The sequence below is a fragment of the Lemur catta genome, chromosome 9 (assembly GCF_020740605.2).
Source record: "Lemur catta isolate mLemCat1 chromosome 9, mLemCat1.pri, whole genome shotgun sequence".
NCBI classification, from domain to species: domain Eukaryota; kingdom Metazoa; phylum Chordata; class Mammalia; order Primates; family Lemuridae; genus Lemur; species Lemur catta.
This window is the reverse complement of record NC_059136.1, coordinates 52,577,208-52,865,565: the sequence shown is the minus strand read 5'-3', so window position 1 is coordinate 52,865,565 and position 288,358 is coordinate 52,577,208. Positions and strand designations below refer to the sequence as shown.

The window sequence follows — 288,358 nt, the reverse complement described above, 5'->3', positions numbered from 1 at the left end:
AAGGCAGTCCTTCCTGTGGTGTCTGTGTGTTTCGGATTATTCAGTTTATCTTTAGGTGAAGTCAAGCCTTTAGTGGTGGTCACTATGTGCCTGACAGGATACAGGGCACTGGATGTTCAAATATGGATAAGACAATCCCTGACCTCAAGTAGCTTATAGTGTATGAATTCAAGACAACGATTTGTCATTTACTTAACCTGTAGTATGAGCTTAAGAATATCAGTTCCCTTATGGTCACTATAATATTAACAGTTGAACAAGGGTTCCCTATTTATTTAAAAGTCCTCCCATCTGCAGTTAAATATAGATTGTACATTTCACCACCATTAGATTTTATTTCTTATTCTTTAATGATGATTGACTCATTACACTGTTTTAAATAAAGAATTATATAGGAATTTCTGTCAGTCTTTCATGCAATTAGAAATTAATATATATATGGATATAAATATTTTTTTCCACTACCCTTTTATCCCCGTGGCTTTGTTAATATGTAATAAATTGCTTCTCTGCATTCACTCTCCACTTGATTTTTCTCCTAATGTAATTTACCACTTTATAGCCTGGAAAATGCAGGCATGAAATCCTCATTAGCACAATGCCCATAAATCAACACATGTTTAAAAGGTTCGTCTATCCCAAACCTATTTCTTAGATCATGTATTCAACCATGATTTTAAAATTTCAAAATTGGTCCACATCATAGATCAGGAGATAGCTCTATTTTTACATAGCTGTTATGAATATTATGGTTTTCTAACCAAAGAGATATGATAGTAATTTCTTGAGAAAGATTTAGAACACTGTGACCGAGCCAAACTAAGAATGAAAGATGGAGACAGTAACCATGACCACATGCCCTGTAAGCCTACTGCATGAAGTCAGATGTGGGGATGATGGGGAGGGGTAATTGATTCAGTGATTGATTCATTCATGTACATATTTTTGGCATACACATAATGTGCAAGACACTGGGTTAGATGCATAAAAGAAGTGTGCTTCCAGCCCCATCAGAGAGTATAGTTAAATGAGAGAGACAGAACAAAGTGAACTTGAACAAATCCATCATTAGACTTTATGATAAATACGGTGAGAAGCACATGAGGAGAGTGCAGAGCTAAAGAATAACATGGGGTGGAGTGGGGATAGGGCAGGGAGATGAGAGATATAACCTGCTTAGAATTGCAGGGGTTCATCTCTCTGAGGAGACTTAACAATAAATGAGAAGCAACCAGCCACTCAAAGTGCACTCCCAGCAGAGGGAATAACATGTGCAAAGGTCCTCAGGAGAGAAAGAGCTTGACATGTTTGGGAACTTTGAAGAATGTTAAGGTGATGAGGATGTGGGCAAGAGGAAAGCCCAAGACAGAGACATCAGGGCCAAATGGATCATTGAAAGAAGTTTAGAAATTCATCAGACCACAGTGGAAAGCCATTTAGTTATTTGAAGTTGGAGAACCTCTTCTTTGCTCTAAGCTTAAAAATGCTTGTTATGGCTGCTGTAAGAAGAGTAGGTAGCAGGAGACAAAAGTCTAACTGGGGAGACCAATACGGATATAGAAGAGTTCCAGTGGAGAGTGTTACAAAGGAAGGGATCAGATATAACTTCCAGGTTTCCTTCTTGAGCAACTGTGTGGGTGGTGGTGCCATTTACAGAGACAGGGAAGACAGGAAAGAAAGTTAGGGCTGAGTTTAGGAATGAAAAATTTGTTTAGGGACATGTTAAGTTTAAGATGTGCCGCATGAAATGGATAATGCCAAGTAGTTACTTGGATATTTAAGTTTGAAGTTCTGGGGAAAATTGGGGCTGGAGGAATAAATGAGGGAGTTTTCAGCATATAAATATTTAATTCCAAGGGAATAGATTAGAATACTAGGGAGATAGTGAAAATAGAGCAGAGGGAGGCCCAGCTGGATTAGGGATATTCCAAAATACTTAGAGATTGAATAGAAATTCAAAATATTTAGGAGTCAAATAAGAAAAAGAGGACCCTTCAAGGAATATTAAAAAATGGAATACTAGAAGAATGTGTGTCAAGGAATCTAAAAAAGTAGCATGTTTCAGGATAAAGGAGGTGATAAAAAAAAAAAATGTTACGTACTTATACGTACCACCTTGTCTGGGTGACCTTATATCATCTGTTTCATAGGCTATTGAGTGAATGCTATTATTAGATCCATTTTACAAATGAGGAAACTGTAGAGAGATTAAGTAATTTGCCCAAGATCCCATAATAAAGAGCCAAGTGTCAGACCCAGGAATTCTAACTCCAGAGTCCATAGTCTTAAGCTCTGTGCTGTTCTCCTTCACAAATACACCCTGCAATTAAAAGGTTGAGAAAAATGAAACCCCAAAAAGTACCTTTTGAAATTGACCACATGAAGTTATTGAAAACTTATTCATAAAAAAGCAAGTTGCTTTATGGAAGTGGTGAGATGAAGCTGTGAGCTGTGAAGGAAGGAAGAAATTACAGAACGAGGTGGTAGCCTTAGAGGAAAACAGACTGGAAGGGAGGGCAGATGTTAAATGCTTGGTTCACTGCTGGTGGGAACAGGGTCAGCAGGGAGGAAGAGAAGAGCAACCCAGATGGGAGCAGATAACCTAGGAGTAAAGTCTTGAGAAGGGGGTGTAGAAGTAACCTTTTTTCCCTTTCCTGAATTCCTCCTCTTGTGCATAAAATAGAAATGTCCTTCCTTTCTGGAGGATTTTGAAGAAAGCTTTGGCTTTTCTTTCATCCTCCTGCACCCATGCCTAAAAGGAAAAAGAGTGACTTCTCAGACTGTGAAGACTGCAGATATATGGCCCAGCCTCCTCTGGCTTCTCTCTGTGGGACCAGACTGCCCACAGTAAGTCCATCTCTACTCCTGCTGCCCTTGGGGCAGTCTCACCAGGACGTTGCTTCTCCAAATTCCAGCTTGTCATAGGGTCCTTGCTCCTGTGTCTGTTTCTCATTTGGTTCAGGACTTAGAGAGGGAACAGGGTGGTTAATACATTAAAGCCCCAAGTATAGAGAGAAGATGCAATTGGGTTCAGAGCATGTGGAGAGATTGGCTTTAACAAGAGGAACCACGTTCTCTTCTGTAATAGGAAAATGTTTTTAGTAATGGGAAAAGATAAATGTAGGTTTGTAGAGTTGCTGTTGGGGAGAAGACAGAGTAATTTATTTAATGTAATTTTAAAGATTATATGTTATGTTTATCTGAAGAAAGCCTAAAATCCAACTTTGTTGTACTGAGAACACTACCTAGCCTTCATGTGTTAAACCACTATCCTCAAAAAAGAAGAAAACTATAACAGATACAGTTAGTAATTCTCAAATTGGAGGAGAGGACATGGTGTGCCCTATCTAGGGTAACTAATCAGAATTTAAATAGGGCAGTTTTCAAAAATATCTTTTTCAATCAATAATGTAATCAATAATGCAATCTTACATTAAAAAAACACAAAATATCATTTTCATTTTAAAACGTTTAGGATAACTTAAGGATGTTTTATATTCATCAGTAAAATGATTTAGTTTAAAGAGGTCAAGAAAAAAATGGATTAACTAGAGTGATGTTTTCTATCCAATTTCTAAATTAATATGTAACTAAAAAACATATATTTTCTATCTCTTCTTTTCCTGTTTCTAATGTCTTCATTTGGGGAAATTAAGATGGGAGATTGTTGTACTACCTTGTCATTTTAACTATAAACCATTGGGCTTTGGCCCAGATATTTATTACATGAAGAAGCTGTCTTGATTAAGTTTGGAGTTGCCTTATGTTTGACATAAGAAAAACTACATTTTAATCAGCTAGTCCATATGCTTTATACAGATAGTTTGTAACAGGTCTTGTTAAAAATAGGTTCCTTTAATCATCAAGTTTGGATGGAAGCCTAAAATCCTGAAATAGTCTTATTTATTCTGATTCCTCCTTCTTAAATTAATAAACAGAATGCGACTGACGTGGCAATAGCATGTTACAAATAATTTCATCAAAGGTAATGAAATTAAATTTCAGCTCTGAGTTATTGCAAAAGACTGTTTAACATTTACAAGAATTTGACTTCCAAATCTTTCAAGCCCTAATCTTTGGATTTACATAATGCATTTCCACTTTCAGGCTTTTCCAGTTGAAAGGCTTTGAAGTTCCAAGGCAAAAACTGAAATAAATTGGAAATTTGTGTAATTTCAAAAGTGAATACTTGCAATATAGTGGCATAATTGGGAAGTACAGGGAGGGGAAAATTCCTAAAAATTTTACTACCATTAACTTAGTGTTTTGAAACTTTACAGTCGAAAGAGGATATGCAAAATTCTTAATGATTGCTCCAAGAACATGTAGTACATATTTCTCATCAGTAAAATTATTAATAAAATGTCTCACCATTAGGTTGTTGAAAACAGTAGATCCTGGACTTGAACCCAAGATCTTTGATTTGAGAGTCCTTGCTCTTTCTGCTCCACTATAGCACCACTGAAAATTTTTGCAAAACGATATCAATTTATCAAAGCTGCAGAATGTTTATATAGAAATTACAAAACTAGACTTAGTGATTAAAGAAGTGAGATATTGTTCAGACTTATCATAGTGTTAATGAGACCATTTCCTTTTTCTATCCAGGCTCTAATACACATTCCCATAATGGGATGGGGAGGAGGCTATATTACGTGGGTGCATTAACTTAGTCTTTATATCTGCTATTAATACCAAACTATCAAAAGTCTTACTCTTTTAGTTTATTTTCATGGGTTTCTATATGTAGACTTGCCAACATTTTAGCATTTCTTGTGTTATTGTTATTTACCCATGATGAAACATTCATTCATTCAACAATTTGTTTACTAAGTGCATACTATATCCCAAGCACTATGCTAACTAAGTCCTAGAAATAAAATGGAGAACAGAATAGAGTTTCCATGAATGGAGTAATTGAGTTGATCTGGTGGTGAGCACTTCTAATAGGAAATGACTCTTTCATATAGCTCTTTTCTCTGAGATGACACAAGAATTGGAATATAGATAAACCAACTAGCAAACTTGGAGGACTCAGATGTCCTTTTCATGAAAGGTCAGTAAGAAATGCTAACCTTTTATGTCAGCATTTATTAAACACTGGAGAGGCAGAATTGGTTTAGAATTTAATTTCTAGTATTTATAGCATAAAATTAGGTATAATAGCAATGAATTCAGGTATGCTTCTGTATGAATCTTACTATTTATACTAGTCTTACTCTTCACAGAGCTGAATTCAATTGCATTTAACAATAGAATCTCTTGTTTTTGCCAGGATTTCTAGTAAACTATTCCCACATATCATTGCACTTGTGGCTTAATTCTTAACTTTATGTTCTCTGAATTTCCAAGATAGGAAGGCATAAATTTCTTGGAATGATGTCTTGTCTCATTTTGGTGTGGATACTTCTGTTGAAGCATTTTGCTTTGGTTTAGAATTCTAAAAGGAAATTGTGTAATTACTGATTCCATGTCAGACGTTCTGTCTTAATCCTCCTGTTTGGGGGCAAAAAAGGATAGTATGGCCACCGCAATTATAGCGTAAGCTGGAATTGGCATATTCTACACCCCAAGGGATTGTTTTCTTGTTTGAAAGCATAAGTTCCAATCTGTCATTTCTTCTGTGGTTGGACTTCCGCATATGCTTGGTTTTTGCTGATTTTATGGTTTGTTTTTAGCTGCTGATTTTTAGTCAGACTGTATAGAAGGGGTAACAAAAACCCTTAATTTTGCAATGTGAAAATTTTTTAGGCATTTGCTCCCAAAAGCTCTTTTTGAGTGACTTGAGACTTTTGCAGCAGCCACAGGATCCAACTTGGAAAACCTGCATCCTCAGCAGCTTTACTACTTTAAATAATACCCTTGCATTAGCTCTTTTAGGAAGCAAGGAGACAACTTCTCTAGCAGTAATGAGATGTGCAAACCACAGATGGTCTTCTTGCTGGAAATTACTGGAAAGGACTACAAGTGTCGGGCCTTGGGGGCACAGCCCTTTATATGCACTTAGACACACAGAGAGACACACATTTGTGTAATTATGCAACAAATGAATGGGGCAAGGTGTGAACTGTATACCTACTACTAGGACTATGGATTTCTGTGGAATTTTACAAAGTGCTTTCCCAGAAATTAACATATTTTATGTTCACAATAGCTTCCTTAGAGCAGGCAGATGGCATGAATACTATTGTTAGGTAAGAAGACCTACACAGTCTGGGTCCTGGCCCAAAGTTCCATGGCTGGTAAGTGTAAGAGCTGAAGTTTGTTTCCATCTCGTAATTCCAAAGTGTGGCCTTTCGTTCAAAAGGCACTGGTTGGATTCCAGCTTCCCTAATTTCTAGCTCCTTTACTTTCTCTAAACCTCCATTGACCCCTCTTCAAATAGGAAATATGACACCTACATCATAGGCTTGTTGTAATCAATAAATCAATTATGTATAGCGTATGGCCTTGTACCTGACACAGTATAAATACTCAATGACTCTTTGTGTTTGCTTATTTTTATATACAGCAAAAATTTATATAAAATTTATTATGTGCCAAATCTAAGTGCTTTTTCAAATATTAATTTAATCCTCATGACAATTTTATGACAGATATTATTAATATGTCCATTTTACAGATGAGAAAACTGAGGGAAGGAGAGGTTAAGAAAGTTGTCCAAAGTTACACAGCTAGTAAAAGCCATATTATTATGGATTCAATTCCAGATAATCCAGCCCCCATGTCCATAGTCTTAGCTACTATTCTACTATTTTCAAGGTACACAGTTCAATACATGGAAACGTAGCTTTTACATATTAATTTTATAGCACCAAAATTTCCTCAGGCCTAGGGAATATTTCCCTTATACTATAGTAGATTTTCTCAACTGTTGCTACTATTGCCACTGATATCCCAGGACTATAGTAAGTGGACAGTGGAAGATTTTTGTTTCTAGATAGCTACAGAACTCAGGAACAAATCAAATTAGTTACAATGCAGGCACCATTTGAATTCCACTTAATGGGAGAGGTAATTTCAGTTAAGAACTCAATTAAATGATAACAGTTTTTTCTTATGCATTCAAGTCATATATGGATATAGCTTTGGCTTAAGGCAGAGTTGTATCATACAGTATTTAGACAAGATTATGAAACTACCAAAAGATGCAGAGCACGATAGAAAAGGAAACATGGAAAGCATTGCTTGGCTATGACGTGAAGGGGTGAGGATAGAAAGGTAGAGAGAGTTGGAAGATAAAAACCCCACAATGTGAGAGAAAATGAGAAGACAAGACAAAAACAGTAAGTGATAAATAATAGTTTAAAAGGGTTAAATGTGAAGATTAGAGAAAAATTCTCCATGGTGAGTGCTATTGAAACAGAGAATTGACCCAGATCTTTGGGAGAGGCTCTCTTTGGTTGGCAACGTAAAGCCACATTCAGTCACTATTGGTCTAAGCCCTGGGCTTTGGGATGTGCATTCATTCATTTAAGTCCAAAGATTCATTTATTCTACTCAAAAAGTGATTCAGAAAATGAGTGTGAGATATTTTATGCTTCTAGTAAAGTAGAATCTATGCAGTGGTAAACTTTAGCTAATTACTATGAGAGTCATTCTGTTTAAATTGGTTGGTATTGGATGTTTTCTAGCAATTCTTTTTTTTTTTTCCTCCAGTTCCTGTGACTTCAGATTTTACCATCAACTTACAGGGCTTCTCCTACTCCTTGGAGAACTGGTTGAAATGGGCTTTAACCCTGCTCTTACAGAGTAGAAAAGTCCAAAGCCCTCCTCATATTTCCTTGCCAATTCTTGTCCTTACTTCTTCATGGTTCTCTGGTCTCTACCTCTGCTTCTGAGTTTGTTGTCTAAGGTCAACCCTATATAGATTAAAAAATATGTATATATGTACTCAAATAACCTATGTGATGGGTTTAGTTATTTTCTGAAAGACTTGGGGACTGTCTCAAAAGAAATACCACATCGCATACCACACAAGGGATTTTCATCCGGCTTGTTCTCTTGTTATCCTCTACTCCTTCCTTAAAACCCACACTTGAGATGAGTGTAGCCTCCTACAAAATGTAGTGCCGTCCCTGCAGGCTCGTTGTTTATCTAAAGTGGTGCAGCAGCAATGGAGTCTGAGAAGCTGATACCATTTTTTCATCATCACTGGGAATTCCAAAGAAAAAATTCTATCATCCCGTTACATACTCTCATAAAAAGGATGGAACTTGCATGTATCAAGAGCTTCCTGGGTAGGCACTATGCTAGGCACTTTCACATAGCATTTTTATTTGATTCTCAGAACTTTCTGTGTATATTTTACCCCTGTTTTATAGATGAGGAAACTGAGTCACAGAAAAGTGTTCAACGTCATTATCATGCTGAAAGAAGGTATTGGAATACATGTGGAGAGGAGTAGGGTAGATCCTTTCTTCTCGAAAGCAGAGGAACAAGAGAAAGCAAGGATTATGAAACACCAGAGAGTCGCTGATAGGAGCCATGCCCAGAGAGATGGTTTCTTTTACTCAGTTCCTATTCTCCATCCAAGATTTCAGGGCTCGTTTTCCTTTGGAAATGCAAAGCACATTGAACAAAGATCCTTTCAGTGCCTATTAAGAGATTATTTTTGTCTCTATTTGTAGTTTCATTTATTATCAAAGGGTATTTTATCTCATGCACACCTACATATTCCATTATGCTGTATTTATATTTGGTTAACACATTTAATTAAGCACATTGTTAAAAATTTAGAAAGATTTCCCCTTTCATGAAATTTGGAAATGGAAGGTAGCATTTAGCAGGTTTCCCTGTCAACCACAATAGTCATTTTTAGAATTGTTAGGGAGTAATTCAATTACCCACACAGTTCTGCTTTCTAAGAACGTGCAAATGGTGCTATTGGAAGTCTTGTATTAAACAAGCCGGAAAACCCACTGGCAGTGTTCTAGACTTCAGCAACAACAATAAAAACATGATACCCTTCAAGTCTTGGTCTAAGGAAGAGTGTTTGGTGAGGAAGGGGAGAAAGGAGAAGGAAAATACCAAAGTGTCCTTTTCTGCTTGCCTTTGGCCTTTGGAGCCCAGCTGTGTCCTTTGCTCGCCAAGGAGGCTGTAAAAAGGGCTTGGGACACTTACACATTTGGAAGTGGTAGTAGAATTCCATCAGTTATAGTATCCAGCACTTTATTAAATATAAGCCATCCTATAAACCAATGTGATACTTTAATCGATGACTCTGATCAATTCTAAAACAGGCCAATATAAAATATAAATAGTTTCTGGTGATAAAATAATCTGCTATGGGAACTTAAGTTAAACTTGTCACATTCACAAAATGTAAATCACTATTCATAATAATAATGATCGTTGCCGAGAACTACAGAGCAGTGACTTTCTCTAAAATTCAACACCTTTCCTCTAAATCCTCACTCCCCTGACCCTTAACCCCCAAAACTTGCTTTATATTGAAATTCAAATTTAATTTTGTAATAAATTTTATAGGATGAACTATAGAAAATTGACATTTTTATCAAAAATGGTTGAATATTGTGATTTCATAGAGTTAAACATGATACTTTTAGTGCAGGTTAATTCTTTGTATATAAGCAGAAGCCATGTTCAGACAAATAAATTTGTTGCTCTGTGACTTGCAACTTATTTTCTTTTTTTAATTTGACAAATACAAATTATATATATTTATCATGTACAACATGATGTTTTGAAATATGTATACACCGTGGAATGGCTTAATCAAGCTAATTAACATGTGCATTATCTCATTATTTTTTGCAGTATGAACACTTAAAATCTCTCAGTAATTTTCAAAACACAATACATTGTCATTTACTATAGTTGCCATGCTATAGAATAAACTTATTCCTCCTAACTAATATTTTATATCCTTTGGCCAACATCTCCCCAATATTGTATCCCCCTAAACTCCTGGTAACCACCATTCTATGCTCTACTTCTGAGGTCAACATTTTTTAAACTCCACATATAAGTCAGAGCATGTGGTATTTGTCTTTCTCTAGCTTATTTCACTGAACATAAGGTCCTTCAGGTTCATTCATGTTGTCATAAATGACAGGATTTCCTTTGTCATTAAAGGCTGAATAGTATTTCATTATATATATATGCAACTTATTTCTTAGCCTGTTCTTATCAATTTTAATGCCTTCTTTAGTTGCATATAGTACTCCTGTAATTTCTAGCTCCAGTCCACAAACACCTAAGATAAGACTGGTGCTATGGGAAGGCCAAGGCATTAAGAAAAAGTAGATAACCATGTACAAAGGAAATCCATGTTTCCTCAAGTACGTGGTGCCCTAGGTGATTTTTTGGTGGCTGCTTCTTCAGGGACAGACAGTACATGCAGCTTGCTTAACTTTGAGGTACAGCCTTCAACCTAATTTCCACAAAGCAGCGTCCAGTGATTCTTTTATCACGTGATGACACCTTTGTTCAAACCTTCTCTTGGCCTCATTCTTTAATGACCTTGAAGCTCCATATGATCTAGCCTTATTCCCCTGCCCTCATCTTGTGGACTTTGTCTCCAGTTCTTGCCCTTTCCTTTTCTCAGCTCCACCCACACTGGCCTCCCTGTTCCTCTTACACAACACAGCTTTTGAAATGCCACTCTGTCGGTTAGACGCACGCACGGCCCCTTCCTTCTCAAAAGTCTGATGGTCCAAGAGCCCTGCTTGGCTCTCCCATATATAATAGTACACATGCACATCTCCATTCCCTACCCCTTTTACTCTGTTTGATTTTAATCCACAGCACGCTTTGCCTCCTGATTTGTTAGATATTGATTTACTTACCTATTACCTGTCTCCTTCCATAAGAGTGAATGCTCCATGACAGCTGGTGTTTTGCCTGTTTCGGTCACTGTGTATCCCTGGTGCCAGACAGTATGCAGTGGAGACTGGCCATTTGCAGAATGAATGAACAGTCCATTTCAGCTCATGAAAAACAGGTCACTGGGTATGGAGAACAGTCATTGCCAGCGGGGAAAGGATCCTTCATTAGATTTCACTCTACTCTGCCAGTGTTTGGGAGTCTGGAAGGCCAAGAGTTTCATTCCATTTTTACTTTTATTTTCACCTTTTTGTGGCAAGTAGCCATCCAGTAACTACGTAATCTTCATTATAAACGAATCCTGTAGTTCCCCCCTTATCCATGGTTTTGCTTTCTGTGGTTTCAGTTATCCACAGTATAATACAATAAGATATTTGGAGAAAGAGAAAGAGCAAAAGAGACTACATTCATGTAACTTTTATTACAGTATAATAGTTCTATTTTATTATCACTGTTAATCTCTTACTGTGCCTAATTTATGAATGAAACTTTACCATAGTCATGTGTGTATATGAAAAAACATAGTATATATTATATAGGATCTGGTACTATTCAAGGTTTCAGGCACCCATTGGGAGTCTTGGAACATGATCCCTGCAGATAAGGAGGGACTACTGTAAGTTTAAAAGTCAGTCAATTTCTTATGGAAATGTTTTATTGACATATAACATATATTCAGAAAAATGCAAAAATCATAGGTGGTTAAATGTTCACAAAGTAAATACATCATGATACCCAGTACCCAAGAAACAAAATAATACCAGAATCCCAGAAACGCCTTCATGTTGCTGTCAATGTAATAAATGCCCAACAGTTAGCCTACCATATTAATATCATAGATAGTATTGCTTGTATTTGGCCTTAATATACATAGAATCATATAGCATATAGTCTTTTATGTCTGGCTTCTTTGCTCAAAATTGTTTTTATGAAAGCCATCCATCCATGTTGTTGCAGGTAGTTGTAATTCATTTATTTTTGTTGCTGCATAAAATTCCATTCTACTGTTGATAGATATTTGAGTTGTTTTCAATTTTTGTGTATTACAAATAGCTGCTATGAACATTGTTGAATGTGCGTTTTGGTGAACATATTAAAATACAAGCCATCAGCTTTGGTAGGTGTTGCCAGACATTTTTCCAGGGTGGTCTTACCAGTGCAGTCTTACTCAGGACTTACCAGGGTGGTCTTACTCTCCCACCAGCAGGAGAATCCCAGTTGTTCCTCATCACCACAGTAGCATGATGTCACGGGGGTGTGTTCTGAGTGGGCTGTGGTTTTCATTTGCATTTCTCATAACTAATGCTGTTGAGCACTTTCTAATATATTTGTTGCCAATTTGGATAAAGCCAGTCTATTTTCATGAATATTAAGTAGATAATAGGGGTGGTATGTGGATAAGGTAGAAATCATATAGGTGATAAATAAGTGACTAAAATTTAGCAAACATTGCTTTCTTTCTTGACATTTCCTAATTGATAGATTTTAATTCTCTTACAAAGCTTTTGCTCTGGAACACTCAGTTCAATGGAAGCTTATTTGTGGATTAATTGTGAATAACCCTGTCTGCTGAATGGTGTGAGGCCACCAAGGTCCACGTCACAGGAAGATTCCCAGAGGTCACATTTAAGCTGTGTCTAGAAGCATGAACAGGGTCTGACAGTGAGGCAGAAAGTGGAAGCCAAGGTACTAGAAAAGCCTGACTAAAGTGTGAAGGTATGAAGATGTACGAAACTTTTGGGAAATTGCAAGTGTTCCGGTGTGGCTATCATAAATAATAAAGAGAATTGCCACTTTGTTTTCCATAGGCAATTAAGACTTGAAAAATGACACTGAACCTTAGCCTCCAGAAGTGGGCTTAGGGTTTCATTACATTAATTGTGTAGCTTGAAATGTTTGAATTTAACTCATACTGTTTACCCATGATTTTTACACCAAAGGAAACATTCCTGAGCTGGGAAAATATTTCATGGCTGGCTTCTTGCTTTCCATGTTAGGCCTTATGTCAGCTCTCTAAAATGTAGACGTGAGCGATACATTTATTGTCATGGAGAATGTGTGGAGAAATAATGTGAACTCTATAATTTTTACAGCTAAGATGCTGTTATGGATTAAGCAGAAAAGCACTGGCAGCCTCTAGTTAAAAAATCATTTCATTATCCCTTTTGGAGTTACAACTGTTTATTTTTAACTAGTGTTTTACTATAGTATTAAAAATATTCCTTTCAGAACTAAATGCAGTCGCCAAACGCATTATGTTTGTCTGGCACCACATTTTAGGTTGCTATTAGAAAAATAAAAGTCCTTCATCACCTCACATTTTAATATATTTTAAGAAACACTTCAAAATAATTAGACAGAAGATTTTTTTTTTCAACTGGTTTCAAAAATATTTGTAGAATTTATCATAAAATACTGTAGGGAAGGTAATAATTTCTGAATAGACCTGGTTCTATTTCAAGGCTAACTATAACTCAGGTGTTTAAAAAAAATTATGATGGAGACAAACACGGAAACAGACGTGTCCCTTGAGTCAGTATTGACAGCGTGTGTTATTCTTTACCTGTAGGTTGAAGAAAAAGTCCCAGTCAGTGGATATTACTGCTCCAGGGTTCAACCCTTTGGCTGGTGCAGGAAAGCAAACGCCACAAGCCAGTAAGCCCCCTGCTCCCAAGACACCCATCATTGAAGAAGAGCAGAACAACGCAGCCAACACCCAGAAGCATCCTTCCCGAAGGAGCGAACTGAAGAGGTTCTACACCATTGGTGAGCACCAGGTGTTTTATGCACATGAATAGATGAAGTCTACCTGAAGGGGGCACTGTGAATTTGTGGATCTGCTTAGTTAACTGGCTCCTTGTTATATAACATGTACATCTTCCTGACAGTTTATTTGTACATTTTCTCATATGGTCTGAACTTAAAGAAGGAAAAATATGGAAAACCTTCAGCAAAGTTAAATAAGAGAGCAGGCTTAAGGACCTTCTATAACTTAACCTAAGGGGATATATATATATATATATCTTATATATATCTTATATATATATATATCTTATATATCTTATATACAAGATATCTTATATATCTTATATATATATATAAGATATATATATATATATATATATATATATATATATGAGAGAGAGAGAGACAGACAGACAGACAGAAAGAGAGAGTTAGTTAGATTTTTCAATTTTTAAGCTATGTGCTACTTTTTTTCATTTTAGCCATTCTTCAGCCATTGCCGTTTTGGGTTTTTGGTTTTGTACTTTTTGTTTTCCCTTCAGGCTCCCAAGTGTCTGACCCTGTTCTGTCAGGTTGTTAAGGCAGTGGTTGATGTCAGCCTGTAACTAACAAAGCCACTAAGAAAGTAATGTTATTACATTCTGAGAGGACAAATTACATTGTGGACCTGTTTTGGCCTTGCACATTGCTTCACTTTGGAAAGATTGAATCACATCCAGACCCTTCCCATGAGAGACTAGTAGGCTATGACTAGGGTTTTGCAGGCACTAGGATTTTTTTCCCCCAGATAGAATAATATCCTATCCTAAAGTAATTTTGAACTTTAACATTTAAGTGAAGAGTCGTAGGTAATCAATCTAAACAAGTTGAATTACCAACTTTTGTGTACCAGTATTTGCCCAGCTTGTTTTTGGCCTTGCTTTTTAATGAACAATAACAACTTTTAGTGTCTTAGGTTTATTTGAGACAAAAGTTCCTAAATATAGCACATATGGGAGGGAATGATGAGTTGAGGAGATAAATCTACCCAGGAAGAGGATGGCTGCTTTGGCCTTGCCTGTTACTTGAGTTTGGAGAGATTTGGTCACATCCAAAAGCCTTAGTAGTAGAGACTGTGGCTTCATGGGTTAACCAAAGATACGTCAAAGGGAACTTGTTTTCTTAGGCATTCACCACCCCCACCACTCCAAGATGGGACATTCATTTTGAGATAATTGAAATCTTTTTCTTAGATATTTTATTGTTCATGGCTAGAAATGATAATCAAAGAGGCCAGATTTCTAGTTCTGATTCCCACACCAATTTTCTGGGTAACTTTGTCAAGTCATATTCCAATGTCTTTGGGTTAAATAGCTTCCTTCAAGCTTGAAGAGATGCTGCCATGAAGGTCTAGCCTTATTTCATAGTTTGGCTGCGAAAAACATGCTGCCTCTTTCTACCATCTTATGTCCTCTTCCTGTAGCCCCTCTCATGCTTCCTCTTTCTGGATTAAGATATTCAAGTCTACTTTTTCAGCAGGCAACAAACATGATGCCCCTGAGGATGTCCACAGTCAGATAATGAGAATTGATATAAGACAGTGTAGACAGGTGCGTATTTCCATTTTTTAAACTTATGATAGCACAGTTCTTAAAATCAATCAACTAGAAAAGCTCGTAAAGTCCACACAACTGCCTCTTTGTTTATCATGTCTTCTCCTCCTCCCGTGCAACTTCTCTGACACCTCCAATTGCTTTCCTGATTTATTAACTGACTAAGAAGACATAGCATTTTGCCTTCAGAAAATAAGGTTTATCCTACAAACTCAATATTCCTTAAAAATAAGAAAATGAGGGAGAGACACTGAGCAGCTTGGCCACAGTAAATGAAGAGCTAAGCCTAGAAAAGTCTAAAGGGTGAGTTTGGATCACAAAAAGATGAACTATGGTTATTTTAAGTAGTGCCGCCACTAGAGAATTTTTAATTATTGAATTTATAACAATTTCATTCATAATCAATATCCATTGTGTTAAAAGAGACGTCTAAACTGTCAAATTTACTATATCTATGTAACCTTTCTACTTATTTGGACCTGGAAACATCATTTTCAAGGCTGAAATATCAGTAACTATGCAATCATCTATATAGAAAGTTAATTTCACAGAACAAATCTACTTCAGTATCCCTGAGTAAAAGTACTGATAATAAACAACAACAATAATTTTTTTTATTTATTGGTAATTTCATGTACCAGGGACATATTGAGCTCCTATGTTCTATCTCAATTCATCTTCACAACAGCTTTTGACAAATAGGTGTCATACTGCATTTTTGTAGATGAGGAATAGAGCCATAGAGAATGTAAGAAGGGGCCATGAGCTATAGATAGAAGAGTCAGCAAATGAAATTCACCTTTTGTTTTGACCCATCACAATTAGTCTTCCCTGTCACTCAAAGGATACCATCCTCCTCTGCAGTGGTGAGCCTGAGGAGTTTCTATAGATAATACAGTGGAGTAACATTTTTACCACAATTCCCAGAGAATCTCACTGAGGAAACTATGCCAACTAATCCATCCACCAGCCAATATGCCCTTTCATTGAAAGATATCTTTCAATATCTCAATTTAGGGTTCATACTACTGGAAAAGCCTGGGAGCCCTCTTGTGGCCAAGCCAAGTATAGCATTTAAATTTATCAATGAAGTTCAGTATTATATTTACTATATTTAAATGCAAGCAATGATTCTAGAACTTAAAGAATTTTCAGATAAAGAAATAAAGAACTAGACAATTTTTGACAGTCATTGAAATGTCTCTTAGTGGCTTCAGTAGCTTTTCTAGAATTTTTTTTCCTTAGAAGTACAGCCATCCCTCAGTATTCATGGGGTGAGGGTGGGGGGCCCATGGGTGGGGGATTGGTTCCAGGATCCCCACGGATATCTGCTCACCTATTTGCAATGCCCAATTCCCTAACATAAAATGGCCTAGTATTGGAATATAACCTACGCGCATCCTCCTGTATACTTTAAATCATCTCTGGATTACTTATAGTATCTAATATAATGTAAAGGATATATCAATAGTTGTTATACTGTATTTTTTAGTTGGTATTATGTTTTAGTGTTTTTTTGTTTGTTTGTTTTTATTCTGGAATATTTTTGATCTGTGTTGGCTGGGTCTTCAGTTGTGGAACCAAGGATATGGAGGGCTGACTGCATAATAAAATCTAATTGGTTGGGAATAAGTAGGGGGAAAGCTAATCAGTGTAGATGTGAAATATATGAATTTTCAGATAAATTAAAAGGAAAGTAATAACCAAATCAGGACTGTGGCTCAGAAAAGAGTTTTTTCTGCCCTGCTTCTGTCACTAATTGTGTAATCTTGCACAAATTTTTTACCATCACTTGACCTTAATTTTCTTGTACATACAGTGAAAGACTTACACCAAATCAGTGTCTTTCTGAGATTTTTTTCCTTCTTACTCTCTTTTTATTATCACAACTGACTGTATAAAGTACTGTATAAGCTTTCTATTGCTATGGAAAAAAAATCGCCACAAACTCAGCAGTTTAAAATAACACCCATTTATTAGCTCAGTTCTGTAGGTCAGAAGTCGGCACAGCGTGGCTGGGTTCCAAGGCTAAAATCAAAGTGCTAGCTGGGCTGAATTCTCATCTGGAGTTTTGACCAGGGGAAGATATGTTTCCAAGCTTATTCTTGTTGTTGGCAGAATTCAGTTCTTGCAGTTATAGGCCTGAGCTAGCCGTTTCCTTGCTGGCTGCCAGGCTCAGCTCCTACAGGCTGCCTGTTTTCCTCACCACGTGGCACCCTCCATCTTCAAGCCAGGAAGTTCACCTCAAAGCTTTCTCATTTGGATCTCAGACTTCCTCTCTGGCAGCCAACCAAGAGCATTCTCTACTGTTAAAGAACTCCTGTAATTGAGTCAGGCCCACCTAGATAATTTTCCTGTCTTAAGGTCCACACAGCCTAATCACAGGAATAAAGACTCTCATATTCCCAGTCCCTGGAATTATGCAGGTGTGTACACCAGAGAGGGTTGGGGCATCGTGGGGACCATCTCAAAATTCTGCCTAACACATTTGACACCACCACCTGGTATGTACAAACTCACACACCAACCTAGCTCAGGCAAAATTCCCTGTAAATATTGCCCTTACAATCTATTCTGATCATTTATATTGTTTCATTTTTTAAATGCAATCATCTCAACTCACCAAATTGATTTCATAGTCCATTAATGAGTTGTGAGCAGCAGTTTGAAATTTCAATAAACTTAATATTTGAAGTCTTTCACATACTTAAAATTCTATTATTCTTTTAAAAAATAGAATTGGTAATTAGAACTAGAATAGTAAAACATTAACTTAGTGGACTCGCACTAATGGGTAAATAGGCAAAATGGAACAGAATTTTTCACTACTCCAATTTTTGTTTGTATTAGATAAAACTACCTGAGTTTGACAGTGTTTGTGAGGAACATATATCCTTTAAAATTCCAGCCCCTACATAAAGATAGAAGATGAAACCAAATAGTATGCTCATAATACTCAGTTTAATTCACTATCCTTAATTCAAAGAACTACATATAAGGACTTCTGAAAAATATTTAAATTAGGCATGGAGGTAGTGAAGAGAACTGTGTACACAGGATCCAAAAATGTGCAATCACTGCCTACGGGGGACCTGTCCATATTTGTACCTCACTTCAGGGATCTAGAGCTAGAGTTTATACACCTCTATCCAGCCTCTGTGACTATTAGTAAAAGGTGGTTTTGTCTTTCCATACTGAGGATTTTTGCTTGACAGTTAGGATACAGGACAAGTCTTGAATGAATGTCCCTACAATCAGTCATTTAGTGAAACCCCAGACACATGAAGATGCTCAGAATGGAAAGACAAGGGAAACGAAGAGCCTTGCTTTCAAGGCCATGGCCGTATAGGTTGGTGAAGGGAGTGCCTGGTTAAAATGAGCACACAGGTAGGTGAAATACAAGACAGAGTGCCCTAAATGCCATGGGGGGATCGGGTGGGCGTGAAGAAGGTGGTGGCAAAGGGCGGGGAAGACTCACTTGCAGTGCTGTGGAGTCCAAAAGGTGGAGAAATCACGTCAGATTGTAAAGACACTGAGGGCTTCTTACTGGCTCATAGAGCAAGTCACCCTCGCCACTCTCCTCCCTTTTTGCTTAAGAGCACCCTTGGATCTGCACATACTGCTACCTCTTATCTTCTTCTGCTGGCATGTCTGTCTCCATGCTGAGTCTCACTTCCTATGAGGAGAGAATGATGTCTTCAATGTCATTAATCCCAGCATTTAGTACAGTGTGAGGCACACTGTTATGGGCTAAATAAATGTCAGGGGATGGGAGGGTAGTTAAAAAGGGTTAGGAATCTTGCCTTTCTCAGTGGAAGAGGAGAGGAGGAATCTACTAAGAATTCAGTTTAAGGAAGAACTTTTGAGGCTTCTGGGCTTTAGAGGAGGATTGGAATACCTGGTGTGGACAACGATGAGTAACATAACACAGCTTTACTTCTATAAAAAAAAGCTTAGAGTTATCAAAGCCCTCTTTTATTATGTATGTTATGTAAACGCTGTCCACAATTCATGGAGAAGCCAGAAAAGCCTTCAACTTAGCCTTCTCAGGTTCCTCTCTCAGCAGGGCCTCTGAACAGGTCCAATAAGGGGGGTAACAAGGGTTTGAATAATGCCTCTGGAACTTTCCTTCAGTTGAAATCTCTCCCTGTCAGCTTCTCACCTTGTCATGGGAACCGACAGTCTGCTTATCCCTTTTTTTTTTTTATTTCAGCATATTAGGGGGGTACAAAGTTTTAGGTTATGTATACTGCCTTTGCCCCACCCGACTCAGAGCTTCAAGCATGTTCATCCCCCAGACAGTGCACACCGCACCCATTAGGTGTGAATATACCCATCCCCTCCTCCCCGCTCCAGCTGCCTGACACCCGATGAATGTTACTACTATATGTGCACATAAGTGTTGATCAGTTAATACCAATTTGATGGAGAGTACATGTGGTGCTTGTTTTTCCATTCTTGGGATACTTCACTTAGCAGAATGGGCTCCAGCTCTATCCAGGATAATACAGGAGGTGCTAGATCACCATTGTTTTTTTGTGGCTGAGTAGAACTTCATGGTATACATATACCATATTTTATTAATCCACTCATGTATTGATGGGCACTTGGGTTGTTTCCACATCTTTGTGATTGTGAATTGTGCTGCTGTAAACATTCGGGTGCAGATGTCTTTTTTATAGAATGCCTTTTGTTCTTTTGGGTAGATACCCAGTAATAGGATTACTGGATCAAATGGTGGTTCTACTTGTAGCTCTTTGAGGTATCTCTTTATTACTTTCCACAGAGATTGCACTAGTTTGCAGTCCCACCAGCAGGGTATGAGTGTTCCTATCTCTCCGCATCCACCCCAACATTTGTTGTTTTGGGACTTTTTGATAAAGGCCATTCTCACTGGAGTTAAGTGATATCTCATTGTAGTTTTGATTTGCATTTCCCTGATGATTAGCGATGTTGAGCATTTTTTCATATGTTTGTTGGCCATTTGTCTATCTTCTTTTGAAAAGTTTCTGTTCATGTCCTTTGCCCACTTTTTGATAGGGTTGTTTGATTTTCTTCTTGCTCATTTTCCTGAGTTCTATATAGATTCTAGTTATCAGCCCTTTATCAGATGTGTAACATGCGAATATTTTCTCCCATTCTGTCCGTTGTGTGTTTGCTCTTGTAGTAGTTTCCTTGGCTGTGCAGAAGCTTTTTAATTTAATCAGGTCCCATTTATTTATTTTTATTGTTGCTGTGATTGCCTAAGAATTCTAGAAGAAAATATTGGAAAAACTCTCACAGACATTGGCCTAGGCAAAGAATTTATGCTTATCCCTTTTCACCTTCTGTTTGCTCTCATGGATCAGTTTGTATGGTGTACCCTACCTAAATTAATCACACTGCAACACCTTCTTCCTTGTAAGACACCATCTATGACTAATCATTCCATGTTCTTTACACAGCCATTTCCAGTCATTTATATTCAGATGAATGAATTCAATAAATTTTTATTGAATACCTACTATGTGGCAGGCCATGGTGTTCAAAGTACTGCAAATATAAACGTAAATGAGACCAAGCCTGGCCCTCAGGGGCTTATATTCTAATAGGGAAGACAGGCAATAAATATAAAATCAGATATTTAACATATAGTCAAGGAATGATAAGTTTTTTAAAAAAATTAAGCAAGTTAAGTTAGGGAGGTGATAGGTTATTCATGTAAAATGTGTTTAAATCTTATACAATTTTTATAAACATTCTAGCTGATGCATTATCTCAGTTCTACCTGAGAAATCAATTTGCTGGTTTCAATTACAGGACATTAGATTCATTAATAATAGAATTTTCAATGAGTTGTTTTTCGCCTTCCTTGCAGTAGGATTAGCTTATGAGAAGACTAATGGAAGAGATATTTGCAGCATGAAGAAGAAAATGTTTGAGGGGAAATTTAATGACCCTCAGGCTTTCCCACATTGTTTTCAAGAGGAGTATCCAGATGTTCTTCATTTCTACCAAGAAAGGATAGGGCATGTGGATTAAGCTGCAATACTGAATACTGAAATTAAATATCAGGGAGAATTTTACAAATTTTAGTATATGTTACAGGGAAGTTTATTTTTTAAAAGTATAGTTGTTGTCTCTTTAAAGTGGTCTAGGTGTCAACTTGCCTCGAGGAAAAGATAGTAAGATCAGCTCTCAAAGATCCTACATAATTTTGATCAAGGCCGTGAAAGCTGGCATGTAGTCATTCAGTGGGTGTCTATAGAGCTCCTTCTTTTGCTCATGGAGCAGAGTGAATCAGTGGTGAGGAACTTGCCCTTGAGAGTTTGAGATCCAAGTTGGACGTCCTCATTCCCCTTGCTAGTAATATGACCACAAACAAGGTCATTACAATCTCAAATCTCAGTGTCTTCACTTATAAAAGGAAATAAAATGGGTGCTTACTGGAAAGGCTGTTGTGAGGTATAAGTGAGGTCATCTCTGTAAAGTGCTTATGATAGAATGTAGAACGTGGAAGTTCTCAGTAACTAATAGTGAGCTTGTTGTAGATATGTATTAAGGAAGCAGCATGAATGAGGCACCATGGTACCTGCCCTCATGTAGCTTATGTGAAGCAAGCCTCCTGTCTTGATCCTTGTGGATCTTATCAACTTATCCCGTTTAAACCCCTGCAGTGTCCCCTGAGTCCCCACAAAATCAGGTTGTTATTATCTTTACTCTATAGACCTTTCATACCCTGGCCTACCTATTCACCTGCTTTATCATAGACCCCAGCCCTGCACTCCAGCCAGACTCCCTGTGATTTCCCAAAGGTGCCATTCTGCATGATACATCACGGATGTTTCCTTCTGCCTGGAGTGGTGTTACCCCCACCTCTTTTAAGCTTCTGAACAACTACCTGTTTGTCAGGATCCAACCCAAACTTCCCTTATACCTGGCCACAACTTCTCCAGATCTGATCACTGTGAATAGATTTCAAAGCATTTTAATATACAGATTGTCAGTCCTTTAGGTGCCTAACAAATACTCTTTGAATGCAATACATGCTTATAACATTCCTATAGGGAAAATAAGACATATATTATGGCCGCCATATAGCATTCTATGGAATTAAGTCTCTGAGAGTTGAATGACTTATTCATCATGATCGTACTGCAAATAGGGCAAAGCAAGAGAAGAATCTAGGTAGACTGACCCATGGTAAAGAACTTATCTACATATGTTTTCAGGTCAAGTTATCTTCTCAAAAACAAAAATGAAATTAGGTCATTGACAGAGATCTCACTCAGAGGTCCCCCAAGGGCTAGTCTCTACCACTGATGGTCAAACAGATCCATTAAAAAAGCAATGCTAGTTTTTCTTTTTCTTTTTTGTTTATTCAGGATATTATGGGGGTACAAACATTTTGGTTACATGTAATGCTGTTTGCCCCGCTCAAGCCAGGGCTAGAAGCATGTCCCTCCCCCATGCAGTGCATTCTGCTTCCGTTAGTTGTGAGTTTACCCCACCCCCACCCCCAATTGGCACCCAGTGAGTATTACTACCATGTGAGCACCTTAGTGTTGGTCAGTTAATACCAAATTGATGGTGAGTACATGTGGTGCTTGTTTTTCCATCCTTGCGATACTTCACTTAGCAGAATGGGCTCCAGCTCTATCCAGGATAATACAAGAGGTGCTAGATCACCATTGTTTTTTGTGGCTGAGCAGAACTCCATGGTATACATATACCACATTTTATTAATCCACTCACATATTGATGGGCACTTGGGTTGTTTCCACATTTTTGCAATTGTGAATTGTGCTGCTATAAACATTTGAGTGCAGATGTCTTTATTATAGAATGTCTTTTGTTCATTTGGGTAGATGCCTAGTAGTGGGATTGCTGGATCAAATGGTATTTCTATGTTTAGCTCTTTGAGGTATCTCAAAATTACTTTCCACAGGGGTTAAGGAACACTAGTTTTTCTTGAAACTACACTTACTCAGTTAAAGTGACTATCCCTTCCTTTTCTTCTTTTTCCTTCCTTACGCCCCTCCTTCCTTTCTCCCTTTTTTTCCTTTTTTCTTGTTCCCTCCTTCCTCCTTTTATGCCCTCTTTTCTCTCATCTTTCCTTCCCTCCTCCCTTGTGTTAAAATGAATGGTCTTTTTTGAAATGAGGGCTTAGTATATGATGTTGGTTTGGGATTTTATTTTCTTTTCTTTTATTTTATTTTATTTTCTTTTATTTTCTTTGGTTTGGGACTGTTCTTTTTAAATTCTTTGACTTGTCAAAATATTAAGTTGGGAAATGGCCCCAAAAATATTCTTTTGGAACTTTACTGGTCTGTGAAATTGTAAAATCTAAAATCCAATGTTCCTGCCTTCGGGATAGAATAGCTTCAACATTCCAAACTTAATGAAGCACAGTTAAATACAAATTTGTGTCTTACTAACCCAAGGCTGCTTATATATTGAAAAGAGAGCCTACAGAATTAGGGGTTCCCTGGGAGTTCTTCTCAGTAGTTGGCAAAATTAAAACAGTAATAACTAGTTTGGAAACTCTAAAAAAAGAGAAAAGTGAGACACATATTTAACTGCTTTTTAATTGCAGTACCCCAGACACTTTAAAATATCATCACATAACTTGAATGCCTTTTATTTTGAAGCTAGACTTCTAAATTATAAGAATAAAAAATATCAACTCTAAAGTGAAAATACTGTAACAGGAGGTTAAAAAATAAAAGGAAAAAAAATCTTGCTAGAGGTGACACATTCTGCAGCATAAAACTAGGTCACCACTGAACTGGAACCTTCTCTCCAAGCTAGAAGATTCTTCATGCAGAAGCAGGAAGTCTCTGTGATTTAATCAGAAGAACCATCTTGGCATACAGGTCACTGTCTATAAGCACCGGGAACTAAAATGGATAACTGTTCTGAGAGCTCTAATTAAATTACATTCTTGAGAAAAATGACTTTGTTTTGAACTGAAATTTGTTCTGACAGTTTGATGACTTTTTATATTTTCTGGGTCACAAGAATGTTTTGGGAAAATTATTTTATTGCTGAGGTTCCTTGTTATACATGGAAGCTAAGATTCCCTAAATACACCGAGGCATTTCACAAATTGTGAAGAGTAGTACATATATATAAGTGCCCAATGTGCAATTTTTATTAAGACAGTGGAATTTGAAGATATCAAGAATCCAGGATCAATTTTTTGTTCATTTTTGGTATCATCAGTTCTTGAAATTCAATGTATGTTTATGAGAGTTTATGAAAGTCTACATCTCTGTGTGTATATGTGTTGAGCGGGTATTTGATTGGGTTTCTATATTATAACATTTCTTATTTATTCCATTTAAAATCCACTTTAAAGCATGAGATCAGGAAAAACCCACAGGCAGAAACTCCTTTTTAACTCTAGAGTAAATACGAAAGCTTTATTTCTTTCAAAGGAAATTAGACTTAAAAAAAAACTAATCATTTATATAATTTTAACTGAAGTTTATTAAACAGCAGGGGGTATACTTAGAAGAAGGAAAAATATGTTGGCCTGATATCCCTATAGATTGGTAGTGCCTATAATTTTTTAGGTAAGCTTGCCAACTTTAATTTTATAGAGTTAGCACCAGATTTGCTTTATTCTTTTTTGCCCTAATTCTGTGATTGTTCTCTGTCAGAAGTAATCAATTCAGGATCAAGAAACACAGCTTATTCGTGGCCGTGATAAATGGATTAAGAAATGTCAATAACCCTGAGGTTTCCCTGAGCAAATTGTGTTGGTATTGTGTTTAAGTTGCAGCATAATAGTCTAATAACTTATTAAAGACAAATTATACCGGTCAATTTATTTAATTATTTCTAAACTCCCCAATTAAACCTGTACTGGTTTAAATTGTAGAGTAATTAAAATAGACATTGTTCATGGTTGAGAAATAATCATGAACCTGTTTGAAATTTACTAAATCCCTGTTAAAATAAGTCCTTCAGCACTGTCAGTGAACAAAACTTGCCCTTTTCACCTACCAGCACCTGTAGGAACATTCCGTTTCACTGAACCATGCCTAGGGGAAGAAAACAAAAGGTTGTTAAGAAAGACCTACTTTATTTTAAACATTTAAAGACAGAATTAAAGGTACTTTGAGCAGTGAAATAATATGTCCAAATTTCTTCAATATTTCCATTTGTTTAAGAGTATGAATTTAAAGAACTTCTAGAATCTTCCACACATTCAGAAATAAAACTATTGGTATATCCTAATTTTTTAAAATAATATATATATTTTATTTTAGTTTTTTTTTTAAGAGATGGGGTCTTGCTATGTTGCCCAGGCTGGTCTCAAACTCCTGGGCTTGCCCTCTTGCCTCAACCTCCCAAGTAGCTGGGATTACAAGAATGTGCCACTGGACCCCAGTCAAGATATTTTTTTACATGTAAAAATATTGCAGGATTTATGCTCCTCAATGAAATATTGACCATGTTACCATTATGACCAAAAGCATATTACTTACAAGAATGGAAAAATAGTTAAAAGCCAGACAGTTGTGGGGAAACCTTCTATTGCTATTTCTACCAAGATTTTGAAACTACTTTTACTGCAGTTGAAACTTTGGATAATTCAAGTAAAGATTATAAATGTTGTAATGACCATTTGTAATAAATTCACTATATGAGTGTGTACGTCTACATAAAAGCAAACTATTAATTAGAAAGCAATTTTAAAACTCACTAATTCAAATTTTGTGATCATAAGGACAAACCGTGAGATAAAAAGCCTTTGTGTTAGTACAATATGAAAAAAAGTCGATGTGGATTTATAATGGACACAGAATATAGTAGGTCCAACAAATTAGCTTAGCACACAGCTTTTTATTAATAGTGGGGAAAAATACCCACCAAAAGAAATTAATGTGCCAGTTTTAAAGTAATGTTATTTATTAGCTAACTAATGTTATGATATATTTTTGAAAATAAGTGAAATTTCTTCAAAATAGTATAAAAACAAGTCTTTAGTTATTCAGATTGATGTTTCTTATAGGAGAAAGCCCAAAATCTCTTTGTAATTATGGCCAAAAAATCTTAACATTTCGTTTCCCCCATTCTGTTTGGTCATTCATTTGGAAAGCCTCTTTCAAAGATTTGAATCCTCAATCTTCCAATACATTCTATCTTACGAAAAGAACTACTATGCATTGGATTTAAAAGAGCCCTTTTTATTAATATGATATAATCTCTTTTTATAAATATAGTATTATGTTTATAATATAAACCCTCTTGATATGAAAAACATCATGCTTATACATTAAGTGTATGGAGGACAGCCCATCAACATAGAATTCAGTAAAACTGTTATTAATAACAGTATTTGCCTGCCTGCTGCATTTAAATATTTTCTATTTGCTAGGATTTGTACTCAAAGATCCTTGAAGGTTATTTTCTTGCTTAACTTTTAATATGTATTGATAGAAAGAGTACTGATATCCTCTCATAGTTTCCTGAGCTATAACAGGTAAAAATTATCCTTCATAATATATTGTAGGTAAAATACCATAGGGGCCCACACAGAGTTGAACTTTGTGACTCTGATTTATTGAGTGTGTTACAGACCAATTCGATAGACTTTCCTTTGCGATTAGGTAGTTTCGGTTTTGAGGTCTTTTTGCGTACTATTTACGTTTAGTCAAGATATGGCAAAAGCGACACAATAATATTTACTCTAAGTAAATAAACGGGGTATCTGGTATGATATTTGGGGCTCAAGTTACAGCTCTTTTGTGATATGAGAAAACTCTTGTAAATAAACATAGGGTCAGTGGGTTGGGGTGGGAACAGCCAAAAGATACACTTAAATATGCAAAAGAAGAATGTAAGTAACGATTCCCTCTCTCCAGGCTCTCATATTTATTGTTCACCCCCACTCCTGAAAGGCCTATCTAAACCTCAATTCAGTGGATAATTTTAAGAATATTTATTCATCTAAAAAATGTTTAAATGTCTATCATTATTAATTACCAATAGTTAGAAATGAGGCTTGAGAGAGAGGAGAGGGGGACCTTGTGTGCTATACTGTGAAATTTGGGCTTAATCTTTGCACCTTGGGAACTTTTGAAGGGTTTTGCCTAAGAGAGTGTCTTGATAAGACTGCTTTATAGAGAGATGTTTCTAGAATAATATGGAGAATGGTTGGGGATATATGTGCCTACAGACAGAGGAATCTTTTAGTCATATAATGTAAGGGCCAAAAGTATGTTGTGTCGTTTAAGAGCTTTGGCTCTGGAATTACATAGAACTGGGTTTGGATCCCCGTCAGCCATTCTGGGTAGCTCTGGGACCTTGGACAAGTCACCTCTTTGGACTTCTGATTGTTATTAGAAAAGTGAGGCAATTACCCTGTATCACTCAGGTTTGTATGAGATAAGGTGTACAAATTGCTTAAAAGATCCTGGCACACAGTAAGCATGTAGTAAATGTTAATTAAAAAGCAAATTATCAACATATTATTAAGGAAGAGTGACAAAAGCCTAAGCTAAGACAGAGGCAACCTGACAAGAAAATGTTTCCAAAGAGATGAAGGACATAAATCTAGAAGAATTATTGACCACCTGGAAATGAAGAGGAAGATTTTCCAATCAGTGTTGTGATTTCAGGCTTTAAATACTTGAAACAATGACAGCTAATATTTTTCAATTAAAAAGATATATCTTCTTTCATAAACAAAATGAATATTTCTGCGGGCCAGAAACAGGATAAAAATGCATAACAATGAATAAGTATTGAAGCCTGGGGCCTTTTGAACTAATATCCATTGAATTTAAACAAACCCTCTTACAAATATTAAAAACACTGCACATTAAGCATCTGGAGGACAGCCCATTAAGCACAATGTTGATGCATTTCTCTTTGCTAAAGTCCATCCTTCCTTCATATTTCCTTATGTTTTACCCAGTGTCCTTTTTCTGTTCCAGGATCCTATCCAGGACACCACGTTATGTTTAGTTGTCATGTCTTGGATTCTTCTTGGCTATGACAGTTTGTGGTGTCCCTTTAATCCTAGTTACCCTGCTAGAGTTGAACTCTTGGCTGCCCCCGACTATTTCTGGACCAGGGTTCTAAAGGGGTAGGACAAGACCAACAGGAAAGGATGAGCAAGGATGACTGGAGACACAGGTGGCAATCTTTGTTGTGTCCTCCAGCTCTGTCATCCCATACATCTGTCCATTCTTAGCCTCTACTAGTTATTTCAAGAAAAAACATGAAACTGTGTCATTCATATGACCAACAGTACAAAAGAAGATTATAAGGATGGGGCCTTGACATTTTAGAATTAGAGAAGAAAGGTGGTTATGAAAGCTATGCTGGGGGGTGGCGATTCTTCATCAAGAGAGGGAGCAGCACTTTGGTTCAGTGTGCTGCGTTAGTTTGTGCTCTTAGTGTAAATCACGCTTATGATTCATTCTGTTTAAACACCTCTTGCAGAGTCATACCACATCACACGTGAGACCTTTCTCCTGCGTTATTTTCAGACTACAGAAAACTTAAAGCTGGGCAGCAGACACCAAATGGCTCGGAGTCTGAAGGCATTTCCACAATACACTACATGAACAGGGCACAGGCTTGGCTTTACCTCTTATCAGCAGGACTCAGAAAGGAAGCTTTAAAGCCTTAAATATATTCCAAAGAATTGCTTCTAAAATTTTGATGTGCACTGGGGATCTTTATAAATATGCAGATGCTTACTCAGTAGATTGGGGTAGGGCCCAGAATTTTGCATTTGCAACAAGATTCCAGATGATGCTGATGCTGCTTGTCCTGAGAAGGCAGACTAATTTGAAGGGCCTGGGAAGGTTTCTTCATTTGGCAATGCCTATAAAATCCTTTCCCCCAGGTTATCATCCTGAATCAAGAACTTATCATTATCACACGTGTTCCTTTCTCAAAACAAACTACCCAACTTCCAGCTCTTAATACCTATAAGAAACTTTAAGAAAAAGTGTGTGGTGCCAGGTGCCGTGGTTCATGCCTGTAATCCCAGCACTTTGGGAGGCTCAGGCAGGAGGATCGTTTGAGGCCAGGCCTTTGAGACCAGCCCGGGTAACACAGTGAGACAGTCTCTACAGATAAATAAATTAGTTGGGTGTGGTGACATGCGCCGGTAGTCCCAGGTATTCCAGAGGCTGAAGCAAGAGGATCACGTAAGCCCAGAAGTTAAGGTTGTAGTGAGCTGTGATCACAGCACCATACTCCCTCCTGGGCGACAGCTAGACTCTGTCTCTTGGGGGAAAAAAAGTATGAATATTATCACACAGACATACAGAGATACACATAGTTTAAATACTATAAAGGACACAAATTATTATAAAGTAGTGATAGATAAAATTCTTTTGTTAAGATTGGAGCATTTGAAACATATTAATACCTTCAAGCTGTGACAGAATAGTATACTTCAGCACAGAGCAGTAGAAATAAGATAGGTTCTGGCACAAAAGAAACGTTAGAATTTAGCAACTCACTGGCTATTTTAGTTCTGTTAGTCACTGGTTGTGTTGGTCAAGTTTGTTGGTCAGTTTCTTCAACTTTTAAATGGGAATAAAAATAGTTTCTTCATAGTATTTCTGTGAGCCCTAAAGGTAATGCACGTAAATCTCTCAGTACTGAATCGGACTAGTAGGAACTCAACAAATAGTCACAATTTCATTAAAGAAGAAGAAAGAAAATGGAGAGGGGTCAATGTGGGAAGTAATAGCTAATCAATAATAAGTAGTCTTAACTTACATGACTGATAAGTTTTTCGTATCTATATTTATTTATTTTGTCCTGAAAGCAAACATGAGGTTTTTGGATCAGGTTTATTACCTCCAGCAATGAAGCTCACCGGCTGCCCCTTCCCTAGTCCTTGGCTGTACCTACATGGATTTATACTGCAGGAACTCTGAAATTATGATTCTGGACATGTATTTCGGAGCTGGACAGCTGCCCTGCTCCTTATGGAAAGAGGGAGAGAAACCTTTGTCAATAATGTAAATGAACCTTCTCTGGGCAAGGTCCCTAAGGTTTTACAACCCTTTGGAATTTAAACAAAATAGCTCAGGGGTTTTGCCTCCTTTGGAATGGAAACACATAGCTCCAGGGAGATAGATCTCTGTATCTCTCCTGAGTTCTCTGTTTTCTCGCCCTTTAACCCAGGTGCCAATTTTCTTTGCTCAGAAAGTCCGACCATGTAGCAACATGAAACTTATTCACATTGCTCCCTGACAATTATGACCCTTATTATAAAATTACATTGATGGAGAAAAACAAAATTATTAATTACCTCTTATAATATAAAAGAGCAAAAACATCCCTGGCAAATCCTCCACTACCCAATCTTTATTTCTTATTACAATAATAAGAGAAACACAGGCTTCCGACAAGTTTCCTTGAAATGTTTCATTATTAATATGTGTCATTCACTCCATACATCCTAAATAATTCCCGATGTATGAACTGTTTTCCTTGTCATTGTGTAATTATAAAAATGGAAAACAAATTTACAAAAATGTATGAGGCTATTCTCGAGTCTGCCCACAAGGCAAATAACACCTGACCAAATGATGTGGATCTGTCCAGTGTAGTTCCCATCAATGTACAAACCAGACTGACTTTTAGTAGCAAAGCTATGAATCTGCAGCCTCCCTGATATCAGCATCAATAACAACACATGGTCATTGCCAAATGCAGACTGAAGACTAATACCTAAGCAATTGCTAAAGGACTGTGGAAACATAGAGGGAAAGGTTTCCACAGGTCCTCATGGGCATGGCCAGAGACTATATTAATACTAAGCTAGGGGCTATTAGGAAATATTTACAGAGCAATCTGGCCAGCCATTTTTTTTTTTAAAAAGTGGTGTTGGGTCACTCAAAGCAAATAATTTGAAAATGTGAAAGGAAAAGAAGCTGAACTGCAGAAACAAAAGCCTAATAATGCTTACAAGTTCTGAGAATGCCTCTGTTGCTCAGACTCACGGGCCAGTCTTTTTTTTTTTTTTTTTTTTAACCAAGCTCACAAAGAACCCTGACACCAGTGGAAATTTTCAGTCCTCAGGAGAATTCAAACCAATAAAATATATTTTATCTGAAAAGCAATTGTCTCAGTCAGTTTGGGCTGCTATGACAAACTACCATAGACTGGGTGTTTTAAACAGTGAATATTTATTTTTCATAGTTCTGGAGACTGGGAAGTCCAAGAACAAGATACCTGCAGACCCGGTATCTGGTGAGGGCCCACGTTTGCAGATGGACATCTTCTCCTTGTATCCTTACATGGTGGAAGAGTAGAGAGAGAGAGAAAGCAAATTCTCCTGTGCTTTTTTATAAAGAGCATTAATCCCCATTCATAAGGGCTCCACCCTCATAACCTAATTACCTCCCAAAGGCTTTATTTCTAAATATCATTACATTGGGAATTAAGCTTCAACAAATGAACTTGAGGGGGACACAAATATTCAGTCCATAGCAGCAACATACTGGGTACTATAGAAGCCACTAAGATGGGGCCCCTTATTGTTAGGAGCTGACAGCCAGACAGCTGAGCAAAGACGGTGAGGGTGCAGTGATTCTAATGCAAGACAGGATGTGAGTGTCCCAAGGCAGGTGCAAAGTGCCATGGGCATTTAAAAGAGGAGGAGAAAACATTTAATTTAGGAAGAATAAAGGATGGCTTCAGAACATGGAGAAATTTGAGGTGAGCCTTCAAGTATAGGAAGGATTTCAATGATTACACATCTTAGTGGCCATTATTGAAAGCCAGGCACAGATTTCCATAGTGAAGATAAAGGAGGAATTCCAAATGGCAGCTCAAATTATATGCAGGGTTCAGAGAAAGGGAAATATACTCTGAATCCAAAAGGAGAGTGGAGCTTGGAGGAACTCTGATGGAAGAGAGGAAGGAGAGAGAGAGGAAATGAAATAGACAGGGGGATGCTGGGCCTTATGATATCTCCTCTGTCTGGGACCCCTCAATTTCCAGCAAAGTTTATACAAATCATACAGTTCTGGCTATGATTGGATTTCCTGTGGAAAGTGATAAAAAAGCTAAATTCTTTGCCCTGGTTGAATTGGGCAGAGGAAATAAACAGAAGATACACAGACACATAGGATAGAAAGAGAAAGGCTCCTAGCTGACATCACAGTCACAACACATAATTGTTAATAGTGGAAGCAGAGGATCCTAAAATCAGATGACTTTGACACTATTCCCGCATTTACTCTTAACCAAATGTGGGGTACTGGACCTGGGTCACAAATGTTCAGTCCATAGCAGCAATGTACTTATCCTCCTGGGATCCTAACTCCCACATCTGGTACATTCAATGATTTAATATCCTTGTGATCACAAGGGCTCCTTTGAGCCTCAAATTCTTGGATTTTGACATTTTTAAATGAGACACATTTTATTAGCATTGTATTCAAATGAAATTATTTTGAACATTGATTTTTAGCACCACTCCTCTCTAAATAAATCTCAGAATAACTTCTGTTTCCAAAAAAAAAACATGTTCAATTCCTTGTGCCATTTCCTTTCTGCCATTTTTGGTATTCTCTCATTAAAATGTGTTGTTATGAAACAAGGCTCTTTTTCCAAAATGTACAAGTTTCAGGTTGGACCTGTTTATTTCCTGTTCATAATTCCAACCATTCATCGTGATTTGTCATTTTGCAGTCTCTTAAACTTCTTTATTTAGCACAATTGTATTGCTGCATTAAAATGAACCACCTTTGTGATAATTAAATCTCTTTATAGAAAGGAATCTTTTCTCGGTGGCTAAGCTCTTTGTTTTGGTTTCATGACTCCAGGTAATTCTGACAAACTCAATTACCATGCATTGCATAAAAAGAGGCATTCGGCATGCAGTAAAGCAAAATTTAAGGTTGAGCAAAAATGCATGCAGAGTGCAGTTCTTCCAAGTGGGGAAGAGGAAGGAGGATCTGCATATGCTGGGCACTGTGCATTATCATCTCATTTAATCATCATAAAACTCTTGTGGTAGTAGGTTTTTTTAATCCTTATTTTACACACGAGTTTCAGTGATATTCTATGGCTTTCCCAAGATCAACCAACTTGTAAAGGGTAGAGAGGATTTAAATCCACATTTGACTTCGAAGCCTATCTTCTTTACATTAAATTTCACTTTCTCCGTGGTGTATCTTCCATCCTGTGGCAACTTAGCTATTTATATGATAAAATAACGGCTGTATCAGCTCTGTATAAACTGTAAAGTGCTATACAACTGCTACTTATTGTTGCTGGAGTTGACAAAAGTGGGTAAGTCATTTGAAGTTCTGAGGGAACACAAATAAATGAATGATAAGCACAATTATGCCCTTAGTCTTGCTTCTGTCATTTTAGTTCTCATGTGTATATTTGAAGTAGCATTTTATAATCAATGCATTGCTCCCACTGAGGCACTAAATATGCCCTTTCCATATTGTCAATGTTTGAAAATTCATTGTATGATTTGGTTTGGCTTGGAATTTTGTGTATGTGTGTTTGTATGTCTGTTAGTAAAAACTAAATGGGACTTCTATACTTGTATGTTATATGTGCTAGTAAATCACAAACTGATAGAATCAATAGTTTTTTGATAGAAATCAAAATTATTCTCACTAAACATTGCTAAAGAAATGGTAAATTAATAAAAAATATCATGCAGTGGGACCACTCTTTAAGAATGAGTCATATCAAACACCTTTTCTTTTTAAGAAGACTTAAGGATTAGGAAAATATCTTAAAGAAATATCTTGATTTTAGCAGAACCCTTTGACAAATTTATGGCTGTCAGTTAAAAAGGGGGAAATACATGTGAGACAATACTCCTAGTTTCGAGGGTGACTAAGAATGAGGGGGGAGATTGGAGAGCGGTTCCTGATGCTGAACCACAAGGCCTGAGTTTATTACTGCGGCTCATCCAAATGTCATTCATGTCTTTGACCCAGACAGAAAAGATGTAAATTGACACAATGCTGAGTGAGATCAAAATATGATAAGTTCACCTTTAATGATAGATTCAAATTTAAAAAAATAGTATTTATGTAAGTGATTTAAACTTTATAAAATTGACCCAAACTTAAAAGTTAACATTTAATAAACTTAAATGTTAATTTCTTCTCTTTGTTTGGAAAGTCAACTATACATATACAGATTTCAGAAAACCTGCTTTAACAGCAATTTGGATTAAAAAAAAATCCATTGATTTTAGTGGGAATCTTGTTCATGGGAGGGGAACTGTCAATAAAATGGCATAGTGAGCCAAAAAGGGAATAAAATCTTAAAGGATCAGGATCACAGAGACACATTTTAGCTGTGGTCCACCCTGCGAGGTACAGTCAACCATTATTTGCATGACTCCCAAGGGTAAATCTACAACTGATGGGTAAAATATCCAGGAAGATTACTTGTTAGCTTACTATAAAGAAGGAATATATGAAAATAATAAATATAAAAATGAGGGATTCTAGACAACCCTGTCCTACAGCTTATCTATTTTCCTCTCATAAAGTAATGCATTTTTTATTTTTGTATAAAACCGCGGTAATGTCTATACCATTCCATGTTTTTTAGAATATACAATGCCATAATCAAATTCTGTTTGCATTTTTGTAGACTTCTGAAATGATTTCCTTTTCCTTCTAGTACTTCTGCATTGCTACTCTCAGTTAGAAGGGTCTCTTAGTAAGAGGCAATGTAGAAGAGGTTCAAAGCTTTGGCTGCAGAGCCTGATTTAAATCCAGGCTCTACCAGTTCCTGTGTGATGTTGGATAACTTCTCTGAACCTCAGTTTCTACATCAGTAAAAGATACTGTCTACATCACTATGCTGTTCCAATAATTGAATGTGGCCTACATACTTTTAAAATTAGGAGATCCCTTAAAATATGTTAAATAGTTAACAAATAATACCCCTTGCTAACAGTTTACAAAAGCATGATAATTCATGTTTTTAAAACATTTAAAAGTGTGTCAGACACATAGTAATGGTAAATAAATAAAAGTGAATGATAATTATGTTAATGTGAAACATATTGACAGAATGGTACTCCTGGGTCAGTGTTTCAAATGTGTAAGGACCTGGCACAAATCATTTATTCCCAATCCTTGTGCCACTACCAACAAGCATAAACTCATGCTATATGCTTTCCTTAGCTTTCCCAAAGAAAAACTAATTTATTTCACTATTATTCTTTATATTAGTCCCTACCAAGAGAAATACATGGTGAAGAAATGAAGCAAACACGATGCATTGAAAACATTGGTGCCAGCACACACTGCGTGATTCAAGAGATATCGTAAACCCATATCTACCCCCAAATATCTCCTCTTTTTGTTTGATCCCAGACCAAACTTTTGTTCTTGCTCACTATTAATAGTACCTGGAGAAAACTGGGTTTAGCAAATTGATAGTTGATACCTTAGAAGCACGGAAGCAGTTCCCTGAGGTGTGATAAACTATGGAAACAGCTGATTTCAGTGAGGGTGAGAGAAGCAGGAAGAGGATTAACACTGAGTTTAAAAATAGTTCCGAAGGGGAACCTAGGGAGGAGGCAGCGATCTCAAAAGAAACACATAATATGAAGTGGGGCTGAGATACCAACATTTTATCTAGACCCAGTGTTTATTGCTTGTATTTGCTTTTGGCTACATGTATCATTCTGTTTAATCTGGAGTATGTAAATTCTGTGTGTTTTTAGTCTTCACGTAGCAAATGAACAATATTAAGGCTCAGGCAGGTTAACTAGCTTGCCTGAGGTCCTTGTAGAGTAAGGACTTGAGCCTAGTTTCCATACAAAAGCTCTACTCTGTGTCCCTGCCTTCAATGTTCAAAATGATCATTTCTTTTACAAATAGAGTGCAATTATTTCATGATTTTAATAGATAGGCAGATGATTTTCCCAAGCCCTTTAGAGATGATTTTTTAGATGTAGGCTGACTGTTTAGCAGCTAAGTTATACATGGAGATTACTATGAATATCAAAATCCTAAAATCACACAATTTCACAAGAAAACAAAATAGGCTACTTATTTATTAGTACGCTAAAACTAGTGTTTATTAAACTAATGATGCACCTGATTGGGGAAAACATCCCCCACCCAATGGATTTTTATTCATCTTAACAAAAAAAAAAACTCTAGGAAATTTTAAAGGCAGAGCTTACTAAACATGAAATTCTTACGAAAAACTTAAAAAGCTCCTAAGAAAAGACTTATGTTTTTCTTCCCAATCTATATTTCTGCCAAAGTTTGTTGAGAAAATTATTCATGTGCATATATTCACATATATAAAATCATAAAACTTTTTTGTCTTAGTAAATTTCAAGTGTGGGTTAGGCTTTTTTTTTTTCTTTTATAATTTCCGTTCCCTTCAATAAAACCGTGGTAGCATTACTGCGTATAAATAGATTCTGTTTAAATGTTTCAAATATATCATGCTGTTAGCAATAACCAAAAAGTAACATCACTGCAAGGAACTAAATTTCTCATTATTTGGTTTGAGGCCTAGCATCATAAGAAAAAAAAGAAATAATGGAATTATGTGTAACTTAGTTCTGGTATCTCAGCAGATTCTTACTTTTATTTATATTTTTTAGCAAACTTTCACCATTCTCTAGTTTGCCCTCCTTTTCATAAATGGATAATTTGTATTGACGATCCCCTCAAGAGGATTGAGAGTATGGTCAATTCTTTTTTTGCCTGCAGCTGATTTCAGATGTGGGTGGTAAGTCCCTTAGCTTTTGACTTGAGACTCTCAAGTCTGAGCTCCTATTTCTCTGACTTTTTTATGAAATTTGCAATTTTCTGCACCAGAAGCCCAAAGAAGAGGCCTCCTACATGTCAGTGCTTCTCAGAGACATCTTCTGTGGCTGGCTCTGAATTTGGAAATTGGAGGATTTTACAGAGCAGAAGTGAAAAAAAGGAGAAAGAGGCTACCTAATGAGCATCCCACTCGCGTCATTCACAGAATTTCATAAAAATTCTATTGATCAAGTACCCGCTTTAGAATTAATTCAACTTAACTATTTTAATTTATGTGTGGTCATTTCATTGTTTTTACACCCATTTTTTTTAACATTCCCTACCTGAGATGAAGTCATTTTATCTCTGTTTTTCTTCCGTATTTTATGTTAATGGATTATTTCATTTCTGTGAGGGTAAGAGGTTAAGTTTTCTTTTTTTTCTTTTCTTTTTTCTTTCTCTTTTTTTTTTTTTTTTTTTTTTTTTTTTGAGATGTGCTGTGGCGTCAGCCTAGCTCACAGCAACCTCAAACTCCTGGGCTGTAGAGATCCTTTGCCTCACCCTCCCAAATAGCTGGGACTATAGGTGCATGCCATGACACCCAGCTAATTTTTCTATTTTTAGTAGAAACGGGGGTCTCACTCTTGCTCAGGCTTGTCTTGAACTCCGGAGCTCAAGTCAGCCTCCCAGAGTGCTAGGATTACAAGTGTGACCCACCGTGCCTGGCTAATTATTCTGAATACTATATCCACATCAAACAAAAGAGAAGGCAAAAAAAAAAAAAAAAAGACCTGTAGAAATTGTGTAATTCTTAACCACAATTGATATCTTTAAAAGCTACTACCTTCTTTAGAGAGGTGAGTTAATTTCTTCAGATATAACTAAGGTGAATTTCTTCCGACAAGTACTCATTGACGAGCTGATACCAGATATCAGCTAAGATTTGCTTAGGAAAACAAAAACTACTATAGATAGTTGAGCAAGAAAGAACTTAATATGGGAAATTATATGCCTACAAATCTATGGAAAAGGCTGGGAGAGAAGGTCAGAAAAACCTACTGCTGGTTTTGAACAAACCTTGAAGTGCCAACATGGGAGGAAGCTGTGGCCAACACTTTTAGTGGCCTGAAGTAGATAACTTGCAGATTTACCAAGAAGCCTCTGAAAACTTCCCATTGCCCTCCTCCCATAAGCCTACCTATGCCAGAAATGGAGGAAAGTAATGGCTTCTCTGTATTGGCTCCTTTCCAAATCTTTTATGAGTACCTCTCTTTGATGGAATTTATATGGAACACTTACTACCAGGATAATCTAGGAAAATATGATTTTCAGGCTTCCAACCCATTGGGTTATTGCTCAGGGATGGAACTGCATTGATATCCATATAATAAAGAGCACACTGGTCAACTTGTATAAGTCTTATGTAGAATTGTATATTTTCCCCAAAGCACTAGCTTGAGTAATGTTGAATGAATTAACACTCTGAATGTGTACATGTCCATTCTTACTCTGCCTCTTAATTTTAAAAAGGACCAGCTTTTTTTTTGTATTTACAAGATGGTGTTCTTGTCAAAGCATATATCCAAAAGGATACAGATATTTGCAACACACAGGTTATAAGGGAGTTCCGTAGCAGCCAACATGATGTGAAACTTTCAGCTTTTCTTTGCCTTTATGAGAATTTTCATTAGCAAATCTAATCATATTAAAATGTGAAGCAGAGGCTATTTTAATATTTTCAGTTTATCTTGTTTTAGAGGCAACAGTTTAACCCCATCATGGAAATACTCTTTAAGGCAGTGGTCCCCAACATTTTTGGCACCAGGGACCAGTTTCATGAAAGACAATTTTTCCATGGACCGGGCGTGGGGGGATGGTTTGGGGATGATTCAAGCACATCACGTTTATTACATTTGCAGCCGCTCCCCAGCACTAGCATCACTGCCTCAGCTCCACCTCAGATCATCAGGCATTAGAGTCTCATAAGAAACACTCAACCTAGATCCTCACATGTGCAGTTTACAGTAGGGTTTGCACTCCTTTGAGAATCTAATGCCACTGCTGTCTGACAGGAGGCAGAGCTCAGGTGGTGATGCAAACGATGGGGAGCTGCTGTAAATACAGATGAAGCTTCATTTGTTCATCTGCTGCTCACCTCCAGCTGTGTGGCCCAGTTCCTAACAGGCCACAGACCAGTATTGGTCCACGGCCCCTGGGTTGGGGACCACAGCTTTAAGGTATATCTGATTTGTTTTCTCTTGGAAAGCAATTAAACATATAACATATTACTAGTGAAAGGAGCTGTGGAGAAAAGAGCACTGCTATTCTTGGGATGTCAAATTCTTTTTGACTGTCATAGAACTATGTAAAAGTATTCCATTTTCCCTTTGCAAATAAAAATAATGAGAAAAATGATACTGTTGAATCTCATCATCACAGGAAATAGATTCTCTCTGAAAGTTTTATGTGAAAAATTATATAGTTGTGTTGGAACAATTTGTAAAGTTTGAAACAATGTTGTTCTAAATTGGCTCCAAAGTATCTCCTATTATTTACTTATTTTTTGTTACTGTCCTATTATAAGGACCTTCACAATGGCCAGCACATTTAAATAGACTGTGCAATTTCACCATCTAGATTTAGATTAGCTTATTAGAGTTCATCACTGCAAAAGAGATTAGAAACACATTAATATTGTCCATCTTTTACCACTGTTATTTAATATTTTCTGGAAGTCTAAGATTAGACTTTTTCAAACTTGGCACTAATATCATTTTGGGCTAAATAATTCTCTATTGTGGAAGCTGCCCTGTACATTGTAGGATGTTTAACAGCATCTGTAGCCTATACTCACTGGATGCCAATGGCACCACCCCCAGTTGTGACAACCAAAAATGTCCCCAGAAATTCCCACATGCTTCTAGGAGCAAAGTCACCCCTGGTTGAGAACTACTCCTCTAGACAATGCACTGTAATACAAAATAGAAATTAGAAGCAAAGCTAATGAAAGGAAGGCAAAATTATCACTTTAGATAATGTGATTTTTGCTTGGTAAAACCAAGACATTCAGTTTGAAAAGTTATTTGAACTAAAGACTTCAGTAAAATAGCCAAAATAACATAAATATACAAAAATCAATAACCATCAATAACAAGTTAGAAAGATAATCTAGAAGTCCCTTATATAACAGGCAGCAAAAACAAAACAAAACAAAACTAGAAATAACACAATAATAAATGTGTAGACATTATAAAAAGAAAAGAATGAACATCATTTTGCTCTTCCAGATATTAAAGCATGCGTAAACCTATAATAATTAAAACATTGGTACACCGAGAAGTAACTAACCAATAGACCAGTAGAACAGAACATGCAGTTTCAAAACTGATTTTAATTTACATAAAAGTTAATTTCGAAAGTTAACATCACAAATCAGAAGGTAAATGCAGGAAAGTTTATTTAATGATGCTGGTACAATTGGTTAACCATTTAGAAGAAAAATGTTAAACATGTCACACTTTATATTTCAACAAAATATTAATAGATGTTGACTCTCATGTGTCTTTTCTTTTCACTGAGCTGCTTGACACTCACCCCCGGGCTTACCTCAGTCATCTCCTTCCCTAATCACTGCAGTTTCTGTTAGATACCTCTCATATATAATTCCATACCAGGATATGCTTAGCTTTTATCATGAATGTTCCTGAGCTCTCCTCTCTGCTAAATTGTGCTCATTTTGAGGGACTTGTATCACTGCATTCCCAGGATCTAGCATAGTAGATCTGATACTTGTAAAAAACACTTATAAATGAATTATTCATTTTTGAAATTGTGTTAAGTATATATAACATGAAATTTACCACTTTAACCATTTAAATGGACAGTTCATTGGCATTAAGTACACTTAAATTGTGCAGACGTCACCACCAACCATCTTAAGAACTTTTCATCTTGCAAAACCGAAATTTTATAGCCATTAAACTTCCCATTTCCCCTTCCCCAGACCCTGGCAACCACCATTCTATTTTCTGTCTCTGAATTTGACTACTCTAAGTACCTCGGATAAGTGGAATCATGCAGTATTTGTCCTTTTGTGACTGGCTTATTTCACTTAGTATAAAGTCTTCAAGGTTCATCCATGTTGTAGCATGTGTCAGAATTTCTTTCCTTTTTAAGACTGAATAATATTTCATTGAATGCCACATTTTACTTATTTATTCATTCATTGGTGGACACATGGATTGCTTTCACCTTTTGGCTATTGTGAATAATGCTGCTATGAACATGGGTATACAAATATCTGTTTGTATCCCCACTTTCAATTCATTTGGGTATATACCCAGAAGTGAAATTGCTGGATCTTGTGCTAATTCTGTTTTTAACTTTTGGGGGAGCTGACATTTTGCTTTTCATAATGGCTGTACCATTTTACATTCCTACCAGCAATGCACAAGAATCCAATTTTCCACATCCTTACCAACACATATTATTTTCTGTTTTTTACTGAGTAATAGCCATCCTAATGGGTATGAAGTGGTATGAATCATTCATTTTTATATTTAGGAGGTATCTTAGCAGTTATCTAATTTGACTCACTCATTATGCCTTAAGAAAACTCAGACTCAGTGACTCATGGAATTTATTCTAGACTAAATGGCTACTTACCACCTTTCCTGACTCCTGGTTCAGTGCTTCTCCCACCAAACCAGAATGTCCCTCTGGTCATCTAAGTAAACACAAAGAGGGACAGCCAGAAACTTTCCATTTTAACTTCACCCTTGCCTCTCTCTTCCTTCATAGCTAAACATTTTCTAATATCTCACTATAAAAAACAGACATAGGAAAATATGAGGTTGCAGAGGAAACAACTATAAAAATGTTATAATATATGAAAAGCTCAATAAGAAACATGAACAAATATTATTTTCTCCACAAACCAATAAAAAAGGGTGAATTAAAAAGTAGTTTATACTCTCTTGTTCAACAGTAAATTAATAAGCACCTAAAGTAGTTTTAATTTATCAGTATACTGTATGTCTGGGGCCTCAGTGAAGCAGTTTGGAGAAAATTGCTTTGTGTAAAAGAGTGCTAAATATCTTATTGGGATGTGTATTGACTATTGTTTTGTCATTTTCTATTAATATGAAGAGATTTGGGCTTGATTTTTAGAGTTCTCAAAATATTTGGGGATTCAGAGGTAAATGTAGTCTATGAATATTATAAAATGTGCAATTTTCTGGCAGCCCGAAACCAGCTGCAGAAAAAGAATTGCTTGTCTAAACATCCAATCACAGAATCCTTCCCCCTCACTCAATTGGATCACAACATAAAAATAACCCCCACACATTCATGAATATATTAAAGCAGCATAAAGCAGCAATTCCATTGCCTGTGAAGATTACACCTGCCTCAAAGTCAAAATCGCTGGAAAAAAACAACAGCAGTGATCTAAATCTAAGCTATGGGCTGCCATTTCCTCCAGAGAATTGAAACAGCCTAAATAGAAACAATGTTCCTTGAAGCAATGGAAATTCTGATGTCACAAATCTGACTGCAAAATCCCAGAGCCCCTTTTATTTTCCCATCATAGAACATATCAAACATTTTTGGAGTTAATTTCCTCCTTATCTAGACCGTAAGCTCCAGCAAGACAGGAATCATGGTTGCTTGGTGCATCACTGTCACCTTAGCACTTTACCGGAGGCTGGACACTTAGTAAACACTCAGTCAACAGCTGTTGAATTTATGAACAAACATTGAATAGTAGCAAATATATATGAGCACAATTGGGGAAGTTCTAATTGTTAAAAACTCTGGAGTTTAATTTCTGCACATGACACTAAGAGTTCTTTCTTACTGATGTCCTATCATATCTGTTTTTAAAGTGATACGATCACTATCTTGGTCTGTTCTGATTGCTCTAACAGAGTAATATAGCTTGGATGGCTTATAAACAGCAGAAATTTATTTTTCACAGTTCTAGAGGCTGGTGAGTCCAGGATTAGGGCTTCAGCAGATTTGATGTCTGGTGAGAGCCACCTCCTGGTTGGTAGACAACTATCTTCTCACAGTGTGCTCACATTCAGAAGGGACAAGGGAGCTTTCTGGGGTTCCTTTGATCAGGGCACTAATTCCACTCATGAAGGCTATGCCCTTAGGACCTATCACCTCCAAATGCCATCACTTTGGGGATTAGATGTCAACATATGATTTTGACTGCAGTATCTTTTGCTTTGGGGAAGAACTTCGTTAAGCAGAGGTCATCTTGAATAAAAATGACTGTAATTTCTGGAGTCTTATATTTGCTTGACATTGTACTAATGAGCTTTTCCTGGATATCTGCTATAACCCTTATAGCAATGCTATAAGGTAGATATTTTTATCATTCCTATATTGCATATGAGAAAACTGGCTTCAAGAGCTTAAATATCTACCCAAAGTCACAATCCTACTAAGAAGTAGAACTCAGTAATCTGTGATGTTGACCTTGGGTCCTACTGGTAAAGTGGTCACCAAGCGTTCACCAGCAGACAATCCCAAACTGCTCCCTCTCCAAGCAGAAGATTCCAGTCAAGAAAATGCTATAGTAACAGCTCTCAAAACACCCAGTGTACACTAGACACAGAAGAGCAAGGGCCAAAATCACAGTATGTTCAAATAACAGCATTCCATCCAATTCATTAGTGAGACCTCCAGAAGCCTTGCTCATGTGATTTCACTCATGGTACAAACAAATCCCCCATCTAGAACACTTGACAGTCCAAACTGAGTGATGACCAGGCAGTGCAGAAAGCAACTGTTGGGACATTGAAGCACTCAATTGTTTCTTTATCCCAGAATTATCCTCCTCTTTTTTAACCCTCAGCTGGTTAATAACCTATTAAAGTTCTAAATCGTAATTCAAATGGTGCGTCTCCTCTGAAACCTTCTCCCAGCCCCAAAATGAATCTTTCCTTCCTCGATGCTTCCATTCTGTTATACCTTTGCTTACTTGGGCATTTAATTGTAGTAGTATAATTCAAATAGTTTACCATTAAGAGCAGTAACATTTTAAAATAAGTATGTAAATTATCCAAAAAATTCACTCATTCCAGGGCACTGTGTTTATTTTAGGAAATAGTCTATTAGACATAGTATTCAACTAGCAACCAGCTATATAGGGCTCAATAATTGCTGTGATTAGGGAATATTTCTTGTTGAAATGAGCAAAATTTAGTTGAAACATAATGATTAACAAAAGAAATGAGCCACAGAAAAACTACTCAAAAGTTCTATTTGCTTGGGGTGTAAATACAAAAATATACAAACTTTTAAATAGCTATTTGCTTTAGCATTTGGTTCACTTTTTTGCTTGTATAGCTAAAACGAAGTAGCCCATCAGCTACTTGAATTCTGGCTTTTGTTTGTGGTAATAGCTTAGTTTGGAATGCTGAGGCCAAGTATAAGTTCAGTATCTTAGAGAGAGAGGAGAGAGAGTGAGAGGGACTTTGTGGGGATATTCCATTGTTTTTATGCTAGCTAAATTTTTAAAGTAGATTTGATTTAAAAGGGGGGGAGGTTGAACAAGTATTCACTTGTACTAGGGCAACTAAGGGAATCACTCATACTAGGGAATGCTTGTATGAGGAGAACAGGGAGGATTTATCTATCTGTCACCCTTTGTGCTGGCCTGTAGATCAAGTGCACGGCAGAAATCCATGTTGTTGGGAGACTTGCAGCTGAGAGGAGAAACTGGTTGGTTCTTTCTTCTACAAGTTTATTTTAAATAGTCCCATTTCTATGTATCAAGCAAATAAATTGTGTCCATGTGCTTTAACCTCTGTATGAGTATTCTGTGTGGGCAGCTAGCTATGTTTTCTATTCTTAGGAAGAAATATACAAATCTCAAGCCTAAACTATTGTAACATTTAAAAATCAAAGTTGAATTCAGTATATTCAAGCCTTCTAATCCATAGGGACTTCAGCGACATTAAATATTAAGGCCTCCTGATAGATGGCATTTTGTAAATTTAGCTGTTAATTGGCCAACTATATTGATGAAAAACCACAAAGCTGAAGTGTATTGTGATTCCATTTATTCTCTTTGTCTTCCTGAGAGAAGATTCAGTGACTCTTGCATTTGCAAAATATAAAATAGGTAGCTTTTCTGATGGATGGAGATAGCTAAAGACTATATTTATCGTTAGATTTTCAGATATGAAATTCACTTGAAATACAGTTAAGTTCATTAGTGTGAATATTTTATTTCTCTTAACAGTAGTGACGTTGGTGGGTTCTCAGTTTACTTACATCCACATGGTTTCTATCAGACTGAGTGTGGTTATGCTGATGGATCATTTCAACTCATCTCTCCAAATAAATAATAGCATTCTGACTATGAAAGACTATGTTTTATTCTCCTTCTCTTTTATTACTCTCAACACTGCTCAGTGTTAGGCATGCCATTAGTGTTTTGTAAGTGTTTGCTGATGTCTTAGGAAAGAAAATTTTTCTAAACTAAAGGGAGAAAAAAATGTGTAAGGCATAATTGGAAATATATTCTAATTGTAGAGGAAAATAAACCTAAAGTCTTGCACATTAAAAATTCAAACCCAAACTGAGCCTTTGATGCGCTTTTATTCTTATATAATTTATATTCCAGTATTATATTAAAAAAACACAAAAACATTATATAATACTAAGAGCAAAATTTGTATTATCTATACATCCTCCTCCCTACTCCCCCCATAAACTTCACTCCTTGCCTGCAGTTCTTTACTCTTGAAGTTCCTCTTTTGCTCCAGGGCCTTGCTCACCCTTCATCAATTAACTTTTACTTTTCCTTTAAGATTCAGCTCAAGTAGCAGTACTTACAGGAAGCCTTCATAGTACCTCTGTATTGGCACTTGATATTTTATGCTAAAAATACTCTCTTCCGCATTACCTTAAGCTCCCCAAGGGCCCAGTTGATATTCTGTTTATCTTTGTTTCTGAGAACCTAGCACAATTCCTGTCATATAATGAACACTCAAGAAAATTTATTAAGCCTAAATGCCAGTTATTTATATCTGTATCATTAGTTTTCATTATGACAGAATGTTTTTTCTCTTATTATCTTCTCTATAACATCTAAATCGCAGGATCTATTAAGTTACCATAGGTTGCTGGAAGCAGTCACCATAATATCTTCTATGCCAATGGTTCTCTAACCTGGCTGCATCTTGGAATCATCTAGAGACCTTGAAAACAGACTGATGCTTATAATCATACATATCAACATCCTTTGCCCCTAATATAAAGTATGGAGGGGGCCACAACATCATCTCTGTAGTATTCTCAAAAGTGCATAACCCAGTCTAATCATGAGAAAACAGGCAGATCTAATTGAAGGACATTCTACCAAATGACTGCCCAGCACTCTTCAAAATGGTTAATTATAAGTTACATGAATTTCACCTTCATTTTTATAATCTAATTCAGGATCCTGGATTGGATCCTGAACCAGAAAATAAACATTAGTAGGAAAACTAGAGATAGTCTAATAAAATTTATAGATTAGTTAAAATATTCCATCACATTTAGTAATTTTGACAATTGCACTATGGGTAGGTAAGACCTTAATATTAGAGGAAGTTGTGTGGAGGATACATGGTGACTCTAAGTACCATTACTGAAGCTTTACTGTAATCTATAGTTATTTTAAAACGAACAGTTAAAAAACACTTTTGAAAAGTAACTTATGACATTCCTAGATGTTCTAACTCCTCTAGGTTGACACCTGAGCACTAGGACAAGTGATTTGATTCTAGAGGATGGACAACTTGAGAACCAATACTTTAAGCCAATAGTAGTTGACCTTGGCTATCCATTAGAATCACTTGGAAGATTTTTTAAAATCCTACTACTCATTCTTTACTCCAAATTAAAGCAGAATATTCAGGGGTTGGGCCAAGGTATTGATATTTTTATTTTTTAATTTTTAAATAATTTTTTTGTATACTTAAGGTATACAACATATTATGAGATACATATATGTATTAAAATGGTTATTACAGTGAAACAAATTGACATAATCGTCAGCTCACACAATTATCAGTTTCCCCTCCCATGGCAATAGCAGCCATAATCTACTTGTTTAGTGAGAATCCTAAATACAATACACTATTATTAACTATAGTCCTCATGTTGTACATTAGATCTTTAGACTTGTTCATTCTATATGTCTGTTATTTTATATCATTTGATCTTTATCTCCCCATTTCTCACTCCTCACCCTCACCCTTGGGAACCACTGTTTTATATTTTTTTAAAAGCTCTTCAGGTAATTCCATGCATGTCATGGTTGAGAACTGTTGTTCTAAGCTAAGGTTCCCAAATGTGCATGATAATAAGTATATCCTGGAATCTTCCATGATCATGAGTATTTTAATGTAGAAGTTACCTCTAAAAACCTACTGAATCAATATTCAGGAAGGGTAGTATGTTAACATTCACTCATGATGAATTTTATGATCAGAAAGGTTTGGGAAGCATTACAAGTTACCTAAAGATTCTAGATTTGGTCCAAGCTCTGATAGTGAAGGCTGAGGCCCTACTAAGAGACCTTTCCTTGAGGTGGTAGTAGCAGGAAAAGGAAGGGTTGAAACATGAACTTCAGAGAAGTCTGTGGATGAGAAAGCCCCCACTTCAATGGAATGTAAGTAGCATGGCCATTATTTATTCAATAGAGATCTACTGAGCACCTTCTGTGCTCATCACTGAAGACAGAGTAGTAGACAATTGAGTCCTTGACCCACAGAACTCACATTCCAGTGGTAGAGGGACGTAATGATAAACAATTCAATTTGCAAATGGATATGATAATTTCAGATAAATTATTCTTAAAAAATAATGTTTAAACAGTCAAAATGTACATCAACAGATGAATAGATAAACCATTTGTGATATACATACACAATGGAATATTGTTAAACTATAAAAAGAAATGCAGTTCTGATATCTGCCACAATGGTGATAAACCTTGAAAACCTTAAGTGAAATAACCCAGACACAAAAGGTCACCTATTGTACGAATTTATTAATATGAAATATCCAGAAAATGTAAATCCAGAGAGACAGAATGCAGAGTGATGGTTGCCAGGGACTGGGGTGGTCAAAATGAGGAGAAACTGTGGTGTTTCCTTTCGGTGATGAAAATGTTTTGGAGCTAGAGAGGGGTGGTGGTTGCACAACATTGCAAATGCACTAAATGCCACTCAAGTGTTCACTTTAAAATGGTTAATTGTGTGTTATGTACATTTCACCTTAATAAAAATGATAATTTTTAAAAGTTCACTATGATGACCTCATAGATAGGTGTAGATGATAGGTGAGGACTTCAACTGAACCCTCCCCAAGGATATTACTTTTAATTTAAGACCTAAATGATAGTAAGGAGCCAATCATTTAAACATCAAGAGGTAGAGAGTCCCAAATGCAGTGAGAGCACGTGCAAAGGCCCTAAAAGTGGAAATAATCTAGACATATTGTAAAGAAGAAGTAAGGCCAGGGTACTGAGGGAGAGGATGGCAGAAAATGTAGTTAGAGAGGAAGATTGGGGAGAATCACACGAGAGCTTATGGACCAGAGTATGGAGCTTTAAACAGAGCCATCACCTGAACCTAATTTTATATATATGGAGTGTATGTATGTGTGTATATATATCTATGCATCTTAAATTAGTGTTTGTGAGGAATGGATTGTTGGAGACAAGGTGATTGGAAGCAGAAAGACCAGGTAAGATGGTATTTCATTGTGGCAAGAAAGATAGTAGCTTGGGTTAGAGAGAGAGTCACAGCAAGAGAGAGTCATAGCAAGAGATAGAAGTGAATGGATTCAGCATCTCTTTGAAGGGCTTGTTGGTAGAGTAGATAGAGAAATATGTGGCAGGAAAGAGGAATAGAAATGGAGCGTATCTGAGCCCAAGTTTCCCCAGTTCAAACAGGGCTTGGGGAGGGGGATTTTGAGAGAAAATGTTTGTGTTTAGCATCTCTCAAGCTCTCAGGAGTCTTGGTGGCTCTAGAGAATTCTTTATTTTATCTTGATGATCAATGTCAAGGGTGTCTTAGGAGCTCCCTTTTTAAATGCTGACAATAAGGACCTTTTCAATTATCAGTCTTGACTGCTTTATGCCAAGGGGGTGAAATAGATGTTTCCTTGATTGCCACATTTGTGGCAAAAATTTTTCTATTTGGCCTACCTGTGTACCTGGATCCATGTGGGAATTAGTAACCAAGGTAAATGTTTAACACAAAGATTCTTTATGTGCTTTGAATTTTCATGCACAAACACATGGAGTTAGAGTAGAAATAAATAACTGAACCAAACATCCCTGCCTTCCTGTAGACGTTACTCAGACCAAGTCTTTGGGGGGCTGTCTCCTTGCCTCATGCAGATCCTGAGAGCATCTGGGAGTCTTCATTAAGGATTCATTAGAAGACACCACTGCAGAGGTAGCACTGACCCTTTCCTTGAACTACAACCCTCCACTCTCGCTCCCATCTCTGATCTTTAATGATTGATGGTCTGCCAATCTTTGGGAAGGTAGAGCCTCGCAATTCCACCTTTGGTCTGCACTGGACAGGTGGGAAGGCCATGTGGTCGTCCCTTGTTTTTCTCAACAGCAATATTTTCATTAAGGAAATGGTGTCATATAGTTTCCCTTCTAGAGATGTCTCTTACAAGTTAACCTTATTATTAAAAATGGTTAGTAAGAAGCACAGTTTTAGCTGCACTTCCCTAAAATGTCATTTTTTAGCAAGTGCAAATCTGAGAAAGGGTCTTTACAAAGGATGAGCTTGGCTCCTCCATCCTTGCTAACATATGTTTGTCCATGCCATTGATGTTTAAGATTTTAAAAATGTGAAAATAAATTTGCCTCTTTGCCTTTTCCATATCCAGTAGAAATAATTTTCCAATCTTTTTTCTTTGAACAATAACTAGCACCATGCTGATAAATGTGGAATAATAAGTATCATTGTCAGAAAGCAGTCTACACTAATACTTTTCCACCCCTTGTGTGGAAATAATGAATTCTGCTTATACCAGTTATGTATATTGGACTAATAAATATCTATATTCATTCTTATATCTATGTTAAATGAAACAATTTGCTAATATGTATTGTTTAACATCTTTATGAGTTGAGAACATAATTAATATATGTATATTTAATTATATACTCATCCTTGGCCTATGTAATTATGATACGATGTGAGTTAAATGAACTATGAGGAAATTCCTTTTTCAGAACAGTGGCTTATCATATAATGCTCTATAACTAGAATTTTGCCACAGGGTAGCTGATGCCCTGAAAAAAAAATTTTAATTTCTCTCACAAAAATAAGTATTTTACTTAAGCAGCTTTTTTTTTATGAGACCAAATCTAATATGAGTACACTTATTCACACTGTGCGTAAAATGAATATGCTGGCTATAATGAATGAGTCATAGGCTCAGTTTTCTCAAATGATAGTAAGGAGGCTGTTTTCCAAGGTTTTAGTTAAGCATGAACTAAAGACTGTGTAGCCTTTGCTTATAATTAGCTTGATAAAATACCTTAGTACAATTTCTACCCTTAACTACATACTCATGTTTCCAGATAAGGCTTCAACACAGAGTATGAATTGACTATGCAAATATTGATAAGGTTTGGGATCAGTGGCACAGATGGTATGCCACAGACTAATGATTTATTTAAATGTTATATTTGCTCACCTAAAAAGATACTTCAGGATACTGACATAGTATACTTTTTTCCCCACTTTAGGCAGTTCTAAATTATTTATTTTGTCCTAAGTTTTACAAGTTCCTCAGTCTATTGGAATGTTTTATTTATTGGTAAATCTTTCCCTTTGGATATTTATATACAAGGTATAAATCAATGTCCCATTCCCAAAACTAGATTATTACTCCATTGAGTGGAAAACATTATTTTTCTTTGATGTCGGGACTCCCTCAAACCAGGGTTCAGGAAAAGTAGAAGGGCAGAGTGTTCTAGGGAGAAGATGAAATTGGGTGTAGTACAGAGTCATCCACATGTCTGTTATAAGCCAACACGTCGCCTCTGAGGAAAATTTGCAATGTCCATTTGGGAACAAAGCTCTATTTTGCTGTAGTGTAATAAAGATCCAAACAGCAGTGGAAGTTCTCTCAATTTAGCTGGATATTGCAAGGAGAAACATTATTTGGGGAAATGTTAAGAGATAGAGCAGTGGCAGATACTAATGTTCTAAGCCTTGCAGCAAAATGGATGTCCTTGTTTTCTCTGATAATTCTGTTGTCACCCCAGCCTTCAGCACCAGCAGTGTCTGAGAACTCAGCAAAACAAAGCATTAAGCATGACCCCTGCATAAGACCTGCCAGAGCTCTCTTGAAAGTAGATACCGTAAAGCAGAGAAAAGCCTAAAAGGAGACTGAGGAAGCCCAAAGAAACAGATTGAACACCCACTATTCCAGGCCCTGTTACTTGACTGTGGACGCAATCTAGAAGGCTACTGAGTAATGAGAAGGCATCACAAACTTGTTTGGCATTGTGCTTTCATTGAAGACTCTGGATTTAGGCAATTTCAGGAAGAAAGACAAACTAAGGCCTTGCAGTGCTAAAGAATACAAACCCCTTATGTTTAAGACCCAGTTATGTTACTGTCTGAACACTGGAAACCACAGCGCCCAGTGATGACCATGTGTGTTGGCATCATTTGACAGAAATGTGTTCAAATCCCACCTCTGCCTTTATTCGCTGTGTGAGCTGGTTGGAATTCTTAATATCTTTTGGTCTCATTTGCTTCCTCTATAAAACACAATAATGGATGGACCTAACTCATAAATTGTTAAAATTAAATGAGATCCATGCATGGAAAGCTGAGCATAGTAGGAAGTCAAATGTCTTTAAAAAATAAAAGGCACAAAAAAAGAAAATGAAAACTCACTTCAGCAAAAGCTGACCGGAAGCCCCCTGTTAAGCAAGCCAACCGACTAATGCCAAGTCTGTGTTTTACATAATCTTTCCTCACTGATTATGTAATATCTCTCCTGGTGTGGCTTCACAGTCATTTCTCTGTGCCTATTCTTTACTGCTAAACGTTCTTCCTAACTCACTGTGCTTCCCCACAGCTAGTCTGAGCTGTCTTTCGTAGCTTCAGGCCAAGGCTTCTTGTTCTAATCATCTGAGAATGAGCAATTCCCTTCCCTCATTAATTGTGTAAGCTTGAAGGTATTTCAGCAGTCTGAACAGATACCTGCAGTTTTATTTTTTTCCTAAACTCTTATACAAACCTAATTCTTTCCTTTTCTTCTCATACATAACGTACAAACAGAAATTCCTTTTTCTATCTTAGTGTTTGCTCTAATTCTAGTTAATAAAACATTTTCTATTAATATATTGAGCTTTTCCAATTAATTAAGATTCTTTTTCTTTTTCTTACAAGAATATGTGACCCATTACCTGAAAAACTGATCAGCAGATTTTAAAGAAATCTTTCTTCTGTATTGGTACTTAAACCCATTTTAATTTCTTTCTATTTTTAAGAAGGTAGCAGAAGCATGGGAAATAATTCCATGCATAGCTGTAAGTTAGCGCACAGTTAACAATGAAATTTTAATTATCTAAACCATATAGTCTGGGCGGGATTATGTTATTTATAGAGTTGTAGCCTAGGTTTCTCCAAATGACGACAGTGATTGGCAGCCAACTCAGGTGAATAGCATTTTCTGGGCATGTATAACTGAGCCATGGAATTCTATACCCACAAATTAGCAGAAAGCATAGTAAAACTACTGTTTTGTGAAATTCTACTTTTTTATGAGAACAATCTTATTGCAAGGTAGCTCCCAGAGGAGAAAGAAGCAAGTATTTCTCTAGATTCCACCTGTTGAATTCATCACATAGGATCATTTGGAACCAAAATGGAATATTGGGATTTGGCATTTATTCTCTATCCCTGCAGGCAACTAAGGATGAGCTTAGCTAAAATGCAAGAACAAGCCATTACAGTCATAAATAAGAGCTGCTGTCCTATGCAGTGATCAAATGCCACTCACATTGGTGATAGAACCTTTCTCTCTAAAGTGGGATCTTTGTTGGGGCTTGTTTTGTTCCTGTTTTTCAGAGAAGATTTCCATCTTAATAAAGCAGGAAAATCAATAAGGAATAATTTAAACATAACTCAGAAACTGAATTGAATATATATCAGCAAACTGTATTACATTACTATAGTTGTTAACCTCAATGATTTGAAGTCAGATGTAACTGGCTTTGAATTCCAGCTTTAGTGTTGATTGGATTTTTTTTAACTGTGAAGAAGTCATTTTGCTTCTCTAAACTTCCATTTCCCCATGTGTGGAGTGGGAATAATAATCATGGCTTCATAGAGTTATTGTGAGAATTATGTGAGGGATGAGCTCCTAATTCTAGGACACGTGCTTGGGAAAAGCTTCCCTCTTGAAGAGACTACTCCAGGATGTACAAGCACATTTTGTATCAGTTGCCTATTGCTATGTACCAATCCAGCCTAAAATCCAGCAACAACGATTGAAACAACAATCATTTATCAAGCTCAAAATTCTTTGAGCTAGCAATTTAGGTTTAGCTTAGCCAGGTGATTCTTCAGGTCTCATTTGGGTTCCCTCATGTGGTTGGCTCAATCAAAATAATAAGTTTTTATGAATATTTATATATTTTACCCCTATTCAAGGGTAATATTCAAAATATTTAGCAACCAGTTTGGCAGAGGCCTGACCCAATCAAGTGCAGTCTGCCTGCAGTATGGAATTACCAGCCTGCATGCCCCCAGCCAGGTGACTGTCAGACCTTTAGTTTCTACATCATCAGGTGGTCTGAGGGGCCAAATGGAGGAGCCTAGACAGCAAGGAAGAGGGCCATCTGGGGGACTGAGGAAGCAGCTATATATTAGCCAGTACAAAAGTATTTCTCGTACACACTGGTTGACTGTTAGCCCTGTCCCATTCATATTACTTTATAACTATCATTGTGTCCAGGTTGCCCCAAGTCTCTTGGTATCTTATTATCAATATTCTTCACTCTTCAGTTAGCACTTGTGTTCTCTACATCTTCACACCAGGGGCACTGCTTACATCCGTGTGTCTCTCCATCCCACCTGCCCCAAATTCCAATAAACTCACATCAAGAACAAACACAAGTTATAGAAATATTTCTTAGGAATAGGGCAACAATTCTTAATTGGAGAAAAGGTGGAAGTGATGGTATTTCAGCCTAAGAATTTTCAAAATCTATAAATATGCTTCCCTTCAATTACAAATTCTATTACTATCTTTAATTCATTTTTCTTTTCTTGCATTTTACTATAAGCAGTCAGGAGAAGTCATGCTGCATCTTCAACACTTTGCTTAAATATTTCTTCTTCCAGGTGTCCTGTTTAATCACTCAGAAGTTCTACCTGCCGTGAAACACTAGAACAAAAACACAATTCAGCCAAGTTGTTTTTCACTTTGAAACAAGGATGGCCTTTCCTCCAGTTTCCAGTAACATGTTCCTCGGTTCCATCTAATAACTCATCAGAATGGCACTTACTGTCCATGTTTCTTACAACATTCTGATAACGACCACTTCGGTAATCTGTTGGAAGATTGAGGCTTTCTCTACAGCTCTCCTCTTCTCCTGAGCCTCACTGGAGTCATCCTTAAGACTTCTTTCATGGCAATGTACCTAAAAACTCTTCCAGCCTCTATCCATTACCCAGTTCCAAAGCCGGTTCCACAGTTTTAGGTATTTGTTATAGCATCACCCCACTTCTTTGGTACAAATTTCTGTCTTAGTCCATAATACCATAGTCTGGGTAATTTATAAATAACAAAAATGTATTTCTCATAGTTCTGGAGACTGGGAAGTCCAAGATCAAGGCACTAGCAGATTCATTGTCTGTTGAGGGGTCTGACTGCTTCATAGATGGTGTCTTCTTGCTGTGTCCTCGCATGGTGGGAGGGCTAGCTGGTGCCCTTGGGCCTCTTTTATAAGGGCCCTAATCCCATTCATGAGTTCAGAACCTCATGACCTAGTCAACTTCCAAAGGTCCCTCCTGTTGATACCAACATATTGAAGATTAGATTTCTACATATGAATTTTGTCAAAATTTAGCAAAATTTTGTTGTGAAAGAGACACAAACATAGTTTGAAAAAACATATTCAGTATTTCAATATTATAACAGTCAGATTTGTAGTGGAACCAGGGAAAAAAATCTTTTTTATAACAGAAAATAAAAGTTAGCAGAGATTTGCCCAAACACACAGTTCTTAAAGTGGGAAGAGAGACACACCCCATTTCAAAAAGCATCAAGGGTTAACAACATTGAGAAACATGAAACTAGAGGTAATATGGAGAAAGCCAGAATCTCTGGGGTGGAGACCAGGAGTCTGTATTTTAAACAAATGATTCTTACTAGTACTAAATTGGGAAAACCATTGGCTACAAACTATTCACTGTATTGAAGAAATGCAATTGTAAAAGGGCACTAACCACTTCAGCTTGCTAAGGCAAGTTTGAGATTTCCACTGGTTACACAGATTTCTGCCCCATAAACTGGTTAGGGCTTTTCCTGTGTACTTTTTTTTTTTTTTTTTTTGCATAACCCCACCCTTAAGTGTGTCTTGACAGCTCTGAAATTCCCAACTTACTCATTTTACTTCTCTGGGAGTTGTATAAAGCTGTCCAGGATTGATCAAAGCAAGCCTCCAGAGGTAGTTCCTAGTTCCTGTACTGAACCTTGACAGATAACCTGTAGACACTTTCCTGAAGCATCTGCATGTCCTGGAAGTCCCATTTGCTGAGCAGGGGTGTTTGCCTGACAGACTTGGGCTCCAGATTGCTTTGAAGTCAGAGGATACTCTCTAGGTGCCATGACAAGTAGGGGACAAGAGGAGCCATGACCCTCTGATCAAACCACTCTACATCTCATTTTTATTTCATATGCTACAACAGACTTAAGGACTTATTTGTTTTACCTCTCATGAAATTATTTTGTTTTCACACTTTCTGCATCTCTTTGGGTGCAGAGAGAAGAGGCAAGAAAAGAACTTTGTTTTTTATAAATGTTTGCTATGTATATAGAGGTTTCTGGGATGTTGAATTTATTTAGATTCAAGATAGGTGGACCAAACACTTCAGGTAGGTTCCCAGGTTTTAAAAAGATTACTCATTACTTCACCAGATGGTCTGCAATTTTATCGGTATGGTATGCTTTGTACAGATGCTGCCTGAAAAAGGAGAGATACTTAGTTTAATGCCATGGCTTTTGTTTTGTGGTTACCTCATCAAGGAATGAGTTCAAATCCATTTTTTAGCCTCATCTGTTTACATTGTTTTCTATGAGCAGATGGCCAGATATTTACTCAAATAAGGAGTTACTTCTCTGGAGTTGGCTTGCCAAAATTTATTATAATACCAAATAAAAATGCTATTAAAATGGCAAACATTTGGAAGCTCACATTGGTGTGTCAAAATAGTAAATATATTGCATAATTTGAAAGCTGTGTCTTTTATGCTTCCTCTCAGGACACAAAGTATACAGGAAGAGTTGATAAGGGTAATGAAAACTAGATAATTTTTACAAATAATTTTCTGTAGCTCTCTATTCTAGTTTGTTAATAAATTCAGAATATCTTAAAATAACATATAAATGGAATTCAGTGCATGAAGCTATCTGGATGATATTTCATCATTGAATATTTTACCAACAGAACAATTTACCTACTAAACAATGGCCTATAAAAGTAGAATTATAACTTCATGATTCAAATTATGACATGTTACGATCATTCCTCTCCGGTACGGGGGGAATGTGACCCTGGAAAAGTTTCTTGGCCTCCCAGAGTCTGTGTGTTCCCATCTATAATATGAGGAAATTGAAACACATAATATACAAGATCCTTTCCTGATCTAAAATTCTATGACTTTTTAAGGTCATTGACTTTGTTAGATATTGTTTTCTTCTGACCTGCCAACCAAGTATTGAAAGGAGGACTGATTTTGGTCCCAGATATGAATTCAAATCTCGTTTCCTCACTGCTTTGCTGTGTGAATATGAACAAGATACCTTTTTCTAGGCTTCTTGATGTGTAAAAAATGGAGAACACCTACCTCATGGGATTATGATAAATAAATAAGGAAGTATTTAAAGCTCCAAGTACAGAATCCTTCATTTATCAGGTCCTTAATAAATTACATTCCTTTTCTTATCTTGCATCATTTTAGAAATCTCAAATCTGCTTTTCTATGAAATCTTCTGGCCTCTTAGTCCGTTCAGAAAAGATTACAATTCTGGAGAATGTACTAGAAGGATAATAAAATATAGATGAGAACCGCATCAGATAAAGCCTACAATTTTTCCTCCTGAGTTGTCTTAGTAAAAAGAATGATGGCATCTATTGAAAACAGTTGTCCTCTCTGAGGTTTCTTTTTCTTTTTGTCATTGAGGTCTAGCACTGGCCTTACTTTTATAAATTACATATATCTGAATCATGAGAAAGTGGCATGCTTTCTGGATGATAGAAAACTTTTTCTCATTGCTCCTTTTTAACAATTTTTCATTATTTTTTGCTATTTCATATCCCAGTTTTTTAATTAAAAATGACATGATTCTTTGTTCATTATACAAAATACCAGAAAATATAAGCAAATATAAGAAATTATACATAAACACACCCTCTCAAGAGGGCTACTTTATATAACTTGCCACATATTCTAACTACATGTAAACACTATGCAACACATTTACAAAACCAATTAATACTGTTTAGTTCTAATGTAAGCATCAGAATATGTGCTTTGCAAAGGTTTGGGGGTGCTTTGTTTTGTTCACTGCTGTTGCTCCAGCAACTAGGACATGCTGGTCACAGAGTACCTACTTAATATTAATACTCTTTTTAACCTAGTATATCCTATATATGTTTTGTTTCAATAATGCAGTTCTACTACATCATTTTCAATGACTATACACTATTCTACAGCGTAGATATAATCACACTTTAATTGTTCCTCTGTTATTGAATTTGTCAGGTTTTCTGTTTGTTCATTTTCCTGTTACAGTGTTTTAATCAACACCCCTGAAAATAAATCTATGCCCTTCTTCCTTTTTTCTTCTCAATGACTTTGTTAGGATAAATTATTAAAAGTGGAATTCAAATAATTTACTCACAATTTAGGCAATTATTACATATCGTCAAATTGCTCTTCAAAAAAGTATGTAAATTTATAATCCAGTCAATGGAGATTGACCATTACCCTGCACTCACACAGATATGGGTATTATGTTGAAAAAATAATAAAAACTAGTTCATAGAGCAATTCATTGCATACTAAGTATTGAGTGGCAAGAATATCCATTTTGCATGCTACATTACCAGCCCAGGATATCTTTCCAATCTCTTTTTTTAGATACAAATCCTAAAACCCAGCAAGGATGCAGTCTTGCTAAAACAGTGTAAAGAAAATTCTGTTTTGTTTGTTTCACTAAGTTCGTTAATTTAGGAGAAATGACAGGAAATTTCCTATAAATTTTCCATTGACATTCACATTAATACTCTCACTTTGACATCCTACCATTCTATATCAAAATCATTTTCAGTAAATAATATTTCTTATTTGGGTAGTTTGACAGTGCCCACTTAAATGAACCCTAAATTGCTGTGAAATCCAGAAACACCATAAAGCCTTGTGAAATATTTGTAGCCTGTGTAATATTCTCTGATTATGGAATCAAATGTGAAATGTCTGTGTGGGAGCTGTTTTTCTAAGGTGAATAGATTATTATTTATATCTCTAGGTGCAAATGCTTTGAAAGAACCAGAACTCATTGCAACTGAATGTGTCCTTATGTAATTTTCACAGCTACTACGTTCTTGTCAGCGCATTGTCATGGCGCGGCTTTGATGGTTTGATCTGAGTTTGACCTCTGGCAGTGATTCTTGCTCACATTTTTATCATCCACTCTTGTGTGAACAATAAATCTGATAATATCCAGTAGTGCTTCCTTGCAGTCTCTGACTTTGACATTCAGGAAAATCATTAATGCTGCTTCCACTGTGTCTGCATCTCCAAACTTAAGACTTTTCTCTCTTGAAGATATTCTGGAATACGTAGTCCTGGAAGTCCAGAGCCCATTGCTTTGTGCTTTCTGTATTGCACAGAGCTCAATTTGATATGGTCAGTTAATGATTACCGAGAGCTTTAGACATGATTTTGCTATTTACAAAGTAGCCAACATGAGCAGTTAGGAAGAAGGCTGAGTGAGTGTGGAGGTTGAGAGGGGAGGGAATTGAGAATTTTAAAAAGAAAGATAAGCAGGCTGTTGAGAGAAAAAAAGACGGGAAACTTGAACTTTGATGCATACTGGAGAGAGATGATATAAAAGTAAGCAAAGAGGCTAACCTCCACATGTAGGGGAAGAAGATTATTATGGAAAAGAAAGCTGCCAAAAAAATCAAAGTAGAAGTTACAGCAGGAAAGCAGAAGAACGGCCAAGAATCATGCTTTAACAATAGAAATACATCAGGCAGAGGTGGGAACCTGTGGCCTTCTAGGTCCTTAAGTGCAGCCTTTTGACTGCATCCAAATTTGACAGAACAAATCCTAGATTTGTTTTAAAAATAAAATAAAAATATAAAAGATGAACAAAAATATATTAATAAAAATAAAAAGATTTTATTAAAATAGAAGGCCCGGCTTCCCCACCTCTGGAAGAAACCTGAAAATAGGTCTTTGATAAAGGATCATTTGGGGCACCTATTGAAGACAAAGACTAAGAGAGCATGGTTACTACTTGTCAAACTGTTCAAATTAGCATAGTCCTGTTTTTTTGCTTTTTAAGAGTCACTGATATCTGCCTTATTTTGGAGACATTGAAGTTATCTCAAAATGGTCTGGGAAATTCTCAATTTTTCCAAACCATAATTTTCATTCTTAAAATGTTTTACAATTTTAGCAAAGCAGGGTATGGCCAAAGTTTCAAAAACTCACATATTAAGTATCTCCATGGACTTGTTTTTATTTGTTTGAAATTTGTTAGTCGTCTAAAGTAGTCTGATAAAATAGAAGAAGCTTGAGCTTTATAAATTCAAGTCCCAGCAGCTGGATTAACTGCTGTGTACCTTTGGGTGCCATCTTTCCTGAGTCTCATTCTTCATATCTATTCATGGAAACCCTACCTTCTCAAAGTAGGCAGAGAATAACATGGGTTGCTTTTTCATCACATTCCCATGTAATACAAGGAAATTCTGTAGAGGTTTATGAAATTAACTGTAAAATTGTGTGATTAAATTTTAAAAAACCAAGGACCACCTTTAAGAAAGGGGATTGGTGTTACCAGAAATGTGAGATGAAATCAGTGTTGGGTTTAAGCCCTGCATGTGTCTCAGTTTCTTGCTGGCTCTATCAGGATGATTTTGGTTACAAATAATAGAAAAATTCTGTCTGAAATTGATTTAAATGATAAAAGGGATTCACAAATACATGTGACTGAAATACAGAGGAAGCTGACTTGAGGTGAGAATTGTTCTATCTACTGAAATGATGTGAGAAGGACTCTTTTTCACGCTGTCTTCCTTTCTTTTTTTTTTTTTTAATTCAGGATATGATGAGGGTACAACCATTTTGGTTACATGGAATGCATTTGCCTCACTCAAGCCAGGGCTACAAGCATGTCCTTCCCCCATACAGTGTGCCCCATTTCCATTAGCTGTGGGTTTACACCCCACACACCCACCTGACCGGCACCCAGTGAGTATTACTACTATGTGAGCACCTTCGTGGTGATTAATTAGTACCAGTTTGATGGCGAGTACATGTGGCGCATGTTTTTCCATTCTTGTGATACCTCCCTTTGAAGGACGGGCTCAATCTATCCTTTCTTGACTCTGCTTCTTTTGTGCTGACCCCATACTATGTGGGCTTCCTACCTATGGTCCCACGATGGTTATCTTGTTCACATTCAGGTTCCTTCAAGATTAAGATGTCCAATTTAAAGTAGCTAACATGCTATTGTGAATGGTTGAGAACTTGAATCTCATACATGCTACTTCATTCACATTCAGCAAGGAAGAGCACAGGTTTTTTACTCTCAGACAAAAATCCTGAATTCTGGCCTAAATGAATCACCTCAGAGTACTTGCCCATCCTGTCCCAATAAGGCAGCTGGGGTATGGGGTGATGCCAACTAGCTTAGGCTTGATTCATAGGTTCTACTTTTAATTTGGAGGTCAAGCCAGCCACCCATGAAGCACATGGGATGCATTAGAGAGGGTGAAACCAGTAAAAGCATGGGAGTGCTATGACTAAGGGTAGGAGGAATATATGCTATGTGGCCAAAAGGCAGATATCCACCAGAGGAGGTACAACTAAATGGGTTTTGTATTCATCAGTTCCGGCAGCTGTAACAAACATTACATTTTGTGTTAGTCATTTCAGGCTGCTGTAACAAAATACTACACAGACTGATGGATTAAACAAGAGAAATTTATTTTCTCACATTGTAAAGTCTGAGAGGCAGAGGTCAGGAGGCAGTCATGGTCAGGTTCTGGTGAAAGCTCTTCTTCTGGCTTGTAGACAGCTGTTTCTCACTGTGTTCTCACATGACAGAGGAAGAGACAGAGAGCAAGTTCTCTGGTATCTCTCTGGTGCCCATAATGAGGGCTTGACCCTCATGACCTCATCTCAACCTAATTGTCTCCCAGAGCCTCCTTTTCTAAATATCACCATGTTGAGATTTAGGGCTTCAACATATGGACTGGAGGTAGGGGAAAACACAATTCACTCCACAGCATTCTGCCCCTTTCCCGTCAAAATCCATGTCCTTCTTGTATGCAAAATTACATTTATCCCATCCCTATAGCTCCAGAAGTATTAACTCATTCCAACATAAACTCTATAGTCAAAAGTCTCATCTAGACATCATGTAAATCTATGGTCCCAAACCCCCGGGCCACAGCCCAGTACCAGTCCATGGCCTGTTAGGAAACAGGCTGCATATCAGCACCTGAGCTCTGTACCACTTCCCCCCAACCCACGATACTCCACCTTTCCCCCTTGGTCTGTGGAAAAATTGTCTTCCATGAAACCAGTCACTGGTGCCTGATCTAAATCATATGGGTGACATATGGGCGAGGCTCAAAGTAGAATTCATCCTGAGGCAAAACTGCTCTCCATCTGTGAACCTGTGAAACCAGACAAAGTATGTGCTCCCAAAATACAATGGTGGACAGGCACAGGATGGACATTCCCATTACAAAAGGGAAAAATAGGAAAGAAGGAAGGGGTGATGAGTCCCAACAAGTCCAAAACTTAGCAAGGCAAATACCATTAGATCTTAAGGCTCTAGAATAATCTTTGGTTTGATGCTGTGCCCTCCAGGACCACTGGGATGGCAGTGTTACCCCCGTGGCTTGGAGGAGTGGCCCTGCCCATTTGGCCTGAGATGGCTGCCCCTGTGGCTCTCTGCAGTGGCCCCTTCCTCTGAAACTGAGGAGGAAACAGCCCTTTCCCCTGGGCCCGTGGTGGGAGTGGCAGCCCTGATAAACTCTGAATCACCCTCCGTGTCATCCTTCTCTTTTCTTAAAGAATAGTGCATGATCACAGCCAAATAGCTCTATGTTTCTGTCCTGTAGATTCCAAGAAGTCTGACAGCCCTCCTTTATTTCACCTAACCCCCATCCCTTGAGTTCAAACTGGCAGTGTCTCTGCTGGTATAATCCCATTTCTATTCTTGGCTTCCACTGGGATGGCTGATTAAATCCTAGTTCACACTCGTGATCTCTTTATCAAGTGGTTGTTAGGCCACATCTTTACTGTTCTCTTCAGACCAAGCTGTCTCATTTTTTGCAATATGAATAGCCTTAGAACTTCCCAGATCTCCCAAGTTCTTGTTCCTTTCTTGCTTAACAATTTCTTCTTCCATTCGTCTGTCTCCTCACATTTTGCTATAAAGCAGTAAGGAGGACTCAAGCCACATCTTCAGTAATTTGCTTGGAAATCTCCTCTGCTAAATATGCAGTTTCTTCCCATGCAAGTTCTACATTTCACAAAACACTAGGACACAACTCATCCATGTTCTGTGCCTCTGCATAACAAGGACTTCCTTTCCTCTGATTTCTAATAACATTTTCTTCATTTCTGTCTGAGACATTACCAGAATTACCCTTAACATCTGTATTTCTGCTTTGCATCTCAAAATTCTTTCAGCCTCTGCCCATTACTCAGTTCCAAAACCACTTCCGCATGTGCAGGTATCTGTTACAGCAGCCCCCCTAATTACCAAAATCTGTGTTAGTCATGGTGCTCCAGAGAAACAGAACCAATGGGACATAGTGTGTGTGTGTGTGTGTGTGTGTGTGTGTGTGTGTGTGTGTGTGTGTGTGTGTGTGAGAGAGAGAGAGAGAGAGAGAGAGAGAGAGAGAGAGAACAGATTTATTATAAGGAATTGGCTAACACAGTTGTGGAGGCTGAGGACTCCAGGATCTGCAGTCAGCAAGCTGGAGGCCTGGGAGCACCAATGTGCAGTTCTATTCCAAGTCCAAAGGTGTGGGATGGTGTGAGTTCTAGTCCAAAGTCATTAGTCTGCAGACCCAAGAAAAGTGGATGTTTCAGTCTGAATCTGAAAGCCAGAAAAGATTATTGTCCCAGCTCAAGCAGACAGGCAAGGGGCCTCTTATTCAGCATTTTTGTTCTATTCAGGTCTTCAATTGATAGGATGAGGTCCATCCACATTAGGAAAGGCAATCTGCTTTACTCAGTCTATGGATTCAAATGTTAATCTCATCAAGAACCCTGGCCACCCCCCCCCACACACACACAGAAGGCACACACAGAATAATGTTTGCTCAAATGTCTGGGCACCTCCTGGCTCAGTTGAGTTGACCCATACAATTAACCATCACAACTTTTTTTATGTATGTATATTGTATGACATATCTCATATATAAAAAGAAAGCTTGAGTTTTATCTTATATTTTCAGAAATTAAATTCAAGAAAGAGTTTATTGAATGGAATATCAAGAAAACAGAGACTATATTTAGTAATGATTCTGCTAAATAATTTCAGAAACACTGCTCAAATACTAACTTTTTAATGCATATTTTGTTTTCTGATGATATAATTTAATGAGAGACATGATTTGGAAAATCTAGAATAGATGACTAATATATCTATTAGTCCTGAAAATGGCTCAAGCCATTTTAAATGCTTGAGCAGTATGCTATTTCTATTACTTCATGGTTTAGTTTTCTAAGAAGGGATTATAGTACAGCATTTTAAGTTATTAAATAAAGCAAGTCAATTTGAAGTGCCCAAGTTTGTATTGTGCATGGTTGAGAACCAAATTCTTATTCAAGCACTTGTGTAGGAAGTCATGTGACCTGAAAGTACTTTCAAAATTCTCCCAATAAATAATCTTTTTGACTCTTCTCCATCAATTGAGTCTGAGCCATATGGCATCTAATGAGTGATTTTTAATTTGGAAAAAAAAAAAGAAGGCATTCACTGTTAGAAGAACCTTAGATGGCTTCTGGGACATCTGGTTTCAAGTAGCATGGCACTCTGCACTCTCAAATAGCGATATTAATTGGCCTATAGAATGGGTTATTTAAGATTAGCTATTTAAATGTTGAGGAATGGCTACTAAATATAGTGATTTTAGTTTTGGGGTAATTAATGGTGAACTAATCTTCTAAGAGTAATCAACTCAATCCAGCTGCTTCTGCCAGATAGAAGCAGTAATAGGATACTAATTTGGCTGTTATAATAAAGGTCAAAAGGGTTTATTTTTGTCCTACACAACAGCCTGAGGATAAGTAACCTCCTGGGCAGGTTTTTTTGTGTCAAGAGTAAAGAAAGACTCCTTGTACTTTCTCTGGCATCCTTAGTATTCAGCTCCCATCTCTTGGTCTGAAAAGCTTTCTTTCGTACCCATTCCAACTTCTGCATTTCAGCCAGTGAAGAAAGCGGGAAAAGGAAAGATGAGCACAGAAGTTTCCCTGTAGGAACATGATCCCAACATTGCCACATCACTTCTGTTCATTTCTCATTGGCCAGGAACTAATCACATGGCCACACCTAGAACCAAGAAAGTCTGGGATGTAAGATCTCTTACTGGACAGCCATGGGCCCAGTTAAGCCTGTATCTCTAGAGAAGATGAGTGTAGATATTAGGGAAAAAACTGGCAGACTCTGGCACAGAGCCTCTGAAGAAAGAAGCCTACTTAACTCCCTATCCCTAAAGCTAAGGGGCATCTGTCCAGTTCTCCCAGTAAGTGTACTAAGTTGTCCAAATATAAACTATCATGGACAGAATATAAGATTACTGTATATAAAAATAATGTTTCTACTGCAGTTTACCATGGGTTCTAGATTATAGCATTTAAAAAATTTATAACATGCACTCTTCTGATTTTTTTGAACACATGTTTTTTAAAGTTTGGGCAATACTGAAAAATATAAAGAAGATAACAATCAGCCATGATTCCATTACCCAGAGATAACCATTGAGAGTTTGGTGTGTTTCTTTAATGGCTTTTCTCCATGTGACTTTTCTTTTTATTTACATAATGGGATTTAACCTGATAATATATATTTTTCTCACATAATTAAAGTGTGATTCTAAATATTAACTTTTATGTTGGTATTAATTTAACCTGTAGAAGTTCCAGAATTTTTCAACGTGTTACTGATTAGATGCTTAGAGTGTCCAGTCTTTGTTAGTATTAATGCTACCATCCACATCTTTGTGCATAAATTTTTATCTGCATTTTGAATGGTTACAGTAGAGTCTTAAAAGTGAAATTGAGTCAAAGGGTAGGTAAATTTTAAAGGTTCTTGGTCTATGTTGCTAAATCACTTTCTACAAAGAGTTGTGAAAATTTCTCCTACTAGTTCTACTAGTCTCTTTCACATCCCCCTAACTGGCATTATAATAATTAAATAAGTTTGGCTCAGTTGATTATGGGAAAAAGGACATTGACAGACCCTGGATGACTGCTGAGCCTGAGTATGGTTTCACATGTACCAAAGTTTTCATATCTACATTAAATTATGATATTTTGATCATTTACTCATTCCTTGTTTTAATGCAAATATAAACACTTGTGCTTGACTCTATTAGGCACTAAAGCAGGTACGAAGTGAAAGTAGATATCTCATTTAATGACAACTACATTTAAGGACATATTATTTTTAATTTATTAATAATAATACCAACCAACTTGATTCAGCCAAAAATCTGAAAGAATATATTTTAAAAAGAATAAAGAGTGGGCATTGAATTACTAAAATAAATGACACTCCACTCATTTATGTGCCAAAGCTCATGTAGTTTTCTCTGAGGAAAGACTTCAAATTCTCATTTCAAAGCACATTAACCCTGAATTTAGATAAAACACATCTGATTATATGATTTCAAGTACATGGTAGATTAAAAACAGCAAATAGAAAAGAGTACCAGACACATTAAAAACAAATAATGGTAGCTGAGAGATTGACAAAGAGGAGATGGAAATGTTTATAATACACACACATATAAAACCCAAAATTATATTTTTTAATAGTGATTTTTTATAATAATAGTGTTTAAATTGTGGCTCATCTGTTCAAAGAGTATTAAGAAGTCCTTATACAATATTTTTACAAGGAGTTTTAATATCACAGAAAAATACCCTTTGCTGTAACGGGGAAAAGTGGATATAACTTTGCAGATAGAATTTGATCACAAATTTCACATAATTTTAAAAATTGAAAAGAGTCATCCTGGAGTAAATGCACTGAAATATTAACTATAATTTTCTTAGGGATAGTATGATTCTTTTTCTTCTTCTGTTTTTTTCTGTGTCTTCTAAACTTTCTAAAATGTATATGTATTACTTTAATAAAAAGAATTAAATTTGTTATTTTTTTTGTAATATTCTGGAAATTTTAAGAATAGAAATCATTCTTGTGCATATTATTAACATATAGAATTATATAATAATTTGTGCTTATAATTATAAGCACAGTTAATCAAGAAAAAAATCAAATTTGGATCTATAGGCTTTATTGCAGAAGACCTGGGAAAGTTATAATCAATCTGTTTTTGAGATTTTTATCCAGGGTACAAATAAATATGCAGTATATGTAACATATAAAATGGAAATTATCAGAGATACAAAACATAAAATTAAGGGTGATTTTAAAAATCATTATTTAGGCAGTAGTCTATTGAGGATATATTGGATGCTATTTAAATTATTTGTTCTATAAAGTAATGACCATAGTGTCATCCATGATGACATTAGGAAGAAAATTATTAAATTCAGTAAGTCTAACATCATTGTATATTTAGAAAGATAAACAATGAATAATCATTTCATATAAGCACGTTCCCAATATTGCATCTTTAACTGTGTGTTCTATATTTTATCTGCAGCCCTATACAGGGTCCCTTCTCTAAGCTTCTGTGTTTTAATAATTTCAACCACTTCCATTTGTTCTCCAGCCCTTGAGTTAGTACCTACTTCCTGCAACTGCTACCTTTGTGACAACTCAGTGCTATCAACTGTATACCTAACTATTCTTTATATTCTGTTTTGTCTCCTGACTACATTGATTGATACAGCATAATTTCCTAAAGCAGAATATTTGGATAGATAAGATAGTTTTCTTACCAGTTAACATTTCCGTATATAAGTTAATGTGGATACATATATGGCAACTCTGATAGAAGCTATCTGAACTTTGGTTACCTTGCAAAGAAATGCGTTCATATCTAGAATATTTGTAGTTCCATATGGTTCAAGGATACGCATCATGGTAAATTCTTGTGCACAGCATATCTTCTTTATCAATATTTTAAGGCATTAAGAATTTACTATGTAGTTTGTGTGTGCAATTGTAAAAATGTGACATGAAGATGAAGAAAATATGGATTTAATGTGGTTGTAAAATAGATCAATTTTTAATTTGTAAAATGGATTAATTTCATTGTCCCACTTGCATCTGAGTTCTAGACTCTAAGTACTAAATTCATTAGCTAGCAAAATACTTGCCATAGCTGGTTACATATTTGTCAGCTCAGTTGTTTTTACATGGTGTTTGCATTGCTCTTATCAACAAGGTAGTCCAGTCTTCTAATTTACTCTCTACCCTGTTCCTGCCATCATTGGAATTCAATCACTACTATAATGGCACCTTTAACCTTAGTTACCACCCAGATAATTATCACATTTGGTTTTTTTTTGTTTGTTTGTTTGTTTTTTGCCTAGGATGAAGATTTATCAAACCCTCCTGAAATAAATGCCACCTTTCTTATTGATGACTTGAACTGACCTCTCATAGCTCCCTCCTTCTTGGCCTGTCTCTAGCCATGACTACTTTGATTCTAGAATTTTTGAACTGACTCTGGTTTTCTGGCTTGCCTCGGGCCACATGTCTGGCTTACTCCTTGTTTTCTGTTGTAATTCTGTATTTATAGCTGTGGTTGCTTATACAGTGACCACTTGAAACCCATCCCTTCCTGCTTGAAATCATGTACTTGCTGTTCTTTGACACTTGAAACTCATTTTTGATTTGCCTCGAATTTCTGGTTCTTCTATGTGTTCTTTCGTCTTACCTGAGGTTAGCTCTGACTTTCTGTTTCACAAGTCTGCCTCAATATATGAGCTAGCTATTTGTAGCTAAATAAAATGAGTGGGAAAGAATAGGACAAAGTGGGAGAATTGGGTGGCTATTTCGGCATGTCTGATTATCTATGAGTATTCAGGGAAGGATGTTGTAAAGCCTCATGGCTGGGCTTGCTAGCTCTGGACTCAAATCTTGGTTCAACCATTTACTAGTTGTATGACCTTAGGCAAGTTTCTTTACCTCTCTCTGTCTGTTTTCTTAACTATAATGTAAATAGAATGTACTACCTCAAGATGATTGTAAATATCAAGTTAAATAATCTATGTAAATTTCCTAGAGGTGTCCAGCACATAAGAAATACTCAGATGTTAGCCGTTGTTTCTATTGTCTCTCAATCATGGTGTTTGATAACTTTGTTAATATCTAAAATTGAATGTCATGTCTAAATGACTATTTTCCTGACTTATGGATCATTATAGGAGGGTTGTTGAGTAGGCCTAACTTCTCTTTCACAAATATTGTTGCTCCATTTTATGTTGCATCTATTTTCATAAATGAAAAAGGGAGAAAAATCACTATTAATAAAATAGTTTGGAATCTTTTTTCAGTCTCTATTTGAAAGGTTAAAAGACTGAATGAACCTCGAAGAAACAGTGACAGTACAGAGATCTTAGAACAGCCTGTTCCAAAGCTAAGTTGCTAGATTAGGCAATTAAGAGTCTAGATGAGTTGGCACTTTGGATCCATGCATGAGTCCCACATGCATAGATCCCCCCAAAATGAGACATTTGCACCCATGGTGGCAAATCTGCATATAATTGGCTTTCACTTTTTGCCCTTATACAATGACTCTACAATGAAAAGTTGCTAATACTGTGTGTGTGTATGTTTAATTTTAATCTAATTATACATTTTAATTATCAAATAACTCTAAAGAACTTATTATTTACATTAGTATAGCGTTAAGGTTGACAGAGTTTTTTCCTAAATAGCATTACAATTGATGACATTGAACTTTCTTTCAAGGTTATAATAGAGAATTAATTTTATGCATGGGGAGATTGACCCACACCTGTAAACTTTACACGTGTATCCACATAACATAGCGAGTGGTCAGCAGCATATCTACTCCTTCATACCATTACTCAATATTTAGTATTTTTTTCAGTGTGATGTCACAACTTTCTTGCCACTTCATAGGATGTCACAGAATTTGAGGAGAACAATGGTAAAAATGAAATATTTGAAAGAAACAAGTAGTCTACAAAAGCAAAAGACTTATAAAATCTGATTTCAGAAACTCACTAATGCAATTCTTGTTTTCCCACCCAGAACATTGAAAAGAAAATCTCTAATTTCATATATCCCCACCCCCAAAAATTATGATAATGATAGCCAAGATTAATTGTTTATTTCGTGCCAAGCAGAGCATAAGCATTTACATGCTTCATCTGATGCTAATGGGAACTCCACGGGGTCATTATTACTCTTTCATTGTACATATATTAATATAAAGGAAAGGAAGCTTAAAGCTTAGAGAGGTTAAATAACTTGTGGAAAGTCACACAGCTAAGCAGGGGAGCAAGGTTTAAACTCAGGTTGAGTTCTGGTCCCATATTTTTATCACTATGCTGTATCTATTTGATTTTATATAATTGAGTCTGCACAATCTGTTCAGTTCTTCAATTCAGCGAAGTTTGGGGTAGTAATGATTGGTTGAAACTCCAAAAAGTTTCACTGGTCTCATGGCAGCAGCCCAAAGACTGCTGTCATCCCAGCTCTCAGCAGAAGCATATGCATTCTGATTGACCACACACTTCCAGCCAGCTGCATAAAATCATGACTCATGATTGTAGATTGGAAAACAGACTGATGGCCAGCATCATCTTCCTGTGTATGATAGACTGGCAGCTGTGACTCTAAATGCACAGAACTCTAGGCAGAGAATGAATAAGTATCTTTTAAAGCATTATATCTTTTTTTTAACCATCTTAACCATATTTAAGTGTACAGTTCAGCAGTGTGAAGTATATTCACATCACTGTAAAAGATATCTCCAGAGCTTTTTCATTTTGCAAATCTGAAACTCTGTACCCATTAAATCACAACTCTTTTTCCCCTCCCCCCAACCCTTGGTAGCCACCAGACTACATTTTGTTTCTATGAATTTGACTACTTAAGATACCCCATAGAAGTGGAATCATACAGTATCTATCTTTTTGTGACTGGCTTATTTCACTTAGCATAATGTTCTCAAGGTCCATCCATGTGGTAGCATGTCACAGGATCTCATTCCTTTTTTAAGGCTGAATAATATTCCATTGTACATAGGAGGGCTGTCCACAAAGTATCCAGCTGTTGTTAACATAACGAGAACAGTTACATGGCTGGATACTTTCTGGACAGCCCTAAGTACCACATTTTGTGTTATCTATTCATCCATTGGCGGACATTGAAGTCCATTCTACCCGAATCAACTTGAATAGTGAATAGTGCTGCTATGAACATAGGTATGCAATGTCTTCTAGAGACTCTGCTTTCAATTCTTTTGAAAATATAACCAGAAGTGGGATTGCTGGATCCTATGTCATTTCTATTTTAATTTTCTGAGGAACCTCCATACTCTTTTCCATAGTGGTTGCATCACTTTACATCCCACCAACCGTGCATGACAGTTCCAATTTCTCCACATTCTCACCAGCACTTGTTATTGCCTGTAAAACATTCTTTTTTCCATTTCTTTTTTATGAAGCAATATATTTTCTATTTCAGAAAATATGACATGATTTAAGCTAATATTTTGTGAGGAACAATACAAGACCAACATATTTAAATATTCTCCAGTCCTCTAAATGTGTTTAACTTCAGAAGCTAAATATTTTCCTGAACATTCCTTGAGTAAATGAATAACTTACTCTTTTGAACCCAAAACACATATTTGTTTCTTCATTCTTTTGGCTACCACTGTCTTACCTAGCACTAAAAACTTCTTAAAATTAGTCAGAGGGAGACAAGTGGGTAGGTGTAGACTTCTCACTTCAACAGTCTGCTAAAGATGGAGAAAAATGGTGCTATTCAAAGACAGTCTGTACTTAGAGATTGAGAACTTGGGAAGGAAATAAACCCAGTGAAATAGCAAGAATGTTTGAAAGAGAACTTGACAACCCACTGCTGCAGAAAGCTGAATCCCAAGGAAATATGCCCAATATTCAAGAACCTGAGAAGTAAGTTTCTGAAATCATGCTTTTCTACTTTTTTATTTCTCATTTGCTTGAAATGCCATTCATTTGTTGAGGAAAGCAGAATCCTCCTGCTAAAACCTAGAAATTAACCAAATAGTAGAATATTATGCAAATAACAGTAGATTTGGATATTTGTGGCCCTTCTATGGAGTATCAGAAATTGCCGAAACTTGGCTTTAAGAAAAACAATATTAGTATGCATGTTGTCTGTAATATTTTGATTCTGCTGTAAGTTTTAAAAATATTTATCTTATTTCTATTATTTGATTTTTTTGCTTTCCATTTCCCATTTCATTAGTAGAAACTTTTTTTTTTTTTTTTTTTTTTTGAGACAGAGTCTCACTTTGTTGCCCGGGCTAGAGTGAGTGCCGTGGCATCAGCCTAGCTCACAGCAACCTCAGACTCCTGGGCTCAAGCGATCCTACTGCCTCAGCCTCCCGAGTAGCTGGGACTACAGGCATGCGCCACCATGCCCGGCTAATTTTTTGCTATATATATTTTTAGTTGGCCAGATAATTTCTTCCTATTTTTAGTAGAGACGGGGTCTCACTCAGGCTGGTCTCGAACTCCTGACCTCAAGCGATCCACCCGCCTCAGCCTCCCAGAGGGCTAGGATTACAGGCGTGAGCCACCGCGCCCGGCCCATTAGTAGAAACTTATAGAAGAAAATATCTTTTTATTATAAACATGAAAACAGATGAATAAAATGATATTATAATACATTTAATGTAATGTCACATTTATTTAGTATGAGACAGCAGTATTGAAATTCTCAAAAGAATTGATAGTAAGGAAAAAAAATCAGTAGATTATCATTTTCTAGCCAGTGACTGGTAAATTTTCTAAAGCTATTAGAAAATTTATGACAATGGATAAAAAAAAGACAGCAAGACTGATAGATTTTTTTTAATTGTCATGTGTGTATAGAAAGACAAACATTGGTCAAAACCCAGGGTAATTTGCTTGAAGAGAAATAAAAATAGCACAAATCTATTAGGTAAAACAAGATTATGTAGAAGTATAGGAGTAAGAGTTAACAATAAAGTAGGAACAAGCTCTTGTTCTGTATGGCAGCTAAAAATAGCAAAACTAAGAACAACAAGGTTTTTCTTTCCATATTTATGCTATGTTCTGGTTAGCTAGCATGATGAATAAAGCAATAATAAGTCTGTCATTGTAGAGTTTATAATTATTTCTTCTTAGTGGTAGGATTCCACAATGGAGAGCATTAAATACAAACAGATAGTCTTCTAAAATATTTAAACTTAGCCTTTTCTAATGTTAAAGAGGCAAATCCCTTATTGAATTTATGAGTGAAGCTTAACAATAATGAAGTTAGAGGGAAAACACATTTTATAAAGAAGCAAAAAAAAAGTATGAAGCAACAGAGTGTTGTATTTGCTGTTGTCTTGTTGTAGTTATTTTCTAAAACTACTTATCACTTGACTATTAGGCTTATTTTATGAAAAAATTACTATATATAACATAATCAGACTTTGGAGAAGCATCTTCCTTACCAATTGTTATATACCTTGTAGTGATATGATAGACCAAACCAAAGTTACAATCTCTTAGCATCACTTTTAGGATATGGATATATTTGGCACCCACTCCACAGTTTTCAGCCTTGGGGACCTCAGCCAAAACTGAAACAAAATTCCATTTCCTCCATAGTTTCTCCATTTCTGTGACATAATATAGTTACATTATATCTAATTTATTTCCAACTATTAGTTTTTTTACTTGGTAGGAGAGGTTTGTCTTCTGTGAAAAAGACTAAAGTTATTTGTATTTAAATATATAATTTTTATAAACTGGATATTAATTAGAAAGTGCAGCTTTTCCTTAAGCTTTAGGCACAATTTATAAGTCTAGGTATTTTTGTGTGAAAATATAGTCACTTGATTCCATTAACTCATAAATTTAACAGATTAAATTCCCCCGAAATTTACTCCCATTTCCAAACCTAATTAAACTCCTTTAAACACTTCAAACTATATTTACAAATGGACACAATTTTTAACAAACACTTTAAATGCCTTGTGAGGCAAACTTAAAATGAAATAAGCCAATCCCCGCTAAACACTTAAACAACTCCTGTAAACTAATAAATCAAACCTGTAAATGTAGTAAATTAGTTTCTCCTAAGCATTTCAAACATGCTAAAATCAGGACTGGAAGCAAGATTTCCAGTAAAAGACGGCAGATTAAATGCAGCCATTAAGATCTGTTCCTTTTCCATCCTCAGCTGAAATGACAGCAAAGGGATTTTCTTGAGGAGATATAGGCCAAAAAGACCAAAAAGAGAAGAAGAGATAACAGCAATAAAATTTTGGAAATTGAAAAAAATAGTTTAGCAGACCCGAGAAAGTTAAGGCTAGCAATGGGTGATGATGAGTATTTCAGAAAATAGGAATAAAGGTGGGACTGAAATACCTTTTTTAAAAGTAGATTGACCCAGGAGAAAAGACCTAAAGTTACTAGCTGTTAGGAACCAGCTCAACCTGAACATCTTACAGTAAAAACTGCAGTCAACAAGCCTCACTTCCAATCTGCTTTTTTAGTGCCTCACTCTTAAACAGGAAAGCTACCGAGGGAAATTTCTAATGTGAAAATATCAACCAAACCAAGGTCACAGAAAAAGAAAATTAGGAGACACAGAAAAAATTTGGGAAGAGAGAAACCTTCTGAAAACATTCTTAGTAATCTCAAAAAGATAAAATATATTGTATCCATAAAACCAAAATAAGTTGATACAAAAAGGGATGTTCAGAAAAGAAACAAGATATAATTGCATAAATTATGTAGATATTATTGCATAAATAATATCTTTACTTACTGTGAAAAACACAGTAAAAGCTTTGAGGGAAATCTTCCTGAAGTTAGGAAATTAGGATAAAGGGATGAAAATAAGATGGAAAAAATAGGGCAATTAGAGAACCAATCACAGTACTCCATCATCCAAACAGGAGTTCCAGAAAGAGGTAGCAGAGAAAAAAGAGAAGAGAAAGGAAATATTATAGTGAAATATTATCAATATCAAAGAAATAATGTAAGAGAATTTCCCAGAACTGAAGGACATCAGTTTCCAAATTGAAAAAGCCCAGAAGAACATCAGTTTCCAAATTGAAAAAGCCCAGTACCAAGAACAATGAATAAAAAAAGACTCACATGTAGGCATGCTGTCATGAAACTTTGGAAAACTGGTGACAAAAAAAAAGATGCTTAAATCTTCAAGAGGACATATTCATTCAATGGATCAAGAATCAGAACAACATAGGACTTCTGTACAGCAACCCTAGAAACTAGAAGATAATGGAGTATTACTTCAAAATTCTAATGGCAAATTAAGAGTTTTACTAAAATTATAAATCAAATTGGAGAGTAGAATAAAACCATTTTCATATATGCACATTTTAAAAATTTCCCTCCCACGTATGGCACTCCACAAATATAGGAAAATAAAACAAGACAAGCAAAAAATATGGAATCCAAGAAACATGAGATATCTGTAAGGAAGGAGTGAAGGGACTTCTTGGAGGGCTGTTCTGATAAGACAGCTGTCCCAGATAAGAACATTTCAGGCTGGAGCAGGTCAGAAGAAAAGAGTTCAAAGTGGTTCTGAGGAGAGGGGAAAAGGAAGGGGGTAGAGAATGGTTTTAGTGTATAAGTCCTGGAGAAATAGCCATTTGCTTCTTTAGTTCATGTGAAACTTTGATAAAAATTAAAACTAAACCTATAAAGGGACAAAACAATTAAATTATCATGTTGACTAGGAAATCGAATATGCCTCTATAAATCTAACTAGATCATCTCCAGTCTACTGCAGCAATTGTGACCATAGTTTTAGGCTGTGGGTGGTAATTCTAGAATAAGGCCTCTCAGTGCTACTTCTAGGAAAATTATATTCAATGACAAGTTAGCCAGCCAGGTCCCTTCTTTTAATAGGACTTGATAAGCCTACTCCTTTTCTTACATCCTTGTCATACATCTCATGTTCCGTTACTCATTCATTTTCCCCATCATCTCAGGCAACTTTTGTTCACACTGATTTACTAGGTTATATATCCATTACCCAGATTGAATTTTATCTTTTCTGTCTGATTGAATTCAGTACTCTTTTTTTTTTTTTTAACTTTACATCATTTTATTATTCGCCATTCTACAAGCTATAGTCATTCAGTTCAATTCCTTATGGAGCTAACATATCAGCAGAGGCAGGCAGAAAAAGTGAAAATAAACATGAACATAGTAAATAAGTAAATTGTATAGTAACTTAGTTAATAGGTGCTGTGGAGTAAAGACAATGTCAAGCCAGGAAAAAAGAAATCAGCAGTGCCAGACAGGGGGTGTGCCACGATTTTCCTCATTGGGAAGATGGCAAAGATGAGCAAAGACCTAAGGAAGGGAGGGAGTTAGCAATGCAGGTCCCTGGGGAAACAGAATCCCAAGAAGGAAAGTGAGGCTTTGAGGCAAGAGCTTGCTTTACATATTTCAGAAACGTCCAGGTAAGAGTGGCTAGAATGAAGTAAACAAGGGGAGGATAAACGGGAAATGAGTGTGGAGAGATAATGGGTGCCAGATCAGAGGATATCTTAAAAGATTTTACTCTGAATTACAGGGCTATAGCTCTTACTCAGAGTGAAAAGAGAAGTAGTTAGTGATTTTGAGCAAAGAATTGACAAGATCTGACTTATATTTTTGAAAGACTCATTCTAGCTAGAGTGTAGAAGGTAGACTGTTGGAACAGGAAGAGAGGAAGCAAAGAGACCAGTTAGGAAGTTATAGCCATGATTCAGGTGAGAAATTATGGTGATTCAGACCAAGATGGCAGTGATGGAAGTAGTGAGAAGTGGTCACGATCTGTATATGTTAATATTTTAGAGGTAGAGCTGATAGATTTTCCTGATAAATATGATATGGGGTGTAAAGAGTAGAAAGAAATTAAACACAAACCAAAAAAGGACTCAAGTATCCCTCCAAAGCTTTTGGCCTGGGAAAATGATGGGCTTGCCCTCAAATAAAGTGGGAACAATGAGGATGGAGCAAGTTTGTAGAGAATTTAGGAGTTTATTTCTGGACATCTTAAGTTTCAGATGTCAGCTAGGTCTCCAAATAGAGATGTAGAATAAGCTGGTATGCTTTACAAATCTGGAATTTGGGAGAAAATCTGTGTTAGAAATATTAATTTAGGAGTCTTCAATTTATAGATGATAACAAAAACCATGGATAAGCTCACAAAGGGAGGAAGCATAGATGGATGACCAAGCATTGAGGCCTCAGGTATCCAGTGCTGATGGGGAAGAAGTGGACCTGGAAAAGAGGCTGAGGAGGAGCAGACAGTGGAGGAGGAAGCCAGGAGACTGTGATGTCCTGGGAGCCAGTGAGAAAAGCATGTGCAGAAGGAGGTAGAGATCAATGTATTGAGTGAGAACTGAGCTGATTATTGGTTTTACCAAGGAGGAGGTCATTGGTGACTTTAACAAAAGTACTTAAGTTCAGTGGTGGGTCTTCAGGCCCAACTGGAGTGGATTTAGGACAGAACATGGGAAAGAAGGACTTAGAAATGGTAAATATAGAGAATTTCCAGGAGATTTTCTGTAAAGAGAAGCAGTAGAAAGGAGTGTTTATCCATGGAGTAAATTGGGTCAAGAGAGGGCTTAATTAAGATGGGAAAAATAACAGCATATTTTTATGTGGATGAGAGCAATCCAGTAGAGAAGGGGAAATTTGGCAATGTGTAGAAGAGAGCAGAGAGTTTCAGAAGGGTTGTTTTTGAATAGGTGAGAGAGGATGGGGATAAATTAGCTTAAAATAGGAGCACATGAGAAGGGTGAGTCAGTGGGCGCAGATGCTGGTAGGTGGGTGGATGAGGTACTGGGAGTCTGTAGACACTTTTTTCAGTAAATTGAGAACCAAGATCATCAATGGAGAATAAGAATGAAGGAAGAGCTGTGGGGGGTTTTAGGAAAGAAGAAATGGTATGAAATTGTCTTCTAGGAGAGTGGCAGAGTGAATGAGCTAGGAAAATACAGTGCAAATGGCAGGCAGCGTTAAAGGCCCACTGGAAGTTCACACTCACAAATATCTCCCACAAGCTTGCTTATCATGACAATAGAGTTATATTTGAAAATACAAAGGAACCTTAATTATGGTTGCTCTTTAAGATGGAATTTAAATACAGAATGTTCTCAAATGATAGGCTACATTTCTCAGAGCAGTCCAAATAGACGGATTCATAATTGTCAGCTGGGTTCTGGTTGATGTGTACGCACACATGTGGCCACTGATGGGACTGGATAAACTACACAACCTGGCTTTTCTCCCCTCCTCTTCTAGAAACCTCTCCGTATCCCTTTCCTGAATGTTTTCCCTTTCTTGTTGGTATCTAGATGGGAACATTAATATTTTCACTGTTAAGTATACCTATTATTTTTGAGCTGGGGTAAGGAAAAAAAATGGTACCACAATGCCTACGAACAAAAAGATAAGAGTTAGATAAGGAATTACTCAGAATGATAGGCCCACAAATGTAAGGCCAGCTGAATCCTATTCTAAATATAAACAGAATGAAACAAAAAGAAAGCAGGATGATGGTGTGGAAATTCAGTCTATTTCAAAGGAATCCCCAAACTATCTTGCGTTATCTTTAATGGGACCTCTAGATATTGGGTTCACTGAACACTGACCCTCTTATTTAATGATCAGATCTTTCAAGCAAGAGGGAAAATGTTCCTTGGTCCTTAGTTTTCATTTATTTGCAAGAAATACATATAATTGCTCATCTACTCTTAAACCAAGCAATGTCTTATAATATGGCATAATAGTTATAAACTTCCTATCAGGGCTTGTATATTTCAGCTGCATGATCTTAGGCAGATTACTTAATCTCCCTCTGTTTGTTGTTTTAATATCTAACTCACAGGATTGGTCTGAGAATTAAATGTATAATTACAGATAAGTTACCTTTTTCAACTTAGTCCCAACATTCCCAAGGTCACACAACTAGTAAACAGATACAGCTGGGAATGAGAAATACTGCAGCCACTACTGCAGTCCACCCAGTTCTTGGGGGTCCTATGACGGCTTCCTAATTGGATAAAATCAGAAGCCCAGAATGAGTTTTCATTGAGCTTTGAATTGAAAACTCCATTTTTACAGAAAGAAAAGGAAGTTTACACTTTAACTTCTCTGAAGACATCAGTTCTTTCTTTATCTCACAAGATGTAATGGCTTAAAGAGAAATTTAAGCACAAGGTAGTTCATACAATGGGAAATGAGGACACCTGGTGTTCGAGCTGCAGATGCATTTTCGACACACTGCTGCCCCCTGCTGCCTGATACATCATTTTTCTTCTTCACGAGTACCTTTATAAAATTAACTCAGGTCTGTAACCCAGATATAGAATTATACTGAGAAGGAAACTGAGGCCCTGAAAGTGACCACGGTGACATGGATGGTGGAAGATTCAGAATTGGCCTACTGAAAAGTTACTTCTTCCTGCTTTACCGTATAGCCTCTTCCCTATTAAATGAAAAGGCAACAAATTTTTATTTATTGTGTTCCTACTTAGACTCACTGAAGATGGGGAAGTGAAAATCAAGATCTCTACACTGATAGAACTCATTATTGCGTGAGTAAATGGGCAATAAATTAAAAATATCAATAAATAATTTAAGAGGATGATAGATACATTAAATAGTAGTAATGATAAATATCTCTGGAGCACTATGAGAACATAAAATTAAAGGCATGGTCCAAAGTGATTTCCATGATTTGTTTCATTTGATCCTTACAGCAACTTCCAAGTCTATTTCTCCCAAGTCTATTTCACTTTACAGACACTGAGGCAAGGCCAGAATGCTCCTAAGTGGTGGAACCAACATTTGAAACAAAACCACTTCCAACTCCAGAAGTTTTTAGGGCAGGCTCCCATGAAATGATAAGCCAAGCTTTTAAAGATCCAGGGCAAGAGCAAGCACAGAGGCCCAAAAGTGGAAGTGAGTTTGGAATGTCAAAGTACAGGAAAAAAAGACAAAAATACGTGATTGTATTAAAGGAGCATGCAGGAAGACTAACTAACAGTGAGTGGGTCTCACTCTGAATGTTGAAAGGAAAACAGGTTTCAGGACAAGATTTGGTAACTTATGTCCCAGCTGGGCTTTCTCTTTGGGAACCCTAACATTCCTAGTTCTCTAGCTCTTCTCACCAGAGCCTGCAGCCTGGTGATGTTATGATGTCCTCTGGTTTTTCAATGTTCCTTTTCCAGGGTGGCTCCCGGCGCTGGACACACCACTCTAAAACTCATCTGACAAAGGGATAAAACCTCCCTTAATCACATGTCATGCCATCAAAGGTAATCTGAGGTTTCCTCTGCTTTTCTTCCTGATGTGACCCATCAGAGGCGAGGTTTAATCTGCAGCCGACTAAGTTACTGTCTTTAGCTTGATCCTTGCAAAGCCTAGAATCTCACATCATGTGGGTAGCAATAGATTTCTTTTGATACCTCTTTTTAGAAAATGTGAAGACCAACTCTCATCTTTCTCAGTGTAAAGCCCTGCTTTGTTCCTCAGCTTTCTTCCCTGCAATAAGGGTGCTTTGGGTTTTAATCTTTCTGATTTCCCTTTTTTTAGTTGAAAATATCCTCCTTGCCCAAACTTTGAGTAAATTGATCTAAAACCTCTTACTTACTTTATATCAACTTTATCTGGACTAGCATTTTATGAGAGAACAAAACCTCTTTGTTCCATTAATGCTGTAGCAGAACTATGGTGGAATGGTGAGAATCCTTAACCTTGTTTGTATAAATTGTGGATATCGATGAAAACAGGGTAATCAGAACCACATTTTCCATTACTGAAGTGAAAATGTATATAATGTCTGCATCAAAAAAGAAGTATGTTTAGCTGGTGGTAACAGAAACCCAATTACACTATTGAGACAAATTAAGCCTTTATACTCATGTGAAATGGCCAGAGGGAGGCAGCTTGGGTTCCACAGTCATCTTTGCTCTGTCTTTTTGTTCTGCCATCCTTAGTGCATAGCTCCTATCTTTCACATGGCTGCTAGCACTCCAGCCATTATGCCTCTGGGATATCTCCACCTGAACACCCCTCCAGCCCATCGAGCTCAGCTGTTCCTGGAAACCCACCCCTGATCATCTTTAGCACTGCCTGTCTGCTGAGCACCCCACTTTAAACCTTTTTATCAACACTTCCCTCTCCTGAACAGCCAGTTACTAAGTCTGTAACTTTCTTCCTCTGCAATGCCAGTCAAATGAACTCACTCCCCTCCATCTCCACGGCCACTCCCAGTCCTCATTGCCTCTCACCAGAACATTGCAATAATCGTTGCAATAATCTTTCCACCCTTGTTTCCCCATTTCCATTTGTTTTACCCAATATTGCCAAAGCATAGCTTTGACTCACGGAATGAGAAGAACACTTATGTTTAAGGCCTTCTGAATTGTAAAGGGACTTGACTCTTGCTCTCCCACTTACTAGCCTGCACAGTCATGGGAGCACTAACCTGTCTAAGTGTGGTTTTCTAGTTTGTAAAATGGAGATAATAACAGTACATATTTCATAAAGACTGTCATGAGAGGTAAATTAGATAATGCATGGCAAGGGCTTAGCAAACAGCTTAGCACACAATATTTCATAATTGTTAGCTCTTACCTAACACTATCATCAGCTCCTGTGAAAGAACACATGAGACCCTGACTACTGATTTAAAAGCAGAATCCTCAGCTTGGCCCCCAGGGCCTTCTGCATCACGGATCCAATCTACCTCTTTCCATCATTTACGCAAACATTGCAAAGACCCTAGCAATACTGAACCCATGGAATTTCCTATATGTGCTGCTACATTCCCCTGCCCTGTTCTTTTTTTAGGTATTTTCCTCTGTTTAGAGTCCCTTCCTTGAATGCTCTCCTCATTTCTATTGTAGCCTACCTTTTAAGATTTCTTTTGTGAAGTTTTTTCTGGATTCCTAGATTATATAAAAATTTCATCTTTTGAACTCTGTAGCATTTCAAGTGTAGCTTTCCTGTGTTACCCTCTGTCCTAGGATATTCATTACTTGACTACCTGCCTCCTTGACTGTTAGACCCCAATCCTGAGATCAAGGACTAGGACTTGCAGAGCCACCATGTGTGAGTGTGCATGTTGACTCCTTCACAAGGTTACCCAACCAAAGCAAGGATTTGTGACTGAAATCCAGCCTGAACTCTGCTCAAAAACCTGAGCATCCTGCATCCACTAAGAGGAGTGTCTCTTTTTTGCTAATTTGCATAAAGGTGTCACATGGAGTAGTGGGTCCAGAATTGATTTCACTCATCTTTGCATACCAAATAGCACCTAGCACCTAGCAATAGGAGCATATGCATAGTATTAAACAGGTGCTTGACCAACCTGATTTGATTGATTCTCATTTAACTAAGTACAGTTGCAGCAAGCAAGACCACAAACTCAAGGTTTATGGTATGCTTTGATTATTTACCAAGGCTGTATGAAGACAGGAATGGGGTTGCGCATCCTACGAAGCCCCACTGCACAGGCCCTTATGTCAACTGCTTGGTAGGCTGTGGTTTGTGTAAGCAAGGAAACAAAAGTATAGAGGGTGGATTTGTTTTAAGGTACCTCAAGCTGGAGCAGGCGATCATGTTGGAATGCTACAGCACTGCAGTGCACCATATCTGTGATATCATAGGTTAAAACTTTGAGGACTTTGTTAAGATTGCTAATGACATATTTTCAGAAAGGGTCATAAAATGTTCAGGGGAAGTAAAATATAAGTATCTATTAAAGTGTTGAGGCTTTAATTTTTTTTCTCTAACTGGCAGTTTAAAGGACATGTGACTTTATTTTGAGGGCTCATTTCTTCTTTGTCCCTGATAGAGTAAATCTCTAAGAGGGGTATATCAGCATCAATGTTTCTGTGTTAGAGAACTTACTTGTCATTTCTTAAGTTAATTCAAAATTAAATTAATTAATAATCTACTTCAGCTGGCAGTTTGTAGACGTGGTTCTGAAACCAGCAAAGCTGGAGAGAGTCCTCTTTGTTACCCATAAGACTGGTGGAATGACATCAAGGCCCCAGAGAGGCCTTGAAAACCTCTTCCACACCCCCACCCTTAAGTACTGCTTAGGGTCTGCTATTTTATTTTAAGAACATTATTATTTATTTGAGAGTTGTAGCTCCTGTTTGGAGACCTCTTGGTATTCTCATCTGTCTTTCTGCCTTCAGTGAGAATCACTTCAAAATATCTTTTAAGAGCAAGTTTAGTTGAAAATAAAAATTGTTGGCACCTAAAAAATAAGAGGATGACAGTCAAGAGGGGTATGAAGTATGGAATTTGGAGCCTAAGGGTATTGGTAAAAATGGGCTGATTCGTATTGCAGCTAAGTGTCAGAACTGACCTATGGAACTCTAACAGCAGAGTTGGCACAAAGGAACCAGAGCTGGGCTCTCCTCCTATGAAAGGTGCTTTGTCTTTGCACAACTGCCCGGTGCCTGCAAGGGTGGGTACTACACGGGAGGGAAAGTAGCCGGGGGAGATACTGGAACTGGCAAGCACCTGCCTGGTCAGACAGACAGCTCTTGTTTAGCTCCACTAAGCTGTTGCCCTGCAGAAATGCTTGCTCATTGCTGCCAGGTTTTTCAGTGGAAATTGGCATTTTGTATTTTTATGAAACACCTTCTCTTCCTTAAATGTTGGCAATTAATCCAAAAAAGTTTTTTGAAACTAACAGACAAAACCGCACTGTTCTTTGTGTGGGCCAGCTGTGGCCTGTGGACCACCAGTCTGCAACCCTCGCTTTAAAATACCATAACTGACTCCTGGTCCCTGGACTCTGAGAAAGGAACATGCACAGAACTAGCTTTTTGCTTTATTAGCAGTCACATCATTACCCTCTCTGTTCAAATAAAAACATCATTTCTCCTTAAGACAGCCAGAACTATACTTCATGGGGAAAAAAAATAGTAAGAAAGGCAGCATTTGTCTTGTTTTTATGATCACTTTTGCCAGTATGCAGTAATAGTAGAAATAGCCTTTTCCTCCTTGTTTGTAAACAAGCCCACAGGCATAATAGGGATTCAGTGTATTCAATAAATACTGGTGGCAAATAAAACTCCTAGACCAGTGTTCAAATTCTCAATAACTTGCTAAAATTAGAATTCAGTACACACTTGAATATTTCTGGAAATGGGATCTGTGGCATGTCTATATATAAGCTGTTGGAAACCCAGGTCAGAGGGGACTAGTTAATAAGAACTCTTATAAAAGAAAGTGCTGAATAAGACTTCAGATTGTTGAAAAATGAATTCTAAATGTTTCTTTTTCCTAATTGTGCAATTTCATCTTACCATATATTATTTTAAAAATATTTAATATAAACTTACTGAAACTTTCTCTTTTTTTAAACTTTCTACTGACCTTCCCTTTCTTCAATTTGTTCAATTTATTCAATAAATATTTGTTGAGTACCTACTAGTACCACGCATCAGTCTAGGCACATGAGATAAATCTGTTAGCACAATAGATGAAGATATTTGCCCTCAAGGAGCTTACATTCCGGAACCAATAAATAATAATTTTGCTGGTATGTTACAAGAAAATAAGTGCCATGGGAAAGGCAAAAGCGGAGCAGGTTGAGAGGGATTGGGATAGGGTTGTGCACAGTGTATTTTTAAGTAGGGAAAGGTCAGGGTGGGGCCTCAGGTGACTTTTGAGCAATGACTTGCAGAGGGAACGTTGGTGTTTTTTATGAATTTTCCATTCTTAAGTGGTTCTTTCTTTCTCAAAGCAGCGTAAGTTCGCCGATGGAGAACTAGTATATGGTATGGATACTAACAGAATACATATCTTTAAAGCAAAGAGGGCAAGGGCTCTGGTCTGAATATTTGCACACCCCCAAAATTCATATGTTGAAATCCTAACCCCCAAGGCAATGGTATTTAATGGAGGGAACTTTGAGAGGTGATTAGGTCGTGGGGGCACAGTTCTCACACGAATGAGATGCATGTCCTTATAAAAGAGGCTCCAGAAAGACACTTTTGCCCCTTTGGCTACATGAGGCTAGAGCGAGGAGATGACTGCCAATGAAGATGCAGGCCATTAGCAGACCCCAAGTCTGACGGCACCTTGATTTTGGAATCCCCAACCTTCAGAACTGTGAGAAATAGATTTCTGTTCCTTATAAGCCACCCAGTTTATGGTATTTTGTTATAGCAGCCCAAGTGGACTAAGACAGGAAGACAAATTTAACACAAACAATTCTACAAAATAAACCTCTTAAACAATATCAGTTTTTGGTACTTTGTCCAGTGAGGGAAAGGAATATTACAGTATTTTTCTTTCTATCTTTCTTTCTTTTTCTTTTTCTTTTTTTTTTTGAGACAGAGTCTTGCTCTGTCACCCCAGGTAGAGTGCAGGAGTGTCGTCATCATAACTTACAGCAACCTCAAACTCCTGGGCTCAAGCATTCCTCCTGCCTCAGCCTCCCTAGTAGCTGGGACTGCAGGCATGCATCACCATGCCTGGCTAATTTTTCTATTTTTAGTAGAGATGGGGTCACACTATTGTTCAAGCTGGTCTCAAAGTCCTGACCTGAAGCAATCCTCCAGTGTTGGCCTCCCAGAGTGCTAGGATTACAGGCATGAGCCACTGCGCTCAGCCTGCAGTATTTTTCTATAAAGCTTTATTCTTCTCATACATTTGTATTTGATGTTCATTATAACGCATTGAGGCAGGTGGAATTATTTACATATTCTAGGTGAAAAAATGAAGTTTACAGGTTTGCTTAACTTACTCACCCCTTAGTGATCCCCCATTTGCCCCCTCAGATTTCCCCTTCCCCAGATCTCTGATCATGATTCAAAAGGCTCTTCATGATCTGGTTTCTGCTTACCTTTCCGTGTCATCTCTTGCCAATTTCCCCTCCACTGTCCACACTCCAGACGTACCAAGCTACTTCCTTTCTCCATTTGTTAAGCTCTCTCTTTCTTGCCTTTGGACCTTTGCACATACTGTTTTCTCTGTCACCTCCTCTGGCCACCCTCTAAGGATTCTCTCAGTATCCACTTGGGTGGGTATCACTTCCTCTGGTGAGCCTTCCCTGATTGCACCAAAGGTGAAATCAGTGATCCCACCCCTGACTCCCCGTTTCCTCAGCACCCTGTGCCAGTCCCTATCAGAGCAGTAACTCCTCCTTCTGTACTCACTTGTTTCCTTGTCTGTGAGTTGAAAGCAGAGGCTATATCTTGTCTATCTCCAGCTTTTAGCATGGTTTATGGCCCATATAGGACTTTCTTCTGGTGAATAAGTAGTGTGATTAATCGATTGTTCAGACTACATAGGAAGTTGCAGTGCTAGAACCTCCCATGCAATATCATCAAAGTTCAGGGCCTTCCCCCTATTTCATAGGTGCCTCCTGGTCATTATATTTAATAGTTTATCTCAACACTTCCCCTTTAGAGTCCTACATGATGGTATCCACCTCTCATCCAAACATTTTAAACGTGTTCTGGAGGAGTCTTGCAGCTTGGATGTGGTCCATAAGATGACTAGGTCAGACTTTTCCCACCTCTTTTTCAATTTTTTCTTGACCTTTTAAGATGACGGCTTAATGGCTTCATACATGCCTCTTCTGCAAGCTTCATGCCCTGTAAGGTATTTCCTTCAGGCTCACTACTTCTGCTAACTTTATTTTTTTCCTGCCAGGAGCTTTCTATCCTTATCACAGCTCTATCACTATAGAAGAAAAGGAATTCTTTCCTCTCTTTCTCTTGGCTTCTCTGGAACTTCTCCAGTTTTGATAATTACTTACCAATGTCTGGCAATTTCCCAATCCTAATGTGACTGTCATTTCTTTGCTCCATGGAAGCAAACCCATTGTGCTCAGTGGAGTTTGATTCTTGCCTTCAGAATTGCCTACTTCTTCATCTTCCTTTTGATAAGCAAAGATCTTGTACATAGGTGGAAAATATCCATAGCTGTTTTTTTTGTTTGTTTGTTTGTTTTTGAGACAGAGTGTCACTTTGTTGCCCTGGCTAGAATGAGTGCCATGGCGTCAGCCTAGCTCACAGCAACCTCAAACTCTTGGGCTTAAGCAATCCTACTGCCTCAGCCTCCCGAATAGCTGGGACTACAGGCATGCGCCACCATGCCCGGCTAATTTTTTCTATATATATTTTAGTTGGCCAGATAATTTCTTTCTATTTTTAGTAGAGACGGGGTCTCACTCTTGCTCAGGCTGGTCTCGAACTCCTGACCTCGAGCGATCCACCTGCCTCGGCCTCCCAGAGTGCTAGGATTACAGGCGTGAGCCACCGCGCCCGGCCCATAGCTGTTTTATTTATCTGGATGGCTGACACTTTCTTGATCAGAGCAATTAGGAGTGAACATCACTAGCTCAAAAGGAGATGTTAAACATCATTGGCACCATGGTCCAGTTCACCTTCCATATGTGTTTGGTTCAGGATGGACCGACATTGCTTGGTTATTTTCATTTTTCACTCAATGCAGAAGTAGAACTTTGGGAACTCCTTATCCTTGATCACCTCTTCCAGGTATAATAGTGGCAGATTGGTGGTTTCAGTGGGGATAAAATTATGCTAGAGTATTTTGATTTGAAGATTTGACTGTTGATACATAAGATTCTCTTAGGGCCCTGAGGTGGACAAAGCCCTCCGGCCCACATCGTCTCATGGTTCTCATAACCCCATGAGGCCTATTTTACAGATGAGGAATCAGAGGCTTCGAAAAGTCAAGTGATCTTTCCAGCCCAGGATCACACAGAAGTAGCAGAAGAACTAGGACATCAACCCAGGTGCTTCTTCCACAGAGTGGTAGCACCTCTCAGCAGCTCTTATTTGTGTAAAACTGTGCTTTTATGTAGCTAGACCTCTGTTGAATGCCAGGACTTTTCAAGAGACCAGAGCCTATCCAGTAGAGAGTTCCTTCATCCATTACTCTTGCTTAGACTTTTGTTTCATTATGAGTACTTAAAGAGTAATAAGCATTCCTATTTTGGTGCAAATTACTTAAATCCTCATATATACGCTTGGAAAAACCCTCAGTTAACCAGAATGTTACGCAGATCATTTTGCTTAACTAAATTTTTATATCGACAAATGCAATTCAGAGAAATACAATGGGAAGGGACAATTTCAATTACTTCCGTGTGCCTCAGTATTCTTACGTGGAATTTTAACTACTTGGAATATAGTGAAGAAAAGAACTAAAAGCAAATTTTTTTATATTTCAGCATATTATGGGGGTACAAAAGTTTAGGTTACATATATTGCCCTTGCCGCCCCTCCCCACCCCTGAATCAGAGCTTCAAGCATATCCATCGCCTAGACGGTGCACATCGCACTCATTATGTGTGTATACGCCCATCCCCTCCCCCACCCTCATCTGCCCGACACCCGATTAATGTTATTCCTATATGTGCTCTTAGGTGATGATCAGTGAAACCAATCTGATGGTGAGTACGTGTGGTGTAAAAGCAAAATTTTTTAAACAAAAGAACAAGTGCCAACAATATGTAAATATTCAGTATAATTGTAAATGAAATTTGGACTAAAAGAAAAGGTTACCATAAATGGTGGTGTTAATGATTCACAGATGTATACACTGTATACCCTTACTATTTGTGCTTTTTCTAATTTTAGAGTACTTCCTAAAAATAATCAGATATCTAGGCAGGTCTGCATTTTGCAACATCATGATATTAAGAGTTCACAAAGTGATTATTACTAATGTGTGAAATTATATCCCTGGCAATTCAAATGTATCCTATAAAACAAAAAAATTATTCATGAATATCTGGGGTTGTATTTTGATTTTGACTTGTGTTTAATATTTTATGTTAAGTGAACCAAAAGTTTATAAAATCCAAGAGACAGATGTTTTTAAAACCTATTATATAATATGTATAATATAGAATATATCATAAAATAATATTATATATAAAAACACTACATAAGATGTATAGTAATTCTAAGTGCTGCCTTTTAATATTTTTAGAAACCACAAAACTATCTATAAAAACAACACTCATGAGAACTATTGCTAATTTTGAAGTGCTTAATATTCATATTTACATAGTCCAGATGGAATACATTCAGAATGAAGTTTTAGTATAAATTTCGCCCTTGAACACAATCTTTAGAAACTTAATCTCACAACTGAGGGATGTCCTGCCCTCAGAAAAAATAAAATAAAGTAAATTAATGAGAGGTGCCTGATATTTTAAGCAAATAAACTGCCTTAAATTGAGACTAACTTTGTATATAATTTTTTTTCTCATGCCCTCAATTTTATTAATATTTCAGAATATTACAGGGGTACATTTTGATTACATGATTTGCTTTTGTGCAGTTTGAGTCAAAGTTATAAGTGTGCCCATCACCAAGGTAGTGTGCATTGCACCCATTAAGTGTAAATTTACCTGTCCCTTCCTCCCACCTACTTGGTTTCCCTTGAGTTTTATTACCATATGTACACATGGGTGTTGATTGATTAGTTCCAATTTAATAGTGAGCATGTGTGGTGTTTGTTTCTCCATTCTTGCAATACTTTGCTTAGAAGAATGGTCTCTAGTTCTGGTACCTCATGGCCTCAGTTTTAAAAAGTATTCTTTCATGGATTTCATTTGATAAAATGGGAAGTTACTACAAAAATTACTCTTGTTTTGGAGAAGTATAAACAAATGAGAAAGAGGGGACTTTTTAGAAAAGTTCAATGGCTTTACTTGGTAGGCCTCATTTCAGTTAAGGAGGCAAGCTGAAAGGCATATTAGGGAATAGTGTTACCTCCTTTTCATGCACACTGAATAGTTTTCTTTCTTCCCACTTGCCGTTTATTACTGAAAAGAGAAAATGTCAGCATCCCATTTAGCAGAAACTAATTCAGCATCTCAAATGGTGAAAATTGGTGGTAGGACACAGTCACTCAATCATAGTGGTTTAAAACTGTACATTGACAAAATCAAATATAATTGTAACTCAATGGTCTGAAATACAAAAGAACACTGAGCCTAAATTCAGTATTTACATTATTAGATGGATTTCTTACTTTTTATATCTTCTTTCTAATGTCTGAAATGGGTCATATTTTTTCTTCAACCCTAGGAACAAGAAGAGATTCTTTAATTTTCTTTTGGTTCACAGACGTATTGAATTGTTATCAAGTTTCTTACTGGGAAAGGTTAAGTCAATATTTTGACAACAGATAAAATCTTCAAAGTGAATCACAAGCTTAAGTAATGAGAGTTAGACTTCATGGGCTAGAATGTCAAGGATAAAGTGTAGAGAAAGGATTTGCAAGTCATAAAGTAAGGATTATTCTTAGTGTAAAGTTTACATCCCTCTGTGCCAACAACTCTTTTAATATATTACCTTGTCCTTTGCAATGTCAGATTTCAGAATACACCTGAGGGAGTCTAAGAGTAGCAAATCCATATGCTTGTTCAGGGCCAAGCAGCTACTATAAATAAGTGTATACATCATTTGCAAATAATAGAAGTGATAGAAACCATGGGAATTTGAGAGCATATTCCCCATCCAAAGATATTCAAATCAATTTAAAAATAGTGTGCCTTCCATACAAAACTCATCCACAAACCAAATGTGCCTATGGCTTCCTGGTTTGCTACCCTTAGAGTTTAGCCCAGCTTAGACTATAGTTTCTTCTAGCCTCTCATCTAAAGCTCAGATCCTTTCTTGAACATTCCTGCCAGCGGTCTGCAACTTCTGTTTGAACAATTCCAGTGACAGGAACTCATGAACTTCTGGAGCTGCTGAGTCCTTTGTCAATCATATTAGTGGTAGTAGTGATGGTAGTCTCTTTTGTGCTTTAGGATAAAAATAACAATGGATTAGTGAACTTTAACAGTAGATGGCTCTGACCAGCAGGGGCCAATAGTCCTCTTTTTGTTTTGTGACTGTTACTTGAGACTGTCACTGTTGAGGATTGTAATTACATTTCATGGATAATACAGTCAGTTTCTGAACTGCAAAATGGGTCTTCACATTTCATTGTATTATTCCAAGTTTACTTATATGGCTATGTCATGTAGCCTGACTCCAGAAAGGTCTATTTTCCATTTAGCATTTGTTCACCCATCATATATTTACTGAGCAATTTTTTCATGCTAGGCACTGTGTAGGTACTGGGATACAGTGGAGAAAAGACATGAAGGGCTTTGTTTTCCTTGGGCTTACATGCTAGTCATGGAAATTAACATAAGAAAACAAAAGCAGGATAATTTAAAGTGCTGATAAGTTCTCTGAAAGAAACGGAGGCTGGAGAGGCAGACAGGAGGGAGCCAGATGATGCAGAGACTTCCAGGCTACTATTGGACTTTTCTAAGAGCAGAATGAGAAGCCACTGAAGGATTTTAAGCAGAAGAATGACATGATCTTAGAAAACTGTTTACAAAGTGAGAATGCTAACATATATTCAGTATATAAAATTGAGAAAATACAAAAAGTATTAAAAAGAAAATACATTATGCAAGATAGCATCACCCAGAGACAACTATGGTATAGGATGGGAGGTGTGGTAGACAGAATTATAAAATGACTCCTATCTTCTTCTGGTCAGGCTGCTATAACAGAATACCAGACTGAGTGGCTTAAACAACAAACATTTGTTTCATACAGTTTGGAAGCTGGGAAGTCCAAGATCAAGGTGCAAGCCGATCTGGTGTCTGGTGAGGGCACTTTTTCTGGTTTGCAGAAGCCTTCTCTTCCTTGTGTCCTCACATAGCGAGAACTCTGGCCTCTTCATCTAATATAACATAAGGGCACTAATCCCAGCATAGGTTCCTCATTACCTATTATAACCCTAATTTTACCTCCCAAAACCCCACCTCCTAATACTATCCCATTGGGTTAGAGTAAGAATTTCAATTTTTGCACTTTGAGGAGACACAAACATACAATGCATTAACAGCCCCCAGGAGTCCCCTCCCTCTGGTCTATATTTTCTGTATAATCTCTTCCTCTTGAGCATGGGAGGGAATGTGAACATGAATGTTAGGACATATCACTCTCGTGATTAGGTCATATTATGTGGCAAAGGTGAAGGGATTTTGGAAATGTAATTTAGGTTCTTAATCAGTTGATTTTAAGTTATTCAAGAGGGAGATTATCCTGAGTGGATAATCAGCCGAGCCCTTTAAACGAGGGTCTAGAGGTCAGAGGCAGAAGTAGTCAGAGAGGTTCAGAGCAGCAGATACACTTTCCTGTTGGCTGGAGGAAACAAACTGCCATGTGGAGAAGCTTGAGTGGCAAGGAACAGTGGGTGCCCTTTAGCCGCTGAAGGCCTCAGTGCTACAGCCAAAAGGAAATAAATTATGACAACCAGCAATCTTGGAAGAGGCTCAGATGAGATTGCAGCCTGGTTAGACCCTGAAGAGGGAATTTAGCGAAGCTGTGCCTGGACTTCTGACCCACAAAAGCTGTGAGTAGCAAATTGTAAGAAAACAAATATTTTTTGCTATTAAGTCATTAAATGTATGGTAGTTTGTTACACAGCAATAGCAAACCCCTACGAAGGAAATGACATGATCTTCTCTAACCAAACTGTCTGAAGAGGGACAAAAGTGGGGGCCATTTGGAAAGTCACTATCAAGGCCCAAGCAAAAGATAGTGGTAGCTTGGAGTAGGACTTTGGCAGAAGAGGTGGAAAGACATAGACAGAATTTAAATACTTGGAAGTGAAACAGAGTCAGATGATAAATTGAATTTGGAGAGTTAAAGAAAGGAAATAATCAAGAATGATTCTTATAGTTTTGGCATGAGCAAATGAGGGGTGGTGGTACTGTTTAGTAAATACTGAAAAAATATGAGAGGGATGTTTTGGCCTGTGGGGTAGGTGGCAGAAGATGGTGTTCAGTTCCAAAAATTTTATGTTTCATCAAGTTAACAGTTAGATATACTTTATATACTTGTGTCTGTGTATATATATGTATACATATGCATGTATACATACACATGTGTATGTGTGTATATATATGTACACATACACAAGATGACTGTATTTACTTGTCTTATAAAAATTAGGATGATTGTACAGTTCTTTATTTTACTTTTTTCTCCAGTTAACAGTAAAAATGTGACTATAAATGATAGCAAAAATTCTACTCTGATATTCTTACTTATTTAACCATTTCCTTATTCCCCTATTGTTAGACAGTTAAACTGTTTTTATTGTTTTGTTTGTTTTTATGAATCATGTCCTAGTGAATATTCTTATTATTTAGAGTTTTTATAAATTCAAATATATTATATTACCCTTTAGAAAGATGATTTACATTTACATTCCCTGCAACGGTATATAAGAAAGCTAGTTCACCTCATTTTCACCACTGGATATTATTGTTTTAAAAGCATCTTTGCAATTTTAAAGGAAAAAAAACAATCTCACTTCCCTATTAAGTTATCACAGCCTATATATCTTGAAGGTATGCTTTTTTTTTTTCTATCCTGGTCTGAGTTCTCTTACTGTATTCAAAGTGCATATCAACAGAGTCAGGTCCTGCTGTTAGTAAGAATGATACCATTAAATCAAGCATCCTCTGTGATAACGTGGGCATTTTCCCTGACATTTCCTGAGATTATATCTAGAATCAGAAAGCCTTGATGCTGTCCTCATCTACAAGTTAGCTTTCCTCCAAAAACATAGAGTGTAAAATACTTTTCATGTAGCTTGCCTATATAAAAGAAAAACAAAAAAAAGTCTTTAACATTTTCATCCCACTTTTCTATGTTTTTAAAATGGTATAATACTACCGTCCTTCTGAAATAAAACTATCAGGTAAAATCGCGACAATATATCTGGCAAATCAGTAATGAGAAGCATATTCAGTGTAGGAAGGTGTGTGTTATTTACTGATGGTTCCCTCTGGGCGATAGGCATATGGTGGGTGGTTGTTATTTTACTTTTATTACTTTTCTGTATTTCCCAAACATTTAATATCGAATATGTAATTCTCCCTAAAAAGAAAGATTTGAATAGAGCTTTAGATTTTAATAAAGAGCACTTTCACATGTCTCAGAAAGTAATTATTTGAAATTGCTTTAAAAATCAAGAACAAACAGAAGCAACCTAAACACTTGCAGAAATTAAATGGAAAGTTTTGAAAAAGCAGATGTATGTGCTGTATTACTTGTATGCCATAACACTTGGCTTCAAACCAATGATACTTTTGTAAAAACCCAAACTACCCTTTAAATATATTTTCAAGCATATTTTTAAAATGTATCAGGGGAAATAAGGTCAGAAGGACTATGATTCCTATGGGTCAGCGGATGAGCCATGATGCCATGAAGGTGGGAAGCTTGGCTTTCAGAGGCAAATATGTGCTTTCCTGTTGGCTTTAAGAAGCTCAGCATCAAGCACATGTGCCCATTATAAAGTGGCATTTGCAAACCACATCAAAAGACACACAGGCTTCTCTTTATTAATGATAATAATATCTATTATTTGAGATTTTTCTATGTGCTGGGTAGTCTGCTACATTCTTTACATGCACTCTCTTTTTTAAAGACTTAAAGAGCTTTTTTTTTTTACATTACCCAATTTTACAAATAGAGTACTCAGAGAGGTAGCTGGCTCAAGATCACCCCTTGGTAAATAATGAGGATAGGATTTGACCCCAGGATTGTCTAATTCCTAGTCATTGTTCTCAGCTACTACTCATAATTGCTATCTTTCTAAACTGGTTTTCCCCCCAGGAGAGGCAAATTTAAATTTGACCACTTTTCAGAGTATGCTGTCACCGATGGCTGCAAACTGTTCTCTGTCGTTATCATCATTCATCATTGTTCATTAAAGTTCCCAGTGGGTGCAGAACCTCTCATTGGCCAACTTTTCTTCCAACTAGAAACCCCACTTTCTTCCTTGGGACTCTCAAAGCACAACTAAAACAATGTTATGGGTGTGACACACTTAATTGGAGGTCAGAGGGTGCTAAGAGGGGGTGAAGGTAATTATCCCAAAGAGCAGGACACAATTTAAAGTCAGTATCAAACACCACTGTTCCTAGGAATTTATTGATAACTTCCCACCACGGGGGATTTCTTTCTCAGACTCAGGCCTCTTGGCATGTTGCTGGACCTTCTGCCTTTCTTTTGTAAACTGTTTTTCTAACTGCCATCTAGCTTCTGACTCTCCAAAACTCTCCCAAACTGGGAAGGTTGCACGGCTGTTAAGCTCTCCATCCCCCTCCTCAGTCCAGCCTCTGATTTTCCATTTGTATTGCAATAATTCATTAAGACATTCTGATATGTAAAATGCCATCTAGTCAGGATCTCTACCCTCACCTTTACAAAGGACTGACTAGTGATTTGAAATTACAATGGATTTTTTTAGCATTACCTAAATTAAATTATCTCACCCCTAACAACCTCAACAAACCTTATATTAATATATTAGAGTTCTCCAGAGAGACAGAACCCATAGGATGGATCTTAGCTGGATGGATAGATGGGTAGATAGACAGCTTTATTTTAAGGTATTGGCTGTTGCAATTTTGGGAGCTGGCAAGTCCTTAATTGTAGGGAAAGCCGCTGTAAATTCAGGTAGGAGTTAATGTTGCAGTCTTAAGCTAAAATCCCACACAGGAGGCAAGGCAGGCTGAAAACTCATGCAGGGTTTCTATGTTGCAGTCTTGAGGTCAAATTTCTTCTTCAGCAAACCTGTCTTTTCTCTGAAGTCCTTCAGTTGATTGGATAAAGTCCATCCACATTATGGAGAGTAATCAGCTTTACTTAAAGTCCACTGATTTAAATGTTAATTACATCTGACAAATGCTTTATAACATCTAGACAGGTGTTTGACTAAACAACTGGACATCATAGCTTACCCAAGTTGACACATAAGATAGACTGTGACAACCAAGATATTTGAGTTTTCATTATGGAATAGGCACAGCCATGGTCCTACTCTCAGAGTGCTTAGCGATTAGTTGAGAAGCACATGTTTCTTTAAAATAGTCTACATTCTCAGAAAGATCTACTTACTCGTTGTATCCCTCAAACAGTGTATGCATTATGATCAGATTTATAGATCTGGTGTGGGAGCTAAGACTTCCAAGGGCAGCTTTGGCATCGTTGTGTCAGGGGTTAGAAAGCCCCACCATCCTAGATATCATTTTGGACATGGTATTAGGAAATAATATTAGTTATTAGGAAAGCAAGAAGCATTTATTTTGTGGAGGCAGCTTGTCAGCTGCTAAGAAGAAGCTGTCTCTGGACATAATGGTGGTGGTTGCACAGGAAAATGGAGTAGGACAGTGTTAAGCTGACAATCCTAGTTCTGCCAGCTTTCGATAAAACTATACAGCATTGGACAAAATCTTCTTATTACCTTTTCCTATTGCCTTTTTTTTACAAAATAGGAGTAACATTTTTTCAGAGCTTTAATAAAGGTTAAATGAAAAAAAAAGTAAATTTTCTAGCAAGTTATTTGGTACTCATTAAATGGTAGCATTATTTATAGTCAAGACTAGAAATTAAAACTGATCCAACCAAACTCAACAAAGATGGAGATGACAATGGGCAAGCAGCTGCATGGACATCCACAGGCCAGGCTTCGTGGTACAATACTCAGTCCTAGGAAGTCAGGAGCCAAGCCTGGCTCTCTCTCCCTGCTTTCCCAAGGCCTTTGATTTCCACTTTCCTCTGCAAGTCTTTTCTGTTCCATTGGTAAACTAGTTTCTCTCCTTGTCCATTAGTTTGCACATTGCTTTTCTTGTTAGGACTCCCATTAGGCTCTGATGCTATATGGTCTTTGAGCTCCAGAATCCATCTTTACTTTCAACTTGAGAGAGTGTCTGATTGGTCCAGACCATCTGTCCATGAAAGAGCAGCCCTTGGGGCAAGTGTCAGGTGCATACTCATCATCCAATCAGCTCTAAGGAAAGGGTCATGGAGAACCAACATGGGCCCACCACTTCAACAAGGGTAGCTTTGTAGGCTTGGATAATATTCCTAGATATATCTACTATCTGTAGCTTCAGTGGAATTACACTCCTTTGAACTTTTCCAGGGACTTTAGAATCTAACCCCATATAAAGTATAAAGTGTGCTTTCACTATTGTCATCTCAGCCTCAAAATAAGTAAATCTATTAAAATTATAGAGCTGTATATGAAACACAGAACCAAAAAGCTGAGTATACCTACAAGCAAGCAGAAACACCTTAGAATCTCTATTCATACCTCATTCGACACCAGGGTTTCCTAGTTATCTTAAAGGCAATATGGTTTGAGTGTCCAAACATCTACATATAGACTTTCCTTTCATTCTTCCTTAAAACATAATTTAATGTGCTTAAGAGTTTTCTACCTGTGGTATATACACAAAACCATGCATATGGTGTGTATGGATGATTTGGTGACCTTTTTCAATCATAAATTTGACAATATAGGTTTCTCAGCTCTTCCATGTTGATTTTAGAAATCACCCCCACATAAGCTGACACTCCATGTGATGGCATTATCATTGATCATTCAAATGGAAGATGACTATTCTGAGTTTGTAGGTGGTACTTATTAATTAGCATTTGATCTCATTAGTTTGGTTAATTATAAAAGTTTGCTAAAATAAATGTTATCACAGGAAGTGATCTTACTAAGGTTAATTTAAAATTCTCATCTAAAGTTTATGCAGCTCATTAGTTTTACAGCCAATGTATTTGGACTTCTGTGCTATTTCCCTCCTAAGTTTATCATCTACATGTAAGATTTGCTGCGTTGCATGACCATGGACTGCTGTGTTATTTGAAAAATATAGGCTGTTCATAGCTAAGAGATACAGAACAGAAAAATATAGCTATACCAGGGCCACTGCTATTAATGGAAAGACAGTACAAACCTTGTTTCCTATGTTTGTGACTTAGTACTGTAGGGAACACAATGTGTGTAATTTGCTGAAAAAAATCTATAATTTATATAAATTTTACAAACACTTATATGTCACCATCTTTTCTCTTTATGTCATATATGGTGCTATTGATACCCTCCAAATTAGATAGGATATTTAGCTTTTTGCAAAATTCTATGGTTATTCCTATAGACTTCATTCCTATGAAGACTTGCACTATTAAAAATCACTTTTTTTGAGCTCTTTGTTTTCTGTGGACAGATGCAGACAATTTATGCAGTAACAAAATTCAGTTGCTTTACTAAGGTGTTAGATTGCATGATTTTAAACTTGGGACAAAAATAAGAGAGGAAGAGTTTTATTGAATACGACTTTTAGGTAAACAGCTGCTTAACAAATGGTTGTACAGCTATTTGCGATAACAGAAGACATGCCTACCTTTTGATAATTGTTACATAAGCTTTTCTTATTTGTTCTCATAGAGTTGTTTGCAAAAAATTATGTAATATGCCTGAAGGTTATCCCAAGAACGAAGTATTTCAGGAATGATTTAAGCTGGCTATCTGTGTGCGAAAGCATGTGAGTGTGTTTGTTTGGGCCTGTGCACATGTGTATGCGTGTGACTCACACTTCTCTTTTCACAAAGGATTTGAGGTAGCACAGGATGTCATTCATCCTGAGTAGAAAGCCACATCAGATTACAATCAGTTAATAGGTCAGACACTACATAATGCCCTCTTCAACTTAGATTTCTTGAAATCTTACAAGTTAAAGAGGGTGAGATGCTGGGACTTTTAATTTGCACTGGGGCAAATTGTTCCATTGTGTGGAAGAGATGTGGGGAAAAGATTCCACTGGGAAAAACAAGCTTTTAGAAGAGTTTGCTGTATAATTTATAAAGATAAATCTTCTGTAATATCTTATACTTGAAAACTAAAATGTTTTAAAAAGGAATTACCAAAATTAAAACTGTAGGAATTAAAGCACGTGGGTAACATATGGTTGGCTCTCTGCACTGCTGATTTGGTTTCTGTCTGAGATCTATTTGTACAGATCAGATATTCTTCTTTCTTCTCCAACAAGGCTCAGCCTGAACTTGCCTAATGGCCTGCTTTAATTGAGCCAACCACATTCTGTAGGGGAGGAACCAGGACAGAAATAGCTGGATTTAATGTTGAGAACAAAGACATTGCTAAAAACCTCAAATCAGGTATCTCCTACTTCTTACTTAGGTAGAAACAACACAGATAGCTTCAAGGAATGGCAATTAGTTATCTGTAACAAGATTCTTTTCATATTCCCCTGATGAGAGCAGCTGATACAAAGTAACTAGTCATCCTAACAAGAATACAACCATACTGTTTTTATTAGCTGTGATTATAATCCATTCTTATCCCATTATACCATGACATCAGTATTTTTAGATGCAAACTATATTGAGGAATTTTAAAAGAAAGATGATGTCTTAAGACTCCTCTCTAGACATTTTAGAAGAATTTGGAGGGGGAGAAAATAGTGGTTTAAAAGCATGAGCTTTGCTGTCAGACCAGGATATGACTTCTCTAAGCCTCCATTTTTATTTTCAATAAAATGGGGATAATAATAGGTCCTGCCTCAGATATGGCAAGTAACGTGTTTACTAGATGTATTAGTTTCCTATTGCAGTTGTAACAAATTACCAAAAAGTTAGTGGTTTAAAACACAGATATATTATCTTAAAGTTCCAACTGTCTGAAGTCCAAAATGCATCCCACTAGTCTTAAGTCAAGGTGTCAATAGGGCTGTGTTCCTCTCTGGAGGCGCTGGGGATAATCCATTTCCTTGCCTTTTTTGGCTTCTAGAGGCCGCCTGCGGTCCTTGGCTCGTGGCCACCCACCAGCTTCAAACCCAGCATTTATGGTCGAGTCTTTCTTACATTGTATCACTATGATACTGACTCACTTGCCTCCTTCTTCCATTAAGAGGGGCCCTTGTGATTATATTGGGCCCCCAAGACAATACAGGATTATTTCCCATCTAAAAGTCAGCCGCAACCTTAATTCCATCTGCAACCTAATTTCCCTTTGCCAAGTAAGGCACATTCACAGACTCCAGGGATTAAGGCAAGGGTACTTTTAGGAGTCATTATTCTGCCTACTACGTCAGAGAGCCTACCACTAAGTACAAACACAAGGAGTGACAGTTTTTGCTGTTCTTAACCCGAAGGAAGAAAGAGCCCTTCTCTGAATGGTTTCTTGTTTAGGTAAGAAGATGCCAAATGACCAATGTCCCAGAAACCAGACGGGCACAGAGCCCTAGCACACCACATGTCAACACCTTTTACAAACAGTAGTTTTGGCACTTTGCCTATAAAGCTGAAAAATAAAGAGCAGGATTTTCATGTTCTGACCTAGATACACGTGTTCAGTGACTTTCCTGTTGTTTTCTCTCTATGTACCTCTTCCTTTCTGGAGGATATTTTAGTGCTATGGCATTAATTTACTTATGTGTAGCTGACTCACCAAGAGTAGAACTTGAATGCTAACCTTTCTGTCAAGCTTAAAGCACCGCAAGTCCAGCTGTGAGCTAGGCAACCTCTCCTTAATATCCTGAGTGTCTCTGAAAACATCTGTAGAATTCAAATGACCATTTATGACTCAAGATATTCTTCCTCCCTCCTAGTTGCAAGGGCAGCACCACTCTTTCTGCCACATCTACGTGAACATGTGGAGTCGCCTGTCCCCTGGTACTCCCTAACATTGTCCCTTTGCATGCACTAGTCTGGACTACAGGCCTAGCCTCCCAACTGTCTCCTGCTGTCCTTCCTTAATTGATTTGGGCCAGCAGCCTCTGGAGGTCTCGGGTCTCTCCTTCCCATCTCTTCTGTCTTAAATCAGTCCTTCTGCCTTATATTAAATAAGTCCCTGTCAGCATGCTTAAGGGTGCAGGGAACTTACCTGTAAGCACTCACCACATGCTAGACATTGTGCTAGATATTTTGCGTGCATCATCTCATTGAACACATTGAGACACACAAAAACAGAAACTTTTCCTTGGGGCCACAGTGTTTCATTACAAAAATAGAATAAAAACTTTGAGTGTAATTTAAAGGTAAACATAAATAGAAAAATGAAATTTATTGACTTCTATTCATTTAATCCATGCTTTTAGAATTAAATTATTAATACTAATTGTAACAACAGGAACATTAACAATATTTTATATATGCTTCGTGTGGCCCCGGGGTCAAAACTAGAATGAGTTAAATACAACTCTCATGGAAGTTAATGTGTTAATCCTAACTTAATGCCCTGGCAGGTAGATGTTATTTTTCCTTTTTTTTACTAGCAAGGTAACTGGGGCATAGAGAGCTTTATATAATTCAGCCAAAGCCACATGGTAAGTAGCAAAGAGAGAATTCAAACTCAAATAGGTCTGATTTCAAAGCCCCTAGTTTTACCACTATTTTAGAGCCTTCTCGTTTGACTTTGTTTTTAAGGAATCCTTTTTACCAATGCTTACTTGGGTTCATGTACTTTAGGGGCAAATCTTCCAGTGGCCTAATGTCATGGTTTGGTCATCGTATTGGTGGTTTCTGTGGGCGGCTAAAGACTGCTTTGTGTGCTCTTTTTTTTTTTTTTTTTATCAAAGATACAGTACTTGCCAAACATCTCACTTTGACATGGCTTGCAGATTAATCCAGGTATATTTCTCATATTAAAAACAAATAAAAAAGGGTGGGTAGTGAGGGTAGGAAATAATTTTTCCTTGTGTGAATGTCTTTGAACCACAGTGAGTTAGGGCTCTTGTGGAGGTAAATGATCCTGAAAAATCTGTTCTTTTTCCATTAGAGATCAACTCTCAGAACTCAGTGACAGGTCAAAACATGCTTTTATTCTTTGACCAAAACACCCACAGAGGAAACAGAAACCAGTTTAGCAACTTCGCAAGTGGGTGCAGAAGGATTCCTATAAATAAAGCTTCCCATTGTGCCTCTCTGGTCATGTTAGGTTTGGAATGCTGATCATCCTACTCTCAACTCTTACTGACAGCATGGTGAATTTAGTTCTAGCTGATGCTTGATGCATTGCGTTTTTTTGTATTCTAATTGTGATACACCTTAAAGGAGACCAAAATCATGAAGTTCATCTTATAGAATGGACTTTATTCCCCCACGACCACTCCACCTTATCCTTTTCTGATTGGTTCTGTCTTTAATTTCTTGAAGAGAGAGCAACATAACTTAACTCAAATCAGGTGATCTTAATAACAGGAAGAACACTTTCTAGGCCTTCAGTTTTCTTGCTCATAAAGAAGCATCAAAGCAAAAGCTATATACAAGGGAGGTCGGTTTGTGCAACTCTTTTTTGCTCACAAGATAGCTTTGCCCTCTTGGATTCTAGGTAGATTATAGAGAAGTTGCAAGAAATGGCCTTCAGTATACAAGGAAATATCATTTCAAACCTTATTATTTCTTTTATGGGGAAGGAAAATGCAAACAAAATCAGCTATTAAATGTGGTTCTTAGATTTTTGTGTAATTGTGAAAGCTGAACATAGCAGAAGAAATAAATCTTAACCTGAGAATTAAAAATGCTATCTGGAGTCATTATGGGGTGAATAGTCAAAATTGGAATGCAGATGATAGATTACATAAAAGTATTATATCAATGTGAAATTTATTAAAGTTGAAAACTACAGTGTGGTTATATAAAAGAATATCTGTATTCATAGGAAATATACATTTAAGTATTTAGGGGTAAATGACAAATATATATATATTTATATGAGAGAAAAAGAAGGAGAATGCAAATATAAAGGAAATGGGATAAAATATTAACCATAGTTGAGTCTAGGTAAAGAGTATGAGAGACTACATTTTTCCTAAGCAATGTCAGTTCACATCTATAGGCAGATGATGCTCAAATCTAAATTTCCAGCCCAGAATCTTATCATAAATTCGAGGCTCATAAATCCAACTGTTTACTAGACATATCCACTAGGATGTTCCATAGGTATTCCAAAATCAACCTTACCAAAATTGGTTTTATAATTTTTCCCCCTTTAAACCTGAGTTTTCTTCAGTGTTCTCTGGCACAAGACTAGATTCTTTCTTCTCCTTCCCAAGCCCCCTCCAACACTGATACAATCAGTCAAGAAATCCTATCTATTCTACCCTATAAAATCTCTTCAACTGATCCACCTCTTTCAATCCCTACTGCCATTTCAGCTTCATATATCACATGGCCTGTCATCATTACCTCCTAAACAGTCTCCTGCATTCAGGATGTGTCCCCCTCCCATCCATCTCCTGAATTGTCGCTAATTTCTAAAGTTAAAATCTGATCTTGTTAATGTTCTGCTTAAAAGCCTAAGTGTCTCCGTATTGCCTTCAGATTAAAATCCAAATCCTCAATATAATTTACAAGACACGTGAAGGCACTAGTTCCTGCTTATTTTTCTAATCTCATCTCTCTCCTCTCCCCCTACCCTAATCTATATTATCCTTTTTCACACCATACTGCGATCACACTGGACTTCTTTCAGCCGAAGTTTCACTGGCTGCCGGGCCTTTGCCCATGCTAGTCTCTGCCATGAGCACTTTCCTTTCCCCCTGCTCCCAACTACTTTTCAGTACATAATCCTATTTGCCTGACATATCCTTCCTTTAAATTCTAATGTAGATGGCATTACTCTAAGAAATACTCGTGATACCTCAAGTCTGATCAAACTAATAGTTGAAAGCAAATTTAAAATAAAATAATAGGTTTATTATAAATATAATTTTAAGCTTGCATAAAGTATGTACGCATTCATCCAGTCCATAAGGTTTTCCATACGTATTTATTAAACACCTGTTAGATGCCCAGCAACTTCTAGTTGGGTCATTGAACAGATATTATTGATTTACAATGTTCCAGACGCTGTTTTGGATGCAGTGACTATAGGGATGAACAGTTTTAGAGCCTACATTCTAGTAGGGGTGACTAATCATAAATGTATAAATAAATAATATCAGTTAGTGACAAGTGGCATGAAGAAAAAAACACGTAAGGGGGTGCTGCCTTAGATAAAATAGTCAGAGAAGACCTCTCCAAAGTGGAGGTATACAAGTAGGGGCCTAAATAGAATGACAGAGCAAGGTCAGGCCAATGTCTGGGAAAGAGCATTCTAAGAAAAGGGGAACTCCAAGTGCAAAGGCTTTAGGACAGGAGCATGCTTGGTGCATTCAAAGAAAGCAAAGAAGCCTTCATGTGCGGCATTCAGTGAGCAAGATGGAAAGGAGTTCTGAGGGCCAGAACTTGTAGTGTTCAGCAGCAGGGGGATCAGGGTCCAGTGAAAACTGTTTCATGCAAGCTAAAGTTACAGAAATTTTGTAATATATTTATTTTCCGCAAAGCCTAACACACTTGATGTGTCCTATAAATATCAGCCAACCATAATACTACCATAAGCAGTTCAAAATTTCTTTTAAGAATCACTCTTCAACACCTGCTCTCTTCCCTCACTCCCCGAAAATGAGTTAAATACTTGATAAGTAAACTTTTTCTCACAGAAAAGCCAGATGTTTTCTCTGGACTAGGCAAGATTACCTTTCCCTCGCCTCCATCCCCTGGAGAGCCCTGTTTCAGAACTGACACTATTTATATGGTTCAGCTCAGTTTTGAAACAGGGCTCGCCTCACTTCAACTGAGAGGGAAAGTATTCTTTTTGGTCTTCTGCAGGGTGCAGTTGATGAGTGTACACTACAAGTGGAATTCACATCTCAGGCAGGTTAAGGCTATAACCTTAGCATTGTAATGTGATATTGCAAAAGTACTTTTATAATCCTACCTGCCAACAATTAATATCTATAATTAGGAAGATTGCATGATTCCAAAATTACCCAAGTCTTGGAAAGACTTTGTTTTTACCATAAATCTTCCTTTTGCAAAAGGTCTATTATCATCTTTAAAAAGTCCACTTTTCACAAGTTCTGATTATGTAATCAAGCAGATTTGTCAATTTCCTAAAAAATAAATCAATAAACCTGGACATTTAAAGTTACATTGTCATAAACTGGTCAATCTACATGGTGATAACACATATAATGTAAGGAGAATAAATAAAGAAAGAAGTCAACTATGAAAATAAATATGTAAACCAGAAAAAGAATCTAGAATAAAAACCGGAGGAGATGTAAAAGCAGCTGCATCCCTGATCATGGTAAATCAGAGCTTTTTAGCAGGCCACATCCCCAAAGTAACAGACAGCCAATATTTAGCCAATGTTCATCAGAAACTATGTTAATTAGGTACCTAGTGGACATCTCTAAACATGGTTAAAAGACTGATTTGGTCTTAGAAAACCCTGAAAGAACTAAACTTGGCTGAAAATGACTCAAGTCTAGTTCCTATCAGATTCCTAATGAGAGCAAATAATAAAGAACAAATGACAAAATATTGGGAAATATGTACCTCATGTAGATATGACACATATATATAAATATAGATATTTACTTAGATAAATACCTGTCATGTGACCAATTCACCAGGTGTTTCATATGGGGGGGTGTGAGCATGCACGTGCCTTTATAGCTCTCTTATTCCTATTCAAACACAAGGCAAATGCAGATAGTATTACTGTACCATCTATGTGAGATGTAAATATATAAAAGTCCCCCTTTGCATATTCTGCAGATGTTGAAAATCATGTGTTTTGTTTGGGGTGCTGTTTTTGTGTGTGTGAGTTTTATCGTAGCATGAAGTCTTGCTTTAAAGAAGAGCCAATTCATTCCTGCTTTCTACCTGATGCTGTTGTTTCCCAGGAGTGTGCAGCTATGCTCAATTATTTGAAGATGAATGTTAAGGCCTCTGCAAAGCACTTTTGCCTTCTTCTTTTGCTCATCATATAAAGCTGCAAAGAAACATTTTGTCATTAATTTTCTATACATAGCTAACTCAGCAAAACTTTGAGAATAAGCAGCATCTCCCAGAGTGATTATGTACATAACATGAGAATATTAGTTGAAGCACTTTGTAAATGATAAGTCATTATACATATGTAAGGCACTGTTACCATCAGCATTACTTTAATGTAGCACAATGGAATCTAGGACTGGAATAGTCAGTCATGTTACTATTGGAAGGAAATGGAAATTAGTATCCATTAAACACCTACTTATTGCAGAGTGCCACAAACTTAACTGGAAGTTTTACATAGGTTATCTTATTTATTTAATATAATAGCATTGATAGGGAATACTGATGGAACTCTTAAAGGCCAAATATAATTTTTAGTGGATACAAACATAGCTCCATAGAGAATATTAGACATCACACATTTTCATCTGAGAATGAATCATATTGCCAATTTATACCATTTTTCTCTAAAAACTTGCTGGCTTGGCCACATACTTTACTTGTCAATGAATAGTTTAGTATGGAGCTGTGAGAATTTGGCAAACACAATACCCTCTGCATTGCCTACAAAATCTTGGCATTAATATTATTTCTATTATATAGAGCTGTGAGTCCCAACTCCCCGGCCACAGAGCTCGGCTGCCCTCCCACTCCACCCCACCTCCGTAGAAAAATTGTCTTCCATGAAACTTAGGAAAGGGGAGAGGGGCTCACAGCAGGAGGTGAGCAACAGGCAATCAGTGAAGCTTCATCTTTATTTACACTGCTCCCCATCGCTCTCATCATTGCTTGAACTCTGCCTCCCCACCTCCCCCACTTCTGTGGAAAAATTGTCTTCCATGAAACCTGTCCCTGGTGCCAAAAAAGTTAGGGACAGCTTATAGAGCATCAGTCTTGTGAACTGATGGTAATGTGAACTCCATTTTCTTTATGATCGTTGTCATTTTATTGCAATGTAGTAACTCTATACAGTATTCCATGAGTTACATATCTTTTTAAATTACCTCTGAAGCCCACCTGCTCTGGCATCCAGTAGTTCTCAAACTTACAAGGATCTTTACCTACTAAGTTGACATTTTCTATTCCCAGTGATTGTGATCCCTGCCTTTGAATAAAATGCAGTATTACAATATATGTATATGTCAGTGAGTTGCTGTTGCAGGGTCTCATAGCAATGTGATAACTGGAGAATAAAAGGGAAACATCCACCAGAATCTTCTACAGGACTCCAAAGTTTAAGGACATGAGCAGGGAGTCAGAAAGGGCCAACCTCTAGATGCTGCCCCTTTGCTTCTACAAACCTGACAGGGAATGTGGATTAAGAAGCGGCCAAGTAAGAAGTTATTATTACTCCTACCCATTCATTCAGTTACTAATGTTTAGCAGTATGGTAGGTATGTGGACTTTCTCCTTGCTATAATAGGGAAAAAACAAAGACAGAAAGAAATAACTATAATGCAAAGCAGTGTGAACTATATCATGATAATGCAACTGTAAGTTCTGGGGGGAAATCAAACTTATATTCTGACAATGGCTAGCAGTATTTAAATATCTATACAGGTAAAAAACATCAGCCTGGTTATTACCCAGCTTATCAAATCTACTATCTGTCGGTATTATTAGGACTATGTAATAGAGATTTGTTAAAGGTGGCCATGTCATTCATTTGTTTTATGATAAGACCATACAGAAGTTAGGTATTGAGTTCTGTTATCTCACTCCATGATAGATGTTACAGGGTCAACGTAGTAACAAATCACATAGAGTACGCTGGCACTCTTCCCAAAATGTTCATGAGCCAAGAGCAAGTCCACAGTACAGGGCAGGTGCAGTGGCTTTTCTGTGTACAGAAACAGAAACCTCTGAATCTTGCACACTGCCACCAGGGGTCAGGGACTGGGCAGGAGGAGAGGGCACTCTGGCAGAAAGGAAGTGTTGTATTACCCGGGGAAGAACAGGAACCAAAATTCCCGTCTCCTTCTTGAAAGCAGCATATTGCTGGCTGAGCAGGGTCTGAAGGGAGGACCTCAGAAATGTTCTGTCCACGTAAAGGTATGTGTAAGTGCTAAGTGGCTTTAAATAAGTTATTTCGGAAAGTCAAATAAGGCAGATTTTAAAGGGCTTGGTTTGTGTTATATTTTCAGAATCCAGATGAGCTATATGGATCTCTGATGATGCAGTTGGAGGTTTTATGGCTACTGCCTCCAAAAAGGGAATATTTGGTGGGGAAGGTCAAGAGGGAGGTAAACTCTGTCAAAATACTAAATCTAAATAGAATATATATTTTAAAAACACTTCACGTTTGTATGCATTATTTGTCCGTGATTTGCTTTAGGTGCTGCTGCTAATTATGATTCTATAAGGAGATAATTCCAGAAATAGATTTAGACATAGTGATTTCGAGTCTGTTTCATGTCCTATGACCATCTCTAACAAGCTATTAGTGACTTTTTTTTCATTCATTCACAGAAAAACATTTGTCAGTAAGATTTTCATATTGCCTTACCTTACCCTTAACTGAAAAAATGGTGCCTAACTTGTGACATGACAGTGATCAAGTCACATGCTCTCACTTTTATCACCACTGTATTCTGGGTTTCAAAGCCTGGTAATATATTTCATTAAGACTCTCCTAACCATCCTCTTAAAAACTGGCTTATATATCTTTGGTTTTTGTTAGCATTTTATTACTTTAAGTTCTCTGGGCTCCAGAGAAATGAGGACAGAAATAGGCAGGTTTTTTTCTTTCCTTTTCCTCTTTTTTTTTTTTTCTTAAGTTTTGGTCAAACAAGCCAAAATAACATTATCATTGATGGATCGACCTGTACTTTTAAATGGAAGGAATAAAGATATAAAAAGAACTGAGGCATGTAAGTAACCTCTTTGATTTTTAATGGTATGCAGCAGATGGAATTCATTATTGACTTTTAAAAATGAAATTGCTCTGCGTTATTATTTATTTATACTTTTGCCTTTCAAAAGAAGTAATTACCATTACTAGGCTAGTTTTTCCTCAATCCCAAGCAACTATGTGACAACAACAGAATTATAATATTCTTTACCATTTACTTAGTCATGAAGCTTAATGATGTTGCAGGATTTCATCCCTTTTAAATTAGTAATAAATTTATGAGGATAATGCACAGCTAAGAGGTTGAGTATCTTTGCTTTTATTTGGGCAATTTCAAAAGCAATTATTTCACATCATAGGACAATTTATTTATGAAATTCTCATTGCAGAAACAGAAACATTTTTAATTGGAAATACACAATCTAATTTCATTTTTTCCAGTTCAGCACACAGATACTATGATGATAATCATAGTATATACAAAATTCCCAAGTAAAATATTTAGGTGACTTGTTTCAGCCCAAACAACTTTTTAATTTTAATCACAAAATCTAAAACTTTTAAGTCATTGGGGAGGTTGATAACCAGTCACGACAAAATTTAAGTTTTAAGCAATGCCAAATATTTGATCCATTATACTTCAAATTTTAAAGGTATTAAAATTATCTTCATAATCTAAAAAATAATCAAAAATGGAAAAATCTTTATTATTGGACATCGAGCTATAGATGTTACAAAAATATATGAAGCCCTTTTTCAAAGCTGATGTTTTAAAGTATCATTTCATATACAGGGCAGCATTTATGTCTTATAAGATGAGGAGATTTGATGTGGACAGGATTCATACCACTTTTGAATTTCAGTGAAGCTCCTGCTTCAGTTAGATCCCTCTTTCCTTTCTCCTTATATCTCCTGCGCCCATCCTCCCTCTTCCCAGCTGCTTTCTCCTCTTTCCCACCTCTCTCCTCCTCCCTCCTCTACCTCATATCCTCCTGGCATTTGCACACTCAGACATCCTTTTGCACAAATGGATCTGTTTTCTTCAACAGTGGTCATCACTGTGAAACTGACGGATCGCAATGAATATTTCATATGTAGCACTGAAGCCTCTTCATCTAGAGTATACATTTTGCTTCGTTGTACCCGTCCATAGGCACTTAATAAATGCTTATTGATTGTAAAGTAAGATTGTATTATGACTGATTTTGAGAATTTTCATACCTTCTGCAGTTACTGGTACTATATTTCCTTGATTCTAAGATGTACCTTCTTTCACATTTCAACTTTTTGAAACCTAAAGGCATTTTATGATCAATGGTATATTGTGATTTAATTGGCAGGGTTTTTTTTTTTAATCTTTCTTTCTTGGCATGCATCTCACAATCAATGGTATATTATATTTGATGAAATATAGGAGTAAAAATATAGATAAATTTATTACTTGCATAATGTGCTAAAGGCCATGCATTTCACAGTCAAACCTTGAAAGAGTACATTTTTTTTTCATACGTGGTTTATCTGTGGCCAATTTTGTTTGCTTCTCACTAGTTTTCTCTATCCTGTCTTCCTTGCACTGTGGCTCTACTTATTCTTAGGCTGCTGTCTTGACTGAATAGCCTGGAAAATACTCCCAGAATTTTATTAGTAATTTAATTACCAACATTCAACTGTAAAGTTTTTCAACCTAAAGACCCAGGCTCAAGTTATGATTCTGCTCCTTCAAATTATGTATATTTAGCAATCCAATGATTATTCTCAGAGCTTCAAATTATATATCTAAAGAAGAGAAATAATATGAATAATTTCTTCATCACAGGATTGTTAACAATTTGTAAAAAAAAAAAAATTGTACCAGTAAAATTATTGAAAATGAAATGTATATGAGAGCACTTTTTAAACCATGAAGTACTGTTAAATTATAAATTTTAAGGATCAGCATTAAACAAAACATTATTAGGCTTGTGTATGAGTAGCAAGTTAGAAAGAGGAAAAATTAGAAATTATATAATCCATTCCAAACTAAAGAGAGTAAATTTTACATTTTTAATTATCATTAGAAATGATGATATGACCCATTAACTGTCTGAATTAAAAGGAGAACCATGAAATCTGTCTTCAGAGAACTTCCTACATATCAGAGTCTTATCTATTCTAAATCTCAGCATTGAGAATGCATTTCAATCTCTGAGAGTTTATGCCGTTTATTGAATTAGCAAGCCACAGCCCACAGCACCTCCATGGCATTAAAAATAAAAGAGGTTAGATTCCTCAATTCCTTTTCTGTCATTGTTCTTTCCATTTAAGAGACAACATGAGCACATTTCACAGTGGATTTTGTATCACTTAAACATCTCAGAATAAGATGTATACTTATGGGTTAGTATATTAAAATAGACTTTATCCCAGTCACTTTGACTCTTGGAATCCTTATATGACAAAGAGTTTTGTCTAACAAGTCTCACTTCAAGAGGGTAGGGTGAGAGGGTGGGGTGAGAAGGTATGCCAGCAATTAATGTTCTTCATGTGTTTTTTTTAGTTGCTTGGTCGAAGCAACCAAACCTTACCTTATTGTTTATTTGCTGGATTCCTTGTTATATATAAAGACTTAAAATAGAATTTGCACACAAATAAATGCACATTTTAATGGAGCCTTCGTTCCCACAGAAAAAAGAGTTATAGATATAAGCTAATGCCCACTGGGGGAAAAAATACCACAAGCCATTGTAGTAATTGTGAGAGGGCCCTACTCCCTGGTTCTAGATATTCATGAAGGGGAAATGATACAAAATGAATTGAACCAAATGGAATCAGTCACATAGCTATTTTCATAGGCAGAACCTTTTTGCTGCCATAAGGAAGACTTCAAATATTTTGAGGTTTAAATTTCATCTTACCACTCTTCAATGAGAAAAAATTTCATAGAATATAGGTACTACTGCATAGAAACCAAAATCCTCAAAGTCCTTTTTATTAAAAAAAACTGGTTAGGACATTCGTATATGTTGAGCTTTCTTTAATACTTTTCTTTTGTTGTGTTGGTTTTCACAATTTCAAAAACATACATAAAACATATATTCTCATTATTGTGTCTTTAAAACATAGGGCACCTCCATGGTACTTAAAATAGTACCGTTGAATATAAATTTCATTGCTATAGTGACTACAAAACACAAGATTATTTTTTAAAAGGTAATACGTTTAGTACGTGTGTTGTTTTTGAGCATAGGAATTTCAAGTGGCAGGAATAAAGAGGAAGTGTTGTTTTAGAGGCATGTGCAGGTGAAAAGGGGAATTAAAGGAAAGGGAATTCTTAGTCATTACTTGAAAATCCTGTTTTTCTATGCTGTATCTGCCAGTGGAAACTCTTTCAATATCTCATTTAAGTCACTTTATTTCCAAAGACTAAAAGTCATGACTCTAACATGAACATTTTCACATTTAATAATATACTGGGGTTCAAAATTGTTTCCCATCTCAATCTATTATTAACAGCAGCAAGCACATTGGGCTTTCTTGATAATAAGTACTATACTAAGTGCTTTACATGTACTAACCATTTACATGTTAACACATTTTAGCATAATAATATATTATTCATACATTAAACTGTATTAACATTTCTGTTAATGGAAGCATCTTTTTCCTGCTTGTTCAGGCCCAGAAACATTGGTTTAATTTTGAACTCTTCTTTTTCTCTTCACCCTGTATCTAATCAGCTCAGAGATCCTGTGGACTTTATTCTTAGAATAAATCCAGAATCTGCCCAGCTCTTAACACTGTCTCTGCTTCCTCCTTTGCCCAGAAACCACCGTCTTTCCACTGCATTCTGGTGACAGCCTCCTGACTGCTTGCCCTGCCTCTGCCTTTGCTCCCCGCACAGGTCAGTTTTCAGTAAGGCAGCTGAAGGAACATGGGTAAAACATGAATCTCATTGTGCCACTCTTGTGTCCAAACCCACTCCAGGGTTCTCTGTGTCTCTGAAAATAAAAGCCAAGCCAAAGTCCTAATCGGGGCCCATGGGGCCCTAGCTGTTCACCGCCCCCACCCACCCACACACACATACACCTTATTTCCTATAATTTCTCCCTCATTATTCCACTCCAACATCACTGGCTTTTTTGCTGCTCCTTGGACTCACCAGGCATGCTTCTTTCTCAAGGCCTTTGCAATTACTGTCCCCTCGACCCGGAAGGCTCTCCCCCTTCAGACTGACAGAGCCAACTCCCTCACTTTCTTCAGGTTCTTAGGAAATCGCCTTTTCAGTGAGACCTTCCCTGACTACCCTGTCTAAAATTTCAAATCCCCTACCCATATACACAGTTCAAATACACTCTTCTCTGCTTTTTTTTTTTCATCCTTAGCACTTACCACTAACACATATATGTGTGTATATATTTATCTTGCTTACTGGAACACGAACATTATGAAGAAGGAATTTTTGTCTTTTTGTTTTTCATATTCTATCTCTTGTACCAAGAGCAGGGTCTGGTACATAGTACATCCTCAATAAATATTTGTTGAATATATCCTCAGATGAATGCTATCGTTAGGTACAATTATTACCCCCATTTTACAGATGAAAAAGTTAAGGAATAGAAAGATTAAGAAATTTAATCAAGGTCAAATAAGTTGAGCAAGTGTCAGAGCCAGAATTCAAACCCAAGACCCTGGCTCCAGAGTTTATGCTCAAATCACTTTTACAACATGTCTTAACTATTTAAGTGATAGTAAATTAATTAGAAGAAGAGAGCTATGCACAGATTCATGCATTCTCTGGGATTTTCTTCAACAGGCTTTCTTTCTAGGTAAATGGAAAATTTGAGTGCTGTCTGGCTTTGCAGCATAGTCAGATATAGCAAAGCTCCTTTCCCTCATCATTTTTTAATTTTTTTCCCAAAAAGAAAGTATGATATTTTTTATGTAGCAAAATATATATACATATAAAAAACAAATGACCCAAATCCCATACATGTGGACATTCAAATGGTAATTATGAATTAACATATGTGTAATGGTAAAAAAAGATAACACTGAGGAAAAACATAGAATGAAAACATTTAGTCAATGCCTGCTATGTTCTATAATAGCCAGTCACTGCGAGGGCATTTTTGATATTACAAGTGGAGTCTAATGAGAGACAGATGCATATTCAGACAATTAAAATCATGCATTTCTTTAAGTGTCAAAATAGGGTTATGTACAATTCTAAATTGGAATTTAGAAGGAAAAACACTCAGTAGAGATCTGCTGACAGCTGAAAGCAGGGCTTTGGAGAGTGGGTTGCGAGGCCAGTAACAGTGGTGGGAAGGGACCAAAGGGCTCAAGAGCGAAGAGAGAGTTTCTGAAAGAGGAGGTGGGAGAATGCTCAAGTTAAATGTGACTTACCTTACAATTTTGCCTTAGAGGATGGAACTCCCTGTGGGAGATGTTTTTCAAATAATATTTTATATTCTATAAAATAGAAATTACAGGCAAATCTGTTATCAGAAGGATGTGTTGAATTTAACTTATAAAAGGATATCATTACATATCCAAATGCATCACATAGAAAATTGTCAAGTTCATTTTTCCCAGACTACCTCAATCTTTCTTTCACAGGATTCAGGTTGCATGGCACTGTCAAACCAGAACAAGACATTCTATTTTCTGAATTGTTATTCTTGCTAACATATTAAGCCAATTCCAGGTTCCTACACTTAACAGCCCACCAAAAAATACCATCTATCCTGAATGTGTTTAATGTGTTTTTCATCCTCAAGGGTGCTTTCTTACCACTTCTCATTCCTCTGGAAAGTCAGGTTTTTTCCAGCTGATTATTTCCCTGATTTGACAAGGTCACTCTGAACTTCCGGACTGTCATCCTAACCATCTGCAGTGTGATCTAGCTTAGTGACAGACAGCGGGGTCACTCAGGTCCTTCAATAACAGGGCGTAGTGCCCTTATATGGTGGTCATTCCATCAGTAAGCAAGTAAAGAAAGAAGTAAGATATGCAGATAATAAATGCCAAGAAGAAAATAATAGGATAATGCAATCATCTGAGACTGGAGTAGGGTAGTGATGCAATTAGCTTGGATAATCATGGGCATCTCTGAGAAGTATCATTAGAATTGAAACCCCAGTGACGAGAGGAAGGCAGCTATGCAAGGATCCCGGATAATAGCTAACCAAGTAGAGAGACCTGGAAGTGGAAATGAATTTGGTTTGTCAAGAAAAAGAAAGGATACTAGTATGTCTGGACAGAGTGGTAGGAGTATAGAATGAGGTCTCAGACTTAGCTGAGGGCTGGGTGTATGCTCAGAACTGACCTTTGTTTATGCCTACGAGTGCTGGAATTGTTGTGCTATAGGAGCGCCCCATTTGTAAATCTTGCTTATTTTTATGAAAGAAAATAACTTGAATTTGCTGGGTACTGCATAATTTATTTAAAAAGCCTTTAATGTACATTCTCATTTTCTTAACATTTTGTAACATCCTGTGAAGTATACAGTATTAACATTATTCCCATTTTACATACAGGGAAACTGTGGTACATAAATGTTACATGACTTGCTTTAAAAGGCCTTAGAAAGGCCTACAGTCCCACTTACCTCACCCACCACCAACACACACACACACACACACACACACACACACACACACACACACGTACATTCTGACTCCTCATGCTTAATCAAAATTGTTAAAAAGTTGAAACTGCCTTTTAGCTTGGATTTAAAATGAACTCATGGCTATGGTATGACTAAGGGCCATCATTGCTCACAACATGAAAACAAAAGAATTTCTACAATGAATAAAAGAAGAGGTAACCTCAGTTTGCACTAATAGCACATATGTGTAGACCAAGACTCTACACATTCTCTTGTTCAGCCACATCTTTGATTCTGCTAGGTGGCTATGCATCATATGATGTTCATTGTCAGGTTTAAGTTTTAAGCAATTCCCTCTGAAACATGGATTTGAGAGGAACAGGACAGGTTAGGCCAGGTGAGAGATGTGGACAACCTGAACTTGGGCGATGACAGTTCAGCTCTCCTACCTGAGCCACCTTAGTCACCAAGGTATGTCTGCACTATATGATCAGCAATGTTCCCCTATCCTGTTAAAATGATGTCACATATGACAGCACTTAAAAATTTAAAAAAGTGAGCTATAGTTATTTTTTTATTTTCATATGTTTACTTTATCATAAAGGATATTAGATTATTTATGAAAGTTTTTTATTATAGGAATTTCAGTTATATTTATTACATACCTTTTTCTCTTCTGTGTGCTTAACATTTGTTCTTTTAATATATCTTTTCAAATACTAATCTATAATTTTCAGAATTTAATAAATTATTTTCTGCCAAGGAGTACTATGTTGCTCTGTTCCAGATTTTATTTGTTGTGTGTGTATGTGTGTGTGTGTGTTTGGTAGCATAAATTCTTACAAGGAAAAGAAGAGAACAATTTTAAACATTGAAAAAACAATCTGGACATATTAGAAATATGCCAGTGTTAAAGCTATCAAGCCTACATTTTAGACACAAGAGAAAGCTAATCACGTTCTTCCTATTTTTTCAATTTTGAAAAAGAAAATATTATATGGAGGTATATTATTTATTGTCTCAACCTATTAACTAAAACCCTCTTTTTATCCTTTGTATATTATTTTTGGAATTTATTTTCTAAAAAACTTCTATTTCTTGTTTATTATTTTTTAAATTTCAGTTGTATTTCTACAAATGTCATTGTCTTTAGTACATGGCCTTGATTGAAGTTTGGTGGCTTTTTCCTTTTAATTCAGTCCTTTTCATATGTTTACATGAATTTGTTTACTTTTGCTTTGGTCTTTTGGTTTCTTAACACCTTCCTTGTCTGGCTTATTAAGTTCCCCTTGTAAAATTTTGTACTTTAAAAGTAGCTCAATTTCTTAGGGTTTTTTTTTTTTTTTAACTCTTACACATTTATTAAACTTGAGATACGTGTTTAATTTAAGAATGTCTTTTTCTTTAAAATTTATTCAGCACTTTTTTGTCAAGTCTCAAAGCTGGTTTCCTGGTTTAACATTAAGATCCTTGTAATAATTTTTTTAAAAAAACCACCAATACCAGATCTTAAACTTGAGGAAAAGGTCCTGTGGTTACTATTCATTAGTGTTGTGATACTTTTTCTCAGTTTTGGACACATTAAATAATTTCAAAAATTCCTTAGGACACTTACAGCTTCTAATTTTCATCATATAAATGTCTCAAATTAATTTTTAAATATATATGATAATTAACACATTTTAAATGCATCATGATTTTAAGGTGCTCAAGAACTTTTTTACAGGGCTAGCACATATTTTTTCTTGTGTTATTTAAAAATTGCAAATTCTGAACAATATAAAATGCTCTGACCCATTTTCTCTTCTATATCTTGACACCTCTTCCAGATAGTTATCTTTCATATCAGCAACAATATGTATCTCAAAGTACAGGTACAAGTTGTTTGTATGTGTACTGCAAACAACTGAAATCAAGGCAGAAAAGCTTGTCCTGTTAAACAAGGTTCGATCAGAAATGCATGCAGAAAGGGAAGAATTTGGGACAGAATGCTGATATTTCAAAAGAAAACTTGGTTTCCCACACATTTCTCATAGTATATATTCAGATGTTGGTACATAAGCAAGAGAGAGTTATTTCTTCTGAATTATCTAGTTTCAGGTATTTTGAGAGAAGAATAGCCTTCAACATGGCTACTTCCTTTGAATTCTTTGCTTTTTGTATGTATACATTTTACTGTTGAGACTCTCCAGCAAAAATAGGGGAAAGGGACTACTGTTTTATAGTGGAAATGCTTAATACTGCTATGATTAGGAAAATCAGCTTTTTGAAATAGAAAAAGATGAAACAAAATGTATGTGATGTTAAAAAGATAGTAAAGTGCAATAGCCTATATTTGTGTTTTGTATCAACTCTACCATTATGTATGATTTACTTTTGAATTAATGTAGTAGATGAATGATGATGACATGATCAACTTATGAAGATAACAACGAACCATTAAACTACCAAACTACCTGAATGCTTTTAGAGCATCTTCTTTCTACTTCTCCCCTGTTGCCAAGAAACAATCATACTGACATTTAGTTCTTCCATTTCCAAAAGGGAGCTTACTTACTGCCATTTCAGAGATGATTAAAAACCTCATCCCGCTTACTAATGAAGAAAACCGATCTCAAAAGACCACCATTGCTGATGCGATTCATAGTTGAAAGCATTAAGCATTTTGGAGATGAGACCTAAAGCTTTTGCCATGACAGGATTGATACAGGAAGAGGTGGAGGTTGGAGACGCAGGAGATCCACCAGCCATCCTTCCTGAAGGTCTGTATTATTGCACCTAGGAGAAGATTTTCCCATGCCTACTATTACACAGAGTGATTTACTATACAAGGAACTCCTAACTGGACTCCCACCTTTCTTCTTTCTCCCTGCCTTTCCAATCCATTATCCACACTGCCATCTTACCATTGAACTCATTAGTTCTCTGTTTTAAACATCCTTGAAGATTTCCCCCTCCCTGCTCCATATGGTCCAAACTCTTTTCATGGTTTGTAACCTATATTCCTAGCACCTCCTGTCCTCTATATCCTCTTCCCATAGAACTGATGTTAGGAATACCTGTCCATTGGATTATCGCAAAGGTTCAGTGATAAAATGTATATGAAATACTTCACAGTAACTAGTATTTATTAAGCCTTTACCATCTTACCAGGTGCCAAGGACTGGGCTGGGGGCTTATATGTATTCTCTCATTTAATTGTCATACAACCCCATGAGGTGTAGATGCTTTTATAAACTCCATTCTGTAAATGAAAACAACATATTTTTGAGAGGTCAAGCAACTTGTCCAAGGTCACACCTATAGATAGAAATGGAGTTGTAATTTTATCTAACCAACAGCTCCAAAATTGATGCTTTTATAGACTTTACTGCTGCCTGGCACATTGCCTGGTGTACAATTACATTTGATTAAATATTCATTTTTTAAAACCCATAACTATAAAACTTACAGTATCTGAAAAGTCACATTTTTTTTTTGCTTCTCTTGCCCACCAAGGTTAGCTGATATCTCACTTCTTTTACTCTTTTTAGATGCCCCATCTTCTCTCTGCCATCCTCTTCCATCTCCACACTCACCACACTGTAGTGTAATCATTTGCTTATATATCTAATGGCTCTGATCTATTGGCACTTTCCTGAGTACAGGCACTGTATGTCCATTACCTTTGTATCCTCAGAGCTTAGCATCATGTGCAGCACTCAACAATTGTTGAACAATTGAAGGAATAAAGCAGACTCCAAGGATAATTTTAAAGTATGTGGTCTCTCGCTTATCTCAAAAATGCTGAAATTCTGCTTCCACTTCATGTTTAACTGCACTAACCCTTTAACTAACACTCAACTAGATCATTATGAAAGCATAGTCAGACTTAAATGGGTAAGAGGGGCCAAAGAGAAGACAAATCACTCTCTTTATCTTCTTTTCTCTCCATGAAATTGAGGGATTTTCCTGACAGATGAGAAAGAGACAAGGTTGAAAGAAAGAAGAGGCATTTAGAAATAGTCAAATAAAATTTAAATTCTCTTTAAAAAATACTAGTTTTGCTTCATGCTAAGTCTTCTAAGACTCTAGTCTGTTTCTTTCCCCCCAGTGCTTTTTAACACTATTTTGCAAACACAGTCAAACCTACATTCACAGCCAAACCTACAGTCACAGCATTTCGGAGAGGTTGGCAAATGAGGAAACACTCCTAAATTCTAACATCTGAGAACTTAAGCGAGATCAACTGATGAGCACATGGTCACTGAGTGAGTCAGTGAAAGTTCCAGGAATAGAGCTTGGATCTTCTGACTACTAGTCCAGGGTCCTAGTCATCCAACTACTGCCATATTCCCTGGAGAATTTGGTAAAAATAGAAGATGGTACAACTGACAGAGTAAAGCATTGTCATTACCAATGTCCACCTTCTATTTTTCTATATTTAATAGCATAATTTTAAAACTCATAAATGCATATAGGCTATTGATTATTCTGTAATATTATGTCAAAAATACCAGTATAGAAATATTTTTATAATTTATATTATCCCCTAAAATGTAGAGAACCCACACGTATCACCAGAAAAGCACTTTATAAATTATATAATAAATCACATAAATATTTATTCTTCATTATTATTCTGAAGAAGAGAGCAAACATTATTATTAATGAGCTCCTTTTTTAAAAAAAAAAAAAATGTGTGTGGCAAGATCCTCCATCTCTGAATGAGATTCTCAGCAACTATAAAGCCCAAAGCAGATTTGGTACTCTAGGGAAAAATAGTAATCATGTAAAATAAACAGATAAAAATAGTCAATATGATCTAAATACAATATGGTATATCTATAAATTACAATCCCATTCTTAAGAGAGAGAAACCCCTGTCTCTGTCTACACATTTATTAGATGAACCTTAAAATCTCACATTGTACCTCCTTTGTCTCCTCTTTACATAGAGAGATGGTGGCTTAGCTTTCTCTGTAGAGATAAAAGGCAGATATTAATCAAACCTGGGTTTGGATCCTAGCAATGCTACCAGGCAGATACGCAACAGTAGATAGGCAAGTCATGGAACCTCATTTAGCTGTCATTGCTTTATCTGCAACAAGGGGATAATGTTACTCTCCTTCCCCACAAAGTCCTTGCAAAGATTAATGACATTATGTGTAAACAAGGGCTTCATTCATACAATGTTGGAACTGAAAAGGACCTTTATATTATGGAATTTAATCTCCCCATTTGTCAGCTAAGAACACTGAGGCACAGGAATGGTAAATGCTGTGCCTAAGACATTTGGCCAGTGAGTCATACATCTGAGACTAAAACCAAGTCTTTTGATAGAATGTGCTTTGTTGTGGTTTTTTGTTGTTGTGTTGTGGAGTGGTTTCTTTCTTTCTTTCTTTTTTTTTTTTTTTTCACTTGGTAGGCACAACAGAACTGATAGGCACATGCAAGACATATAAAGACTATGATGGAATGATCTGGAAGAGGAAGTAGGCCATTTATACAGGGTAAAATGACAGCAGATGAAAAAAGAGGAAGAAACAAGGAAGAATATTTATTAGAGGGTTGCCAAAGATAGATTAAAAAGCGGAAAACTTTTAATTACCTAGATTTGTGTTACGTGATTAAAATATCTACTAAGGATATTTTTTAAATGAATAGAATTGTCAAAAACACATCCCTTGCTTTTCCTGTTTCTAACACTCTTCTGGTCCTACCGCAGCTTTATGCTACGTTGCTGCCTGTGCTGGTTGAGGGCAGAAGGCACAGTGAGAAAATTTAGAAGACTAGGCAGGGTGGGAAAGAGGTTGCCTGGCATGGAGCTATTGGAAAAGGAGAAGATATTGATTAAATATGTCAAATGCTGGTTCAATAATGAAAGGTAAGGAAGATCAACATGTCAACGGCTGAGAAAGGAGGGGCAGAAAGAGAAACCAGGAGACTGGAAGTGCTTGAAGTTTTTTAGATTGGAGTAAGAGCTGACTTAACCCCGTATGTGTTTGATCAGCACTAAACCTTCTTATATCTTAGTTATTTATTTTAATTCCTTAACTTCCACATCTATATAAAGAGAATATACATATAAGCATATAAATATATATTACATATAAATATAGATAGATATAAATATTAAAGTTACAACCTGTGGTTTTCTAAAATCTCGAAACTATTTTACAGTGATTCTTAAGAGCATTATGTGAGGATGGTAACCTGTTATTTTACATGCGTACGGATGGAACACCAAATTTAAAGACAAATTAAAGTCTTTAGAAATAGTCACCCTTAAGCTCCTTATGCCTCTTACTTTGCATTTATCTGTTAGTCTTTTGTTGGCACAAAAAATTCCCTATCAAAATGTTTTTACGGTTTTAATTTTTAAGTAGCTATAAATTGAATTGTAAAAGGTAGACTCTTTTATGAATGTGAGTCTATACTGAGAGCAATTAGTGAACATATAATGTTTTAATTGCATTCTATTAGTATATATTCATTGAATTCACTCAACAAATATTTATTGAATGGCTACTATATATGTCAATAATGAGTTAGATCGTGTTGTAAAAGATCATAAAGATCATAATTAGTGTATTAAGAGAGATTTGGGCCGGGCGCAGTGGCTCACGCCTGTAATCCTAGCCCTCTGGGAGGCCGAGGCGGGAAGATCGCTCGAGGTCAGGAGTTCAAGACCAGCCTGAGCAAGAGCGAGACGCCATCTCTACTAAAAATACAAAAGAAATTATATGGACAACTAAAAATATATATATGGAAAAAATTAGCCGGGCATGGTGGCTTATGCCTGTAGTCCCAGCTACTTGGGAGGCTGAGGCAGTAGGATCGCTTAAGCCCAGGAGTTTGAGGTTGCTGTGAGCTAGGCTGACGCCACAGCACTCACTCTAGCCCAGGCAACACAGCAAGACTCTGTCTCAAAAAAAAAAAAAAAAGAGAGAGAGATTTGATTCTAATAAGAACATATAGATAGGTGTTCAATTCTTTTCAACACAGATTTACTTGGGGAATATATTGCTGATACAGGGATTTATGATTTTTTTTTTTTAAATAGAGATGGGGTCTCACTCTTGCTCAGGCTGGTCTCGAACTCCTGACCTCGAGCGATCCTCCCACCTTGGCCTCCCAGAGTGCTAAGATTACAGGCATGAGCCACTGCACCTGGCCTGATAGAGAGATTTAATTGCCAACTGAAAAACCCTTTCAGTGAAGTTATGAGGAAATTGCTATGTCTGCTATTTATTAACAGTACCTTATATACTATTATACCCCTCACAGGATGCAGTACAAAAAAATATGCTAAATACTTAATTTGGAAACTGAAATAAAATCAGAAGTACTGGGAATAATTTTAGTTCATATCCTATAAAAGAAGACAAAAAAACTATATTCATGAGAAAATATTATTAATATGTTCCATAAACCTAAATACAGAGTAGGAAAACAAAAGGTTTTCTAAAAGATTTAGAATGAAGGAAGATATAACATGATCCAATTAGAGCTACTCTTCAGATTTTAATGAAAGCTTTTGGGAGAAAAAAATAGTGTTCTTCAAGCTTAGTGTGAAAACAAACATTACCTTCAAGTGGTATCATATAAGTACATACCTAGCTTTGCAATGTTATCCATTATTGGAGTGATTAATTACATAAAACATTTTCTCTGTCTTTTACCTTTATATAGATGAGTTCTGGAAAACTGCTCTGGCCTAAAATCTGGACATGTTTTTAAAATAGTATTTTATTTGTTTCCGGATAATTTTATTCCACCTAATTCCTTTTTGTTTGGCTTTTAATCAATAATTTCAGGCTAAATACAATCAAATGTCTGAAAATACAACAAGTTGTCAAATGAAATGCTCTATTATCTAATAATTGATGGGTTGTTCTTGTTGGCTCATGCTTCTTCTGTATTGATGTTGATTCTGGTTCAGGTGCTATCTATATATCTATCTGTACATACACACATATACATATATATATTATTATCTAAAAAGGTAAAAAGGGGGCACTTTTTATTATACATCGTTTTTCATTTCAATTTTTGCTGCTTTTTGTTGAGCTAGACATAAACCATGATTCAAAAAAACTGCATAATAGTAAACACTGCAAAATTATGGTAATAGCACTATTCTACTTTATATTACCATAAGGCTATCTTACAAGTAATTCTTCAAAAGTAATTTATTTTACAAATATTTGCTTTAATTATTTTCAACTAGTCCTAGTACTCTGCCGATTCTACCTTCTTACCTTACTCTCCATGTCATTACACTAAGATAATACTTGTCTGAAACAAGTATACATCTCATAGGAAAGACACTTGAGAAAATCAAACTCAAAAGGAAAAGAAGAGAGAAGTACGGAACAATGTTGGGCTCATTGCCTAATTTATTTTTGGCCCTGATCATCTGGACCAGCACTTGCTTGTTTTGAAAGGTGACTCTAAGTTACTCTGTGCTGATGGAATTTATTATAAGGAAAGGAATAATTTACAAGTCATAGCTTCAATGTATAATTGCAGATTTCAGGTTTCATATAAATCATCTGCTATGTTCATAAAGCCAGTCATGATAAAATTCAGAACATACTATACTACTATGGACCATCCCAGGCTTCCTTCTCTACTTTGTCAGATTTCCAAAACTATCAAGTTTAATTTGGGGATTCTCTCAAATGTGGAAGCTTATTACAGAAAGATAAGGAAATACCAGAGTGTCCCATAAGCCCAACTTCAGATATCCCTTAAAAGTTTACTGTCTGGCTAAACCCCATTCTTGATATCAAAATTTATTTATTCCTGATGACCCATACAAAATTTCATAATTCCTATAGGATTTACGTGAATGAACAATAACCTCCCTTACTTTTCTAATCTCTACCCTAAGATGATTTATTTTGAACCATTTCATATTGTACAATTTTATTACTAAATTTCTGTGATGAGCTACCAAGAATACTCTTTGAAAGACTTACTTGAATGAGTTGACAGAAGATTAAAAAAAAGTCTTATTTGTAGGCTATCTGAGCCACTATAACTTGAAAGAAAAGTTAAAACATGAAAAGAAAATCCTCCAAAAACTCATAATATGCTCCCTCTTAGGGTCCTGCCTAGTTCTGTGGTATGTAAAAGTATAGCTGATTTATAGGAGAGCCTAAAATGAACAAAGGGCTTAAAAGTTAGTTTTAGAAGAAAAGTTCCAGCAATGAAAATATTCTAACTTGGAGTAAAAAGATTACAAAATCAACAACAATAGTAGTAACAGCATACATTTATTGAATACTTGCCATGTGCCATTCTTCACAGTAACTGTAAGGTGGGTGTTATTATTATACCCATTTCACGGATGAGAAAACTGAGGTTTAAGGAAATTAAACTTATCCAAGGTCAAATAAATGGTAAGTGGTGGAAGTAGAAGTTGAATCATAGATATCTGATTCTATAGCATGCTGTTTAATTCTATAGTCACCATAAAGCATAAGGATGGTATTCATACCAGCTGAATAGTTGATTGAATCCCATACTTCTTAAGATATTCTTATGAAAACAGGTGAGCTTGAATCTATTCAAGTTTTTAAAGTTAACACCATCTACAGAAGTAAGGGTAATGGAGGAGGAATAAATTAAATAATACCACATGGAAGCAAGCAGGCAAATCTAGACCAAGGGATATAGCCTAGGATAACTAATCTGTTTTTACAAGTGAATGGCACACAAAAAACAAACAAGCAAAACCAATGAGGCCTTTGCTAGGAGCTTGCTGCTCAAAGTGTGGTTCTCTTTGATTCCAGCAACACTGGCACCACCTGGGAGATTGTTTAAAATGTAATAGCTCAGGCCCTGCCCAGACCCTACTGAATCTTAAGATCCCTGAGTGATTCATTTGTATATTAAAGTTTGAGAAACACTGGTCTCAATGACTAGAGACTTAACCAATTATAATATGTAGATCACAATTCAGCAAACCAACTGCAAAAAAGACGTTTTTGCCAATTGGGGAGATTTGATCATGGACTAGTTCATAGATTCTACCAAGAAAAGAGTGCTAATTTTATTAGGTGTAACAATGGCAACTAATGATTATGGGTGAATGTTCAGATGTTTAAGATACAGACATGTATACTGAAGTATTTATGTCTAGAATTTGCTTTGAAATATTTTAATAAAGAAAATAGCAATATGTGGTGCAGATGTGATGAAATATTGAGAATTGTTGAATGTGTGTGATTGGTCAATCTACTCTTCTACCTTTGACTATATTAGAATTTTTCATAATTTTTTTAAAGACTAAAATAAATGGTCTTATGACTTAGGAATTTTAGGAATAACTATAAGAAAGAAATTTCTTATAGGAAGAGTGGGTGGGTAATCATTTAAAAGGATGCCAGAATATCTTTCTCCAAAGGATTTTAAGAATAGGTCAAAATCATTCATCTGGGACAATTTTAAGTATAGTCCCAGTGAAAGCCAGAAGACTTAAAAGTCTGTCAAGTTCCCTTTCTCAAAAATGATTTTATGGAAGGTGTTATATCTTGTGACTATTTAGGGCCATTGCATTGACCTTAGATTTAATGCCTTAGTTATAGTTGAGGGGGAAAAAAAAAAAAAGCAATTGATACTTCTGTTCTAGCCCTGTATTTCTTCACATGGCATTCTTCACTGGCGGTTCACTTTAATGGTTGACTGATGGGATGTTGAGCTACCTACTCATCCAAATCAGGCATTTAATAGAGAGTCCTGTACTGATCTCATTTTGTTGAGGTCCTATGCTTACAAGTGCAAGCTAAGGCCTTTTGATGTTATATGACCAATAGAAAACCCTTGAAGCTGGTATATATTTGCCATATAGAAAGGCATTCCTTTCAACATCATAAAAACTCCTTAATGCACTTACCCACTGTAAAGCATTTCATTTTTTATTTCTGGAAAAGGGGGATGACAAAAAGGAATTCCATAAGCTATTAAAAACCAATCCTTTTTGCAACTTATTAAGTGGCACTATTTCTGGTAATGTGTTTTCTATTTTGTGGCTCCTTCCTATGGAAACCTGAGACTAGTTCTTAAAGACTAAAAAATAAACTCAGCCAGCATCCCCAGTAGACACTATACTGTTTACAGATGAACCACTAATACTTGACTAGTTTAGTACATACTATGTGTTTATAGAGTGAGTCAGTGTACCAGCAAAAAATTGCTTCCAGACACCTGCCCATCTCAAATACAAGCAGTTTTTCCTATGTGGTACTATATTTTGGTCTATTTATTAAGACTTTATGGAATAATTTAGAGGTTCTAAGCTTTTCTTTAGATAAATGTGTATTAGGAGGAATAAATGAGGAGAATAATAGGCCAGTAGAGGGAATTTCTTTCGAACTCTGAAGCAGAGTTGCTGACACTCAGGTGCTGCTCCTTATATACATGTAGAGATGCCCATGGTGAGAGGCTCGCCTGTTTATAGAAAGCCACATTCTTAGATGTGTATGATTTTCAACGTTGTGGACTCTTAAATTGTTTTCTCCTCTTCTTTCTTATTTTTCTAGTAAATGCCTGGTCACCCAGTCTCTCTCTCTCTGTTTCCTCCACAAGAACAGCCTCTCCATAAAATTCTCACTATTGCACATTAGCTCGCCCTTAGTACAAACCAAACCGGGTAGTCAAATTGTGATCATTCCTTTGGCATGCCGCAAACATGCTCCACACACCCCTCTGCCCCTCAGCTTGTTTGTTCTGCTACAGTACAGTATTATTATCTTTGGCTGGAGAAGTGTAATTAGAATAATTTGTTGTTTTTCCTAACCTTGTTGTTACTGTTGAAATTCTTTTATGATTATAAAATATAACAATATCTCAAGAGACCTAAAATGCTTCTACAACTGCAGATGGACTTTAGAGGAAGCATGATGCAAAGTTTTATAGTCCAAAGAATGAATAAATATAGCAATAATTTTATTTCCTTTAGCTATTTTAAAATTATATCATTATGTCAAAAGAAAGAGCTTGTGGGGGGGGGGGGCGGGGGAGGCTGAGGGTATCCAAAATAGGTTCTACAGAGAAATAAGACAGTAAGACTACTATTTTTAACGATCATTTTCCCCAAAAAAGTTAAAATCCAGACAGATATAAAAATGAACGTGTGTTAAATATTTTAACTCATTAATGAAGGAACCAGTAAAATGTTACAGGCAGTTCAAAGGAGACTCTAACAACAGACATATTTATAGATCAGGGTTACTGAAATGAATGTGCAGATGGAGACACATACTTCCACTGTTGGGGAAGAAAATCAGTTCAAAATCTATGGGCCAGAATTTCATAGACAAGAATGTCTTCGTGTATGGACAAGAATTATTTTGTATTGCTGTCAGCTTTTACAATTTATAGAGTTGTAAATTAGCTCCCATAGAATCAGAATTGGATAACCCATAAGAGTATACTCTAGACACTACATAGTTTTCCACTGAAGTGCAGAATTATTATTATTATTATTATTATTTTACCAATAGTACTGTATCCCTAAGGGCATCATACCCTCAGTGACCCGCTACTGCCAACAGAAAGAAATCCAGACTTGTTAGGGGGGACATTCACAATTCAGCTTCAACTTCTTCCCAACATTTTCTGTTATCCAGCCCAGCATCCGTATATTCTATTTTATTCAGCCAAAGTTAACTACATATTCCCAAATTCTACTAATCCTTCAAGTCCCTAATAAATTGTCACCTCCTCCCAGAAGCCCTGTTGTCCTTTCCATTCTAACTAGGGATTGCTATTCTTCCCCTTGTTACTCACCACATTCTTGCTGTACTTCTCTTGTGTGTTGACTATCTGCTGTTATCCACAACAGTTTTCAAACCTGAAGTCATCAGAATCATCTGAAGGGCTTGTTACAATAAAAGTTTGCTGAGCCCCACCCATCCTCTGTATCCGTGGATCCAAGGTTGAGCCTGAGAATTTTCATTTCTTTCTTTTCTTTTTTTTTTTTTAGAATTTGTATTTCTGACAAGTTCCCAGATAACGTTGATGCTGATGCTCTGAGCACAACACTTTTTAAGAACCACCCACTCATATATCAAAAAACAAATATTCAACACATTTAGTTTAAAGATTTAAATGGCTTTTTTTTTAAAGCATTTCATGAATTGCACAGCATCTGCTCTATAAAACAGAAAAGTGCTCGGATAAGCTGAACAGAGAAATGGGCTTTATAGGCAGAAAAGGGGTAAAGAAGTAAGTACAAACAGGAAACAAAAAGTGGATTGGTCATTTCAAAGTTATTTTCCTTATAGAGTTAAAACAGAGGGGACTGTCTTATCATGCCACCTCAGGTTGATCGGGCCCCTTCTGATTGGTTGCTATGAATCTCTCATTTTTTTAGAAAACTGGCTCATTTTAATATTCAGTTTGATTACATGCCACCTAGCACAAGTCACTCTTCTGGTTTGGTCTGATCTTGTGGGGCCTAGTGCAGAGGCTCAGTCCAAAACAATGATCTTCTATAAATTTTATTTACTACAGAGGAACAATATTAAAGAACACTGCAAATAGGAGACATAGACTCAGCCCTTTGGGATTTTACAATATAATGGAGTGTTGAAAGCTGGTTCCCCAAAATATTACTAAAATGACTTTTGGGTAAGACAAATCTTGAGGTTTTTGAGTTAAGGAGAGTACCACCTCAACAGAGATTTTGTAGTGCCTGGAAGGAAGGGGAAAATAACGACCATAGTTGGGATAGTTGAGATTTTCAAGTCTAATTTAAGGCAGATCTTTCAATATGGCAAGTTGGCTAGGATTGGGGAAGGATCATGATATGATAGTTTAGGATAAATAAAGTAAGATGAGGATTTTGAGGCAAGAGATTCAGAGAGTTTTAGTATAAACTATTGATTGATACTTTCTATTGAAGAGTTATGTTCTTCATGTTGCTCCTAGAATAAACCAGAAGATAGCAGAGTATAAAGTTGTATTAATGTAAATAGCTGTACTAATGGTTTCCATTCTCAAAGAGAGAAAAAAACATAAAAAATTAGCATGGTAAGATAAGTAAAATTGAGGTAGTCACAGAGCCCTTTGGGAGCAAGTATATAAATATCATAACCTTCCTGCTATCTGCCCCTGCCAGGAATTCCAAGATTATGAATATCTTATTTTGGTTTATCTCTGGCATATCAAGAAAAAGACATTGTATTTAACAAGACAACATTCCTCCTTGTTCCTTTTCCTTTCTCTATTTATACTACTAACACCCCCAGAACTGACAAGTACGCTTTCACATATTTATCTTATAAACATTCTATGTCAAATTTGGGGGGAATGGAAATAGTTCATATTTATTAAGGACCTACTATGTCATACAACACACACACACACATATCCAATGAACTATATTTTATATTTTCATGATAATTGTGATTATTCCCCTTGCTAATGCAGATAATGCTCATTTGGACCTTAAGGATAAGGTCTGTGGATAGGGCTCTTTGCATTTTATGCAAAATTCATGGTCACTTCTTTTAAGGAGAAAATAGTGATTATGATCATTTTAAAGCAGAGTAATCCTCTATTTGATGATAACAGAAATAAGTATATATTTTTAAACTCCAGAATAACAAATAATCTTTATTTTGGGAAACAACTCAAACTATAACCTTTGATGGCATAAAAATAGCATTTATTGCTTTGCAAATCAATTTTTAGAGACACCCTCAAGTGATTATATTAAAGTTACATCTGAGAAAGACAAACTAAATTTTTTTGAAATCCAAATTCTGCCAGTGATTCAATGTTTAAACTCAAATTCTTGAAGAAGTAGTTAAAACTTTGTTTTTAACAAACACACCTTATGTTTGATCACAATACTTGAAAGAATATGTAGCATGGTTTTACAGCTTCCAAAATCAAACTAGAAAATATGCCTATTGTAAAGTAAATTTAGTTAGACTTATTCATGAAAAGCTAATAGGCATGTTGGATAAAATCAATGAAGTAAAATTCACTTCCATATTATTTTACTAAAGCTTTAAGAAATCATCTACATGGATGGTAGTATAACTTTTCTGTTAGTTTGCTTTTTCTACAGAGACAGAGTTTTGCTATGTTGCTCAGGCTGGGGCACAGTGGCTGTTCACAGATGTGATCCCAGTTCATTGCAGCCTCAAACTCCTGGGCTCAAGCAATCCTCCTGCCTCAGCCTCCCAAGCAGCTGGGACTACATGTGCACACCACTGCGCCCAGCTAGTAGTTAGAGATTATCAGATACATGCCATCATGCTAATGGCATTCACAGAGTACTAGCTAAAGAAGCATCATTCTGTTAGCAATATAGCAATAAACTATTTTACACACAGCTATCTTCTTCCCTTGCCATATGCCATTCTTTCAGTCCCAGATTTCAGTATGCTAGTTGCAACTAAGTCAAATTGGTGCAAAGGGGACTTCAGAGAGTAGGGTGTCATAAATGGGACCACAAATCTTTTGAAGCTATTAAGTGAAAAGTAGGGCTGAAAGAGCAAGCACAAAAAGAGATGTCAGAAAGTGGCAACAGCCTGCCCCACATCTTCTCTGTAAATGAGATGGAGAGGTGTCAAGAGCAATAGAAGCATGAGGCTGGGTGCAGTGGCTCATGCCTGTAATCCCAGCACTTTGAGTGGCTGAGGTGGGAGGATCGCTTGAGACTAGGAGTTCAAGATCAGCCTAGGCAACAGCGAGACCCCGTCTCTATAAAAAAACTTAAAAAATTAGCTGTGTGTGGTACACACATACACACACACACACACACACACACACAAACACACACAGAGCTGAGGCTGAGGCCAAAGGATTGCTTGAGCCCAGAAGTTTGAGGTTGCAGTAAACTATGATTATGCCACTGTACTCCAGCCCAGGCTGCAGAGTGAGACCCTGTCTAAAAAAAAAAAAAAAAAAAAAAAGAAGCATGATATCGTCATGCATAACATACTAAAGTGCAAGTGCAAAAGAATGTTAGCTATTTTAGCTAGATACAGGATGAAATAAGGCTTTCTTAAAACGGACTATAAAAGTTGCCAGAGGCATAAGGTGGTTTTGGGAGTGCTTAATCTTTCCCAGCATCTTCTAGACCAGGATTGTCAACATGAGAGATAGCATACTCCAAAAATAAAATTGGCAAACACAGTCATGGATAATCTTAGTAAGAAAGAAAAATGGGGAGAAATCAGTATGATTTGACAAAAAAAAAAAAAAAGTGGCACAGAACTATAAAAAGTGTGTCAGAAAGGCCAAAACACAGAGTGAGGTTTTGGAAACATGAAAGAAAATAGCCAGCTAGGATCATTCTGTGAAAAGGGAAGTCCTACAGTATAAGAGAACAAGAAGCACAGGTGAGGCTGTCTTTTTGAAGAAGATGTGCATTGTTTAACAGATTAAAAGGCAGAACAAGTTTAATGCCTATTTTGCTTTATTTTTCTCAAGAAGAATAAGCTAGTAGAAATTTGTAGGCTAAGGTAGATGAGAATATAGCGAAAGAACACCTACATGTACTTTCCGTGAATTGAAACCTCTTGGTCCAGAAAACTGAGTTACCAGGATATTTTTATATGTGGGCACAGAATTTTTGGTAGTGATCTTACAGGCATCATAGTGTTTTTGTGACAATTACAGTCTGCCCTATAACAAGCAAACTTCAAAATATAGGAAATGGCTTAAATACAATACAAGCTTATTTCTTGTTCAAGTCTAAGATTGGAGTTCCTGAGTGGTAGTGGGTCTCCTAAGGTAGACTCAGATACTTTCTATCTCAAGGCTCTGTCATCCTTAATAAATAGCATCTCAGGTCACCATGCTTGTCTGCTACAGGCTGTGGGAAAGAAAGGAGCGTGGCGGTCACCAATGGGAGCTTTTATGGGCTTGATCTAGAAATAGCATGCATCGATTTTGCAATCTTTCCATTGGCTAGAAAACAGTCACTTGCACACCCCAGACCAAAACGGAAGCTGGGAAATGTTATGTTACTGTGTGTACAGAAAGAAAAAGAATCAGGCTTGGTGACAGCTAGCCATTCTCTTGCTGGATAATAGGAGATCTGCCAGAAAACTGTAGTTAGCTGAATAATCCCAATTTCAAAAAATGAGGTTGAAATGGAGCTGAAGGGTATAGAAACATCATAGGCTTGAAACCACTTGGGAGCGAAAAAATAGTGATCACTTTGGAGTCTATACCTCACCTTTTTCTGCATATTAGAAAGACATTTAACAAATACGTGGCATTGTTGATAAATGAGGGTGATGGAATCATTTAGTGGATTCATACTTCTTTAGATTAATGTGTCCAATGAGTAGTAATCCTTGTCAACCTTGATAATAGTCTCTTGTACTGTGCCTTGTGACTCTGCTTGCCCATGTCTCATTAAATATTTTTATAAACAACCTGAATTGGGTCGCATGTGTGGCTCACTCAGTAAAGAGGGATGTTGAATGACATTTTGGATGAAAGAATTAAGAGTAGTTTCAAGACAGGGTGCGGTGGCTCACATCTATAATCTTAGCACTCTAGGAGGCCGAGGTAGGAGGATCCCTTAAAGTCAGGAGTTCAAGACCAGCCTGAGCAAAAGTGAGACTTTTTTTTCTCTACTAAAAATAGAAAAAAGTAGCTGGGCGTGGTGGCATGCACCTGTAGTCCCAGCTACTCAGGAGGCTGAGGCAGGAGGATCACTTAAGCCCAGGAGTTAGAGATTGCAGTGAGCTAGGCTGAAGCAGTGAGACTCTGTCTCAAAAAAAAAAAAAAGTAGTTTCAAAATGATAAAAAAATAAAAATAAAAAAGAGTAGTTTCAAAATGATCTCAGCAGTCTAGAACACAGGTCAGAAGAATTTTTCTGAAAAAGGACAGGGAATAAATATTTCAGGCATTTCAGACCATAAGATCTTAGTCATCTCTGCTAGTGTAGCCCTAGAGCTGCCATACATAACTGAATGGGTGTGTGGCTGTATTCAAATAGAACGGAATTTACAAAAACATGTGGCAGGCCATATTTGATCCATCAGCCAATAGTTTGCTGTTCCCTGGTCTAGAAGAACAGACTGAAATCTGAAGGCAGTAAATCTAAATTTGTTCATTTAAGGCCAGAAACAATGGACCTAATGCTGTTCACATGTCATGCCCTTTCTAGTCACAGATGAGCTCCAAGATAGGCATTATTTTTGCTCTTACTTTACAGATAAGAAAGCTAAATCTCAATAAATAAATAAGTAAATAGTTTGACCCAGCTTTCACAGCTGGAAAACCCTTTATGCCACTTCAACAGAATGTTTAAGTTAATTGCTTGTGTAAAAGATGGAGAGAAACTTCATGTGGCAGCACTTCCCATGGGAAAGCCCGAGTTCTTTGGACTCTGTTCTTATCCCGGTGTGTGACCTTGAGAGACTCACTTGACTTCTCTGGGCCTTGGCTGGCTAACCTACAAAAACGAAAGGCTCATCCAGATAAACGCCAAGGCCCCTCTCAGGTCTAATAGTTAAGATTACTATTAATATGTTAAGGGCATCATATACAAAAGAATTAAGACTTATTCTTCGTAGCTCTGAAAGCAATTCTTTTCAACCTTTTTCTAATATAGTTTTACCTGAGACCAATATATAAAACAATAAAAATGGCACTTTACAAGCCTACATATGTTTTATAAGTTCAAATTTTTATTTTCTGATTATAAAGATATTTATTGACAGAATAAAGCTGATATGAAACTAAATTTTTAAACTCAGAGTTATAAATGATTGATGGATTCCTTTGAGCCTTAGTGACTCAGCATTCTATCCATTTTGTTTTGGTCATTTGTTGGTTTGCTTCAGGTTGTATTATATCAAGAAAATCCTTATTCACATACATCAAAGGCAAAAAAATTAATAGTTTTGCAATCTTACAATACTCTTCAGAATATAGAAATGGCATGAGACACTTGAAAAACAAATGCAGTAACCTGATAACATAAATCAGGTGATCTTCATCATATTAATTTGGCTTATATGATTTAAAAAATGTTAATTAAGCATTTGCAAAACCATGTATCAGTCAAGTGGGCTAAAACCTAGGCTGTGGTGCCAAATGAACCCCAAACCTCAGTGAGTTGCTATAATAAGTGCTTATTTCTTGATGAATTTCTTGCTCATCTTGCACATCTAGTTTCAGGTGAGTTTGGGGGCAGGTCCCACATAGTTACTCAGGGACCCAGACTAATAAAGGCCCCACCATGTTGTAGCTGTACCATCTAAAGCATGTTGTATCCTTGGTTGCTGAGGCAGCGGCAGAGGCATCAGGACTGTAAAATGCTGTCTGTTTTACACAGAGGCTGTTCTTTGCACATGTGTGTGTAAAACACATATGTCACTTCTGCTCAGTGATTGCTAGAATTAGTGTCATGGCCCTATTTCATAAGTTAGTGAGTGACTACATGAACTAAACACGCAAAAGCACTTGAAAGAACTATGAAGTAGCAAATCTCAAACATGGTTTATAATTGAAAAATGCAGGTTCTTTAGTTCCTACCCTGCAACCCTGGAATCAGGATATCAGAGTATAGTTGGGGAATTTGCATTTTTAAAACGTTCCACAGCTGATTCTCATTATCAACTGGCAGCTACTGCTGTGAACAAGGAGTGTTTTTAAAGCAGAGGACAGGCAATAATTAGATCTATGGATTTAAGGTTACCCTGGCTGTAGTAGTGGGGAGAGATTAAAGAGAGGGGAAGCTAGAAGCTGGGAGATTTCACTTTACCTCACAACGTGTAGAACTTAATGAGCAAACATGACTGCATGTTCTTATATATCATGCAATGTGTTATCAGGGCAGGCTCAATCTGAGGGCCTAAAAATGTTGTTGCCTTAAAATATCTTTGTATATTTTAAGAATCTGACCCAACCCCTTCCTTCCTGACCAGTAAGGAACACCAGGAGGGTAGGTACAAAGTGGCTGCCAGCCAGTTCTTGTTCAATTCATTTATTAATAGTTAAATTTTTGATGAGGTTTTAGGTTAGAATTATTAGAAACAATTTTCCTACCTTTGCTTTGTATTTTTTTAAAGGCAATAGAAAAATGGAAAGAAAAAAAGGAAAAGAAAGGGTAAAATAATTTGGGAAAATCTAAGTCTGTTGCTAATTATTAGATATAATAAATGTTATGTAACTTTAAAATGCCTAATATTAATAGATAAAATTAATATATTAAAGTAAAGCATTTAATATATTACAATACAACATTACAAATGTTTCATTTGTCAGCTTTGTAGGTTAAGAACAATAAGTATCAAAATTCTCTTCAATTAACACAAGAAGCTGTAGCAACCTGGGAAGGCCTATTATAGAATTAAGAGAGGAAAAGAAGTGGAACAAGGGCAGAGAGGAAAGGTCTAGAAAGATGGAAAGACAGAAGGAAGTCTTACCTCATGGCTATGCATGTAGTCCCAGCTGTAGACATACACTCTCTCTACTACAACCCCAAAGAAAGTGCAGGCAGAAAAAGAAGCCTATGGTAGAAAGACAATGAGAACATTTGTCTTCACAATGTCACATTTCTCTTTGGGGATTCTGATTAACTGTTGTCCCTAAAGATTTTTAAAGCTTTGTTGAGTTTTCACAACGTTAAGCATAATTGGTAATAACCCTTGGCACTTGTTCAATGAGCTGAGTGAAATTGATCCCAAAACCCCAGAAGCTGCCACATTCAAGGTATGGAGTATTTTGGGCTTTAATTACATAATTGTAATTACAGTCTTCAATAGGATATAAAAATAGTACTGAAATAATTCTATGGTAAGTTGGTGTGAGTTATTGTGACCTAAGTTTCAATTATAATTCTTAATGATGGTATTGCTGGATCCTCGTTTGGTTTGAGTGCCATGCAGTGTTTTTCTGACAAGTGAGGGAGTTAACACTTTTTTGACAGTTTTCAGAATTGAGAAAAAGTTTCTTGGTTTTTAGTAAGATTTTTAATGATTATATCTAGGGTTGGTATCTACTAGAGGGGAATTTTTAAAAAAGCATGATTAGGCTCTTTCCTACTCTGTTGAAAGGCCATATTGAATCTTTATCATATACTCTTCAATGGAGTGATCATGATTGTATGCAAACAATCCATATTCTTCCTCCCTGTAGTAACTTGGACACAGGCGAGAGTCTCCTATTTGATAAGGATTTTGAATGCTAGCATAACTCTTGGGTAACCAATTTGGCTATACCAAGTTAGGTTTTAGGTTTACTGAAAGATCCAAATGTACTGATTGTATCGTAGATTCATTCCTTTTCTTCTTAACACTTACAAAACGTTTTTGCTTCATATCAGTCCACTTTACTGATCCTATCAGTGGTTTCATTTATCATATCAGAAATTGGAATGCTACCATTTCTATCCCATAAAATAGTTTCCAGGTATATATAACATGATTACTCCAGCTTGACAAAATTATTTTTTCATTCTGCTCTTTCAAGATCCAGTTGTTTTTTTATGAGTTTGTTAATATGGCTAGCCTTATAATGTGGACATAGATCTCACTCTACCATTTTGCTTAAAAATTTGCAGGTGCTTCGTACTCAAATACTTCAACGTGTTTTGGTTCTGTTTCCAATTTAAATCCATGTTATTTCATAAGATTCAATAATTTTATCTGCATTAAAAGTATTGTCAAAAAGTAATGAATACAGTGTTGTAGCTACTTCTAATAGTTTTAGTGAGCCAGGAAGTCTGCCAGGGAATGGTTATTAATAGAAAACCCATTTGATATTATCTTCACAAAAAGATAAAGAAGTGAGCTTGAATTCAGAGAGCTTGGCATATCTTAACTTACATTATGACTGATGGAGATGGGAGCTGGGGCAGGAACAAAAAGATTGAGAAGATTGAACATTAACTAAGACTTTGGTCATTAGTCAATGTAAACCAACAAATCAGAGAATAGTCCCCTTAAATATGAATAATTTAATTCATCTATTAAGAAAATATAAAAATGACAAACCAATGTTTTTGGGTACAGTCTGGTTCTGATTATTTTTAGGTTACTGAATGTATCATTCTTTTGTATAAAAATAAAATTAGAGCCATTTTCTTAATTTTCATATCATTATTTTTCTCCAGTTCGTATTTTTAGCAATAATTGTCTGACTTAAAATTTTTACATTTAAGCTAAGTCATCAATATTGCTTTAAACAGTAAATATTGCATTGTCATTGTTTCCACAACGAAAAGAGCAGTGTTCCCTTTAAGAAATGGTGCCAGAGGGACAGAATTTCTTAAAGCATTTTAGGGAGTTATTGTTTAACTAAATAACCTACAAACAAGGTGCTTTCCAGTGAGTTTTTAGCTCCCTCCATTTTTTTTTTTTGGAAGTAAATGTGAAAAAATTAAATTAAGTACTCTAGCAACTAACAGTAACAGCCTTGTCCAATAGACAACAATAAATTCAACTCTGGAGCTAGAAAAAGAATGAAGTAGATCTAATATGAATTGATATGAAAAGGTCTCTGAGATAAATGAAGTGGGGTAAAAATATTTGTACAAAACTGTGGGCACAAAGTGTTCCCAATGTATTTTAAAAAGAAAAGTTGGCCGGGCGCAGTGGCTCACGCCTGTAATCCTAGCCTTCTGGGAGGCCGAGGCAGGTGGATCGCTCAAGGTCAGGAGTTCGAGACCAGCCTGAGCGAGACCCCATCTCTACTAAAAATAGAAATAAAAAAATTATCTGGACAACTAAAAATGCATATAGAAAAAGTTAGCCGGGCATAGTGGCGCATGCCTGTAGTCCCAGCTACTCGGGAGGCTGAGGCAGTAGGATCTCTTAAGCCCAGGAATTTGAGGTTGCTGTGAGCTAGGCTGATGCCACGGCACTCACTAGCCCAGGCAACAAAGTGAGACTCTGTCTCAAAAAAAAAAAAAAGCAAAGCTTACACACTCCCACATATACACACACTAACACCTATGTTTATATATGCACACAAAATTTCCAGAGGGATACATACAACACTACAGAGATTGATTCTGGAAGGATGTGAGAAATTTACTATCATATAGCCTTCTGTACTACTTGACTTTTTGTTTTGTTTTGTTTTGTGTTCCCATGTGCATGTATCCAGTTATGTACTGTCTTTTTAATTTAAAAATTGATCAAAACTATGTGCACATGTAGAAGTAACAATCATCGGGTGTTGGACAGGTGGGAGGTGGGAGGAGAAGATGGGTAAACTCACACCTAACTGGTGCAATGTGCCTTGTCTGGGGGATGGGCATGCTTGTAGTTCGGACTGGGTGGTGCAAAGGCAATTTATGTAACCAAAGCGTTTGTACCCCTGTAATATTCTGAAATTTTAAAAAATCTAGTAAAAAATAATTTCCACAAGACCAGAAATTAGTAAGCAAAGAAAACGTAAGGTGATTTTATTTTTCTGAAAACAACAACAACAACAACAACAAAAATGGTCATTGTATTTGAAACTTAAGACAAAATGATATTTATCACCTGATTAATGAAACCCTGTATTAGGCCTTCACAAGGATTTTTCCTGATAGGAAATTCTAACTACCTGTCAAAAAATATTTTAAAATTAGGTACACTGAATAACAAAATAGTGAATAATGTCTTCATTATCAGTTCCTCACACAATTATTTCTTGCATTGAGCTTCAATAAAACTTGATAAGGTATTTTGATAGAAAGTATTGTAGCTGACATTTACCAAGGACTTAATGTGTTCCAGGCACTTTTCTAGGCATGTTGCTTGCACAATCTTATTAAATCTTCCTAACATCTCTATATTATCCTCTATTTTATAGGTAAGGAGCCTGAGGGACAGAGGCTAAGTCAGTTGCTTTCCATCACACTGCTAGTAAGTGGAGGAACCAGGACCTGAAGTTGGACCCAGGGCCTATGCTCTTAATGATGAGGCAATGCTGCCTTAGGTATACTGACTTCAGGTGGCCTAAGTCTATATGGGGATAACTCTTAAGAATGGATCAGATGTTTCTTACTGATAATTGAGAAATGCAGTCTAGCTCAGATGTTTTTTGGCAGTAGCTGACTGACAGTCAACTGGACATTGGACAGTCTAGCAATCTCCTAGAAGATAGAATGGGCTCATTGAAATAAGGTCCTTTTCTTTTAACTTAAAAAATCATTTTTGAATAGATGATACATGCATATTACACACACAATGAAAATTAAAGCTTCCTGCCATCCAACCGTAAGCCAAGCCACCTACTTCTCTCAGAAGGCAACCACTTACACACAATAATAGCTTATTACTATCAATAGTTTGTTATTATATATACTAACATAAGGGTTTTTTATATATGTGGATAACTACATATACTTTATACTGTTTTCAAAAATGAAAGCATACCACATATAGTGTGCTGTATCTTGCTTCCCCCTTAAAAATATTTTTTAAGATTCTTCCGTAATCGGTTACACCAAGAACTGTCTAATTGTTTTTATTGGCTGAATAATATTCTATTACATGGACATGTCCATGTCATACATTATTTAATCATTTCTTTATTAGTTGCTATGTTGAATGTTTTCAATATTTTGCTATTTTAAATAGAAAACTGCATCATTTCATATATCAATAGGATGAATAATAAGAAATGAGGTTTCTGAGTCAAAAGGCATGTGCTTTAAAAATGTTGATAGATTCTGCTAAATAACCCTCTAGAGGTGGTACCACTCTTCACTCCCCTGCCAGGACGTTTATATTATACATTCTCAATGTATGAAAGTGGCCATTTCCAACCATTGTCACCAAAATGTTTTTAAACTTTCTGGCCTTCACCATTCTGATAGAAAAAAATGGTATTTATTGGCAGTTATTTGTGTTTCTCTTATTAGGAATGAGGCATTTTTCTTTTGTTGCTTATGCTTTCAGTGTCATCTCTAATAGTCCATTGCCAAATCCATGATCATAAAGATTTACCCTATGTTTTCTTCTAAGAGTTTGACAGTGTTAGCTCTTACATTTATGTCCTTACCCCATCTTTAGTTCATTTTTGTCAATGTTGTGTGGTAAGGGTCTAATCTTATTCTTTTGCATGTGGATATATATGGGTGTTCCTGCACCATTTGTCAAAGCCACTATTTTTCCCTATTAAATGGCCTTGGAATCTTTGTTGAAAATCAGTTTTACATAAATGTATGTGTTTATTTTAGAACCCTCCATTCCATATTGATCTGTATGTCTATCCTTATGCCAATACTACAGTTTGGATTGCTGTATCTTTGTAGTAAGTTTTTAACTTGGGAAGTATGAGTTTGCCAACTATGTTATTCTTTTTCAATATTGTTTTGGCTCTTTGGGGACCCTTGTAATTCTATATAAATTTGAGGATGGGCTTTTCCATATCCATGAAGAAAGATATGGAATGTATTGAAGCTATAGATTTATTTGAGAATTGCCATTTTAATAATATTAAGTTTTCTAGTCCATGTATATGGGATGTCTTTCCATTTATTAGGTCTTTAATTTCTTTCAACAATGTTTTTTAGTTTTCAGTATACAAGTCTTGTTCCTCCTTACTTAGATTTACTTCTAAGTATTTTAGTCTTTTTGATGCTACTGTAAATAGAATTATTTTCTTAATTTCATTTTTGGATTAGGGTACCTTTTTGTAATGTGTATATCTGTAGGATGCCTATCTGTAATGTGTATATCTGAAAAAAATCTCTTTCTAATCATACAAAAACACCTTGTGCTGGCACTGGTAATCTTTGGGAGTGTAACATCAGCTTGAAAGTGCCATAGAATTAGGGTCTCTATGTCTGTCCTCGTGCCTGCTAGGCATTTGCTAAAGGCTGAATGAATGCTTGAGAAATTGCCAAGTGGTGAACTTGTTTGAGAGGGGAACAAAGGCAGCAAATGTGGATGGATTTTCAAGAAATTCAGTGATGAATGGAAGGCTTAAAAATGAATAAAAAAATAGGACATTTCCGTGATAAACCTTACTAAGCCGTAAGAAAGACTCAATAATTTTGAAAGAATTGAAATCATACCAAGTATGTTCTCTCACCACAGTGAAATTAAGTTAGAAATCAACAAAAGAAGGAAATTTGAGAAATTCACAAATACGTGGAAATTAAACAACATACTCCTAAACAGCAAATGAATCAAAGAAGAAATCATAAGAAAAACTGGAAAATAATTTGAGATAAATGAAAACTAAAATACAATATACCAAAATTTATGGGATAGGACTAGTGAAGTACTTAGCTATAAAAACTTATATTAGAAAAAAACAAAGATCTCAAATCAATAACCTAAACTTCCACCTAATAAAACTGGGGGCAGGGGCTGAGGGAAGAAAGTAACACAAAGCAAGTGGAAGAAATGAAATATTAATAGTAAAGATTAACATGAAAGTTAATGGAATATAAAACAGAAAAACATTAATTAATGAAACCTCAAGTTGGCTCTTTGCAAGAAACAATAAAATTGACAAGGCTTTAGACTGACCAAGAAAAAAGGGAGATAACTCAAATTACTAAAATTAGGAATAAAAGAGCTGATATCACTATCAATCTTACAGAAATGAAAAGAATTATTAGATTACAAGAGAATACTATGAACAACAAATTAGATGGCTTACATTAAATGGACAAATTTCTAGAAAGACATAACTAGCAAAACCAACTCAGGGAGAAATGGAAAATCTGAGTAGATAAATTAGAAGTAAAAAATTATTGTGAGTAATTTAAAATATTCCCACAAAGAAAAGCCCAGGCCCAGATGGCTTAAATAATTAATTCTACTATATATTTAAAGAAGAAAGAATTACCACAATCCTCTAAAAACTCTTCCAAAAATTAGAAAAGAATAGAACACTTCCTAACCATTATAAGAGGCCAGTATTGCCCTCAGTACCAAACAAGATAAGGACATCATAAGAGAAGAAAACTACAAAATAATACATTACCTATTATGAACATAGACATAAAAATCTTCAACAAAATACCAACAGACCCACTCTAGCAACATATTATACATCATTCCTAAGTGTTATCTATCTTAGGAATGCAAGGTTAGTTTAACATAAATACTGAATAATGTAATCACTATATTAATAGAATAAAGTACAAAAACCACATCATCACTACAGAAGCAGAAAAAGCATTGGGCAAAATCCAACATCCATTTATAAAAACCCTCAAAAATTAGGAATAGCATGGTACTTTCTAAATCTAAGAAAGGCCATCTACAAAACACCCACAGCTAATATCATATTTAATGGTGAAAGACTGAATGATTTCTCTCCATATCAGGAACAAAATAATGATGTCTGCTCTCACAACTTATACTGAATATCATACTAGAAGTTCTAACCAAGGCAATTGGACAAGAAAAATAAATAAAAGGCATTTAGATTGCAAAGGAAAAATAAAGCTGTCTTTATTTACAGATGGGCATGATCTCGTATATAGAAAATCTTAAGAAATTTACTTAAAAACTCCTAGAATTTATGAAAGAATCCAGTAAGATTGTAAGATACAAAATCAGTATTCAAAAATCAATTTTATTTATATACACTAGCAACAATCTAAAAGTCATGTAAGAAAATAATTCTATTCACAATAGCATAAAAAAATAAAATACTTATGATTAAATATAATACAAAAAGTACAAGATTGTACACAGAAATGTACAAAACATTGCTGAAAGTAATTGAAGATTTACATAAATGAAAAGACATCCTTTTATTCATGGAAGATTTAATACTCTTGGTATTAATACAGTATGACAATACTTCCCATATTGATCTACGGATTTAATGTAATCTCTGTCAAAACCATGGCTGATATTCTTCGTTGGAGAAATTGACAAGCTAATTCTAAAATGTATATGAAATGCAAAGGACTGCAAAATAGCTAAAACAATCTTGAAAAAGAACAAAGTGAGGCCGGGCGCGGTGGCTCACGCCTGTAATCCTAGCACTCTGGGAGGCCAAGGCGGGTGGCTCGCTCGAGGTCAGGGGTTCCAGACCAGCCTGAGCAAGAGCGAGACCCCGTCTCTACTAAAAATAGAAAGAAATTATCTGGCCAACTAAAATATATATATAGAAAAAATTAGCCGGGCATGGTGGTGCATGCCTGTAGTCCCAGCTCGGGAGGCTGAGGCAGTAGGATCGCTTAAGCCCAGGAGTTTGAGGTTGCTGTGAGCTAGGCTGACGCCAGGCACTCACTCTAGCCCCAGCAACAAAGCAAGACTCTGTCTCAAAAAAAAAAAAAAAAAAAGAACAAAGTGAGAAGACTTATACTTCCCAATTTCAAAAGTTATTCCAAAGTTATAGTAATCAAGACAGCATGGTACCAGCATAAGTTTAGCAATAGAATTGAGAGTCCAGAAACAAAACATTATTTTTATGATCAATTGATGTTTGATAAAGATGCCAAGACGATTCAACAAGAAAAAAATCATCTTTTCAATAAATGGTGGAAGGACAACTGGATATCCACACATAAAAGGATGAATTTGGACCTCTTCCTCACACTAAACATGAAAATTAACCCAAACAGACCAAAGACCTAATATAAGAGATAACACAACAAAATTAATTTAAAAAACCCTAAGAGTAAATCTTCAGAACTTTGGGTTAGGCAATGATTTCTTAGCTAGGACACAAAGAACAGAATGATAAAAATAAAAACTAATAAATTTGACCTCATTGAAATTAAACTTTTTTTGCATGTTGGAAGACACAATTGAGACTCAGGAATTCTACTCCTAATGTGTATACACAAGTGAAATGAAAACATGTCAACAAAAAAAAAATTTAGTTTGTAACAACATTGTTCATGATAACCACAAAGTAAGAACAATCCAAATGTCCATCAACTGACCAATGGATAAATTAAATGTGATATATACATACAATGGAGTGTTATTTGGCCATAAAAAGCAATGAAGTACTAAAGCATGCTACAACATGAATAAGCCTCAGAAACATTATGCTACATGAAAGAAGCCAGACCCCAAAGACCAAATATTGTATGATTCCATTTATATGGAATGTCTATAAAAGGCATGTCCATAAAGACAGATTGGTGGTTGCCGAGGGCTGCAAGTGGAAATGGGGAGTGACTACAGATGGGTAAGAGGTTTTTTATGGGCGTGATTGAAATATTCAAATATTAGATTTTGGTGATGGTTTTACAACTGTGTAAATATACCAACAGGTGAGCCGCGTACTTTTAAGAGGTGAATTTTATGTTATATAAGTTATATATTAAGAAAGCTTTTTTAAAAAAATGAGGCAAAGGGTAGCTTTAGAAGCAGGTATGGTATATAAGGAATTTTTTTTTTTTTTTTAAGGATGAGAGGGATTTATGTGGCTGATGTAGGTAGGGTATGAGGAAAGAAACAATAGTGGAGGAAGAGAGAGAATACAGCAGAGAGGAATAATAAGGCTAGCAAGTCACAGACAACATAAACCAGACTATCAAAAGTAAATTTGGAGGAGAGGCATGGACAGGAATAAGGACCTCCTTCCTTCTAAGGCAAGATAAGGAAAGGAGCTTAATATAGATTGAAGAGAAAAAGGAAAGAAAAGTGAGTGTTCATATTTGATGGCCTATGATTTTCTGGGTCATGTAGAAGGCAAAGTAACTTGTTCAAGTGATGAATTTGATAATTTCAGGAGAATGATGACGGTTCAGACAACAAATGGAGAGAATAAAAAAGAAAACCTATTATATGAATAAAAGGATTTCAGAGACATTAGTGCTCAGCTGAGTTTAAATAAAAATATGTAAGGCACTCAATCAAGGTTATACATTTTTCTCCAGCAGCTCTAGCCTTCCATGAAATACAAGCAGAAAGAATCATGAGTTAAGTACCTATAAATTCATATGTGAACTGAATGCAGGTTCTATTAAGGTTGGATGTAAAATGCAGATCTAATAAGGTATAAAAAACTCAAACACTATTTGGATATGCTTATCACAAACTAGTAAATTTCGAGAAGATGTAAAACATATCTTAAAAAATGAATTTCTATTTAGTTAATCAGGATGAGACTTAAGTCATTGAAATTCAATTTATAAAACTTACTGAGCCTCTTGTAGAACTTAAAAGTGGTGCTAAACATGGTAATACTTCCTTATTAAATGGAATTCTCAGCAATAACCAGGAGCCACTTACCATATGTCTTACTCAGTTCCAGATGCTATAATAAAGTACCATAGATGGAGTAGCTTATAAACAACAGAAATTTATTCTCACAGCTCTGAAGGCTAGAAGTCAGAGACAGGTTATCAGCATGGTCAGTTTCTGGTGAGGACACCTTTCTGGGTTGCAAAATGATGTCTTTTCTTTGTATCATCACAGGGCAGAAAGCAGAGAGCTCTCTAGGGTCCCTTTTATAAGGGCACTAATTGCATTCATGAGGGCTCTATCCTCATAACCTACTCTTCCAAAGATCTCACCTAATACAATCTTATTGCAGTTAGGATTTCAACATACGAATATTTGAACATATGAATTGGGGGAACACAAACACTCCATCCATTCATGATCTACCAAATAAGTCCTTAGGAAGTACAGAAGGAAGTCTGCAGCAGTTCTTTCCGAAGCCACACTCCTGAAAACATGGATGATTGATTGCTGTATATACAAATTTCTGGGTCCCTGTCCCATAAACACTGTGAATTAAGACACTCTGAGGGTGCAGCCCAGACATTCTGTATTTTTAACCAGGTATAAAGGAGATGTTGATGCTAGAATGGTGAAGTTCATCCAACCTAGTAAGAATTTAATTAACCAATTAAAAAAACAATTAAAAAATTGTATGTGGCAGTAGGTATAACCTTTAGTAGTTTGGCAAAAGCTTAATATTAAGTGCCTGATTTTCTGGACTCCATTATTTGGAATAGGTATTTCTTCAGCTTCCTAAATAATTAAAACCTTTTCTTCAAATACATTAATATCCTGTTGATTCCAATAAAAAAGAGTAGAGAATAACAAGAATAACCAGATTTCATAGGAAACAAAATCGGGTAATAAAAGTTTGTCAAAACTCTTTACTCTTTCTCTGCCTATGTTCTTTGTCATTAAAAGAACTAAGGGCACACTGAAGTCCTTCCTTAATTACCTTGCCTTACAGGACTGGATTCATGGAATGTCAAACACTAACATCAGTTCGTAATGCCACAACACACTTAAAATGTGACTATTAATTCTTTATTTTAATTATGATTGCAGTATTGTTAAAAAAAAAAACTTCCCCCTTCCTCAAAAAAAAAAGAAAAGAAATTACAAACCGCAAAAGTTTTCTGTGATTGTGCCTCCCTCCTTCCCCCCCGGCAACACACACGCAAACTTTTTGGCACTATTATCTGCAAACCCCCGCTAGACTCCCGAATTCCACGCACCCCCAGCAAAGCCTCCCCTCGGCCACTTTTATCCCCGACTCGGCCCCGGGGCCCCCGCGGCCGGGCGCCCTTTCCTTCCCCGGCGGCCCAGAAGGTCTGTGGGTCCCGGGCGGGCGCGGCGGGCGGGGCGGGCCTGCTCCACTGGGGCCGGCAAGGTGGGGGGGGCGGGCAGAACCGGTCCAGTTTGCTTGAAGGTCGCCAGCTTTCCCACCATGAGTCGGCTCCAGCAAGAACACGCGTGTTGTAAAAGCTAAGCTCCGTCTGACTTGTCTTTTGGAAGCAACAAGAAAAACTTTGCAAAAACTTTGTCCCGCTTCTGCTCCCCCGACGCCTAGTTTCCTGATGGTCCGCCCCCGGGCCGAGAGAGGGACGCCCCTTCCCCGCCTCCCGTGAGGCGCGGGAGCCACCGCCCCCGGGTCGGGTCGGACTGGCGCGCGGGTGGGCCGCGGAGCTGCTCGTGGCCGCCGCCGCCGCGTAAACCGGCGACCTCCTCGGCCCCCGCCCGGGCTGCCCCGCGGCAGCATGGACTACCTGACCACCTTCACGGGCAAGAGCGGGCGCCTTCTGCGGGGCACAGCCAACCGCCTGTGGGGATTCGGGGGTGGCGGCGAAGCCCGGCAGGTGCGCTTCGAGGATTACCTGAGGGAGCCCGCCCAGGGGGACCCTGGGTGCGGGTCGCCGCCCCACCGGCCCCCGGCGCCGTCCAGCCCGGAGGGACCCGGTGAGCCCACCCTTCCTTCGCCGACTGCGCGGGCGACCCGGGCTGAGGGCTGGGCGGGGGCGGCCGTGGCGCTGCGCGGGGCTGCGTGGCCCGGCGGTGGCAGGGGAGCCTGGGCCGGGGACCGCGCGACTCGGCCGGGGGGCGGCGGGTCGGGGTGAGGAAGGAAGGACTCGCTGGGCTCTGGGGAAGGCAGACTTTCAACTGCGTGGTGGCTCTTCCTGCTCTGTTCTTCCTGCTTTTCTGCCCTAGACTCGATTTCATTTACCCCGCCAAGTATTCGAGGGTACGGTCCATTATTTGTTTCCCTCCCACGGGGAGGTGAATGCCGAACCAATTATGACGTCCGTGTTTTCAGTCTTTGAGAAATTCAGAACACCGCGCCTGCTTTGGTTTGGGTTTGGGTCAGGCTTTTTATTTCATATTTGCCAGCTGTGAGGGTTCACTTCCTAACTTAAATAAAAAGTCAAATACTACTTTGGGAAAGAAACTGCTTCACTTCCACCGGAACCTCGTTGGTTTTTGCTTTATGTACTTTGAAAGGCTGCATGTTGTCTTAAGGTGGCAGAACCTAGAAACTTTTTCTCAGTTACTGTTTTTACTGAGTGTTGTGTTAGTTTTCTTTTCACGGTGGCTTTGTAGTATTCTTTGAAATAACCATAATGGCATGATACTGATACCTTTCGGAATTTTTTAGAACGCTGCTGAGCAGGTGTTAGCATAATGCATATGTTAACTTTTCCGGTGTCCTTGGCTGCCTTTAACTTAATAGGTAGCAGGCCTCCTAGTCATATAAATTTTATTTTATTTGTATTAGCTGTTTTAGTATGTGTTTGGGGGTTATGAGAATAAATATATGAGCATTAGAGAGTTTAGAAAATGGAGATAAGCACAAAATGTATAAAATTGATCCATAACTTCATGTCCTGCCAGTCATTTTAAAACAGTAAAACAGGACATCTATTGATCTTTGTGTGTAGGTATGTAATTTAAGCTTTGAAAAAACTTGAATATTAAAATCTCATTTTAGCATGCCTCTTAATAATTTTTCCTCACTTTACATAAAATAACTTCTATCTTCAGAATTCCTGTTTATGGAATTAGGAAATGAAAAGGGTAAGGGGGTACTTTTTGTTTCTGCTCTGAAGGACATTAATGAGATGCAGAATCCTCATAAAAGTAGGATCAGGGATGAGGAATGAAACTTTAAAGTGTTTGAATCAAGGATTGTTTAAATGAGTTTTTAGTTGCCTAGTTGGAAACATTTGGTATGTGACCAGCCTCTAGATAGTTGGAGAATTCAGAAATATGTGGGGTAACTTAAATAGGAAGGAATAAAATTAATATTTTAATGAATATATCTAAACATATACATCTTTTTCATTCACTTGTAGTCCCAGCTACTTGAGAGGCTGAGGCAGGAGGATCCTTTGAGCCCAGGAGTTCAAATCCAGCCTGGGTAATGTAGTGAGACCTGTCTCTTAAACAACAAACAAACAAACAAAAAACCCGAGAAGCATGTATGGAGCACACAGCTATATCTGACACTTCCCTTCAGATTTGTAGCTTCAAAAGCTATACAAATTCCTCTTCTGTGGAAGCTGCCTTATGAATCCATTGCATATTCTTTAATATTCATGGTGCCCCTGTATCTCTGGTAGGTTAGAGAGGCCTTGTGATGTCCCAGTAAGACCAGAGTCAAGTGGGCAAGTACGTCCTAGCATTAATTCCTGAAGAATTAGGACAAGTTACTTAATCTCTTTGGGCCTATATTTTTTTGGATGTAGATGAGGTTGGATTTGATAATCTCAGAGATTCTCAATTCTAGAGCATTTTCATTTGGAGTGGAACTAGTGAAAATAATGGATGATGAAGCCCCCAAAATAGTGGTAAAAACATTGCAAATCTATGAAGTTATGATACAAAGCACTGAAGGCATTTCAAGAAATAAGTGCCCCAGCAATCATTTGATCGCCCCCTACCATTGTTAGGATAAGTACTGCTTGGTAAGTTTTCCTGACTTTTGAGAGGAAGCGTGTGGGGGGGGGTGGGAGGGGGTGCGCATGCAAAAAAAAAAAAAAGGTTCTTTATGAATTTCTAGTTGGCCTTTTTTTAAAATGTGAATCCTGTTTTTTGCAGCTGCTTATCAGATGGATTTTGGCTATAGGGTTGTTCTTTGCATTTGTGTCCTTCAGAACGAGTACCTGTCAGTCTGTTTGAAGGATTTCTTCTGCCCTTTCTGCTTGTGACTATCCTTATTTTAGTTTTTTTATAACAGCTGCTTAAGTTTCCTGCTGTCTATTATACTTTCTTCAATTCTGTAAAAAGTCCTCTGTATTCCAGCAGTATTTCTTGTACAGATACTTTCACACTTGCAGATTGACTGCATTCCAGGAAACTGTTTGTAATCTTGCCCCTCACCATATCATGTTCAGTAATGATGTTGATAAAATAGTTTTACCATTGGCAGGTTAAGGACAGACCAGATAAAACTTCTGTCAAATGTTTCTGATTGTACTCCTCCCATAAACAAACCACTTACTGGACTGTTAGTGTTTCTCCTACCTTTACTCTTTTCCAAGGTGGCTGCTTTTGCTCTTACCAGCTTTTGGTGTTTGCTGGCTCCAACATTATAGCCCTCTCAGGAAAACCATAACTGAGATTTAGAATATTAAGGACTGTATCAGACCATTGATCTAGTTAATAACAATTACAATGGAAACATCTTAGGATACAATGCTTGTTCTTGCTTAAAAGGTACATCATTGATTTGATTAAAACATTTTTTTTTTTTTGCATTTTAAGTTTAGCTCTTGTGTGGGTGCATGACCATAACCCATATTGTATAGCTTGAAAAATATTCACTTTACTATATTATATAGTAATTAATAAATATAGATATTTATCAGATTCTCAACTTACTGTAATATAAGCATGGAATAGTTTTTATCATAAACTGTCCTGTTATGTCAACCTTATTTTCCCATTAGGCGACAGTATCCTTTAAACACAGCTCTCAATTTCTTTTAGCAATTAAAACAGCATCTGTCAGTTACTTAAGACTCAGTCCTTCCATTTTAAAATTTCAATCTCATATTTAATTTAAAGCTCCACCTATCTCCCTACCCCTAGTTCCCATTCCAGATTAGGTTTGGAGTAGAGGAGAGGTGTGGTCTGGCTTTTCACAAATTCCCTCCTACCACTTCCTGATACATAACTCCTTTGACATTGGGCTGTGAAAAAAGATAGAAGCAGGGGTCCACTTTTCCATCCTAGTCTTCATACTTTGCTCATGGTGAGAGGATGATAATGGTGGATAGCAGTAGTGGAAGTAGTGATGGAACCAGTTCTGCTAAAATAGCTACTGCTATATAGAAGTGCTGACCTTAGTAGCCAGTAGTTCTTTCAAGTTTGAATGTGCACCATTATTAGCCTCTTTTAATACCAGCCATACACCTTAGTTGCAAATTGTAGAACTGGGTACCTAAAACCATTCTGCTTCATAGCATATATATTAGTGTTTGTGTTTGTGTGTGTGTGTGTGTGTGTATAAATACAGTTTATGAAAAATGAAATAAAGTGGGAACATTATCACCTGAATTATTTTATATTTCAAGGAAAAACTATTAGTAATAATATTTCTTAAATTCAATGGTTGTCCCTGATACTTCCATTTTATAATTTTGAATTTTAAATATTAAGGTTTCTTTTTACCTGGGTATCTTTGCCTGTCTTTCCAGCTTGCTAAAATATTCATTGAATTATTTAATAATTGTGACTGTGAGGGCATACAGAGCTGAATCATTAATAAAAGGTTCACATAGCCTTCAAGGAGCTTATATTCTAGGACCAAAAACAAGAAATTGTATTTTCTTGACTTGAGGTTTTGAATCACAAGCTCATTAAAACAAATTCTGGGACAGAATATCACTTTAGGGTTATACTGGCAAAATCCTATCTGATGAATGTATATACCTGAAGGAGAAGAATTCAGAAGCCTGAGATTGATATTCTTGTTACTGGTTCACATTTTCTTTTTAAAAATAGAGTCTCGCTGTGTTTCCTAGGTTGACCTCAAACTCCTGGGCTCAAAGTGGTCTTCCTGCCTCAGCCTCTTGAGTAGCTAGGCTACCATGTGCCACCATGCCTGACTCACTGGTTCACTTTTACTGTTTAATTTTTAAAAATTTTTTTGTAGAGATGGGTCTTGCTGTATTGCCAAGGCTTATCTGGAACTCCTGGCCTCAAGAGATCCTCCCGCCTCAGCCTCCCAAAGTGTTGGAATTACAGGCGTGAGCCACCACACCCTTCCAAAGAGCGTATATACTTTTGATAATCATGGAAAATAAGCAAACCAAGACATGGAATAATAACATCCAACACTTACATAGTGCTTGCTGTGTCTTAAGTACTAGTTAACCTTCAGGAAGAAGTCTATGAGGTAATCAGTATTAGCATTTTCATTACGTACGAAGATGCTGAGGTCCATAAAGGATCCTGTCTAGTTGTCAAAATAGGCTTTGAACAAGACATTTATAACTGTGATGGGTGTTATGGTCTGGAAAGTAAACTATGTTATGGGAGTGTATAACAGGTATTTTAACCTAATCTGGGTGTCAAAAAAATCACATTTTCCTTGGACTAGGGTAATGGCTGTTTCAGTAAGTGAGATGATGATAATGATGACAATTTTAATAGTAATAATATCAGTAGTGATACTGCTTGATTATCCCTTCTGAAAATCCAAACTCTGTAATGCTCCAAAATCCAAAACTTTTTGAGGGCTGACGTGCTGCTCAAAGGAAATGCTCAGATTTGGGCTTTTTGAATTTGGGATGCCCAACAGGTAATGCACATATTCCAAAATCCAACAACATCTGAAATCCTAAACACTCTGTTTCTAAGCATTTTGGATAAGGGATACTCAACCTGTAACAAGAATAATAGCTATCATGGGGCAGGTACTGAGCTATAAATAAAATTAAATAAAATACTGTTTTATTTAATTCAATAACCCTATGATATAGCTACTATTATTCCATTTTCATTATGAGGAATCTGGTACAAAGAAAGAAATGAGAAATGCAGAAATCATGTGGGTGTTAATCTCAGTATTTCCAAGAGTTAAAGCCCTGTGAGTTAGAGAAAAAAATGTGAGAAGGAGGGAGAATTCTATCACGTAAGGTATTAAAGTTAAATTAGGGTTATAAAGGATAGGATGGATTGTCATTGAAGATTCTTTAGAGTTAGATGGTAAAATGACAGAGCTGAAAGTATAAAATCCAATGACGGTGTGAGAAAAGTTAGATGTATTTTAGGTTGGAAATTGCTGGTTCAGATTATCTGAAGAGTTAAATAATGAATTATTTTGAACCCAGGAAAGATCAAGTGCCCCTAATGGAGCTGTAGTACCAACTGGCATAGTAACTGTTTAAAACAACAGGAAAACAAACAAACAAAAAAACCCTCAGTGTTGCTTGGAAGATAACCCTAGATGGCTGTAGTCTTAGTCTCTTTCATAAAGAAGGGTAGGAGGGAGAAGATAATCTCTGCTTGATAAACTACCTCATTCTGCTCTGATGGTAACCCCAACTAGTTTGAGTTCATAATAATGTTTACTTAGTTCAGTGGTTCTCAGGCACAAGGGAGATTTGCCTGTTTTAAAATGGCTGCTCATCTCACAGGATAGCTGACATGAAGTCGTTTGTATTATCTGTGTTCTAGGACAAGACTCTAAGTATTTGAGGTTACAATAAGGCCATGATTTTCAAATTTTAGCATGCAACAAATCATGAACTGAAAGGCTCATTAAAAAACCATTTTTGGACCTCTTCCCCAGAGTTTCTGATTCTGTGTATCTAGGTTGGGCCTGAGAATTTGCATCTTTTAAGTTCTCAAGTAAGGCTGTTGCCGCTGGTCTGGGAACCACACTTTCCCTTGTGGTTAGAAGTAAATATAGAAATGATGAAATTTATTAAATGCTTACATTAAATGCTTAATACTTAATATTTCATATTAAGTTTAGGAATAATCAATATATTTGTTCGTTAAAGTATTTGTTGTATTTTAGAGAATTAGGCCTATAAAATGCATACAAATTAGCCTTGTGAGTGTAATTTAAAATGCATACTTGTGTAATTGTTTTTTGACTTGGATTTTAAGTTGAAAGGCTCTAGAATTTGGCTATGTTTAGAAGCTATTAGAATGTTTAAGAAAACTTAACATTTATATTTAAAACCTTATTGTAATTTATTAGATTTAAGTTCTTAGAAAAGTTTACTTATTAGAGGCAATTAAGAGTGCTTAAAATGGAATGTAACAAATTTATAAATGTGGTTTAGTACAGTAAGTCCCCACTTGACATTATCCATAGATTTTTGGGAACTGCAGCTTTAAGCAAAATGATGTATAATGAAAGCAGTTTTACCATACGCTAACTGATATAAACAAGAGTTAAGTTCAGTTCCTACCTCAGATTTCTGGTCACAAGAACATCACCAAATATCTAAATAAAGACCCAAGACACTTCTAATATTAAACATTGAAATAAACATGTACTATCATACATTGAAGAAAGATTAATAAAAACAAGTAAGGTAATTATTTACCCAATTATTCCAGTTCAGGGTCGTGGGCGGCCAGAGCTTACTATGGCAGCTCATGACACAGGGCGGGAACCAGCCCAGGAAAAGATACCATTCCATCACAGGGTGCACTCACACCTTCACACTCACTCAGACTGAGACAATTTAGACACTCCAGTTAGCCTAAGGGGCACATCTTGGAATGTGGGAGGAAACCAGAGTACCCACAGAAAACCTATGCTGACATGAGGAGAATTTGTAAACTCCACACAGTGGCCTTGGCTGGGAATCAATTTTTGTTTTCCGTGAACGTTATAATGAAATGTCGAACAAAACAACATTATTTGAGGACCTGTTGTGTATATAAGAGAATTTAATTATGTAAGTTTATAAATAGGATTATTTAAGGATATTTAATTTTTTAGTTTGAATTGATCAGTTATCAAAAGCACCTTAGAAAGTATGTTAAAATTTACTAGATTAATAAATAAAATGTACTTTATAGTTGATGGTGTAAGAAAAACTAGGCTTTTATATTTTTAACACATTGACTGCCAAACTAGAAAAAAATTATTTTTACTTGGGGCCACAGTGTTTTATTAGGAAAGTAGAATAAAAACTTTGAAAACAAAATGATCCTCTCTAATTTAATGAAAAATTTGTTATTTTTTATTGTTTTCTGTGCATGAGTTATAAGCAACTTGAAAAATAGTCCATGCAGCTCCCAAGGTAGACACCTGTCAGTTACATATGCTTCATGAGGCCCCGGGATCAAAACTAGTGTGAGTTAAATACAACTTGCATGGCAGTTAATGTATTAATTTCAATGAATCAAACATTAAAAAATAAAATAACTACAGATAGTTTTTTTCTGTGTTTAAAGGTCCCTTTCTTTTATGGCCACAAGCACACTAATATTAAGAGACTTACTAAATTTTGTTCAATGGGTGATACTAGTACAAAAAAAAACATGTTTTAAGGTCAAATACATGGGTTAAAGAAAGGCCAAAAATTTGGTTTTGTTTTCTGGCAGTCAATAAAAAGAGAGAAATGTGGTTAGATATAAATCACAGTGTCCCTAAAATAAAGGTAAACTTGTTTCATAGGTGGCAGAAAGAAGAAACACAACTATTCCTCATAGTGAGGATATAGAGAAAAAAATTCTTGTGGAATTCTATAGTATAGTAACACTAACAAAAAATCCTCACCATCTTTATAGTAAGTACAGGTTCCAGTTTCAAAAATCTTATTTTTTAAAACACCATTCTTTAATGTAGTTCAATGGTATAACTCTGAAATTCAAATTAGTAAAAATAGCTATGTACAGGGCAAAGCAATTAATTCAGTTATCTGATGGTCTGTTTCAGATGATAAACTGTAGATTTTATAGTCAAGACTCTAGATTTCAGATTTTCTAGAGCACTACTATTAAATAGAATTGTCGTGATAATGAAAATATTCTGTATCTGTGATGACCAGGATGGTAGCCATTAGGCAAATGTGGCTGTTGAGCACTTGAATTTTGGCTAATGCAAAGAACTGAACTGAGGAATTTGGATTCTGGATTCTGTATCTGTACTGTTCAATATGATAGCAACTAGTGTTAAAGGAAAAATTATTCAATGATACTTTTTAAAGCACGGTAAGACTACTTTAATTCAGGACCATTGCAATAGGTATAAGGACTATGACAAAGAGATTTTGCAGTGAGGGAGAGAGATTGGGATGAACTCCAAATGCAGCACAGGGAAGTTGGAATCTATAGCCAAGGAGCAGAGTTGGAGTAGGTGGATGGAAAATTACTAAGAGGTAACATCAGGAATAAGGGGGATTCTGGCTAAACCTACTTACCAGGATTTTTGCTGAAGACAGGCCAAGGTAATCACACTTTACCTGGGGGACAGTGGAGGATGAGACACCTGATCAGATGTAGAAGGTGATGAGATATCCAGGGTGCAGGGTACCTGCTGAACAGACTTTGCAGGATTCTTGCTAAAACTAGATATTAGAAGGAAGTACACGGGTAGACCTAGGAGATGGTTCAACAGCCTGACTAAAGTTTGGGCAAACAAAAAACTTTGCGACTAGGTTCATGTGGCTATTTTAAATTAATTAAGTAAAATTAAAAATTCAATTTTCAGTCTCAATAGCTACATTTCAAGTATTCATGATGGTAGCCACATGGTCAGTGGCTACCATGTTATACAAGGCAGATTTAAAACATTACTCTCATGGCAGACAGTTTTTTTGAACAGCGTTGTTCTAGAGCAATGAGTCCTAAGGTTGGCTATGCGTTAGAATTCCCTAGATAGCTTTAAAAATTTTTTATGTCAAGATCTAATCATAATTAAAGATTTGATCATAAAATCTCTAATATCCCAACTTGTTTTAGTTTCTCAGGTGATTCTAAATCAGGGTTAAAAACTATGGATTTAAGATGTGAAAGACTGCATCTTTCTATTTTCTTTAATTATGTTTCTCTCAAGCAAATTACTGAGTCTCAAGTTTTTATTTTTGTTTCTTTTTCCTTCACAAGTACTTGGGGCTTATATTTGTTTTATGATGTAGGTTAGGAAAAGAGATGCATGTTTAAGTTGTATGACAACCTCTGGATAGTATTGAGACCTTAGGAGAGTTGAGGTGACTGACAGTGAGAAGTTCCTGGAAGGAAGGCATGTTTATATGCTACGAGAGGGAGATGTGGAATGACTGTACAGCAAGGTCCTTGTGGAATAAATATTCTAACCTACTGGACATTACAATTATCCTTTTTTATATTACGATTAATAACCATTAATACTTTAGTATTATGGTATATTTGCTTCTAGTCTTTTATTTTTAAAAAATCAATTTTTTTATAAAACTGATGCATACTAACTATAAAGAAGTCATACATTGTAAATATTAAACTTTGAAAGTCCCCTCAAATTCAATGGCTCAGGGATATCTTTAATGTTAGGGTAGGCATTACTGCCAAGATCTCTTCTATGTGTATATACCTATAGAAGTTGGATGGATGGTTAGAAGGAGGGAATGACAGAATAGAAGATAGCAACTCTTCAGCACAAGAAATTAATTTCTAAGCAGTGTGTCTCAAAAAGATTCTAAAAAACTTTAACAGGTTGGTGTTATTGTTAGTATAGTCATGCTTCAATTTTAGGTGGGATATATTTAACCATGCTTTGATATGACATTAGCAATTTCACTTCCCATTTTTCTTCTCACATCCTGATATTTACTGATTATATTATTTTTGCATTTTCTATGTTTTTAATATTCAGTTTTTCAACCACATTTTTATAAATTATTGTTCAGTATTCCCTGCTAGTCCTTTTGTAGTATCCTCTTCACTTTCGTAGTCTTTGATACAGTTGGAATAATTTCAGTCTTGTGGCATTGAATAATGTTTCCGTAGAGAAACCTTATGCAAGCCAGGCTGTTTTCCTTTTCCCCTAATAGGTGATTTCCTTCTTATGCATGATTGGTTGAATAATTCTTTTTTTTAATCTACCAAGCACAATAATTTAACCAGGAGCAGAATGGGAATAGGCAGATTTGTGTGCCCAAATGTATATTTGTGTGGGATAATCCATCAGGAATTACATCTTCCCTCTAGGGTCCGTGTTGTTGGAGCAGCCACTATATGGAACATCTCTGATCTTGAGATAGAAAAGAGAGTTACGAAGTATAATGTTGGCTTTAAACACTTCTACTTGGAAGACACATATCACTTCTATTCATGTTTCGTTGGACAAAGCCAGCCATGTCTGTGACATCAATGGGATAGTGAAGTGAATTTTACATTCCTAGACAGGGAGGAATACAGGATACTTAGTAACAGTAATATAATCTATCACAATGACTAATTTAGAAAACATTTAATTAGTTTGACAGAGATTTGAAAACTGCTGGTGTTAACTGTCAGAAGTAGGGAGTTACATAGGGAAGCCTGTTTCTTCTGTCAGATACTCAGTCTGCAAGTTTGATCCCTTTAAAAGCTCTATTTATAATGTTTCTCAAGTTTATTGTGCATGCAAATCAATTGTGAATCAGTAGGCCTGGAGTGAAGCCTGAGATCTTGCATTCACAACAAGCTCCTAGGTAGTGCAGTGCTGCTTGTCCATGGAACATAGTTTTAAGTAGCAAGCTCTATTGTACTTTAATAGTCATGGACCTTTTCATTTAGAAGAAGACCACAAAAAGTCCTTGGGTGCATATTAACATTTAAGCTCTAGGTGGACAAAAGGACACTAAAGGGGAACATTAACGAGTAGGAGACCAAGAAGAGTGTGAGATGTTTCCAGATAAAGGGAAAGAGGAGCATGCAGAAGGAATTAGTTGAGTGTTTCACAGAGGTCAAATAAAATAAAATTAGAAAAGCCCATCAAATATGCTACTTAGTTTATTTGTTTCAGGGAAGGTATAGTGAACTTGGGAATGAAGATATTACAGTGCATTTTGGAATCAGTAGGAGGTGATGGAGTAAAGACAGTGAAAACAGATTTTTACTTCCAAAAGTTCAATTGTGAAAAAAAGCAGAAAGACAGGGTAGTAACTAGAGGAGGATGGATACAGAGTTGAGGGACAATTGAGGGGTTTTGTTTTACTTTTGTTTTTATTTTGATTATAGATAAGGGGCCAATAGTGAGTGAATTTTCCTTTACTACCTCACTGTAAGGGAAATCAGTTAATTAGAAAAGCCATAATGAGCATGTCTCTTTTTTAGTTTAGAAGATGCTTTTAAAATGTTTGAAATTTTTAAATCTATATTATTGTGTTTGAAATTACTGATTCCCACCTCAGTATTTTTAAATCATCAAGCTTTTTATCAGTTGCTACTACCAAAATTATAATATTCAGTTATAATAGACATGTTTTATTACATTAAAACTGGATTCTAGTATTTTTATGGTTGATTTCTAGGCTTGCTTTCTTCCTCCAGTATGCCTTTCCATTCTGTTACCAAAATGATCTTTTTAAATGTTGGATACTGCTGTGTTAATTCTCTGCTTGAAAGTTTTTCAGGACTTCTGAGTTTGGTAATAGATAATTCAGACTAATCTGAGAGCAATTTTAAAAGCTGGACAAAAACACAGCAAAATAAATTGTATTGTAATGAGAGTATCAGAAAGCTAACTGGTATGACTGAGATAGGATCTCACTGAGGATAGAGGCCCATGGAGGAGAGTCCAAATTTGAGATTGCTTTTTTCCTGGGGGAAGTGTTAATTCTAGAAATAGCAACTGAGAAACAAAATGGTGATTTTTATAACCTATAGGTATAAGGGGACAGGGTCAGAGTGCAAGGCCTACCACATGGGAGGGGTGGCCCTAGTGAACTCTTTTCACTTTGTGCTCCAAAATGCTGTAACTTAGGTAGAAAGATAAACCACAGTAGCTAGATCATCCTAGGAAGATAGTTCAACTTTAAATCATCAAAATTTCTGTAACTTGATTAACAAGATCTGGTATTGCTACTGTCCTCAAGCACTTGATAGAAGCAAACATTAATCCTCTCTGGAAAAATTTACCTTTCTACATATCAAATTTTCTACAGACAGTTTTACAAATTTGGTATCCAGTACACAAAATATAATTAGGCACATGACAAGACAAGATATGAGAAACAACGTAGAATAGCAACAGACCTACTGGAACTCTAGATAATTGTAATTATCAGATTTTAAATAGCTATGTTGAGAATTTTGAGCTAATTGAGAGTTTTTTGGAAAGATACAAAACTATAAAGAAGAAAAATGAATATATATATATACACACACATGATGGAGTCTTACTCTGTGGCCCAGGCTGGAATGCAGTGGCATGATCATAGCTCACTGTAACCTCTAACTCCTAGGCTCAAGCAATCCTCCTGCCTCAGGTTCCTGAGTAGCTGGAACTATAGGCACCTACCACTGGTTCCAGCAAATTTTTTTATTTTTTGTAGAGAAATGGTCTTGCTATGTTGCCCGTGCTGGCCTCGGGCACTTCTTCCGTGTTAGCCATCTAAAGTGCTGGGATTATAGGCATGAGCCACTGCACCCAGCCTAAAATGGATATTCTAGAACTGAAAAATATAATCCCTTAGATTAGGACCTTTGTGGATGGATGGATTTAAGCGAAACTAGACTCCACGGAAGAAAGATTTAGTGAACTGAAAGATGTCAGAGGAAAATATCCTGAATAAACAGAGGGACAAAGGAATGGAAAATATAGAAGAGGTAAGCTCAATACAAGAAACAATGAGAAGTTCTAATGTATGTATATTTGAGTTCCTGAAGGAGGAAAGAGAGAGAATTACTGAAAACTTTAAAACTGAAGAAAGACTTTAATTCAGAGTCAAGCCTCCCTGTGACCCCCTAGTGGAAACCACACCAAAGACAAAACAATCTTAAAAGCAATCAGAAGAAATAGTCCTATTACCTTTGATGATGTGACATTAGGATTGTCATTGATTTCGCAACAGAAACAGTGGAAACTAAAAAGCTGGGAATTTATATCTTTAAAGTGTTAAAGAAAAATAACCTGCCAACCTAGAATTCTATGACCTATGAGATTGCCCAGAGATGCAGTTAAAATGGTAATTATGAGGGCAAAATGAAATGAATTTGACTATCTAAAAAAATAATAATGTCTTATAATGTTTATGCACATATATGTAATTAAAATAGAAAACAATTGCATATGTCCTACCAGTGGCACACACAGTGTTTAGCATCCTTGAATGTCTCAGAAGAGAATAAAAATACCAGTTAATATATGAGTGTGGTAAGTCAGTAATTTTAGGCTGTAATCTCTGGGATGACCACTAAAAGAATTGTTAAAGAATGTATAACTTCCAAATTAATGGGATGCAAACAAAATTAACAAATAATACCCAATCCAAAGAAGGCCAGAAAGGAGAGAAGAAGACTGATAGAACAGGCAAATGGAAAATAGAACAAATAGTCAGATAAAAGAGACACATCAAAAGCATGAGGATATAGAAAGGTTGAGAGTAGAAAGAAAAAGCAAACACTAGTGAAAAGAAAGTTGATATATTAATATTAGGGAAAGTGTACTTTAAGGCAGAAAGTATTCTGAGAAAAGGTTCATTTACCAGGAACATGTAACTCAATTTATGTTAGGTTCAGTTTGTATGAACTGAGTAACATGGTCTTAACAAATGGAAAGCAGAGACCTGCAAGGAACCAAATCGTAGTGGGAGATTGTAACAACCTCTGTCAGTAATTTATGGAATGAACAGACAAAAGCAAATCAATACAGATATACATGATTTAAACAACACAATCAGCAAACTTGACCTCTTGGATATGCATACAGAAATACAAAACACTGCACCCTACTGTGCAGAATATACATTCTTGTCAAGCACATATGGAGCATTTACTAAATTTACACATGATCATAAAACAGGTTTAAACAAATTTGAAAAAGGTTTGAGCTCCTTTGGAGTATTTTCTTTTACCACAGTGCAATTAAGCAAGAAATCAGTAACAAAAAGGTAAATTTAAAAAATTGTCATTTGTTGGCCTATAAGGCAGTATTCTCTAATAAGCACATGGATAAAAGAAGTTAAAATAGAAGTCAGAATATGTTTGGGGCTGAATTAACATACCATATCAAAACTTGTAGGATTCAGCTTAGATGGAAATTATTGTTTGATATCACATACTAAGTTTCTGCTTCTGGAGAAAAATCTAACTTTCTTGTTCTTTCTACTATACCAAGATGATTGTATCTCAGGGAAATCTTCATTTCTCTATCAAATATTTATTGAGCACCTACTCTAGGCCACGTATAATACTACATGCTGGATATATGGTAGGATTTCTCAGCCTTGGCAGTATTGACATTTTGGGGCAGTTAACTTGTTGTAGAGGACCGTCCTATGCATTGTAGGATGTTTAGCAGCATCCATGGCTTCTACCCACTATATATACCAATAACACACCCCCTGTTTTGATAACCAAAAATGTCTCTAGGCATTGCGGGATAGCCTCCAGAGGCTACAAAAATTGTCTCTGGTTGAGAACCACTGATATGTAGTGGTAACTAACTAATATGGCCTCTGCCCTTATAAAGCTATTATTCTAGTGAATGGTTATAAATAAAGTAGTTATGAGTACCAGTTTTATAATTGAATATATATTTTCAACTGGCCAAGTTTGAATTCCATCACTGTTATTTTCTTAATTGTATGATTGCTATTAAATTTCTCTATGCCTCAGTTTCTTCACTTGTTAAATGGAGATAATAATGATACCTTCCTTATAAGGCAAAAATCTTAATTAGATAAGAGAATATATGTGAAGTACTTAGAACAGTGCTTGGCATATACTAGACACTTGATAAATGTTAACTACTATTTTTTATTATGAAATGAACCACAAATAAATATGTATTTCTAAACTGCATTTTGTGAGGAAGAATAGGGTTCTTCCTCTTTGTATTCCTAAGCCAGATTCATGTTTCCTGGCAGCTGTCTTTAAAGGTTATTATGAAGTTACCCAGTAAGCGACTGGACTAAAGATTGTGATTACTTTCAATTCTCACATATAGTGATTATTTGGTTGTATTTTCATATTGATAGAAGAAAATGAACAGTTTACTTCCTTGTATTCTGTCTGGCTTTTATATCTATGAAAAAATGTTTTAATACCTTATTAAAATTCAGAAATAATTTTATAGCAGATAAGTGTAAAATATTTTATAATTTTAAATTTTAAAGTGAATATTTTCAGTTTGTTTTTCAAACTTTAAACTCTTAAAAGTTGGCATATTAGTTTTCTTGTCCTGAATTCTATTCTGTGGCGAGCTCTTGAAAATAATAGAGCAATTACAGCCTTCCTTGTGATTAAATGTTTAATGAACTCTTGGGATATTATGAAACAGATAGAAAAACTATTAGTCAAAGTAAATGTAGACTGACAGACATTCCTAGTATCAGTTAAGGAGGAGTATATTATTAGTTAAAAGTAATCTGTAATTGTATTTTGCATTGTTTATTTTAAATTGTAAAATGAGGAAGTGTTTTGGGCTCCCTGTGCTATTTATGAAATATCAGAAATAAATTATTTAAAACTTATTTTAATCTTAAAATAGCTTCAGTGTTTTATTTTCTCATTAGAGAAGCAACTTTAAATATAAACTATTCAATGTAGAAAAATTTGAGTATTCTGATGAGCAAAAGTAATATTCTTTGTAAGAATTTTAACATACTGCATTCCTACAGAAATGTAGAATAATATCTGCCTCCTAAAGCCAAACAGTATGTGGTCAAACTTTTGAATTTTTACCAATCTGATAGATGAGAAGTGATATCTCAGTATAGTTTAAATTTGCATTTCTTCGATTAAGAGTGAGATTTACCATCTTTTTATACGTTTAAGGGCCATTTTTACATCCAATTGTGAATTTTCTGGTCATATCTTTTGCCCATGTATTCATCTGAGTTTTTCTTTTTTCTCCTCAGTTTTTAAGAGGTCCTTAAATATTTAGGATACAAAAGTAGGATGTATAGTGCATGTACACACTTATTCCTAAAGTTATAAGGATGAACCATAATTCTTTGTTTACTTTTCTTTATGGAAAATTGATGACAGTTCATAAGAATTGTGGTAGTTCTAGGTACAGTTCATGTTGTTGCTTCAGAACATTACTTCATTTAAATTAGATGCTTCCATGTGTCATGCCCTTTATTAGGCACTGAGGAGGCATTGTGGAACACAACATGCTATGTTTTGGAGGTTACAGTTTAGTGGAAAAGATTAAAAAATAACACAGATATTAACTTAAAACTGTGTCAGATGCTACTGAAGGAGACATAAAGATGTTATGTGATTAATAACAGACACTTGGGTTAACCTGGGTGATATGGAAAGTTTTAGGGCAGCTTTTTTGAGCATTGCAGAGCTGACTGGCTTTTTTTAGATTTGATGTTATTATTATTAATACCTCATTAGAACCACTCACTGAACAACTGAGCTAATTAGGTACATATAAACAAACTCTCGTGGTAAAAATGTCAGTTAAGTTTAAATAGAGGGAGAACAATGAAATATAATAGATGTTTTCTAGATTATTTGTATACTAGTTTTTCTTTGAAAATATATTTTTTTAATCTTGGAAAATTTTAAGCATAAATATAGCTACGTTTACTATCTTAGGGTTTTTAAATTAGCTTTTTAGGGATTTTCATTTTAATAATTTTTAAATGTTTACATAGGAGTGGTATTTTATCAGTTCACTGCAATTGTTACATGTAGTATAAATAAGGTTAACACTAATGCAAAATTTAAATGGAAATAGGTACCTTAATTTTAATGATAATGAAATGTTGAAGTGAAATGTCTTGATAGCAATTTAAATATAATTGGCACTTAATCTGAAAGTAAATGTTCAAAAGTATGTTTGCATATGAAAGCATATTTTAATTTACCTCATGGTATGTAAATAAAAAAGTTAATTCCATAGAGAAGACTTTAATTATGACTTGTGGAAGTAAAGAAATTTTCTCATATGAAAACTAATGTTACATATTTCAGATTTGGTTTAGTAATAGTAACATATATCTTGAAATATATATTTTAAAGATCTATATATATGTCTTCAAAAATATTATAATTGGGTTAAATATGTTGAAAGAAATGGTCCATAATTTACTTTTTAATAACTTCCTTTCTGTTGACAGTTACTTATGTTTTAAATTGACTTCCAGTTGTTATAGTTGTTTGTCCTGGTCAGTTCCTAAAGCAAGCAGAGAGGAAGTACAATTCCTTTTTTTGACAGTTGATTGTTTTTTTTAGAGCAGAGAATCCCAGGGAGTAATTTGTATTACTAGTGAATTAGACATCTGCCCAATAAGCTTTATTCAGCAGTCCTTGACATTACACTGAAAGGAAAATGAATTTTAATAGGAGTTTTGCCTCTTTTTTTTTTTTAGACACTGGCCAAAAGAAGACCCTAGACAAGAAAGATGGGAGACGAATGTCTTTTCAGAAACCTAAGGGGACTATTGAGTATACCGTAAGTTACTTGCTTTTGAAAAAGCAATTTATCTTTGCAATAGTCTTAAGGCATTCTCTGTTTGTACTGTAAATGAGGCAAAGATTGTTAATTGCCTTATTTTAAAAATCTGTATTTCACTTTGGGTAACTGTTTTATTATTAATAATACTTAAGTTCTTAATTGTATTTCAGGATTTTTTTTACTTTAAATCTAATCAACTGCAGGAGTATTATTTTTTTTTTGGCATGCATTTTCTTGTCCCATTAATCCTAGCCCTGTTGGCAGTACTATAAGATGTCACTTGGGCATCGTAACTTCCTTGCTTTATAACTATTTGGTGTTTTTGGTACTTTTATCATCCCATTTATTAGTATCATTGTGAGGATAAATTGTGTGATTATGGATATGACTGTACTTTGTAAACTTATAGATGTTGCTGCAAAATAACATGTTTGCAGAAACCTTTTGTGTATATCATCACCTAATTTACGGAGTTAGTGTATATTGTATACACCTTGTATTTGTACAGACATTTTATAAATGGGGACATTTGCATAGAAGGAAGGAGGCAGAACTAGATTATTAAGCCAAGTATTTGGCGTTAATTTGATTTTACAAAACCATGAAAGAAAATATGTATTTTTTTTTTTTTTGAGACAGAGTGGCACTTTGTTGCCCTGGCTAGAGTGAGTGCCGTGGCATCAGCCTAGCTCACAGCAACCTCAAACTCCTGGGCTTAAGCGATCCTACTGCCTCAGCTTCCCGAGTAGCTGGGACTACAGGCATGCGCCACCGTGCCCAGCTAATTTTTTCTATATATATTTTAGTTGGCCAGCTAATTTGTTTCTATTTTTAGTAGAGACAGGGTCTCGCTCTTGCTCAGGCTGGTCTCGAACTCCTGACCTCGAGCGATCCACCCGCCTCGGCCTCCCAGAGTGCTAGGATTACAGGCGTGAGCCACTGCGCCCGGCCAAAAATATGTATATTTTTTTACACACACACAATGCCTATCTGCTTTTTTTGACTTTTAAAGTCTTTTGTAACTATTTCTAAATGCTTTTTTAACCCCATCCTTTATAGAGATTTAACTCACCTTCCTAAAAATCTGTGCTTCATGAGTCCACTCTGGATGGTTTAGGAGGAAAGGCAATATCCCACAAATGTGTTTTATACTTTTCTGTCCCTTAACCATGTCAGTTCTATTCTCTTCACTTTGAAAGTTCTTTTTTCTCTACTTCTCAAATTCCTACCCCTTATTCAAGACTCAGATTTAAATCATTTCTCTTCTATAACATTTTTTCTGGACAATTCAGAGCATGTAGTGCTTTATCCATTCTGAAAACTTCTATTGCATTTGTTTCATTTTAAATTGCTCTTCATGTTTTATATAACTTATTCATTCTGTCTATCTTATTTTCCAACTAGATTGTAAATCCCTTGTGCACTAAAGGGATTGCACTTAGTTGTATTCAGAGCTTTCTTAATGCCTATGTAATAAGGACTCCAAAGAAATATATTGACTGATCAAAAGACTTTTTTAAGGACAATTGAAAAAATTCTATTATTTAAAATTTCTATACATGTGATTATGAAAATATACTAATGATTCAAAAATAGATTGGTCAACTTTGGTTCAAATATTTTTCTAATTTATACATGTAATGGTAGAATATACACATAAAGATTATTGGAAGTAGATTTTTGAGTTTAATACAGGTGTACTTTGCTAAAATAAAATAAGTATATTTCTAGAAGTTGCATATATTTTAGAAATTATTCAAAGGGATAGTATATTATTTTAAAACCTTTGTAAAATGAAAATCATTTGTTTGTGATGTTTAAATTATATTTTGTATTTTGAAATTGCTTGAAGTAGAAGCCTGCATATAATTGTGATGTATTGTGATAAAGCATATATTTTGTGTCATAATAGATTGAGATGACTTGCTAACAAAACACAATATTTCTTGACAGTTATCTTCCAAGATGACAATACCATTTATTATTCAAGTGCACAATTGGTTCCTAGACATGTTAATGCTCACTAAATTTTATAGTTTAGTTTTTCTGTTTTAACAGATTAAAATAATTTATTTTTTCTTTTAAACAGGTTGAACCAAGGGATTCTTTGAATAGCATAGCCCTGAAATTTGATACAACACCCAATGAACTTGTTCAATTAAATAAGTTATTCTCCCGAGCCGTTGTTACTGGACAGGTAGTATCTTTTATCAACGTGTTGATGTTTAGAAGTATTAAGTAGAAAGGCAGAAAGTATTCATTGCATTATAGTGAATAATATACAAAATTTGAGAATACTTTTTATGCACGCTTTTAATAAATCATATTCGCCCTATAAGAGAAAATTAACTGTTTTATGTCTCCATGAGTTTCTTAATACATACTGGAAATGATTGTAAACTGTCTTTTTAAATATAGAGAGCTTTTTAAAAATATTCAAAGCAGTACATGCGCCATGATAAAAAATTCCCACCTTTTTCATGGTAAGGTATCCTTCCATTTTAAACTTTCACTTTCCTCTCCAGAAGCAACCAGTTACCAGTTTGCATCTCCTTCCTGAAATATTCTAGCCTTTTTATTTTTGTTTTTTAAAATTTAACCTTAATTCTTAGAAAATGTTTGATTTAAGCACAGCTCTGTCTCACACTTTCATGTGTGGATGGTGCTATGTTGTACTGAAATATTGTTATTTAGTCAATCACAATAAGCTTTAGACTGTTTCTACTCTTTTGCTGTTAACACTGCTGTAGCGAACACTCCTGTACATATCTATTTTTCTTTATATACAGGTATTTCTGTAGAGTAAATTGCTGGGTCAAACAATATGTACGTTTTTGATTTTGCTAGCTATTGCCAAATTGTCCTTTAGCAGCAACAGCCATAGTATATGAAAATTACTGTTTACCCACCCTATCCCAACTGTATGTATTATCAGTTGTATCTAAATTGATTTTAAATGTCCTTTTGTTTAACTTTGGTACTTGTTATGGTAAAATTTTTCACTTGTTATGGGAATAAATATTCTTGTAATTTGAAGATTTTTGTTTTTTATATTTATTGCTAAAGATCATTGTTAATAGTCCTTGCCTAAAGAACACCATCTGATTATTAACATTGCTTTGACTGAATCTTTGTGTGAATGTTTTCTTGCAGGTTTTATATGTTCCTGATCCTGAATATGTCTCCAGTGTTGAGAGCTCTCCATCTCTAAGCCCCATAAGTCCTCTGTCACCAACGTCATCCGAGGCTGAATTTGATAAGACCACTGTAAGTATCTGTGCTTTTTAAATATGGCTATAAATAAATCTGACTGTATATGCATTGATCATCATGTTTTTTCATTCTACTTTGTGGTTAGAATGAAATTTTACCTTTTTGTTATTTAAATTTGTAAATCCCAGTTTTTAAAGTGAAACATTCTTATTAAGCCAGATAGTTTAAAGTGACTTACCCTTCGTGGTGGTGATGGTCCAAAAGCAGTCATCAGCTCTGTCTTATAAATGCCATATATAATTTAACTTGCAAAGGAATTTTACCCAACAAATATGAAATTATCACAATAGAAAGTCCGTGTCCAGATTGATTTTTATTTCAGTTTCTGTGAATATTTATATAGTACTTAGAACTCTGAAGTGAATTCTTTTCTGACATACTACCTTTTAAAAAATAATTTATCATCTTAGTCATTCTTAGTATCAACATAGTAGAATAATGTGAATGTTCTATATAAGTTCATTTTACAAGTGAATTTCAAGGAACCAAATTTTTAAAATAATTTTGATTAAAATTTCTTTGAAAGGAATTATATATTTCTGTGCCTTTTCCACATAAATGAATACTAATCATAATTTTCCATTTTTATGATAACCTATTGTGTACATGTAAAAAGCTATTCCTCTATTAATGTCTAGACTCCTGTGGGAGATTCTTCTATGTTGCTCTCCTGACTTTAGGAGACAGCCATTCTTCTCTACCTCAGTTTGCACTCAAAGTTTAGAATAGTAAATGGCAAATTGATAACAAAACACAAATTATTTTTTTTTCCAAATGAAGAAATTTTTAATTATTTGGTGCTGATCTTTTTAACTAAAAATGAGACAAATTTTTTTGTACCTTTTGAGGTTTCCTTTTAATCTGTATGCCCATATTATCTATTTAAATAATAATTTTAAACTGTATGTATAAGGAAAAGCCGTAAAACTGCACCAACTGGATCCTAGATCCTCTTTCCCCAAGGGCAGCCCATTCTTGGTTCTTAAAACATAAATTACTAATGCTAATTTGCCTATAATTGTTTGTTTCTTAGCTTTCTTACTTATTCTACTTTTCTCATGGAGTAAATTACATGATATTACTAATAACTATTTTTCTCCTGGCCAGAGACTTTTATCTGTGTATGTGTGTATGTATGTGTGTGTGTGTGTGTGTGTGTGAGAGAGAGAGAGAGAGAGAGAGAGAGAGAGAAAGAAATGGGGTCTTTTCAAATGTTGATTTGTTGGATATCTTATTTGTATAAATGTGACAATACTGTACTTTAGAATACAGTTAACATGAAATGAATATATAGGTGGTCCCCAGGTTATGAACGAAATACATTTCTGAGAAAGTCTTTAGGTTGTATTCGTATGTAATTTGGATCCCTGATCAATAGCACTATATGGTAATAATAATAATAACAATATTGTAATGGCTCATATGTGGTAATAATAATACAGTATAATACTGTAATAATAATCATACCCCTGTACTATATTAATAAGTTATAGAAACCATCATCCTCTTTCTTTTAATTCAAACAAACAACGTAAAAACAAACTGATATAAGAAATTTAGGTAGGAAATAGGAAAAATTTCAAAAAAGAATATTAAAGGTTAATACCTAATGTTGCATCAGTGTCTTGCTTATGAGAAGGGGCATTTTTGAGGCAAGAATGTAGGCTGCCGTTAATTAGAAGACAATGATGGAGATTATGCTGGAGAGGATGGAGTGGGTGCTGGAGAATCAGTATTTAATTCTATTGCTGGAGGAGCAGAGCTTACTACTAAAGGCAATTTCTTGAAAAAGGTACCTAGGGTTGTTTGCACAGCCTTTTTCTTTTTTTCATCATAAATGGCCTCATAGCAGTTGATATTCTCGCTAATTGTACGGTAAACCTTTGTAAAACACTCAATTATCCTTACGGGGAGCCTTGGAAGCCCTTTTGTAGATACAGAATGCAGTCAGTGGGATCATCCATAACCTGAGGATTCCCTGTATTACATTTGTTATCATTAATAAGAATAGGGGTCAGGTTTCAATGGCAGGTATTGCTGACCAGATGACACAAGAATACCTTTTTGAATATAACCATGCCATTTTCCCATGGGACTTACAAAGAGATGTATGCATAAAGGGCAATGACAAAGGACAAGTGTGTATCCTTAGGTTAATTTAGTTTGTGTTTCAAACCCTAAAGCAGAATTTTGAAAATCTAGTCTGTAGCATCTTGCCTGACTAGAAACATTTGGGCCCTTTCTTGTCCCTCAGCTTTAACTCCAGTCTGCCTGCCAACTGGTTTTCTTGGAAGGTATAGGATCAAAGAGAAAAGTATGATGAAACTTACTGGAGCAACTAGGCTGTGCTTCCTCCTTTGTGATAAAGGATCCTCTTCTCACATTTGCCATGTCCTTGAAAGAGATAGAAAAAATAATAAAATCATGTGAATGACTTTTTAACCTTCAGCAACTCAGCAACTGTCAGAGATGGCCCAAAAAATATCCCCTAATTTGATCAATTATATGAATAAATCCTTTGTTTCAGGGAGGGATTAAGGAAAGAGATGAGAGACAAAAGAGTTCTTAAGTTTCCCTTTACCTTAAATGATAGTCATCACTTGCTATCAAAAAGATTGTGGGCAATAGTTAGAAGTAATTCTTTTTAATAGTGATTTTGTAAATTTTAGTTGTTTTTTTTTAACCTAGAATTATATTCATTACCAGGCTCCAAGATAATATTTCTACATAACTTTCTGAATATCTAAAGTACCTATATTTCTGTATTGTAATTATTGGGTTTTATGTCTCCCATACCAGTAGTCCCCAACCTTTTTGGCACCAGGGACTGATTTAATGGAAGACAATTTTTCCATAGACCAGTGCGGTGGGTGGGTGGAAGGCAGAGCTCTTGCAGTGATGCAAGTGATGGGGAGTGGTTGTAAATACAGATGAAGCTTTGCTGGGCTCGCCCTCCTGCTGTGTTCCCCTCTCCCTGCCCTAAGTTTCATGGTTTCCTGGAAGACAATTTTTCCTTGGACAGGGGTGGGGAGGGTGGTGCCCAGATCTCTGCAGCCCTGTCCCTAACAGGCTGCTGACTGGTGCCAGTCCACAGCCCAGGGGTTGGGACTGCAGTCCCATAGTACGTAAGTCCCTTAGAAGTAAGGATATTATGTTTTATTAGGATATAATTCATATTTTAGTACATTAATTAAAATAATGTCTATTAGTATTATTATGTTTTTCCCAGAAATTGTCAGTTCATACTTCCAGTAACCACTGATTGGTTTCCTAAATATCCAGCTTTGTAGTGACTTACTATGAGGCTGAAATCAGAATTTATAAATACTAGTCAAAACCATGTATGTAGAGATAATGATACTTTGAATAATGTACATTTATGTAAGTTATAATGAAGTCTGATAACAGTTCCTCTGAACAGCTTTGATCTTTTTTGAAAGAAATTTTCTCTTTTGTGCTATACTTTGAGCATTGCTAAACTAATTTCATGTATCCTTTTCAATAGTTACATTGACAAATTGGGATTGCTATAAAATGCTAAATTTTAGAATTTGAGACTTTGAGGGAACCTTGCAGATAATGTCGTTCAAGAAAGTATCATTCATTTAAGGAAAGCATTTGACAATGTACTTTGATACATATCTTTTGTGAATAATATGGTTACATAGTAGATAATAATATTATTAACTGGATTTCGGGTAGTTGAGCAGTTACAAAGAAAATTTATTGATAGTTTTTTGCCAAATTGCAGGGGACCCTCTTATGGCTGTGACTCAGCTGTTTGTTTGTTTGAACAGATTTATCAACTGTTTGGCAGAAGATTTGAAAGGAAAGGTGTATAGTATTGCCATTTAGCTCACCATTTCATGTGTTGGCAACATGTGTTTGCATCTGAGCTCTATCTTACTCATTTGGCAAGTTATCAAACTTGGCTAAGCCTTAAAAATTAAGGTCATGGTGTACCTCATATGAATAATTTGAAAATTAAATGAAATAGTCCATATAACACACTTAGATATAACAAGTATTCATGAATATCTTTAGATTATTAATATCTCTTATTTAATATCTGTGCCAGATGAATTTATATATGTTACAAAACTTTTAGATTGGAGCGGGAAATCTTTTTATGTTGGAACATCACATTAATTTAGCTGTAATCAAAAAGGCTGCATTCAAGAAACTTCAATTAGATATACTTAAAAATACAGATTGTTTTGTAAAAACCTAACTACTATGTACTTACTAATTTCAAAAAATGAATACTATTTGTTAATTTTAAAGTTAACTAACCTATTAATGACTTTGTTGTGTCTGCTTTTTGTTGGAAAGCGTTTGAATATTTGGTTGCAGCATGGAGGTCTGCAGTTTCAGTTGATCCTCTAGATGGGCCATTTGTGACCTTAAGGGCATCTTGATTTGGATTAGGTAGGAGAATGTAGGTTCACAACAATAAGTGGTTGTAAAGCAAGAAAGCATTTTTTGAGCATGTTGCCAAAGGCTTGGGTATTCTGCATTTTTCCACGTTTCAACTGGATCTTTCTTAGCATCAGACAGTGACTTTAAAATGTCATCTACTGAGAGCTCAATTGATTCCATCTGTAGTAAAGAGGGCCTTGGTGATATCAACTAGATGAGGCTGAAATGCTAATTTGAGGATGATGTCATGATTCTCAAAGTCAGTGAACCTTTCATTGTATTCCCCAATTACTAGGTCTATAACAGGTCTATAACAGTTGCATATTTATAAAATGATTTGCATATATCATCCAGTTCATCAGTGACCTTTGCTAATGGGCAAAATGTTCATCCAAAATTTCCTTTTGAAGAAGACCATTTTGGAAAAAGATAGCTTTGTTCAAAATGCTTGGCCTTTTTGCCACATATCATATATAGACTTAGTTTTACCTTGCAAAGAAATATTCAAGTCATTTTGATTTGACATGATATCACACAGAAATGCTCCATTCCTATAGAAATCTTCTAGTAACTCATATGGGTTGAAATAAATAGATATATTTATTAGTATAGAAAAAGCTATGTTAAGGTTTGAGAACTCCTTTCCAATATATCAGAGTTCATGAGATTGAAGAGGAGGCAGTCTTTTTTACTTCTGAAGGCCAAATTAGAGCTATTAGGTAGAAGTTACAAAGTGGCAGATTTTAACTCAAAACTCAGAAGAACCTTGCTACTATAAAAACTATTCCACAGGTCAGTGTGCATTTATTCATAAGGTGTGTAATGTCTCTGGAGATATTTAAAACAAAGGTAAAACCCATCTGTCTAGGCTTCCTATGACGTACAGAGTAATGAATTTTGGGAGTGGAGTTGTGAGTAATATTTAAAGGGCCTGTGAACTTGGATATAAACATTTTTAAGTGAAATCTAACATTTTTAAAAATTAAGAATATTAGCAACAAACCATAGGTAATACCTGGCATACCTCTAACTTTGTCCTCAGTAGAACTCACAGATATTTTCAGTTCTCTTTAGAGTTGTAGATATCACAAAATGTTAATGGCCATTAAACAACAATTATATTCAAAATTATAATTATTAGAATCACCACTAGATCTTTTTATTTAATGTATTAATAAAGAAGCATACATAGTACTATATCTCGTTTGTTTTTTAAAGTGTTTTGATAATTGTGTTTCAATATAATTGTTTTTCTTTATAGTCCTATATTTTATTCTAACCATTGAGAAGAGGGGTCCCTAGATTTCACTGTGAGAATGGCATTGAAAAAGTTAAGAAGCTGTGATTAACTAATACTTTGTAGAATGATATTGATAAACTCTTTGTAGCTTGAGATTTAAAAGGCTCTTCTGGTGAATGGGTTCTGCTATATAACTAGGTATTGTAAACAAGCTCTTCTCCTTTTCTCTACTCCCAACACCTGATCGATATTATATGTTCTTATCAAGACCAGTGGTTTAATTCAGGAGCATCTGGAGTGTATGTGCATGTACATGAGAGTGTGTGGGCATAGAAGAGGTACAGTTTTCAGTATTCTTCATATGATTGTTTGTATTTATGTGTGTATCTGCATTAAAAACCACTGAAAATGTAAGTTTAAGCTGTGTTTGAGATCTTTACTGAACGTGAAAATGGTGCCAGTTCTTTCGTATGATTTTTTAGTATAAGAATATTTTGGACTGACCTCTAGAATATGTTGAGAAGGAACAATACTTTTGGGGAAAGCTATTGATTTGGCTTTATTAATGTGCTCATTTTTATTTAGTTTTCTGAAGTGCCATTTTTTTCTTTTGTTCTTCAGAATCCTGAGGTAGTCCATCCAAAAGAAACAACTCCCTCATCTACTTTTACTAGTATTCGACCTGCACGAGTTGTGTCTTCAACTTCTGAGGAGGAAGAAGCATTTACTGAGAAATTTCTTAAAATTAATTGCAAGTATATTACCAGTGGCAAGGTAATGAATGACATTTTGGAGAAAACTTTTAATCCTGCTTTATTTATTACTAACACATGACAGTTTGGCATTTACACTTTAAGTAATCAACATCAGGAAATGCTTGGATATTTAACAAAGATATTGGTGATATTGTTATTTTGGATTAGTATAGACCTTGATCATAACTTAGAGTGTGGTAGTCTGTGGAACCTGTTAAAGGCAATGGGATATAAATAAATTCACTGCAAAGAGTCATAGCTAATTTGCTGTTGGTAGAATATTTCATAAAGCACACATAAAAGGCCGCTATTGGCCACTGTTTGGAGTTTTAACTTTTGCAAACTTAGTATAACACACAAACAAGAAGATAACTAATATTTACAGAGTACCTACTATATGCCAGAAACTGTTTGAGGTATTTTAATTAATTTATCAATTCAAAACAATCCTGTGAAATAGGAAGTCCTATTTCTTCTTCAGAGGAAAGCAAAATTCAGAAAAGGTTAATAGGTTCAAGATTTCTCTATCATAGCCAGAATTCACACCTTGTTTGAATCTGTTTTATCTACCATATCTTGCTGCTTTTCTAAGCAAAAAACCAGTCTGCAAAGGGAATATAGTAAAGTAACAGAGTTGGAAAATAAACTTGAGGTTTTGCTTAGAAATTGACTATAACATGATACTAACTTTAAAAGTAGCACATGAGAACCATTACTTTATAATCATAATTCATAACTTACGAGTATTTGAAATACAATTAGTGCTATCAGTTTCTCCCTAAGTATTATTTTAGCTGCATCCCAGCTAAAATATAATCTTTGATACATTGTATTGCTGTTTTTATTCAATTCAAAATATTTTCCCTTGATTTCTTGTTTGACTCATTTAGAAGTATTTTAATCAGTGTTCAAATATTTCTGAATTTTCTAGGTATCTTTCTGTTACAAATTGCTAATTTGATTTTATGTGATCAGAGAATATACTTATTACTATTTGAAAACTTAATTTATTGAGACCTGTTTTGTAGTCTAGAATACAGTATATCTTGATAAATGTTATGTGTGCACTTGAATGTGTATTCCAATGTTGTTGGGTGGATTATTCTACAACTGTCAATAAGGCAAGTTGGATTATAGTGTTGTTCTTCTGTATTTCCACTGATTATTTTTTTTTGTCTATTCTGTCAATTTTGACATAAGAACATTGAAATATATCACTATAATTGTGGATTTGTCTGTTTTCTTCTTTCAGTTCTATCAGTTCTTATTTCATTCATTTTGAAACTCTGCAGTTAGGTATAAAAGTGTTTAGAATTCTTATGTTATCCTGGGAGATTGACTGGCTTGTCATTATGAAAGACCCTCTTTATTCTTGGTAATGTTCTTTGCTATGAAATCTACTTTGATAGATACTAATATAGTCACTTCAGCTTCCTTTTGATGAGTGTTAACATGGTTAATCTTCTTTTACTTTTAGCCTGTTTCTTTATAGAGTGGGTTTCCTATAGTTAGCATCTAGTTCGATCTTGCTTCCTTGGATAATCTCTGCCTTTTAATTTAGTGTGATTATTGATATAGTTAGGTTTAAATCTACTGTCTTGCTATTTGTTTTTATTTGTCCAATCCTCTTTTTTTGTTTTCTTTTGCATTGAGTTGTTTTAATAATTTTCTTTTATCTCCTTTGTTGGGTTATTAGCTATAATACTTTATTGTATTAGTGGCTGTTTTAGAGTTTATAATATATATTTTAATATATCACATTCTCACTTTAGTAACATCTTACCACTTTACATATAAGAACCTTATTGTAACAGTATATTTTTACTTTCCTCCTTTCAGCTTTGGTGTTTTTGCTGTAATACCTTTTATTTCTACATGTGTTATAAACCTCAAAATACATTATTTTTGCTTTAAAAATAATTTTTAAAATAAGGGTAAAGTCTATTAATATTATGTATACCCACTTATTTATCATTCCCTATGCTCCTTATTCCTTTGTATAGATTCAGATCTGCATCTTTATCATTTTTCCTTTTGCCTAAGGACTTCCTTTTAAATTTTTTGCAGTGCAGGTCAGCCAGTGATTAATTCTTTCAGTATTTGTCTTAAAAAATCCCTTTACTTTTCCTTTTTTTAAAAAAATACTATATCATATTTATGTATTTTTCAAAATTATATGTGCATATAAAAATAATACTTAAATTTTTTATTTTGTACCACTTTATCACACTTTTCCCCTGTTGAATTTTTAAAAAATTAATAACTTTATATTTTAGAGCAATTTTAAGTGAACAGAATTGAGCATAAAGTCGAATTCACGTATATGCTCTTCACCTTCCTTCCAGTTACCCAATATTAACATCTTGCCTTTATGTAGTATATTTGTTACACTTGATGAAGCAGTATTAGGACATTAAGTAAAGCTCATAGTTTGCATTAAGATTCCCTAGGGTTGTACATTCTATGGGCTTTAACAAATGTAAAATGATATGTATCTACCATTACGGTACTATACAGATTAGTTTCATCGTGGTAAAAATCCGCTGTGTACCACCTATTCATTCCCCCAAATTATATCAAATTTGGAGAATTTTTGGCCAGATCTCTTCAGATGTTTTTTGTTTCCCATACTCTCTCTCCTCTTCTTTGGTAACTCCAATTATACATATTTTAGGTTGCTTGATATTATGTCTAACACCTCCCTCATTCTCTTTTTTTTTTTTTTCACTTTTCTCGGACAATTTTAATTGCTTTAAGTTCACCAGTGTTTTTCCTGTGATGTCTAATCTTCTGTTAATGCTAGCCATTAAATTTTTCATCTCAAACATTGCTGTTTTCATACCTGTAAATTCAAACTGGCTCTTACTGTGCACAATCTTTCTTTCATATTCTTGAATATAGTTATAATAATTATTTCAATGTCTTTCTACCTATTCCTTCACCACTGTTACTTCTGGGTCTGTTTCTGCTTATTGATTTTCCTCTCTGTTGTGATCCATTTTTTGTGTTTTCTTTGCTTGCCTGGTAATTTTTGATTGGATGCCAGACATTAAGAATTTTATCTTGTAGGGTGCTGGATATTTTTGTATTCCTATATATATTCTTGCACTTTTTCTGGGACATAGTTAAGGTTTCTTGATTCTATCATGGCTTGTTTTTAAGTTTTGTTAGGCAAGACCAGAGCAGCCTTTAGTCTATAGCTAAATTTTTCCCTTTATCAAGGCAATACCCTTTGAGTATTCTGAGGCCATGTTAATACAACGTTTTTTGCTTTGGTTAGCAAGAACAAACTGTTCCTGACTCTGTGGACTCTGGAGATTATTTCCTCTGCTCCTTTCAAGTGTTCTTTTCTCATCTTTGGATAGTTGCTGTACACATAGATATATATAGTGTAAAGAAAAGTTAACGGTTTCCCATCTTTCATAACTTCTCTCCCACCTTTAAATTTTTTTACATTGTATATACTCTACTTTTGATTTCTATTTCTTGGATTATCTTTGACAATGTAAATGTTCCTTACAAAGTACTTTACCATCTCTCATTGACTTGAATTGGTAATGTGCTCTAGGAATACAAATTGATGTATAGGAATCTAATTGAAATATTAATTGAAAGATAAATAGGCTATGGTTTATATAAAGTTACTCTTTATTTAGGCAACCCTGGACTGAATTAAAAGAAGTGCTATTCACAATTTCATATTTCCCTTTCCCTCACCAAAATGCATACACACATCTCCTCTCCAATATTGCATGTATTTACTGTAAATGATAAATGTCTCTTATTATCTTGAACATCTACAGTAGCTTTTTTTCACTTGTGATTGGAAGACCATTTTCCGTAGGATTTACTTTTTTACTTTCTGTACTGGATTATTTTTAAAGGTAATAACTTAAATTTTATGTTCTTAAAGTTAACCCAGTTAAGTTCACAGAGCTGAATGTGGACTTGTGAGGAGGGTGTAATACCAAATCAAGCACGATTTAAAGGAAAAGAAACGATTCTATTTTTAGAATTATTTTTGGCTCTTCATTTTTATAGTTCACGAATATGCTGGAAGGGGAGTTAAAAATGGGATTAATGAATGTTTGGCACTTGATTTGGAGTGATTATAGTTTGTGGCTTGGATGCAGAGGGATTATATGTAGTATAAAACACAAACTACCTGGGTTTTAAATCCTGGTTGTTGAACACAAGTTGCTTGGCCTTTGTCAGTGTTAGCTCTCCATTTGTAAATGAGAAATGATTATGCCCATCTCAGAGCTGTGATTGTGAAGATCAAATGAAATATGAATATAAAGCATGATACATATGAAGCATTCAATAAATATTATAATAACTAACAGCTGCTTGTGGACTTTAATTTGTACATTTATAAAACAAGAGGGTTGGACTTTTCAGATTTATATCACTATTTATATAAATGTATTTAACATTTCATAGCTTTTCATGGTGAAATTAAAAATGATTACTGATACTTTAGAGGCCATCTAATCCACCTAATTTTATAGTTGAAGAAATAGGCCTGGAGATTTTGCTTGCCCAGGGTTACATGGCTGGGTACTAGCAAAGTCAAGTGAAAACAGAGAATTTTTAAAGAGATATTTTAAAGACATTATAGTATTTTCCTTTTATAATGGATTGAATTATCAACCTATTTTTGATTCAGTCTGTACTATATACATGAAACTATACTTGGTATCTGTAGTGGAAACAGTATGCAAATTAATGTAAAACATGGTCTATGCCTTGCGTGACTTTACAATTCCTTCTTACCTTACTGAAGTTACTATCTTTCAAACATGAGAGAACTCAGTATTTTACCGAGTTTGCAAATTTTAATTCCTGAGTTGATTGTTTTAGAGGGAATATGACACTCCATCTCTGCTAAAGAGAATTTACTGGGAAAGCATGGGTTTTATTAAAAATGTTTTTTTAAGAATGCCGTAGTTTTTGAATGTACTTTTTTTGTATTAATTTATGGCATACAAGTGTATTAATTTATGGCGTACATACATTTTGTTACATGCATTCATTGTGTAGTGGTGAAATCAGTGATTTTAGAGTATCCATCACCTGAATGATATAATTGTACCTATTAAATAATTTCTCATCATCCACTCCCCTCCCACTCCTTCACCCTTCCAAGTTTTCATTGCTATCATTCCACACTCTACATCTATCTGTAAGCATGATTTAGCTCCCACTTACAAGTAAGAGCATGCAGTATTTGTGTTTCCATCTCTGTTTTACTTAATAACCTCCAGTTCCATCTGTGTTGCACCAAAAGACATGATTTCATTTCTTTTTATAGGTGAATTGAATGCACTATTTATATATACAGTAGATGGCCTAACATTAGAAGAAAATTCATAAAAATAGCTAGAATACTTTTTGGGAGATTTTAAACTTGAAGTTTGAATGCTATTATTATTTTTTTTAATCCTAGGGCACAGTCAGTGGTGTGCTGCTAGTTACACCAAATAATATAATGTTTGATCCACATAAAACTGACCCTTTGGTTCAAGAAAATGGCTGTGAGGAATATGGCATCATGTGTCCAATGGAAGAGGTGATGTCAGCTGCAATGTACAAAGAAATTTTGGATAGCAAAATAAAGGAATCCTTACCCATGTAAGAATGGCATTTATATTCCTTTCTAATTTTATTATATCTAGATAATTGACCCTGGTCTAATACTATTAATTATTTTTATTAGTTTTATTATAGCTGCTTTTTATTTTATCAATAATGAAACGAAAGTATATGCATTATTGAGAAGATATTCTTAACTTTCACCTAGAATAGTTAGGAATTACTTTACATTTATATTTGTGTATGGTCAGAGAACCAGATATTTGAAAAGTAACCCATATATCCATTTAATTCAGTGTTCACCTTCCCTTTTTATTCAGACACAGCATGCAGAATTCTAAATTTACCTCTATGAGTAATCATTGTCAAGGATAGTTTTCAAATTTTCTTGGAAGTGCCTGAAGAGGTAGAGTGTGGGATTTGAGAGAGGCCATATGAGCAAAGACCTGACATTGTTATGGCCAAAACACCTTTATTTTTATTTATTGATTTATGTATTCATACTCTTCTCCCCCAGAAAAGTATGAAATAAAGAGGAGAAAACCCACAAGTTGCACAAATGTTAAGTGTTAATCTTGGAATATACTGATCAGGGAATTTGTGTGATATGATAAGATAGGTGTGAGACCCAGGTTAGGCACAGCCTTTGAAAGTGCATGCTTGACCAAAGTAATGACCAGAGAAAAAAAGGAGGAGTGAGAAATAAAAGAAAAATATATAAGGTAGATATATAAAGAAAGAAAGGAGAAGTAGAAAGGAAGAAAATTGATATGTGATAGAAAAGAACTTCCTTATCTCTCTATACGTGACTTTGTCAATATTTTAAAACTGGCTTCACTTTAACTGATACTGATATTTGTAGCCCTGTATTAGCCCACAGGGATGATGGCTGTTTTAAAATTAACCCTTGTTGGGCAGAAAAAATTACAAAGGAGAAAAGGAGCAGATTATTTTTGTCTATGAGGAAGACTACGTGAGCTGTTAGGATACGTGTGATAGAATAAAATTATTTATTTGAAAGTCTCCATTATACCTTCCACCCAACAGATATTATTTTGGCTTGGCAAACTGATCTTTTGAGGTACAGAGAAATCTTAGAAGATGTTACTATCCTTTGCTATTTTTATAAATCATCATCAAAAATCATTTACAGCAAATTAAGATTATTGGGGGTAGGTTGAGGGATGATAAAAAGATGAAAGAGTGAAAGATTAGATTGAAAGAGAAAGAAGACAGATATATATAGACATATATGTATGTATATGCATATGTGTATATAGTCATTGGTGAGATTCTCTCTTCCCCTGCTTTTTCATTTATGTAATAGATACTTTGGGATTCTTTTATTTTGAACAATGCATAACTATTCTATAGGGAAGCTCTAGGGCTCCTTTCCTTTCAAATCACTGTTTTATCATTCAGTGTCACTTAGAAAGACTATGCATTTGATATAAACATTTAAAAAAGTTTCTCCAAAAAGAAATATCTTTAAATCCTGCCTTACGGCTTGATTAAAAAAAATTTTTGACACCAAGTCAGATCAATAAAACAAATGGTTTTGCAGAGTAATGTCATACGTAACAAAAATGAAGTACAAGATTTGATTGTTTTCCTTCTGTCTTATACTGCTTGGGAAGGTGATTTCAAAGATATTATTCTGGAACTATATTGAGCAGTGGCAGCATCATTGGCATGAATGTTTAGCCTTTCAGCATAATAACTTTGAAAGGTACAACACTTATCTAAATACATATTCTGTTAGGTTTGTTATCTTTATCTCTTACCTAAGCGTCTTACAATTTTATTAAATGTACAGATAAACTTCTGTCCAGTTCCAAGACGCTACATATGCAGTTCAAGTGAATCACCAGTAGGTGACACTATTGCATATTTAACAACAAATTAGACGCTTGTGTTTCTTAGTATGAATCAGATACAAAGGCAGCAGAGATGTGAATTGGACTTCAACTAATTAATACTTTCAAAAAGATAAATTTTACTCACCCTAACTATAGAAGTATGCATACTTGTTACAGAAAATTTGAAAACTACCAAAAAACAGAACAAGAGAAAAAGAAATACCTGGACTTCACCATTCAGGGACAACCAATTATTTTTATGTTGACTTACTTTCTAGTCTTTTCTGTTCATCATATTTTATATGGTTCTCAAACTGCATATGCATAAATATTAATACTTTTTCCACTAAGAGCTCATTTAATTTCTAGTTATCACAAACTACTTGTAACCATCATTTTAAATTACTGACTTGTATTTCATGATACAGATGTTTGCACTGTCTCTTTTCAGAACTTAAAATATAACTTTTGAGCATTAGTGCTTACATATACAAATGTCATTAAACATGGAAATCTATTCCCAGTCATAAGCCATTCAGTTGTTTAATATCTGAACTCTTTACCTGAACAAGTTTTATTAGAACTGTTATTAAGAGTTGCTGTTGTTAGCTTGAAGATTTTCTCTAATTGCTTTGCCTTGGTTCTTTTCAGGTGGGTTTTAAGTCTTACAGTTCAGCCATATATTTTAGTTTCATCTCTATTTGAATGTAAATAAGCACTGTGTGTATAAGTGTGTGTGTGTATGTATATAATAAATCAGTGTGTTTTTACTTTATTGAGAGATTTAAAATTTTAATGGAATTTTTTTTGTTTATTTTCTGTATTCCATCAATGAATAAATTTTAGTTTAGAATTATAGCTTTACTAGAACTTACGTCATCAAATTCTCTTCAAGTAGCTTCCTTATAAGGAAATCTTCCATTAATATTTCCCAGATCTTAAGCAATTAATCCAAAAGCTTGGCTTGATCTATAGAATTGCTTGATCTATAGATTTAATTACTCGGTCATATATGAATAAATCAAATTTTTATATTCTCTTGAGATACATGCTACATCCTTTCTTTAAAAGCCTGTTTAGTGATACTAATTCAATGTTCAGTTTGTGGAAAATAAAATGCTACAATTTTAAAAGTCTAATAATTTTTTTTTTATTTAATGACAGAGAAATAGATCAGTTATCAGGAAAGGGCTTCTCTCATTCAAAGAAAATGACAGGAAGTAATACTGAGGAAATGGACTTGAGAATCCGCGATGCAGGTAATGATAGTGCCAGCACTGCTCCTAGGAGCACTGAGGAGTCTCTTTCTGAAGATGTGTTCACAGAATCCGAACTCTCCCCTATACGAGAGGAGCTCATCTCTTCAGATGAGCTGCGACAAGATAAGTCTTCTGGTGCGTCATCAGAATCTGTGCAAACTGTCACTCAGACTGAAGTAGAATGTTTGACAGCCAAATCAGGGTCTACTAGTACTCCTGGTCACTTAAAATCTGATACCGAACATTCTACAAATGAAGCTGGGACTTTGTCTCATAAAACTGATTTAAATAATCTCGAAATGAAGACTAATGAAAGAGATCAGATTACAGATAGCCTTCAAGAAATATCAGGCCCTAAAGAACAAAGCACAAGTATACAAGGTAATACAGATCAGGATATTTTTCATCATGAGAATTCAATACACCCCGAAGAGAGTAAAGAAAATATGCCTTGTGAGGAAACAGCAGAATTTAAACAAAAGCAAACTGTTAACAAAGGAAAACAAGGAAAGGACCAAAATCGGGACTCAGAGACAGAGGTAGAAGAGCTCCGTAAACTCTGGAAAACCCATACTATGCAACAAACTAAACAGCAACGGGAAAATATGCAACAGGTGTCACAAAAAGAGATTAAGCATAAAATTGCATCTGCTGATGGACATGTAGAAGGTAAGTGTTGAGAGAATATAAAGTTAGTTCATATTGTTGCATGTTGTCTCCCTCTTTCTTCACTGACTCAAAAACTGATGTATCCTAGGTCAGACTGAAAGATAACCAAGTGGTTACTTTGATGTGACTCTGAGGAGAGGTATACACAGTCTCTGGTGTCTACTGTATTTTCTTATACACAGGTAGATTACACACATAATGATCATCATTTCAACCAATAAACATTTCCAATCAATAAACATTCTTGACTCAACTGCATTCTGTCTTTAAACAATTTATTTCTTGAAAATGCACACAAGCTGTGTAATACCTTTGATCATTCCATTTTCTCTTTCAGTTCTTGGTGTATTAGCTATTAAAAATACCTTTTTTCATTGCACATATAGTATAAGTTGTAATCCCATATTTATTTTTAAAAGTACAATTAACATAAAAATATATTTCTGGAATTCTTCCACATATCCAGAAGTTCCATCATCATCTGATTAAATGTTTTCCTTTAAAATCCAGAACTCAAGAAAAATAAAAACACTGTTTTGTCCTTCAGTTTTGTTTTTTGGTACTACTTCTGAAAATTATAGTAATTGTCTTTTATTGCTAATATACCATGCTTCTGCTTAATACATTATGAGTTAAATGGAGTATAACTTGAGTAATTTAGGTAACATTTCTATTAATTCTGTTGGAATATTGATCCCAGATTTATCCAATTTACATATGAACTTTTTTTATTCAAAAATGTTTTATTATACTAAAATATACATAAAATAAAATTTAAACTATCTTTTTAATGTGGTAAAATATACATAACAAAACATCATTTGAACAATTTTTAAGTCTACAATTTAGAGACATTAACTATGTTCACATTATTATGCAGCCATCACTACTAACCATCTCCAGAACTTTTTCCCTCTTCTCACATTGAAACTCTGTACTCTATAAACAAATAACTTGCCATTCTCCCCTCTCCATAGCCTTTGGCAATCAACATTCTACTTTCTGTCTCTAAATTTAACCACTATAAGTACTTCATATGAGTAGAGTCATATAATATTTGTACATTTGTGTGTGTCTTATTAAACTTAGTGTAACGCTTTCAAGGTTCATCCATTTTGTAGCATGTTTCAGAATTCCCTACCTTTTTAAGGCTGTGTAATATTCCATTATATGTTTATACCACATTTTGTTTATCCATTTATTTGTTGACAGACGTTTGAGTTGTTTCCACCTTTTAGCTATTTTGAATAATGCTGCTTTGAACATTAGTGTACAAATATCTGTTTGAATTCCTCCTTTGAATTTTTGGGGGTATATACCCAGAAGTGAAATTGCTGGATCATATGGTAACTCTGTGTTTAATTTCTTGAGGAACTGTCTGTTTTCCATAGCGGCTGCACTATTTTATATTCCCATCAGAAATGAACCAAGGATTTGGTTAGGTTTTTAAAATACTGTATTTTCTTTGTGTCATCCATTTGAGATACCCTGAAGACCTATGGATTATATTCAGTAGATGATAAAGACTTCATTTATTTGAAACAAGTTCTATAAGAGATTGAATATTTCTTCTTCTGTAATACTTTATTTTAATTCAGAACTAACGAATTTTCGTTAAGGAACATTGTGACAAATATAGGTGGTTTCTAGAAAATTTATAAAATAACCTGGAATTCATTACTGAAGAGGATCATTGTTAACATTTGGTATATTTGTCTGTCTTATAGAGATCTTAGGGAGTGTATTTATAGATATGTACATGCACATATGTACATATATATAATTTTGATATTATTTGTATATATGGATTTTTTATATAGATTCAGGATTATACTATATGTAGTATTATATCCTACTTTTTGCATTTGACATTTTATGTTATGCATGTTTTCCTGTGTCGTTGTAGTTCTTTGAAAACATGATTTTAATGGCTCCCAAATTTATTTAGCCATTTACATATTATTAAGACATTCAGTTGTTATTAACAATTCATATTGTTAACACATTTCCTATCTTTGATGTGTAAAGAGTGATGTGTAAATATCTTTATTTGAATATTTTTGACTACATTTGATGATTGCTTTATATTTTGAAACCCTTGAAAAAAATAAAATAACGGATTCTATTTAACCTGGTAATGTGGAGAACTAATTTTAATAGGGTTGTTGTGGAGTTTGGTAGGATTAATGGGGATAGCGAAGGTTCTATTATAACCAAATACTAAAAGGAGAGACATTGGTAAATGTTTTTAGATAGATATCTCTAGATGGTTGCCATTTGGTTTCTTTTTTTTGTTTGGAATTAAAATTAGTTTTAAGTAACTAATTTTAAGTAACTTGATATTCTATAATAGGGAGATATTCAAAGTTTCTGGTCTTTATGACTTTATAGTATAATCAAATGTGTAATAAAGATAAAAGTGTAGACTACAATTGTGGGCAGAATGGTGAAAGTTCCCCCTTTTAGCTATATGCAAATAGTAGAGATCACTTTGTAGATTATGTACTTTGTATAACATTTCACAGAAGAAAAGCTATGACTAGTACCCAGATCTCCTGACTATTAACTAAGTGCTCTTTCCTCCACAGTGTGCTGCCTTCACAAGCTAATTAATGTCCAGATTCCTGAACTTACCCATTTTGTCAGACCCTCAATATATTCTTTATCAGCATTTCTGGTTGGAAGAGTTAAGAGAGAATTCATTCTTAATTAACTGGTCAAACAATTAACTAAATCTAATATATTATTGACTGTTTTAGCACACCTTCAAATGCTTGTAAAAGCTTCAGAAACTTCATTGAATTTTTGTCTGTAATAGCCATATTAAAGTATGCCTTTAAAAATTATATCTGTAAAGTTCTTTAGATGTCATTCTAAAAGACTGATAGAGAATATGTAGAAAATTATATATGTATATAATTACTTTATTATGGTTGTTACAAAAATTTAGCAAAAATGTTCCTGAAGGTTTTACATTTTTTCCTAATATCCTTAGACATAATTTCAGTTCATTAACTTGCCTGTTCTGTTAACTTTAGACTTGGTGTATCTGTAACTTTATTTTTGATGGAAAAAATACAGGTTACTTAAGAGATTTCACCAGAGTACCAGTAAAGTGAGGTTTTATTCTGTAATTATTTGTCAGAACTTTGAAGATAAAATTACCTAATCTGAATTATTTAAGCATGGCATATGAGAATTGAATAAGCACTGTTTGCATTTCAATTTTAGGTTCTGTGCTTTTAAAAGAAAAGAGAAGGCATCGATTACATAAGTTCTTGTGTCTCAGAGTTGGAAAGCCAATGAGGAAAACATTTGTATCTCAAGCAAGTGCTACAATGCAACAGTATGCACAGAGAGATAAAAAGCATGAATATTGGTTTGCTGTGCCACAAGAAAGGTAAAAAATCCAAGCAACAAATGCTTGGGAACATTGAGAGATCCCTTGAATTTAAATTATTTTGTGCATTACAATAGCAGTGACAAAGTACTTTGGAACCTATAGTTTATGATTAAAAGCTGACATTAAATCTGTTTGAAATCATTTAGTTCCTATTTTATGCTCTAATTTACTGCATTATTGCAAAAAATGTGAACATATACCCAGTTTTAGTAGTAAAGAAATTTAAGATATATCAGAGCAAGAAGGTTCATCAAAATATTTACTGGTATAGCTCTTCCCTGAAGGCAGGTAATGTCGTATAATCCCTTTATTTAAATTTCCTCACTTACTAAATGCCTACTATATACATGACACTAAATTAGTTACTAAAAGTATATGTGGTCCTCAAATTATTTTTGTATACCCTTTACATAATAAAATTTTTTCATCTTAAGTTTTAGCAGTTGTAAAGGATATCTTGTTACTGTACTGTGAATTTTGACATTTTAAGTTAAAACTGTTAAATTGATCTTTTAAGTATATCCAGTAGAATCTAAACATCATAACAGTTTTCCCTCTACCATTATCTACTTAAAAACTACTTAGATCTAGTCTTCTTTAACAGTTAAAAATTGCATCATTATTTTTTCTCTTTGAACTTGTATTTCTGTTACACTTCCTCACAGAATCTTTTTATAAGGTACTGTATTTTTATCTCCTAGTATAGTTCTTTGCAAGAAACTATATACACTTACACATTTACATATCTATATGCATAAGTATGCTGAAATTAAATTAGTTTAAAATTTTCTGTGACTGTTGTCAGAATAGTAAAGGGTCTAAGGTTTTACCCTACTAGAAAACTGACAAGTTAGCCTGCTTCAGTTGGATGCATGCTGGCAGAAAACATAAGAGTCACAGCAATAGCAGTAGTCAGTGAATCAACATTTGCTTTGAGTTCTTTGTGCCTCCATTCCCACAAAGGATGTGAGGAAGGCCAGGTGACAGCAGCACATGCCATGAGCTTTATTACAGAAGAAGAACCGTAAGTTTAGGGAACCTGAATCTTTTATAATGGACAATAAGCATGGTTTGCTTCACAGTAAGATATTATCTCTTATAAGACCGTGCTATGCCATATTTCCTATGCTAACATACTTGAAAAGATGTTGCTGAACAAAGGTAGTCAATGCTTCTGTTCACAAGACATGCAAAAATCCAGGAGAAAATTGTCTAACCACAACTACATGGTTCCAAGTGTTAATTATACACAGAAGAAAATTATAATGTGTCGGCTGGGTGCGGTGGCTCACACCTAGACCGACGCGGGTGGATCGCTCAAGGTCAGGAGTTTGAGACCAGCCTGAGCAAGAGCGAGACCTCGTCTCTACTAAAAATAGAAAGAAATTATCCAGCCAACTAAAAATATATAGAAAAAATTAGCCGGGCATGGTGGCTTATGCCTATAGACCTAGCTACTCAGGAGGCTGAGGCAGAAGGATTGCTTAAGCCCAGGAGTTTGAGGTTGCTGTGAGCTAGGCTGGCGGCACAGCACTCACTCTAGCCTGGGCAACAAAGCGAGACTCTGCCTCAAAAAAAAAAAGAAAAGAAAAGAAAATTATAATATGTCATTCCAATTTTTACTAATACACAGTTGATCAAAGCAACATAAATTATAAATGTCGTAATTATTACACACAAAAAGTAAAATATCATAGGAAATGTGTATCTTAAGGAGATAGATGGGCCTTTCCTCCCAGTTTATGCATTCATTGATGAATATTGTTCATTGAAAGGGTGAGAGGATTCAGCACCAGTTCTGCCCCTCCCTTTTTTATTTTTTTGTAAGTACTTAGAAGCTGTGTTTATATAAAAGTCAATGAGACTGAAGAGAATTTTATTATAATAATGTCACTCAATTCTTTAAAACTGTTTGAAAATAATTCCAAAAATTACTTAATCATCTTTCACCAAAATTATTTTTAGTGATCATCAGTGAACACCTTCAGTTTTGTGGAAATCAATCAATTAGAAATCACCTGAAATGCAAAAGGAGTTATTACCGAGTTGTTATAATCATTCCCTGTCTCTACACAAATCTCGAATAGCCTGGAAGTTTTATGTTTTAAGTCATGTACCATTGTAAAATCATCAATGGGTGAGGATATGCCCATTTTTTTATAAATTAGAAAGAGTACTTTAATAAAAGCAGAGAACAGGGCATCTGTAAGATATCTTACCTGTACTGTTTTTAGACAGGTTAGTATCAGCAAAGAGTTAACATATGGAAGTTGATGATATAGAAATTGATTCCTTTAAGACTATCTTAAGTGTTCATGTACCTCTTGAAAAGTCTTTATATGTTGTTTTGAAGACTCCTGCTTTCAGGGATAAAATGATAAAGTGCTTCTCTCTCTTCCTCCCACTCCACCAAATACACAGTACAGTGTGTGCCTTCAACAAAATGGGATTAATTTAAAAATGTGGGCCGGGCGCAGTGGCTCACACCTATAATCCTAGCACTCTGGGAGGCCGAGGCGGGCGAATCGGTTTGAGCTCAGGAGTTCGAGACCAGCCTGAGCAAGAGCGAGACCCCGTCTCTACTAAACATAGAAAGAAATTATATGGACAACTAAAAATATATATAGAAAAATTAGCCAGGCATGGTGGTGCATGCCTGTAGTCCCAGCTACTCGGGAGGCTGAGGCAGGAGGACTGCCTGAGCCCAGGAGTCTGAGGTTGCTGTGAGTAAGGCTGACGCCACGGCACTCTAGCCTGGACAACAGAGTAAGACTCTGTCTCAAAAAAAAAAAAAAATTAAAAATATGGTATGATTTGCATAATTCTTCTGGCTCTGAAAAGGACAGAGCCAGATATTCAAATTTTCCAGTGATGTTGAAACTATTACAAATAAAAATTTAACTGTATCTAGTTAAAACTAATATAAAAACTTAAATTTTTCTCATTATTCTTGGGTTTATTTTAATTTTTACATGGAATTTTTAATTTTCATATTGTCTTTGTGCCTTGGCTAATGTTCATTAAAAATTAGTATTATTAGGATTCTGACCATTATTATATGCATGTAACTTACGAAAATTGCTATTTTTAAAGTGAAAATTATCTGAAAGATAGAACTTACCATCCTTTTAATATGGTCTACCACATAAGGAATGACAAAAAATTATTAGATTGAAAATATAATTTCCAGAACCATTGTTATTCATTGGTATATGTTAGCTGAGCGTTTTATAATCAATTTTCAATAACTCATGTTAATTAAAGCCAATAAAGCATAGATATTTAAAATAGTGTTTGACTCTCAAGTATGTTTATTAGGGAATGCAACAACTGTCTTACTATAGTAAATAAAACATTGGAACAGGGAACCAGAGATTTAAAAAAATAGATCATCTATCTCTGAAAACTGTGTGTTCCTGGTATCATTTAAAAGTTAAAGACATTAAATTTCTATTAACTTGGAAAAATTCTGTACAATGTTCATGTTTCAAAACAGGCAATTAGTAAGTTGTTTACTTGTATTTTAGATCATTAGATCATTGAATGAATGAAGTCAAAGTTGTGGATCTAATTTCCTTTTTTATCACTAGTGTCTTTAAAGAAGAAAAACTTACTATATACAGCATCTGAATTTCAAAAGCATGCCAAGGGAATCTTAATATTTTCTCAAAAAAACTTGACAGGACATAGCCAAATAAATTTTAAATTAATGTCTTCTTGATAGTGGACTTTATCTTTTTACATAAAGCAGCACATATTTTGTGTATATTTTAAGTCTTTTAAGTTTTATTAATATATTTTACAAATATAATTTTGTTATTCTAACAGCACACAGAATACTAGGTCTATTAATAGTCACTTCTTCTAACAGGACAGATCACTTGTATGCCTTCTTCATTCAGTGGAGTCCAGAAATATATGCAGAAGATACTGGTGAATACACCAGAGAGCCTGGATTTATAATAGTAAAAAAGATTGAGGAGTCGGAAACAAATGAGGATTCTAGTGATCAAGCAGCAGCCAGAGAATGGGAGGTAAGAAGAAAAAATGTGATGATTTCACTCATCTTTTTTACGTTGGAGGAATTTACAGCATTATGGTAGTACAAAATGCAAGTGATCTTTGCACAATATTTTTTTTAAAGGTTCAGTTTCACTGTCCATGTGTATAAGCGGTTATTGAATCTGTGCAGTAACTTTGTTTAATATAATATTTGTCATTCTGCTTTTGCTTTACAATACTAGAAAAGCAGCCCATTAGCAATGAAATGACTTTTATTGAGTATATTTTAGAATATTAAGTTTCAGAAAGAGTAGCATTATATCAAAGAAGGAGATATTAACTGCTGTTATATTAATTTTCATAAAACATTGATTTCAGATCTGGTTCATTTTAATTTTATCTACTGCATGGAGGGAGGATAATTCAACACATCCATGCAATTAGCACTTTTTTCTAAGTTCTGGACCTAAGCATTATTGACTTGAATTTAGCAAATGGTAATGTTAGGGAAAATAACCTGGTGCTAATTTTACAAAGTAAAAAAATTTTACATGCTCAAATTTAATGAACTTGTTTAAGTGGACAAAACTAATACTAAAAACTTTTTGTAGCCCCTCTTAGGTGATACCCCTTTTAAGATTGCATATCACATTTTACATGCTTTATCTTATAGTTTTAGTCAGATGACTGTATGTTTTTATTGTTGTTGTTGTTGCCTGGTTTAATCTCTTCTTGATACATTAGAAAATGTAGAGCAGATGCTAAAATGTGATAATAAACATAGTCAAATTTTGTTATCCATTTGGTGTTAATGTTTGTGGTCGTTAATGTGATATGAATTCATTGTGCATGCACTTAACATGTATAATGATTGAAAGTATACATGGCATGTCTTTTGTTTAAAATGCAAACCTGATTTTGAATGTGTCTAATTTTATTCTATGTAGCGTGTACAGTATAGCATCAGTTTTTACTGTAACTCCAAAATAATGGAGGGAAAGAAGTAACATATTTTGAGTATTAATTTTAGGTTCTTTTCATATTTAAACCAACATTATTAATCTTCATATTAGCCTTATTCATAATAGCCAAAAACTGGAAATGCCCATCAACAGGAGAATGAATAATTTTTGGAATATTCATAAAATTTCAAATAATATAACAATAGAAAAGATCTAGTACAGGCAACAGCATGGATGAATCTCACAGATAATATGTTGAATAAAAGGACCCAGACACAAGTGAGCATATACTGTGTAATTTCATTTATATGAAATTCAAAAGGGTAAATCTAGTCAGAAGTCCATCAGACTAGCAGTTACTGGTGGTTGAGGGAGTGGCTAAGGGGCAGGAGTGAATATACAGTACTGGAGATGTTCTATTATCTTAATCTGGGTGGTGGTTACAAGGGTGATGACATATGTAAAAAAAAAAATCCCTGAGATGTATTTTTAAGATTAGCTTTAGGAGGCATTTAAGATGGCTAGGTGATCAAAGATGAGTGGCTATACTAAAGCAGCAACTGTTGAAGGCAGAGTGGAAAAGGATGAAATAAAGTTAGAGAAAAAAAAGGTATTAGCTAGCAAATTACACAGGATTTAGTTACAACTAAGTAACCATGAAGTTTCTATCTTGAGTGGCAATGTGGATTGCATTACTTTCACTCAAGAAAGGGAATCGAGAGCTTTCTCTCCATTGTGGTTGGGGCACTTAACTTTGGAAATGAGAGACTGTTGACTATTTAATTCAAAGGAACTGCCTCAGAATCTGTGGAACACTCTGCAGGTCATAATTTCTAATAGAAAAATAGATGTCTCCTCACTTGTCCTTTAACCAAAATTGTGACTAAAAGTAAAATAGAAGAGAAAAAATTTAATTTTGGAAACTTTGCTGCATTACTTAGTGCTCTGTCTAATATGGTAGCTACTAACTGTATGTGACTATTAAATACTTGAAATGTAGCTAATGCAACTAAGGAACCGAATTTTTAGTTTTAATTAAATTTAAAACTGATACTGGATAGAGTTATTAGATAACTTTTAAATGTTTGGAACAACTTGGATAGATCTACTTTTTCAACTATAAATTTCATGAAATCTAAATATGCTCTAGATAAATCTAAGTCTAAATAAGCTCGGATATTTCCTATGAAAATTTAGTATCTGAATTGAGATGTGCTGTAGTGTAAAATATTCTGCTTCTTATAGACACAGTAGCCACTAGCCACATATAATTATTGAGCATTTCAAATGTGGCCAGTCCAAATTGAGATGTGCTGTAATATAAAGTACTATGGATTTTAATAACTTAGAATTGAAAGACAAAAGAATGTAAACATTTTATTATTTTTATATCAATTAATATTGAAATGATAATATTTTAGATCTATTAGGTTAAATAAGCTATGTTATTAAAATTAATTTTACTTTTTTAATGTGCCTACTAGAAAATGTATCTTTCCTTAAATTGCTCTTCTAGGGTGTGGGTCTAGTGCCTGATGGATACTAAATGCCTAAAAAATATTGTTAAACTAATGAATATTTGTCTAAATGAAAGAGTAATTTTAAATGTTAAAATAATTTTTTTTAAAAAGGAATTTGGCTAAAGCCTTTATATAAAACAGGAGTACTTCAAAATGTGGAGTGATTTTTTAAATGTTTTTGTTCTACCTAGGGATGGAGAATAGGTGACAGAGAATTTACTATGAACTTACGGTTACCAACTTGGGCATTAAAATTAACTGCTCTACTCACTTTTACTCTGCTTTGGTGATACTTAGGAGATCTTAATTATCCCTGACTGTTATTCAAGCAGAAATATATTTTTAGCCAGAAGTGTATATGTTGACTTGGGAAGCTTGCACATGGTAAACTTATCTCTACTCCTACTTCCTCCTCTTCCTCTTCCGCTCCCTGTGTAAGGGCCATGATGCAGAGATTTGTCAGTTTTATACACTGTTATATTATCAGAGCTAAGAATGGTGCAGGTATTTTGTTTATTTTCAATAAATATTTATTGGATTAATGAATAAATTTAGGCATAGATTAAAATAGGATATAAAGCTTCTCTTTCAAGATTGGAAAAAGTTCTTATGTCAGTTGCAGCATATATTATATATTTTATCATAAAGCCATAGACTCTGGAAAGTGGAATTAACTGACAGTCCAGCCTTTGTTTCATTTTACATTTTATATTATTCTTTGTTCTGCTTTAACATATCTGATGATAGGGAAAGTATTACTTCAAAGGGCAGTACTTTTCATTTTAGGACAACTCTGCTACAAAGATTTTTTGTTACAGTAAGTTTAAAGGAACATATTTTTGTAAATTTGATCCATTTGTTTTTATTTGACCTTCCAGTGCACATCAATAACAACAACAATTCTCTATATACTACAATAACATGAAAATATTTATTGTCTTCCCTTTTAATCTTCTTCCAGGGTTGTTTTCCCTACTACTAGAACTATTTAACTTTATCAACTCTTTCCAGATTTTATATTATTCTTACCATTACCCTAAAATGTGTCAAAGCATTTGTAAACACTCCAAATTACTAAAATGTGCACTTGGGATGGCAAGACAAATTCTATAATATTTAAAAGAATTTTCATTCCAAAATATGCAAATTGAAACTCAATCCTATTGAAGATAGTTAGAAAAGCCTGGAATTTAAGAATTAGAAATGATGAATAAAGCAAGGAAGAAAGAGTAATATTAGAGGTTTGTACAGTGAATTCCAGAGAGAGGGGAGACCAGCACAAACCTGTGTTTACTAAGAAAGAGAAAATTTAGCCAAATTTAAAATGTTCAAGAAGTAGGAGTTCCTAATGATACATCAGAATAATTACTGAGTGTAGGGAGAAAGGACTTGAGAAATATTATCCGTATTACTCAGGATGGATAAAACATTGATTATCCTCTCCTTATAGTGTCTCTGAGTACAAAACATGATAAAGAGTCCTTTAGTTTGTAAGGGAGCTATGCCTGAATTAATTGCATCCGCATGGCAACTACTGATGAGAAAACGTGTTTTTAGAAAATCAAGCCACAAAATGATGAAAGAAACCCCTCTCCATAGTGAACCAAATTTGTGTTTTTGGTGTAACACCCAAAATAAAAGAAATGTGAATTATAAGTTCTTCTGCTATTGGAGGTTCAATAGCCTTGTCTTGCAACTGAGAAGGAACTCTTTATTATCCAGTCTTTCCTCTGATTTCTGCCAGTATCCAACAACAGGAAATCAGTAAGATCATGTAGAGTGAGCATACTGTTTTATGTGGAGCTTTGTAGTTTTGTGGAAAATGTTACTTTTTGTTTTTTGATGGGGACTGTTTTTATGCCTTTTTTTTTTTTTCACTGAAAAGGGAAGTGCTCTAATGGCATTTCAACAAAGCGTCAGGCTGGTCCTGAGGTGAAGGTGAGGAAAGATGCTTAATGACATCTACTATTTCCTGATGATAGTGTTTTTGTTTAATAAATATACAAAAATGATTAATAGTAAAATGAATTCACATGTACCAATCGCTCAACTTTACCAACTTATTTCATCCAGTTGTTCTTTTCTTCAGATTGTTTCTTCATCCTTTTCTCCAGTTGTTCACATTTCTTCAAATGTCGTAACACTATTTAAAATACATGTAACATGTACAAGTATATATTTTTACAATTTGTTATTTTACTTGGGATCCAACTAAGTTCCAAATGTTGCAGTTAGTTAAAATTTCTCTTAGGTCTCTCTAAATGTAGGTTCCCCCTCCTTTTCTTTTCTTTTTCTTTGCTTTTTTTTTTTTATTTTAGCTTTTGAGAAATCAGATTTTTTCTGTAGAATGTCTCACAGTCTGGAATTTGCTGATTGCATCCCCATAGTGTCTATTAACATGTTTTCCTACCACTTGAATTTCGTACCACTGCATCTAGAGCAATGAATTTAAGCATAGATTATCATCTTTATTTTACAGATAGTTTCTCTAAGCTTATTTTTTATTTGGCCAGAATTCTCACAGTAGTAAATCATAGTGGTTAATCTCTAATTCAGAGCCTATATCCTTTTGACCACACCAGATTCTCAACTTTGGTAGAAACATTGAATCATTTGGGGGAGCATTCAAAAATCTTATTGCTCAGGTACATCAGACCAATTAAATCAAAATCATTGGAGGTGGGACCTAGTTGTCAGTATTCTTTAAAGCTCCCTGGGTAATTACATTGTGCAGTCAGGGTGGAAAAACCTCTTTATTATCCCATGCCACAACTTTAGATGTATTAAGCACGTACAATACTAAGACTGTGAAAGATTCTTTAGAATATATTGATCATAATATAGTTCAGTTTTTTAGTCCCTGTCATGAAAGTTACATTGTATAAAATATTTTTCACAGTATTCCTTTTACAGAATGCTGCACCAGAAACATAAATTTGGTTAACTATGGAGAAAGGCTTTTTAAATCATTTTGTGCTTTAATTTTTTTCAAAACATATTTTCTTCTTAGTAAAGGCAGCCATATGGATGCTGTTAATGCTGGCATAGCTTCCTTAAATACCAAAGGACTTCTATCGTGTTGTGTACTCAGAGATACTACAAGGAGAGGGAAGTCAAGAAACATACCAAACTATAAGTCATTGATCTTTGAACTTGGTCTTCTTCAACTTTGTCCATCAAATATCCTTAAAAGTTTTGTGTACTTAACAAGTCCCCAAGAGTCCCGTGGCATAGCCTAAAGGAACAACCACCACAATAAGCCTGAATTACCTTTGAAGTCTTTTTTAAGATTCATGTAAAACTTTGCATTCAGCTTTATAATTTATGTTGTAATAGAAAAATAAATTTTAAATTCCTTATTATGAAGTAAAAATGATAATATAGTAAGATGAGTCATTTTTATCCTGTCATCAGGTACTATACTCCTGGGCTATGTCATCATTCTCCCAAAGTTCCAACTTCGAGAAGCTCTATAATAGAATCTGCTAAAAGCGTTAGTTTTCAAAGTGTCATGCCAGTCTTGTTGCTTGAGCACATAGGCCTCAAATGTGGAGCTTTTTAAGCTAAAATTGCTGTTGTCTCACTTCCTTTGGGTTGACTTTTCAGTCCTGTTGGGATAAAAGCTGGCAGGAAAAATTTTCCAAAATTTGTGTTCTCTAAAGTTAATTCTATACCACATGTAGTTCAGTATCTCTTATACTCCAAGCCTAGTAAATAAAACATTAAATGCTCATAGAGTGATAAATAAAAACAACTAAGAAACCAGATTTATTAAGTCAGCTTTAATTGACTTATTTTGCCTCCCAGGCTTATGCTTTTTGATTAAATATTTTTAAAAAAAGGAGTGTACCAAGATTTCATGTCAATCGGGCACATAACAGTGTTTTTCATTTTTAAAATGATTGCTGTTAGAAGAAATGGATTTTGGTTTACTCCTGCTCCTCACCATTGCCAAAGTATTGATAAAAAGACATTCCATTTGATTTTTGGTTTCTGAGACAACTTTTTTTTTTTTTTAGGTGTTTGACATCATTCACGTTTTCTCAATCAGCTAATCAAAGCTTAGGCACTGCTTATTACATAAACCTCTGTGCCATTATTCAAAATATTTTAGATTGTATTTTCTGGCTTCGATAGTTTTTAAAGTCATTTTTATAGTCTTCCTATTTTTACTTTAATTTCTAATGTTCTCCATTTTAATTATATAAATGTAAAATATTTAAACTAATCTTAACATTTTAGGCCATATAATTTTTCATATTATGTCATTGTTGGATTTGTTTTTTCACTGCTATGTGTTGATTGTCTTCTGGAGTCAGCTCTGTTTTCATAGCTGTCATAAAGTTATTGCCAGGGTCATTCATTAGGTTTCTCAGAAGACTTCTGCAACAGTAGTTATTGCTGCAACTTCTAAGAAGTACCATGTCAGGGAGCTTCAGTTATTTGGTTAATATCTTATTTCCTAAACTGCTAGGTAGTGAGTATTCCGATGTTCATTTTATAAAAATATATTTTATTATCATCATCATCATTATTACAGTATGTGTAACGCCAAAATTAAAATTGAGTCAATATAGGAAACAAACAAAAAAAGCCTTCCTGATCTCTTTCAGCCTAGCCAGCAAAATCCACATAGAACTGATTTAGACTGTGTCTAAAGTTACTACACAGGAAAGTCACATAAAGGCAATTTTTTTAAAAGTGCTCTTTTTCATATTGGCTGAATAATCAAAAGTGTTACAAATCATAAATCTAGAAAAAAATTAATAAATCTGAAAAAGGTAGAAATCAGAGGGATTAAAAAATTAGTTAGAATTTACAAACTGATACAAACTGTCTTATCAATATATAATATGGTCATGTGCTGCATATCAACATTCTCGTGGGTCTCCTAATATTATAATGGAGCTGAAAAATTCTCCTAGTGATGTAGTAACCTGTAGCACAACATATCACCCTCTGTATGTTTAGATACACAAATGCTTACCGTTGTGTTACAGTTGCTTACATTATCCAGTACAGTGAAGTGCTGTACAGGTTTGCAGCCTGGGAGCAATAGGCTGGACCATATAGCCCGGGTGTATAGTAGGCCATCTAGGTTTGTGTAAGAACCTATGATGTTTGCACAGCGACAAAATTGCCTAACACCACATTTTCTCAGAACATATCCTAGTCATTAAGTGATTCGTGACTATATTTCTATATTGAGTATCTGTATAACTACAAATGAAAGTTCTAGACTATTCATATATTTTCTCTTAGCATTTGGCACCCAGGATTTAGGCCTAATATGGTCTGTTTTGACTACTGATAATGTTAACTTAAAAATGTTATCTACCTCAGGAAAGTTTTGAACCTGTGTTTTGCTTCCCCTGTTAATAATATTCTTCCTTAGTTGCTAGCCAAAAGTTATGAGCTATAAAATTTCCATTAAAAATCTAAAATGTTATCTAATATAGATTGTGAGAAGAGACAGGATGTATGGATGACAGACTAGTTTATGATTTTAAGTATGAAAGTTATTTCTAAAATATTACTTTAAATATTGAGTAGGGTAGGATACGTATTATATTATAGCTTCTAGCAGACCACTCCCAACTCAAATAGGAAACCGGATATAAAGTAATTTAATAATTTTAGGCCTAATGAAGTAGGGGAAAAGGATTATTACATTGAATATCTGAATTATGAGAACAGATTATGTTTGGTCTGTAAGCTGGTTAGAGTTTTTAAAAGAGCTTCATTTTATATTCTGTCATTTTATACTAATGATAAGTTGACTTCTGCTTCAAACTCTGTGATGTCTGGGAAAATTTAAATAACTTAGCAATATGTTTTCTAAAAACAAAGGGCAAGAAGGAGACTTAGCGAACTCATTTTATATTTGCTGGACACTGTGTTTGTAAGTTAGGAAGTCTTTGGCTTCCAGAAACAGAAAACCATACTCAAAATAGCTTAAACCTGTTGTTTCTCAGAGTGTGGTTCCCAGACAATCAGCAATAGCAGCATCTGGGAATTTGTTAGAAATGCAAATTCTCAGCTCCCACTTCAGTCTGCTTAATTGGAAACTGATTTTGAAACCCAGCATTCCGTTTTAACAAACACTCCAGGTGATTCCGATGCAGGCTAAAATTTGAGAGCCACTGGGGTTTAGATGTGTAAGGACCCATGTGTTTTGAGGAGCCAGCCTCCTCAAAACACATGGCAAGGATACCTGAGCAAAATCCCAGCAGCTGCATTAGGAAATAGAAGGTGTGGGAATTGGATGTTGAGTAGACAACCAACAGAATAGGCTATGCTATGCTTGGTGTTTTTGTTTTGTTTTTAATATGTCATTTAAACCTCATTTTGGAACATGTATTTTTCATTTTAGAAAATCTGGCTGGAAGTTATGACAGGTTTTCCAAACGATGCTCCCAAATTTTATAATATTGTTGATGGTTGTGTAGAGTCCATGATGAGATTGTGGGGTGAGACCCCCAATGCACTATATGTATAAGGGAACTTTAAGGCTGGTATTGAGATGATGATGGTGTGCCTAGGAGGGACTGTGGGAGGGAGATTTTAGGATAAGTGTGGTGGGGCTGGATTGGAGGAACAGGGAGGGGGGTGGCTGGTATGTGGAGGAGGGAAGGCATTCTGTGTCCTGTGTGTGCACATTGCTGGAATGTGGAGGAAGATGTAGAGGTGCGGGTGGGGTGCAGTATTCTGTTTTAGAAAGGTGGTGTGTGTGTGAAGAGGTGGCAGTGTGTAGTAGAAGGAGTGAGGCGAAGTGGAAGGAGCAGGTTTACCTTAAAATGAAAGAAATTTTTAGATGTACCATTATAACATTGATGTTCTAATTAAAATTGAGCTCTAGATAATTTTAGCTTATATATGCATAGTTTATATATATATGTTTATAGTTTATATTTAATCTTTTAAAAATTCACTTCTTTGGCTATATTTAGTATACCACTGGTTAGTCAAGTACATAGGCATAGTGAGTATAAGTACCTTTTCCAGAAATTAGATTTTAAAAAATTCAGTTTAAAAACAGACAATGTAACAGACAAAGGAATTTTCAGGTCATTTTGAATATTTCTGTAGGATTTATTTGTAGTAGTTTGGCTTGATTTTTACATAGTCATCCTATAAAATTTGAGGGTCAAAGGGTCCTTAAAGGACATCTTATTACTTAAAAAATGTTCACATAAAAGATGAAATTTTATAGGATTCTTAGCTATAAATAAAGAACAGAATGTTATGACGGTATAAGCAAATAACAAAATGTTAATTGCAATCATTTGTGTACTTTGGGAGGGACTCTGAAAATTGTACTTAACTATTTTTTTGCAACTGAGTTACTTTTAGTGTATTTCTTAGTGTAGTGGTGTTTGGAAATACAGGCTCTGTGTCTTTAAACTTTTGAGCCCTTTCTTTGCACATTTGGGCACAGTGCAACCAAACTTGAGCATGGGAAATTCTTTCTTCCCTCCCTAGCTTTACAGTCTCCACTCAAAACTATCTTTACAATGGATACTACTTAGTGATTAGCTCTCTGTGTTGTCAATCAAATCTTTGTCTCTAGCAAACTGTTTTGTCACTGTAGTAGGACTCTGGTGCTGGAAATTTATCTTTGACAGAGGAAGAATGCTTTTGAAAACAGTTCTTACGTGATTTGATATAACTTAATTTGCTCTGGAAGGGAAATGTCTCGTCTCTGGTATGGGAAAAAAGGGAGAAGACATCAACCAATTAATCATAAATACACTCTGGTAAATCTTAGTAAATTGTATCAATTTCTATATATACTAGTCTTTTTATGGTGTAACGTGCAAAATTATACAATTTCTGAAAGTTTAAGCATAAAAAATATTTATAGAATACAAAATTGTATGATTACAGAAAGTACATTTAAGTTATTTCTGTTAATTCTAAAATCTTCACAAAAGGAAATTAATAAGGGACTGTAATTTTGTCTTGTATCAGTATTTTGGTTTTTCTATTCCACCTCAACAGACAGGAAGATACCAATCTTAATTGCTGCCTTAATGTTTTCATTTAACCTTAACTTTGTAGGAAAATATTCAGAATTTTTTCCTTGCTTAAAAATAGAGAAAGAGTAAATTAATTTTTATTGACCAGATATCAAGCTATATTCTTTTACAATATTGTTTACGGGTATAATTTTAGCAATCTGAAAAAAAAAGCTTTTTTAAGGGATTTAGAAAGTTTTCAGGCAGTGCTACCTAATACAAAACTTTAAAAGATATTCTAGTAAAGGAAAATTTCTGTCAACCATGCTATTTTAAGAATTTTAGTTATTTTTTTGTATAAATATGTATACATTATTTGTTATAAAATATGTTGCCAATTGTTCTTTCTCTGGTAATTCAGGATTATTTTTCCCTTATGAATGTTCATTTTATTTCGACTATAATTGTAGATAATTTAAATAAGACCAGATATATACTAAAAACCAGGAATGACTTTGGAAGATGCCCCCAAAGCAGCTTGCCAATCTTAAATGTTAAGCATGTCAAAATGCTAAAATGATTTTAATAAGTGTTATTTTTATTTATAATTTCAAGTTTTTGTTTAAATGTTACATTAGCACAAAGGGGTTTAGGCACCTGAAATGATTAATTTTTTTAAATTTGTGATTAGATTGACCAGATTAGTCAGCCAACACAGCTTTTTTTAAAACCTGGAACAATGAAGCTATTCATGTATTTTTTGATTTGCAGTTTGAATAAACACTTATTATTAGTTTGCTAAGACTTCAATACACTTTAATTTATTACAAATACAGGCAAAATAAATTGTGGATGTTTTGAATTCTATAGATCAGTATAATGTGTATCATACACTTACACTCACTAATTCCTGTTCATTCTTATAGGAAACTGATTTTTGTCAGATATTTTGTCTCTTGCCTTAGCAAGCATGCTTTTCACTGGTTATCAGCTCTGCCCATACATATAGTTTATATGTATATTATAGTGTTATTTCATTGAACCTTCACAATAACCTTGAACGTTTAGTAGAATTACTCCCATTTTAAAGATGAGGAAACTAACTGATGGAGTGGTCACTGAACCAAGTGGTTACGGAGTACAGATAGACAGCTTGACCCTAGCACATTTTTTACTTCACCAGGATGCCTTTGAAGGTTTTCTGAAATGGTACAATATGATGTGTTTTCATGTAGAAAAGCTCAAGTCAGTTTTCTAGTTCTTTTCCTTGCTTTAAAGTGGATTCCTAGGAGCTATAGAGCAGGTCTTAAGAAAATTGAGATGAAAAGGATTACAGTTTTTTTTAACTGCTTTGAAGACTGAGATTCCCTATAATATTTTACATGACAAGAGACTCTTTCTTCTGCCTTAAAACTGAAAATAGAAAATATTTGTTCTGAAAGAATAACCAGTAGAACATACGAAATTTCACTTTTTTGGACTTTGTATTTTGTAGCTTCTTAGGATTCTTCATATCTTTACTTAACAAATTAGTAGTAGTATTCTGTAGACTTCAGTGATAAACTCTGGTATAGAGGTGGTAATAATACGGCCATATATTTCTGTAAACTTTGACAATTTTCTAAATGCACATGTATATAGTGCCTTACCCCTTGTGTTAACCAGAGGCAGATGATTTTCATTTTATTAATTAGTTAAGTGTCAAGGATATTAACCAATAAATAATAAATAGAATACACCTCAAGCAAAATGTACGGAATGAAGATAAGATTTTGCCAGTTCGCTTCAATGAGAACCATATTGATCAAACATGCTTAACTTACCTTTTCTCTCTCTCTCTCTCTCTCTCTTTTTTTTTTTTTTTTTGGTTAAGGCTGTTTTACAGTTCATTCTGATGAACAATTGAACTTTAACGTCTAATCATTCATTTACTTGAAGCTATTCATATATTTCATATACTCATGTACCATACCCTACCGTTTTAGTGTCTGCAAGTAAGGTGTAATTTGCTTAAAAGTTATGAGCCCATTTTATAATAAGAATTTAGGCTTAATCAGATTAAAGTTATAAATCACTAAATAGCAATATTGTTTTATTATCTCTATCAATGGTTCAGTAATTTTGTCACCATTTTCTTGTATGTAGGCCTTCATATATGACAAGACAGATTTCTTTTGTTTGTATTTAGGCTTTCATGTATGAAAAGGGGAGAACTCCTGTGATGAATTATTTACATCTGTACAGAAATTAGCTCATAGGTAGAATTTTAAGAATAATTTAAATGTAAAAGTCTTTCCAAATTATATCAGCTTCAGATAATAATTATAATAATAATAAAAATAATTATGACTGCTGATAATGTATACCAAATATTATTCTCAACACTTAACATAAGTTGGCTTATTTAATCCTCACAACCCTGTGAAGTATTACTTTATCATCTCCATTTTACAAATAAAGAAACACAGACACATAGCAACCATACTATAACCAGTAAGAGTCAGAGCTGGGGTTTGAATCTAGGCATTTTGGCCCTAGCCCATGCCCTTAAATTCTTTGCCATACTCACTCTCAAAATCTTCAGACTATAATAAGGGGAAGGGAGTTATCTATTTCATACATTTAATATACCAGAATCTATTTTACATATACCTTATACATTCCTTGTTTATTACTCATAAAATGCTTAAAGCATGAATATTATTTCCATTTGAAAAACCAGAAATAGTTTAAATGAAGTTGCTCAAGTTCGCAAAACTAATAAAAATCAGAATCAGAAGTAAGGTAGAGATATAAAACCAAAGCCAGTATTCTTTATGCTGCCTACCTATACCAGATATTCACAGGAAATTAATCATTATTAACTAGTATTTATATATGCCTTATGGTAAGTAAACATCTGCTCTTCAGTTACAACCTAATTGAAAAGAGGATATATGCATACATATTCAATGTAGATTGTTTTTTCTTTATATAATTGACTCGATAGTTGTAAAGACTATTACATATGCAAGTTACAAGACATAATAATAAAATCAGTATCTGTGAACCCATTACCCAATGTAAAAGCTAGAACATTCCCCATGCAGTTGTATGTGCCTATGTATTTTCTCTGTCTCACCTCACATCTCCCCCAAATTGGTAAGTACCTCCCTGAATTTTGTGTTTTATCATTTCCATGCCTTTTTTGTTAATTAATAGAGTTTGGTTTTTAGTGCAGTTTGAGTTTACAGATACTCTGGCTAGGACTTCAAGTACTATGTTGAATAGAAGTTGTTAAGGTGCCCACTTTCTTGTTTCAGTTCTTAGAGGCAGTGCTTTCAACTTTACTCTCCATTCAGTATGATACTACTGGCTGTGAGTTTGTCATATATGGCTTTTATTATTTTGAGATATGTTCCTTCTATGCCTAGTTTGTTAAGGGTTTTTATCATGAAGAGGTGTTGGATTTTATCAAATACTTTTTCTGCATCTATTGAGATGATCACATGGTTTTTGCTTGTAATTCTGTTTATATGGTGAATCATGCTTATTGAATTGTGTATAATGAACTATCCTTGCATCCCTGGGATGAAAACCGCTTGATTGTGATGAATTTTGTTGTTGTGGTGGTTGTTGTTGTTGTTGTGCTGTTGGAGGGGTTCTGTTTGCTAGTATTTTGTTGAGGTTTTTTTCACCTATGGTCATGAGGGATATTGGTCTGTAGTTTTCTTTTTTTGTTATGTCCTTTGCTGGCTTTGATATCAGAGTGTTATTGGCTTCATAGAATGAGTTGGGAAGTGTTCCCTCCTTCTCAGTTTTACGGAACAGTTTCAGTAGGATTGGTATCACTTCTTCTTTGTAGGTCTGGTAGAATTTGGCTGTGAATTCATATGGTCCTGGCTTTTTTTTGTTGTTTTGGGACATTTTTTATTGCTGATTTAATCTCACCATTCATTATTGGTCTGTTCAAGATTTCTACTTCTTCCTGATTCAAGCTTGGGAGATTGTGTGTTTCTAAAAATTTATCTATTTCCTCTAGATTTTCTAGTTTGTGTGCCCAAAGATATTCATAAACCAAATGCTGCTATACCTAAGAAATGAAGTAAATAGCAACATAAGAATAGTGGGGGACTTCAACACTGTTCTGACAAAACTAGAGAGATCATCAAGGCAGAAAATCAACAAAGAAACACTGGATTTAAATGGGACTCTAGAACAAATAAACGTTATTTGTTTACATTTACAGAACATTCTACCCTAAAACTCCAGAATATATACATATTCTTCTCATCAACACATGGAACATTTTCTAATATAAAGCATATATTAGGCCACAAAACAATTCTCAGCAAATTTTAAAAAATCAAAAGCATACCATATACCCTCTCAAACTACAGTGGAATAAAGCTAGAAACCAATTCCAAGAGGAAATCTCAAAGCTACATAAATACATAGAAATTAAACTACCTATTGCTGAATAATCTTTGGGTCAATAATGAAATCAAGATGGAAATTAAAAAAATTTTTAGAATTGAGTGACAATAACAACACAAGCTACCAAAATCTCTGGGATATAGCAAAAGCAGTCCTAAGAGGGAAGTTCATAGCACTAAACTTTGCCTACATCAAAGAAGACAGAAAGATCACAGATTAACAACCTAATGTTACACCTCAGAGAACTAGAAAAACAAGAACAAACCAAACCCAAAGCTAGCAGAAGACAAGAAATAGTAAAGATCAGAGCATAACTAAATGAAATTGAAACCAAAAAAATAATACAGAAGATCAATGAAATGAAAAGTTGTTTCTTTTAAAAGATAAAATCGATATACCACTAGCTAGATTAACCAAGAAGAGAACGGATTCCTATAAGCTCAATCAGAAATGAAAAAGAAAACATTATGAACTGATGCCACAGAATTACAAAAGATCATTTGAAACTACTATAGTAAACCTTGAAGTTGAGTAATGTCAGTCCTCCAACTTTATTCTTTTTCTTTGTTATTCTCTTGGAAATTCTGGGTCTTTCCATATAAACTCTTTTCATATAAACTTTAGAATCAATTTGCCTAAATACACAACATAACTTGGTGGAATTTTCACTGAATTTATGTTGAATCTATACATCGATGTAGGAGGAACTGATACCTTGACAATATTGAGTCATGGAATGAACATGGAATATGTCTCCATTTATTTAAATATTTTCTTCATCACGATTTCACCCTTCATTTAGTCTTCTGTATATTTTGTTAGACTTATACCTAAATATTTCATTTACATGGTACTAATATAAATGGTATTGTTATTTAATTTCAAATTCCAATGTATCCTTGCTGATACATAAGAAAGCAGTTGACTGTTGTATATTAACGTTTACTCTGCAGTCCTGCTATGATATGATCACTTATTAATTCCAGGAGTGTTTTGGTTAATTTTTTGGATTTTTTTATATTGACAATCATGTCATCTACTAACAAAGAAAGTTGTATTTCTTCCTCCCCTATCAGTATACCTTTTATTTCCTTTGTCTTACTGCATTAGCTTGGCCTCCTGCACGATACTGAATAGGAGTGGTGAGAGGGGACATCTCTGCCTTGCTCCCAGTCTAATGGGAAAGGACCTTGTTTCTCACCATTACACTGGATATTAGTTGTAGGACTTTTTTTTTTTTTTTTTTCTCCTGTGGATGTTCTATATCAAGTTGAGGGAGTTCCCCTTCATTGCTAGTTTCCTGAGTTTTTGTCACGAATGAATGTTGGATTTTGACTCGTGCCTTTTGTGTGTATGTATCTATTAGTAAGATCACATAATTTTTCTTCTATAGCCTAGATTACATCAATTTATTTTTTAAATGTTAAACCAGTCTTGCATACCTGGAATAAATCCCACTTGGTCATTGTGTATAATTATTTTTATATATTGATTCAATTTGCTAATATTTTATTGAGAACTTTTCCATGTGTGCTCATGAGAAATAATTGTCTGTAGTTTTCCTTTCTTGAAATGTTTTTATTTGTGTGTGGTTTTTTTGTTTGTTTTGTTGTTGTTGGTTTTAATTACAGGAATGGTAGCCTCACAAAATGAGTTAGGAAGCATTTCTATATCCTGGAAGAGATTATTGACAGTATAAATTCTTCCCTAAATGTTTGGTAGTACTTGCAAATGAATCTGTCTGGGCCTGGTGCTTTCTGTTTTTATAGGTTATTAACAATTGATTAAAGTTCTTTGATAAATATAAGCCTAATCAGATTATCTGTTTTTTCTTGTGTGACTTTTGGTGGTTTATGTTTCAAGGAATCGGTCCATTTCATCTAGGACATTATAAAGGTTATGGACATAGACTTGTTTGTAATATTCCTTTATTATTCTTTTAATGTCAGTGGGATCAGTAATGATGGCCCCCTCTTCATATCTGATATAATTCATTTGTTTTCTCCCTCTCTCTCTTTTTTATTTAGCCTGGCTAGAGGTGTAGAGGGTTATCAATTTTATTGATCTTTTCAAAGAGTTGGATTTTGGTTCCATTGATTTTTCTCTGTTTTTAATCTTATTGATTTCTGTTCTAATTTTATTTCTTTTCTTGTGCTTATTGCAGGTTTAATTTGATTCCGTATTCTCTTCTCCCTTAACATATCAATTGTATTTATTTTTAAATGTTTTTAGTAGTTGCCCTAGAATTTCCAATACATTTTTTAGTATAGTTTAAGATGTGACTCTTCTCTTCCTTCTCCTTTGTTCCCTCTCCACTCCAACTATTTAATATAGAAAATCATTTGTTGTAACTCTTCTCATTTAATACACCTGTTTTCCTAAGTTTCTGCTGAGCCATCTCTTAAACATCAAGTTTTCTTCCTCTCCATCCCCCCATCCTAACCCGGTGAGGAGAGTATGGATTGGTATTGAACTTTTTTTATTATTATTATTTAGATTGGATTAAGCTTCTATTTCTATTTTAGGGGAGTCCCCTGAAATTTTGCCCTGTATATTTACATTTATAAAGTCTAAAGTTATGAAAAGTTAACGTCTCCTCCAGAACAACAACAAAACCTTGTACACCCTTAATGCCCATCATCCTTCTTCCCAGTTGTATGCTGTTATAGTCTGTATTCATTCTGTCCTTTTATTACATCGCAAATTAGACTTTATCATTTTTTTTAGGCAGTGTTTACTTAGATTTATAATTCACACTTAGCATTTTAATTATTTTTCATTCTTTCTTTCATCTTAGACCATTCTTTTAAGATCATTTTCCTTCTAACTGAAGTATACTCTTAGAAATTTCTCCAACGAAGATTTCTTGATGATTAACACTCTCAGTTTTTGTTTTTCTGAAAATATCTTCACTTCTCTCTCTTGTAAAATAATTTTGTTTGGATAAACATTTCTAGCTTGACCATTATTTTCTGTCACAGTGTATTGTGTTTTTTGTGACGTTTCATTATGATAATCCATCATGTGTTCATATTTGTTTAAGTAAGAATTTTGAGGCCCTGAATTAAGGATGCTTTCCCTCTGAGAGGATTTGCATTTGGTTTTGGAAAGTCTGCTGCCAGGCTGAGATTCCTTTGTAGGTTATCTGACTTTTCCCACTGATTATTTTCAAGGATGACTCTTGTTGTAAGTATAATGAGGTTTTTATTAAGAATACAGTATGTTGTATATCTTTTTCTTATTTAGGGTACAGTATGCTTCTTGAAGCTATAGATTCTTGTCTTTCATCAATTCTGGAAACTTCTCAGGTATTATCTCTTCAAATATTTTCTCATCTTTTTGCTGGGACCTGATTGGAATAGATTATATCTTATTATTCTCCAAGTCTCCTAACTTCTTTTATATTTTTATTTCCTTATTCTCAGTAATGTTTTGTGGGTAATTTCAGCTATGTCTTCTACTTTACTAAGTCACCTGTCTATATCTGCTTTTTAACTTGTTGATTTTTTTTAACAGTTATGCTCATTATTTCTGTACGTGTTCTGTTTGGTTATTTTTTAAATATTCTTGTTCATTTTTAATCATCTCTAACTGCTTGCTTATTTGGGGGATTTCTGTTTTTAACATTTCGTTCTTAGTTTATTCTGTTGATTTTAGTATCTAAAGTTGGTTCAGTGTTTCACTTTACTCACTTTAAGGAAGCTGTGTATTAGGTTATCTTCATTGTGACCTCATATTCACTATTCTTAATCTGTGAGAATCTTGAGGAACTGAATTAAACATCTTTCCTTCTGAGAGGATTATTTGTTTCTGACAAACTATACTGTATATGGGCCCATTTAATCTTCAGTTTTGCTGGCTAAAGGCTTATTCTCAGCGTCACAACACTGGTACATAGCTCCCCGCTGAGTTTCTCATTTTTTGGTGTTTTTGTTTCTGTTTTAGTTGCGGGACATAAGTATATGCTTTGAAATGTTCATTGAAGTAAAGAATAAAAATAGTGGTAGAATAAACTCTCAATGAAAAAAATAGTAATTTAAAATCATATTGAATATTTAATAAAATAACTTTATATTATCCTTTTTATTTCTTTAGATTTTAAATAATGAAAACATAAGTTTCACAAAACCCCATTAACTCAATATATAACTTTATAGCCAAAGGACAAGTGAATCCAAAAGAATTAAATGTTCAGAAGTAACATTATTTTATTTCACAACTATATTTTTGCTCTGCAGATCATACAGAACACTAAGGAATTCAAGATTATGTAAATGAATATTCTTTTCCGCTGATATGCTATGGAATAAACAAGATTATCCCCTTTTTATAAGATTTACATCTTATATTTATTGTTCCAGGAAACTAATATGCATATTATAATTGAATAGTTTTGAGTAGTTACAGGTTTTTTATTGACTAAAAGAACAGTGAATACATCTGCTTTCTCATGAAAATCTTTGAGAGCTGTCTGCAAATATACTTAATTAGTGATTTTAAATGCATGAGATTTGTTCAAATCAAAACTTCACTAATGTTTTTTATTTTGAATTCATTCTGGACTTTAATATATTTTTGTCTATCAGTTCTGTTTTCCCATCATCTAATTTATGACTCTTTATTTGCTCCTTTTATATCCCATGTATTATAGTTCCATGAAGTGTTATTTTCAAAGCAGTAGTTTTAATTAAGGCAGAATGAGGCAAAGTTAACGTAATCCATGTCTTATTTTATAATAAAGAGTGTTATGTATAATGAAATGTAGAAGACAAGGTACTTCAAGGATGATGTTGTATGCTCTTTTTGTTAGCTGTAACAGCTCAGACTTAAGCTTCCTTTTTCTTTAATGTATTTTTAGATACCAAAATTAGTATAAATGGCATAGATTAGATATTAATAGTATTTTTCTTTCTATTGCATCTCCTTTTACTAAGAAAGTATTATAGTTGAAATGGCACAGCAACAGTTAACTACCAGACTTTTGTTAGTGTGCAAGAGAGTTGAAGGAAGGGAGGTTTTTGGTTGGTTTTGGAGTAATCTCAGAGGAAACACTGGAACATCCTGGAAGGAGGAGTTCTAGGCCCAAGGTATTGTTCTTTATGGTCTAGGAGATGAACATGTTCTTATTCATGAAACTGGCAGCAACTATGAATTTTCTCTACTCTCTGTCCTTGTTATTGTTTTCATTGTTAGTTCATTTGTAATAGTGATGTGTGGATTTAATTCTACCTTTACGTTGGTAATTCTGTGAAAATAAATGTTTTGGAAAATGCTTTCTCTTGTGTGACGATCCTTTATCAAAGACTGAAAAGAATAGAGAGCGGCACTTAGTTCTGCAGGGTGCAGGTCATGGTACTTAGTTCCTTTAGATGGGATTTAGCAGTATCTCCAAACCACTTTATTCCTCAAGAAATGTCTTTTTAAACAATGAATACAATTTTAATTGGAAGATCTTGGTTTCCTCAACTATATACTCATAATAATCAGGAGGGTGATATGGGATATTTTTGGAGAAATGTGTCCATTTTTTACTTAGGCTTAATCTTTTGGGTAAAATAATAAATTTTGTACATGAGTATGATTTACCAAGGGTATAACATTAATGTAAGACTAATTCCAATTCCGTCATATATACTAGGAATTGCACATCTCTTTTCCATTCATTTTGAGAGAAAAAAGTGTATTTTTGTACTGAAATTCAAATTTTTTCTCTGTTAATTCCCAGACTTTGTTTTTGACAATTTTCTGTATCTCTACTAATCAGGGCATGAGAAAATACTTAAAGAAGCAGTGAGTTTATGAGTCCTAGAAAATAATACAATTTTAAAAATATAAATACCAAAAGGTAGTTTTGTGACATTAATGAAACTATGACTTTACCAAATATTATAAGCTTAGACTTATTATGATGGCAGTTCTTTGTACTCTTATTAATAACTCCTACTCTCAGTGATGCTGATACATACAATTAGGTTATAACCGAATCCTTTTGTGAGCATAATTTAATTTCACTTCCATCCAGGAAGTGTGTGTAGTATGGTAAAAAGGGGTTTTATAAAACAGGTATAAAATCTATGTTAACTGGAGAGAGACAATGCAGAGTAGTAGATAAGCCATGTGATTTGAGAATTCTTCTCTAGGAAACTCTTGATTAGATTGAAAGCCATGGAAAAAAGAAAGACAAATACAATTAACTATTCAATATTTTATAGAGACCTCTTTTCTTGGCCACAGAAAAGCAAGACCATGTTTTTTTTATTTTTAGGACCTAATTTTTCTTCCATCTTTATTGAAAATTCTGTAGTTCTTAACGGAAAAGGCCTTCATTATTTTTATCTAATACTGAAATTTAAAATTAGTAAGAATAGTCATTCAAAGTATTCAAAATAGTTGATCTCAAACTTGAAATATTTTAATATCAAAAATAAAAACAAAAAAATAAGGAGGCTCTTTGACTGCTATCATTTAGTCCTTAGAGTAATTGGTGAAAAGTGATCAAGTAAAAGTATTATTAATAGTAGTAGCTCTCATTAGTATGTTCTGGGCACTAAGTCCTTTTTATGCATTTCCTACTTTAAATTTCATAAAAACCCTATTTGGTATGAACTTTTAGTATTTCCATTGTTTTATGAAGAAATAGATAAAGAGAAGGGGTAAACCCAGGTCCATCTGGCCTCCCAGATCGAGAGAGCCTAACCACTTCAGGTTTCTTTGTAAGTATAGTCAGCTACCATACTGAATGCATTTTTTGCTTTGCAAAAGTCAATATAATGATAATGGCCATAATGGAAATCTCCCAGTTTCTTTTCCTTTTTTCTATTCCTGTTTTTTTCATAGCTTTCAACATGAAATTTACATAGCTTTTTGTAGTTACTGGTAGCCGGTTCATTTTAGTTGGCTAGAACAAAGCTGTTTAAAAACCTAGGTTAGAAGTCTACACTCTTTATGGGCTAATTGGTTTAACTGTGTTTTGTGGCCAGAGCCTCTACACAACATAATCTGTTCTGATTGATCACAAGAGGAATTAGTCATAGCACAGGAAGGTCAGCAGATATTTATGACACTGCTAGAGTTCATTGTATTATGGTAACTGTTTTTGGAATTATGTCATGATCTGAACAAACTGTAGCTTTGTGTTAGCCTGAGAAAACTTGTCTATTTTTGTGAGCTTTCTGTAATCGTGTTTATCTGTCATATATGGCTTTCAAATTTAGCACTATGCAAGAGATAGGCAATTATAGAAGAGAATTTCCCTTAGGAAGTTATAATGTAGGGGAAAGTTAAGTTTTAGTCACAAATGACTGCTACAATACAAACCACAAAGTAAGAAAATAGAGGAGAGGTAAAAACTAGGGAAGAAAAGTTATTTAAAAAGACTAAAGCAGACATGTCTGAGGAAGGTACTATTGATTAGACATGCTATTGAAAATCTAGTTTTCTGCTTTCTAGAGCATATTTTTCTCATTGCTTTAAGTTTTAAAATGTACTTCATATCTTTTTCTTGCTTTTCTCCCCTCTTTTTCTCTGATATAGATGGGTATGTTTGTCACCTGTGCCTAGAAGAAATTCTTCCAGTAAGGCCATTAAGATGCAATGTTTGAGCTAACCTGATTTGGAGGGGATGGTTGAAACCACCACTTTCTTTGTAAACTGCCAGACCATTTAGATTTTAGATGTTGTCTTTGATGTTAGCAAAGCATGTTATATTTTATATAGTATTTCCTGTGCAACAGAAACTATAATTTCTACTTCAATTGAGTCTATATGAAATGGTCCATAAAAATATCCTTATATTGTCAACTAGTGGAATATAGTGCTGAAGCTCGTGTGTATTTCACCCTAGTTTGATATATAAATCTCTTGGATTTTCAGCATGGAGTGGGGAAAGAAATCCTGATTAGAGTTCTCTTTTCCCATTTTAATTTCTCCTTTTTTTTTTTTTTTTTTTTTTTTTTTTGGTATTTTCTCAACTGTCAGTGGAATTATTGTCTTCCTGTCTCCATATTCAGGTAGTGTCAGTGGCTGAGTATCACCGCAGGATCGATGCTCTAAATACTGAAGAACTGCGCACACTCTGCAGACGTCTCCAGGTGCCCCCTTCAGTAGTTTAAACCCCTCTGGAGATTGAATACTTTCTGTCTTTTAGTGTTCTCTGTCAGGGCAAATCTCACATTTGAAGGATTTGTTTTGACTATAGCACTAAAATAACCCATCAGAAAATTTCTTCTTATATTAAAGATTACAGTATTGCCTTGAAGAGCTGTAGGATTATCTTTTCTGTCATCTTTTCATTTGAAAAATAGTCTAAAGAATTTTCCCATCATTTCAGAACTATTCTCAGCACTGTGTTTCTTTGAGCCATGAGAAGTTTTCATTTAATTTTAACATTGGAAGAATGTCTTTGGTTTTGAGAATGAATCTTTACTAACATAATCTGAAAGATGTGGTACTATAGGAAAATTTACAATTTAAATATTTTATATATGTTAAACATTTTCTCTTCTTTAAGGCTATTTCAGTTATATCAACTCCACATCAAATATCTTAATGAGATAAATTGTTTTTGTTCTTATGGCATTCCTGGTTGGTATTAGAAATACTTTGGAATAGTCTAGGTTAGGCACCAGAACAAGATAAATTATTTAAAATTCCGTGAAATAATTAATATCTGTGGGTTTTTTTTGTTTGTTTTAGAAACAAGAAAGTGATATAGTTGAAAACTCATTTTTTGGTTTTGTGTATTATTAGTTGTGTGTTTCCCTCTTCTTAATAAGATATCCTTTCATGGCTTTACTAGACCTACTGAATTTTTTTTCTTTTCTTTTAATGCTTCTAATGCTGCCTTGGATTTCTTTTCATTTTTTTTTAACCTTTCACATCATCAAAATAAAGGTAAAACATTATGATGATGTGAAAGAATTAATATTTAGCTTCTCGTCAAAAAACAATATGGTTCTAGAACATGTATTGGTTGAAAATATATCGTGTTCAGGTTTGATAAGAAATCTGTTAAAGGAACAAAATAATTTAGCAAGATTTCATTCCTGTGTGGAGTCACAGTCGCCAAGCATTCCTGCATTTTAGTTATCTGCTCCAGTAGAATTCTGCATATTTTACAGTTTAAAAGTTTCATCAATAATAGTTATGTTTCATGTCTTTTATTTTCTAATGTTATTGTATTTTATATATTAATAAGTTAATATTAGAAAGTAAGCACCAGTAGAATAGATTGTGTAGTAGTAAGCTTTTATTTTTTAATCAATATTTTTATCATTTTAAGATCATTTCCATCAAGCGAAAGCATATATTCTTTTTCATGCATCAGATTGATCTAATTTTAAAAACAGATTTGTGAACAAATTAAAATTTATTGTTTGGTCCAACTAGATAAAAAAATTCAATGTTTAGAAAATAAAAAAAATGAGAGCATTTAAAAAAATGGTAACTTTTTTAATGAAGCAAATACACACATGCGCCAATGTAAAGAAAGTTATACTTAATATTCTATGATTCTGTATATTAAAATTTTGGCACCCAGGAAGTTTTCTTAATTATTTTTTATTTTTGACAAATTATTTTTTCTTTTTTTTTTTGAGACAGAGTCTCACTTTGTTGCCCGGGCTACAATGAGTGCCATGGCGTCAGCCAAGCTCACGCAACCTCAAACTCCTGGGCTTAAGCGATCCTCCTGCCTCAGCCTCCTGAGTAGCTGGGACTACAGGCATCCACCACCATGCCCAGCTAATTTTTCTATATATATTTTTAGTTGGCCAGATAATTTCTTTCTATGTTTAGTAGAGATGGGGTCTCTCACTCTTGCTCAGGCTGGTCTCGAACCCCTGACCTTGAGCGATCCACCCGCCTCAGCCTCCCAGAGTGCTAGGATTACAGGCGTGAGCCACCGCACCCAGCCTATTTTTGACAAATTTTATGTTTAGCATAAAAAAATAATCCTATATCTTTTAAATATTAGAAATAAAAAGCAAGCTAGCTGACTGACTTTTGCCCTTTAGGAATTAAAATAAAGTTTGCATGTAGCTATCTCCTTTTCCACAGAAATATGGGGATTTATCATTTAGTACCAATCTGTCCTCATATAGTGGAAGAGAGAATGTTTCTTATTGTTATAACATCTTTTTCTACATTGGATACACCATTGATGTTAGGGGGTCATCTTGTGCCTTATAAAATTCTAAGTTAAAGCTTTAGCCACCTTTTCAAAGGTCTAAAGTTTTATTTATCTCAAAAGGCTGAAATTTTAATAGCATATCACAATCTTATATTAATACATTGCTGCCTGTTTACTTTTTTTAGATTACTACAAGGGAAGACATAAATTCAAAGCAGGTTGCTCCCGTGAAAGCAGAACTGGAGTCTGAATCATTTCGACCAAACCTAAGTGATCCCAGTGAACTTTTACTGCCAGATCAAATTGAAAAGGTATGACATGCCCACATATGTGCACTTGTGTGTTTATAAGAATAAAACAGCCTTTTTTTCAGTTTTTTCTCGAGCAGAAGGGTTGCTACTGTTTCTCTCTAATGAAAAGAAAAAATAAGCAAAATGTAGTGAACTAGTGTTAAAAGAAGATATTAGGAGATTTAGGTAAGCAGACACTAAAATAAATAGAAATAACAGTATAATGGCCAATATTTGGTTTATTATTGTGTGCTGGTTACTTTATATGGATTATCTCATGTAGTTGTTACAACAGATGTAGGAATTGGATGTTCATTGTGCATATTTTTTAATAAGTGAAAAAATTGGGGGCATAGAAAGATTAAGTAATTTGTTCAAAGTCATACAACTACAAAGTATCCAAGCTTGGTTTCTAACTCTGATAGTCTATCTCTAGAGCCTGTTATTTGAAAGATATTTTAATAATCAAGCTAACAATCCATCCAATACTTTTGTTAATTTGATACAGAAGGCACTAGCAACAAGTAATCCTTGTTTCTTGTCTCTCTTCTAATTTGTGTCTGGTTCAGCATGATTCTTTCTTTTCCTAATGGGCAATTAATATTTTATGCTGAAAAAAGTATAATTATTTTTCAGGCATCTCAGTATCTTTGAGAATGATAAGTAATTTCTACTGTTAATTCTCGTAGCCTATATTTTATAAGTACCATTAAATTCCAACTGGCATTAGTGTCCTACATATTGAACAATAAGCTATCAAGTAAATGCTAACATTTTGTTTTTCAAAGCTTACAAAGCATCTTCCACCAAGAACAATTGGCTATCCATGGACTCTTGTTTATGGTACCGGGAAGCATGGCACAAGCTTAAAGACCCTTTATCGAACAATGACAGGTTTAGACACCCCAGTGCTGATGGTGATTAAAGACAGTGATGGGCAGGTATGAAAAACTAACTGCGTTAGATGCCTTATCCTTGAAGAGATTACAGTAACAGTAATTTTTAGCATATTTCTTTGATAAAAATTATTCATTTGTACATTTTATTGTTTAACTGATAATTATTGGGTACTTTTAACATGTAAGGCATCACTGAGTGTCACAGAAGGTAGATATAAGCATGAATAATTAAGAGTCTCTGCCTTCAAAGAGATTATAGTGTGGTAGAAAAGGACATTTAAGTATACCAGTATCTCTAATGCTGAGTAAAATATGCTAAGTTTAGTAAGAGCCCAGAAAAAGTGAAAGGGTGTTCACAGTAAGAGTTGCTCATATCTATCTGGGGGAGGTAAGAATGAGGCTCATGGACATGGTGAAAACTGACAAAGTCTTGAAGCATGGGTAGGGTTTTAATAGTTAAAGATAATCATGTGAGGGTGATAGTAAGAACAAAACCACAGGTAAGAGAGAGAAACATTGGTTTGTTTCTGAAATAGCAAGCTCAGGTCAGTTACCAGCATTGGAAAGTAATGAGAGGATAAAATAGCAATATTAATTTAAAAAAAGCACTAGTACTGCTAACACCTTGAGTGTGTTTATTATGTGCCAGGAACTTGACTGATCACTTTATATGCATTATGTTTTTAATCATCACAGCCTGATAAGATTGATACTATTATCTCTGTTCTAAAGATGAGTTAACCATGACTTAATAAGGTTCGTCAACTTACCCAAGGTTATATACCTAAGAAAAGGTGTTTGTACCAATGAAGATGAATGAACTACTTCTACATGCCCTGGTGTAGATAAGTGTCACAAACATAATATTGAATTAAAAATCAGACACTGAAGAGTAACTTCCTTAGGACATAACGAATCTATGGTGGTATCAGGCTAAGTGGCTTTCTTCAGGGAGGTGGGGCTGTTGATGATAGGAGGCATAAGGAGAGGTTCCACAGTCCTGGTAATATTTCTTGGTCTGGATGAAGGTTGTGTGAAACGTGGATTGTGCTGCACATTTATATTTTGTGTACTTTTATATACACACACAGACACACACACACACACACACACACACACGTGTAAAATAACCTTTCCAGTAGGAAATGTAAAAATTAAGATGGAATGTTAGGATAGACAGTGACTGTAGAGATAATCTGTCAAGCTCTGCACTCCTATTTATGATGTGGCTACTTAGACCCACAGCACTGAAATGACTTGATCAGATCTCTTATTCATTCTTTCATTAGGGCATCTATTGTGTTTCTTATACTGTGCAAGACCATGGGGTTGAAGGGCAAAACAATTCAGACTCAGTGTCTGCCCTTATGGAGTTTACTGTCTAATGATGAAGAAAAAAATAGCATACTTTCTAAGTAGTAGAATGTTTACCTGTACTGAAGGATTTTTGTTTCTTTAAGTGCTACAATCTCATAGCAGAATGTTATCGTTATAGTATATACATTTTGTGTATAATTCCCTCTGAAATGTGTTAACCACTTTTTAAGATTGTCTGTTTAATTGTTAAATAATTGTTATAACAAATCTAAAATCCTTTTAGATTTCAAAACTAGGAGCAAATCTGTTTTTTCCCCATTGAGAAACTGATATCTTTGTATTTGACAGTAATGTGAACTATATAGCAACTGATCATTTTTTTCCTTTTTAAGTACAAGTAATTAGATAAAACTATACTAGATCCTTTTTTTTTCACATTTTATTTAAGTATATGATGGAATGACACTTAATTAAAATAATTTAGTAATCATGTCATTTAACATGCCTTTTTTTTATCCTTAGGTTTTTGGTGCATTAGCATCTGAGCCATTTAAAGTGAGTGATGGCTTTTATGGTACTGGAGAGACCTTTGTTTTTACATTCTGTCCAGAGTTTGAGGTAAGGACAACTATTCCAATATTCTGTTTATAAAGAGATGGCATAAATGAAAACAATGTGTACTTTGAAGTCTTGCACGCGTACATTTGATTTCCATCTCTAACTTGTACTTATCTTTTTTTTGGACCATTTTGAACCTCAACTTTCCTGTAGATAGCATGGAGATTATAAAATGTAACAGGGTTGTTTGTAAATTAAATGAGAATTGTATATATACACAACACTTAGCATAGCACCAGACATGAATCATGGGACTCAGTAAAGAGTATATATCATTACTATTCTGCTTATGAATTGTCATTGTGAAATTTCTAGAAACTTTCAATGACTAAGTTGAATGATGTAAATCTCAAAAACTTAAAAAACTAATTATTTGAATTTAAATCAAAGTGATTAACAGATTTCTTTTCCTTTACATCTTATGTGGCTGTCTTTACTATAGCTTGACTAATTTGAATTGAATACATTCTAATGTGAATAAAGTCTAAAATGTAAAGGTATAAATGAATTTTAGTAAATGTGTGACTCTTCTTAAAACATTGAGTGCAATCCTGGCATATCAAACCTTCCCTAAAAGGTGAAATTATATTTTAATCTTGAGAAAAGGAATCAACACCATTAGTCAAACAAAAAGAGTAACCTTTAGGAGGAATTTTTATAATGAACAAAGTAGGAAGGATTTGGTAACACAACAGAAGTTCTCTGAACAAACTTGTGCTTAAATGGCTCACCAGGTCAACCAGTGATTTCCATTCATTTCATAAAATATATCAAGTGATACCTAGAGCTAACTGAAAGCTCATAGTCGTTACAAATCATCTAATCTTCAGTTGTGCTTATTTTCAAGCATTTGTATGCTGTTGCTACCTAATAACTGGAATAATGTAATTAAATGTTATATAACTGTAAAAATACAAATGTTACAGTTTTATGAATACTTTTGAAACACTTGATAAAGATATGGTGCTAGAAGTTGCTATTACATTAGATTTAGCTAAAACACCCATAAAAGGTTAAAAAAAAAATTTAAGAATAGGAACATCTAGTTTGTGGGGTTTTTTTTTTTTTGGTTTTTTTTTTTTGTTTGTTTGTTTGTTTTGAGGCAAAGTCTCACTCTGTTGCCCAGGCTAGAGTGCCATGGCATCAGCCTAGCTCACAGCAATGTCAAGCTCCTGGACTCAAGCGATTCTCCTGCCTCAGCCTCCCAAGTAGCTGGGACTACAGGCATGTGCCATCATGCCTGGCTAATTTTTTCTATATATTTTTAGTTGTCTGCTAATTTCTTTCTATTTTTTTAGTAGAGATGGTGGGGTCTCGATCTTGCTCAGACTAGTCTCAAACTCCCGCCTTGGCCTCCCGGAGTGCTAGGATTACAAGTGTGAGCCACCACACCCAGCCAGGAACATCTAGTTTTACTCTCAGATTTACTTAAGTTCTCACTGTTATTTAAAGAAATTGAAACTGGAAGTCAAAAAGCACTTTATAGATATGGTTTATATAAGAATGATGATCAGCAAATCCATACCCAAAGACAAGAACCTTGGCTCTACATCAAAATATTTAAATGTTATCAAATTTATACACATTTATGTTTAATGTTAAAAGTAATGGCATGTATGTTCATTTTTTGTAAACTGATTTTCTACTTTCTTCAACTTTTTTCATTGATCATCCAACTCTTGGTACCTGTTGAGAAGAATATGTATTAATATGGAGTGTTAACAAGATTTGAGAAATTGGAATTGAAGGTTATGTTATAGTAGAACATGTGCTTTCAAATTTAGTCATATAGACACTGAAACCCAAACCACCACCCTTCTCTGCCAAGCTTTTTGTGGTGTTGTTATTCCTTTTACTGTCAGTCTAGGCTTTATTAACTACTGGGTTTTGGAGAACTAACTCTGTATAGTAACGACTTCCATCTATTTATACAGGTCTTTAAGTGGACAGGAGATAATATGTTTTTTATCAAAGGAGACATGGATTCACTAGCTTTTGGTGGTGGAGGGTAAGTCTCTTGGACATTTCACCATGAAATTTTTGAAGAAACTTTAAAAATGTATTTGGATTATTTATAAAATCAGTTATCTTTAGAAAGTTTTGACATTAGAATTCAAATCCATGTATTATGAAAAAGAAAGTATATACGAGTTCTGTCTGGAAAGTATCCAGCCATGTAATATGAGAAATGGAAAACATTTACTGAACATTGTACATAGGGCAGTGATGCCTCAGCCCCCTTCAAGGCAGGCACTTTAGGACCTCGCACAGTTCTAGCATCCCTTTCACTGTTCAAAACACCCTCCAAAATCCTGTGTTGGAATTGCCATCAGCTGCTGAGTCGTATTTTCCAGAATCTCATCAACGGCCTGAAATCTCTTCCCTTCTTTCAAAGGTGATTTTAGTTTTAGGAAAAGCCAGATGTCACAGGGCACCAAATCTGGGCTGTAGAGGGGCTGAGTCACCTGGGTGATTTCCTGTTTCATGTGATGCATGGGCGGGTGCATTGTCATGATTAAGCTGGCAACAGACAGTTGCCCATAGCTGTGGCTGTTTCTATCACATTGCATCCCTCAACCTACGAAGAACTTTCAGATGGTACTCCTTGTTAATTATTTGGCCCAGAGGAGCATACCCATGATGGACAGCACCTTCCAATCAAAAAACACAGTTAATATGGTCTATGCTGCCAACTGGGCCTTCATTTCCAGATCATAGCGGTACAAGTAGACCCTTGATTCATCTCCGGTTAGGACCTTCTTGAGGAAATCTGGTTCGTTGGTAGCAGTTCGAAGCAAATCTGCTCTGAAACCAGAAGCCACCAAACACATTTTGCCACAGCACATTTCATGCCAAGACCCTGAGTCAAAATCCTGGACACAGTAGTTTTGGAATCCCCAGATCAGCTTCTCGTTCTCACACTGTCAGTTGCTGATCTTTGTTAATTGTAGCCTGAACATGCTCAACATTCTCAGGTGTTCTGCTTGTTGCAGGCCTTCCAGAACATGGATCACTTTCAGCAGATTCTTGACCATCTTTGAAGCATTTGTGCCACACTTCTATTTGCGCTGCACTCGTTGCATCATCCCCCAAAGACTTCTGAACCATCTGAATATTTTCCGAGGAGAAATGTTCAAGCTTCGTGCAAAATTTGACACAGATTAGTTGCTCTACTCACGCAGTCATTTTGAATGTGACAGCCACACAATACACATGTTTGCCCAATGGCATCTAGCTCCCCACTGAGTAGTACACTGAAGTTGTCATTGTTCACGCATGCGCATTTCAGTCCACTCTCCTTGGCTGCCAGGTTACATTGATGTCACACAAACTGTTCTCATTATATTAACAATGGCTGGATAGTTTCCAAACAGACCTCAAATTTGCTAGAAGGTCTTGTATGTAGTGTTTGAGAAGTATATTATTTGAAACTATTGGTATTTATTTTTTTCTTCATTTTAAAATGGTATGTTCAGCTGATTCTTTTATGATAGAAATCCATCTTTTTCTTTAGAGTACAGTGGCTGTTTGATATTTAAAAGGGGAATATCCCAGTACCTTTGAACTTCTCAAATCTTTAAATAATCATGGTGGAATTTTATTTCTCCCAATGTATAGAATAGATCCAATTGTTTTTATGTTAATTCTACTCTGGAAACCATTTGGATTATATTTTAGACAATAATAGAAGTTGATTTACCTGAAAAAAGTTTTAGTGACCCCCAAAGTTTTGGGGGGTGTTTTGTTTGTTTGTTTGTTTTGTTTTTAACTGTATGAGTCAGCAATTTGATTCTTTTGGCATAGCAAGCACTATGAGGAACTTTGTTTTCTTATTTTGGTATCCCAACCCCATTTAGTCTTTACAGTGTTTGGAGGTAGCCTGCTCTGCTAGCTCCCAGCCTAGACTTCTCAAATAGTGCTTAGCAAGCATCACCTCCTTCCTTTGGTATTTCTTTCTATCCTTTAGTCTTAGACATAGATATGCTAAATAATTTCTAGACTTGTAAAAGTGTTACATTATTTATAACCCACAGTTGAGGGTATATATAATGATAATTTATTCAGACCACAAAATCTTTTTAGCCTTCAAGAATATTCATCATCCTAGAAGATTCTAACAAATTTTCTTACAACTTCTTTTTAAATAGATATTTAGAGGATGTGATTTCAGTGATTAAAAAATGATCATGGTTATTGTAGCCTTCTCTGTTAATTTTAGTTGTTGGACTCAGCATATAATGTCCACGTGGTCCAATTACACCTGTTTTAGAGGAGGTATCATTCAGCCTTCCCTCAAATGGTAGTCTTTTTTTTTTTTTTTTTTTTTTTTTTTGAGACAGAGTCTCACTTTGTTGCCTGGGCTAGAGCACCGTGGCGTCAGCCTAGCTCACAGCAACCTCAAACTCCTGGGCTTAAGTGATCCTCCTGCCTCAGCCTCCCGATTTTTCTATATATTTTTTTAGCTGCCTATATAATTTCTTTCTATTTTTAGTAGAGATGAGGGTCTCGCTCTTGCTTAGGCTGGTCTCGAACTCTTGAGCTCAAACAATGCACCCGCCTCGGCCTCCCAGAGTGCTAGGATTACAGGTGTGAGCCACCACGCCCGGCCTAACCAAATAGTAGTCTTACTATTGATTTTGTTATTTCTCCACAAAGGCCTTATAAGCAAGTGGCTTATAATTTCAAGCTGTTGTGGATACCTTGAGTCTTTGAAAATAACACACAATGTCATTAGATGTCTGCTGGAACTAGATTTTGCTTATACAACATGATTGCACCATGGTAAACTAACCATTGGGTCATTTGATAAGAAATTAAGATGAGTTTCTAGTCTTTGAAGAAGAGTACAGGTCCAGAAAATAGGGACTTGATATTGCATAGTTCCAAGCAGAAGACTCCAAAAAATCAAAATCATGATGGGGTGGACTTAATGTAAGCTTTGGAGTCAGGTAGATCTGATTCATATTCCAGCTTAAATATACACTATATGTGAGACTTGAGCAAACTCCCTAATAAATTTAAACTTTCTTTGGCTGTTATATTGGAGATTAACTCACCTTTACAGGGAAGTTGTGAGGAATTCACAAAGATAAAATCTCTGCACGAATCGTAGTATAGTCTCTACCATATAGTAGGTACTTAACATATAATAGCCATCTTTACGCATTTCCTTCAATCCAAAATCATCTTTTCCCTTCTGATACTGTGGAAAGATTTCTGCTTGGGTTCTGCCTGCAGTGTCATTGGACGCATGAATTATATGCCATCGATTAAGGATTTGGAAGACTGCTTTTGTTCCTTTCACTTCCTTAGCCACTCTATTCTCAGAAAGTCATACGAATCATCTTTAAAGACATTGCTCTATAAAAATATACTTTCTGTGTGTTTCACCTAGGACAGATGTATAACTTTTGAATACATTTACTTAAATATTTGGGGGTCACATGCGCCTTTGAAATACTGATGAAATGACATGGAACCTATTGTCCTAAAATGAATATACAAACCAAATTTTACATATGACATTAAGGAATTGACAAAAATCTCAAAAGCTTTCAGTCAGGGCTTCAGAAAGTTCAGATTACCTTGGGGAAAAAACCATTCATACTTGCTAAAGCTTATTGCAGAAGGTCAATTTTGAGATAGTTCTTAGATCTAGTCATCTGCGATTGCGACTAAATATCTAATCTCTTTTTTTTAACCCTTTCATATTTGGCAAAAAAGAGGGATTTACAAGGAAGTTTAATCTTTTTATATTCTCCTTTCTAATAGACTGACTATGATAGTCTATTCCCACTTTAAAATACATAGATATCTCTTTAAAGGCATATTGTTGGCATTATTATTGGAGACTCTAGAAGTCTATTGTCCTAAGACAGTGAACTTTTTAATTCAAGTGCAGTTTCTAATTTATCTGTATGTTTTCCAGTGCTGGTGTCTAACACGTGATAAATGCACATTTAAAGTTAAATAAGTCCAACATGAATTTCAATTTGTTTTTTGTTGTTGTTGTTTGTTTGTTTGCTTTTGAGACAGAGTCTCACTGTGTTGCCCGGACTAGAGTGCGATGGCATTAGCCTAGCTCACAGCAACCTCAAACTCCTGGGCTCAAGCGATCCTTCTTGCCTCAGCCTCCTGAGTAGCTGGGACTACAGGCATGCGCCACCATGCCTGGCTAATTTTTTTTTTCTATATATTTTTAGTTGTCCAACTAATTTCTTTCTATTTTTAGTAGAGACAGGGTGTCGCTCTTGCTCAGGCTGGTGTCGAACTCCTGAGCTCAAATGATCCGCCTACCTCGGCCTCCCAGAGTGCTAGGATTACAGGCGTGAGCCACCGTGCCTGGCCATGAATTTCAATTTGAATCTTAAAAAATTATGGCTTCCCTGCAGGGGCAGGGGTACCTTTTGGGGACCATCTGATTTTACAGGGCTTTCATGTCATAGACTCTGAACTGGCATGATTTTCAGGGTCATCTTGTATCTTAGCAAAGTATTATTTTTATTTGTGCAGAGGGTTCATTAAAACATCGCCACCAGTTATCTCATTACAGTTTATTTTCTTGAATGGCACTGGATAATCTCATTACCTGCTTTACCTGGTCATTGTGAGTGACCATACTCATCAGTCTTTGTTGTGTTGTAAAGTACCAACTCTTCCAGGAACCATTCTACGTGGTCTCTGCTTAAACAGAAAGACATCTCTATACTTAGAACTATACGTATAATTAATATGTGTTAACTATATATCGAGTGCTGTTTTTGATTACAAAGTATAAATAAATCATTTATTTTGTTCCAAGATAGCGTTAAAAATAGAACAGTTCCTCTTCCCCACCTCATTTAACTTAATGATGCCATGTGACTCCTGTTGACAGCCCTAAAGGTCAGAAGTGAAAGCCATTCAAATTTTAGAATTGTTTAGGCCTTCAGAGATTAACTAATCTGATTTTATTTCTCTTGTTTTATATAATTGGCAAATTCCACCCCAGAGAGGTTAAATGATTTAACCGTTTCACGTAGATAGTGGCCCACTGAGTCCACAGATAGGTCTTAATCCCAGGCCAGTTTTTTTTTTTTTTTTTTTCACTGAAATATAACTACTTATATTTTTTAAAAATCTTCCTCTCCTAATCTCTGGCTCAGTTCTGCTGGCTTGATATCCTTAGGTAAAGTTTAGAGAATCTCCAAGGGTTATCTCTGGATATTATGTTAATACTCTTCTGTTAGGTAGAAAAAAGTTCTTCATAGGATAGAAAGAAGCCCTGTGAGAACCTGTTTTTTCTTTCTGGGGTATGTATTCCAATTAGATAAATTGGGCCTTATTATCTATCTTTTAATTTCCTGTTATACCTGGCTTCTATCTTGGTCCTTCTGCTTGATAAAGAAGCTCAGCATCGCATATTTATCCCTGTAAAGTCTTCTTAAACTGAGCTCTTGCTAACAATTTCCTACTTAGAAAACCAGAGTTGTTTTCACAAAGTTTGGCATGTTAGAGAAAAAATAAATTCTAGTTGCTCGTATTTGATCCATTTTTAACAGCAGAATTCTTCTGTCTAAATATCTCAAAGAAACATAAACCTTATTCACCATGCCCTTAACATTAATCTCACATTTTATTTTAAATGATATGGAGTTTTCATGCCTTTGAGAAAGTCATGTTAAATATGTTACAACCATACCAAAAAGAAACTCGAAAAACCATGCTAAAAAACTGTAATACCAGGCAAAAAAAAAAAAAAAAAAAACTGATAATACCAGGCAAAGAATAACAGAGTAGTACCTGTATCAAAAGCTAATTCTATATAAAGGTAATTTTAAAGCTCACATTTTATTCCTTAATCTGTATTATAAATGATTTTATAATGGGATATGAATAAAGCAAAATTGCCTATGTCAATGTGGAAAGGAGTAGGGAAGGGTTTGGGAAAATTAATGACTTTATGGTTGTAGGATATCAAAATGTCTCATTTAAATTGTTTTACAACTTAGGGCATAAATATCAAGAGGTTATTGTTTTTATGTATTGCAGAGGAGAATTTGCCCTTTGGCTTGATGGAGATCTCTACCATGGAAGAAGCCATTCTTGTAAAACATTTGGGAATCATACACTTTCTAAGAAGGAGGATTTCTTTATCCAAGACATTGAAATCTGGGCTTTTGAATAAATACAGTGGTCTCTGTCTTAACAGGATAATGGCCCAAACCTGACATGGACAAGCATTGTTTGAAAAGTTCAAGAAGCAATACAGTGTAACATGTCACTCATACTTTAAAGTTAGTCTGTATCTCCATTTATTACAGCTATGATTTTAGAGTTTATTTTTCAAATCATGTTTCTGTTCCAGAGTTCTTTAGGTTTAGGCCATGGCCTGGGTCCATGTAGTAGTATAACAGCTTGGGTGTTATCAGAATTTTGGGAGCATTTTGATCATAGTGACAACCACATTTTCAATTCATGTTATCTCAGTCTCCAAATAGGATGGTGCTCTTTTGTTGAACCTATTTTGGTTTATTGTTTTAACTATACTGATTCTTTTACTAGAGCAATCTGATTGGGGAATTGAGGAAACGAAGACTAGATACTTCTGTATCTGTGAGGTTGGCACAGGTGACATTTGGACATGCTCATCTTATTCTTACAAAGGAAAAACCACATGCCAAAATAATTACATATTTCATAGACCACTGAGTTCTAATTTTAATTCACACTACAACATTCTCTTTAATAACTTTGCAGGTATTCTCAGTTTCATTTTAGTAAAAATGTTATCCGAGGAGAATTCTGGTTGTAATAGGCCACACACAGTGCACACGGTCTGCAGGTTTGGGCATATGCTTTCATCAGTAAGTTATCTGATAATGAGTTACAAAATGACAAAGGAGAATGAGAACTTAATGATTCTATTGGATTTCATATATTAAGCAAGAAATTATACTATTTACATATGTGTAGCTTAGTAGGGCATTATCATAAGTATAAAAACTATGAAACAGATGCATAATTCTTCAACATATTGTGTCAGGTATACTGTTTTATAGTTTGGTTGTTTTAGCCTTATTGCACACCAACTCTCAAAATATGGGTTACTCCTGTTCAAAAGGAAAAAAAAAAGTTGTGATTTTTTTTGAGTGGTATATGTTCTTAATTATCATTAGTATTTGCTCTTATACAAGGGCAATGATTATAGTAGACAATATTGTAATTCAGTAGACTTGTTCAATATGCAAACTTACTGTCAAGTGACCTCAAAAAAAAAATGAAAAGATAGAATACACTAGTAGTTCTTATCCTCTTTTGTAGGAAACAAATAATAAGCCATTGTGGCAATAATTCATCAGTTAATTTCAAAGCTTCATGTTATGCAAAAAAAAAAATCCTGCTCTTATACATGTGACAGTGACTTTGTGCTGAAATTTCAGCTATTCCAGATAAATACTGTATATCTTGTAAATTAATGTTTAAAAGTAGTTTTGTTCTTATAGAAAGTGTTGATTGCCAGGTTGCTTATAGCACTTTAAATTATTCTAAAAATGAAATTATAAGCCAAATATGTTGGCTTAAGTAGATTTAGTTGTATAGCACTTGAATATATTTAGTTCTTTTGAAAGTTTAGATAATTATTTAAAGAAAGCATTATGCTAATGGAAAAGAAGATGTTCTATTATAATATGCTATTGCTGAATATGAATAGAAGTACAGGGCATCATTTCCTTGTCTGTGTAAAGCTCTCTCATTATAAGTTAGTAACAGTATATAGACTAAATGTTTACAATATAGAGAATTGTAAATAAATATATCAGTTTTTTCTGCCTTTGGTCTTCCACAGCAGTATTATTGTCTTTGTGGAGTTGACTAATTATTAAAAAAAAAGATCCTGTAATGGATTTCAACTACAATAAGGTCACAGTGGTGTATACCAAATAAAATCAAATACATAAATATAAACTTGAGTTTGGATTTATTGAATAATCAAATGATTTTCATGTCCACAAAATCTTTGACTAAACCATCTTTTATGTTTAAAAAATGCTGCTGGTGGTGGCAGCATTAGCAATGGAAGTTGCATTCAAGTAGGGGGAGATGGGAAGGAGCACTTAGCACATGGGAAGTGCAAGTCATTTGATATTTCTTTATGTACATTGTTTTCATTTTTGGTGGAGAGTGCATAACAGGATAAGCTCCGTGTCATAAATAGCTTTGTGTGTGGAGTGCCAAGAGATTTTGAGTTTTTTAAAAATCCCGTAGGAGCAATTAACATTTGAGAGGAGGAATGACATGGCCAAATTTACACTTTAGGAAAAAATCTGTGAAAATTAGATTAGTAGAGGAAAAATCTAGAGACAAGGAGAACAATAAACAAGTCTTATGTAAAGTTCAGAGAAAAAAATGAAGCCTGCGTAAGAATAATAGTAGTGGTAACAAGGAAGGAAACATGGACTTGGAAGAGATTTAGGAATTATGATAAACAGGAGTTGGTTATGGATTGAATGTCAGAAAGAAAAAGTCAAGGATAGCTGTCAGGTTTTTGACTTAGGAGTTTAGGTATATTATTCATGGAGATGGGCAATGTACAAAGAGGAGAAACAAGCAGATGGCAAAATGAAGCTAGTCATGGACCTTACTGTACTATGATATGAGAAACTGGAGAATAGATTTGGGGGAGGTGAGACATTTTATATTCCATTCTGAAAGATAAAACGCTTTAAAAATTGACACGATACAGGTAGATTTGAAGTTGTAACCTGTAGACGAAATGCCCTTGGAGATTGTAGACTGGATTAAAAAGAGGACTCTTGAGATAGGTAAGTGACAGGCAGAAGAAGGCGGCTTCCATCTGAAGAAGCTATTAATAGAATGGCAAATTAAACCTAAAGGAAATAGAAGTTAGGACACAATAAAGATGTGAGCAGAAATCAATAAAATAAAAAACAAGTGTACAAAACAGAATATCTCTAAAAATAAAATTGTAAACTTCTAGCACAATCAAGGGGAGAAAAACAAATTATCATTGTGAATAATTTAAAAGGAGACATCACTAGAGAGCTTCTAAACCTTTAGAGAAAAGAGGATATTGTGAACATCTTTGTGTCAATAGACTCTACAGTGTAAGTGAAATAGGGAAACATTTTAGAAAACAATTTATTAAATCTGACCCAGGATAAATAAAACTTTTATATTACATAATTTGAATCTGTTAATTAAAAAAAATGCCTTTCCACACACAAACCCACATTCAGATGGTTCCACTGCACAATTTTTCTAGGTATTTAAGGAAAAAATAGTATCAGTCTTAGATGAATTCTTCTAGGGTACTGAGGAAAGGGGGCACTTTTAAAACTGCTTTTAAAAGCTGGCACAACCTTGGTGCCAAAATCTTACAATTCTTATCAAAAAAAAAATTAGGGAACAGTCTCTTATGAACATAGAAAATCCTAAACAAAATAATTACAAATCAAACTCATCAATGAATAAAAGAATAATACGTCATGACCAAATTTTATTCTAGGAAAGCAGTTATGTAGTGACAGCAAAAAAGGCAGGTTTCCAGACAACTTCTCTTCTGATGCTTGTTTAATTCATGCGGTACCCATCTATTAATATCCAGCTTCTTTACCTTGCTGATTTGTTTCCAATGGTCCAATATTGTTTCAACAGTAATGTCAGACCTTGCTGCTAATTCACATGTAGGTTGAGACGGATTCCCTTCCACTACAGCTTTCAGCTCATCATTATCCACCTTGGTCTCAGTTCGCCCATGTGGCTCATTTTCAAGAGTAGCACATTGACTGCCACGCTAGAAAAAAAAAAATTTTCCCTGGGGCCATGGTGTTTTATTAAAACAAAATGATCGTTTCTAATTTGTTATTTTTTATTGTTTTCTGTGTGTGAGTTATATGCAACACAATCCACTATGTGTTCATTAGCCACATTTTCCCCAAACACTGTTGACATTTTAAGCTGCCTGCTCAGCATTAGTTCCATGATGGAACGCATATTCAGAAATAACATGAATTTTTTACTTATCCATGGTTTCACAAAAATTGCTCTAAAAACAAATGTGAAAGATAATCACAAGCCAAACTGTGTGTTTGAAAGAATGAGGATGTACCTTCACAATAAAAATAAAACAAGAAATGGAAATAGGACATTTCATACTTAATAACCTGAAGCCAATAATAATGTCCTTTCAAGCATTACTTTTCCAGATCTATGATCTAATCCAAGATTCTGCATTGCATTTTAGTTGTTCTTTTTGTTTTCCTTTAACCTGAAAGAGCTCATTAGTCATTCATTGTGCTTCATGACGGTGGTATGTTTGGAGTTCAGGATTGTAGAATGTCCTTTAATGTGGATTTGTCTGAATTTTTCCTCAGATTTAAGCTTTGGATCTTTGCTCATATGCATCTTTTGACAGGAAAACCCCAAAAGTGAGTGTTGTCCTCTGCACCTTATTAGGGTGCACCTAATGTACCTTTGTCCTCTTATTAGTGATAATTAGCTTTGGTTAATTGATTTAGACAGTGTCCACCATGTTTCTCCACTGCTGTCATTTTTCTCTTTGTAATTAATAAGTAATATATAGGGAGATACTTTGATACTGTAGATACTCTATTCTCCACCAAACTTTGCAATGTTTTTAGTAGCTATTGAAGATTCTTGCCTGAATTACTAAGATGGTTGCAAAATTATGATTTTTTAAAAAACTCATTCCCAACATGTTTATTAGTTGCCATTTACTATAAGAAAGAGCTTTCCTTTCTCCATTTATGAATATGTATTATCAGTATGGACTAATGGGTTCTCTCTTTTTAATTCATAGGGTTATATAATCCATTTCTATTCTAGATTTAACTAGTGGGAACCCCAACAATATGACTTATGTGCATTCTCCATTTCCTTGAGCGCTTCCTCACTCCTAGTGCAACAGTGTTCCAGACTCATCTGTACTTTCTGCAACCCAATCCTAGAATCCTCCAGTTTCTGAAAGGAGCCATGTTTTTTTGGAAGGAGAATGGTATTTAGAAATATGGGTGTGCTTTTTGCTAGTAGAGTTGTATCATTTTAGGGGCTTTCAGGAATAAATATACACAGCATGAATTTGCAGCGATACCTCCAATTCCAATGTAACATCCCAGAGTCCTTGCTTGTCTTCCCTCCTTCCATGTTTGGCTTTCTCTTTTCTCCTACAGTAAGGACATCAGTATATTTACTCACTTGCTTAATCTTACAATACACATATTGTAATTTTGGAATTGCTATACCTTTACCCTAACAAACAAAATTAAGTACAGTTTAATATTTCTTTGCAGTTCTTTTATGCCTGTAGATGGAAAATATTTAATCAAAAGATATTGTATTCAAAAATTAGATATACTTCTTTTTTCCTCCTCTGTGGTTATTTTAGTAATTTAAAATAGAATTAGGTTTGTTTTGTTTATATCTAATTTTAGTTTTTCTCCTGTTCTCATTTATTTAATTTTACTTTTGTATGTGTAAAATATTTAAAAGTTTGCAAAAGTCAAAACTCTACAAAGAAATATATTCTGAGAAGTATATCTTTTCTCTTTCAACCCATTTTCACCCATCTCTACAGGAAGTTGATTTTATTATTCCTGGTTATCTTCTATTTTCAAAATATAGATAATGTATATAAATATCTATATAATACAACATGTATATATGTGTATAAAATCCAGTGTGTATATACCTATACACACATATACGTGTTGAAAATAACTGCGTTTCAGTGCTTAAAAATTGTTCTTTTCTTTGTTTAGCTGCAGCCATTGTATACCATACTTTATTTGATCATTTTCCTGTTTATATTAGGTTATTTGTAGTATTTTACAGTTAAAAACAAGGCAGAGTACATTATGCATATGTATTTTCATATTGCTCGAGTTGTATCTTCAAGGGAAATTTTAGAAGTGGGATTTATTGTTCAAAAGGTAAATGTAATATAATTGTGTTGATACTCCCAAAATCTGGGCACACAGTATAATTTGATAACCCTTGTGGGGATGACAGGTGGTGGAGCACAGTACTCTCAAAACATCAAGGATAAGTAGATAGGGTCATACAGCACATTACAAATTAAATAATTTAACAGGTATTAAGTCTGTGCTTACTTATACTAAAATTGTCCTGGGCACTGGGAATGAAGTTAGAATATTCTAGGAATCGGAGGCATCTACATTAAGGGGTCCCTTCCGTGTAAGCCACATGGTCTCCTGCTCCTCTTAGAATCCCCTGAGTAGAGCTGACTTAATGAAGAAGGCACAGTAATCCTTCCCACAGTTTAAGTTCCTGTTGACATAAAATTCTAGGTTACACAGAATTATTTCTGCATGATATTAGAGACAGCACTGATCTTCTTACATTATACCTGTTGGCAGTAATTAGAAAAAGAAGGAAATAGAGTTTGGAAAGGGAAAGGAAAAAGCAGAAGTCAACCCAAGAGTATAAGTGCAGCCTCATTGTTGCAACACGGTGTAGGAAGAAAAAAACCTGAGCTCAGAACTTCTCTCCTAGTGGTTTAAGTGGGCAGAGTGATACCATGAACTGGGGAATCAGCAAGTCATAAAACTTCAAATTTGAAAGCTGAAAGACATCATAGCTGGATGGTGGTTCAGACAGAAGGGGTGAAAAGTACATACCAACAGCACAGAAACCCCATCTGATTGAAAGTTTGGAAAAGGCAAATCCTGAAGATACAGAGATTAATTGTATACTACAATTGGGAATTCAGAATTTTTTTTTTTTTTTTATTTTTTGTCAAAATATCCAAAGTTTTTCAACTATGGATTTTCCTATCATAAGGTTTTTAGGATAATAATCATTTGGTTAAAGACTATTTTTAGATCCCAAATCAGGAAACATTAATATGAAAAGTGTTCTTACAAATAAAAGAAAATACCTAGCATAAGAATGATACACAATAAAGTAAAAAAAAAATCTGCAAACCATGAGCTATTAACTGTCACAAGACAGCTCTTACAATCATGCCTGTCTCACAAGTTGCTGGTAAGGGTGTGCCTGTCACACAGCAGGCATTTTCATCTAAGGAAACTACTAGCTTTCTGACTTTACAGCCAGGCCTTATTCAGAGGGGTATTAGTTAGTGCCAGCTCTCTGAGAAGAGGGCTTTTACTCCATCTTCAAATTCAAACAAATTGAACTTTGTGTAATCTATGTCAGTGTCTGCATAAACTCTTACTATTCAGAGTTACATACCAGGGAACTCTTTGGAAGCCTTGGTCTAAATAGTCTACCGATCCTACCAGTAACCTAAACTGTACACTATCATTTTCTTGTATTTCAAATACAAGAAAGTGTATTGTAGAATATTACCTAAAAATGCTATAAAAACAAGAACAGAAAATATAAGAAAACATCTTCTATTCTTGTGCCATTTATCTTTAAAATTTGATGTAGATTTCATTTCATTCTTACATGAAATTTTACTTAGAAATATTGGTCGTTAATTTTTAATTGTATAAATATAGGATGGAGACAAAAATACACATACTTTCTTCTTTAAGAAGATATTGGAAACTTCAGTTCAAAAGAGAATCATACGTGAAGACAAAGATAATTCCTATAGTGGTTTAATCTGTATTTATTTTAAACCTAACGTCTAACAATTATGAATGCATATTATTTTGAAGTATTATGTTTTGACATTAAGTTTTGTATTTAACACCAAAGTGCTATAATATCAATGCATTTTAATAACTTTCATTGAATTCAGTAAGAATTATTATCTTACATTTTATTCAGTTTGTGTTTAGGATTATATAAGGCACATTAAATCTATGAAGGTGAAAAATTGACAACTAACACATTGGTGTCAAATAATTTTCTTACTGCCATCATATAACTGTACTTTTTTCACTTTGACAGGGCTAACGTAGCTGTTCTATGACTTTTAGACGTTTGATAAAGTTTTCTGTGTTAGAGTATGAAGAAAATGTCTCAAATCTGTTTTTAATTCACCAATGAGTGTGTGAGGTTCTTCTACACTGAACGTTGCACTTCATAGAATTTGTTGTTTTTCTCCGTTATGCCTTGACACAAATGTTAGCAGCATGACTCACTACAAGCTGACATGTAATGAACAGATAAACTTCTCCAAGAAGTTCTACAAAGGCAAATAAATCTGAATCTCTCACCTTTGCTCTACTTTCCAAGTGAAGGTGAGCATGTTTGCCTTCTTTGTTGGTGCTAAGGTGACCAGTGGAGTCCACTTGTGTATGATTTTTTGCTCAAATCATACAGAAGGAGGAAAGCTAACTCCTTCTGGAAACCTGTTAGAATCCAAGCCTACAGAGGAACTTCAACAATTTCAACATCATATTGAAAAGTTAACTTTTTATATATGTACCTGTTTGGTAAATGATACTGTAACAAAAATAGTACAAATTCAAGCTTAGAAAATTTGAAGTTTAATTTTACCAAATGTAATGGAATTTTTTCCCTAAAAAATGATACATCATAATGTTCAACTAATCTTTATCTGAAGTCAGCATTCTTCTTAGATGTAATGTTTAATTAAAAATCTACAATAATTTCTACAATGAATAACCAAGTATTTTTGCCTAAAAGGTGAGTGGAATTTTAAATATTAATACTATTATTATATATTAATAATATTCTATGTGCTTTCTTCAAACTTCCTCATAAAAAGTGCCAAAAAAAGTTATTTATGTAAAAATTGTTTAATATTTTTTAACTTATTACAGAGAGTTTGCATTTTAATTTAAATATTAATATATTAGCATTTAGCATTAAGACAATAGTGGGTCAAGTTTGGCTTTTGATGTTGAAGGTTCACTTGAGTAGCGTAATCACAACATGGTTATCTCGGCCTTGCCATAACATCTCGCCTGTGAAGTCTACCAGTCCATGTTTCCTGGCACGCATAAGAATGCCCACCACTTTATCTGAAATACGAACGTATCTGTCAAACAGATCTCCAAAAGTAACCTGGATCTTGCCGTCTCGTCGGTGGCGAGCCATCGTGCGGATAATGAAGCACATGTCCATAATTTCCCTGTAGATGTGCTCCTCAGCTCTTTTGGCCCTTTCAGCAGTTTTGGTTCCTTCCTTGGGACGGCCGTAGCCTTCATCTCCTTTGTGTAGGCGGGTGGACATGGCCAGCTCATAATCAAATTCGTCACTGAAAGGATTGAGCTTCTGGGATTGTATGTGTTCGTCAGCCCACTGTTGCCATCTCCCTTTCAGGTTGTTCACTTGGCTGTATTTCTGTTGGACTTTGCAGTTGAGTTTCTCTGTAAATCTGTTTGCCCTAAAGGAGAGAGAGGGGAAAGAATCAAGATACTGATATTTTAACACCCAAGCGTTGTTTTCCCTTTGTACTTCCCATGCATAATGCATCATAATTAGTCTTTATAATGTCTTTGATTATAAAAGACATATATAAAGACAATACAAAAAAATTAGAAATGAAAGAAAAAAAAATCACACATAGTCCCACCATTAATGTTAGTTTGATGTTTGTCTTTCTACATTATTTTCTCTATGAATAACAATAATGTTTTAAGCATTATAATGATATTAAACTCTGTTTTAAGAGAAAAGCTTCCTTACACAAAGTTAATGCAAATGTGTGTATCTTAAAATTGAGTTTTAGTGACATTTTAGAACTGGAATCGTATAATCTCTACACTAGTATCAGTGGTGTACCACAAACTTTAAAATACCAAGTTGTACAGATAGAAAACACTAGCTAGCAGTAGTAGCATTTGTTGAATACCATGTGCTAGCATTCTTCTAAACACTTTTCAGTAATATTCCCTACAACCATTCTATGAGCTAAGTACTACTATTCCCACTTCACAGATGAGGAAACTGAGGCCAGAGAGATTCAGTAACTTCTTAAAGTCACAAAACTGTTAAGTGGTGGAAGTGGAATGTGAACCTAAGTTGAACTGGCTTCAGAGGCTGTTTATAATTACTGTGAAATACTGTCCTAAATCAGCAGCACTGGCAGGAGTAAAACACAAAACTGTCTGAGGCTAAAGTCAAAGTCACTGCTCTTCCTACTGAGCAAGGATGCCACTTAGCATGCAGGTTACAGTGATTAATAAAGGAATGAGTTTTGTTTTAAATGTGTGTATCCTTGTAATTTGGGATGCAATTTTTTATTTAAAAACAACAACAAAAACTTAGCTTTGGAAAGTACAGACCAGTAGTGTCATGAGGGTGCAGGCCTAATTTTAAAATGGGCAAAAATTTTTCTTTAAAAGACTGCCCTGCCATTTCTGTTTCCAATCTCCTAGACTTTTTCCCTAGGTCTCTTTGCCTTCACAGGTAAAACACAAGCTCTGGGACTGTCTAAAAGAGATTTGTACTCCCATCCTCATAAGCTCCCTCCCTCCCTTCTCCGTCGCACCAAGTGGCCTCATGCCTCTTCTGCATTGGGATTGGAGATGCTCGGGTAGTGCTGAAATTGCTGAGGTGAAGGGCGTGCCTGACCTATCCGAACACTCACAATTTTCTCTTCAAAATCCAAGAACGGATCAGATTTGGCTATCCCTCGCTATCCAAACTCACTTCCTGAAATCTGGTTATCCAAATGCAGGAGTCAAATGGATGTGGACAGGGAGGAATACAAATTGGCATTAACATTGTGGTCAAGAAAGAAATGACATCCACTAGATGGCGAACTTTCATTAACGTCAGTGCTGTGTTTCCAAAATCCTAACACTTGCTACATGTTTCACTAGTGCGATAGAATTGGAACAGGAAATATAACACTGCTATTCTGTGCAGACATGTGGATAAAAGTGTATGACAAAGTTAATTGGGGAAAAGCATCATACAAAAACTATTCACAATTATTTCAACTTTATAAAATCATATGTATGAAAATGTGCTGAGAGCTACACCACACTGAAGTAGAATGGATTTCTCTCAGCCCTCCTTGTCCTCAGCATCACCTGCTTCTCCCCGAAATGTCCCTGCTGAGCTGCCCGCAGGGTGGGCTGCTCCATGTTGTTATCAAAGGAGACAAGCACCTTTTTCTTTTGGAGCCATGGTGATCAATGAGAGGCATAGTCTTCAAAAACAAGCCCAAGGCCATCTAGGTAGAACCCAAATTTCATGCCAGACTTGAGGCTGGGTCACCCTGCCAGAGAAGCGACTTGAAATATCTCAGAGGAAAGTGAATGGTGCAATTTATTAACGCATTTGTCTTTATCCCCTGAGCACCAACTGTGCTTCTGTCCTGTTGTATAAATCGTTAATACACCATGCTTTTGAAGAACTTCTGGCACCTTGACATTCCTTCCATCCTTTAATAAAGTGTTCATTTATGACACCTACTATGTGCCAGGAACTGTTTTAGGTACTTATTGAATATTCAATAATGAAAAAAAAACAGTGAATAACCATTAAATGAAAATAATCAGAGTAATACAAATTTGAGTTTATGATATAATTGCAACTCTGTGAAATGTATATGCACCAGGGTGAAGAATTTAATAGCATATGCACAATAATTATGTTGCTATCCAGATGAAAGTTGATTTTTCTTCATTTTTTTCAAAATTCTCTTTCATGTTGGTATTATATTGATTTTGTAACTTAAAGAAAGCTAAATATAGGTAAATAAATTAGCATCCAGAGGTAGTGTGTTTAAACTGTATATGGGTCTATGATTCTTTGATATAGTTTTTTTTTTATTCTAATTTTTAATTAGGAACTTAGATTCCCTAAGTGTTGAAACTCAGTGTCATTTGGGATAAGGATTGGGGTTAGTATGGTAATAAATCTGTGGAGATCTTCTAAAAGAAGTATCTTGTAAACCTTAATGTCCCTTTGTTATATTATCAAATTGTAATTCCCAATAATTGGAAGGAAGGAAAACAAAGGAAGTTGGCCCTACAATCAAGAATTAGTAAATAGGGCTATTTTTTTAAAGACTAGGAGGAAATTTATCTTAATGAGTATTTAATTTTTCCTATCTTATAAATGTTCTGTATTGTTTTTATATTTCCAATTTTTAAAAAGTCTGAAAGTATCAGGTTTAAATCAGGATTAGCAAGTCTCATACCCTGAATAGCTTCTTGAATGATATTGAATGATATTCAAGAAGATATATGAATCAATACTAGATTATGTTATCTTTTAATTTTTCAGATAAAAATGTGAATGAGAGTTTAGATTGAGCTTTAGAAAGACAATCTAGTATAAATTAAAAGAAAGAAAAGGAATATTCAAAGACTAACATCGCACCCATATTTTAGGATGACAATGTTGAATCCATCACCTTCTCAGTTTCATTGTTAGTAAACAAATTTTCTTATAGTCAGTCAAAAATACATCCCCTGTCCTGCTATGTGCAAGGTAACCAATTCTACTAAACATTATGAATAATCTCTCTTGGAAAGTCCAGCTTCATTTACTGAAATAAATTCTGAAAATTATTTCTTATCTGTCAGCTCTAAAAATGACATGAGTTTGAATGCTGCTTTCTTATGTGAATGAGGCTCTTTAGCAGTATGATGAGAATATGGGAATCAATTTTATGATTCTGTCATTTTGGAGTAATAATTATATGGGAAAATTATTAAATATATAATTAAAACCCCTAGGAAATAGAAGCCCTGAAAGGTATATTTCAAATTTTACCAAGCTCACTGGCACTGAAAACATTCTCTAGTAGTTGCCCTTCACACAGTGAATCACTAGCTTCAAAATGTCATGGGCATCTAGGGGTGAGCTTTTCTGGTCCGTCTTGGATCTGTATGAAGAAAGTGGAGATCGGCTTTCATTGTCAACCCTGTAGATCCTCCTGTGCAGGGACCATTTCTCCTCATTGCCCAGGCACTCTCCTCTGTCAGTAAAGCAAAGAACTTCTGCCACCCTTACCAATTTCTCAGAGAAGTTCTGGGAGTGTTTGTTCCTCTATGTATTGGTTGGCTTGCTCCTCCCCACAGGAAGTTTAGCTGATTTGATTAATGGGAGCATGACGTCTATAGGGTCACATGTACCAGAAGCAGGGTGACTGCATTCAAAAGGCAGCAGTATGAATATTTCTGATCAACCATTACATTCTCTGTTCTGTTATCAATTAGACTTGAGAGCCAGGCCTGTGATTTTCCTTGCAGATTGGTAACTGTCTTCAGAGTCCATGGAAAGGATTCACGCTCTAGAATTGGGAGTAGGTAATAGGAGGCTGTACTGTTGCTTCCGTTTCTTGTGAAGTCTTTTAATACAGTTGTACCAAAACACTGAACTTTGGGAATTATTGGGACTCCATTAATTAAGCTGACACTTTGATCTCCATTCCTTGAATCTATTCTCTCCTAAGAGAGACAGTCTGCATAATGATTAAGAACACAAGCTCTGGCGTGAGCCTTCCCAACTCATCACTCACCAGTTCTGCGACTTGGATACATTTCTTAACATCTCTGTGTGTCAGTTTCCTTATTTGTAAAATGGCACTCTCATGCTCAACTATTATTTTTACTGTATAGACTTCAAGGAGAGGATGGGTGAGTGATTGGTACTTTAATCTTTTATCTTTACTCTACGGGAGAGAGGGTTCTAATTTCCTTTCTCTAAAGGCACAGGACCAAACAAGTCACATGCAATCAAAAGACACAATATTTTAAAAATAAGGCATAAACTACAAACCATTAAAATAGGAACATCCAAGTTAGCAAAACCACTATTGGTGGAGAATTTATCTGTTTTTTACCACACTTGATTTGTTTGTTTCAACTATCCATGGAACATCTTAACCACCAAGAAAGTCTCTTTCCTTAGACTTAAACATCCATGATGCATAATTGTCTCCCTATTGGCAGATATAGGGAGAGAATGGTCCCTGTAATTAAAAATAAGTGAACAAAAAGCCCTTGCATATTGGCTTACTCAATAATGCCACTTTCGTCTCCCAAGCAGTATTTGAGAGTCCCGCCAGGCAAAGAGTCCCACTGGGCTACTGCCGAAGTTTCCTAAGCACAGCTAGGATTACTACTGACATTAACAGCTGCCACTGCTGCATATGAAATTCTGGGACCCTGTGTACTCTATGACTGAGGGAAAGGAACTGAAGAAGGAAAGAAGAGATTAACCCACCACCCCCCTCCAAATCTAGAGAGGCAAGCGCCTAGCTCTTTGAAGGGTTGGGATCACCAGACCTGGCCCACTGCATTCCAACTTACTAAGGAGCTCCCCGGAATCCATTGTTTTCATAGTTTATATAAAAATAACTCCAGGAAACATGAATTAGCATGTCTATTTTTTAGATGAGGACACAGAGTCAGGATTGCTGAAGTGATCATGATTCAAATTTAATTGTCTCTTATTCAAAGCTTATTCACTCCATCACATTAAGAAGGTGCTGGTGTACCTGCCTGATTTCAGCAACCCAGAGAAGGGTGCTGTATCCCAGTTTAGTGAGTGAGACACTTTTGAGTGAGACAGTTTAGTCAGAGGTTGGGCTCCAGAGCCAGAATGCCAGGGTTCAAATCCCATGGGCTGTAATATCTCATACAAGTTCCCCAATATTTCTCCATCTCATGTTTCCATCAGTCAAATAGGGATGATGATTATACCTACTCCATGAGAATACCATGTGGATTTATTGAATAAATATATGAAAAATGCTTAGACAAGTGCCAAAGAAGAGTCGGCTCTACTAAACATTCAGGATTGATTCCAGCTGTCATCTCCCTACCTCTGGCCAATTTAAAATGTGCTGACAAGAAGATCTTCATTGAGTACCTTACGTCTTTACTCCAATTCTAGAACATATGCCCCAAAATCTACAAGGCCATTATTTGGACTTGGTTTCTTATGTTCTGGTAAAAGTTACTTCTGATCATGAATTCCTATTAATGTAAGTACAAATCCAGACCTCTGAACGCATCCTCAAGCCATGGCGTGAGAGTTAGTACCATACCTGGTTTCAAAACATTGCATTTGGAGTAGGGCAAGTCTGAGCTTTGTCACTAACTTGCCAGGTCAACTTCCCCTCTGAACTTCATTGTTCTTATGCCTGAAATGAGTTAATATCTACCTCACAGGATTTTGAAGACGGAAAAGACAAAGCCTTTAAGATACCCATGGTACGCACTAAATGCATGACAGATTGTTATAATTACCCAAGTTTCCCATTTCATTTTTCTTAAAAGCTTGCAATGTAGTTCTAATTCTTTCAAAACACCTTTAAAGTCACAAACTGCAAAACAGCTCTTTGTCAAACTGAACAGTTCTGTTTTTTACTTTCTTATTGTTTCATAAGACTTGAAAAGCACCCCTATGCATCTAACAGTCCCCAAAGGCAGTTTTATAAGGATTGTGACATCACAGACTTTTCCCATATTTTGATATCCTGAGGTTGTGAAGTGAGATATCCTTACTTTCTGTTATGTGAAGTTACTGTCTTGAAATGAGTGTTTCTTATCTAAAAGGCATCAATTTGAGTCTGTGTGTGTGTATTTAATATCTAAATGTTTTAGGATTGTGATATTTTAATTATTTCTGTCTTTGTCTACAAACAGGGCAAATTTTTTTGCAAGTTTGAAAAGTTGCTAACTAGTACAATCTATATGAACAATAACGGTTTTGTGTATTGAGCACGTGTCAAGCACTGTGCTGGGTGCTTGGCAGCCCTAATCTCATTTGCTTTTCCCAGTCCAGCAGGATGTATCCGAAACGCTTACTGTTGCTGTCATATGGGGAAATCAGCCTAGAAAGAGAACTAGGGAGGGGCTGAGCTGGGACTTGAACTTGAGTCTAACTTCAGACCCTACTCTCAGGTTAGCAGCCTTCCAGCCATTTACAGAGCCATAGAGATTTATGTTCCACGGGCACTATTTAAGCAGATAATAATATAGACTTTGGGGACAAGGTAAAGGTTTCCCCAGTCAGTCTACCAGAAAGCCTTTTTCTCTCCAGAAAAATAAGCCAATGTATTGCTCATTGTAGAATTAACCCATGACAGGCATCCTCTCTACTGGCTTCATCTTTGTTGAGGCTAAAACTTAGGAGTTTAGTTCAAAACCAAAAGGAGAGACAGACCAGTGTGGGCCCTGACCCAAAGGTTCGTGTCTGAGGCTGGCACTGACCTTTCAGCCCGGGGACATGCTGCCCTGCAGTACCTGTTTCCTGCCCAATCTTTGAGATTCTCACTCTAACCTTGGTAGGACTCGCCCTGCCCTCTGGGTGCCCAGAGTTGGCCGGGGCTCAGTAAGGATCCTGGTGCAAGGAGGGGAGGCCACAGTCACTTACTGGGAGTGCAAGGGGCGTTTGATCCTGGCAGCGGCCACCTGCACTCTGTCCTGCTCCGGCCTCTCCTCGGCCTCTCCCCCGTAGCCGCTGTCCTCTGTGTCTATGCTGTTGCTCCTCCACGGGGGCTCCTCCTGTTCCATCACCGTCCAGCCCTTGGTCAGCTCAGATACCAGGTTGCCACATTTTCTTCTCCGTGTTGGGGAGCCATGGCTGTGGAGGATTCTGTCGATCTCATGCTCCGGCTGCCCAGAGTCGGGCGTGTCACCGTCCTCATACCTGTGGCTGAGGTGGGTCACGTCCCCTCCCCGCTCATAAGCCTTGCTGACCACTGTTTTGGTCACCTCTTTCCTTTTGATATGAGAAACCTCAGCGGCGTCATCTGAGCTCTGCCCATCTCCACGTCCCTCTGGCTTTGGGGGCGAAGACTTGGCGGCACTCTGAGACTGCTGGCAGGGACTGGGGAGTATGACTGGTTTAGGAGCTTGGGGTGGGTCCGGGGTCCCTCCGGGCAGCCAGCCTGTAGGCTCCTGGGCCTGCCTGATGCTGTTCTCATTCGCCCACTGCTGCCAGCCGCGGGCCAGGTTGATGACCAGAGTGGCCGTGCGGACCTTCCGGAGGGCACGCTTGGCTGGGCTCTCCTCCCTTTCCTTTTCTCCTGGAGCCATGCTACCGTCTCTTCTCTGCTGGTGGCCGGGCGCTGGCTCAAGTGAGTGTGGCCCAGTGGAGTGCCCGGGGATTTAAATAGATGCAGGGTGTGGGGTGGGAAGAAGAGCTTGGTGACGGCGGAAACTATGCAAAGCATTTCTTGCCAAGCTGTGGTGCCTTTGCCCTGATGGTGTTCTTTTTTTAAATCCTGACAGCTCCAGTTTCATCACAGCAGAGGGACATCTCTGCTGGTAAAGGACAGTGATATGCTCACTCCCCTTCTTCTCCAGGTGCCAGAGTGGAAATTACGAGATTGAGTCATATGCTCAGGCTTATGTTCTCCTTGACCTTACTGTGGGCCTACCGTTTATAGGAGCATACGATACAATACGTGTGCAGACTAGGAACATTATAGGCTTGTTGCCATTGGAACCTCAATAGCCCTCAGTACAGCTCATGATTACTTTCATTTTATAGCTGAGTAAAATAAAATCTAACTCCTTACAGCTAATAATATCTGAGATTCAAACCCAGATCTATCTGATTCAAAGCCTGTGCCTCTCTTCATTCTATTATCCAAGATCCTAGGTTGCCTTCTTCTTTTGCCTTCAACTTCATTAGACAGAGACCTTAGAAGATCAGCTCATCCAAACTTTATTTTCCCTATGAGAAAACTGAAGCCCTGAGAAGGGGAGACACTGAGGTCCAGCTACTTACAGGCTCGTTGTTTTCCAGCCCCAGGTTTGAATTATTGTATAGACAAGTCATATTAATATAAAAGACGATAGTCAAAATTTTGGCCCAGTCATTAAAAAAAATAAAGGAAAAGACTTGCATACACATTGGATTTTAGAAATTATTATTAGAATACATCTTTTCAAATATTTTGTTTAAAAAGGCCATTTAAAGGTAAAATAAATGAATGCTATCAGAAGCCGACCCTCACCCCTTCTTTGTTTTTAATAACACAACCTTCCTTAGCAGACGTTCAGGTTCATGTAGACAAAGACACTTTTTCAACTCTCAAAACAAAGACTGAAATATAATATATTTAAAGGACTGGAAAGATAGGTCATGTGGACAGAAAAACAACCATCTATGCAGTGTGTTAAACCAAATAAAAATGCCCAAGGCTCAGCAATGAATAATTTCTTAAAGACAAATAAAATATTTTTTTTCATCCAACAGTTCTATTGGCTTTCCTGCAATCTTGACATAGAGTTAACCATACTGATTGAAAACTGCTGTCTAAGAGCATTAGGAAAAAAAGGTATGAAAGTTAATATCTTCTAGTAGTGAGACATTTATTTTGAAAAAAAAATTGATGTCAGTTTTTCGTTATCTGGATTATTTACCTCCTAGGATTAAAACAATTTGGGAGATGATTTAACACTCTATGTAGAAATCTATCAGATGTGTTTTCAGAGTTCAGCAGCATCTGATAATGTTAACTGAGGGCCACTAATGCACAGGCAAAACCCCTCTTGATTAATTAAGAGGGAATTGGATCACAAGGAAAGAAAACTATTACAAACAAAGATTTCAATCTGAGTCTGAAATTTCTAGCATTCCTTCCTGGAATATATCTCCACTGCAGACTGTTTGGTTCTTATCAGATTCTCTTCATCCCACATGGAAGACCTTGGGAACGAATGGGGCCCATATGCTTAGCCCAGGAGCAGGCTAATTTACAACTTTCAAAGGGGTTTTTCTGATTCTCTGCGCACACCTGCTCCAGGTTCAATCCTGCTAGAGGGAGAAGATGTGGAGACAGCAAAATGTTAATAGTCTTTCCCATATTAACAGGCATTGCAGTCAGCTGCCTGGGGTTTGGGGCTGTCAGCAGATGGTCTTGGCAGAAAAAACAGAAGCAGCTCCTAGAAGGATCTGGCCATTCTTTCTGAGATTTAGCCTCCATGGCAACTGCAGTCCTTCATTCATACATCTACAAAGGAGAGTGTAAAATCCTTTTCCTCGTCATGTACACTTTGGGCATTCCTTCCCTAAGGCAAGGTCTGTATGCTAACTCCATGCATCTTTGATTACTACAAAAATGTTATCTTTGCTTTCTCAATCTAAATCCAAATTTTCCTTATTTTTCTACTTTAATATGTGGTATAAAAGAAGTGAACATAAAACCTCAAAGACAAAGATACAGTAAGGTAGGAAGTAGTTTACAATGGGAGTTTCCTGTGAAACCATGAGAGTTGAAATTGTGTATGAAGATGCAGACATGATTAATGAGGTAATTATCACCGAAGGAATAAGTCGTAAGTGTGAAAGTGTTTTGAAAAGATATTCGTTATTATTTGATCATATGAAAAATACTAGAAAGAAGAAGGCAATGGATTTATGTACTGCTCTGCATGTTACGCTTAGAAGTTATGGGCCGGGCGTGGTGGTTCACGCCTGTAATCCTAACACTCTGGGAGGCTGAGGCGGGCGGATCGTTTGAGCTCAGGAGTTCCGAGACCAGCCTGAGCAAGAGTGAGACCCACCCCCATCTCTACTAAAAAAAAAAAATAGAAATTAGCTGGACAACTAAAAATATACAGAAAAAATTAGCCGGGCATGGTGGAGCATGACTGTAGTCCCAGCTACTCGGGAGGCTGAGGCAGGAGGATTGCTTGAGTCCAGGAGTTTGAGGTTGCTGTGAGCTAGGCTGACGCCGTGGCACTGTAGCCCAGGCAACAGAGTAAGACTCTGTCTAAAAAAAAAAAAAAAAAAGAAGTTATGTACTGCCAACTCTTATAACCAGCTATATAATCATCCTAAAGAGACTTTGGAAACCTGCAATTGCTCAAAGCTCATATGAAACAATAGTTTAAAAAAAAAGTTTTCTTGTGTATATTTGAGGTTTACAATATGATGTTATGGGATACATATAGATAGTAATAGTGTTACTATAATGAAGCAAATTAACATTATCTATCATCTCGGTTACCCTTTTTTTGACAAGAGGAGCTGCTAATAAAATCTACTTAACAAAAATCTTTAATACAATTTTACTAACTATAGTGCTGGTACTATTCCTTAGATCTCTAGACTTATTCATCCTACATATCTGCTACTTTGTATCCTGTGACCTACATCTTCCCATTTCCTCCCCCCACCCTATCCCTGGGAACCACCAGATGGTGATTTCATCTCCTTTAGGTATATATTCAGAACAGGGATTGCTGAGTCATAGGGTAGTTCTATTTTTAATTTCTTTAGGAACCTCCATACTGTCTTTATTATGACTGCACCACTTTAATTCCCATCAACAGTGCACTAGGGTTCCCTTTTCTCCACACCCTCACCAACCTTTGTTATCTCTAGGCATTTTGACTATAGCTATCCTAATGGGTATGAGGCAGTATCTCATAGTGGTTTTAATTTGCATTTCCCTGATGATTAGTGATGTTGATCACATTTTCTTATACCCCTTGACCATCTTTATGCTTTTTTTAGAGAAAAGTCGCTTAGAAAAGTTGCTTAAGTCCTTTCCCTATTTCTTTCCCTATTTTTAATTGGATTATTTGTTTTTCTGTTATTGACTTGTAAGAGTTTTATTTATAATTTTTTTGTTTTTTGCTTTTTTTTTTTTTTTTTGAGGCGGAGTCTTGGTCTGTCGCCCTGGATGGAGTGCAGTGGCGTCATCGTAGCTCACGGCAACCTCAGACTCCTGGGCTTAAGCAATCCTCTTGCCTCAGCCTCCAAGTAGCTGTTAGGCGCTTGCCAGGATGCCTGGCTAATTTTTCTATTTTTAGTAGAGACAAGATCTCACTCTTGCTTAGGCTGGTCTTTAACTCCTGAGTTCAAAAAATACTTCCACCCCACCCTATAAATTCTGGATATTAACCTCTATCAGATATGTGACTTGCAAATATTTTTTCCCAGTACATAGATTGCCTTCTCATTTGGTTGATTGTTTGTTTTGCTCTGCAGAATTTTTTTAGTTTGATGTAGACCTATTTATTTGTTTTTGCTTTTGTAGTCTGAACTTTTGGTGGGATATCAAAAAAAAAATCATTGTCAAGGCCAATGTCTAGGATCTTTCCCTGTATGTTCTCTTCTAAGAGTTTTATGGCTTCAGTTCTTACATTTAGGTCTTTTAACCATTTTGAATTGATTTTTGTATATGGTACAATTGTCCAATTTTATTCTTTTGCAGGTGGAAATCCAGTTTTCCCAGCACCATTTACTGAAGAGACTATCATTTCCCCATTGTGTTCTCTTGGTACCTTTGCTAAAAATCAGTTGGCTGTTATGTTTGAACTTATTTCTGGGATGTCTATTCTGTTCTACTGGTCTATATTTCTGTTTTATGCAAGTAACATACTGTTTTGATCACTATAACTTTGTAATATAATTTTAAATTAGCAAGTTTCATGCCTCCAACTTTGTTTTTCTTCCTCAGTATTCCTTTGGCTATTTAGGGTTTATTTGTGGTTCCACACAAATTTTAGGATTGTTTTTTCTATTTGTGTGAAGAATGCCATTGGAATTTAAATAGTGGTTGCATTTAATCTGTATAGTGCTTTGTGTATTATGAAAATTTTAACAATATTAATCCTTCTGATCTATGAACATGGGATCATGGGATGCCTTTCCATTTATTTCTGTCTTCTTCAATTTCTTTCAGGAATGTTTTATAATTTTTAGTGTACAAATCTTTCATTTCCTTGGTTAAATTTATCCCCGAGTTGTTTTTTTTTTTTTTGAAGGTTTTTTTTGATGCTATTGTAAATAGGATTGTTTTCTTGATTTCTTTTTCAGCTAGGTTGTTATTTGAGTATAGAAATGCTGCTCAATTTTGTATGTTGATTTTGAATTCTGCAAATTTTAGTGAATTCATTTATTAGGTCTGACAGTTTTTATGTGGAATTTTTGGGGTTATCTACCTATAGAATCATGTCATCTGCAAATAGAGATAATCCTTTCTGATTTGAATGCCTTTTATTTCTTTTTCTTGTATGAGTGCTTTGCTAGTACTCTCAGTACTATGTTGAAGTGTAGTGGTGAGGGTAGGCATCCCTACCTTGTACTGCATCTTAGTGGAAAGGCTTTCAGTTGTTACTTAGTGATTATGATGTTACCCGTGGATTTTTCTTAAATGGCCTTTATTATGTTGAGGAATTTTCTCTCTAAAACTGTTAAGAGTTGTTATCAAGAAAGGATGTTGAACTTTATCAAATGCTTTTGCTGCATCAATTGAGAGGATCATTTGGTATCTTTCATTCTGTTAATATGATGTATTATATTGATTGATTTGTATATGTTAAACCAGCCTTATATGCCAGGGATAAATCCCACTTGGTCATGATGTATGATATAATCTTTTTGATGTGTTGTTGAATTCTGTTTGCTAGTATTTTTTGAGAAACAATAATTAATCCTTTTCACATAAGCTAATAAGTCATTTACTTGTTTAGTAAACAAGATTATTTGTTTAGTTATATAAAATTGGTCCTGAAAAGGCTTTAATGGAGAGCAAAAAGAGCTTCTTAGTAAATAGAATTTACTTTATAAAATGTCTGTGGAACATATACAAAGAGTGAGGCATGATGGTAAGCAATGTGGAAGAGGGTGAAGGCTGAACAAAAATATAACTTACTTTTAAGATTTTCCCAATCTAGTCAAGAGAAGACATACATACAACTGCCTTTAATAATTTGAAAAAAAAGCTACATTAGAAGTATAAATAAAACTTTATGAGTGATTGATTTTATTCGAATGACTTTGCAGAAATGGTGACCCCTTTATCTGGACCTTAAAAAGAAAGGATTTTACCAGGTGAAGAAGGGCACTCTAATCAAAAGAAACAACATTAAAACATTTACAAAGGCATGAGGATACATGGTACATTTAGAGGTCCTCTAATGGCAAAGAGTAGAAATCACAAACTCAAATGTCATCTGGGTCAGGCAGGTCACTTAAAGGTGTGAAGTGAGTTGGGTTGGGGCCACAGCGTGGGATGGTGTGGATTGTGGGCAACCGGTGAAATAATGTTCCAAAGAAGTAAGAGATCTGTATTTTTACATAAGCTCTCCCAGTTCTTTAAATGGCAATAGTAACACACACACACACACACACACACACACACACAGTACTGGGTGAACCAACACAGTGTAGCATGTCCTTGGATCTGATTCTGCTTATGTGCTCCCAGTTTATGACCTTTGGAGAAGAACATAGTGTTTATGGGGTAAGGACAAGAGGCCAGGGAGCAGTAAGAGATGCCTTTGAAGAAGTAAGTTGGAGCTACTTTGTGAAGATCACTTTGCTAAGGGATGAGTGTTTTATCATGCAGGGCTCATTATATCATTGAATGATCTTAAGCCTTGATGTGATATCAAATTTGTGTTATCAGCTGATCAGTTGATAAACAGCAAAGTGGAGCTTGGATTTGAAAAAGGTAAGATTAGGATAGAAAGACTGTTTACAGGGATTACTAAAATAATCTTGGAATGAATCAAATAAGAGTCTGAAAGAAAAGAGATCTGGAAGCAATTGAGAGTAACTTCCAAAGGACACAGGGACCGTGTAGTTGCCATGAGTGAGTGGACAGAGGGGTGATCTAGAGGCTTCTGAGTTGAGTGATAGATGAAAGAAGGTGACATGAGCTGGGAGAGGGCACTGAAGGGAGAATATCAATGGTGAAAAGGAAGAGTTTTCATGTTGAGATGAGGAAGCTCTGGGACATGCCTGGGGACGTGTTGAGTAGGAGAGTGATCAGCAACCTGGACCACATGGTCAGGCACAACCAGGTGAAAATCCAGGCTCTGCTGGTTCGTAGAGTGACCTGGGGCATATCATCTAACTTCTCTGAGATTCAGTTTCTTCATCGTGAAATGAGTAGTTTCAGAGCACCTACCTCACAGGGCCTGTGTGAGGATCAAATGAGTTAACACATGTAAAGCACTTAGCACCACTCCTGACACAGGTAAACTCTTGATAAGTGGCTGCTGTTATTAATATCTTGATGTTCAGTCATAGGACTGAGCAAACTACAACTTCTTAAATTCTGTTTTACCAAGGACAGGATTGAGACAAGACCCAGGGCAGGGCTGAGTCTTCAGGTAGGACGGCCAAATAGGGTCACCTGCAGCGACTGGAGGCCGCAAGGGAAAGCTTATTTATAGTGTTTTATTTTAAGGTAATTTATAGTGTGGCTTTCAAGGCTGTCTCTAACAGATTTCTCTCAGCCTGGTGGATGAGGTCAGATGAGGTCTGTTACTTGTGCAGGGCACAGACTCTCTCCTGAAACTCCTGGAATATAGAGCTCAGTGGTTCTCAATCACTGGGGATCACATTAGGATCTTAAGTTACATTAGGATCACTTGTGACACTTTCAAAACTACAGATGGTGAAGCGCTGTGGAGACAGGTCCTGGGTGGAATCAATCCAGCTTGATTTAACATACCATAAGGGTTGAGAATCTTGGTTCTAACTGCTGGAGTGTTGTGGGTCTAGCAGGTAATAGACATACAGTTTTAAGAATGTAGCCCAATTTGGGTTCAGGCAGATTGATTTTGTATTCCGGATCTTCTAGAAGTGTGTACACTTAGAGGAGTTATTTAACATCTCTGATGCTCAGTTGCCTTTTCCTAAAATGGTAATAATATTAGCCTCATCCTCTCCAAACCGCATGGTGCTATCAGGTTTATATGAGTCGATGTCTGCATGCCCTGTACAGGAGAACTGCATGGGAGCTATGAGCATTATTGTTATTTATACTGTTATTTAGAATAATGATGCCACCTTTTAAATAAATGATGTAGATTCATAGACAACATACTCAACTTCAATATGAATAATGAAATATAAATTTTTACATTATAAACAATAACAATTTACATACATTGTCAGAGCCTAAAGAAAATTTCAGAGAGCAAATGTTGCAAAATTCCATTATCTATTAAACAGTTGTCACATTAACTTAATTCAGGAAACAAACACATAATTGCTTGTTATACCTAATTTAACCTGAAAAATGGTGTCTCAGAAACTGGTCTTGTACTTATGACTCAAATTTACTTTTCTTTGAATGACAGTTGTTCAGTCTTTACCATGTTCCTAACACTCAGTTATTTCAGTTAATGCCCAGTTAACTCCACAGTGCACTAATTTAGGGGTGTACCCCCTGACGCTGATGCAGACCCTAAACGTACAATACCCTAACCCTAACTTCTTGGCTCATTGAGTTGCACAGTACAACACACCCATTATGGCACTACATCCCTAATGCTCACACTCACACAGCTGAATGTGTCTAGAAACACATGGAAATTTGCCAGTCTCACTTTAAAATTTTTAACTGCCAGTCTCAGGTGCTGCTTAGCTATTTAGTGTATTTCCCTTGTCTGGTCACATTTCCAGCGTCATGGATGACTATTTTATGTTTTCTCTAAACTTTCACTGCTTCTTCCACCATCCTCACTCCCAGATATTGAGTTTCCTGGTCGTTTCACTTCGAACCTACAGCATCCTAGAACTCCCACTCAGAAGTCTACCCACCTACCTGCATCTGAGTCCATACACCCACCTCTGATCCTGATGTTATGGAGGTGATGCTGGGCAGCTCCTATGAACCCCAACCCCTCCATGGGCACATCCCCTCACCCCGGTCAGGACCCTGCTGGGATAGATCTTTTTTCTCTCCTTCATCACAGTTTTCCCCTCTCTGTATCTTCTGCATCATGCAAACATACTGGGCTTTCTTCTGTTTTTAAAAATACACTCCCTTGACCCCATATCCACCCCATTCCTTTCCCTGACCCGTAACAGCAAAACTCCTTGGAGGAATTGTGTGTACTTCCTGTTTCCAATTTTTTTCTCCCATTTTCTCTTAAACCCAATCCAAACAGATGTTACCGTCACAATTCACTGAAACTCCTCTTGTCCTGTCACCAATAACTTCCACAGTGCTAAATTTAATGATCTATTGTTGATCCTAAATCTACATGTCTTATCGGCAGCATTTGACACATGAGAACATTCACTTCTTCAATTGCTTTCTTCACTCAGCTTCTGAGACTGAGTACTCCTGGTTTTCTTTCTATTGCACTGGATGCTACTTCTCAATCTGCCGTGTTGTTTCTTGCTCTCCTCAACTTCTTAACATTACAGTGTGCGAGGGTTAGCCTCCTCATTGCTTGATCTACATCTCCTTCCTTGGTAGTCTCAGGCTTTAAATGCCATCTTTATGATGACAATTCCCAAATATGTATCTTCCATCGACCTCTCCCTTATACTCCAGGCTTGTACATTCCACAGCTTGCCGAGTATCTCAGTTGAATATCTGTCTAATGGCTAACTCAACCGTGCCCAAAACAGAACTCCGGATTTTCTTTCCAGCTTGAGCTCTTCATAATATTCTCCTTTCCAGCTCAACTCAACTTTGTTCTACCAGTTGCTCAGGCCAAAAAACTGGGAGTAATATTTTACTCCTTTTCTTCTCGCATATCCCACATGCAGGCCAACAATATATCATGGGTCTACCTTGAAACATATCCAGAATTTGGCCACTTCTCACCATTTTTATGGTCATTCACTGTCCCCTACCACACACTCCCAGCCACCCACAACTTAAGCCACCGTCTGGCCTTGCATGGATTATTGCAGAGTTTCCTTAATGGGAAACTATGGGCAATACACAGTCTGTTCTCAACATTAGCCAGTGCCTTCTAAAGTATTCATATAGCCAGATCATATCACTTTGTTCAAAACCTTTCTACGATTTTCATTTTTCTTACAGTAAAAGCCAAAATCCTCCCAATGATCTGCAAAATCCTACAACTCTCTCCCCTTGGTGGCTTCCTGACTGCTTCTGCCATCACTCTCTCCCACCCCATTGTTCACCCTGCCTCGGGCATACGCATCTTCTTCAAGTTTGCACCTGCCTCAGGGACTTCTGCACTAGCCCCCTTTGTCTTAACCTTTTTATTCCTCACCAAGCTTGGTGCCACTGCCTCTGCACATTCAGAAGACCTGTTACAATCTTTTTCTAAACATGGCAAGTTCTCCTTTAAGGAGAAATGCTTCCTGCTCTGTGGGATAGAGGGAGTAGTACCTTCCTTTATTTTTTTCCTTCTGCAATAGACTGAGGGAGGAAGTACAATGCAGTTTGAGGCTGGAGAGGGACACATGTAGGACCAAATTATTGAGGAAATTTAACACCCTGATAAGAAATGTAGGCTTTATCCTAACAATGTAAGGTTTTAACCTGCAGAATGGCATGATCAGCATTGTATTTTATTAAATTCACTTTGTTGGTGGTGTGGAAGGAAGATGTTTCAAGGATGGTGTGTGAGCAAGAGCAGAGGCTGAGATAATAATTAGAAAATGATAGCAATAGTCTGGATGATTATAACCCACTCCAAGATGGTAGCAGCAAAATTGGAAAAGAGGGCATAATTACTACAGGTAAAATTAAGAAGTAGGATTGATATGAACTGGTCGTAATTAGATGTTGGATATGAAAGAAATAAAGGCATTTGGGATGAACATGGCATCCTGGCTTAAGTTTCTAGGTAGGTGGTGATTTTAGTCCAAAGAATGAAAATATAATGGATCAGGGAGAGAAACTTGGGGATTGGACAAAATATTGTTATGTTTTATTCATAATGACTTGGAGGCACCTTTAGGACATACAGGGGAAATTAATAGACAGGGATTGGAACTCAAGAGAAAGATTAGGGTGTCATTTGGGATCAGAGAGACTAAGCCATGCAAAGTCACAAGCCAACAAGAGTCACGAGGGATCAAACCCAGGCACTCTGACTCCAGAGTCAGGGCTGTTAACGACTGTGCTCTGACACAAATGCCTTCCTTCCTCCTTGCTCTCCACCCCCACCTTGAAGGACAGGACTGTGCAAGCTTGTGACACCACTCTCTAAACAAGCTTCTTATGGGGATCTAAATATAGAGTTTCTTAGCACTCAGTTTCTATCAGATTCCATAAATGTTTCCTTTCCTCCTAAGAGCTGAGAGTCTTGCAAAAGTGGTCTGCAGTCCTTAATTTATCATCTCCTGCTCACTTTTCAGCTTATTCAATTCAAAATTCTGGTTTCTGCCCACAAACTCAATTTAGTCAAGGTCACACAGAAGACTTCCTCATTGCCAAATCCAAGGGAGATTTTTAGTTCTCATTTATTTAAACTATATATAGTACAGGATTTGTTATTTATATATATACACACACATAGATATCTATATCCTTTTCTGCACACACACACATGAATCTGTGTGCATGTGTGTGTGTGTTGAGGGAGAGAGGAGGAGTCATGACAGAAATAGAAAGTTTAGAAAACCAGAAGGAAATGGCCAATCATAATTATACCATACTCATACTGCTCATTCATAAGTGTGCATTTTCCATACAGAGTTGCAATCTACTCCCAATTCTAAAATTTTGTGCTAGAAGTATTCCTTTCAATGCAGGGCTCTCATTTTGAGGAAAAATGGTCAAGAGAGCCTACTGAATATGGCTTCATACACCAGATTTTCCCCCTCTTCTGAAACCATCTAAAAGCAGAAAGTAGAATTAAAAAAATAGAACTCTAAAACTCCATCTTCAGTGAGATAGAACACAGATAATCTGCAGACTCTAACATATGTGTAGTGACCACTAAAGCAAGCTGAGATTAATTCGAGCTCATCTAGAAGGAAGTTAAAAGAGGTACCAAGAAATCCTGAAAGTGGTGGGTTACAAAAGATTTCACAAAACCACATTTTCTAAAAGGAAGAGGTCCACCCTCTAGTGAAGAAGCTGCGTGGCTTGTTTGCTACAGTGAGTGAAGAAATCTGGGGGCCAGACTGGCAGTAAAAATCCTCCTGCACTTCAACTTTGAAAAGCAGTAGATTGGAAGCTACAGAGGCAGGAAAACTACACAAACCATTACATAGACATGCCATATCTGCAAGAAACGGTCTGTCTCTGCGATAGCAAAAGGAGTCCATTTGGATTGTGACACCTGGAAGCCACTCTGCCTCCTCTTCCATCTCCAAGGAAACTTCTTTAAATTGCTAGTCCAGAAAATTCAACTCATTCAATGATGGATAATTTTTTTAAGAGTAGAATATCAACCCAAAGACACTCTAAGAAAAACATGTGGTAAAGTACAGCAAACCTACAAACAAAGAATATTCACTGGAAAAAAAGTTGACACAGACCAGATGAAAAATGTAAACCTTTAGCCATATATTTAAAAACAAAGAAACACATCTCTGAAAGAACAAAAGAGAGCACAAAGCAGATACAAGAATTCATGGGAGAGATGGCAAGACACTTATAAAAAGAAAGAATGGACTAGAGAAAAGAAATTAGAGGCAAAAAATGAGAATGGAGGAGACAAGTCTATTACTATTTACAAAGAATATACCTGTATACTTGGAAAAATCTCTGCGCTCCCAGGGCTTGCAATCTGGTCAGGCAGACAGGACAAATTACCAGGACTCTAGGAGTTAACATAAGGATTTTTCTTTTTGTCTCTGGATCGTTGTGTGACACTTAATGACAGAGATATATTCTGAGAAATGTGTCATTAGGTGATTTTGTTGTGTATCATAGAGGGTACTCATACTAACCTAGATGGTATAGCCTACTACACATTTAGGCCACACGGGATAGCCTGTTGCTCCTAAGCTACAGATTGAACAACACAGTACTGTACTGAATGCTGCGGGCAGTTGCAACACAATGCTAAGTATCTGTGTATCTAAACATAGAAAAAGTACAGTAAAAATACGATATAAAAGATAAATGTGTAGGACACTTACCATGAGTGGAGCTTGCGGGACTGGAAGTTGCTCTGGGTGAGTCAGTGAGTGAGTGGTGAGTGAGTGTGAAGGCCTGGGACATCACTGTACACTACTGCAGACTTTATAAACCCTGTAAATTTAGGCTACCCTAAATTTCTTAAAAGCATTTCTTTCTTCCTTCAATAATTAAGGTTAGTTTACTATAACTTTTTTACTTTATAAACTATAATTTTTAAAACTTTTTGACTCTTTTGTAATAACACCTAGCTTAAAACACAATACAAAATATTTTTTCTTTATGTCCTTATTAAGATTTTTAATTTTTTTTTTTACTTTTTGAACTTTTTTGTTAAAACTGAGACACAACCGTACAAATTTGCCTAGGCCTACACAGCGTCAGGATCATCAATATCACTGCCTTGCACGTCCACATCTTGTCCCACTGGAAGGTCTCCAGGGGCAACAGCATGCATAGCTGCCATCCCCTATGATAACAGTGCCTTCTAGAATACCTCCTGAAGGACCTGCCTGAGGCTGTTTTATAATTAGCAATTTTTTAATAAGTAGAAGGAGTATACTCTAAAATAATGAAAAAAAGTCTAGTCAATATACAAACCCAAAACATAGCCATTTATTATCATTATCAAGTATTACATACTGTACATAATTATATGTGCTATACTTTCACATGGCTGGCAGTGCAGTAGGTTGGTTTACACCAGCATCACCTCAAACATGTGAGTAATGTGTTGTGTTATGGCATCATTAGGGGATAGGACTTTTTCAGATCCATTATAATCCTATGGGACCACCGTGATACATGTAGTTAGTCGCTGGCTGAAACATGTGACTCATGACTATATTAGTTTGCTAAGGCTGCTGTAACCAGTGTAAGGCGCCAGCCTGGTCATGCTTCCTCCGAAGGATCTAGGGGAGAATTTTTCCTTATTTCTTCCAGCTCCTGGTGGCTCAGGCTTTCTTGACTCATGTCAGCATCACTCCAATCTTCGCCTCTGTCTTTACATGGTTGTCTCTTCTGTCTCCGTGTCTTCTCCTTTTCTGTGTAAGTCAAATATTCCTCTGCTTTTCTCTTATAAGGGCATTTACCACTGGATTTAGAGCCAACCCAGAAAATCTAGGATACTCCCTTCCTGAGATCCTTAATTACATCTGAAAAGACCCTTTTTCCAAATAAGGTCACCTTCTCAGAATCCAGGAGTTAGGATGTGGACATATCTCTTGGGGGGACATCATTCAACCCACTCCTTGCAGGATGTCCCTTTCTTTTAGCACGTTAGTGTGCTTTTAGTCTTCTCTGAAAGCACTGTAGGCTGACTTTGGATCAAATTAGGCCTAGCCCCTAGCCAGCTGTGTGACTTTTGGGCATGTTACTTAACTTCCCTCTGCTTCAGTTGTCTATCCAAATGAGAGCTGTAGATAGGCATTTGACAGGATTGCTGTGAAGACCAAATGATGTGTGAAGTGCAAAGCTATTTGAGCTGTTCAGTCAATATTCGAAGAGATTGTCTCACTGTGGTTAGCATCTGTGACAGTAGAGACCAGGAGGACCCCAGCTTTTGTACGTTTAGTTGTACAAAGAGGCATTTACCTGGGTCCCTCTGCCATCACGTGCCAGAGCTAAGGTACACCTTGGGGGCTTACTCCAATCTCAGAACTCTGGCTTTGCTTTGGAAGCCTTGCAGCTGGCTGCCAGACAGTTGGGGATTCACTATTTTAAGCTTTAGGACACTGGCAGGTGATCTGAGTTACGTTAATTTCAGAGCCCTCTGACAGGCTTATCTTCCACATTTCTTTTTAAAAAAATAGAGATTAGAGTTTACTCAAACAGTCAAAGGAAGCTGTGTGGGGAGGTATCTTTGTTTAACATCTGTCTGTCATTTAACACCACTTGTACGCCACAGGCAGAAAGGAGAGGCTTGCTTGAGAGCTCAATTTAAGTTGTAAGAGTCTAAGCAGCGCTTTTTAAAGAAGGCAGATAAGAGCTTCCTGTCTGGGAGAGATTACTGAAAGAGAAACTTTGATTCAACGTTTCTTTACTCTTTTGGTAAGAATGACTCCCCTTAACCCCCCATAAATTCCAGGGAGGAGTTGTTTGTAGTTAATCAAGTAAGATGCTTTAAGTCCTTGTAAGTGTTTTCTCCAAGGTAAATATTTATTCTCTTCAAAAACCAAGGAATGTTTAAAACCTTTACTTTTTTAAAAGGAAATTTTTTTTCTTATAAAACACTTTAGTTAAATAAAAATTTCCACAGAGGCCCAATTTATAAAACAAGAAGAAACTGCTCATGATGGATATGTAAATTTGTTGGACTGTAGTAATTATTTCACTATCCCTATGTATAACAAAACATCATGTTGTACATACATCTTGAATAGAAAAAGAAGCAGCTTCTTTCATTGAGGGAAAGGAGGTGATGGCCTAGACTCTGAACAACACTCGTCCAATATAGGGAACCTCTGGGGCAGGAATAATCTTCTCCTTGGGGAGCATCAGCCTTAGCCCAGGGCAGACTGTCACCTGCCTGAGGAAGGGGATATGGGACATTTGGGACAGCCAGAGAATGCCTAAATTTTGATTTGTATTTCAAGTTGCCTGTGGTAAAGATTGTTCTGTAAAACCTCATAATTACAAAAAGCAGCAATCAGACGTCAACTACACTGACTACATTAGGATTCCAAGGTTAAATGGGGAACAAAAATAAAGCTAGATCCATTGTTGATACCAGCCTCAGGTGCGGTCCTGGGGGATTTGGCAGGTATTGGCAATTGTTTAAGAGAATCTGGCCAGAAGCTCAAACTGCTATTTCCAATCCCAGCTTTATGGGGACTTGGTGGTCCCCAGACCAGCCAGTAGCATCAGCATCACCTGGGGACTTGTTTTGAATACACTGAATCAGAATCTGCATTTAAAAAGACCCTCAGATCATTTGTATGTACATTAAATTTTGAAAACCCTGACCTAGTGAAGCAGAAAGACCCTGGGTGACCCGGATAATTCCCACCTCCTATTGTTCACCCCTTCCTGTAACCTCCTTCCCTTGAGGGCTAGTGGGACTTGCTACTTGTTTCTAGCCAAAGGCCAAGAAATGGCAAAGGGGAAGAGATTTTGCAGATATAATTAATGTCCCAAATTAGTTAGCTTTGAGTTAAAGGGAGAGTATCCTGTGTGGGCCTGCCTGTATCAGGTGAACAACACTTAAAAGATGGACCAGACCTTCCCTGAAGAGAGAGACTATACTTTCAGGCTTCATAAAATAAATGACTTCTGTGTTGGAGAACCCCATGTGGATGTGTGGGTGGCCTCTAGCACCTGAGGTTGCCCTCTAGCTAATAATCAGCAAACAGCAGGGCCCTTCACCATATAGCTGCAAAAACATGCTTTCTGCCAACAACCGGAATGAGCTTAGAAACACGTTCTTCCCCACTTGAGCCTGCAGATGAGAACGCAGCTCAACTGACAACTGGATTACAGTTTTGTAAGGCCCTGGGCAAAGGACCAGTTAAGACACACCTGGACTCCTGACCCACAGAAATTGCAGAGTTAATAAATGTGTGTCGTTTCAAGCTGTTACACTTGTGGTAATTTGTCCAGTAGCAATAGAAAACCAGTACTTCTAGGGCAATTTGTTTATCTACTCTTTGACTTGGTTTTGTCTAAATATAAAAATGGGTAAAAATAGTATAACCATGGGGTTATTTTGCAGGTTAATAAATAATATGTTTAAAGTGCTTAAAACTGTGCTTGGTACTTGGTAAGTCCTCAGTAAATTGTAATAGCGTTTACCTGATACAGAAAATTACATAGTTTAATACTTTGCCTTTTGAAAACTACTTTTTAATAGAGCTGAAGCAATGTGGACAAAATGAATGAAAGTCCAGGAGTTATGTTGCATCTCATGTATATGAGCTTCTAGGACATGAGTCTTAAGTGTGCCTGTTGAATTTGCTTCAGTGAAAACGTACGTAAGTGACTTTATGTCACTGCTTGTATCAGGCTTGTGAACCTAAAATAATTTATCCAAGCATCTGTTGGTTACAATCAAAAGTGGGAAAATATATACCATTATTTTTGTTTTATAGAGAGTTAGGTGGAGCTTTGAAGGAAATAATTTGTCCTTGTCATGGAGGAAATACATGACATAAATGGAATTGAAGTCCACCATCTTGATTCAAACCTGGATTCAAATAAGCCATTGGCCATGTGGCAAAAGACAGATGTAGGCATAGGATGGACTATATAAAATGGTCATTTCTCAGGGAAAATTTCAGCTCTTCTTTTTTCTGAGTCTGCACCTCCTAACCTGCCAATGAATAAGCTATCCATTTTTTGTCTTTGACAGAAACTTTGTTTTAGGATTTGCAAAATGTTAGTTCTGATTATATACCATTGTTTGTAGGTATAAACAATGCAGAAGCAATAGCAGGTCTCCAAGCCTTTGAATGGCAGCACGGCTGCTGTCAGGACAATAAAATTAGAGTGGGAGATGAATTCCATCCTTTCTTCTGACACAATTCTTTTTAAGCCTCTACATGGACCTTCCTATGCAATGCAATACCAGGCACTTCCTTTCTTAGTATCCCTGCCATTCTTTGTCAATGCCTGTGTTACTTTCTTATTGGAATGACCTTTTTATTGTATTTAGAATTCTGTTCAGATATATTTAATTATAATGCCCTTTCAGGATATTTGTATTTGGCAGCCTCCTGTTATATTGCTCTGTGTTTTGAAGCTCAATATGCATTCAGGAGTACTTTTTGTTCTGCTCTACCAAAGACATTCATATTTGGTTCTTGGCATATACTACAGGTGGGTCACTCTATAATTGAACTTTCATAAATCATCCTCTGATATGTGCAACCAAATTCCCACAACTTTTTCTTACCTCCAAAACCTTTTCCAAGCCATTAAATGAGGAGATTCCAAAAAAAAAAAAAAAAAAAAGGGCAGGTTTATCTCTCTCAGTATGTTTTACTTTTCATTATTTTATCAAATAAAGCTTTAGCTGTTGTTGCCAATGCAAATGTGATATTCTCACCTTAGCCTGCTGAAGAGGTGGCTGAGCTGTGAAATTATGTTGTCCTCAGATGTTCATGATAATACAATAAAGTGTGTATATATATATATATATATATATTTCATATTCATTAATCAATTTAATATGCCAGTCTTGATATTTACAAGTTGTCTCAATTAATATACAGGAATCTGCATATATATAAATATTTATTTATATTCTTGTATTAGAAGTCCCTGGATTCCTAATATAAAGGCCAACATCATTAAACACTATTTTTTCGTGGCAAAATCCACAATAGAGTTGTGTTTAACCCATTGAAAAATACTGAGGATAGTGAAAAAAAAGTGAGCATAAACTTTCCTTTAGAACGTTATTGGGGGGAAACACAATACAATTACAATGGCGATGATGATGATGATGGTAATAGGCATACCTTCTTTTAAAATCTGAATCCAGCTAAGTTTATATGTGGGCATTTATAACGGACTGTGTAAGGAAAGTTACGTGCCAAAAAATTTTTAAGAATCTTTCAGTGATAAATAACCCTAGAGAATAATACATAATTTTGAGATGACATTTTCCTTCAGAAAGCTTTCACTGTCACTGTGTTTTCACGATGTCTTAAGGGAAACTGAGACACAATGAGATTAAGTAAACTGCACAATCACATAAGAAACAGCAATGGTACAGGATTTAGAATATACTGTCATATTTCTTTCCTGTTGTATCTTATAATAATCAATTTGGGGGGGGCAACATAGGCTATAAACAGGAATAATATGATTCGGGTATACACCGGCACAGCTAGTGAGTTGTTAGAATGTTAAAACATGTACTTGTGTAAACCACACTTGTGTCCAACACCCCTCCTGGACACCCCAGATCCAGCAACTAAGGCTAACACCTGGTGCATAGTGGCACCTTCAAGCCTCAGCTTTAATTTGGTGTTCAGGCTGTCCTAGTGGCTCAATATTTTGAATGTCACCCATAGATAAATTTTTTATTTAATAACAACTAATTTTGATGCTGGTGAAGTTTCAATGATACAAGTGACCTGTAGCTGTCCTAAAAAGGATTGTAATGTGTTTTCTCCTCTTTCTGTTGTAGTGTGTTTCCTTACATTTTCATCTCAGACTCTAAAAATGTCAATTAACCTACCTCTGCTCTGTAAAGTTCCACTCTGGAAAACTACTTCATGGAGTCTGATATTTGGAAATATGAATACCAATACCATAATGGAATTGCTAAAAAAAAACTCTTGGCTGAGACAAGAAAGGGAAACAAACAAACAAAATAAGTGGAGTATCTCCATATGCTTTAGAACAGTAACCTGAGGAAAACAGAAATATTATCAGAATGACTTTGGAGGATGCAAGGAATTGCCTACCTAGTGGCACATCTTCCTGGTTATGATAAACTGGTTTTGATCTTCTCTGGAAGGTAAACAATGACAATATGTGATCCTAGTTAGATAAATCTCATGAGTCTTTTTCTTTAAGTGAGGGAGTACTAGTAGCTGAAGTTTGAAATACTGAGAACTCAATCACCCTTGTCTTTCCACCATGATAATATGACAAGGTTAAAGCAACATTTTAGATAGTAAAGATCCACCTTAAATTTCCAACGTATCTGCATGGTTCCAACGTCAAGACTAGTTCATAGAGAAGGAGACTGGAGACTGTTCAGAAATTCTAGTTTAGGCTAGCTTAATCTCAACCTATATTCCCTGTGAAGTCAAGCTGATTATTTCCCCATTATGAGCTCAACTCTTTTGCATCCCTAATCCCCATTTGCCAAGTAAAACTTTCTTCTGGTTGGTAATGGCCAGCCCACACCAACAGGTGCATACATTGCTAACTGATGACCAGTTTCATTTTAATCTTTTCCAGGGCTGTGTGTACTTCTGATTTAGCATGAAATGCACAACCCCATTACCTTTCTCTCCCGCTCAAGTAGCTTTTCCGGTCCCACTACTGAATGCTATTGGTGAAACTTTGTCTTGTTTGATACAGTGCCAAACCCTAAGAACATGGCTTGACTTTTCAGTCAGTAGCTGAACAATATGATCTCATGTTTCCCTCTTGCTGTATTCCCCCACTGGACTTTGAGAAACCACTCAGTTGCATTTTAGTCTAAAAATACAGCTGAGTTCCTTGACCTTTCTTCAAAGTCTCTTGGGGAAAATTGGGATATCAGCTACCTCCTTGAACATTTCATGGCAAAAAGCAGAACATGTTCTTTTTCATAGCCTTCCAGCTACCAACAGCTTATCTCAGCAGGCAGCTATGGTTGTGGTTGGAAAAGGTAGCCTGTACCAGACCTAAGACTTATTTAACCAAAAGCAAACTCTGGGGCTAATCTACAAGCACAGTGAGCCTCAGTCAAATATTTTCTGTGCATCCAGTGTGTCTTATGTCAAGAACTTGTGATTAGAAACCCCAATAGAGTGGGACTTACAATCACCTGGGCTTCTGAGTGCCTTTAGGACTCTTAGCTTATACTCGGGACATCTATGAAATACAGAAAGGAAATAGAAATGCACCAAATGTAGTACAATCAAATGTATAAGCCAAGATCTGTGTCAGAGGCAAGTTGCTTTGGTTAAATGACCATTTTTGAATGCATTTAAGTGAAAGTAGCCTTTTATTTTAAAGCAACTAAGCATAGACTTAAAAACAGAAAAAAGGTGTAAATAAAAGCAAATAAGAATTTTTTATAAAGGCTAAACCATGAACCTCTTATGTTTTAGTTCCTTATAGGGTCTGAAGTATAAAAATGTTGGGGAAGATTTAGATTTTTTTATTGTATTCTAGGTTCCTAGTTTTTCTTCCCCAAAGATCAACTTATTTCTTAAACCTGCTCTCTTTATTCTCAGAATTATCCTAGAAAATCCATATATCAATTGAATGTAACCCATAACTTGCCCACTTTACTTAATACCCTAATCCACCAAAGATAGCTATTTCTCAAATACCATTTATCTGTCTTTATAAACTACTGTCTTAGTCTATTCAGGCTACTACAATTAAACACCATAAACTTATAAACAACACATGTTTTATTTCTCACAGTTCTGGAGGATGGGAAGTCCAAGATTAAGGCACCTGAACATTCTGTCTGGTGAGGACCTGCTTCTTCTTCTCACCATAACCTCACATGGAAGGGGAGAGAGGGTTTCTGGAGTCTCTTTTATAAGGCCACTAATCCCATTCATTAGGGCTCCACCCTCATGATCTGTTCATGTCCCCAAACCCCCACCTCCTAATACTGTCATCTTGGGGGTTGGAATTTCAACATATGAATTTTGGAGGTCCACTTGCCTTCATACCTGTCCCTCTGCTCTTGGTTAGATTCTCACTTCACATCCTAGTCTATAATCTCTCTTCTACATCTTTCTATTCTACTCATTGAAGTAAACATGCTCCTAGACAGCAGAAGCCATTTAACAAGCCACATAACAAAATCATCCATAAGACGTGGGTGTAGTGGTATCACCAGATACAGTGAAATACAGTGCATTTTTGTCATGTGAAGGCAAAAGCAAAGGATTTAGCTCTTGGAACACTCATTCGTGGGATAATTCCCCCAGGAACAGAGCCATGTTGCTGGAACAAGCCCAAGCCATGAGGATTGGCCTTATATGTGGGCACTTCAGACCACAGCTGCAGGCTGAGTTTCATAACTGCTGGTCAGTGCCCAGCCTCAGCAGTTAGCTGTGTGAGTGACCTGTCTTGGATGTGTTCCTCAGCTGAGAAAGAAAACTCCAGCCCCAGCAGCCATGTAATTGTGCCTACAAGAGAGATCCCAAAAGGGAACCTCCCAGATGGGACTCTGGTCAACGTGAAGAACCCCTTTTCAGATGGCAAAATTACTACTTTTTAATAGAGTAAAGATCATCTGAAGGGTTCAGCTTTGTTAAGGCTCCTGACAAATTTAGGGGCAGAGCTCATAGACCTTTCAACTAGACAAGAAATCTTCTAAGAATCTTAAAGGCACTATCTCACCTAGGGTTGCAAGATAAAATACAGGATGCAATATTTGGCAATACTTATACTAAAAATTTTTATTTATTGTTTATCTGAAATTCAACTTTAACTGCCCTCCTTTATTTGCTAAATTTGGAAACATAGCACAGTACCCTGAATCTCTACCCAAGAAATACAGAGGCTGGCCTCAAAGAGACTACTTCTCATCCACATCCATATTTTATCCTTGGCTCCTTATTAAATCAATACAGAAAGTAGATTCCCTAGATCAATCAAATTCACTTGTTACAATGCTATAAACCCTCCCCCAAGATCCTTTAAGTAAATCTTCATTTCCAATATTCCCAAAATTTTATACAATATGTAGCTGGATCCTACAAAACAAATTGAAAAGCAAACTAGAATTTGGATTTTAGAATGATCAGATTGAATACAAATAAAAACAAGTTTGGAATAAAAAAAAGCATTACTCATTTTGATTTGTTTCTGAAGGATAAGGTGAAGGAGAAGGAAAAAAACCAAAGAATCTGGATGATTTTCATCAACCAAAACAATATATTAAAGTCCATGTAAAAATAATACCAATAATATTTAATTTCTGGATATTGCTTCATAGTTTACGAAAGATATATGATCTAAGTTAAATTATACAGGAACCCATGTGAAGTAGAAAAGGGATAGATCATTTTTGAACCCTATAGATCTTAACACTGACTGGAGCTCAATATATTATTGTTAGGTTTAATAATTATTTCCATTTCACATATGAAGAAGCTGAGGTTCAAAGAAATTATGTTAATTTCCCACTGCCAGATAAACAACATGCAAGAAAGGCAAGACTTGAACTTGGTATTCTGATACCTGATTAAATGGAGTTCCTGATATACCTTGCAACCTCTCTGAAAATTCTTTAACCAATGAAAGTCAATTTAAAAAAACAAACCAGAAGAAAGGCATCTTAAATGAGGAAAATGCTGATTTAATTCATATTTTTGAGGACCCATTATATTATGTGTCAAGCACTAGGCTAAATGGTTTTGTACACGTTTTCTCACTTCATGTGAACTGTCAGCCACAGTTTATACAGAATCCATCGATCTAAATCTCCACTATCTGGAACAAAGCCAAGAATATGAAAGTACTTTTATAAGTTTCAGAACACTCAGAATAAATGCCAATCTGTAAATTCATTCAATCATTCTGCACATATTGATTGAGTGCCGATTATGTAGATTATGTATCAGGCACTCTTAGGGTCTAAGGGTCTAAGGATGTAGATGTGGCCCCACTGTCTCAGATTTTAGAATACAGAGATTGATGAAGATAAAATATAGACAATGCTCTGAAATTGCTATGCCTAATTCATTGCAGACCTCTTTAAATGATCATGTAGAATCTAGGTCCTCTTATTTTAGACAAAATCTGAACAAACTCAGTTGTGCATCATCCCTTCTATAGCAGGTTGGACTCTCCAAGGAGGAAGACACACTCCTAGCACTAAGAAGCCTCAGTTGACTGTCTGGCAATGGAGGAGGACACAGCAGACACAACTCCAATAGCAGGTGAGTTTGAAGTCATCTACTATGTTGACTAAAGATGTTTGCAAACCCCAGTAAGTCATAAGCCCTGAGGCTGCCACGGATTTTGGTCCTATTAATTTAAATGACGTTTTTTATCAATGATCCATATATGTATGCTAACCAAGGTATTAAAGAAAATAATGCACTTTAGAAGGTAACACACAATTAAAATAATCACCCAGAAAAATTTCCTGTGTTGAATACCTCATTCTATGACAATGTTAAGTAAACAACATAGTATTCTATTAGGACCATTAAAAGGCAACTACATGTATAAAGCATAGAAAAAGTTAATTACTTCTAGCCTCATTTTAATGCATGGATCTTTGTGCAGATTATATTCAGTTGATATCAAAGACATCCATGGAAATTTCTACATTATTTGCTAGCGTAGGCTGAACACCTAAGGAAAAATTACAAGATAGACCCAAGGATCATAAACTGAGAATCTAGGAAAATCTTCAGTGGTGGAGGCAGAGTTGGGATATCCTAATTTTGTGCCATTCACCCCTTAGCACTATGAGATGTCTGTGAAGGAGAGCATAAGTTGAGGCAATAATTTGTCCTTTTGACATGTTTTAAAGTAAGGAAAAAATTTACTACACCTAAGAATGTCTTATGGTCAGGCGTCATAAGAAACAATTGGTCACTGCCATTCACAAGAAATTCCAGCACAAAGTACAACAGAACACTAAACCTCATAGTTCTCCTTGAAATACATAATATGATGCCCCAAAGAAAAGAGCTCATGAATTGGATTGAGTGTAGCCAACCCAGGTGAGCATCAAAAAACAGAAAATGAGATGCCTTATGTTACCTTCGAAAGCTGGTACAAATGTTATGTCATGGAGAAGCCGTTGTTTAATTAACAGCTATACTGTGCCAGGTTCTACAGTAAATCTTTGCATGGAGCGTATTACTAGCTGCAAGATTGTTGTTCCAGTGGTATTAGGGAGGTAAATATTTACACCTCTCAAAAGGGAGGATTGTGTTCAGTTTTTCTGCCAAGTAACTTGTCCTTCAGGGTCAACAAGGACCTTGTAATTGGATCCACTTAAAATCTGCTTGTGGGGGAAAGGTCAACCTTTCCTCTTATTCCTAAGAAAGAACATACCTGAAAGAATCACTCCTTTCCTACCTTTTTCTCAAGTCATGTGTAGCCATCTTGCCCATATGCCTGCAAGTCCAAATTTTCCTTCCTGAGCAGGAAATAGTCTCTCTGGCAGGTTAACAAGTCAGCCCTGCCTTAGATTAGGCTCTCTGAATTCCAACCAGAAGTTATTTCTGACCACTCAGCAGTCATTCTCAGGCATTCTTTTGTCTTAGTCTTTAACTTTCAACTCACCAAAATCAGTGTGTGTGTGCATGCCTCTGTGTGTGTGAAAAACAAGTGGCTACTTTTAAATGTATGAGTGGCTCTTTGCCATATCTCACAGTGGAGTCCTGTGAGCATCTGCAAGGAAAGGAATTTCACAGCACTAGAGGTTAATTGCAGTGAAGGATAAACGGCATAGCTGGATGACGTGTCTGATGAATCAACACAAGGATATGTATTTACTAGGTCTATGCCACAGAGAACATGGCCTCCAGTATATCTTATTAATCTCTGTTGTATGTGATAAAATAGGCTTTGTGCGGTGGTGAAGAACATATATTCTGTAGTCAGTCATATCTGGTTTTAAATGCAGGCTTAGTCACTCGCTAGTTGGATGACCTCAGGTGACTTTCTGAACCTCTCTGTGCCTTGGTTTCCTTGTTTGTAAAATGGGAAGAGAATAATAAGGATGCTGAAAGGTTTCCATGTGATAATGTTGGCAAAGTGCTTAGCACCCAGTGAGGACTCGATAGTTCATTGTTGACCTGCATGGTGGCTTACGCCTGTAATCCTAACACTCTGCGAGGCCAAGGAGTTCGAATCAGCCTGAACAAGAGCAAGACCCCATCTCTACAAAAAATACAAAAAAATTGCCAGGCGTGGTGGCACACGCTTGTAGTCCCACCTACTCAGGAGGCTAAGGCAGGAGGATCGCTTGAGCCCAGGAGTTTGGGGTCACTGTGAGCGAGGCTGATGCCAGAGCACTCTAGCCTGGGCGACAGAGCAAGATTCTGTCTCAACAACAATAAAAAAGTTCATTGTTAGACTCTGATCCTACCTGAAAGTGGCCAGGGCACTTTCTCAAGTAGTCAGTATCTATCTGTCACCTGGTACAATTCCTCAGTGGCAGTTGAAGTGTAACATGAACACCTTGGCACAGTTTTTATTGAACAAAGTACTCAGAATGTGAATTGTGACAGACATCTAAATTCTAAGTTGGAATGAAATGACCTGCTCACTGGATTCTCCTTTCTCTTGCGTTTGGAGGGCAAGTCCAGCCTGTAGGGTTAGGATGGACTTGCTGAATCTTGCCACATCCCTACACCATTGATTTAAAACTGAGTATCTCTAGTCTCTTGGATAATAAAACTTATGTCCATTTTTGGGACCAAATCTTCCTTCCCTCCATGGAATAGAAAGAATGACTCTGAGAGGTTTCATATTATGTCTCCTTTACACAGAACCCAAATTAAGGGGCCTGAGGTTATATGGAACTATACCTGTGCCTAAGCAGAGCTATACTCAAAGCTTTTAGAAAATAAATAAATGTTCTCTTTCTCGTTCAATACTGGTTATCTACTGGTAAACACAATAGTATTGTTACCAAAAAAAGAATACATAATATTTGAGACCTCCCTGTTAATTTTACTTTCTTTGTATGTGATCTACTTTTAATTTTCTAAACCTAAGTTTTCATTTACCTGTAATGCACAGCGGAAGGTCTTCCAAAATCTCTGTTTGGTTTGCTGAATACAACGTGTACTATGAAGTTTTTGTTGTTCTCTTATTCACCAGGTGAAATGTCATTTATTAATGATTTTTAAAGGAGTTCATATATTTGATGCTTCCTAGTAGTTTACATATTTACTATCTATAACCTTTAAACTCTATATTAGGAAAAATTTCAAACAGAAAATGTAGAGAGTATAGTATAGTAATTTGTATGTACCCCAAGTCCCTATCACCCAGGTTCAACAACCAAATTTGTCTCATCTACATAGGTATCTACCCTCCCTCATTATCAGATTGTGTTGAAATAAACCCTAGACAGCGTGTCACTTCATGGATAAATAGTTCAGCCTGTCTTTTTAAAAGATAAGTGCTCCCTTTTATTTTTAATATGTCTATAATACATGATCACATCTAAAAACAGTATTTTCTTAATATCATGATCAATCAGTCTGGGTTCCAATTTCACCAAATGGATCATACTTTTAACTTTATAAAACTGCTGCTGCTTTTTCCAGGTGTGATTTCCAGAACTAATTGTCAAAATCTATGGTCACCTGTTTTATGGACAGTCTGTGCCCACCAAAAAGCTTTGGCAACCAAGTTGATCCATTTTTATTCAGAACTCAGGGTATTCCCTGGGAGTGTTGATTGCCAAGGCCCAGGGGAGCTGCCAGCTCTGAGGAAAAGGGGAGGGGTGGCCCCTGAAAATCCATGTGCACTCATGAGACAGTGAACCAGTGGTAGTGGCTAAGAGTGGGAACCAAGAAAGCTTTCTCTTGTCGGTAAGAGGGGCGATGCGGGGTATGGGCAGGGGCCCTAAGTATAGATGAGGGAGACAGTGTTGCTTACAGCCGCCTCCGCGCAGTCTCCCCACCCTTCCACGTCAGGCAGCCTGGAGACAGAGGGTGGGGGAGGCTGGGATTGGTATCTGTCAAACCATAAAGTCCTTTTCAAGCAACGCAGGGGGGAAGACAAGGACGAAACTTCTTCAGCATGGAGGGGACATACTGTCTCACTAACACTCTCCTCACTAACCTCCCTCTCCAGGTGAGGCTGTGCCTTGGAACAATGCCGATAGGTGCACTCACCACATTGAGGTCCCTGCTCCAGCCTGTCTGCTGGAGGGTAAAGCCAGAATTAGGGAGCTGGGGGAGGCCCCAAGGCCTGTGCTGTGCAATGTCCACCACCAGTAGGACTTCTCTGGGAGAGGGTGGAGCCTCCTAGCAGCCTTTGGTGGAAGTGCAGGGAGATGGGGCAGAGGGACAGTCACCATCTCCACCATCGGCGTCACTTCTGGGCTGTGTGGAGGAACAGTGTCCAGAGCAGATTGTTACCTGGATTTGCTTGGACAGGGACAAGGTAGATTATTTGATAGTACGTGGAGGGTGGCATTTTTCTTGTTTCCACTATAATTAGCTTGATGGGGCTACACCACGTGGTCACCAAAGGGGAGAAGAATATCTACCCACCCCTCCAGCCTCATTGCTCAGGGCTCTCTGCCGTGCTTTGCAACACGGCCACCCGCAGCTTCTACCACTTCCTCAAAAGCACGTAGCTCTGTGTTTTTCCCTTTGTTTGGAACACTCATTCTTTGCTTTGTCTAATTCCCACTCCTTCCTCAGGTCTCAGTGTAAAGCCCCTGGCTCTGGCAAGCCTCACCTCACTCCAGGAGGTGAGCGGCTGCCGCCACATACTCCTGTAAGGCCCTCTGTTTCCCCTATTATACCTCACTTACGCTGCGCTGGTTGTGTGCATATCTCCCCCGTTTGACTGTTGACACCTTGAAGGGCAGGGACCACTCCTACCTTGCTCACCGCTGTAAGCCAGTGCCCGCTACAGGGCCTGATGTAGGAGATTCTTAATGCATAGTTACCGAATGAATGATTTACTTTTATAATATAAAAAGGGAACAGATTTCAGCCCAAATTTTGATCTGGCTTAAAAACATCAACAAGGGAGACCTAGAGTATTAGGAATGGAACCATCACTGGATTACAAAAAGTTTTATTTTTGAGGAGAAAGGAGTAAGGGGCAGAGAATAGGGGGCAGGGTGGGCCCAGACTGCTCATAACCTGCTAATGTGTGCTAATCCGTCGGGTGCTCAGTCATGACCAGTGGCTGCATCACAGAAGCTAGGACAAGCCCCTGTCGCTGATTCTGTGGGGGGCAATGTTAGGCTCCTCTGGACTTTGAGGGTAGAGCAGTCATCTGGCGTCTTGGAACCCAGGATCTGCAGACACCCAATGACAGCCAGCTCTCAGATGCTGTTACCACAGTGCAGACCCTGACAGTGTGAAGAGGCCATTTTAATGGCGGCTGGTCTAGCCTGTCATTTAAATCAGGGCTGTCAGATGAAATGTTTTTAGTAAGTGATGCTGCAGCCCTTTCTGGAAGAACTGATTCACAATAGAGCTCATTCTGTTAAGTGATTCTCATTCAACAACAGCAACAAAAAGTTTTTTGGTATTTTGTCCTGAAACCTGTTTTTCTAAAACTTCCATTCATGGGCCCTACTCCGGAAGAAATACGTAGGAACCTAGTCCCCCTCTAGGGTAACAGACTTTGAAATGTACTTTAAGGAAAATACCAGTTTAAAAAAGTCTCAATCCCACAAAAGAGATCGAGCCACATTTATTAATGATCTGGGAAAAAGTGTCACCCAAATGCTTAGCTGTTTGGCTGTAGACTTGAACCTTGGATCATCTGCTCCATTAGTTTATTAATTTGAGTTAATACAATCGTGATGATGAATTACATTTTGCTCTAGGCTGAATTGTTCATTTCAAAGTGCTGTCAGTTGAATTTGTGTACTGATTTATTCACAGGTTATAAACAGCTAACTCAGTTGCTTTGTTTAGTTCCTAAATCACTTCCCTATTTTTAGATCGTTACCATGTTTGAGAAGAATAGATAACCTTTGATTTCTGATGCATGTCATAGCCTCAGGTGCCAGAACATAGGGCTAGCGTAGCTAAGTCTCATTCATGGAATAAAAGTATGTGACTGGTTATGCATGTGACATCTAATTCAATGAAATTTCTGTTTTTTTCTGGGAATATATCCCACCTAATAACTTTAGCCTAAGTTAATTTAACTCTGTTTGAGGCCTCTGCCCCTCTCAGTGGGCGGCTCTAGAAGGACATCCCCCCTTGCCCACTGGCCTGTGCTGTGTAACTCGAAGCCACCTGCAGTGGGTTGTGCTGGTGTGTGATATCCTAAGAAGTCATGCCATGTCCTTACAAGTGAAGCCACAGTGCCTAGATCCATTTAACGCCATTCCAAGTCACTTTGCCAGGAAAAACGATTGACTCACGGAAAGAGAGCTTATACTGAAAATGCAGGAAAGCACAAAGAATTTATTTAAGAAGGTCCTGGTACCTACATCACTTGGAAATGGATATTTGTGTCCCTGACCCTGTTTGTTTCATGTTCTGGAAATATAAAGGCCTATGGGATTGACATATATCCTACCAGTATATACTTCTTAATTGAATAATTTCATCTCCTGAAATATCCAAGTTATCCTTATGAGACAGCTCCTTTTTTTCCTCTGGGAGATCTTTAGGATAGGACAGTGGTTCTCAACCATGAGTGCTTTTGCCTCCCATGGAACATTTGGCAATGTCTGGAGACATTTTTGGATGTCACAGCTGGAGGGTTGTTACTGGCAACTAGTGGGTAGAGGCCAGGATGCTGTAAAAATCCTACAACGAGCAGGATACCCTCCCCACCCTCAACAAATAATTATCTGGCCCAAAATGTCAATAGTGCTAAGGTGAGAAACCCTGGGTTCAAGGATTTATTTCTAAGTTATTTAAATTTTCTCCCTATTGACTTCAACTTTATTCACTGTTTTAGGTAATTGTCTTGAGTCTGGCAATCACTGAGGTTACTAAAGAACTGCTGCTTATCAAAATCCACTAAACCACACCCCTGGTGAACCCACACTGCAAGTGTCTGAGGGTTTTCCTAGGTGAGACTTGCTCCTCCATGCCTTTTGCATCCTCAATGAAGAGAAACTGAAAAGGAATAGGTATTAGTTTTCTATTGCTGCCATAATAAATTGCCACAAACTTAGTGGCTTAAAGCAACACAAATTTTTTATCTTACAGTTCTGTAGGTCATACATCTGACACAGGTCTTACTGGGCTAAACTCCAGGTGTGGGTAAAGTGGCATTCCTTCTGGTGCTCTAGGGGAGTATTCGTTCCTTTGCCCTTTTCCACGTCTATAGGCTGCCTGCATTCCTTGGCTTGTGGTCCACTTCCTCCACTTCAAAGCCAGTAGTGTTGCAGCTCTCTCCCCATTCTTCTGTAGTCACATCTTCCTCTGACTGCAGCCAGGAAAGTCTGTCTGCTTTTAAAGATCCTTGTTATTATATCAGACCCACCCATATAATCCAGGATAACTTTCCCATTTCATGGTGCCTAACTGAATCATATCTGCAAACTACCTTTTGCCATGTAAGATAATATATATATTCACAGGTTCCAAGATTAGGATACAGAAACCTTTGGGAGCCATTACTATGCCTATCACAAAATAAGATGAATTTTGGCACCACCTAACTTCAGTTGGGCTATTAATATTCTATGAAGTGGGCAAATTAAAGAACAGGGGCTTTGGGAAATGTGCAGATACCTGTCATTATAGGATTTTCCTGTGAGCAGCTCAACCACAGCCGTGTAGATAGGAGTAGGTTTGTCTCCAATGGAAATGCACATTTCAGTTGTCAATCATTTTTGAAAGAAGTCCTTCCTGGGTGAGTCTGAGAATAGAGTTAAGGAAACACTTTATTCTCTCTCCAAGGGCCAGGCTCCTTTGGCCTAGAACTGGAGGTGTGAGGGACCTGGAGCGCTCAGTGTTTGGGAGTGAGATCAGCCCCTGGGCCTGAGCATGTGGCCTGGGCTAGAGGACACTAAGGGAACCTACTCTGTAAGGGACCTAGAAGGTGGCAGATACTGTGCAATATCTATGGGGTACTTCTAGAAAAGTCTTATTTTTTAAAAAAATGTAGCTTGTTTCTGCAATGATGTGAGAAATGGAGGGAAACAGCTCCTGCTATACTTGAAGATGGCAATCCTGGAATGGGAAGATGCAGCCTACAGGGTGCAGAATCAGATGGCTGATGAAGGCAGGGTTTGGGGACTGTGAGGGTTAATTTTATGTGCCAACTTGACTGGGTTAAGGGATGCCCAGAAAGCTGGTAAAACATTATTTCTGGGTGTGTCATCAAGGGTATTTGCGGAAGAGATTGTCATTTGAATTAGTAGACTGAATAAAGAAGATCTTCCCTTACCAATGTGGTCAGGCATCGTCCAATTTTTTGAAGATGCAAAAATAAAGAAAAGGCAGAGGAAGGGTAACTTCGCTCTCTCTCTTCTTGAGCTGGGGCATCCGTCATCTCCCCTGGACACTGGAGATCCTGCTTCTCAGGCCTTCAGCCTCCGACTGAACTACACCTCGGGCTTTCCTGGTTCTCAGCTTGCAGGTGGCATGTGGCGGGACTTCTTAGCCTCTGCAGTCATGTGAGCCAATTCCATAGTAAATCTCCTCTGGTATATCTACGTGTATCCTATTGGTCCTATTTTTCTGGAGAACCCTGACTACTGCAGTGAACACACATGGTTATTAAGATATTCAGAAACTATCAGAAAAAGAAAGCCTGGGAAAACATTGCACGTTAGAAAGATGAAGGGTTCCAACTGCGGTGATTTATATGCTAAAGGAAAGTGTCTGCGATATTTGTGTTATATACCAAAATCTGTTTATAGGAATCAGTACAAGTATGAAATTTCAGAGAATTTTTGTAAGAAATATGACATTCTTGATTCACTTAAAACTTGCTTAAACCACATGTTTTTACAATGTAATGCTGCAGAGATTGCATTGTTTTTCTTTTGAAGATAGTGACTAGGGTGGGCCTTGTGGAAAATACCTTAGACTTCTCACGAGGACACTGGGTTTTACATCTCCTATTTTCCTTTTGCACATTGCACCTGAATTAGCTCATCCATCCTGGATTTATCCACCATCATACAAAGTTGATTCTTGGTGTAAATCTTCAACCTTGACCTCCCAGTGGAAAACCATAGCCCCTGCCCTGAAGGAAATCAGGGTGTAGTTTATTTTCCTTTTTGTGCACACAGCTCCCAGCACTTGTGCCTGGAAAAATCACTAAGTGTTTTTGGCTAAATAACAATGTCAAGGTTACTACAACCAGCTGGCTGAAGTTGGTAAATTCACTTTGTTGGGCCTCAGTTTCCTCTCCAAAACTGAGGGGCTTAGAAATCTTAATGCTAAGGTAATTTCTGGATCTAACATTTCATATTCTTTTTAATGTATAAAGTCTTGCTTCACCCTGTGATGGTTTATCTACATGTTTTTTCATTTGACAAAGTAAAAAAGGCCCTTGATTGTCTTCCAGTAAAGTGTCAGAGGTTTTAACTGACTGGTAATCAAACTAAGATAGGATGACTCTTAAGATGTGTACATTTGGTTCCTTTTGCTCCCATCAGTCCATGCTATGTCTACACAATAGAAAGTGCATTGGGAATTGATTTCACCCTGGTGCCTTGTCATATAGAATCAAAGGAAGCAGTTTCTGAGCAAAGTGAGGAATGGGATGGGAGAGACCCTGCTTTTTCCCCCTTTCTTTCTACTGTGCCGTCTTCTTAGGCTTCTTGGTCAGAAACATACAGTATGTCTGGTCCCAGACAGTCCATCCCTCGAGCCCGAAGCCCCTCACCTCTCCAACTCTCCCCCTTTATTAAAAGGAAATGCCAGGGCTATGTGATGGCAGCTTCTTAGCTGCATTTTCCTCCAGAATCGACAGCAGCTGCCTTTCCTCCACTGCACATGGGGCTTCCTTTTGAGCTTTAGCCTGTGGGTGATGACAGAAATACACTGGTTTACAAATGCCAACACCCAGGGCCACCACAGGGGTGCAGAACTCACCTGTCAGAGTGTTTGATGCTTGTGTCAGGAAAAGGCAACAGCTGAGAAAAGCCCTGTGAGAAATATTTTCTCATGTAGGTGGGAAAGGCTGTCCAAAATCGTAAATCAATTCAATGTCTATTTCTTCCAGCTAATTCTCCCAAGGGTAGAGAAAACGGGAACTCCATACAGCTCATTTGGTGATTGTGTGGCAAATGATAGCACACCACTGATGCAGAAGGAAATTTTCACCATGGGATAAAGGCTTTCATTTCTTTACCTCCGAGGTTTGGCTAAGACTAGGAGACCGATTGCTTCTAGATGTAGATGTTTGTATGCAGTCACCTCCTTATGTTTAGTACTAAAGATCACAAGCTTTGAGCATGTCCAAAGAGACCAGCTTTATTATTTACACCAACCATGACGGCAGTATTCAAATGCCTTTCTCTTAGCTCTGCCTCCTTGAAGGTCTTAGAGAACATTTCCTTTTATTCGTGATGGTGTTCAGCCTCCTTTAGATACTAACAGGAAGTGGGTTGCACATATTGCTGATAAACAGAAAGCCTTTTGATTTTAAACATAGTGGTGAACCCGGGTGAGGTACGGTGGGCAGGGCTCTCTGCCCAGGATTTAATCCTCAGAGGTGGTGGGCCCAGCAATGTGCAGAAAGAATGCGTGTATCAATGTATCATGGGGAAGAAAGTCCTCTAGGCAGAAAGTTAGTGTTGTAAAAACGTGGAGACCAGCCAGGGTGACCCCAATAGACCTGAAATTCTAGGTGTGACCTTTTTGAGCCCAGAGACTCATGTAGTCCCATTTAAGTAGTAGTTTTACACTCAAAAAACATAATCCAGACCCCCAAAAGGAATCTAGAAAAAACTCAAATATTTTACTTGTTCTACTTTGAGATTATTAATAGGAAGAATCAAAACAGTATGGGGTAATACTTATTCTTCTCCTCTTTAATTATCCAGCATCTCTAATCCTCTAATCTCTCCCAATAGTTTCCCTTCTCGGTCTAGAATATTCTATGTCCTTGGCAATAATCTTCCTATAGGCCCAAAGGAGAGAACTGCTTTCTTACCAGAGGGTGGATTCCATAGGGAACTCACTGTAATGCTTCCGGCAAGAAGTAGAAGTAGTAAATAGTAAATTTGGCATGGCCTATGCCAACATTTCTGCAGCTTCAGAACCCTGTTGAACCAATTTTTCCTCTGATTGTTACCACAGAAATGTATATAAATGACAATTTAAAAGTCTGTTTGCTTACTTTATGCCTATTAATGTGTTAGGCCAATGGTTCTCAAATTTTTTCAGGAGATACAGTATCCAGATTTTACAGTACTTTTCAGAATACCATGAAAAAATAGACTCATTAATTCTATTACATGAACTATGATCATTCTTAGTAACATAAAATCACAATCTTGAGCATACCTGTCCATGAAGTAAAGACACCACGCCAACTTCTTCCTAGGTTTATATTTATTGATTTTTTTACTTTCTTGTTTTCTCAGCCTCTAGCCACTGGATAGCAGAAATACAGAGTAGATGCCAAAAATGTAACACAAATATATAAGACAAACTTGAAATGGAGAACACATCATATCTTATTTTTTTACTGCAAATTGGGAAAGACTACTAGTATTTTATTTTAGTGATACAATACCTTTTGTCCAACTTGAAAAGTCTGAATTGCATAGAACAATACTTTGACAATCTTTGTGCTAGGTTCTGTGGACGGATACAAGGGAAGTTTCTATCCATAAAGATGGGCAAAGGAAAGTCTTATTCCTCTAAGCTTATTTTTTTCCTTTCTCTAGTCTACTTCTTCTCTACAATTTTGGCCTGCTTTTTTTGTTTGTTTGTTTTATGTTTTTCTAATCATTTTTCAATGGGCATTTTCAGTCTATATCTTACATACATACTATTTAGCTATTTTTTTAATCTTTAGTCACCCCTTTCTTAAGTCTCTCTCTATCTTTCTTGCATTTTGTGAAATTAGTCTTTACACATTCTCATCCTACATCTCTGATGGTGTCTTGGTGTCTCCTTGTTCTTAATCTGTCTCACAGTGGTCAGCTTCTCCAAAGATGGCCATATTTCATACATTTTTCCTGATCAGTCGCATCCTTTTTGACATTTTCTCTCTAACCTCTAGGGTGATGATTTGTAATTCCCCATCCATGTTTTATTCATTCTTTTAACTCTCAGACCTTGTTTCTACTGTCTCTAGTTGGCTTTCTCACTCACATTGCAGTTATTTTATTCATACAACAAATATCTCTTCAGTACTGACAACATGACAATAATAGGGTAGGTTCTCTACCCTCAAGCTGTTCATGGTTTCATGTGGGGGACAGTTTTCTTGCCTTTCCTTCTTACACTATAGGATCTTTGGAAATAGAAATTGTTGTTTTGCATGTGTCTAAATTCTACCAGTAACTGGTGTGTTGAGATGCTCAAAAAATGTTCACTGAATTAACTCATGCATCATAGACAATTGAGGGCAAAAGGAATCTTATCTTCAATCCACTGCCCCAGTTAGATATTTGATATTGCTACTAAATATCCCAATAATTGGTCATCCAATTTCTTTTGGCACTGGAGCATTATTATTTGTCACTGCTATTTATAGACTTGATGTGAACTGACTTTCCTAAGTTTCTTCTTTCATAATAAGAAAGAAATGATTACTTAACCAAGAAAGCCTACAGAAAAATCCCAGGATATGTGGACAGAGGTAGAAAGAAATGACCATTAGGCAATAAGGAAGTCGTATAAACAGGTTAGAAAAAGGGGACTGAACTATTCACCTCACGTAGCACCCATTCAACAGAGGGTCAATAGCTACAGCTGTTTCAGTTTTGCCAATTTTGCCCTCCAAATTAGACACGTGCCTTCCATTTACTTTAATAGGAGCCATATGTGTGTCATTGATGGCGGTACTTATCGCTAAGGAAGCAAAGTGCTGAGTTCCTGCCACCCACATCTGTGGCTTTAATAAGCCACAAGCAAATGAAAAACAAACATGCTGCTGGCATATTAGGAAACGATGGGGCTTTAACAAAACCCACTAGAAAGAAAAAGAGAATTGGGTGTGGAGACTGTGCTGGTGAGAGGCTTGGGCTTCACAGCCGGCCAGCACCTAAACTCACTGGCCATGGGTGCTTTGGTTGAAACATTATGAAGGGTATTTATGAGACACTCACATCTGGGAATGAAGCCCAACTCTCGTGGTAATAACAATAATCATCAGTTTGTTTACTGAGCAAATGCTTGTTTGAGTTCCCAGAAGTTGTCAGGATATGTTGACTCTTCCCATAGTATCAGGTTTGACCATTAGGGAGAAAACTATTTTCATATATACAGTCAGGAATATTCATAGACTCCTTCACGGTATATCTAAATTTGATAGAGTCAGCGGTCAGCAATAGTGGACTTGATAAATAAATTAAAGAACATTTCTATAATGCAATTCCATTTGCAGAAGTTAATGGGACAGGGTTAAGCCCATAGGCACTGGTATGGACCTCTTGCAAAGACACGCTGCTAACTGCAAAAAGAAAAGCTACAGAACGATAGATGTCAATATTAATATATTGACCTTTGTTTAACAGACTGAGGATTCTCCAAAAATAAAAGTCCCTTAAAATCTCAATAGCTGTGTCAATTCTAGTACTGATAAAGGTAACTATTTTGTCAAGTCAGTGTCCCAGAATTTAGACTCTGGCTAGTGGGCCCTAGAGAGAACTCTGCACAGTTTACCAGGGATTAGCTTAATATTCTCCAGTTTGGCCTTCGTCTCAAGACAGTTCAAAAGTTCCATCTCATCTTTCTTTGTCCCAGCCTGTAGTCCAATGACTGGCTCTTTTGTTTGGGGTTATCTTCTTGTAGAACAGGGATTTCACAGGTTAGGGTGTTTAGAACAAGCCTGAGGGAGCAACCTAAGGAGCTTAAAGGGCCAAAACCTCCTCCTCCTGGTCCTTATCCTCTCCTGCTGCACTTTTAGCATCTATTCCCACTTTAGTCTGGGGCTGAGAACTGAGTATCTCTAACCCTGCAAGTAAAAAGCTGAACAGACTCTCAAACATCTTCAGTAACCTACAGGCAGAAGGGGTCTTTCTCAGCAAAGTTCTATTGTCTTCTCACCCTGTTCCAGGTAGGCTCATTTGCATACATGTTCTTTGCAAACAAAGTCTCTTTCTTTTTGGACCTCAGTGAAGGCTGCAAGGCATAACCAATATATGCCTGCATTCTAGAGTTTCTCTGCAAAGATTCTTAATATGTTAGCTTTGTTAGGAACATTTTTCCAGGTATAATAGGTGACAGGTCAACCACCTGGTAATGAACATTTCCAAACCCGTAGCTTAGTGAGCATAGAGACATCCTTACTGCCACCCACCCTATCCCAGCTTGGCCAATTCCACATCTTATGGACTCTTACTTGTAACACCCCATTTCCAAGTGCTGGTTTCTGTATTAGACATAACTCTTTCAGTGTCAAGTGATAGAAACCAAACTCAGTCTACTTTAAAACAGCTCATTTTCTTCTGTGTGTGTAACACAGGATAGTTTTCCTTGAAGCACAGCTGAATTCCATCAAAAGCTAAGTAGCTTTGGGATTAACCTACTTGGGTGATGTCACACCCAGGTGCACCTTCTTTCCACCCATAAATTCTATTTCTTTGTCATTGGCTTCAATCTCAGGCTTCTTACAGTCACTTTTGGCAATTATAGACTGATATGCTCCTAAGGCTGGTGTCTTTGGAAGAAAGAAAAATTCTTGTTTAATAGTGTAAACAGTTGGAAGACATGTGCTCATCCTAAATGGGTCTGCGTGGACTGTGGAGGGTTGGCCAGTTCTCATGCTCAGCCCCAAGGCGAGTTTTGTCAGCTACACTAGAAACACCTTTAAGGGGAGAGCGCTGGTTTCCCCAAGGAAAGTGCTTTAATTACTAGAATAAGAAATGGGAGATGTTAGTCAAAGGGTATAAAGTTTCAGTTAAGATGAATAAAGTTCTGGAGGCTTATTGTATAGCATGGTGATTATAGTTGATAATAATGTATTGGACAATTGAAAATTGCTGAGAGTACATTTTAAATGTTCCCACCACAAAAAATGGTGGGAGGTGATAGATACGTTAATTAGCTTGAGTTAATCATTTCATAACTATACATATATTAAAATATCACATTGTATACCACATATATACACAATTTTTATTTGTTAATTATACCTTAATTATACTGTGGGATAAAAGAAATTATGGATTCAGGCCATTAAAAATAAAAGATGTTGACTGCTGAAGTATTAAAGAGAAAGAAAGCTATTTATGGCCGGAAGTAATGGATTTGAAAAGGAGGAGGAGAGAGAAATGGAAAACCCTAAGTAGGCCAAACGTTTGAAAGACAGGGTGTTTTTGAAAGATCAGGGAAGAGGTATTAGAGGCTTTTGCTGTACTTTAACAGTGGATTTTGGAAGACAGTATTTTTAAGCATACTTTACTGTATAATTTCTGTCAGTTTTCAAGAAACATAAGTAAAAACACCATTTATTAAGGCTTCTTGGAGGTGTATTTGTGCTGTCTCGTGGATGCAGTACCATGCTGGTTCTGGTCTAGAGGGCACTCACTTTTATTTGGGTTACGTAAGAATCATGAAAGCCATTGCCAAGTCTTTAAGGAAAATGTCTGGACTGAGGATAAATTTGAGTACAGATCTCCACTTTCAGGCATCAATTTTCTCCTCAGAGCTCTTTCTTTTCTAATACTCTTCACTGTTTCTTTTCAACAAGAATTAGGGCCATCTTTAGTACTAACTGTAGCAATAGTTAAAATGAATGGTAGGGGTGAACATCCCTAACACATCAGAAGGCATTGAAAACAGTTATGCACTCTGAAAATCAGAAGAATTTATTGTCCATTAAAATAATATAACACAGAAATTCACCTAGCTACACATTAGAATCATGAGGAAGCTTTAAAAAATACCAATGCCTGGCCCTTACCCCTAGCGATTTTAATATAACTGGTCTGGGGCAGGCTTGGCATCAGTATTTTTAAAAAGCTCTCCAGGTAATTCTAATGTTCTGCCGGACTTGAGAGCCACTGCTGTAGAGATTATCACCTCCAAGCATGAAGATGAAGGCCACAGTCATATGAACCACATTTTTTCCAATACCCTTCTGTTGTTTAATTAGTTTAATATAACATGAGAAAGCCTACTTGTAATGCTGCTTTAGGAAGTAAAGATAGTGTCCAAGTCAGACAAGCTTTCTGGGTTGATACGAGCAACTAGAAGTTGACCTGTAGAATAACTGTGAACCTAAAAAGGAACTGCATAACCATATTTATATATTGCATTTCTAATAGGTGGTAGAGCTAGCCCAGGTTTAAAGGCCAGCATGTAAATATCAGAAGTCTGCTGCAAAGGCCTCTGAGTCCTACAGAGCAAACCAGATATCCAGGCAAAGCTCTTTTTGACTTTCTGTACCTGTAGAAAGGAGGACCTGCATCATTTAGTTCAGCAGTCCCCAAACTTATTGGCACCAAGGACCATTTTCATAGAAGACAGTTTTTCCACAGACCAGGTGTGGGGGGGTGGTGTGTGGCTTTGGGATGATTCAAGCTCATTACATTTATTGTGCAGTCAAACCTTGCTGCTAATGATAATTTGTATTTGTAGCTGCTCCCCAGTGCTAGCATCACTGCCTCAGCTCCACCTCAGATCATCAGGCATTAGATTTTCATAAGGAGCGTGCAAACTAGATCCGTGGCATGCACAGTTTACAGAAGGGTTTGCGCTCCTATGAGAATCTAATGCTGCCACGGATCTGACAGGGGGCAGAGCTTATGCGGTGATGCGAGCAATGGGGAGCAGCTGTAAATACAGATGAACCTTAGCTCACTCCCTCACCCACTGCTCACCTCCTGCTGTGCAGTCCGGGTTCCTAACAGGCTACGACCCAGTACCAAGGGGTTGGGAATGCAGACTTAGTTCATATTTGCCATATGTGGCAACACTACTTCCTGTGCAGGGGAGGTGCCATGCGCTTAGGACAAATAGTCAATGTTACTTTAAATTAGAAGCTCAGGTGTTTCACTTTATCCCACCCTACCTATTACCCCAGTCTGTCTTATTCTGCTTACTGGCCACCACCCACCCGCTGCCTTCTCTCCTGGCCTTCCTAATGACAATGTCCCAAGGGGTTGGTCTCATTGGCACGTGCTGCATTTGTTATTCCTGAGGCTGCTTCCACACCTGTGCCTTTAGCATTCTCTAAATTAGATCTGAGCTGGGCATGGTGGCTCATACCTGTAATCCCAGCACTTTTGGAGGCTGAGGTGTGAAGATCATTTGAGGCCAGGAGTTCAAGACCAGCCTGAGCAACATGGTGAGACTCCATCCCTACCAAAAATAGAAAAATTAACCAGATGTGGTGGCACATGCCCGTAGTCCCAGCTACTGGGAGGCTGGGGTATAAGGATCACTTGAGCCTGGGAGTTTGAGGTTGCAGTGAGCTAGGATGTGCCACTGCACTCTAGCCTGGGCAACAGAGCAAAGCACTGCCTCAAATACAAATATGTAAAAATAAATTAGATCTGAGGAGCAAATGTATCCTGACCATTTCCTGCATTTAGTGTCATTCAATAAGCAAAACACCTCCTACTGCAGTGATTAAAAGGAGCCATCCATGAATGTTTTACACTTTGCTTACAACAGCAGCAACAACAAAAGAGACGAATGAGATTTATATTAATGCTTTATTGAAAATTACCCTTTTGATGTTACCATCTTCCAGTAAAATACCATTTCTTCACAGTTATTTGGTAGTTTTCTTCCTCAAAATCACCATTTCCAGGAGTGATGGCCATTAGAATTTCTAAACAGTGGGATTAGGAAGTGACTTGTTTTGTAACAGGAAAGGTTTGACAGCTGAGTTTCTGCGTGGGAGAAAGTGCTGTGAGAGGCCTGCGTGTACGGGGACGAGAAGGGAGCGGGAAGAGTGAAATTAGTGGCTTTCAGGGCCACCAAACCCGACTAAAACACACTGAACGAAGTGTTTTTAGATACAAATAAACAATCCCTTTTAATCCTCATTCCTAGTTAGTTGTGGTTGAAGGAATTTTTGCTTTTAATGAGGTGTGTTTCAGGTTGTCTATGACTGTTAACAAAGCACCGTCAGATAGTGGCTTAAAGCAAGAATGAGCGTCTGTTATTGTCGCCTCTGGCAGTGCCCGTGCTCTGTCAGATACAGCCCAGCAAGGCGGCCGTCCCGCAGGCTCTCGGGGATTGCAATCCCACAGTGGCTGGGGCTGGGTCTGCTCCGAGGGCTGCACACTCCCATGGCTGCTGTGGGCCAGGGACGGCCACTCTGGGTCTCCTCAGGCATCTTTCCCTGGGCCTCTGTGGCCTCTCCCAGTGCTCTCTTCAGCGTGGTGCCTCCAGTTGGCCGGACTTCTTACATAATGACTCAGGGCCCCAAAGACACGTGTCTCAGGGGAGGGAGCTAAGTGGCAATCGTTGCTTTGTATGACCTGGCCGTGGAAGTCACTTCTGCCACGTTCCGTTTGTTAGGAGGGAGTAGGTAAGCCTGGCCCATAATTGGAAAAAAGGAGGATTAGAGTCTATCTCTGACGGGAGACATGCCAAAGAATTTGCAGGCATGTTTTACAACCACCACAAAGTCATACTTATTTCATTTTTTAAAAGCCTTGCTCTAAGTGTGGGAAAAACCCCAAATACTTTGGTTATAGTAGAACCTGTAATTTAGGTCAGTGGCCATAAGAAACAAAGTTTGCCTTTAGTACCATGTCAGGCATGTGGGATCGTTTGACTCTGAATCCTAGAATTCCCCATAGTGACAGTGGATGGCTCACTGTTCTATACCTGGTATGTGCGGCGGATGTTGTTAATAATGATCTCAAGATATAGAATAGAATTCTGTCTGCCTGGAACCATTGGCAGGTCTGAATCTGGTGGCTTTCCCTCCTTTTTATCTGCAGGTGCCCAGGGATTACCTGTGGGGGCTTCAATAGCTAGGAGCCAGAGCTAGCCATCTTGAGATGTATGATAGATGAAGAATTATACTAAGAGAGACAGAGAAAAAACCCTAGACTCGTATCTTTTCTTTTCTTCTCTAAGTAGGATCTGATATAAAATGTCCAAAATGAGAACCAGAATTTTGCCCAGATGTTCACTCCTCGCGCTATCAGGTCACAATAGATCTGACTGTGTCCCCATCCAGGTGCCCCCTTTCTCTGCATTGTCTTACCTATTTGTAATAGTCTATCTTTGCCAATTTTTTTGATGTTTTCTTACCATCTTTTGGCTCTCGTATCAAGATCCCACCCTTTAGAAAGGTTTCACTGAGGATATCATTTCTTGGTTCCCAGGGCAAAAGCCTATTATATACTTATTTTATTCCAATCTCCCAGATAGTCCTGTGATGCTGCCTACTAACACAGACACTAGGGTCTACGTACATTCCCTCCACGCTGTTCCCAGGTTGGCCTGCAGGACCCATAGAATGTGGCAGAAGTGGTGATGTGTCAGCTCTGCAAGTATGAACAACACTGGCTTCCTTCTTGGCTGCTATCTCTCTTTCTCTTAGATCATACGCGTCTAGGGAGGCCAGCTTCCATGTTGGGAGTTGTCCTAGGCAGAGGCCCATGAGGTAACTGAGCACTGTGGCCAACAGCCCCATGAATGATCTTGGGAGTGGATTCTCCAGCCAGTTAAGACTTCAGATGACTGCAACCTCAGACATCTGCAACCTCATGATATGCCTGAGTCAGACCCACTCAGCTAAGCCACTCTCAGATTTCTGACCTTCAGAAACTCTGTGAGAGAATACATTGTTGTTTCAAGCTGCTACATTATAGGTTAACTTGTTACACAGCAATAGGTAACTAATACAACTTCTTTTGTATCCTTTCCCCAATCTTCCCTTTGCCATGTAGGCACTCAGTCAATGATGAATGAATGAATAAGTTGCCTTTGGCCCTGTAAGTTCGTCCATTTTCCCTTATAGCACAGATTTGTTTTTGTTATGAGAACTTTATAGGTCTCTATTGATTGTCTCACTTTTCTACAGAGTTGAAAATTGTCAAAGGCTATTTAATCTCCACCCAATAAATCATTGGTATACACACATAAATACATACACACACACTATATATACACACACACTGGGCTGCCAGATATATTTTATAAGTTTCCCTTTTCTAGTAAAATAAATAAGTTGGATGGTTTATGTTGGCCTGACACATTTAAATTTCAATGCTATTTAAATGATCCTAGTACAAGTATGCTATAACCCTATGAAAACTTTTTTTCCCCTGACAGTTTATAAACTAGGCTATTTTGCTGTTCATAGCATTTATTTATTTTTTGCCCATTTGCTTCTCGCTTTTTTTGAGTCAACTTACTTGATATCTGGGAGTTATAAAAATATTTTAAGATAGGTTGATTTACTACTCAATAGCTGGGTTATGATTTTTGAATTCTCCCTTACAGGAAAATGTTAATGACAAAGTAAATTTTTATGCCAATTGACTCTCTGTTAAATGTATGTATTTTGGATCTCTGCTGCCTAAAATATACCTTCTGTTCTTTCTGTAGAAATGTGCTAATGACTCAGTGAAACCCAAGTTAAACCAGAAAAAGTGCTTTGCTCAGGATTTCTTTTTGGTAAACAACCAGAGGTAAAAAGGTGGGTAAAGACCTTCTAGGTGATTTTTCTGTAAACTTCTCATCTGCTCAGAATTCTCACCCAGAACTACCCTTACATGGGAGTCCCTTTTTACCTAGCTCCATCAGAGCACATTCCTGGTCTCTTTGTCCCCACACCTACTCCTCCCAGCAGAGGAGTAGCTTAACTGATCTGAGTTTGGGTGGAGAACTGAGCATGTACGACTCAGGGAAGCCCAATGTCTGGTCTGTCGGCTCTTGGCCATGTGGTAAGCTTAGAGCTAGGTGCCTGCCGTGTGTGTGTGTGTGTGTGTGTGTGTGTGTGTGTGTGTGTGTGTGTGTGTGTTGG

At 36.2% G+C, this 288,358-nt stretch overlaps 2 protein-coding genes across 9 annotated transcripts; one reads left to right on the top strand and one right to left on the bottom strand.

Moving 5' to 3' along the window:
- Nucleotides 1-71,525: 71,525 nt before the first annotated feature.
- On the top strand, nt 71,526-229,229 carry OXR1 (oxidation resistance 1). 8 transcript variants are annotated; one of them, XM_045560920.1, is made up of 16 exons: nt 71,526-71,769; nt 79,362-79,421; nt 164,617-164,699; nt 166,792-166,899; nt 167,856-167,969; nt 174,256-174,408; nt 179,839-180,023; nt 183,008-183,771; nt 187,003-187,171; nt 191,046-191,208; nt 214,042-214,122; nt 216,347-216,472; nt 217,240-217,392; nt 219,190-219,285; nt 221,220-221,293; nt 227,317-229,229. In XM_045560920.1, exons 3-16 carry the CDS (start codon nt 164,661-164,663, stop codon nt 227,450-227,452), a joined length of 2,361 nt encoding a protein of 786 aa, XP_045416876.1. In that variant the 5' UTR covers nt 71,526-71,769; nt 79,362-79,421; nt 164,617-164,660; the 3' UTR covers nt 227,453-229,229. The 8 variants fall into 8 exon arrangements, with proteins under 8 accessions (XP_045416876.1, XP_045416874.1, XP_045416872.1 ...); XM_045560918.1 differs by lacking the exon at nt 79,362-79,421; XM_045560916.1 differs by lacking the exons at nt 71,526-71,769; nt 79,362-79,421 and adding an exon at nt 107,325-107,621.
- Nucleotides 229,230-235,905: 6,676 nt separating this feature from the next.
- On the bottom strand, nt 235,906-244,275 carry ABRA (actin binding Rho activating protein). The gene is made up of 2 exons (XM_045560913.1): nt 243,556-244,275; nt 235,906-236,596 (listed from the first exon to the last, which is right to left on the bottom strand). The coding sequence occupies exons 1-2, from the start codon at nt 244,218-244,220 to the stop codon at nt 236,119-236,121; spliced, it is 1,143 nt and encodes a 380-aa protein (XP_045416869.1). The 5' UTR covers nt 244,221-244,275; the 3' UTR covers nt 235,906-236,118.
- Nucleotides 244,276-288,358: the final 44,083 nt, after the last annotated feature.

Coding starts and splice junctions, on each gene's coding strand:
- OXR1 (XM_045560914.1), top strand. CDS start 146,893: ATGGACTACCTGACCACCTTCACGGGCAAGAGCGGGCGCCTTCTGCGG. Junction 174,409..179,838: donor AGTATATTACCAGTGGCAAG/GTAATGAATGAC, acceptor TTTTAATCCTAG/GGCACAGTCAGTGGTGTGCT. Junction 183,772..187,002: donor TGCTGATGGACATGTAGAAG/GTAAGTGTTGAG, acceptor TTTCAATTTTAG/GTTCTGTGCTTTTAAAAGAA.
- ABRA (XM_045560913.1), bottom strand. CDS start 244,220: ATGGCTCCAGGAGAAAAGGAAAGGGAGGAGAGCCCAGCCAAGCGTGCC. Junction 236,597..243,555: donor AAACGCCCCTTGCACTCCCA/GTAAGTGACTGT, acceptor TCTCTCCTTTAG/GGCAAACAGATTTACAGAGA.